Genomic DNA, 284,402 nt, shown 5'->3' with positions numbered 1-284,402 from the left:
CTTATGATGTCCTTTTCGGGGAGCTATATCTAAATGTTTTAAAATTACTAAGCATTTAGAATTTCTTCTTTTATATTGGCTACGCATTTACAGATACTGCCCAGAACCAAACCTAGTGAACAACAGACTTTTCAAAGAGGAAGGGGTTAACCATATCTTGACTAATTTCTCTTCCTCAGAATAAAAACAGCAACTGTCATGCCGGCCTATTTCTGTAAAGACCCAAGCTCTGAAAATCTTCACAGGCCCTTATAATGGTACAGAATGAGAGTGGATATACTGTATATACCACAGACTCACCACATATTCAACTCTGTTCCTCCTCCCTTCAGTTTTCTTAACCAAAGTAAGTTAAGAAACCTCTTTGGTGACAGGAGTTTCAAGGACTATTTTTCAGCACAGATAAGGCTCGGTATTTACCTATTTTCGTCTCAAAAAAAAACTCTGATTTTTAATAAATTTAAAGACATTTTTACAGGGATTTTGTTTCCACGCATCAAAAAAGTTGCTCCTGTTTGTGTGCAGTTATGTGATTAGTCTCTGCCAAAGTCCAGCTCTCCTTAGTTACTGTTGCTAAATAATTCCGTCAAGTTTTCGCTTTAGAAGGCAAGCTTCCATAGAAAACTCACTGAGAGGACCCGTCAGTTATATTCACTTTTATTATGTATGGAGTTTATCCAATTGAACACAGACTACCCCTGTGTTAATCAAGTGGCTCCCAGGTACATTACAGTGCACTGCAATTAATTCATTTCAAAGATAGTCTTGAAAAAACAGCTTTATTTTCCTGAGTAGCCCAACTGAGGCTACGGTTACCACATTCAGCCAATGCTTACTGTACTTACTGTGTTCGACCAGTTGACTCTGCATGTCCATAACTATCTACAGTAAATGCTTCCAGATAATGACATCAAATAAGTTGTCATGTCATCTTTATTTCTTTCTCTCTGTGCTCCCACCTCCGTAGACGTCAGAGTTGTGTAGGCTACTGTTCTCCCGATGTCACGTTAAGTAGGCTAGTAAGCTCATTTTAATGGTGTTTTGTAGTCAAGGTTGCCAGGTGCCGCTTTCATTCTCCTATCATTGAGTCAAAATCTTGTATCTGAAGCTGTTTCCACAGATATGTATCTGGCAACAATCTGTAGTTCATGTTAACCTTTATATATGTAACGGGGGAAACTTTCGCCAGCATTCTTCCCGCCGAGTCACTGCCAACTATTAATGACCACTTTTGGAGCCAAGGTTCTCTATCTCATACAGATTTTCACCAATTTTCAATTTCACATTCAAAGCATATATATATATATATATATATATATATATATATATTAATATTCACTAAAAATTATGAACCTGGAGCACACAATATCAATTATAACAGTACATCACATGGTCACTTGGTCACAGTATAATGATATCATGGTCACTTGGCCACATTAATTAATAATGACAACAAAAACAGAACTTTCAGTATTCTATATGGAGCTAAGTCTCTGGTGAGACTACATGATCTGTGGTTATATTGTTAGAGAGCTTCCTCAAACAGTACGACTTATACCTATTTGTACAGAAACAGTATTTGTGGAATTAAGGGGTACCACTGCTGCTTAGTGTGTACAAACCTGCAGTCACATGACTCTGACTCCCATTTTGTTTCAGGTAAAATAAGACCAGCTGTGGAAGACAAAAATGAAAAGGTACTTTGGTCTTTGAATGAGAGTGGTCTTTGGAATTCACAAGTGATGTTTCAACCCCTTTAAAATGTTCATGAATTGTTCATAGGAAATAAAATGTGTTATCTTTTCTACTTGCTTTACATTCATTAGCGAGAGTTGTGGTTATGTAGCTTTTATAAAGTCAATATACATTCATAGCCATGACATAAGGAGCCCATAGCTATGATGGTAAAGTTTATAAAGGCTTTATGAACCTACAGTAAAGTGTTGCATTATTTCCTCCCCATTGTAGCCCCCAGGAGTCGCTGAAGCGACCTATGCTGAAGTTCTGACCAATGACAGCACACAGGAGCCGAGTGACGTGGTTTACTCCTATGTGAATCCACACCAGTGCTCACAGAGCCCTCCCCCACAGGACCAAGTTGTGTACTCTACTATTAACTATTGAAAGGCCCATTTTTAGACATTTTAGACAAAAACTGCCAGACAGCCACTCCACACTCACCGGAATTGCCTCATGTTGAGACTTTATTTAAAATAAACAAATTTAAAAAAATGTAATGTAATTTTGTTTCTTATTCAAACCTGGGTCAAATTTTATATGGCGACCTGCTAACATTCGAAAACAGTTGTTCAGTTGTTCCCTGAGAATTTTTACCAAAATGTGTCCCTCATCAAAACGTGTAATTACATAAGCCTTATAATTATATGAAAATGTCATTATATGGAAATTCGAATTATATGAAAATAAGATTCATTTTCTTCTGAATGTTTTTGCAAAAAAAGATGTTGCTTTTTAAATTGTCAATGGTCTGTAGGAGTTTCACTACTGGCTGAACAATGAAAGTATTTGACCCTGGTGTGTTTGCTGTGAGAGTACTGCATTATAAATATCTACAGCCCTTTCTGTGTAAAAACAGTTTGAGTAATGTAATACCATTTCAGCTTAATATGCATGAAAATGACTGCAACAGAGCAATGAACTTCCAAATTAGTTTTACATGCAAACCAATTGCTGTAACATTGCGAGAATGTAAATCTGACACCTGAGTTCCATCCATCCATCATCTATACACACTTAATCCTGGTCAGGGTCCTGGGGGGCGCTGGAGCCTATGCCAGGATGCGTTGGGCGAGACACAGGAATACACCCTGGACAGTTTGCAGGTTCACCGCATGGCAAACTGTGTTGCAATTTAATGGAATTCAGAAATAAGGAATATCCTAGTAATTTGGTAGTTTGCACGATTTTCATTGTTACTTGGTTTTGAATACAGCCATTTAACAGGAGTTCTTCATATTTGGAGCGATGTGTAGCATGGAGTGTAGCACAGTGGGTAAGGAACTGGACTTGTAACAGAAAGCTCGCAGGTTTGATTCCCGGGTAGGACACTGCCGTTGTACCCTTAAGCAAAGTACTTAACCAAAATTGCTTCAGTATATATCCAGCTGTATAAATGGATACAATGTAAAATGCTATATAAAAGTTGTGTAAGTTGCTCTGGATAAGAGAGTCTGCTAAATGCCTGTAATGTAATAATGTAATTTGGTTTGGTACATTGACAAAATGGGTGTAAATGTGATGTTTCTGTCTCTGTTTTTCCTTGATGGGCCGCCAGATGGCGGCACTTCAGTTCGTTCTCCCTCCCTGTGTTAATTGTATTATTGGTTTTAATTATTCTGTCATTGTTCCCACCTATGTCTTGTTATGCCCTCCTTTTTCTGGTTTGATTGTTCTTTGAGTTCACCTGTGTCTTGTTACCCTTGTCTATTTAAGTTCTTTGTCTCCCTGACTCGGGTGCTGGTTCCTTGTGTTTCTGCCTGCGTTCCTGCCTGCATTCCTGCCTGCATTCCTGCTTGTGTTCCACCTGCCTGTATTCTGTCCTGCCCGTGTTCTGCCCTGCCGGTGTTCTGTTCTGTTTTTTTAAGTATCTTTTTGTGTTTATGGTTTTGCCCCTCGTGGCCTTTTGTTTGTTCCCTGTTTGTTATTAAGTAAAGTCTTTGTTTGAATTTTCCTTTTGGAGTCTCCCGTGTTTCTTTTACTCTGAGCCTGGGTCCAACCCCCCGAATCCCTGGCAGTAAATTAGAATATAAAACCCCCTCAGAGGTGGGCTGCTTTTAACTTACAAAACATTACAGTCGCATGAAGGATTGGAAATAACCATTTCCTCAATGTCCAAATTCCTTTTTTAAGAAAACACAGAAATCACAGGCTTTGTATTTATGAATGTGAGTTCAAAAATACAACAATAACATTTCTTCAAGTGTATACGATCGGCTTCCTGTCGACTTCTGGACATCGTATCTAGGGGATCAGATACTATATTTTACATACTTTAACCTTTTAGACAGATGAGTAACTTGTAAGACTTATCTTCTTTCACGCGGCTGTTTTTTGATAAAAATTCTCGGGTATGAAAGGTGTTTTCAATTTCATAGTCATGGTCCAGCCCTTTAAATTTTGAGCATTAAGACAACTTCTTGGTGAATAGCAAGAGGAAATATCATCACATGTTCAGTTAAAAATAGTAAATAATAATAAAGCTTTAGAAAATGGGAGAAATGTCACACAGGAAGCTAATTGAGGAAGTCCACTGTTGTGCCTGTACAGTGTTGTGACACAGAGTACTGAGGAGCAGCCTGTAGTTTTCTGACTATGGACCCCGCTATCTTTATTCTGCTTCTCTTGTTAGGTAATTTAACCGCTAATTTCACAAATACCTGGAGCGACGGAACAGAAAGTAAAACATTAATTTCCCATGTGCCTTTTTCCCACAGGTTGTCACTTAGCAAGGGGACAGGACAGAGTAGACGCATCAGGAACGGTTTTGCTGCGAATGCCTTTTAATCCGTATTTCAATAATTTTGAAAAGTTCTGCTGCAAATTTTACCAAGGTGTTTGTCTTCCGTTTGTGGACAACAGAGGATATGCCGGTGACATCTATAAGGGAAGAATATCTCTAATCGAATACAGTGGATGTGACAATCTGGAATTTACAAAAGTCAGACGGTGGACTGTACCGATGTGCCATAACTGATTCACCCTATCACGTTTACGAGGACTTCATAGTTGTAATACCAGGTAAGGCCCGTATCGCTGAACAGCCTATGCTCATTATCTCAATGCCCATTCAAAGTGCTGTTGTCTCAGAAAAGTTTTTTACAGGAGCCAATCACACCGTTTCTGCTGTGATTCGGTTTCCTGGGTCTTTCATTATTATGAGAGTTATCTACTGAAAAAATACTACTCGGGATTCATGTCCAAAATTGACAGGGTACATAAAATATGTCTTAAAAATGTGTTAAAATTTATATATTTTCTTTTCAAATGTTTAAGAAAACAATGTCAACCTTAACCTGCATTGCTTCAGTATATATCCAGCTGAATGTAAAAAAAAAAGTTGTGTAAGTCACTCTGGATAAGAGCATCTTGTCACGAATGCGTGGGGGGTTCGGACCCAAATGCAGAGGGGGAAAAAACACAACTCCAAAAAGGGTAGGAACAAAAGACTTTACTAAATAAAAAGGGAACAGGGGAACAAAGGGCCTCGCAGGGCAACTCTTCAAACACAAAGGAAACTTCAAAATACAAAACACAGAAAATCCAAAAACCAAAAGTGCGTGGAACAGAACATGGCAGGAACACATAGGGCAGGACCGTGATCAGCGCTTACACACAAACACAACCAGACATAACCAACAACACCAACAAGTATCCAGCACCTGAGTCCAGGAGACGGGAACTTAAATAGACAGACACTGACGAGACACGGGAGGGCACCATTAACAATCAGGCCACGGAAGGGGAAGGGAAAACGAGACAGCCAGAAAACAATGATTGGACAATGGGAAACAATCATACAATTAAACAGGGGGAGCAGGACACAGAACAGAAGTGCCGCCATCTGGCGGCCCAACAGGCACAGACAGGAACACAGAACTATGACACGTATGCTAAATGCCTGTAAAGTAATGCAATGTAATTAACAGTGGTAGAAGAAGGACAGTCCAGATAAAGAAAAGCTGTTTGTTGTTTTTGATTGAAATAAATCAATAGAGCTTGCTTTGATTTTATTGCTTGTTGCTTTGAATATAATTGACAAATTATGTTGGCAATAAGGTTTATGTATGAACTCTTCCTTTTTCCCAAATAGTTTAGTTTCAGATACCTGGTGTCCACACTTTCAGCAGTTAGAAACCCATCAATTTCACTTACTGTATCATTCTGCAATAGGCCTATATTCATGTAAAATGTAAGGTTTTTCTAAATTTTACTCCCAAACATTGAATTTGAAATGACGCAATGAATATTAAGTTAAAGTGCAGACTCAACTTTGACATGAGGGTATTTGCATCCATATTGGGTGCTCCCTGTTTGAATTACAGCCCTTTTTACCCATAGTTCCCCCCATTTAGATGGCCAAAAGAAATTGGACAGTTGACATCTCAGCTGTTTCTTAGCCAGTTGTGTTTTGTTGCATCATAAGTTAACACAAGCTACAAAATCTAAGAAAAGGTCTAGAGCTGATTCTAGGTGTGGCATCTGTATTTGGAGTCTGTTGGTGTTATCTCTCAACATGAGCACTAAGGAAGTGTCAATACCAGTGTAGTCACCTTTAGGCTGAAAAATCTAAATTAATCAACCAAAGATGTCTCCAAAACAGTGGATGTGTCAAAAACATCTTTTCAACTGTCAAACAGATTAAGAACACTCATACACTACCATAAAGAGAAGACTACACTTGCATAACCTCGCAGTGTTCACCCCAAGATGAAAAGCACCAGTAACCCTCACGAACAGAACAGAGCTTAGAGTTTGCATAAAAAGTACTTAATATTTATAGATGAGATGAGTACTAACCTGTAGCAAAGTGATTAAAAGATGAACATGTGGAAAAAGTACAGAGCCAAACAACAGAAAAATCGTATCACTATCCAAATACTTACGGACAGCACTGTAGCATATGATGATTAAAAGTCCTGAAATGTGAATATGGGCTATTAATTATTCATGACCAGCATTTTGCTTTTTCACCTTTGTCTCCACCATTTGAAATGGGTAATCATATTTTGACCAGCACTCATTGCTGAAACTGCTGCTGTCGAATCTCATACAGCTCACTGCATACTTGTCTGCACTCGATTATATGTTGAGTGCTGACAAGTATGCGCTCTCCTCCAAAGCATGCAGTGCCTTATCACAGCACAGTTCACAAGTCGGGCTCACACAGACAGTGGGACACCGAGGGGAAACGGGCAGGCTTGCAGGTGCCTGATCCCTCCCTTTCCAGGGTGACACTACACCCAGTTATTATGTCTCTCTGTGGAGCTGCCAGCCTCAGTCAACATGCCCATCCGTGTGCTAGAACAGTGCCTTTACAGGATGAGCCACCTCAGGGTGATTCACTTCCACTCACTCAATCTGCAGCAGAGATTTTAGAATTAGAACTTCTGGGCCAATGTTTCCTAGACTGGCCCAAAAGCTCTAATAGCAGAAACTGTTTTTAGCCTCTTGTTCAACACCTATAATGTCCCCTATGATCCAAATCTAAAATAGTCTGAAATCTGTTCTGGTCTGGAGTCCAGGGGTGAAGCACTGTGTGTGAACTAAGGTGTTAAATGGCTCTTGGAAAAACTCTTGATTGAGAGGTTGATTGATTGTATTATTAGAGAAGAAGATGGATGATGGGTGTTTCCCAGCGCTGGTGATGGTAATCTTCTCTAACATTGGGCTGTCGCCTCGTCCTGTGCAGCCAGTACTGGAAGGTGTCGCAGAAGAAAGGGATCAAGGGTCCTTACCGCACCTCCGAGACGTGGCCTGCCCTCCCCTCCACCATCGACTCCGCCTTCGAGGATCTGCTCACTAAGAAACTTTACTTCTTCTCAGGTACGAATGTCTCCACGGCAACAGCGCCGCATCCTGCCCTTTGACCTCTGCTGTGTTTCAGAACATTTAATTCTGACTGAAGTTGTCATCAGCTGAGGGGATTATTTTCTTCTTGTACATCACACAATCAAGATTTAATAGTCAAAAACATAATACCAACCAGACCTGGTTCAATTACTTTATTTGAAATACTTTAAAACCCTTAAGACACCAGTAAAACTCCAGCAGATTGTGGACAGTTTATGAAGGAATATCTATTTTCACCAACATTCAGAAACAAAATCTTTTCATATTGCTTAATGTTTTAATTAATTGAACGTTTCACTGAGAATTATCATGGATCTGCAGGAGTGTTTTCAAATTTTACCAGCATGTAAAGAGTTATAAAAAATCATCTAAAAAATCATATTGGACACAGGTCTGCTAAGGACACAGTGCAACAGCACACCCTTCACACAGACATGGGGTGATTGTGTTGGGTAACTGTTTACAATAAGGTCTCATGAATTGGCATTAACTAACGTAGCTGTTAACATGAATTCTTGATGTACAAATACATTAACAAAGCAGTGCAGAATACATTTTCAGTAGTTTGTACTTAACAACTGCATTAGTTAATGCCAGTGTGAGCTTACTGTAACGTGTTACTGAGCGCTATCCTGGGGAGAGTGCGGGCTTGTGTGCGGTTTAGGCTGACTCTGCTGCCCCCTGCAGGCCGTCGGGTGTGGGTGTACACCGGGAGCAGCGTGCTGGAGCCCCACAGCCTGGAGAAGCTGGGCCTGCCTGGCAGCCTGGAGCGTGTGGAGGGAGCCCTGGAGAGGGGCAAGGGCAAGGCCCTGCTCTTCGGCGGGGAGAAATACTGGAGGTGAGGAGCCACAGAGCGGCAGCACTGCTAAGGCTTACTACTGACCAGACCTGGGTCAAATAGGTTTTTGTTTTGGATTCAAATACTTTTCTATACTTTACTTATCTTGTCTGGTGCATTGGAACCAATGAAATACTCTCAAAAAGTGCAAACCCCACCTCCTGGTCATATTGGCAGACTCAATTACCCCAGGCATGATCAATAGAGCACAGAAAAGTATTTGAATCCAAAACAAATATGTATTTGACCCAAGTCTGCTTCTGACACAGTCTGAGTGCAGCATTCTCTGGGTACTGCTAAGGTTTACAACTGACACAGTCTGAGTGCAGCATTCTCTGGGCACTGCTAAGATTTACAACTGACACAGTCTGAGTGCTGCGTTCTCTGTGCACTGTGCTGCTAAGGTTTACTGACACAGTCTGAGTGCAGCTTTCTCTGGGCACTGTGGTGCTAAGGTTTACTACTGACACAGTCTGAGTGCTGCGTTCTCTAAATGCTTATGTGGAGTGGGATCCATTGAAGTGTATGGGTCCCTTTCTAGCCTCATTAAAATCAGTTAGCCTACATTCCTTTCCACAGCAGCACACATTGTTGAGTTTCACAGTGAGCAGTGGCAAGACTCAATCCGCGTGACTTTGGAACAGAAGAATGGCGTCTTTACACAGGGTCTCCACAGGGAAAGCTTGTGTAAAATCCTTTGATAGTGTATGATTACACACAGAGGAACCGTTATCAGCTCCCGGTGTGCTGGGTGGTCTGGGACTGCATACAGTTGGAAGGATTGAATGAAAGTCCCATTTTAGACAAACTAAATCAATCAACCAAAAAAAATAAAAAATCTTTAATTAACTAACCAAAATAATGACGAGAACTGGAACAGACAGAGCTTTTGTGTAATACTGCAGGACCTGTATGTGTCTTATCTCTGCAACCTGTTCTCAATCGTTGTCACGTACTGCCATCTACAGGCTGGACGTAAAAACGCAGACCATCGACGAGGGCTACGCACGCGATGTAGACCAGGACTTTGGAGATGTACCCATCGATGCTCATGATGTCTTCCTGTACAAAGGTGAGTATTCAAGTCCACAATTGAATTATAGGAGCAGAAAACTATTCACCATCACCTACGCTGTGGTAAAATTCCAGCAGATTACTGGTGATAATCATAAACATCTGTTTTCACCAATATTCAGAAACAAAAATCTTCTATTGCATATGGCTCAGTTAGTAACATTTTATGTTTAAAATTCTGTGGGATCTGCAGAAATATTAACCCATTTAATGCCATTTGCGTTAACTTTCAAGTGACTTCTTTGACACCTGGCAGATATGGTGCACATAATGTGTACACAGAAAAGGTCATAGATTATAGAGGGAGAGTATGGGTAATTAGTGTACGATTAACCATTTAATGGTCTGCTGTGTGTCTCTGCAGGACACACCTACTTCTGCCGCGAAGGTTTCTATTGGAGGATGAACTCCCAAAAGCAGGTGGACCAGGTTGGCTACATCAAGTATGACGTTCTGAAGTGTTCTGTCCCCTCCCGCCGCCATTGGTGAGGACGACTCCCCCCTTTGCAGATCTCTTCAGAATAATTAACTGGCGTTGAGCATTTTGTTACCCCTGTGGGACTTAACTGTGTCGTATCAGCTGAAAAGCCTGATGAGACAGTTTGAGAATGACACGTTGCATCTGCAATTCCTGAGATTTGAAACATCGTCTTCGATGATATGAAATGGGAATATTTGGCCTCATGCTCAAGGCAATTTCAGAACAGTGGTAACCAACCCTACGTCCTGTAGGTTTTCACTCCAACTCTAGCAAAGCACATCACTTTCAACAGCTAGAGGTCTTATTCAGCTGCTTATCAGTAGTCAAGTGTGCCAAATTAGGATTGGAATGAAAAACTGGTTGATCTCCAGAAACAGGGTTGGTTACCAATGTTTCAGAACATAGCACTTGAAATAAAATAGTTTTTTATATGTTCTTTTAAAGTCAAGATTTTGTTGTGTGTCACTTTGAAAGGTACAGTGACACATTACCACATACGTATGTTTTGCACAAATATATATCACTGTGATTCAACAGTGGATATTGCCTGAAAAATCAGGCTCTCTGGTTGGTCACAAAAACTATGCACCATAATGTGAATGAACTTTTTTCACAGATACTACCACATGTCTGATTCATGGCAATATTAAGTATTTCTAAATGTATACATGTGACCAAATATGTGTTTTTGGATGAGACACAAAGACCAAAGAGCAAAAATAATTGTTTCAAATCTGTGAATAACAATTTTGCAATAATGTTGCAAATTATTCATCTGACTATCATTGACATTTTTTCCAGTGGTGAGAAAGTTAAATCATCAATTTTTACAAATATGTACCTACATATTGTTTAATAATTCTTATTGTTTGTACTGGAATTAAAGTTTCTAATTCAGCAGACCGAATTCTCGGTCTGTTTCTACTGCTTTTAACCTGTTTGCCTGGAGCAAACTCTAAGTCATTTGTGTCTGCTTTGAAAGCCTTGATTATTTAAATTGTTTATTTTATATTATTTGAGTCTTATCATAAGCATTTTTTCTTGTTATGCTCATGAAATAACACAGACTCAGACATGCATCAATCTAAAACACAAACTAAAACAAACAAACACCCACAAAGTTCACAAAATAAAAGAGTCTTCACAAAAACCTACCACACACAAACGAAACCCCAAAGAAGATCTCCCCAGCCTCATACTGCAGGGCTTATATTGGGCCGCAGGCAGGTGGAGGCAATCAAGCAATTAAGCAATTAGGTATTACCTCCACCTGCACTACCCACGCAAGCAGAGGCTGGGGACGTAACACTACCTTTAATTATGAATAAAAATGAAAAACAGGAAATGCATAATTATTATTAATTATTAATGATTATTGATAATAAACAAACCATAGCACCACTACAACAGCAATATAAAGTCATTTAATAGTGTGCTGGTGCTGTGCCATTGCATGTGGTCAGTACAGTCTGTATGCACTATGGCATAGAGTCGATCAGAGTCTGGAATTCTGCAGAATGACATCACTTTTCCACAGGAAAGTCAAGAAACTCACAGTTAGTTGGTGGAACTGGAGAAAGCTATATCAGGTGCCATTGCAAAATATGTACTGTAAATATTAAACAGGGTTCAGATCATGTGACTGAAAAGGCCATATGGGTAATATCAGTGTTCTTCTCCTCAAACCACTGGGGTAACGTTTTGTGTCAACGCACACACAAAACACACACACGGATGCTCACACACACACGCACACACATGCATACACACACACACACACATATACACGCAGAAATCCTTACCTCACACTCTTTACATTGCTAAACATCTGCTGTCTTCAAAATGCCTCTTGTTTCCATTTAATGAACTCCAGGGGTTTAGCTGCTAGCTAGCCATGCCTAGTTTCTAAATGTCGGTGAAGTTTTGCTGGTCACATGCTGTAATTTGCCAGCACATCTTTGCAAATCACACTGAGGGGCACTCGGTCCTGTCCAAGTAAATCCCAAATAGGTTAACTGGCTATCATACTTGGTTTGGTGTCGGTGCTTTGAAGCTGTGGTGCCTCTGCTCTAAAAAACCTCTCCATGTTGCTTAGCTAACTAGCCTGCAGATGGTGCCTTGGAGACTGCAGACTGATGTAGTAACATTAGAACAAGCCAAATTATAACATTACAATGGGTTAGCCTACTAGCTAAATACCTAATCAATTTTTATTGTGCCATGGGCTTTAAAACATAGTTTCTCAGCTAAACAAAAAACTAAATAAAATGTTTACTCCTTCTGGCCTCTAGATTTTCCTAACAGTAGGCTAGTCCAAAAGGGACAGACAGTTTAAAATTGAGAGCCTCTCAAAACAACTTGTGATTTCATTTTCACAGTAATGTGTCAGCTTATTTCTTCTGTTTTAGCACCTTTTCTGTATTGCCTGTTCATTAGTTAAATCATGTGAGTGAGTCTGCTGTGTGTTTGTGTCTATTCACCCTCCCCTCTCTGTGCCTCCCTTGCAGCTCTCTGGCGCCCCCCCGAGGAGGCCTGCCCCACACTTTGAAATCCTCTACCCTCATTAAATTCACTTAAAACCAAAGACATGCAACATGATAACACTCTACTGAACTTCAGTTAAAAAAATTTTTGGATAATTTGCACTTTTTTCCCTATCTCTGTGACAACATTAAGTTTAACATACTGTGATAGAAATCTGTAAGCATACCCTTGAATATCTTTGGTTAAATGTGTGTTTTCATCTTTTATTCTCTGTCCAGGCTACAGAGAGCTATATTAATATATGTAGCGTCCACTACCTCCAGTGTAAGTCTCCTGTCCTCTTTGGTATTGGCACATAATACAGCACCACCCCCCCCCCCCCCCCCCCAACCCACCTGTACACCAACATTGTCTGGTTCCCCATTTCCACCTCCCACCGATGTTCTCTAACTCTCCTGTGAGCTCTGCCATAGAGATAGAGAGAGAGCGGCCTTACATATTATCACTTTTTCACAACTGTGAGTTGCACACACAAATGCACACACAAACTCACAGACACACGCACACACACACACACACACACATGCATACATCCACAAAAATAGCCAGATGATAAATTCCAGCTCAAATGAATCATGCAGAGAACTGACAGTGTGATAATATCTTTGGCTGTTTGAGAAAACAGAGAAAACTGAACAATTATAATTAGGGTCTGTCCATCAATATATGCAGCAAAACAAATGGTGTATGCTGTATTATACATACACAGTGGCTAAATGTTGCATATAAGCAGGTCAAGGCTGTAGTTAAAAGAGTTAACATGGTGAATAAAAGCACCAGACTCCCAGGACTCTTGTGCAAGCTTGAACTTAAACCTGCGCTCACGCCCTTGCCACAGTTGCATTTCCTTCCCTTCACTCGGGTCATGACAGCACAGACCCAGCTAAGAACAGGAAGGACACAGACCGTTTGTGTTCCTTTCAGATACACACTCCAAAACAGAAGCGTCACCTTCAGATCCAGCAGCAATGAGGCTGGTTTTGCTCCTCTCCTTCCTCTCAGGTAAACACAGACATCTTCTACTCAAATTTTACTCTCATTCTGATTGGCTGATGCGATCCATTATTATAGGACAGGAGCGTGGTGGACTGAATAGTGTTCGTTTCCACTGTACCAGGGTTTAAATCAACACTGAGTTTTATCCACGCAATGAATGCTGAGCAGAAATGTGGAAACTTGAAGAAAACGTGGTTAACCTCACATTGTCATGGTTCTGTGTTCCTGTCTGTGTTTCCCTTGTTGGGCCACCAGATGGCAGCACTTCTGTTTTGTGTCCTGCTTGTACCATGTTTAATTGTATTATTGTTTTCAATTGTTCAATTATTGGTTCTTGTTTGTCTCGTTTTCCCTTCCCTCTCTGTGGCCTGATTGTGCATTGTGCCCTGCTGTGTCTCGTCAGTGTCTTGTCTATTTAAGTTCCCTTCTCCCAGACTTGGTTACGTGTGCCTCTGACCATGTTTCTGCCCCGTGTGTACCTGCCCATGTTCTGTTTTCCATGTGCTTTTGGATTTTTGGATATTCTTTTTTTCCTGTGTTTTTGAAGTGTTTCTTGGTTTTTGAGAGTTGCCCTGCGAGGCTTTTTGGTTCCCTGCTTTAGTTCCTGTTTTGTTAGTAAAGTCTTTGTTCATCCCATTTTGGAGTTTTGAGTTTTGGGTTATGTATATGACTGTCTATGGTATATCTATGGTAAGCTCTTGTACATGTCTTTATATAAGCTGTAAATGTTCTGTAATAGCTGCATTAAGCAATGTGCTGGATATAAGCTGAATTATGCAATTACTGGGTTGGGCATAATTCATAGATAACACATTCATAGCATGTAAATTAATGTTGTTATGACATATGTGCATCGTGTCTATGGGGAAGCATTAATCTGAAATGTTTTTCTGTGCCATTGTATTTAGGAGCCTTACTACAGTGATAAAATGGCTGCACTATACTTAAGCATTATCATAAAACATTTCTTCTGTGCTTTTTTTAGGAGCCTATTCTGCTGTTGTCTGGGGTCCATGGGAGGTGAGGGTCTTGGTGGGTGACAGCGTGACTGTCCCCTGTAGATATACAGATTATGATAAGAATCAGAAATAATGGTGCAAAGGAAAAATACCACAAAGTTGTAGTGTTTTAGTGAACTGATGGCACCACCAATAACAAAAGAATGTCGATTAGAACACTCTCTCTGTTTGATTATATGTAACTATGAAGGATCTGAGAGAGGAGGACGATGGATGGTATCAGTGTGGAATATCAACACCGCAAGTTTTCAGTGATGAACTGAGTCCAGTGCACATCAGTGTCAAAAAAGGTATTTTTCATTAATCCCTGTCATAGTGCTAATTATGACAGGATATGACTTTTGAGTTGAGAATATTAAGGCACGTAACATGAAGCTTTTGGTAATTTCGGAAAACTTTAACATGATGCTACAGTATAATGTAAGTGCATGGTGCACAATGTATATGTTGCATATGAATAATATATTAATTTAATATAATTTTTTTAATACAATAAAAGCCCCCTGATGCATAATCGATTTGGAACAACAGTAGTTGTATTTTATTACATGTTATATGAATGTGGTGTAAAAATAAAAAAACATGCACCATTTTAGTGAAGTAATATTAAAATCTGGTGAGGTTCTATTTCAGAAGGAAAATAATTTTCGCTTTTTTTGGCTAAAGCACAATGCTGAATATACTATGATGGAATTCTGTAATCAGACCATTATATGTTTAATTTTGTATGTATTTTTTCATATTTCATTCTCAGTCCAGGCTCCAGGGTGGGAAAACCAAAGGAAACGTAACAGTCCAGTGTAAATATCACAAGTCATACGCTGACCATGTCAAATACTGGTGCAAAGAAAACTTTCCACTTCCGTGTTTCACCCTGGTGCAGACCGGGGACTCAGATACTCAGAGCCGGATCTCTATCAGAGATGATAAAGCAGAGGGAGCGTTTTACATCACAATGACGGACCTCACCAAGGATGATCAGGGGTCTTATTTGTGCGGGATATCAAAAACTTTACTTGATGAAAGTGTCCCAGTATATGTTCAAGTGAATGAAGGTATGGAGTAAACAAAAGTGTTCATTCCTGTATCATTGAAAATATGTATATGGATATGAATCAGATAACAACTCCAATACTGAGTAATATGTTTCAGGTCATGGGCACAGCACAGTAAACTGTGTTAAATCAACTCTGTCAGAGTGCATATGGTCCCTGTTGGACTCATTATGTGCTCTATTAGAGTATAATTAACACTGGACATTTTACTGTGTGGGACTGGTTCACAACATGAGGGAAAAGATAGCCGTTTTAAAGAAGCATTTCAGACTATAGGAAACGGAGCTAATTTATTCACGCTATGGTAATCAAGTGTTTTTCTTTTCACACATTTTTTAAATTCCTCTAGGTGTGACAATACCAGATCTCTGGGGCCCGGTGAATGTAATTGGGCAAGTATCCAGCAGTAAAACAATGATCTGTCAGTATTCTGCAGATTACACCGATAGTGTTAAATACTGGTGTAAAGCAGATGGCGTGGATGGATGCAGCCCTGTGGTGAACACTGAAAATAAAGAGAGAAGACAGAACCCAGATCAGGGATGACCCTTCCAACAGACAGTTCCTGATCACCATCAGTAACCTCACAGCACAGGACACTGGCGTGTACTATTGTGGAGTGAAGGGACATTCCTCCCTCAGTGACAGACGGGTTCCGTTGCACCTGGATGTTGAAGCAGGTAAGGGTGCTCACACTGCATCATGGGTACCTGGAAGGATGCTTTAAGTCAAATCTGTTGAAATATATCTAATTTCATGTATTAATGATTATGATACTTTAAGAACCACAAATCTTAAAGTTCACTTTTTTGCAAATCATTGAAACTTTTTCATGCATATCATTTTGTTTAAAAAATATATATAGACCATTCTGAAATGTCAACCACATCCAAGACTCCAGTAGAATCAATTCCTGCATCCACAGTAGGAAAACCAGAAAAGGGGAATTGGAGGTCAACAAAAAAACAAGAAGGAACAGCAATAGCAAAGAATCCTCCGTAAGTAAACCATAATCACAAAACAAAAATATTAAAAAATAAGTTGAGCATTAAACAATGCAGATTATTTTAAAAGGTTACTACAGGAAAATGATACTGTCATGACCAGGGTGACACAATAAAAATAACATCAGATGATACATCAACGTCAGCAACGAATTCTCAAAATAATTTAACAAATGTTTTCTTCAAATCTGTGATAAATTTAAACATCAACGTAACCAGCAGCACAGAAGGATGACCCCAAACAAAGCTCTCTCCATTTATGACTGCTGCACATGAACATGCTGACATGCCAGAGCGTGTCTCTGTCAGAGAGTCTGTCTCTCCTGAGGAAAAGTGCCTCACTGTCATTGGTTGCCTGGTATTTCCTCCCTGATAGGGATTCTTCATCCCTGCTGTCCACTCTCGCCATTTCCGCCGGTGCTCTTCTGCTGCTCTGCTGTGTGGCTGCTGGCATCGCATGGAAGATCAAACGTGAGTTAATCCTTATCGGAAAGCAGCTGTCTATTTTCAACATGGAAAGCACCTGTGACTTCTTCCTCTTTTTGGCGGCAGTGCTGTTTTTGACTTCTCTTAGAAGCATGTGTGTGGTGTGTGACGGCCACTCCAATACTTTCACTTTGTTGTCTTCAAGCCATTTTGTTACAAATTTGGAGGCATGCTTAGGATCATTCAGTTAGAAGACCCAGTTGCAACCGAGTTCTAACTTTCTAGCAGATGTCTTGAGGTGTTGCTTCAGTATTTCCAGATTATCCTCGTTCCTCATGAAGCCATCTATTTTCTGAAGTGCACCAGTCCTTTTTCCAGCCAAATACCCCCGCAACATGATGCTGCCACCCCCATGCTTCAGAGTTGGGATGGTGTTCTTGGATTAAAAGCCTCACCCTTTTTCCGCCATACATAGCGTTGACCATTATGGCCAAACAGTTCAATTTTTGTTTCATCTGACCAGAGAACACTTCTCCAAAATGCTCGGTCTTCATCCTGGTTATCAGCTGCAAATTTCATTCTGGCTTTTTTATTCTGGTCTTGGAGTAGGGGCTTCTTCCTTTCACAACATGGTGATGTGGGAGTCTCTTAATGGTGGATGTAGATACATTTGTACCTGATGCCTCCAACTCCTCTTACTTTGTTGTTGTCTTGGGGTTCAGTTGAACCAAAGTTTGTTCAGCCCTGGGAGTTCATTTCTGCCTCCTTCCTGAATCATGCAGTGTCTGTGTGGTCCCAAGATTTTTATATTTGTATACAATTGTTTGTACAGAAGCTCGTGGTACCTTCAGTTGTTTGGAAATTGCTCCTAAGGAGGAACTGGACTTGTGGAGGTCCACTTTTTTTTCTTTTTTTTTCTGAGGCCTTGGCTGAGTTGCTTGGATTTTTTCATGGTGTCAAGGGCAAAAAGGCAGTGGCTCTGAAGGTAGGGACTTAAATACAGCCACAGGTACCAATTAACTCCCAATTAACTCAATTATGACAATTGACCAATCAGAAGCTTCTAAAAAGTTATTACATCAATTTCTGGAATCTTCCAGACTGTTTAAAGAGACAGTCAACTTGGTGTATGTAAACTTTTGACCCACTGTAATTCTGATATAAGGAATTAAAGCTGAAATAAATCAGTATCTAATCAATTGTTTTAAAATGACCTCTGATGTGAACAAAGTAGATGCCCTAATTGATCTGCCATAAGAAATGTATGGTAACATGAAATGTGTCGAGTTGTGAAAAACTGAGTCTGAATATCTTTAGCCCAGGTGAATGCAAACTTTTGGCCTCAACTGTAGCTTGTGTGGTAACTTGATTGTCTGGAGGGACACAAAAACGTTTACTGGACATCTGATGATGTCCTTTTCGGGGAGGTATATCTAAATGTTTTAAAATTACTACGCATTTAGAATTTCTTCTTTTATATTGGCTACGCATTTACAGATACCGTCCAGAGCCAAACTTAGTGAACAACAGAATTTCAAAGAGGAAGTGGTTAACCATATCTTGATTAATTTCTCTTCCTCAGAATAAAAACTGCAACTGTCATGCCGGCCTGTTTCTGTAAAGAACCAAGCTCTGAAAATCTTCATAGGCCCTTATAATGGTACAGAATGAGAGTGGATATAGTGTATATACCACAGACTTACCACATATTCAACTCTGTTCCTCCTCCCTTCAGTTGTCTTAACCAAAGTAAGTTAAGAAACCTCTTTGGTGACAAGAGTTTCAAGGACTATTTTTCAGCACAGATAAGGCTCGGTATTTACCTATTTTTGTCAAAAAAAAAAAAAAAACTCAGATTTTTAATCAATTTAAAGACATTTTTACAGGGATTTTGTTTCCACGCATCAACAAAGTTGTTCCTGTTTACTGAGTTTATGTGATTAGTCTCTGCCAAAGTCCAGCTCTCCTTAGTTACGGTTGCTAAATAATTCCGTCAAGTTTTCACTTTAGAAGGCAAGCTTCCATAGAAAACTCACTGAGAGGACCCATCAGTCATATTCACTTGTATTATGTATGGAGTGTGTCCAATTGAACACAGAAAACCCCCATGTTAATCAAGTGGCTTCCGGATACATTACAGTGCACTGCACTTAATTCATTTCAAAGGTAGTCTTGAAAAAACAGCTTTATTTTCCTGAGTAGCCGAACGGAGGCTGCGTACTGTACTTATATATATATATATATTAATATTCACTAAAAATTATGAACCTGGAGCACACAATATCAATTATAACAGTACATCACATGGTCACAGTATAATGATATCATGGTCACTTGGCCACATTAATTAATAATGACAACAAAAATAGAAATTTCAGTGTTCTATATGGAGCTAAGTCTCTGGTGAGACTACAAAATCTGTGGTTATATTGTTAGAGAGCTTCTTCAAACAATACGACTTATAGCTATTTGTACAGAAACAGTATTTGTGGAATTAAGGGGTACCACTGCTGCTTAGTGTGTACAAACCTGCAGTCACATGACTCTGACTCCCATTTCGTTTCAGGTTAAAAAAAAAGACCAGCTGTGGAAGACAAAAATGAAAAGGTACTTTGGTCTTTGAATGAGATGGTCTTTGAAATTCACAAGTGATGTTTCATCCCCTTTAAAATGTTCATGAATTGTTCATAGGAAATGAAATGTGTGTTATCTTTTCTACTTTACATTCATTAGCGAGAGTTGTGGTTATGTAGCTTTTATGAAGTCTATATACATTCATAGCCATGACATAAGGAGCCCATAGCTATGATGGTAAAGTTTATAAAGGCTTTATGAACCTACAGTAAAGTGTTGCATTATTTCCTCCCCATTGTAGCCCCCAGGAGTCGCTGAAGTGACCTATGCTGAAGTTCTGACCAATGACAGGACACAGGAGCTGAGTGACGTGGTTTACTCCAATGTGAATCCACACCAGTGCTCACAGAGCCCTCCTCCACAGGACCAAGTTGTGTACTCTACTATTAACTATTGAAAGGCCCATGTTTAGACATTTTAGACAACACTGCCAGACAGCCACTCCGCACTCACCAGAATTGCCTCATGCTGAGATTTTATTTTGTTTCTTATTAAAACCTGGGTCAAATTTTATATGAAGACCTGCTAACATTCGAAAACAGTTGTTCAGTTGTTCCCTGAGAATTTTTTACCAAAATGTGTCCCTCATAAAAACGTGTAATTACATAAGCCTTATAATTATATGAAAATGTCATTATATGGAAATTCGAATTATATGAAAATAAGATTCATTTTCTTCTGAATGTTTTGCAAAAAAAGATGTTGCTTTTTAAATTGTTAATGGTCTGTAGGAGTTTCACTGCTGGCTGAACGATGAAAGTATTTGACCCTGGTGTGCTTGCTGTGAGAGTACTGCATTATAAAAATCTACACCCCTTTCTGTGCAAAAACAGTTTGAGTAATGTAATACCATTTCAGCTTAACATGCAAGAAAATTACTGCAACAGAGCAATGAACTTCCAAATTTGATTTACATGCAAACCAATTGCTGTAACATTGCGGGAATGTAAATCTGACACCTGATTTCCATCCATCCATCATCTATACACACTTATTCCTGGTCAGGGTCGTGGGGGGTGCTGGAGCCTATGCCAGGATGCGTTGGGCGAGACACAGGAATACACCCTGGACAGTTTGCAGGTTCACTGCCGGGCAACCTGTGTTGCAATTTAATGGAATTCAGAAATAAGGGATATCCTGGTAATTTGGTAGTTTGCACATTTTTCACTGTTACTTGGTTTTGAATACAGCCATTTAACAGGAGTTCTTCATATTTGGAGAAAATTGGTTTGGTACATTGACGAAACATGTATAAATTAGAATATAAAACCCCCTCATTGGTTGACTGCTTTTAAGTTACAGAACATTGCAGTCGCATGAAGGATTGTAAATAACCATTTCCTCAATGTCCAAATTCTTTTTTTAACTAAACACAGAAATCACAGGCTTTGTATTTATGAATGTGAGTTCAACAATACGACAATAACATTTCTTCAAGTGTATAACTGATGTATGCTACTAGCCTAACTAATGTATCTGTGCTACTAGTACAGACTGATTGTGATTTGAATCTGTGGTGGGTAAACGGAAAAGGGGTCGGACATTTTGTCTTTCAGCATGGGTCCTCAGTGAAGTCACACATGAAATGCACTCAATGGAATACACACATTTACTGTGCATTTCAGCATAAAGCAGCATGGTGCGCATGAAAGCATTTCCCTCCCTACAAACGCCTTGTGGGAAGAAGGCCATAATGTTGCATGCCACAAAAATAAATAAATAAATAAATTACCTTTTACATTATAATGAAATTCTGGATATATGAAAAAATATAATCAATGTAAAACACATTGACAACATCAAATACGTTATATACAAACAGTAGAATGCATATACTTTTTTCTGGCATCATTAAAAATATTCAGGGGCTTATTAGTACTCACTGTATGTCTGCAGCATGCATAAACTGTGCAAGAGGACGCAGTGACTGCTGAGCATCAGATCTCATAATATTTTTTTTTTGTTTGGGGGGGGGGGGGGGGCAGTGTGTATGCAGGTTCGATTTCTGCCAGTTAGGCCCTGAGTCAATTAGTTCCTCATCATGATAAACCAACTCTGGTACATACCAAGATAAAGTCCACATACCACAGTACATCATATGGAGACACAAAATCATGGACAAAATCATTCATGAGCTTGTCAAGATATGTAACTAAAATGTCAGACCACATGAATGGTGAACCTGTCCAGCATTATAATATAAAATGCTGCTTTCATGTTTCATGTTGTTTTCATGTAATCACCATGCTGTCCACTAGCTCTCTCTACTGGGAAATCTGCTGAATGGGAATGAAAGTTACAGAATGGAAAGTAAACTGTTAATGAACTGTTTAAAAAAATTATGTTTGTGTAAATTAATATCTGTACAGCTTAGCAGAATTTATGTTTACTAGTGTTTAATGACCCAACTAGTGTTTAATGCGCAAACATGAAATCTACAAAAAATTAAATACAAATAAATACATTTTGATTAATTGATGGTCAAGTTAGGTCATGCTTTGTAGTCTGGAGACGGGAAGAAAAAATAAATGAGGAACATTTTTATACTTTTTAAGAAAAGAAATAGCCATCTTTTACTTTGGCTCTGTGTTCTGAGGTGCTCTGGTTTTAGCAGAACGATCGGCTTCCTGTCGACTTTTGGACATCGTATCTAGGGGATCAGATACTATATTTTACATACTTTAACCTTTTAGACAGATGAGTAACTTGTACGACTTTTCTTCTTTCACACGGCTGTTTTTTGATAAAAATTCTCGGGTGTGAAAGGTGTTTTCAATTTCACAGTCATGGTCCAGCCGTTTAAATTTTGAGCAGTAAGACAACTTCTTGGTGAACAGCAAGAGGAAATATCATCTCATGATCAATTAAAAATAGTAAATAATAATAAAGCTTTAGAAAATGGGAGAAATGCGACACAGGAAGCTAATTGAGGAAGTCCACTGTTGTGCCAGTACAGTGTGACACAGAGTACTGAGGAGCAGCCTGTAGTTTTCTGACTATGGATTCCGCTATCTTTATTCTGCTTCTCTTTTTAGGTAATTTAACCGCTAATTTCACAAATGCCTGGAGCGACAGAACAGAAAGTAAAACATTAATCTCCCATGTGCCTTTTTCCCACAGGTTGTCACTTATCAAGGGGACAGGACAGAGTAGGCACATCAGGAACGGTTTTGCTGCGATTGTCTTTTGATCCGTATTTCAATTATTATGAAAAGCTCTGTTGCAAATTTTACCAAGGTGTTTGTCTTCCGTTTGTGGACAACAGAGGATATGCCGGTGACATCTATAAGGGAAGAATATCTCTAATCGAATACAGCGGATGTATGGATGTGACAATCTGGAATTTACAAAAGTCAGACGGTGGACTGTACCGATGTGCCATAACTGATTCACCCTATCACGTTTACAAGGACTTCATAGTTGTAATACCAGGTAAGGCCCGTATCGCTGAACAGCCTATGCTGATTATCTCAATGCCCATTCAAAGTGCTGTTGTCTCAGAAAAGTTTGTTACAGGAGCCAATCACAGCATTTCCGCTGATTCGGTTTCCTGGGTCTTTCATTATTATGAGAGTTATCTTCTTAAAAAATACTACTAGGGATTCATGTCCAAATTGACAGGGTACATAAAATATCTCTTTAAAATGTGTGAAAATTTATATATTTGCTTTTCAAATGTTTGAGAAAACATAATGTCAACATAAACCTGCATTGCTTCAGTATACATCCAGCTGAATGTAAAAAAGGTTGTGTAAGTCGCTCTGGATAAGAGCATCTGCTAAATGCCTGTAAAGTAATGCAATGTAATTAGCAGTGGTAGAAGAAGGACAGTCCAGATAAAGAAAAGCTGTGTGCTGTTTTTGATTGAAATAAATCAATAGGGCTTGCTTTGATTTTATTGTTTGTTGCTTTGAATATAATTGACAAATTATGTTGGCAATAAGGTGTATGTATGAACTCTTCCTTTTTCCCAAATAGTTTAGTTTCAGATACCAGGTGTCCACACTTTCAGCAGTCAGAAACCTATCAATTTCACCTACTGTATCATTCTACAATAGGTCTATATTCATTTAAAAATGTAAGGTCTTTCTAAATTTTACTCCCGAACATTGAATTTGAAATGACGCAATGAATATTAAGTTAAAGTGCAGAGACAACTTTAATATGAGGGTATTTACATCCATATTGGGTGCTCCCTGTTTGAATTACAACCCGTTTTATCCATAGTTCCCCCCATTTAGATGACCAAAAGAAATTGGACAGTTGACTGCTCAGCTGTTTCTTAGCCAGTTGTGTTTTGTTGCATCATAAGTTAACACAAGCTACACAATCTAAGAAAAGGTCTGGAGTTGATTCTAGGTGTGGCATCTGTATTTGGAGTCTGTTTAAGTTATCTCTCAACATGAGCACTAAGTAAGTGGCAATACCAGTGTAGTCACCTTTAGGCTGAAAAATCTAAATGAATCAACCAAAGATATCTCCAAAACAGTGGATGTGTCAAAAACATCTTTTCAACTGTCAAACAGATCAAGAACACTCATACACTACCATAAAGAGAAGACTACACTTGCATAACCTCACCCCAAGTGTTCACCCCAAGATGAAAAGCATCAGTAAGCCTCAAGAACAGAACAGAGCTTAGAGTTTGCATTAAAAGTACTTAATATTTATAGATGAGATGAGTACTAACCTGTATGAAAAGAAAAGGAAGAAAAGGAAGGAAGAGACCCAAAGCATCCCACCTCATCTGTGAAACATGGTGGAGGTAGTGTTATGGCTTGGGCGTGTGTGGCTGCTAGTGGAACTGACTCACTTGTATTTACTGATGATGTGACTTCTGAAGTGCACATACACATCTTATCTGCCCAGGTCCAGCCGAATGCCACAAAATTAATTGGATGCCACCTAACCTTGCAGTCAATGAGCCAAGGAGTTTTTCAGGGCCGAAGAGTAGAATGTTTTTGACAGGCCTGGCAGAGCATCACCAGCATCTGGGGATGTCTATGGCTTGCACAACCCCTAAAATGGGGGGGACTACTCATAAAAAGGCTGTAATTCCTACGCAGATCACCCAATATGGACGTAAATGCCTTCAAATTGGAGCTGATGGTCTGCACATTAACCTCATATTCACTGATTAATTTCCAATCCAATGTGGTTGAGTACAGAGCCAAAACAACAGAAAAATCGTATCACTATTCAAATACTTATGGACTGCACTGTAGCATATGATGATTAAAAGTCCTGAAATGTGAATATGGGATATTAATTATTCATGGCCAGCATTTTGCTTTTTCACCTTTGTCTCCACCATTTGAAATGGGCAATCATATTTTGACCAGCACTCATTGCTGAAACTGCGGCTGTCGATTCTCATACATCTCATTGCATACTTGTCTGCACTTGTCTGCCTGAACCCCCCAAATAGCAAGTACATGAAGTAGAAAACTCCCAATGGGGAGAAAACCCTCAAAAGGTGACGAGAATAAACTCCCCAATGGGAAGAAATCTCGAGAGTAACCCGGCTATAGAGGGGGAGCCTATACTCCACTGGCCAGCCTGGTGTAAAGTAGCAGTAGAATGGAATGTAGCAGAAATGCTACAAGAACTGTTAGATTTTGTCAGGACAGAGATATCTGAGATTAAAGTTGCAAACCCAGCGTTGCAGTTTTTTTTATTTATTTACCTTTGTGCATCTCCAGCACCTGTAGTCTACACAGTCAGGTGTGCAAACCATCATTTATAATATAACATTACAAAACGTGTAATAAACAACAATGGCTCAAAATTGAACAGGATGTCACTAAAAGCAAATACTCCCCAATTGAACAGACTCAGCCAATCGACAGAGCCCACCGCTGCCCTCTCTGACCACCACCAGCCACACCACTGTCGCCACGGTGACCACGTCCGCCACACCTGTGGAAAGCCTCAGTGATGTTCAGAGTAACGCAAGCTCAAGGTAAAGATTTACTCTCTTTAAAATAGGAGGAAGGTGTTCAGCTCAACTCATAAAAGGGCTGTAAAAATGCTCAGCCTGCGAACATACAACGTTCACTAGCCAGCCTCCATTTTGTTACTGTAAAATGCTGTTAATATCCAACACACTTTTTGTGTTACTACATTCTGTGTCAAAGATATTACGTTTGTGTTACAATTATACCATTTCCAATTCCACTTGTTCCAATGGGAGACTTTGTAACACAGGCTGTGTTTAAAGTAACACAAAAAGTGTTGTCCTTAACTAGACCGTGGAGGTGCGTTAGGAATGACACGTGTGTTGTTTTTAACTCTTTTCTGAGAGTGTCACTATAGCAGGTGAAGTTGAGACGAGGATTTCAGAACAGTTAGCAATGAATAGCTGCTGCTAGTGCAGTGCTGCTGCTGTAGAAGTGATGGCAAACTAACAGCAGGCCTGGGTACACCCTCAAAACAGACACACGCACACACACACGCACACATACTTAGATTACAGTAGTTTATATTAACAGGTGGATCGTGAGGTCATCACATACCTTTACATTAAATTAAAGACTATTAGATTTTATTTATCCAGTTAGTTTTTTTAATGATTTTATTTGGTTGACGAATTTAGCAAGATAGCACTCTGAAAGCCAATCTTACAATGAGCCTTTTCAATGAGCCTTCTCTTTTTAAAGTATTTTATTATTGAAATCTCATTACTACACAAGTCATGCAGCACACCTGAGACTCTAGTCATAGCGCGCCACAGGGTGTTTCTCCTTAAAATCAACAACCACTTCAGACTCCAGAAACCGGGTGGGGTAAGTTACCTGTGTAACCCACTGCTTTAATTGATCACTTACGTACTGATAAACAGAGAATAGCAGCACACCCCGTGGCTCCGTGGGACCAGAGTTAAGGGAAATGGTGCCTCGCCTGGGCAAACTGAGTGAATTCCTGCTCTGAGCTGCTGTGCTACTTTCCAGGTTTAAAACAGATTTGTGGATAACACTGGCTGCTGTCCTGGGTGCACTGATGATGCTCATTCTTATCATCTCTGTCACTACCATTGTGGTTCATCGCAGAAAGAAAGACGAAAGTAAGTTTAATCGGTACTGGTCATGGACCCAAATCCATAATCGCCAGGTCGATAACTGCCTTAGCCCAGGGTGGGGCCAATATTGATTAACTGCCATGTGATTTGATGTATCTGTTGTGTAGGTATTTGTATACATCCACTACATATAAATATGATGAAGAATGATAATTGCCAGTCTTGAAGCAATTAAGATAAAAAAATGTTACACACTCACACATTCGTAAGCTGTACCTATTATGTTCGGGAATTTGTCTTTGTAGACGTCATGATTTCATGAAAAACAGACCTAAAGTCATTGTTTGGAATTATTGTGACTTGAGCTTCAAATGAAGTCGTCAGATGTCAAGTGGTATAAAAGGCTGAAATATCTTCCAGACATGTTCTGGGACAAGTGTCAAAAACCTTTATGAATCATCATTCAAAAAATGCCATTTTCAGCCATAATATAAGAACAGAAATAACTCACTTCGCACTCAGGAAACTGTGACAAATATTTAAAAAATGTACACGTGCATAAAAAAGCTCTGGTTGCTGCCTTTGTTTCCACAGAGAAAAGTGGAACTGCTCCATGTGATAGGCCTTCCTCCTTCCGCACAGTAAGTGCTGTATAGGATCATTTCTGACTGACTCATTGTGCAGTCCTGTTCATTTGTTAGTCTTTAAGCTGGTGTCTAAGCTGAGTGCCATGTCTACCGCTAATATCTGAACGTAATGCCCACAGCACGTAGTTCTAAGCGCTATGTCCACAACTAATGTTTTCGAGTTTAATGCCCACAGAAAATGCTTCCCTGTGCGATGCCGACAGCGAAACGTCTCTCGGTGTAACGTCTACGGTGTGATGTCTTATGCAGGGCTCCACCTCCGAAGATGTGAACTCCATCGTCTACACCACAGTGAATTTCCAGCCCCGCGAGGACCACGCTGGACTCTACGCTAACTGCAAGGTTCACAAGAGCCCGGCTGCGAGCGCTCTTCAGACCTACGGCCGTCCGGATTCCACCGATAGCGTAGAGTACTCCACACTAGCAGTCAGGCAGTAGTAGAGTGTTCAAGAATGTCTCAAGGAAATGGTACCACAGATTCTTTAGGCTCACTGGTTACTCAGCTCAGTGTTCTTCCAGTCCTCTCTGCTTCTTAACTATGGAAGCCTACAGTTTTGTAGCAGGAGTTCCTAGCATGATATTGCACTACAGATTGCCAGTTACCAAAATGGTTATGGTTATGGCCTTGAATACATTTACAGAGGAAGCTAAACTGTTCTGGCTTGAATGATAGGAAGGCTGTGCGTTCAATATTTAGAATGTGGAGTAGAGTATCTGGTGAGTGTAAAGAATCTCTAGTGGTTTGTGTGCTTTCCCAAATGATGGTATGCAGTGCATGATTTTGACACTGAAAGATACAATGAAAGGTTACTGTAGGTGATCAATGAACTCCATGATTATGAAAACGCTTACCTCACATAAATTAGCAAGACATGATATAGCTTTGAATGATGTTGGTTAACAATTCTAGTTTTAAATACCTGCATTTCAAGAACATTGTGTCTGAGAAATAAGGTGAATTTTGGCAAAATGCCCCTTGGTTAAACTAATATCAGGAAAAATGATGTACTTAAGACTCAATTACCAGAAAATATTAACATCCTTTATTGGAAGTTAGAGAAGATATTAAGAAGTTGTCAAAAGCATCCTTGATTAAACTGCAACTTGACTAACCTGGCCTCTGCTGGTTTCTTCTGCAAGGTAATTTGCAAAAACTGAATTTGGCTATTTCATGCTTCCCGTCCCTGTCAGTGCCATCAAGGTGGTAGCTAATAGATCCATCTCTCAGCTCACATTTGAAGGGTATCTACAAATAATTTTAAAGAAAATGGTTACATTCCTATTTTTGGGGAATGGGGGGGGGGGGAGGCAGGGCTTATAGAAATTTTTTAATTTGAAAAAGGGATTAACCCCGGGTCCTGCCAGCTGTGCCTCGAAGGAGACGTGGCTACCTCTTTCCTACCGCCAACCGATGGGGTTGTGCAGCAGTATTCTCAGTCTTACAAGGGGGGAATTGTATAACACTAGGGTTAAATTGGCCACCAGATTGGGAGAAGAAGGGGGTAAAAATCAACAAAATTAAAAGAAAAAAACAAGGAGGCACAGATGGACATGAATGGTATATACCACACAGAAGGCAGTTTAGTTTTTCCCCCCTTTAAACAGAGTTGTCAAATTGTGAAACAACTGGCCAGCCCATTTGGCGTTGGTGTTCAGCCCTAGCTTGATGCGATGCTGGATACTCTGTAGTTACTGGGTAAATAAACAGCTTGGATGGGCTTAATGGCCTGTTTTCATCATTGTGTTCCTATGCTCTTAACTGAGCAGGCCCTCCTGGCCCTCCTTCCGCTGGCTTGCCCCTTGTACAGATGTATGTCCTAAAGTTACTGTATGCAAACTGCGCTAACAGGGTTTCCAGCCTCTATGATCTGAACATGCTCATGCATTAGTGCGGTATGTAAGGAATAGAAGGGCAACTCTTCCTCAGGTGACTGAGAATGTCAGTGCAGGGAGTGATCAGACTGTCAGGAAGAACAGACCATTGAAAACTACATAGAGAGGGATATTATAGTAGGGTTGCAGTGCAATAAACCCTCATTACAAATACGAATGCACATTTGAGAGTTCAGTGGTGCAAAAACACTGGTCTACATAGGTGTGGAAAAAAGTGATACGGTCAGATGAGTCATCCTTCACCATATTCTCGTCAAGTGAATAAGTGCATGTGTGGCATACACCAAGAAAACAGTACAGGCCTGAATGCTCGACCCCTACAGTGAGGGGGTCCAGTGGCTCTTTCATGCCGTGGGGGGCATTTTCCTGACATGGTTTTGGTCTGCTTGTCCCCTTAGAGCAGACCTGGGCATTTTACGGCCCGCGGGCCGGATGCGGCCCTTTGGTTGACTCTGACCGGCCCGCGTAAGGTTCATAAGAAATTACAAAATAAACTTTTTTTTTTTTTTTTTTCGTATTTTCTTATTACCTCATACGTGGATTAAATGTGCATGGCTTTTATTTTGAAGTTATACACCCTGTGTTTTTTACGTAGTGCATAGGGACGTAAGGTACGTACGTGATGCGTGTTACCACAGAGCTGAAAAAACTGCTAAAAAAACTTTTCGGCTCTGTGCGTGTTACTGAATGGAAGTTAGCTGTCTCGACGACTTTCACCCCCAAAATGTCAACTAAAAAAAGAAAGGTAGACGCTGATGCAGCAACCAGGGATGCAGCAACCAGGACCAGCTTTGTAATTTCCCACAAAATCGCTAAAAACAGTAAGCCATTCTCAGAGGGCGAGTTCGTAAAAGAGTGCTTGGTGGACTCTGCAGCCCTACTATGTCCTGAAAAAAAAGAAGCTTTTGAGCACGTCCCGCTGTCCAGGCGCACCGTGACAAGAAGGATCGAGGACATTGCGGTAAATTTGGAACTTCAGCTGCAACGTGATGTGGCAAATTTTGACTTTTTCTCTTTGGCTTTGGACGAGAGCTGTGATGTCCGTGACACAGCCCAGCTACTTGTATTTGTCCGTGGGATAACGGACTTCAAGATTACAGAGGAGCTGGCAGCAATGCGCTCAATGAAAGGGACAACGACGGGGAGCGATTTGTTCACGGAGGTAAATGCATGCATGGACACGCTGGGACTGAAATGGGACAGACTGACGGGTGTTACAACGGACGGTTGTCCAAATTTAACAGGGAAAAATGTCGGGCTGTTGAAACGTTTGCAAGATAAAGTGACTGAAAACAACGCAGATCAGAAAGTAGTATTTTTGCATTGTATTTTACATCAGCATGTGTTGTGCAAGTCAGTGCTTAAAATTGACAATGTGATTGATGTTGTAACTAAAATAGTTAACTTTATTAGGGCACGAGCATTGAATCACAGGCAGTTTGTTGCACTTTTAGAGGAGCACGAGACAGAACATGTTGATATCAGCTATCACACAGCTGTGAGATGGCTCAGTCTGGGTAAAGTGCTAAAAAGAGTCTGGGATCTGAAAGCAGAAATCCGAGAGTTTTGTGAAAAGAAAGGCAGAGACATCCCAGAGCTCTCAGATGAGAAGTGGATGGCAGATTTTGCATTTGCTGTTGATGTGACCGCACTGATGACTGCACTGAACACCAAACTGCAAGGCAAGGGCCTTTTCATCCATGAAATGCACAACCTAGTGAAGGCTTTCATGACGAAGTTACAGTTTCTTTCGAGGCAACTGGAGAGCAACAATCTTACTCACATGCAAACCCTGAAAGAAGTCACACCATCAGATGATAACCTCCGCAGGTACTCATCCATGTTAGGAGCACTGCATGATGAGTTTTCAAGGCGATTTAAAGATTTCAGAACAATGGAGAGTGAAATGCACTTGATTTCCTCTCCATTTACCTGCAATGTGGATGATGTGCCTAGTGATGTCCAGCTGGAACTCATTGACCTGCAGTCTGATGCAGTACTCACAGAGCACTTTAAGTCACAACCACTGCTGCAATTCTACTCTTCTCTTAAGCAAGAGAAGTTTCCAAACATGAGGAGACATGCTCAGAAGATGTTTGTTCTCTTTGGATCTACCTACATATGTGAACAAACATTCTCAGTGATGAAGTTTAATAAGTCCAGATACAGATCCTTTCTCACTGATGATCATCTATCAGCTGTGCTTCGCATCTCAACCTCAAACATTCACCCTGACTTTGATGCACTTGTTAAAGACCAACAGAGACTAGATTTCTCTCACTGAACAAGAAAAAACTGAAAAACGCAGAATGAGTGACAAGTGAAAATGTTTTAACTACAAATGTAGGCATCATTATTTTTCTAATATGATGTATCTTACTGAATTTGGCTGAAAATGGTCACTAATGTAATGAATCAAAAACTGTTCAAATGTTCACATTTTGTTAACCATTATTTTAGGAAATTTTATTGAGTAAATGTCATTTTTCCTAAGACAACCTCTCTTTTTCATTGCTCAATTTTAACTTATACTCTTACCAGTCTTACCAACTAATCAAAACAATTAATATTATGCAGACTTTTGTCCAGCCTTTTGGTCCGGCCCTCCATAATATTTTCTTGTTCTCATGTGGCCCCATGTAAAAAATAATTGCCCACCCCTGCCTTAGAGGGAAATCAAAATACAAATCAATACAAAGTTATTCTGAGTGATCAAGTTTGTCCTGTGATGAAACGTTTCTGCTCTGATGGGATTGATCTCTTCCGTGATGACAATGCTCCCATCCACAGGGCACGAGGGGTCACTGAATGGTTTGATGAGTATGAAAATGATGCGAATCATATGCTATGGCTTTCGCAGTCACCAGGTCTCAACCCAGTTGAACACCTATGGGAGATTTCGGACCGATGCATTAAACAGCGCCCTACACCACCATCAAAACACCAAATGAGGGAATATCTTTTGGAAGAATGTTCCAAGGACTTGTAGAGTCTCTGCCAAGGTGCATTTAAACTGTTCTGGTGACTCGTGGCCCAAGATATTTTACGTTTGTTCTTCTTTTAATAGACCCTGGTCTAAGCTATGAGCGAACCAACACCATGTGTAGACAGCTAATTGGTTAGCTGAGCCAGGGCATTTGGGGGAACAAAAACTTGCATAAAACGTTGCTCTCCAGGAACAGAGTTGCCCACCCCTCTACATTGCATAGTCCCTGTAAGAATCATAGCTTGGCTACTGTGTCTCTAGAACTTTATGGGACATGGCTGTTTTCAAGATTTAGTCTCTGGCTATCTCAGTTGTTAAGGTCCGGGGTCATTCTGTCCCAAAGAGTCTGTTTGCATTTCTTTTGAGCCTCACAGCTGGAACATGCAAACAGGCTAGGTTGCAGATGAACTCCAAATAATATCACATGGCAAAACACATAAGAAACGAAGTGGAGAACATATGTTATGCTTCAAAAATATATATTTATTTCGAAGTAGGGTGATCATTTCATGTGCCCATTCTTCAGATAAACAAGGTGTTCACTTTTGGAAGACTCAATGTTAAAATCTGCCTCTGATCTGGTGTAGATTACACAGCCTGGGCCAGGCCGACATAGTTGGAGGTTCTGTCAAAGATCGTGTAGTACTGCCTGATGAAGACATCTCCCAGGATCCACAGCTGGTCGTTGCCATTACCGAATCCGGTGCGGCAGCCATAGGAGGACTGGAGAGAGAAAATCATGATGCATCAGCCATATTTAACAAAATGTTGTTTTATGATGAAACCAATGTGTGTGATAGTCCTGGTACTGAACATTGATATTATGATACTGGAGGGCATTTTAGATCAAATATCATCCACAAAACCTGTATATGAAGGATACTGCTACCAGGCACCAGGATACTGCTGTTCAGATTTACAGTACACTGTACACACACACACAAATATATATATATATATATATATATATATATATATATATATATATATATATATAACTCCTTAATATTCTTCACATTCATCTAAATCCCTTTGTAAGGTTATTGAATTCGTGAAAAAAAGATTCAAGACTTCAGGGTTTTTGATGTAGGGATTCATGAAAAACAGTGGCAGGAGCATCTAATCAAACATGTTTGGAAAATAATCAGATTTCCCCACTGGAAATACATTAATTGGTCTTAATGGGCATATATTGCACTCTGAGTAAAATAGATTTTCGCAGTGTAGCTTCTGCATTTCACACGAGTAGAATAGGGAAACTCACCTGGGAGACGTAGGCGGATGCTGGGAGGGTAAAGGAGACTCCGTTGATGTTGAAAGTCACGTCAGGCATGCTGCCAACGTTGCCACACTGGACAGTGGCCTGTGAAAAAGCATGATTAAAAGGCTGCAGAACCTTCACACAGATATGCTACCGACTACAGGCCACTGACATTTCATTTGTGAAAATCTAGAGAGTGTGGATAAATCAGCAAGTAGGGCAAACGGCGCAGGGAAGGTCATTGTGGCTTTTTCAAGGATCTCTTTGGTTTACTTTGGACAGTTTAACATGGGTCACCTGACTGGACCTCGGGTAGTTTAACTTTGCTTACATCTCCATACTGGTTGGTGGAAGCTCCGACATAGTTGTTGATGTTGCCGATGTCACTGCTTGGTCCAACGATGAGAGAGGTGCCAGTGTCCACGATGGCCTGGCAGCCACTAGTGCAGGCAACCGTTTGTCCATTGATGGTAACACTGCATAAGCAATCAAACCAAAAAATAAATATATTACATTTCTGATAAATTAACTTGTATAGTTCCATGAAGGAAATGCTTTTACATTTTATCTAATTGCAGAAAATACATTGCATCATTCATGGTTAACTTAGTGAAAGCATAAGTACTGTGATAATAACTAAATAAGACGTTCAGCATGTTCATCGTCCAAGACAGATCTCTCTGTGGCGATAATAAAGCTGATATGTTATGTAGTACAGTATAATTACCATTGGCATTAGCATATATTTCACATATAAGTCTTTTGTGCTGCCAAGTAGCAACAATTTTTGTTTATTTTATATATTTTTCAAAATTTTAATATAAAGTATACGTAGGATTCGTACAGTCGTTATACATGCCCTCTCTACATGTTTTACCTGCGTAATACATTTCCCATTATATTCACATTTATTTTTGGTACGGATGCACAGGGTGTTACCGCATTGCAAGAGTGATTATGTTGCCACAGATGGAGGAGTGTAATAAGGGGGAGGAGCCAGAAAGAGGAGCGTTCCAAAGGGGAGGAGCCTCGTGCGTACCTTTGCATGGTGATCTGCCAGTAGGTCTCGGAGGACAGTGGGATCCAGCTAATGCTGCCGGTGTAGTGGCTTGGGTCAACTCCCCCGAAGACCACCTCGCTGCCAGCCTGACCGCCGCTGAAGGGCGAAGCTCAGAGGTTACTTAGCGTTCTACAGTAACTACGGAAACCTGCACATAGTCACCTTACTGCAAGGTACATGACACAATTCCCATTCATTTCAGTCACTGCAGGAAATTAATTGATGTTGAATTAATTTGTTGAAAAATACTCATTGAGCATTTGGGGTATTTTTAAATTACTGAAATGGATTTAATTCCAATATAAACAATGTCCAATTGACATAATTTAAATTTAATTGCGGGGGGGATTAATGTATGTTAAATATATTTAAAATATACCCCCACCCCCCCATGTATAGCATTACAGCTTTACCCATTGCCCAGTGTTGAATTGGGCTGGGTACCGGGCCAGGTACCGGTACTTATTTGCCAATATGCGTACCGGTACTTATTGCATACTGCAACCTTACTAATGGATCTAGGTATGTATGGCATAGTCATTTACCACAATATGGACTATTAGTTTAGGCTGCCTGTTTGTGTTTGCAGACTTTTACTACCAATATAAACGTAAGTTCGTATTGTGCTGTTTAATGGAAAGTTCCGGAAAGGCCCGGTACGCCACACTGCATGGGACTTCCAGAGTTTGCTCATTTGAGTACTGGCACTTTTTTTTTTGTTTACCTCCTTCAAGCACTGCTGCTACCTACAGCCTTACCTGCTCAGGTAGACAGAGAAGAGATCCTGGGACACCAGCCCCTGTTTCATCATGTTGTCAAAGACAGGCGTGGCAGAAGAGGAGGAGATTGAGGGGTAGGCCAGGCCCAAGATGCCATCAGCTGCCATATAGGCCATGAAGGCGGCCTCAGTCTGGCTCAGGCCGAAGATCTGATTTGGCACGGTGATACCACCGACCTGGAAATAGAGAGGAGGGAAAATCAGTTAGCTGTAGCCCAGAAATTCTCAGAACACTGCAAAAAAAGTCTGTATTAGCAAGTCTTTTAGTCTTGTAATGAGTAAATCTTTTTCTTTGTATCTCAAATACAAGATATTAGTTAAGACAAGCTTGATGTGATCGGCAAATTGTTGTTTAATTGTCTTGTTTCTGAAAGCATTTATTCTGCACTGCAGGATAAAGCCAACTAATGCCTCATTTACTAACCAAATAGGCCTTTATAGCCACAGTGAATGGAAGGAAGAGATTTTGTTTACATCGTTATCCAGTATGAGAGATGTGCCACTTGAGATAATGTGTGAAATCTGTCAGACTTAAATTTCACTGCCTTGGTACCTCTTCGTAGAACCCCTGGGTGACTTCCTGGTATATCTACTAATCTCACCTCCACAGTGTCGTAGCCCAGATAGCCGGTCATGCTGCCAGTGCCGTACTGGATGGACAGGGGCTGATTGGTGGATTGGAAGGTAGAGGAAGCCTGAGGGTTGAATTTGTCATGGTTCTCTGATAAAGACAACAGGGGAGGTACAGGATTAACTGCTGTGTCCTTAAAGCAAGAAACACAAATGCCAGCCCTGACAATGGGATGCCTGTTCTACAAAACTAGCATCTAACAAGGCTAGCAAACCAGTAAGAGCTAATAAAGCTGTTTGGTACAGTGTGGTGCTGCTTCCCAGCTGAACCCTCGCACACTCAAAGGGATGTGAATGCAGTCGTGCGGTACTCTGTGATGTGAATGCGGATGTGAATGTGGTGGTGTGGTGCTGTTTCCCTGCCAAACTCTTGCACACTCAAAGGGATGTGAATGCGGTCAGCCGGTACTGTATGACGTGAATGCGGATGTGAACGCGGTTGTGCAGTACTGTATGATGTGAATGCGGATGTGAACGCGGTCGTGCGATACTGTATGATGTGAATGCGGATGTGAACGCAGTCCTGTGGTACTGTATGATGTGAATGCGGATGTGAATGCGGATGTGAACGCGGTTGTGCGATACTGTATGATGTGAATGCGGATGTGAACGTGGTCCTGTGGTACTGTATGATGTGAATGCGGATGTGAATGCGGATGTGAAGGCGGTCACTCACGGCAGGCCTGGCTGGAGCAGTACACAGAGGGCACCCACAGGTTGGAGGAGCCGGAGTCGAAGATGACCTTGAAGGACTGGGGAGGGGTTCCGATGGAGATCACGCCATAGTAGGACAGCTGTGGCAGGGGGAAGGAGGGGGGAGGTCCCATGTTTATGGCAGCAGTATGTCAGCCTTATGTTGAGGGGCTCCAGTAAAGCGTTAGCGAATAAAGTTCGGGTTTCACTTACGTCGGCATCGTTGGTCATGGACTCTGTGCCGGTCTGCGCGAACTTGGCCAGGGGCTGGTAGGGGTACCTCCGCCTGTACGCCTCCCACAGGCCCTTCTCCTGCAGGGTCTCTCTCGCGGACTTGCCCTTGATCAGAGGCATCCTGAAACAAGAGGGGAACCAATGGAGACGCGCCAAATGCACTGCCGAAAAGGAGCGCCCGTCCCGGGTCAAAGTTGGGCCAGGCCTGGCTTCAGCACAGATTTGAAATGCTCCTAATCTACTCCTTAGGCGCTGGTGAAATTAGAAACACAACGACTAACCAACACAAATGATCATATGAAAGAAGGATATTATTGTGAATGTTGGTGAAATATATGGCCACAAATGGTTTGAATGCTCCTATATGTACTTGGTCTAAGACTAACACAAAACTTCAGTTTTTTTCTCTTTGTGAGCTGCTTATGATTCTTGATTTACCAATTAGTGACTATGATTTTAAAAATTTGATCCTACACAGACAAAGGCGAAAAGAAAGCGTGTAATCTGACCAGACTTTTAAAAAAATATGCTCCCAGATGGACAAACCGTGACACTTAGAGGTGCACGCTGCATTTTTAACATGAAGCACAAGTTCATTTGAGCGGTTGTTTGACTTTCTTATTTGCGAACGGATAACATGCACATGCGTGAATTTAAAGAAATTCCGTCCTGGCAAACCCACAGGTCCTTGCATTCTCACCTATGGCAGCAGAGGTCAGAAGAGGTACATCCGTTCATTTTCTGCAAGAAATATTTCAGGTTTGAAGAACTTACTTGTGAAGGCATTCGGAGAGAGCCACCAGGGCACACAGCACAACCGCCCACTTCATCCTGCTTTACTCAGATCTGTTTCCTCTCAGAAGCAATGAGTGACAGGTGGAAGCAGACCTGGAGCCTTATATACATCTTGGACCATGTTACCACGCCTCTTTCCCCAAAATGCTTTATCAGCTTGATAACAAAGTACATCTTGGGAGCCTAATGAGTTATGCAGTATAATGATAAAAACAGTCATGTCATTTATATGAATGCCCTTTAAACAAAGTCAGAGAAGACGACTGAATCCATAGTGTTTTTACACTCAACATTCAACCACTTAAGTCATTTCAAAGGGACTAGGCTACATTAAGTGAGCTTTGCTTGTAACAGATCTTTTAAATATGAAACCAGTGTTCAGTCAAAATTGAGATGCCTTAACTCAGACATTTATACACACAGTATTCTGGACAATGCTGCGTATTCTGTTTAAAGTCCTTTTCTGACTGACTTGATTAAATGCGTAACCAAAGACTGTGTAATGCCCATTGATATGCATGTATACACATTCATCATAGAATCTCAAATAAGACCTGTAAATGACAAGCATGAAATGAGATTCTCCCTTTTGCACAATATTGTTTGTTTTAATATTATTATTATTATTATTTTTAACTTTTGCAGCAAAGTTTGTACACAGTTTTTCTCATCTGTATCTTCTGTGCAACCTTTAAAAGGTGTCACGTGTCCTGAAATTGCATTATATTAATGTTTTTCATAACTGAGAGCTAGAGTTATCAGACTGTTTCCATGACTCTATATCATAGTTTGAATACTTGAATATGTGGGTTAACATCAAACTTCTCATGTGCATGTAAATGTAGCAACTTAAGTTAGTGTTCTGTCTATGAATAATAAAAAGAGGCCCTTTTATTTCTAAATAGTGTGTTGTATTTCGTATTCTGAACTTTGTGAGATCTGGTTTTTTTTTACTATGCTCTGAGTACATTTGGAAATATGTATTAATACATTTTAATACAATATTACTAATAATAACTTATGGCCAATACACGGTTGGGAGTCGAGAGTGCCTTGTTTGTTTTTGTTTTAAATTTGTGTTTAAATCTGTAATAAAATTCCATGAAAAAGCAGTTTTATAAAGTACAGTGAATTTCAGAAATAGAGTAGAAATACATAAACATGCAAAAAGTATTTATATCTTCTCAAATGTATTTTTCTATTATTTTCTTTTCTTTTATGTTATGTAAAAGGATAAGTTCCTCATTGTATTTACAGTATAATAAATTGACCAATTAAAAAGTAATTGAGATAAATGCATTTTAAGCATATCTTATCAAAACCTTAAATTTCTTATCAATATTACACACATAAGGCTTACGTGTACCTATTTGAAGGTAAAACAGTCTTATCACAGTATTCTGAGATTCAAAGAATTTAGTTCATAGCAAAATAGATTTAATATGATGACAAATTTATTGTGAAGAGAAAAAGACTTGAATATATATTTAATTATGAAAAGTGAGTTAGGGTTAACAGGAGTGGATTTTTGACCAAAGAACTGTACTGTAGACAATACATAAATAAACAAATAACTACACTGTATAAAACAGTTTTTTAAAAATATTATATTCTTCAGTTATTTCATCATCCTAAACAAAATAATTTGAGCAGATGGTAGAAAAATAATAGTCAGAGAATCGAAACCAGTAAGTCAGTACATTGGGGGCAATGAGGACAAAGGCACATTATCTTTAACCTCAATAGTTTGCTTTTCTCTATCATTTAAGAAAAGCCATTTGTTTATCATTTTTTGATAAGTTCTATGAAAAGGGAATGTAGTTCTATGAAAAGCACTCCTGTGTGCTTTTCAAGTTTGCAAACATAGCAGGGGGAAATACCATTATTAAAATGAATCATTGTTTGGTAAAACGTTTTGTTTGTTTGGTTCACAAACAGATGTATTCTGAGTTTCAATGAATGTGAGATGTGAGTGAGAAATAAAAACACTTCAAAATTAGATTGTGGAAACAATCAAAACTCATGTTTATGGTTTTATTTTATTTTTTATAATGACACAGAAAGAAACAATCCACAATACGATTCAAACATCTCCATTATATCAAGGTGAGTTAATAAGATTGAAATATATTATCATTATTCTCACTCTTAAAGTGAATATTAATACTTAAATTTAGTACACTTAATACTATGTTCTCTTTTAGCTCACCAAACTTGCAGTGCGTCCCCTGTTCAATCGGAATGTAATTTACCATTGACTGCATTACCTACACTCTACATCAGTGCTTCTCAAACTTGGTCCTGGGGGACTACTGTGTATGCTGGTTTTTGTTCCAACCACAATTGAAATCTCAGAATTTTAACAAGCTGTTAATTTTTCTTGATTAGGTCCTTTGCTAAGCACCTTCATTAGTAGAATCAGGTGTGCTACTGCTTGGTTGAAGCTGACACCCACACTGGCCCTTTCTGAATAAGATTGGGGACCCCAGCTCTAAAACATGAAAGCACCTAATCAAGAAAAATTAACTGAAAATGAAATTGAACATTACGCCAAGTTACATGAAACAACAAAGCAATGCAACCCAATGTTTCCTAAATTGTTTCAAGTAACTTGGCCCTGTGTGTATAGTATATTAATGGGTACAATATATTGTGAGATTTAATATTTATTTAAAAGGCCTCAGTATGTCTAATTTTTATCTGTATTTATGTATTAACTTCTATATATGTCAAATGCAAAATCCCCTAAGTTTGAGGCTTTATTGTGTGGACGTATGAAGTTGTTTGTGAATTCTGTCTGTTGAAATGGGGTCAGAAGGTAAATAAATGAATGTTTTAAGGGCTGAGAGTCTGTGGTCATTGCGGTTATTTCTGTAGGGAACCCTGAAAAGTGCCAAACTCTCAGTGCTGTATAGGTATGGGGCATGCCACCCCACCAAGGCGTAACCCAATATAACTATATCTGAAAATGTATAATTACTCATTTATTGAGAAGTGTTAAAAAATCTCTAAATGTGTTCAATATCTGGTATTGATGATATGTTTTATTTCAAAAGATTTTAAATTATACCATGTCTGTATCACAGGTATTTCATAAGTACCCTCTCCCAGACTAACAAAACTTTTTTTTTTCTGTCATGTTGATCGTGAAGCTATCCATAAGGTCAAGTTAAGGTAACATTTGAATCTCTTGGTAACTGAAAGGACAGTCAGACAAAATCTGGTCACATAGAGTTACAGTACCAGCTCAAATTAGGGAAACACTGCACTTAAGTAGTTCTGTACTGTTTTATCTTTGCCCTTTCTTCTGTTCCTGTTTCTCAGGGTCATTTTCATCTGTAAAATGTGTTCAAAACATTTGTCTTCTTGACCACAAGTGGTAACGACATTATATAACCATCAGTAATTTAAAATAAAGCATGCAAGTAAAAAAATGGTTTTTTGCATCAATATTATCATTTTTTGTAAAAACAATAAAATAAAAAATAAAAAAGCATTTTCAAGCTGATTATAACATTTACAACAATAAGTTACATTAGACTACTCAATTACGTAGGTATGAAATTACACATATAGGAAGGTGCAACAATTATTACTTGTTTAACAGAAGTACTAATTATGTCTTCATTCTTGTTTTATGTTGATATTAGATTTATTACACATTTATTTTGCCCAAAAGAGAATTTGTTATAAATTGCATTAATTAAAAAATTGCATTAATATTCAAATGGTGTTTATAAATGCAGTGTTTCCATAAATAGTGGCAGTACTGTACATTCATTCTCGCATTTAGGAGATGTACATGTATATTTTTATAACCACTGCATTCATACAGGTGGACAATTCACTGAAGCAATGCAAGTACCCTTGCTCAAGGGCATACTGGCAGTGCCACAGCTGGGAATCAAGCCTGCAACCCCTGAGGCCAGCTCCGAATTACGCTACACCGCCACCCCATGTACGTAACAAAGCCACTAAACACGTCTAAAGAAAGTTTCCACACCACAGATTATGATAAAGAAATCAAATAAACAAGACATTATTCGATTTTTTAATAGGCCCTCCTATTCCACAAGACAATCTAAAAGATTAATATAATCTCAAGATTTATCACCAAAGTGATAACACAGCATGCTGCAGCTGGCTAATGAAATAGAGGTTTTGAGTACAGTACTCACACAATTGTATGTCATTTTTTTTCCATGAACCCCAAAAGTAATGCTGTTTAAGACCACACTAAATATATGTCCATAGAAATATGATAAGATTCACAAAGTAAAAAACATATAATATAATAAAATATTTATTATCTGCAGATCATAATCCAAAAACAGGGCATGGTCTCTAAGCCAGAAAGTTAGACAAATTACTCCTAGTGATGTAATTGGGAAGAACTCTTGTTGAAAATAGTATATGCTCATTGGCCTTCATGATTATACTTATGCCAGTCGAGCAAATCAGCATGTCACTATGATGTTCCTGTCGTTTAAACTTTATTTTAATGACGGTACACACAGCTATTTTCATGTTTTCCAAGTTACCACAGTTGCAAAGTCCGTCAATAACAGTGTGACATCCCTGGGTGGGAGATGCGGCAATTCTGAGTGTGACTGCAGTTTTCCGCATCGAGAGAGTTAGCACACCGACACCAGCGGGAAAACAAATAACGAAAAGTCTTCGTCCGTCCCTGTCATGAGTTCCGGGAAAAAATAACTGACACAACAAAGACAAAAGAAGGCAAAACACTGCGACAGCTTTTCAGCGCGCCACTCTTGGCTGGCCAGCTTTTCAGTGACGCTTTCTCTCTCTGTGACTTCTGTGGTCCGACAAACAAAAACTCCCAAACAGACACTCTATCGGAATGTGCTCCTGATCTCGACCCTATACTGTGGTTAGGAGCACACCTTCAAGCACCCGGGCCGATTAGTTAACGCAAACCAGGTGCGTGCGCTCTCTCCACCGGTAGGCGTGACTGCGACAAATCTGCTTCTCCATCGGTCGAAATGCCACAAACATTTATAAGATGCTAACAAAGCACTTCATGGAAATTCGATTTCATATGTATACTACCAGAATGAACACAAATTACATTGTAAGCATTTAATGAAACTGGGCAATTTTTCCTTTAATGCAGCTTTCATTAATATTAATTTCTGGGATTCAGGTGCCAGGCAGCAACTGGACTGGACATAGTGTACATTTCAGTAATACCCTTCAGCAGTGAAAAATTCTTCTTTTTTCAATTATGGGAGTTCCCTAAAATCAACATTTAAAAATTGGGAATGGCTTTATATCGTGGCAACAATATGAGCACTTGACATAATTACTGAAATTTGAAAGTTTTCAAAAATCATTGCAGTTTTATTATTGTGTTTGTCTGAGATTAATATTTTTTAGGCAGGGTATCTGTGTGGCAGCTGCAGGTAGCAGGGGACCAGAATAGCTTTGTCCTTTCCCTGGTCTACACACAAGCATGACAATCTTACAAAGGCGCTCTACTGAATCTGGCCTATTTACAAGCGCACACATCAGAGGAAATGGTGGAAAACTGGGAAAGCATAGAAGTCTAATCAAGCCGAAAAGCAATTATGAGAATACATGCTGCAAAATGCTTTAAAGAAAATCTTTTTAATCTAGTTCCTAGAATCACTGAAGTTTGCAGATTAATACAAATGAATAAGAAAATAACACATCATTACAAAAATAAGAGGCCATAACTAGTGAAGAGCGTATTGATGCCTGTTAAAGTGGCACACTCTGCGGCCTTATGAAGGCCCAACCTTTCTGCCGGTCTACCGTTCTGCATGACTGGGGAACCTCAACACACTAAACACCCTACATTTACACTGCAACACTAAACACCCTACATTTACACTGCAACACTAAACACCCTACATTTACACTGCAACACTAAACACCCTACATTTACACTGCAACACTAAACACCCTACATTTACACTGCAACACTAAACACCCTACATTTACACTGCAACACTAAACACCCTACATTTACACTGCAACACTAAACACCCTACATTTACACTGCAAACACAGCTGAGATCCGGGGTTTGCACTGCGAAGGAGACTCATACCCAGGGTTTATTGGAATTAGTTTGCTTGACAAAACATAAAAACCACAATCAGGCTTAACCGTTATCAACTTGCTAAGTGAACACAGGCTTTGTTAAACAAGTTCTGAATAGGGCGGTGTTTGAAAGAATGAGCCTACAGTGGCACAACATGGACCGTACCCAAACAGAGTATTTCTCTCCTGTGGAGCAAAGACTTATGGTGAACAGATTCGAAGAGCATAAAGGAATCATAATGGCAAAAATAGAATTCTTATCAAGAAATGTAGCTGAAAAGTTATGGCAGTTGTCATGGGAACCAGAAACAGATACAGCCCTCATTGCCCACCTCTGGCATAGGCTATCCTCAAAGAAAGCCAGTAGATTTATTTGGTCTCAGAATACTCTCCATCCTGCAAAGAGACCCCTGATTTTGGTGGGATCTTCCAGTAATGGAGACTCTTTTTCCAGGGAGTTGATTGGTCCGAAGGCGGGGCTTTTATATATTTCAATCCGTTAGCCTTAACATAACCTACCCCAGACCAGGTTAGCCGTGTAGTTATCATTGCGTTATACCCCAATTAAAAGTGAGTCAGCTATGTGATAAAGAAAACCCAGGGTTAAAGCTTAAGTTAGCTCGTTAAGCCCATGATTTCCCTTCTTAGTCCACCCCCAGTTAACCGCGCATCATAAATTACCATGCCGATATTTCCTGATTAAAAATGAGTTTAGAAAGTTTTAACATGGAAAACCCAAGGTTAAACCTTAAATTAGCTCACCAACCCCTGTAATCTCACAGTATAGCATAAATAGTAGGATGACCATATATTGGATTTTTTTTTTAAAGAGGACAGGGGCAGACAGGCATGAACATTTTGAATTTAATACTAGGCTATATATAGCTACATATATGTTTGTTTATACGAACCGGTTTCTCAGCAACGTCACAGTTGAGGTGCGCAAGCAACCCTTGGGCAAAATATTCAATATCGCAAAATAAATCAATATCAACTTGTGATTGCCGAAGCTGAAATAGATGATAATGGACATTTGTTTTATCCACTGTCCTGTTCGGGCAGCCCACTCGCACCATCTCCTCATCCACTCTTCCTCCCCACTTCATTAATTATTGGAGATTCCATAACCAGGAACATTCGCTTCTTAAACACAATCACGCACTGCCTCCCTGGAGCCACGGCCCCTGATATCCTGGATACGCTCCAGGATCTACTGCCCTCACTCCCGTCCTCTATTAGAAAAATAATAGTTCATGTGGGGACAAATGACACAACCCATCAGGAGTCTGAGCACACCAAAAACAATTTTAACCTCCTTTTTAACGTTTTAAAGAGCTGTGGAAAGTCTGTTTTTATATCAGGCCCCATCCCCACTGTCGGTCACGGAGCTTTAGTAGAATCCTTAGCCTTCACACTTGACTCCACTCCGCGAGCAGGACTCACAACATGGGTTTTATTGCTGACTTTAATTTGTTCTGGGATCGTTCTTCTCTTTTCCAAAGAGACGGGATCCATCCCAACAAGCAGGGTAGCCAAATGCTATCGGCGAACTTGCGACCGTTTATGTCCCACACACACGCCCCAGATCTTCCCTCTTTCTCTACGGTACAACATCAGCATACTCCTTCCCACGAGAGCTCCCCCCACAGGTCTCTCCTGTCATTCAATCCCCAATCTGTTCGCACTCATCTCTCTGTTTTTACTAGGTCTAAACCTTCCACTCCCACACCTACGGACATCCCAGTCAGAATCACTGGCAGAAAAGAAACTAGGCACCCCACTAGGCTATCTGTGAAGCACGGTGGGGTAGTTGTCCAGAATCTCCGCCCTCTGACGTGGATGCCGTTGTCGGACTGCTGCCCCAGTCAAGCTGGCTCTGATAAACGCGAGATCCCTATTCAATAAAACTTTTATTCTTAATGATTTTTTCACCGCCCATGATTTGGATTTCTTGCTGGTGACGGAATCCTGGATTAACGTTGATGAGTTTGCTCCACTTGTCGAACTCTGTCCTAATGACTGTAACTTTTTTAGCACGCCTAGACCTTCCGAACGTGGCAGGGGTCTAGCCGTTGTGTTTAAGAAACATTTTAATTGCCGCCTTTTAAACTCTGATCATTTCTCCAGCTTTGAGGTGCAATTCAAAGACTTTCTTTCAAATACCACGCCTAACTTTGAGTCCTGGTTCTTGGTGATTTTAATATTCATGTTTGCTGTCCCTCTAAGCCTCTTGTGGTTGAATTTATGCATCTGGTTGAATCTTTTAATCTGGCTCAGCTTACCACTGGCCCTACGCACAAGCTAGGCCATACACTAGACCTAGTCTTATCGTTTGGTTTCCTGATTTGCAATATGGAAATAATTGATGCTAGTCTTTCGGATCACAAGGCTGTTGTATTTGATTCATTTTTGCCTCTCTCATCCACTAAGTCTCATCTCCCTGTACGTTACTCTCGCTACATTAACTCTTCGACTGCCAATAAATTCTCCGAGGCCGTTCATCACTGCCCCCAGTACCTACACTACTGAGGCTTCTCCTCCCCATCTCAGCACTGAGGAACACTGAGGAATGTGCCTCCAATTAAGTGTGAAGAATTTTTTTTAATTTTTCATTAGCAAAGTTGAGGACATCAAAATGAACATTTCCCCCTCCACTCTGTTGGTGGCACTGTCCTGAACTGGTTCATATCCTACCTCAGCAATAGAAGTTCCTCCGTCAACATAAGAAATTCTTCCTCTCCTCCAGCCTGCCCCTCCTGCGGGGTCCCACAGGGCTCCATCCTAGGTCCCATTCTATTCTCTATTTACATGCTTCCCCTTGGTCAAATTTACAGTAGTAAAAAAAAGTACAACATTTCCTTTCATCTTTATGCAGATGACAGCTTTATCTCCCCCTGAAACCAAACGACCAGTGCAAGCTCAACAGTCTCATGGACTGCCTTGAGGACATTAAGTGCTGGATGGCTCAAAACTTCCTGCAGCTAAATGAGAGCAAGACTGAAATGATCCTATTTGGCCCCCCTACCTCCATCAAACTGATTACTAGCAGCCTAGGCAACCTGTCCACCCTTGTCAAACCCTATGTCAAAAACCTTGGTTTGATATTTGACTCCGCCTTTAAATTTGACAAGCAGGTCAATGCAGTAGTTAAAGCCAGTTTCTTTGAGCTTCGTTCCATTGCCAAAATCAAGTCTTTTCTGTCATTCAAAGATCTTGAAAAAGTCATCCATGCCTTCATATCCTCCCGCTTAGACTACTGCAATTCCCTGTATACTGGGATTAGTCAGTCGTCCCTGTCCCGCTTGCAACTGGTCCAGAACGCCGCAGCCAGGCTCCTGACAGGTACCCGGAAGAGGGCCCATATTAGCCCTATTCTGGCCTCTCTCCACTGGCTACCAGTCCGGTTTAGAATTGATTTTAAGGTTCTCCTGTTTGTGTTTAAAGCCCTAAATGGGCAGGCTCCCTCATACATCTCAGATCTTTTAACCCCTTACTCCACCTCCAGGTCCCTCAGGTCATCTGACTTGGGGCTCCTGGCTGTCTCGCGAGCAAAACTTAAGCTCAGGGGTGACCACGCCTTTGCTGTTGCTGCCCCTAGACTTTGGAACACCATCCCCCACTCAATTAGATCTGCCCCCTCCATTGATTCCTTCAAGTCCAGGCTGAAAACATACTTTTATTCTGTAGCGTTTGGATCTTCCTGATGTGATTTCAGTGTGCCTATGCCTGTGATTTGTAGATTTGTGTCTATACGTGTTAGAGATTGTACTAAAGCTGTGCCATTTTTCAATGATAGTTGTTGTTAGACTGGAGAAGCCCGTAAGACCACACAGATCTGTAACCAAGAATTAAAGAGCTAAACTGTCTTTCACCATTGAATTCGATTAGGACTCTTTCTTTCCTGAACGCAATTGGAAGCAACAGCAGCGAACAGAATTGTAATTAAGAAGACAAACAAGCATTCTTCAATACATATCAATTACCTTACCCTTTCAACAGAACATGAGACCACATTATCTGAACCTACGACAGACATGTCCATTCATAGCGGATTAGTCAATCAAAATGGTAACACATTAAAAGCTGTTAAAATAGTTGGAGGATGGATGCTATTCTTATTGATGTAGTAAGTGCTTCACTGCAGTTTTGTCTTGAATGAAAACTTCCCAAAATCACAGGAAATGTAGGTTCGCAGACAAATTTTTACAGCAATTTGAATATTCACAGAAATATTGTTTTCCTATTACACTGTCAATAATAAATTGCTTGCCGCAGATATAATGTGCCTACACTATGTATGTCTGTGCATATAGGTGTGCATACATGTGCTAAAATGTGTTTGTATGTACCTGCATATATCAGGCTTAGCGTTCAGTTGGCTTAAATACTATTTCTCAGAACATTCTCAGTCTCATTAAGTCATTTCTCATCATCCATAGCAGACAGCACATGTGAGGTCCCACAGGGATCAATATTTGGCCCTATCCTCTTCTACCTCTATATGCTCCCTCTTGGTCATATTCTTTGGAAGCATAATGGGTTTTTTTGTTGTTGTTGACACTGAGTTATACTTGCCCTTAAAACATAATGACCAACATTGCTTTGCCATTCTCAATAACTGCCTCAGAGACATCAAGTGCTCAATGTCCCAAAATGTCCTCCAATTAATGAAGACAAATCTGAGATTTTTGGTCCTCCTACATATCTCACGGAATCTCATTTTAAATTACTTTGAAAACCTCTGATATTAAGCCATGAGCTTGAAACTTATTAGTTATCTTTGACAGAAAACTGATGTTTTGGGACCAGGTTAAGAAAATTAGTGCAGTCCTTCAATTAAGGAATATATCAAAAATCAAGTCATTTCTATCTGCTGCTGAGTAATAAACGGTCGTTCATGCTTTTCAACTCATCTCCTTTCGTAGTAGTAGTATTTTTTATTCAGTCATCACACACAATACAATAAATATAAACAGTCTAGACAGTATAAACAAGTCAACAATCTATGTATTAGGTAGTGACTGAAAAGGCACAGGCAGAAGCATAATGCTTATATATGCCTATCCTACATTCTTATCAATTTAAGCTACGCTCCAAAAATAAAACATAATAATAAAATAAAAATCATTCACAATTGTAACTCTCAAAAATAGCTTTATAAACCATTCTTTTGAAAACCAAAAGCGAATTACACATTCTTACATTTATATTAGCATTATTTCATAATTTAACCCCAACAACAGAAATACATCTCCTTTTAATCCCTTGTTTAGCTTTTTGTACAGTAAACTTACAAACATCTCTCAAATCATATTTGCACTCCTGTATTGAAAAAAACCTTTGTACACAGTCTGGGAGTGACTTTGTTTTAGCTCTAAACATGATTTGCATTACTTTAGACTACTGAAACTCTCTACTCCTAGTCTCTTGTCTCCAGCTTGTGCTGAATTGCGCAGCCAGGTTCACTCCCATCTTAGCCTCCCTACACTGGTTTCCAGTTAGATTGAGGATTGATTTTAAGATTCCAAAGATCCGTAATATTTCATTTAAAGCATGCCAAGACTTGGCCCCTAGCTACACTGTCGACCTTTTAGCCCCTTATAAACCAAAGCGCATTCTTAGATACTCAAACAAGGCCATCCGTTCTGTCTGTCCCACATTCAAGCCTTATAAGAAGGTGAATCAAGGTGACCGTGCTTTTATCATGAGAACCCCTAAACTTTGGAACAACCTACCTGAGGAGGTGAGACTTGCTAAAGTGGTTCAATCATTTTATCACTGTCATAGACTGGCTTATTCCTGAAACCGCTCTAATCCATATTCATTGTATTAGCTTTACAGGCAGGGCGTGGTCAGACTATATGAATTTTACATGCACTTTTTTACTCACACAAATTGAATCATTCTCTTTTACTGTTCTAGATGAATAAGCATTTGTTTTGCCACATTTGTTTTTACTACATGAACTCTGTTGTTGAATTTGTTCTTTGGAATTTTATTGATGTTAATTATGACAGGGTACTGTCTTTATTTTTACATGCAGTGTTTAAAGCACTTCGTAAATTCTGTTTTTAGAACGGTGCTATACAAATACATTTGATTACAATAATAATTCTTATTATTATTATCTGTGTATGTTTTTGTGTGTTCTTCAATGTGGGTTTGAGCAGGCATGTATAATGTGTGTGATAGAGAGATGAAACAGCACACACATTTCAGAAACAAAGACAGAATTTAAAGTTTTGCAGGTGTGATAACTACCAGGTTTTATAAAATGGTACCTTTAATATGTCTTGTAACATGAAACCATTCAGAATGTACTCAATTCATTAAACTTGAATAAATGGACTCAATGTACAAGTAGCGTTGCAAATTTACTTTATTTGTAGGATGCATATGGATTTTTGTGAGATGTTCTGGTCCCTTTGACAAAAGATCCAACATTAGCTAAAAGCTCTGGGGGGCATATTTTAAAGTTCACAGGAAGGTAAACCCAGTTTTTTTAAACAGACATAGGGCCTTTGATTATTTTCTTGGCCGTTGTGTTGGGTCTACCTTCCCATGCCTTTTCCAATTACAAAGGGGAAAAACAGATATTCTGTCGGTCGCGTTTGAAAAATAGGAAGCTCACACTTTGATATCTGTCATTGGCCACCTCAGCCTCTCACACAGGGATCAAACGGGGGTGGGTGGGTGGGTGGGGGGGGGGGGAGGCAAGCGAGACGCTCAGACGGCCGCGGCCAGCCCAACCCTGTTGTTCCCGCGGTCGAAGACGGCGTAGTACTGTCGGATGAAGACGTCTCCCAGGATCCAGAGGTCTCCCTGGGCAGTGGGCATGGACATGGACTGGAACCCGCTGGTGCACTGTCCGTTCATCTGGGAGGCACGGGATAAAACAGTCACATTCAAGATCACAAAAATGTATTCTTTTTTTAAATTTTGGAATGCCCAATTTTTGTGTTGGTGTGTGCTAAATCCTCATCACTGCAATCCTTTCTGCCAATCAGCAGTACTATATAATGGTGCTAATGATTTTCTCTTTCTCCACCTAAGCTATGTGGTGCTCTAAAATGGCTGCCATGCTTATACATTGGTGGTGGTTAAGGCGAATTCCCTCCTTCACAGGAAAGTGCTTTGAAACCATAAACACCATAGTACAAAGTAGTATAAGTGCAAGCTGATGTTTTCTTCTTCTTATTATTATTATTTTTATTATTATTATTATTATCATCATCATCACACTGTACTCCAAAAGTGCTATCATACTGTTTAAATTCTTTCACTCTGCAGCCCACCAGCTAAGCCAGGGCTGCCCAAACCTGTTCCTGGAGATCTACCTTCCTGTAGGTTTTCACTCCAGCTTTAACAAAGCACATCTCATTCAGTAGCTATAGTTTTCATTGAGCTGCTTATTAGTAAAATCAGGAGTGCCAAATTAGGTCTGAAATGAAAACCTGCAGGACGGTAGATCTCCAGGAAAAGAGTTGGGCAGTCCTGAGCTAAGCTCACACGGACAATCAGTCAGAGGAGGACAGTTCATATGTAGTAGAGGGGAACACTAGCAAGCAGTGACACGTGGATGTCCAATTGACCAAAACCCCTCAGTCCCTGGGTGATGCTGGCAATTATGCACTGCCCAGTGGAGCTTCCAACCACAGTCAGTGCTGGCGCAGTCCAATTTCAATACCAGACCATGGAGCCCATCCATACACTGGAACAGTGTCTACACATGAATAGCCAGCCAGTAGTTGAATATAGGCATCTTTGGGGAAAGGGCTGCAACCATATTGTACTCACAAAGTAAAGCATATTTTATATGTAAATACATGGCACTTTAGCGTTTCCCCATGATTCAACTTGCGTTACAAGCAAGCAGTCAAATTGAGGTCACTCCCCATAATTGAAGAACACTTGTTCAAATCCAGAGGACAACTACAGGCAAAATTGGGTGTGCAAGTGTCAGTGTCCATACCTGTCTGACGTAGGCACTGGGTAACAGTGTGTACATCATGCCGTTGATGGTGAAGGTCACGTCTGGCATGGAACCCATGCTCTGGCAGTTAATGGAATACTGAAAAGAACAGAGGAACAAAGAGGTGGAGATTAATCAGCAATTAAACAAAATGGCTTCACAATTTTAGGATTTCTGTTTTGGGATTTCATGCCAAACTTCTGCTCTTAACTACGTCATTAGCTCCATTATTAATTTGCCCTGGTGTTTTTCAGCTACAGCTGCAGACTGCACACACGTGTTTTGTGGAAGCTTTTTAGTGTTGTCTGTTATAGGAGCGAACCAGCAATGGTACAGCCATAGTAGCGTAGCAGGTTGGAGCCGAAATAAGCATCCACAATAGCCCTTCAGGAATAGACTGCAGGGTTATATACTGGACATTTGCAAGAACATTTATACATGAAACTACCTGGTGGTTGTAATATGAGTACATACCTGGTATTTATAATTTATAGTCATACCAGTATGAACAAATACCTTGTGCTAGGACCGTAATGTAAAGGGACCGTTATATTTATACAGTTAATGTTAGTAATTAATTAAATGACTTTGATCAAACTAACACATCTGTAAACTAACAGATCAGAAGACATTTGTAAACATAACCTTATACACGTCTTTATTAACATTTATAAATATGTTAACTAATTATAGTTACTGCCTTACAAACAGCTAATGGTTAAAATACTATTTAGTAACACTGTATTTATAGTTTATAATCAGACCTTAAACTAAAGTGTTACCAAACAAACTGAATGTAAATACCTGGTTGTTAGTGGCAGTTGCTCCGATGTACTGCTGAATGACGCTGATGTCAGAGGGAGGGCCAGCGATCAGCGAGGTTCCGGAATCCACGATGCCGGGACAGCCCTGAGTGCAGGCCACCACCTGGCCGTTAACCATCACGCTGGGGGAGGACAAACACCGGGACGCGCGGTCAAATCACGAGGCCCTGTCCTCCTGCGCTACTGAGGAGCCACTGCGGGATCCTCCCACTGCGGGATCCTCCCACTGCAGGATCCTCCCACTGCAGGATCCTCCCACTGCGGGATCCTCCCACTGCGGGATCCTCCCAGACGCACCGCCCGCCGGTCCTCTAAAACAGGGCCTTCCAGGAACCAGGGGTAAGGAGCCCTGGTCTAAAATCAACTGTTAAACTCTGGACTGTAAGACAACCGTACATTAATGAAATCTATTCTGAGAAATGGTGGAACAAACTCCCCATCCCTCTCCGAACCTCCCCCTCATTACCCATCTTCCGCCGTGGCCTGAAGACTCATCTCTCATCTCTAGTTGGCTTTGCAGAGGTTAGGTCAGAATAGTGTTCAGTGTGTGAACTAAACTGTGTTCTTGGCTAGAAATAGCTGTACAAAATAAGTATTGTATCTTATTGAACCTGTGTTTAGTAGTTGTCTATGACCATGAAATGCACTTTTTGCACGTCCCTTTGGATAAAAGCGTCTGTCAAAGAAATGTAATGTAAAAATGTAATGACTTACTTTTCAATTGCAATCTGCCAGTAGCCCTGGACGGTGACGGGCACCCAGTTGATCTGCCCAGTGTAATAGCTGGAGTCATATCCACCAAAGGTCACAACACTGCCTGTAGCCCCATCGCTGTGTACAAAACAACACACAGTGATTTCAGGGGGGTATAAACAAGGAAGCCTCAATTTATCCAAGATAACAGAGGATGCAGGGAAGGCATCTCAAACTGTGGATTCAGGTTGACTGGTGGATCGGGAGAAAGACTGCAACTGGTCACCAAATAAGCATGGCAACAAATTCAGACTTTCTCTGAACAGAGTAGTCTTCAGCAACTATTTATATTGTTTAGTCTTACACATCCCTTACACAGCTGGAACATTTATATAGTTTTAGTTGACACTATTGCTCAATTGAGTCAGACCTGATGACGTTTTTGTTTATATGACTATTATACAAACATCTCCCATTTCTATGGGAAGTTGTATGAAATTTAAAAAGCCAAAATCAGGAAGTCCCAAAACGATGGCTTGGATATAAAAGATAAATGTTTGAACTAAGGTTACCAGTGGGTGTGAGAGAGGTTAAAATTGTGGTAAAATTGGTAATCTACCATAATAATATTTTTGAGGGCACCTGGAATCATCTTAACCACCCCCCAACCACCACCCTCCCACCCCCCCCCCCCTTGTTACCGGGTTAGGTAGATGGAGAACACATCCTCAGCCACCAGACCCTGATTCATCATGTTGTCAAAGACGGGGGTGGAGCTGGAGGCAGAAATGGTAGGGTAAGCCAGGCCCATGATGCCATCAAAGGGGCTGTAGTACAAGAAAGTCCCAGGCTCCGTCTGACTCAGGCCGAACATCTGGTTTGTGTCGGCAATGCCACCAACCTGCAGGCACAGACAGCACAGTGGTCAGGCATACTGGTAAGACTTTACAATACGATTCTATTAACCAGCATGAGTTAACACATTAACTAACCTTGACAGACAATGAACTAATCTGTCAATATTTATTCATTTTAACTAAGCCATTAGCAAAGGTGGAATAGGAGCTAGTCGTTGAGCATTTAGGTTTCTTGGGGGTATATAATGTGGTATTCATGAAAGTGTTACATTAGTGAGCAATTAGTAAATACTAAAGTTTTTTTTCCGGTCAGTACATGAAAAATTACTTGTGATAACCAAAAGGGACCAAATCATACTTCAATGACATAGAGTTAACAATGGAAGAGAATGCAAATAAATTATCTTCTCATGTTAACAAATGCCTTGTTAATTGGCTAGTTCATTCTTTGTTCGGGTTAGCTAATGCATTAACTCATGTCAGTTAATGGGACCTTATTTTAAAGTGTTGCCGGCACGTTTATGGATTTCCCAAGAGTGGGGTGGTGCCCTGATGACATTTGGGTATGACTCATTTGGGTGTGACTCTTACATTGACTGTGTCGTATCCCAGGAAACCAGTCATGCTTCCGGTCCCGTACTGGACGGACACAGGCGTATTCAGGGCCCGGAAGGTAGAGGAGAGGCCAGGGTTGAATTTGTTATGGTTAGCTGAAGAGAGAGTTTAGAAAAAAATGGATTTGTGTTTTGCACCTTAATTTGTAAGAAACACACTAGAAGAGCGAGGAATGTAAGACACTGTCTAAAAAATTTTTTTTTTAAACGCATGACATTAATTAAACCTGAGAACAAAAATCATAACATAACTCTTATTTGTGACTCTATATATATATATATATATATATATATTCAGACCAGTTTTGAAATGGCTGACAATATTATACTCTGACCAGTTCTGAAATGGCTGACAGTATTATACTCTGACCAGTTTTGAAATGGCTGACAGTGTTATACTCACACCAGTTTTGAAATGGCTGACAGTATTATACTCAGACCAGATTTGAAATGGCTGGCAGTATTATACTCAGACCAGTTTTGAAATGGCTGACAGTGTCATACTCACAGCAGGCTTGGCTGTTGCAGTAAATTGAGGGCACCCACAGATTGGCAGATCCAGTGTCGGGGAGAACCCGGAATGACTGAGGGGGCGTTCCAATGCTGATGACGCTGACGTATTCAATCTGACAAATTCAAAGGCAGTTTCAGCATTCCCAGACAAAATAAATTACAATTAATTACATTTTTATATACTGTAATTTAAATTTCAGTTTTGCCTTTAAAATGCATTTATTTTAAATTTCACTTCTGAAAAGTCATTGAATAAAAATGTATTTAATATTTTATGGAAACCATTCATTGTGTGCATATGCATTTTAATGTAATTAACTTATATGAACTTCTACAATACAATATAATTTCCATAGATTTTGCATGCATTTTACCATGTTTTAAAGACACTTTTTTGTAGCCCTAGGATCAGAGTATCACATCGCTGAGAACAACCGTGTGGACGTAGAAGGGAAAGCTTACATCCATGTAGTTGTACATGGGCATGTTGGACATGAGGTTGGTGTATTTGGAGGCCAGGTCATAGGGGTATTTCTGCAGGAACTCCTCCAGTCTGCCCTGCTCCATCAGCGACTGCCGCATTGACTTCCCTCGGATCAGAGGGACCCTGTAACACCATGGCAACACGTCTCACATGCCGTTTGCCTACAGCCGCCTACACTGGTCTGAGCTCAGGGCTCTGTTTCACGAACCAGGATTACGGGGTCAGCTGGATAACTGCGCTGAGTAAAACTCAGAAACCTCCCAAATCTGGAACATGGACTGAAGTAAAAAGAGCTGTTCCAGGTTTTACTCAGCGCAGTTATCCAGGTAACTCAGTAGTCCTTCTTTATGAAATATCCACCAGGTTTACCAGTCAAGACAGTAGCAACTCACTCACATCAAATAGCATCAGAAATATAAGCAGAAATGTTTTCATGCATTTTTCAAGAATTCATTATTTACGTGCATGAGCATTCTCACAACATATAGAAAAAATATTCTCAGTAATCTTCAGGAATTTTACTTGAATTTTAGTGTGTAAAGAGTTAAAAGTATTTTAAATGCATTTTTTTTACTCAGGCCTGGTTATCTCCTGTAATACTCACTTAGTCAGGCAGTCAGACAGGGCCACCAGGCCCAGAAACACCAAAGCCCACTTCATTGTGATCTCTGGAAGTCTCACGATCAGCGTGCCCCCTTGTCCAACGGGACTCTGCTTTTATACAGCTGGCCTCCCATTCGCTATCACAGTCCGAATGTTCCGCTAACAAACGCAACAATGCCACTTACGCCCCATAGCGTTATGCTAACAAACACAACATTGACACTTACGCCCGATAGCGTTATGCTAACAAACGCAACATTGACACTTATTACTGACAGCTTTCCGTTAACAAATTCAATAATGATAATATTATGTCTGATAATATGCAAACATTGTAGAGGGAACATGTCTTATCAGGATCTTGGAAAATAGGAAAAGGGTTGGCATGGATCATTCTTAACACTGTGAGCACAAAAGTGTTTCAAGTGCAGTTCTGAATGAATTTCACTCTGCATTCATAGTCTAAAATGTCAAAGATATCATGATACTTTATCCCACCAAATGTCATTGAATTTAGTGTATTAGTTGTTCAAATAATACAAGTATCATTATTTCTGTAAATATTATAAGTATAAATGCACACACTGAACAAGTTATAGTAGCACTTTATTTTAGGATCGATCTCAATCCCATAATTTTAACAAGCTGCAAAAATGTTTTAATTAGGTGCTTTTTTCTTAGAGCCTATAATTTATTGATATCTGTTGGAATGTGAAGGAAAATTAACCAAATATGAACTAATGTATTCTTAAAAAAAAAACATACATACTGCAAATATATGCATTTTGCTAATGTTTCTGTGTAGAACTCATCCAGTCACTGCTCGAGGACATTTACAATTTCATTAAATGATGGAATCATGCTAGCCAGCCAGCTACATCATCACTGACCTTGAAACTTGAAAAAATTTGAATGCCGTCAGTTATCTAATTTAGCTGACATTTTAGCAAACCAGAAAGAAGTCAATGACAATTCCAAATGAGAATTTAAAAACCAAGGATAAAAAAACAAGGATTTCATTTAAAATGAATTAGCCTGCATCGGGTTGCTTAATGGCTCATCCAGTGAATGCACCATTCCAGTGCATGGACGAGCCTGTGAGGTGTCCTCCTGCTCCTCATGTCTGTGTGATCCTGACCTGTTGGCCACATTCAGTGTGTCAGCGGTGAGGTCACATGCTTCAGAGGAGATCACTGCCTGCCCTCCACCCTCCCAAATGACCACCTGAGGTTACAATGAGCACTACAGTGTGCACAAGATTGGGCATTAATTACATTAATTCTGCATTCATAACTATGTACATGTATATAAAAAGGAAGTCATTTTTTGAAATGTATACACAACTACCGTAAGGTCAGACTGAATTCCAGCCATTCTAGTCATTGCAGGACATCGCTTGACATGATTTTTGAAAGGGCACAAAAATGTTGTAAAGGACAACCCAGTTACCTCTACCTGTAGTCTGTTAATCATTGATGTTAATCTTCATGGATGAGATGTAGATGCTTTCATCTTGAGTATTAAAATCAAGGTTAAATTGTTCAGATAATGTTTCAAAAATATTCATAATTTCTTTTGACATTATGCATATTAATTGGATATATGATTACAACATGGAACCCCTGTTTCACATTTGCACAGTCCATAAGAAAGAACAGCCTATCTAATATGTCCCTATTTTTCTCTGGCAATTAAGAATAACTCTGGTTGCCAGTAGTTAAATAAGCAGTAGTGTTTGGTTTCCATTTAAGTCACCTGTGGTTATCAGCTGTGCTTTACAGAAGCAGATTATCATGTGTTTACCATGCTATCCATGGAAGTAATAATGTAAGAAAAGATAATGTGTTTAAGGTGGAGAAGGTGAAACACAGAATGGAGTCGCTGGTTATGGACAAAGAACATGTATCAAGAAATATGTTGCTAAATTGACCATTTGTATGATCAGCATATGCATCACCTTCAAGGACAGTAGGAAACATCTGCAAAAGAATAGCCAGGTGCTGCAACATTATGATATCAAATAATAATGAGAAAAAAAGCATTACAGCAAAATATATAGTTTAAGATTTATTTCCAAATATAGGTACACTTTTTAAATATCTTTTTTTTTAACTACAGAATATCATAAACAATACTCAATATTCAAGTGCTTTCTCCATACAGTCATATATACCAAACTCCAGACACTGCCAGAGCTTTTAGTTGGCTGATTATTCATCTTTGAAGAGTAAGTGTTCACTCTATTCTTTCGGTATTGTCCCAGACTCCTCACATGAATATAAACATCCAAAGCAGATAAGATGAATAAGCAAAGCCAGTCCTGGCCAAGACAGTGTTACACAAACAGCAACTGCACACCTGGGGTTGAATGACTGGATGTATTGGGTGTACGAGCTGAAGGCTGAAGCAAAATCACATAGTAGAGGCTAATGCATTAAAGGCCGCATTGATTAAATATGGGCATTCTTCAGACATTTCATAATGACGTCATGAAATGTGCCAACAGTGAGGAAACACAACTCGGTGAGTATTGGCCTAGGTTAAAATGGCGGAAACGGTGCGCTGTGTATGACGATGCAGACTGAGCGAAATTAGGATGGCCCTTGGTGCTGTTCCTTTCATCCTCGGTCAAACTGTTCCCTTCTCCGGCTCTTGCGCTGCTGTCTTCTCATACGCCTTCCTCCGCGTTATTAAAAGTCTATATTTTTGAAGTCACTGGTGCACCTGTACTTGCTCCCTGTGTACCTGGTGCATACTAAGTGAGGAAGACAGGGGCAGGTGTGGTGCTGCCGTTTGCCAAAAAAGGGCACCTGTTAGGGGAAAACATGAGGACATAAAAAACATTTAACCCCTGCTGTTCAAACAGGTGTAAACAGTACTTGACACTACAGAGGGAGGCCAAGTTGTAAATCGTATGTAGAATTTGGAAAACAACGATCGCACATCCAGCATTGAGAGGATTTCAGACGGTCAGTGGCCGCGTCTCAGACGGGAGGCGGCTGCCCCGCTGCCTGCATCCTCAGGAGCGAGCGCCCTCTGAAGGTCCTAACGGAAAAGGAACCTCAAAAGGCAACGAGTTCGGGACGTGCTCTGAAGGCAGGTTGACATCACTGAGAAGTAACGCGATTACTAGCACGTTAGCGGGCTAGTTCACGGAAAGCGCAAAATTTTAAACAAGCTCCTCTGTTGCCACCGCAAATGGCGCTTTGCTGTTTTCAGCTGCCATTATTTTAACAGAAGAAGCCCAACGTAATTGCAATGAACTGTGGGATATCTTACCCGGTGAAGGATACATCTGATGCTGCCTTCAAATTTAACCACAATAAACCACCGTATATGAACAGGTTTTTTGGGACATGCCTACAGTGACTATGCCGCCCTCTAAGGCAGCTGACTTCTGTTTGAGATGCAGCCAGTGTTTCCTTTGCATGCGTTTTAATAAACTACTGTCTTGTAAATGTACTTGTTTATCCATGAAATGCAACTTGGCAAATACACTTTTTTCATTGGGAACTATTTTGGGGTTTGCTTTTCGAGTGATCCAATGGAATACTGCTTGATACATTTCTGAATGAGTATTTGAGCAATGAACATTTCTAAATTTGCAAATGCATTTATAATCATTAAATATTATGTTGGAATAAAAGCAATTGTTGAGTCAGAATGACACATGAGAACATTAATGCTTTATTAGGACCTGTATTTATACACTATATCCCTGGCCCTTTCTATTCATAGGTATTTAATTTGTTCACTTCCCAGTGACAACCCATTGTTAATAAGGATATAAATACTTTGCTGAAATATATTTGATGGCTTTGGCTTGGTTACTGAAACGACAGGTAGTCTAAAAATGTCTTGATGAAGTGATTTTTAAAAACTGGCATAGTGCAATAATCTACTCTGGGTACAGTATATAATAGAATTAATTTTGGAGCCCTTGCAGTGTCATACATTAGCACTACCTAATTTCAAGTTTGTTTTTTTCCCCTCTCCTTTCAGATGAGGCCTTCCAGAATACAGATAGACCCAATTTTCACTTGGCATTTCATAAAAGCATAAATATTCAAAATGTAAATGAATTGTGCTCCTACTCCAGCCACTGAGTTTAAGAACAGAGGTGTATAAATCTGAAGAATTCAGTACGCACATTCATAAAAGATCCGCACTGAACACTTCAGCTAAGACGAGGCTAGGAAGTCGTGACAGGAAGTCATCACAGGTGTATACGCTGATTACAGAGGAATCACCAATCAGAGCCTCTATTCTCAGGCAGGAAGTCATCACAGGTGTATACGCTGATTACAGAGGAATCACCAATCAGAGCCTCTATTCTCAGGCAGGAAGTCATCACAGGTGTATACGCTGATTACAGGGGAACCACCAATCAGAGCCTCTATTCTCAGGCAGGAAGTCATCACAGGTGTATACGCTGATTACAGGGGAACCACCAATCAGAGCCTCTATTCTCAGGCAGGAAGTCATCACAGGTGTATACGCTGATTACAGACGAATCACCAATCAGAGCCTCTATTCTCAGGCAGGAAGTCATCACAGGTGTATACGCTGATTACAGAGGAATCACCAATCAGAGCCTCTATTCTCAGGCAGGAAGTCATCACAGGTGTATACACTGATTACAGACGAATCACCAATCAGAGCCTCTATTCTCAGGCAGGAAGTCATCACAGGTGTACACGCTGATTACAAAGGAACTACCAATCAGAGCCTCTATTCTCAGGCAGGAAGTCAGTGACTACTTCTCCGGTGGCAGCAAATCCAGAAAGTAAAATGCACTTTAAATAGAAATGCACTGAAACCTTATATTAATTTGTTAGATTTACTGTGCTGAGTTAAATACGTATTGTAGTGTGGTGCCCAGAACCCCTCAGTACTGTGTGGTTTTATAGAATCCCAAAAAAAAAACTGTTAAGCACTTAAGACTTACCTTTCTCCGGCATGAAAGTAAAATGTAGTAAGTTAACCATATAAATATTAGAAAGCCACAATGTGTATTTTCAGTGAGACTCAGACTCAGCTTTAGTAGTGCCCAAAAAACTAAAATATAATCTCTCTTTCCTTTATAGTGATGTGTATCAGTGCTTTAGACGGCACAACCCCCTGCATTTGATCTGATCCCACATGAGAAGAGAGACAGAAAAGAAAGCATAAGGAGATCATTCCGATGAATGCAGGCTAAAGAGCGGCATATCTGACTGCTCCAATCCTTCCAGGTCTTTCCCTGAAACCTCCACTGCAGGTGAGCAGTTCTATTCATAAGTGATTATCAGTGGGAGATTAATCCTGCCGCTTCCTCGCTCCGCAGTCTCATCTACATAAGGAAGGCAAAATTTAAGTTCCTGTCTTTTCTTGCATCACTTCCAGGGGTAATCCACCATTCTAGCTGCCAGCACATTCCTTCCTCTGGTACACCGATGTCTGGCTACAGAATTATAGGATGGTAATATATGGCTCGGCATTCTCCAAATGCTAAGGGAGAGATCGATAACTTCCCATCCGTGTCTGCTCCATAACCGCTCCCTTGCCAGTCCTTAATACTGTCAAATGTTCTCCCCTGAACATATTGTGAGTGTATTATTTTTTATTTTTTGACAGCGTATAACTCAGGCAAAATGCAAACGAATGGCTTTGGCGCTTGTTCTCTCTCTTAAGGGAGACTTAACTGTTTAACTACTGCAGTCTTCACTCTTATTTTTTCACCGCGATGCATGGACTGATCGCAGTTTATTTTTCATCTTGGTTTCGCTTACACTTTCCTGTTTTTAACTGCAGACTGCTGTCTGTTCAACTTGCTGGATTAAGGGTTTTTAAAAACTGCTGTCCACAGTAGATTCCTTCATCAAGAAAACAAAAGTAAGAACAGAACATACAGGTGATATGTTTGCAATACATCTAACTATATGCTGTTAAAATTGTGCGGGCAGTATTTACCCCTAACTGAATACATTTACCCTGAGGTGAATTATATTTTAAAAACTGTCCATAGTCCCTATCTGTCATCAGAAAAGCTGTTGACAAACCCAACTGAATGTTGTCTTTGACCAAAACTGACTTGAATCTTGATTTCTCATGCTATTATTCTCTGAACATTGGGTTGTAACATTATAAGGGAATTGTTTTACTTCACAACTTTCAGAACTTCATGTCAGGTTAGGTATACCCCTGCCGTTGCCCTTGACAAAGGCACTGGACTCAGAACTTGCAGGCATTGCACTGTGGCTGCCCCACTGTTCCTAAATAGTTAGGATGAGTCAAATACAAGGGACAAATTAACCTTTGTATTACCTTTCATAGTATTGACAGTTCTCCCATCATGAGGCTGTGTTTTCTACCCCCGCGCCTATTCATTATAGAAAGGCTCCTTTGAAATTTTAGAAATGAGCAAATTATTGATAGCGTTAGCCACAAGGCAGCTATGCAGTGCTGCATGCCACAGTGCTGTGAGACTGAAGCTTCTCGAGAGTAAAACGGGAACATTTGTGATTGAACATTTTTGTGAGTGCTGGCATTTCTTTCATTTCTAAAATTTCATTCTCGCTTCAACAACCAAAAAATCTTTTGAAAACTGATTTCAGTCTGTAGAGCACACCTCATATCCTCCAATGGGTTCCTTGCCGATTGTTCTTTCAGGGGGATTTTTTTTTAAAGGCCCTTTGCATTGGGGCCGAAGGAGGTAGGCGGGAAGGGGGTGGGGGTTAAACAGTTTCCTGTGGCTGAAGAGAAGGAAAGGGGGGGGGGGGGGGTAGGGGGCTTATGGTTCCTCACCTTGTGGCTGAAGGGGTGGCACTCGTCCCCCTCCACACCTTTGGGCGTGCACATGCGCAGCCCCCGCAGCCAGAGGCTAACTGCGCAGCAGGTCCCCATGCCACACTGCACGTCTCTCTCACACGCCTGGTGAGGGGAACAGACAGAGAGAAAGAAACATTCAAAATCACATTAAAACTCTTTCTCTGCTTATTTATTAACGACAGTGCGACTGATTAGGGTTCCTGCTCAGCAGATTCATCACGTCAAGAAGGTGTTCCCAAACGTAAATATGTATTTTACTTTGGTCAGTTATATATTTGAAATGCCTTAACTCTTTAGATGCTAGTAAAATGGGAAAACATTCCTGAAAATCCCTGAGATTAAAAAAAAAGCGATTAACCATAACATATGACCGAAAAATTTTCTTCTGAATACTGGTGAAAATAGATGCTTCTTTTAAAATGAGCAACAACCTGCAGGAATAGTGTCTGCAGGGTAAGAGTCTTTCAAATATTGATTTGTCCCAGGTTTGCCTATATCTATGAAGTTTCAATGCTTTTGTAACACCTCTGACCAAAAGAAAACTGCCAAGTTAGAGAGAGTTAGAGAGTGCGTTAAGTCCACCCCTATACCCAAATCAATTTGAATCTAAAGGAACATGCTTCTCTAGGCCATCAATCTCTAGTTTTATAAAAATGATGTTCTGCTTTTTGAATGTTTGAACTGGAACCTCGTGAGAAATGCAGTATTGTGCAGGAACAGATGTGGTGTGATCAAGGTATCATTTGGCTCTTCTCGGGTTAAGAGGCCAGCTTAGAGAAATGGCCGCTGTGTCACTTATGGATATGGAATATGCTGCAATATATTGTAAATATGTGGACTTCATATATATGATAAATATATTTGACACCAGTTTAGCTTCATACATAAACATAATGCAGCATCTAGAAGGGGTAATAATTTGTTTATCTGCCCATATATTGTTTAGGGTCTTGACCTTGTATGTTATTTCCATATATTTTCAGGATATATTACATTTATGCAAGTAGTTTCCCATCTGACTTGAAATATAAAATAGGACTTTTGAAAACTAAAAAGGGGAAGCAGCTGCACAAAAGACTGTGTCCCAGAATCTCTGCTTTTATAACCTACAATCCGTGAGTCACCGCTGTTCATTCGAAACTCTTTGAGGAGCAGCAATCAAGAGAGAACATATTCTGTTTTGACCTTCTCTTTGATTCGCCCATTGTACCGTGGATCAAGACATCAGCTGAAATCTCAAGATGATATGATCCAACCTTCTCAACTGACAAGAGGCTGAAAAAAAAATGTGTCAGGTATCAAAGGTGGCCATTTGAAAAGGCAGAACAAGTTCCTTTCAACACTTAGTTATTACACTGTGTCATGTCGCCCTGTTTCACCTTCTTTTGAGATTCTGTTCATTTTCAATTTGTTCGTTTCACATTTGTTATTATCTCCTATCCCTCTCCCAGAACAAAACCAAAAAGGAAAAAAAAACCAAGTAAATAGATCCTATTCAAATACCTGAATATTTTTACGACTTCTCGCTAACTGGCCATATCCTACTTGAATGTGAATTAAAATAGCCCATGCATCTAGATGAGTTGCATGAAATCATTTACTGCAGTGAAGAACTGACAGAGACTGAGCCGTATCAGATCCCACTCAGATCCTATTACTACGCAAAGGGACTTTATGAAACACATTATAATGATAAAATAACAAAGTGATTGTGATGGCTGCTGGTTGCAAAGCTGACCGCCACCATTTTAATTGAGTCAAAGCCAAAGATTCCATCTTTAATTCAGGATGATAATGACAGAAAGCAGGGGGATTGTTTTGACAAGAACAGCAACCCAGTCCAAAATCATTATTTTGAGACAAAACGCATTATTATTGACTCAGAAGAGTTATAGCTGAGGGAATAAGACATGTACTTACAATATAGACAGACAGCCTTGATATGTTTAATCACTGACTGCATTAACATTTACAATACCATGAACTATCATTCATTTTTCATGTAGCCTACTATTAAAGGGATAGAATTAGCAGTGCATTGACTACCAGATGGTGAAATTTCAGATTGAATTTTCATTGTATTTTATTTAATAATATCCCAAAGTTTCGTACTGCTGTTGCAGAATATCCGTTTTTATTTTTAAAGCCATGAATGTGGCAACCATGTAATTCACCAACTTCACCCCGAGAATCCACTGGCATTGCTTGCATCTCTTCCGGGCAGACGTTTCTCAGATGACACGAGGGAGCTAGGTAACGCAAATCACTAGGTAAATATTGCGTATTACGTAGAACTGGTGATATTACCGTGTCAAATACTCACTACGCACTTATGCAAAGGCTCTGACAATGCAATGTCAAAAAAAAAAATTGGCTTGAAAAAGAATGCCAATTTTAAAAAATGGGGAAATCAACTGAATCACTATCATACTAACAAATCCTTCCAAACATGAATGGCCAGTAACTCTGCACTCCTATAGAGTTTAAAACACCATACGTCAGGCTGACATGAAATAAAAAAATCCATCCCCCCTATTATGAACCCACCCATTTTTTCTTTCGACATCCATTTCTAATACCACACCAAGCCAAATTATGACTTTATTCACTTAAATCTTATTTTAACCATACAAGAAGAGACAGCCCATCAGCCCCCCTAGCAACTAACCTTATCTCTCCCCTCCTACTAAACAATAATAATAATGATGCTTATAATAATTATAATAATATTCATCGTCATCATAATAATTTATATAGTACCTTTCATGCACAGATGCAGCCTAAGGAGCTTCACACTTTAAAAGTGATTTCGAAAAGAAAAGGGAGACCAAACCAAGAAATTCTGGCAGATTAAACCTACATCGACATTCAACCTTGCGGCGAAACAGAGAGAGAGAAGAGAGAGAGCGAGAGAGTGGACGGAGGAGAGCGGGAACTCTCTCGCTTCAGCGCTCTTCCTCGTGCAGACTCACCCCTGTGATGACCGCACCCCTGGAGCAGCTGAGAGACACCAGCAAGGCGGAGAGGAGAAGGACCCTGGTCATGGCCGGAGCGAGGATGATGAAGATGGGGGTGAGGAGAAGAGGTTCTCTCTGCTGGGGAATCCTCTGGTGTCGAGCCGCAGAAGTGTGATTACTCTCCCTGTCTCTCTCTCGCTCTCCCTCTCTCTCTCTGACCATGTGGGGTTCCTATGAATTCTCAAAGGAAGACTCTACATCCACACTCTCTTTATCTATCCTTTACTCCCCCCCTCCCCTCTGGGTAACCCCCGCCCCCCAACCCCACCACAGTTCCCTGCATCTTTCATTCAATGTGACACTGAACTTTTTGGAGCTGTAAAGGGTTCATCTCCATGTCCAAACTTATGAATGACTCATCTCCGCTGACAAAAATAGCCAATTGTCCAATATACTCACCAGTTTTCCAAAACTGATCAATATATGTGAGTAATATCTGATCAGGCCAGCACAGTACCACTGCACACGCACTACATCACAGTGATTATAACTATGCAAAATCAGAAGTGAATGGTAGCTGAATAGATTGTGGTTGGGTGATTTGGAAAAACACTTAGTTTGAGAAAGCTTAATGACAAATTGAGACGATTAATTATGGAGGATTTCCAATATCAGCTTTTGATCTGATTGAATTATCTCATGCACATAACAGAGTCAACTATTGTCCAGCTGTACTAAGAACAAAGAACTACAATAACCAAGGCTAATGTGAAAAAATGCGTGATTCAATCTGCTTGATATGTGATAAGCAACCATGGAATTCAGCCATGGATGTGACTCTTAACTGAGTGGAATTGCCAAGTGTGGCATCATTAGAATGGACAAACATGCCCTGGTTACTGATTCACACAACACAGACGATGGTCAGCGTGTGGCCAAGACGATTGCTGCAATGTCTTCCCACCCAGTTCACTTGTGCACATTTTTATTACAACAGGAAAATAAAGAAAAATAATCCAGCGTCAAACTGAAAGAAATCCATGCTTATTTCAGCGTGCTAGTCTTTGGATCTGGGAACAAGTGACTCAGGCAATTTGAAACTTATCGACATGGTACATTTATCTGAAACGAATATGATCTTTTCGTGCGCTTTATCGCTAGCATGACAAGCAGTTTGAATGAGCACACCTTTCTTAATACAAAAAATGGAACAGTTCACTAAGGGTTCATAATTATCGCTGAACTCCAACCTTTTTTTTTGCCCAGTCTTCTACTGCACTGTCTTTAATAGCTGTTTAAAAAGTTATGGTTTTCTCACTCCGGTGTCTCTGAAAATGATGGATGTTAAAGGTCATTATTCCCCCCGTTGTTCCATTATTGGACAATAATGGATGGCTGAGTCACGGGCGGGGCCGAAAATGAATCACCTGTTCTGCGATGCCATTGGCTGGCCTTTAGCCGGCTCAAACAGGCTTTCTCTGTAACTAATTGGACAGCCCAACTCATCACTTGCGGCCACCCCGTTTTAGCCATCGAGTTCTATAGAAGAATACGGCGGCCCTCGAAAGAAATTAGCTATAACTTATATAACCAATTTTCTGTTGGCAACATGAATCGTTGGAAAGTATTGCTGGGACACAGTAAAGATTTTGGGCTTTGCAGTACATCTAGGTAAGGAGGAAAGGACAAATCGAAGAGGTATGTAACATTGCAGGTGAATGCTACCTGTCTTACTGCCTGGTGATGGGAGAGAGAGGGTTAATACCAGGGATGTGCTATGAGCATCTAAGACGTTAGCCCAAATCCTGACACGCGCTCCCCCGCTCCCCTCCTCTGTCGGTCGCCGCGCGTCTCTCTCTCTCTCCAGTCCGTGAGGCGGAGGGCAGGGAGCCGTGGTGATGGGCGGGCTGATTTAGAGGGTGATGTAAGAGTGCGCTTGGCCAGGGTTAGTCAGCAAGACGTAACGGTGGCTGCCCGGCGGATGATGGATTTTTCGGTCGACACCCTCGACCACATAATTGCATTATACATTTTCACCACATCAGCAGATCTTTCAAGCCCCCTCAGTCTCAAAGCACAGGCAGAGCATAATTCCTCAAGATCAGGTGGGATGTGTGTGAGTGTGTGCGTGCGTGTGTGCGTGCGCGTACGTGCGTGCATGTTTTCGTGCATGTGTGTGCGTGCATGTGAGTGTGTGTTTGTGTGTGTGTGCGTGCATGTATGTGTGTGTGAGCATGTGTGTATGTGTGTGTGTGTGTGTTTGTGGTGAGTTTATGATACACCTTGGAAAAAAACTCCAGGCCAGAGGGCCGAAGTTACTGGTGGCAGGCTTAAGTGAGCAATAATATCAAGACTAATGGTGTGCTTTTAGCACTAATAAAGAGCCCCTGCTGCACTCAGATAAGAACTGCTAAACCTTGTTTAACACTGAACAGTTTTCTGCATACACACCAGACCCGGGTAATACACCTGTCCGCTGATTACAATAAGTAGTTCTCCTGTCATGCTGAAGAGTTATGCTAATTAGAATCGGCTGGATTAGTGCATGGTGGTGGAGCGAATACATGGTCAGTCTTTTTTACTCTTTGCAGCCGGGTTACCCACCTCTGGTCATTTTTAGGTGCTGGTACAACTTAAAAACAATCCCGCGGATCCATGTGAATGTCTAGCAAACAAAAGTTTCTAAAGTTACTAAATATAACATCATATGAAACATTTATTTAATTCTGAATACTGGTGAAAATATTTTTTTTCTTTTCTTTTAAAATTGTCAATAATCTGCAGGTATTTCATTTGTGTCTAAAGGGTTAAAATAAAGTGCATGACGTGGGTCTGGCATATACTGTACTAGCATTCCTCAACAAACCACTCGGTCCCTGCCCGTTTTCTGCCATGGTCTGAAGACGCATCTCTTCAGACTGTACCTGAATTAACTCTAACACTAGTCAGCAGGGTCTTCCCACTCTTATCGCATGTATTCTTCCATCCTGATCCTCTAGCACTTTCATATTACACTTGTATCTTCATCCAGCACTTATATTGCACTTGTGTCGTCATCTTGATGTTGCAGGTCTATCATATCTTGTCACCATGACTCATTCTAGTTTGACTTGTCATAACTTTCGGACCTAGACTATGCTTACTGTGTGAACTGGACTTGAGGTTCATGGCTACTGTTACATAGTGAGTATTGTACCTTATTGGACCTGTGTTCTGTATTTGTCCAATGATCTTTGTTATGTACTTATTCTCACTTTCGATAAAAGAGTTTGCTAAATAAATGTAATATAATGTTATATTCCCAGATTGTTATCCTTTTAATTATTTATGACTATTTTGCAATCATTTATCCCACATATTTAGAACAGGACTTAAAAACCCATAAAAAAGCATGGAGGAGCAGGACACATATATGAAATTATATATATATATATATATATACATAAAAACAGACATGTTTTTTTGTTTTGTTTTATGAGCCAATTAGAAGGGAATTAAAAGAAGAGACCAGCATCACACACATTCACTTCAATTAATGGCTTCTTTATATAGGCAACATACAAGACCACCATGTCACCACGGATATGGCACAATACTTTCCATTTATGGTTCTTAAACAGTGACTTAAACGGTTAAACATATTACTCACATACCTCCCTATTGATTGAAGAACCATGCTAAACTAATCCAAGACTAATTTGCTTTGGACTCAAGGAAAAGAGAGCGCACTGATGGCCAACAAGTAAATCAGCCAGCTGCAGCTGATCGATTCGGGGAAAGAGAAACAGGCAAGCTGAAATGGCTGATGTCAGCAGGAAACAGAGTGAGCACAGCCATGGCCAAACCTAAAGACAAAACAAATGGATAAATGTACCACCAATACAATCAAACTTTCTTAAAATTATCATGACAGCATTCAATGGAGTGGAGTTATTGCAATTACAATTCGATTTGTGCTGAGGATTATCATGCACCGCCGTTGCCCTGCCTCAACTAAGTAAGTTCTACAAGTTGGTCAAAGTTCAGGAGATGTCTTTAAAACATTTTGACATCATGAGGTGGAAGGTGCTATATTAACTCGATCCAAACAAGCGCCTCGTTGATAGCCCTTGATGGGTTCAGCCATTTTGATGTTCACGAATCTGTCCTCTCTCATCCCTACCTGGCGCTATTATTCATGCGGCTTGCTGGTGTTCAGAGTGGGGAGACAGGAGAAGAAGGCATGTCCAGGCTCGTGCCGCCATACTGCAAGGTATGCCATGCAGCACAATTCTCTCCTCTCTGTCGTTCAGCTTGTCAGGAGGCCACCTGTCAATCCCAACACCTGACGTGACAAAAAAAAATATCAAAGTGTTTCCTGAGTTATGAGCTACAACCAAATGCATTTTGGCAGCAGGCTGTTTTTCCCCTCTTATTTCCTATGCAAGATGACGTCATCTGAGGGAAAACTGCGCAATAAATATCAGCTGTTGGTCCCATCCAGTAATATTCATTAGCATACAGCTACACACAGCCTGCTGTTATTAACAAAGCTGTTTCTCAAGTAAAAACATTTTTCAAACTTCATCTAACACGTACAAATGGCTGGAATTTAATGCCTGCTATATATGAAAAAATGGAAAGATTTGTATCATTCTTGCATGATTGTTATGATTTATTTGGAAAAGCAGCTCCTTTCAAAAAAAAAAAAAACACAAAGCACACTGATATCAGACTTAGTAGGAAGTATCTTTTGCAGTCATACTCCCAATAAATGAATGGAATTTAAATAAACCTGCTGTTGCCACAAAGTAGTCTGTTTAAATGCTATACATCCTGTCCTCTGCTTCAAGAGTAAATAAGTTCATGTGAAAACAAACAAAAAAAAACCTAGAAAATGAAATAAGAAAAACTGGAAAGTAAATAAGAAAGCAAAAATGAAAAAGCAATAGCTTGGAAAGACATGGGCCAGAGTCAAATCATTTGAATATGTTACTATATATTTGCCAAAGCAATCTATAAGATAAGGTGAACTGTTTGATGAAAAAATAAAAATGCTCCAACAAAATTTGAGATGAAAATATATGTGAATACAGTATTATCCTGACAGCAAAATCTCAAAAGATCATAAAACCATAGAGATGCAGACTTGAAAATATCCTCAATAACATCACACATAGCAATCCAGGTATCATGGCCACTGCACACTGGTTTGTCCTATGAAAGTTCATTTCTAATAATAACTGAATGTCTTTCAGGATCCTGCATTAATGCTTACTGTGCACTAATTTACCTGCACTCACAGGCAATTGGACATGCAAGGAATATTCCCCACTCTCTGCCCTATGTAATATTCTGCACTCCCTGCCATAAATAAACGTTTTTGTTCACAGATGCCACCTATCGACCCCATAAGATCTGAAGTACTTCAGAATGTAGAGTAGTCTGAATTATTTTTCCTCACACTTGACTGGCTGACCACCTCCCTCTTGCGCAGTGCACCTTATTGGTCCTGTTAGCACCTAAGGGGTTAATCCGACCCCAGAAAGCTTAGCTGGAGCAGAATCCCTGGGAGCCGCGCAGTAAAACGGATTAAGTCTTTGCAGATGAGGCCGAGAAGGAAAGGCTTCACTGAGGACAGTAAAACAAAAGGATGATGGAGCCGCTGGTGGTTTATTAAGGCTATAGATCAAGAAGAAGGGGGAGAGTAAGTGTAAATGTGCCAAGCCCCGTAACTAATGGGAATAGCTGTGGACAACTGAGAACTATAAACTAAAATACAAAATAATTACATTGATTTATCATGCCTGCAATTCTGAACTAATGGCTGGGTATTTTATAAGTGGAAGACATATGTAACAAATGAAAGAACGTGCATTATACATACAGTGGAGTCCATAAGTATTTGAACAGTGACACAATTTTAGTTGTTTTGGCTCTGCACTCCAATGCATTAGATTTGAAATGAAACATTGAATATGAGGTTAAAGTGCAGACTGTCAGCTTTGAGAGTATTTACATCCATTTCAGATGATCCATGTAGGAATAACAGCCTTTTTATACATAGTCACTCCATTTTAGTGGACCAAAAGTTATTTTTCTAGTATTTTTTTTTTTTTTTTTTGGCTGCTCAGCTGTTTCATGGCCAGCTATGTGTGATTGCATCATTAATTCATGCACAAGAAAGCTAACAAAAGGTCTAGAGATGATTTGAGGCATGGAATTTGCATTTTGAGTCTGCTGCTGCTGTCTCTCAACATGAGGACCAAAGAAGTGTCATTGCCAGTAAAGCAGGCCATCGTGAGGCTGAATAAATTGATCGGAGACATAGCCAAAACATTGGGTGAGCTCAGAAATAGCAAATAACCTGGTAAACCCACAGAAGAATACTTTCGGTTGCGAAGAAAAAACGATTTTCATCCATCAAACAGATCAAAAACACTCTCCCACATGTATGCATAGATGTTTCAAAGAGCACCACAAATAAAAGCCTACGCCAGCATAACCTCAGAGGGTTCACTGCAAGATGCAAACCACTGGTACACCACAATAACAGAACGGCCATGTTAGAGCTTGCTTTCAAAAAAAAAAAAAAGTGCAAAAAAAAAAACTGTAGCGTTCTGGAACAAAGTTTTATGGACAGTTGAGACAAGTAATAACCTGTACTGTAGGCGATGGAAAGAGGAAACTGTGAAGAAGGAAAGAAACTATTCATGATCTATTCAAGCATAGCACCTCATCTGTGAATCATGGTGGAGGTAGTGTTATGGCTTGGACATGTATGGCTGCCACTAGAACTGGCTTGCTTGTCTTCAGTGATGATGTGACAGCAGCGGGGTGAATTCTGAAGTGTACAGAAACATCGCTTCAGATCCAACCAAATGCCTTAAAACTCATTGGATGGCACTTTACCTTGCAGCAGGATAATGACCCCCAAAGATACTGCTAAAGCAAAGATATTTCAGGGCCAAAGAGATTTCAGGGCCAAAAAGTGGCCAAAAATGTTCTTGACTTGACAAGTTAATCAAACCCGAATCCAACTGAGCACGTGTTTCACTCGCTGAAGACAACACTGAATGCAGAAAGGGCCCTGAAACGAACAGGAACAGAAGATGGCTGCCGTCCAGTCCAGGCAGAGCACTGCCAGGGAAGACACTCAACAACATCTGTTTATGGGTCGCAGACTTCAGGCAGCTGTTGAATGCAGAGGATTTGCAACCAAACACTAAATTCGACAACTTAATTATTATTTATTTAAGATTATATTGTTATTTAAGGTTATGCTTATTTATCCTATTACTTTTGGTACCCTAAAATGAGGGGGCTAAAAGGGCTTCAATTCCTACACAGATCACCCTATATGTATGTAAATGCCCTCATATTAAAGCTGACAGTCTGAAATTTAACCTCACATTCATTGTTTCATTTCAAATCCAATGCGCTGGAGTACCATAGCCGGAAAAAAAAAGGGTGTGTCCAACGGTCCAGCTGCTTACAGACCGTGCTGTACAGAGGCAAACCCTTAAATCTGAAGCCACTCTGGTCTTCCATATCAGACTCAGGGGCTGTGCCTGTATCCTTCCGAGTAAAGAATCAGGTGAAGGAGGAATCCAGTTTCTTAAACCACTTCGGCCATTTGTGAAGAAATTAGTCACCTTCTCAACTGCAGGGGGCAGGTTTGCTGCCTGTTCATTAAAGTCCTAACACACTTAACAATTTACCTTATCACTGTTTATAAATCAAGAATGACCTTAAACTCAAGAACTATATATTCTACTATGCTGAAGCCTACACTACAAGGACATTTAATAAAAAAAATTAAAAAAAAACATTTTTCACTGCAACATGTCATTCAAGACTCTAATTATGTCAGAAAAGTACTTCAATTTTTTCTGCCTCAGGTCTGAGAAGGTTATAAGACTGTCAGACTTTTAAAGGAGCAACCCATACCACAAAGAATTACATTTCCTATTTGAACTGATGTGTTTCCTGAAAGAGAATTGTTTTTTTAGCTTCTAGGTTCCCAGGTGGGCTAATCCTGCACTCTTGAGCCAGGCACTTTACCTGAAGTGCTCCAGTAAATATGTAACTCTTTAAATTGATTCTATAAAAAAAGGATGTGATAATCGTGTCTGGTAAGTGCCTCAAATGTAAAATGGCCTTTTAGGCAGTGTGGTTATAATGGATTGTAGGCATATATCTTTGACATATCATTGCGGATATGTGACATAATATGCATAATAAATAATGTAATACATTTATAATGTCCAGATTTGTTCTGTTCAAACTCTCCAAGGCATTGAATCAGGGTTGGTAACCATCACATATATAAAGGACACATCATGAAAAGGTTATATTATCTAATGAATGTGTAGCTCTGTCCTGTCAGAACTAAGTCAGTGATTCCCCAATGGGCCTCTCAAATGGCTTGGTTGGCAAAGGTGTGCCACTAGAGCACATGCTGAGCCAAATGTCCACACATTGTCATTTTGAACTTCTCTATAATATAGTCACTCAGCACGGAGAAAGCTCTTTAGCCTAACCAGTTTGGCTCGGAGCTTTGCAATTGGCCAAATATGTCAGGGATTGAGCCGAGGTAAAGCAGGGCAGTCTTCATCCAGCTGGGATGGGCTAAGCCTATTGGTCAGGGTTCCTCAGCTCACTGCTATCCCAGCACCCCCTGGCTAATTTTGCCAGGCAGTAGAGTACAATTGTGATGGTCACCACCAGTGTAAATCTGTGTGCATGTGTTTAAATGAAATTAATTACAAAGAGTATCATCTGAAATTGTTTCACAGTACTTGAAAAATATTCTATGCATGGAATCTTTTTTTCCATGGGGAGCAGAGGCTAAGAATGAATCCGTAATTTTAGCTTTTAGACAGTCTATATATACTTGAGAATGGAAAAGCAAAAATTAATAAATAAAGAACAGAACATTTTGAAATTCATACCCCTGGGAGTGTGACATATCCTCTGACGATTGCCTTTTCACAAGCATGAAAGACTGTCTAGGGCTCGTACAATGGAGGGGCCGTGATTGTCCCGCACCCAGCCCTCCCCCCCCCCCCCCTCCGCCCAACAGTATCACTGCAGTGCCCACGCTGCACAGATCCCTGATAAGAGCTCACAGCCCACCTCAGTCCTGATGCTCTCCAATGCCGCTGTCATATGAATCTCAGCAGCCCTTTCAAAATCAATCCATGCACCACGACCAAAGATACCACAGACAACTGATATTGTTTAGCTCCAAAGGCGAACACTGACCTTTCGACAGTCTGAAGAAAGCCGAAGTCCTGTTTCAGGCCTTATGTCCACTTGGTGTTCAAGCTTTTAATTTTCCCAAATCCAAACTGAATTACATGCAGAGGTAGTCGGCATTGGATCTGAATGTAAACGCTCAAGCGTGTGCCTTCTCCTGCCTCTAACATTCTGTTGATGAATTACATCCCATAATATTCATGTAGAAGTCACAACACACCCTATTTGTAGAGCTGCTCATCGGGTCAGAAGGAACGCTGAGCTCAAGGACTCCGTTCGAAACTCACGGAGTCCAACATGCAGCCTTATGTAAATTATGTGTGAATGAATGGCCATATGTGTTGGGCAGACAGAGATCTCATTCGTGAGCTACATCTTATGTGGCCTAAAACAGGGCCTTGCAGATCAGGCTGCAATAAAGTAAACAGTGAAAATATTGCTCGTGCACAGCAAACACTTAGCAACCTGCACGTAGCAAAGAATTTTGCTATGCTGAGGGGTGCTTCTGGTGGACGGGAAGGAAACCTCCCTTTCGCCCATTCCTACAGCAGTCTGTCACGCTGTATATTGATTCTAAATGACATTAAGTGGGTGCAGATGAAAGCCATTTTTTCACCAAGACATTTGAAAGCAGCTGCACTTGGCCAATCTTGACAAAGAGCACAGGGGAGCGCGGACATGTCTGATCCATATTCCACTCTTGAGTTATAATGCTCGGCATCCCGCGGATCTGAAAAGGCAGCCATTCTTCAGCTCTGAAACCGCGCTCTCCTCAGCTTCAGCCGTTAATAACTCATAATGTGGAGAACTGTGTTCTTCTGCCACTCAGTCCTACTGTATATTCTAGTTCTACTGTATATTCTAGTTCTACTGTATATTCTAGTTCCACTGTATATTCTAGTTCCACTGTATATTCTAGTTCTACTGTATGTTCTAGTTCCACTGTATATTCTAGGTCTACTGTATATTCTAGTTCCACTGTATATTCTAGTTCTACTGTATATTCTAGTTCCACTGTATATTCTAGTTCTACTGTATATTCTAGTTCCACTGTATATTCTAGGTCTACTGTATATTCTAGTTCTACTGTATGTTCTTTCAAGACCATTCTACCCACTGAAGCTATCGGTTCTACTGGCAGCCATAATGTTACGACCGCTCGTAAATCATAAGGGACACAAACCGGTTTAAAAAATAACCAAAAAGAAATGTATTAAAGATACAACAATATTACAAAGTGTATGATAAGGTACATAAGGCTAAATAAATTAATATTAGCAGCCTAAATGCAAATGCGAGCATATGGATGCCAAAAAGGACGTTTGTGTGGAAGGCAGGGAAGAGAGAGAAAATGGCCACCATTTACAATGGCCATCGCCGTAGTTTTGAGAACACCATGTCCTGGCACAGGTGCTCATCAGTGACACTGATGACCCTCGAGTCTCTCAGCCGGTCTCTGAGATGAAAGCCAAAAAGAATACCAGAGGACCACTGGTCTAAAGAGGCCAGGTTATGGGAATTCTGAAGACTGAAGAATCCTGAGGAGCGCACATGACGCAAGGTTTTGGTTTCTGAAGTCAGGGTCAGTGGTGTTTTGCCAGACGGTGGGTGAGGAGGTGGGACCCCAGAGCATGGTATGGCCCCCCATTTGGCTCCTGGATGGCTAGAACCTGTAGCAGCTAGAGCTACACGATACTGCAAATCGCAATCTTTTTAAGCACAATAAGAATAACGGCCACCGTGGGGCGTACAGGCAATCTCGTCTTTTTTATCTTTAATCAGCCCTGATGCGGTAGTAAACATGCAAGTGTTAGAGGTCATGTGAAAACCAGAGACAGAACATGACGGCTGTCACAACAATAATAATTATTAGTATTATTATTACCATTATTATTATTATTATAAATGTACTTGTAGAATGTTGTATAGGTCAAGGATCAAAGCTTTTAAAAAACAAAAAATGCAAGAAAAATACATTTAAAAGATTGGCTTAACACTGCACATTTCCAGGATGACTGCTTGAACATGATTATGCATATTTTACTTGAGGGTGTCATATTAAGTAGTTGTATATCTTACATGTCTGTTTTCAGTTTGGAAGGATTTACTTTTGAAATACTTTTGAGGGCGACATCTCAGATTGACTCAGTCTGAATTTACATGGTCAGGCCCAAGATTTAACACAGATAAAGGTGACACTGTCTCTAGTCAGTACCACGCGGTGTATCAGCTTGCGTAATGGTGATGAATAGCAGAAGCTCTGGCCAGTTTTGCTTACTCTGGCTAAAAGGTCGGTGACAGACAGTAGCTCAGGCTGCATAAACAGGCCATTTCAGTTCAAATAGCTGTGTGAAAAATGAGCATGTGTCTTTCTAATTGCCCTGCTATACATATGAAGATCTATGATGTTTTTAAAAGAGCACTACATTTGCAGTTACTTGGGAGATAAGAAAAGGATGGATATAATGCGAACGATGCAATAATTTAAATAAAAACATATTTGCAACAGATCTGCTACTTACCTAGATTAATGAAATTATTTGGCAATACTTTCATGGAAAGAAACACATGGCAATGAAACATTAACATGACTACTAGGAAGAAAGCTTTTTATATTAATGTAATTATAGTACTGTTATATTTCTATAATCAAAAAAGAGTGGCGACCTGTTGCTAATTGAAATTACAGCTCAGTTGAATATTATGCTGCCCTCAGGTCCAAACCTTCTCTTTTGAGGACAATAAAGCTGAGGATTTTCATTCAGATGGTGATTGCTGAAAGTTATTGCTGATTTAGTTATTTTTGTTAATTGGAAAATCAGACGTGTATGTTGAATTCCAGTAGTGTGGGACCGTCTCCACGGTGAGGTGCTTATTGAAATTATGGTGAGGCTGGCTCGCGAGCAGCATTAGGGCCCAAGTGATCCCGATCCTGAAACTAATAGGAACCGAATGCGTTGAGTAAAGACTGTGCCACACCGTCTGAGCCACTCTCGGAAAAACAAAGCGGAAACCCGGCGATGATTGAAGACACGGCTCAAATTCATTTTGCTCCTCAATTCAGGAGTAAGTCTCCTCTATGAGCAGTTCTGTTGCGCTTCCTTTGAATTCTAGCATGGTATTTATGGCTGACACCAGCGAGAGATCACGATACCCTCTTATATAGCAAGGAAGTCCTGTCCTATTGCTTTAGCCGATGAATGACAGATCCACTGGGTTCTCAAATATGGATTTGTTTTTGTGGGGTAGAGGCTGTGGCATTCGTTCGGAGCCATATTCAGAAATAAAGACGTGCTACTTACCTCTAAACTATAGGGCTCAACTGGATCACGCTTTGCATTCAGGGTGATGCGTTTTCTGTAGAGTGGCATTGGAAGCCCAGACTGACCACACAAGTGAGCCTTCTCCCTCAGGGAGTGAATACAGTTTGTTTCTTTATGTGCTTGTCAAGAATACATTTCTGACTACTCCAGCGGAGCTAAGTGTTGTGGGTAATCATGGCCGAGTGGTTGAGGCGATGGACTAGAAATGGACTAGAAATCCATTGGGGTCTCCCCGCACAGGTTCATTTTTATACTTGATTGCCTTCCACAAACATCTGCAGAAATGGCGTCAACGAACGCCTGTTTATCCAGTCAGGATGGCCGAGCGGTCTAAGGCGCTGCGTTCAGGTCGCAGTCTCCTCTGGAGGCGTGGGTTCGAATCCCACTTCTGACAGGAAATTGCAACCTTTTCCATTGGGAACAGATGGAACTCCTTCTCACCGACGCTCATTAGTACAGAACTGTTGATATTAAGATTAAAGGATTAAAAGCTATCAAATCCAAGCCATCGCTGTGTGGCATGGCTCATAATCCCACTTCTGACACTACCCTTACGCTGCAGTGACATATTGCCAATGTAGATGCTTTGTCTGACGCAGCAGGGAGGTAGTTTGCCCATTGGGAAGATGTCGCAGAAACTTCGCTATGCGTGGAATCAGATGTGTGCAAAAATTCTCAAAGAAAACATCATACCCTGGACAAACATTCATGTCAAAATTATGAAGCAAACATTTCTTACAGAGCAGAAAGACAAATATTTCATGGAAAAATATTGATTTCAAGAGAAAATTAAGACTTTTGAGATTTGAGTAAACATTAAAACTATTGAAAGTAATTTTCATTCTTTTATGCCTGTGCAAACTCTCTGTAGTCTTTCGTGCTTGATGATGTTTTCATTGATACTTTTCCCACAAAGCTGCTTCTGTAGCAGAGCCGAGGTAAGCAACATTGCCGCGACATCTTAGCGAATGTGCAAACTACCTCAATAAAAAGTTGAATAAAAAACTTAACTCTTGACTCAAATACATAACTAAACATGGTCTTCAATCAAGACCTCAAGTAGAATCAGGTGTCATAGTGCTGGGTTAAACAAAGACCCAACGCCCTTGCTGGCCATTTTCGGGTTAGAGTGGACACCCCTCCTTCATATGGATGCGTTTTTCTTTTTACGTAAGCGATACTCCATCCTGGTCCTGGACATCCACAGAGTATGCTGCTTTTTATTTTTCCTCGAGATCAACAACCAATTGAGACCCAAGATAGCAGGTGACCTGAGTTAACCGGTTACTCTACTAATTTAACTGATCAGTTATAGTGCTGCGCAAGTTCTGAGTAACAATGAAATCCAGCAAACCCTGTGGCTCTCTAGAAACCTACTGTGTTTAAGGTGAGGGGCTCTGTATCCATTGTGTCAAAGTGGCAGTTTTGTCCAAGTGGTTATGAAGGCGATGAACTAGAAATCCATTGGGGTCTCTCGAAAATTCCCTGAGATATCCACGGGAAGGCTTGAATCCTGACCATTTGGGGTAATGAGCTGTCCATATGATTGATATGTGTGGCCTCCCTCAGTATTCTGTAGAAATTATTTCAAGGAAATGCCAGTCTTCCAGTGAGAATGGCCTGTGTTCACGTCACGGTCTCTTGGAGTCCTAAGGTTTTAATCCCACTTCTGATGCTAATAGAGAACCATTTCCTTTGGATGCAGACCATGGCTCTTCTTAGCTGCAATAAGAGAAATGGTGGCGTTGCCTAGGACTAACTGAGACGATGGCTCAACTGGATCTTGCTCGGCATTCAGAGAGAAGCATTTCCTGTAGGCTGGGGTTGCAGTCCCATTCTGAAAATACAAGGTGAGCCCTTTCCCTCAGGTAGCGATTACCGCTTTTTTTCGGGACGTGTTTGTGCAGGATAACTTTTCCACCTCCGCATGGGAGTTTTAAAGACAGGTAGTCCTGTCCAAGTGTTTTACCCGATTAACTGCAGATCCTTTTGGTTTTCAAATACGGATTCGTTTTCGTTGGGTAGAGACTACGGCATTCGACCACGGCGGAAATAAAGACGTGCTACTTACCTCTAAAGTCTAGGGCTCAACTGGATCATGCTTTCCATTCAGGTTGTAGCGTTTCCTGTGGAGTGGCATTGGAAGCCCAGTCTGACCACACAGGTGAGGCTTTTCCCTCAGGGAGTGAATACAGGTTGTTGCTTGATGTGCTCGTCAAGAATACGTTTCTGACTACTCCAGCGGTGCTGAGTTTTGTGGGTAATCGTGGCCGAGTGGTTAAGGCGATGGACTTGAAATCCATTGGGGTCCCCCCGCACAGGTTCAAATCCTGTCGATTACGTGAATTATTTCATTTTTATACTTGATTGCCTTCCACAAACATCTGCGGAAATGGCGTCAACGAACGCCTGTTTATCCAGTCAGGATGGCCGAGCGGTCTAAGGCGCTGCGTTCAGGTCGCAGTCTCCTCTGGAGGCGTGGGTTCGAATCCCACTTCTGACAGGATATTGCAACCTTTTCCATTGGGAACAGATGGAACTCCTTCTCACCGACGCTCATTAGTACAGAACTGTTGATATTAAGATTAAAGGATTAAAGGCTATCAAATCCAAGCCATCGCTGTGTGGCATGGCTCATAATCCCACTTCTGACACTACCCTTACGCTGCAGTGACATATTGCCAATGTAGATGCTTTGTCTGACGCAGCAGGGGGGTAGTTTGCCCATTGGGAAGATGTCGCAGAAACTTCGCTATGCGTGGAATCAGATGTGTGCAAAAATTCTCAAAGAAAACATCATACCCTGGACAAACATTCATGTCAAAATTATGAAGCAAACATTTCTTACAGAGCAGAAAGACAAATATTTCATGGAAAAATATTGATTTCAAGAGAAAATTAAGACTTTTGAGATTTGAGTAAACATTAAAACTATTGAAAGTAATTTTCATTCTTTTATGCCTGTGCAAACTCTCTGTAGTCTTTCGTGCTTGATGATGTTTTCATTGATACTTTTCCCACAAAGCTGCTTCTGTAGCAGAGCCGAGGTAAGCAACATTGCCGCGACATCTTAGCGAATGTGCAAACTACCTCAATAAAAAGTTCAATAAAAAACTTAACTCTTGACTCAAATACATAACTAAACATGGTCTTCAATCAAGACCTCAAGTAGAATCAGGTGTCATAGTGCTGGGTTAAACAAAGACCCAACGCCCTTGCTGGCCATTTTCGGGTTAGAGTGGACACCCCTCCTTCATATGGATGCGTTTTTCTTTTTACGTAAGCGATACTCCATCCTGGTCCTGGACATCCACAGAGTATGCTGCTTTTTATTTTTCCTCGAGATCAACAACCAATTGAGACCCAAGATAGCAGGTGACCTGAGTTAACCGGTTACTCTACTAATTTAACTGATCAGTTATAGTGCTGCGCAAGTTCTGAGTAACAATGAAATCCAGCAAACCCTGTGGCTCTCTAGAAACCTACTGTGTTTAAGGTGATGGGCTCTGTATCCATTGTGTCAAAGTGGCAGTTTTGTCCAAGTGGTTATGAAGGCGATGAACTAGAAATCCATTGGGGTCTCTCGAAAATTCCCTGAGATATCCACGGGAAGGCTTGAATCCTGACCATTTGGGGTAATGAGCTGTCCATATGATTGATATGTGTGGCCTCCCTCAGTATTCTGTAGAAATTATTTCAAGGAAATGCCAGTCTTCCAGTGAGAATGGCCTGTGTTCACGTCACGGTCTCTTGGAGTCCTAAGGTTTTAATCCCACTTCTGATGCTAATAGAGAACCATTTCCTTTGGATGCAGACCATGGCTCTTCTTTGCTGTAATAAGAGAAATGGTGGCGTTGCCTAGGACTAACTGAGACGATGGCTCAACTGGATCTTGCTCGGCATTCAGAGAGAAGCATTTCCTGTAGGCTGGGGTTGCAGTCCCATTCTGAAAATACAAGGTGAGCCCTTTCCCTCAGGTAGCGATTACCGCTTTTTTTCGGGACGTGTTTGTGCAGGATAACTTTTCCACCACCGCATGGGAGTTTTAAAGACAGGTAGTCCTGTCCAAGTGTTTTACCCGATTAACTGCAGATCCTTTTGGTTTTCAAATACGGATTCGTTTTCGTTGGGTAGAGACTACGGCATTCGACCACGGCAGAAATAAAGACGTGCTACTTACCTCTAAAGTCTAGGGCTCAACTGGATCATGCTTTCCATTCAGGTTGTAGCGTTTCCTGTGGAGTGGCATTGGAAGCCCAGTCTGACCACACAGGTGAGGCTTTTCCCTCAGGGAGTGAATACAGGTTGTTTCTTGATGTGCTTGTCAAGAATACGTTTCTGACTACTCCAGCGGTGCTGAGCATTGTGGGTAATCGTGGCCGAGTGGTTAAGGCGATGGACTAGAAATCCATTGGGGTCTCCCCGCACAGGTTCAAATCCTGTCGATTACGTGAATTATTTCATTTTTATACTTGATTGCCTTCCACAAACATCTGCGGAAATGGCGTCAACGAACGCCTGTTTATCCAGTCAGGATGGCCGAGCGGTCTAAGGCGCTGCGTTCAGGTCGCAGTCTCCTCTGGAGGCGTGGGTTCGAATCCCACTTCTGACAGGAAATTGCAACCTTTTCCATTGGGAACAGATGGAACTCCTTCTCACCGACGCTCATTAGTACAGAACTGTTGATATTAAGATTAAAGGATTAAAAGCTATCAAATCCAAGCCATCGCTGTGTGGCATGGCTCATAATCCCAGCTTCTGACACTACCCTTACGCTGCAGTGACATATTGCCAATGTAGATGCTTTGTCTGACGCAGCAGGGAGGTAGTTTGCCCATTGGGAAGATGTCGCAGAAACTTCGCTATGCGTGGAATCAGATGTGTGCAAAAATTCTCAAAGAAAACATCATACCCTGGACAAACATTCATGTCAAAATTATGAAGCAAACATTTCTTACAGAGCAGAAAGACAAATATTTCATGGAAAAATATTGATTTCAAGAGTAAATTAAGACTTTTGAGATTTGAGTAAACATTAAAACTATTGAAAGTAATTTTCATTCTTTTATGCCTGTGCAAACTCTCTGTAGTCTTTCGTGCTTGATGATGTTTTCATTGATACTTTTCCCACAAAGCTGCTTCTGTAGCAGAGCCGAGGTAAGCAACATTGCCGCGACATCTTAGCGAATGTGCAAACTACCTCAATAAAAAGTTGAATAAAAAACTTAACTCTTGACTCAAATACATAACTAAACATGGTCTTCAATCAAGACCTCAAGTAGAATCAGGTGTCATAGTGCTGGGTTAAACAAAGACCCAACGCCCTTGCTGGCCATTTTCGGGTTAGAGTGGACACCCCTCCTTCATATGGATGCGTTTTTCTTTTTACGTAAGCGATACTCCATCCTGGTCCTGGACATCCACAGAGTATGCTGCTTTTTATTTTTCCTCGAGATCAACAACCAATTGAGACCCAAGATAGCAGGTGACCTGAGTTAACCGGTTACTCTACTAATTTAACTGATCAGTTATAGTGCTGCGCAAGTTCTGAGTAACAATGAAATCCAGCAAACCCTGTGGCTCTCTAGAAACCTACTGTGTTTAAGGTGATGGGCTCTGTATCCATTGTGTCAAAGTGGAAGTTTTGTCCAAGTGGTTATGAAGGCGATGAACTAGAAATCCATTGGGGTCTCTCGAAAATTCCCTGAGATATCCACGGGAAGGCTTGAATCCTGACCATTTGGGGTAATGAGCTGTCCATATGATTGATATGTGTGGCCTCCCTCAGTATTCTGTAGAAATTATTTCAAGGAAATGCCACTCTTCCAGTGAGAATGGCCTGTGTTCACGTCACGGTCTCTTGGAGTCCTAAGGTTTTAATCCCACTTGTGATGCTAATAGAGAACCATTTCCTTTGGATGCAGACCATGGCTCTTCTTTGCTGTAATAAGAGAAATGGTGGCGTTGCCTAGGACTAACTGAGACGATGGCTCAACTGGATCTTGCTCGGCATTCAGAGACAAGCATTTCCTGTAGGCTGGGGTTGCAATCCCATTCTGAAAATACAGGTGAGCCCTTTCCCTCAGGTAGCGATTACCGCTTTTTTTCGGGACGTGTTTGTGCAGGATAACTTTTCCACCACCGCATGGGAGTTTTAAAGACAGGTAGTCCTGTCCAAGTGTTTTACCCGATTAACTGCAGATCCTTTTGGTTTTCAAATACGGATTCGTTTTCGTTGGGTAGAGACTACGGCATTCGACCACGGCAGAAATAAAGACGTGCTACTTACCTCTAAAGTCTAGGGCTCAACTGGATCATGCTTTCCATTCAGGTTGTAGCGTTTCCTGTAGAGTGGCATTGGAAGCCCAGTCTGACCACACAGATGAGGCTTTTCCCTCAGGGAGTGAATACAGGTTGTTGCTTGATGTGCTCGTCAAGAATACGTTTCTGACTACTCCAGCGGTGCTGAGTTTTGTGGGTAATCGTGGCCGAGTGGTTAAGGCGATGGACTAGAAATCCATTGGGGTCTCCCCGCACAGGTTCAAATCCTGTCGATTACGTGAATTATTTCATTTTTATACTTGATTGCCTTCCACAAACATCTGCGGAAATGGCGTCAACGAACGCCTGTTTATCCAGTCAGGATGGCCGAGCGGTCTAAGGCGCTGCGTTCAGGTCGCAGTCTCCTCTGGAGGCGTGGGTTCGAATCCCACTTCTGACAGGAAATTGCAACCTTTTCCATTGGGAACAGATGGAACTCCTTCTCACCGACGCTCATTAGTACAGAACTGTTGATATTAAGATTAAAGGATTAAAAGCTATCAAATCCAAGCCATCGCTGTGTGGCATGGCTCATAATCCCACTTCTGACACTACCCTTACGCTGCAGTGACATATTGCCAATGTAGATGCTTTGTCTGACGCAGCAGGGAGGTAGTTTGCCCATTGGGAAGATGTCGCAGAAACTTCGCTATGCGTGGAATCAGATGTGTGCAAAAATTCTCAAAGAAAACATCATACCCTTGACAAACATTTGTGTCAAAATTATGAAGCAAACATTTCTTACAGAGCAGAAAGACAAATATTTCATGGAAAAATATTGATTTCAAGAGTAAATTTAAGACTTTTGAGATTTGATTAAACATTAAAACTATTGAAAGTAATTTTCATTCTTTTATGCCTGTGCAAACTCTCTGTAGTCTTTCGTGCTTGATGATGTTTTCATTGATACTTTTCCCACAAAGCTGCTTCTGTAGCAGAGCCGAGGTAAGCAACATTGCCGCGACATCTTAGCGAATGTGCAAACTACCTCAATAAAAAGTTCAATAAAAAACTTAACTCTTGACTCAAATACATAACTAAACATGGTCTTCAATCAAGACCTCAAGTAGAATCAGGTGTCATAGTGCTGGGTTAAACAAAGACCCAACGCCCTTGCTGGCCATTGTCGGGTTAGATTGGGCACCCCTCCTTCATATGGATGCGTTCTTCTTTTTACGTAAGCGATACTCCATCCTGGTCCTGGACATCCACAGAGTATGCTGCTTTTTATTTTTCCTCGAGATCAACAACCAATTGAGACCCAAGATAGCAGGTGACCTGAGTTAACCGGTTACTCTACTAATTTAACTGATCAGTTATAGTGCTGCGCAAGTTCTGAGTAACAATGAAATCCAGCAAACCCTGTGGCTCTCTAGAAACCTACTGTGTTTAAGGTGAGGGGCTCTGTATCCATTGTGTCAAAGTGGAAGTTTTGTCCAAGTGGTTATGAAGGCGATGAACTAGAAATCCATTGGGGTCTCTCGAAAATTCCCTGAGATATCCACGGGAAGGCTTGAATCCTGACCATTTGGGGTAATGAGCTGTCCATATGATTGATATGTGTGGCCTCCCTCAGTATTCTGTAGAAATTATTTCAAGGAAATGCCAGTCTTCCAGTGAGAATGGCCTGTGTTCACGTCACGGTCTCTTGGAGTCCTAAGGTTTTAATCCCACTTCTGATGCTAAAAGAGAACCATTTCCTTTGGATGCAGACCATGGCTCTTCTTAGCTGCAATAAGAGAAATGGTGGCGTTGCCTAGGACTAACTGAGACGATGGCTCAACTGGATCTTGCTCGGCATTCAGAGAGAAGCATTTCCTGTAGGCTGGGGTTGCAGTCCCATTCTGAAAATACAAGGTGAGCCCTTTCCCTCAGGTAGCGATTACCGCTTTTTTTCGGGACGTGTTTGTGCAGGATAACTTTTCCACCACCGCATGGGAGTTTTAAAGACAGGTAGTCCTGTCCAAGTGTTTTACCCGATTAACTGCAGATCCTTTTGGTTTTCAAATACGGATTCGTTTTCGTTGGGTAGAGACTACGGCATTCGACCACGGCAGAAATAAAGACGTGCTACTTACCTCTAAAGTCTAGGGCTCAACTGGATCATGCTTTCCATTCAGGTTGTAGCGTTTCCTGTGGAGTGGCATTGGAAGCCCAGTCTGACCACACAGGTGAGGCTTTTCCCTCAGGGAGTGAATACAGGTTGTTTCTTGATGTGCTTGTCAAGAATACGTTTCTGACTACTCCAGCGGTGCTGAGCATTGTGGGTAATCGTGGCCGAGTGGTTAAGGCGATGGACTAGAAATCCATTGGGGTCTCCCCGCACAGGTTCAAATCCTGTCGATTACGTGAATTATTTCATTTTTATACTTGATTGCCTTCCACAAACATCTGCGGAAATGGCGTCAACGAACGCCTGTTTATCCAGTCAGGATGGCCGAGCGGTCTAAGGCGCTGCGTTCAGGTCGCAGTCTCCTCTGGAGGCGTGGGTTCGAATCCCACTTCTGACAGGATATTGCAACCTTTTCCATTGGGAACAGATGGAACTCCTTCTCACCGACGCTCATTAGTACAGAACTGTTGATATTAAGATTAAAGGATTAAAAGCTATCAAATCAAAGCCATCGCTGTGTGGCATGGCTCATAATCCCGCTTCTGACACTACCCTTACGCTGCAGTGACATATTGCCAATGTAGATGCTTTGTCTGACGCAGCAGGGAGGTAGTTTGCCCATTGGGAAGATGTCGCAGAAACTTCGCTATGCGTGGAATCAGATGTGTGCAAAAATTCTCAAAGAAAACATCATACCCTTGACAAACATTCATGTCAAAATTATGAAGCAAACATTTCTTACAGAGCAGAAAGACAAATATTTCATGGAAAAATATTGATTTCAAGAGAAAATTAAGACTTTTGAGATTTGAGTAAACATTAAAACTATTGAAAGTAATTTTCATTCTTTTATGCCTGTGCAAACTCTCTGTAGTCTTTCGTGCTTGATGATGTTTTCATTGATACTTTTCCCACAAAGCTGCTTCTGTAGCAGAGCCGAGGTAAGCAACATTGCCGCGACATCTTAGCGAATGTGCAAACTACCTCAATAAAAAGTTGAATAAAAAACTTAACTCTTGACTCAAATACATAACTAAACATGGTCTTCAATCAAGACCTCAAGTAGAATCAGGTGTCATAGTGCTGGGTTAAACAAAGACCCAACGCCCTTGCTGGCCATTTTCGGGTTAGAGTGGACACCCCTCCTTCATATGGATGCGTTTTTCTTTTTACGTAAGCGATACTCCATCCTGGTCCTGGACATCCACAGAGTATGCTGCTTTTTATTTTTCCTCGAGATCAACAACCAATTGAGACCCAAGATAGCAGGTGACCTGAGTTAACCGGTTACTCTACTAATTTAACTGATCAGTTATAGTGCTGCGCAAGTTCTGAGTAACAATGAAATCCAGCAAACCCTGTGGCTCTCTAGAAACCTACTGTGTTTAAGGTGAGGGGCTCTGTATCCATTGTGTCAAAGTGGCAGTTTTGTCCAAGTGGTTATGAAGGCGATGAACTAGAAATCCATTGGGGTCTCTCGAAAATTCCCTGAGATATCCACGGGAAGGCTTGAATCCTGACCATTTGGGGTAATGAGCTGTCCATATGATTGATATGTGTGGCCTCCCTCAGTATTCTGTAGAAATTATTTCAAGGAAATGCCAGTCTTCCAGTGAGAATGGCCTGTGTTCACGTCACGGTCTCTTGGAGTCCTAAGGTTTTAATCCCACTTCTGATGCTAAAAGAGAACCATTTCCTTTGGATGCAGACCATGGCTCTTCTTAGCTGCAATAAGAGAAATGGTGGCGTTGCCTAGGACTAACTGAGACGATGGCTCAACTGGATCTTGCTCGGCATTCAGAGAGAAGCATTTCCTGTAGGCTGGGGTTGCAGTCCCATTCTGAAAATACAAGGTGAGCCCTTTCCCTCAGGTAGCGATTACTGCTTTTTTTCGGGACGTGTTTGTGCAGGATAACTTTTCCACCACCGCATGGGAGTTTTAAAGACAGGTAGTCCTGTCCAAGTGTTTTACCCGATTAACTGCAGATCCTTTTGGTTTTCAAATACGGATTCGTTTTCGTTGGGTAGAGACTACGGCATTCGACCACGGCAGAAATAAAGACGTGCTACTTACCTCTAAAGTCTAGGGCTCAACTGGATCATGCTTTCCATTCAGGTTGTAGCGTTTCCTGTGGAGTGGCATTGGAAGCCCAGTCTGACCACACAGGTGAGGCTTTTCCCTCAGCGAGTGAATACAGGTTGTTTCTTGATGTGCTTGTCAAGAATACGTTTCTGACTACTCCAGCGGTGCTGAGCATTGTGGGTAATCGTGGCCGAGTGGTTAAGGCGATGGACTTGAAATCCATTGGGGTCCCCCCGCACAGGTTCAAATCCTGTCGATTACGTGAATTATTTCATTTTTATACTTGATTGCCTTCCACAAACATCTGCGGAAATGGCGTCAACGAACGCCTGTTTATCCAGTCAGGATGGCCGAGCGGTCTAAGGCGCTGCGTTCAGGTCGCAGTCTCCTCTGGAGGCGTGGGTTCGAATCCCACTTCTGACAGGAAATTGCAACCTTTTCCATTGGGAACAGATGGAACTCCTTCTCACCGACGCTCATTAGTACAGAACTGTTGATATTAAGATTAAAGGATTAAAAGCTATCAAATCCAAGCCATCGCTGTGTGGCATGGCTCATAATCCCACTTCTGACACTACCCTTACGCTGCAGTGACATATTGCCAATGTAGATGCTTTGTCTGACGCAGCAGGGGGGTAGTTTGCCCATTGGGAAGATGTCGCAGAAACTTCGCTATGCGTGGAATCAGATGTGTGCAAAAATTCTCAAAGAAAACATCATACCCTTGACAAACATTTGTGTCAAAATTATGAAGCAAACATTTCTTACAGAGCAGAAAGACAAATATTTCATGGAAAAATATTGATTTCAAGAGTAAATTTAAGACTTTTCAGATTTGATTAAACATTAAAACTATTGAAAGTAATTTTCACAAAGCTGCTTCTGTAGCAGAGCCGAGGTAAGCAACATTGCCGCGACATCTTAGCGAATGTGCAAACTACCTCAATAAAAAGTTCAATAAAAAACTTAACTCTTGACTCAAATACATAACTAAACATGGTCTTCAATCAAGACCTCAAGTAGAATCAGGTGTCATAGTGCTGGGTTAAACAAAGACCCAACGCCCTTGCTGGCCATTTTCGGGTTAGAGTGGACACCCCTCCTTCATATGGATGCGTTTTTCTTTTTACGTAAGCGATACTCCATCCTGGTCCTGGACATCCACAGAGTATGCTGCTTTTTATTTTTCCTCGAGATCAACAACCAATTGAGACCCAAGATAGCAGGTGACCTGAGTTAACCGGTTACTCTACTAATTTAACTGATCAGTTATAGTGCTGCACAAGTTCTGAGTAACAATGAAATCCAGCAAACCCTGTGGCTCTCTAGAAACCTACTGTGTTTAAGGTGATGGGCTCTGTATCCATTGTGTCAAAGTGGAAGTTTTGTCCAAGTGGTTATGAAGGCGATGAACTAGAAATCCATTGGGGTCTCTCGAAAATTCCCTGAGATATCCACGGGAAGGCTTGAATCCTGACCATTTGGGGTAATGAGCTGTCCATATGATTGATATGTGTGGCCTCCCTCAGTATTCTGTAGAAATTATTTCAAGGAAATGCCAGTCTTCCAGTGAGAATGGCCTGTGTTCACATCACGGTCTCTTGGAGTCCTAAGGTTTTAATCCCACTTCTGATGCTAAAAGAGAACCATTTCCTTTGGATGCAGACCATGGCTCTTCTTAGCTGCAATAAGAGAAATGGTGGCGTTGCCTAGGACTAACTGAGACGATGGCTCAACTGGATCTTGCTCGGCATTCAGAGAGAAGCATTTCCTGTAGGCTGGGGTTGCAGTCCCATTCTGAAAATACAAGGTGAGCCCTTTCCCTCAGGTAGCGATTACCGCTTTTTTTCGGGACGTGTTTGTGCAGGATAACTTTTCCACCTCCGCATGGGAGTTTTAAAGACAGGTAGTCCTGTCCAAGTGTTTTACCCGATTAACTGCAGATCCTTTTGGTTTTCAAATACGGATTCGTTTTCGTTGGGTAGAGACTACGGCATTCGACCACGGCAGAAATAAAGACGTGCTACTTACCTCTAAAGTCTAGGGCTCAACTGGATCATGCTTTCCATTCAGGTTGTAGCGTTTCCTGTGGAGTGGCATTGGAAGCCCAGTCTGACCACACAGGTGAGGCTTTTCCGTCAGCGAGTGAATACAGGTTGTTTCTTGATGTGCTTGTCAAGAATACGTTTCTGACTACTCCAGCGGTGCTGAGCATTGTGGGTAATCGTGGCCGAGTGGTTAAGGCGATGGACTTGAAATCCATTGGGGTCTCCCCGCACAGGTTCAAATCCTGTCGATTACGTGAATTATTTCATTTTTATACTTGATTGCCTTCCACAAACATCTGCGGAAATGGCGTCAACGAACGCCTGTTTATCCAGTCAGGATGGCCGAGCGGTCTAAGGCGCTGCGTTCAGGTCGCAGTCTCCTCTGGAGGCGTGGGTTCGAATCCCACTTCTGACAGGATATTGCAACCTTTTCCATTGGGAACAGATGGAACTCCTTCTCACCGACGCTCATTAGTACAGAACTGTTGATATTAAGATTAAAGGATTAAAAGCTATCAAATCAAAGCCATCGCTGTGTGGCATGGCTCATAATCCCGCTTCTGACACTACCCTTACGCTGCAGTGACATATTGCCAATGTAGATGCTTTGTCTGACGCAGCAGGGAGGTAGTTTGCCCATTGGGAAGATGTCGCAGAAACTTCGCTATGCGTGGAATCAGATGTGTGCAAAAATTCTCAAAGAAAACATCATACCCTTGACAAACATTCATGTCAAAATTATGAAGCAAACATTTCTTACAGATCAGAAAGACAAATATTTCATGGAAAAATATTGATTTCAAGAGTAAATTTAAGACTTTTGAGTTTTGATTAAACATTGAAACTATTGAAAGTAATTTTCATTCTTTTATGCCTGTGCAAACTCTCTGTAGTCTTTCGTGCTTGATGATGTTTTCATTGATACTTTTCCCACAAAGCTGCTTCTGTAGCAGAGCCGAGGTAAGCAACATTGCCGCGACATCTTAGCGAATGTGCAAACTACCTCAATAAAAAGTTCAATAAAAAACTTAACTCTTGACTCAAATACATAACTAAACATGGTCTTCAATCAAGACCTCAAGTAGAATCAGGTGTCATAGTGCTGGGTTAAACAAAGACCCAACGCCCTTGCTGGCCATTTTCGGGTTAGATTGGGCACCCCTCCTTCATATGGATGCGTTCTTCTTTTTACGTAAGCGATACTCCATCCTGGTCCTGGACATCCACAGAGTATGCTGCGTTTTATTTTTCCTCGAGATCAACAACCAATTGAGACCCAAGATAGCAGGTGACCTGAGTTAACCGGTTACTCTACTAATTTAACTGATCAGTTATAGTGCTGCACAAGTTCTGAGTAACAATGAAATCCAGCAAACCCTGTGGCTCTCTAGAAACCTACTGTGTTTAAGGTGATGGGCTCTGTATCCATTGTGTCAAAGTGGAAGTTTTGTCCAAGTGGTTATGAAGGCGATGAACTAGAAATCCATTGGGGTCTCTCGAAAATTCCCTGAGATATCCACGGGAAGGCTTGAATCCTGACCATTTGGGGTAATGAGCTGTCCATATGATTGATATGTGTGGCCTCCCTCAGTATTCTGTAGAAATTATTTCAAGGAAATGCCACTCTTCCAGTGAGAATGGCCTGTGTTCACGTCACGGTCTCTTGGAGTCCTAAGGTTTTAATCCCACTTGTGATGCTAATAGAGAACCATTTCCTTTGGATGCAGACCATGGCTCTTCTTTGCTGTAATAAGAGAAATGGTGGCGTTGCCTAGGACTAACTGAGACGATGGCTCAACTGGATCTTGCTCGGCATTCAGAGACAAGCATTTCCTGTAGGCTGGGGTTGCAATCCCATTCTGAAAATACAGGTGAGCCCTTTCCCTCAGGTAGCGATTACCGCTTTTTTTCGGGACGTGTTTGTGCAGGATAACTTTTCCACCACCGCATGGGAGTTTTAAAGACAGGTAGTCCTGTCCAAGTGTTTTACCCGATTAACTGCAGATCCTTTTGGTTTTCAAATACGGATTCGTTTTCGTTGGGTAGAGACTACGGCATTCGACCACGGCAGAAATAAAGACGTGCTACTTACCTCTAAAGTCTAGGGCTCAACTGGATCATGCTTTCCATTCAGGTTGTAGCGTTTCCTGTAGAGTGGCATTGGAAGCCCAGTCTGACCACACAGGTGAGGCTTTTCCCTCAGCGAGTGAATACAGGTTGTTTCTTGATGTGCTTGTCAAGAATACGTTTCTGACTACTCCAGCGGTGCTGAGCATTGTGGGTAATCGTGGCCGAGTGGTTAAGGCGATGGACTAGAAATCCATTGGGGTCTCCCCGCACAGGTTCAAATCCTGTCGATTACGTGAATTATTTCATTTTTATACTTGATTGCCTTCCACAAACATCTGCGGAAATGGCGTCAACGAACGCCTGTTTATCCAGTCAGGATGGCCGAGCGGTCTAAGGCGCTGCGTTCAGGTCGCAGTCTCCTCTGGAGGTGGGGTTCGAATCCCACTTCTGACAGGAAATTGCAACCTTTTCCATTGGGAACAGATGGAACTCCTTCTCACCGACGCTCATTAGTACAGAACTGTTGATATTAAGATTAAAGGCTATCAAATCCAAGCCATCGCTGTGTGGCATGGCTCATAATCCCACTTCTGACACTACCCTTACGCTGCAGTGACATATTGCCAATGTAGATGCTTTGTCTGACGCAGCAGGGAGGTAGTTTGCCCATTGGGAAGATGTCGCAGAAACTTCGCTATGCGTGGAATCAGATGTGTGCAAAAATTCTCAAAGAAAACATCATACCCTTGACAAACATTTGTGTCAAAATTATGAAGCAAACATTTCTTACAGAGCAGAAAGACAAATATTTCATGGAAAAATATTGATTTCAAGAGTAAATTTAAGACTTTTGAGATTTGATTAAACATTAAAACTATTGAAAGTAATTTTCATTCTTTTATGCCTGTGCAAACTCTCTGTAGTCTTTCGTGCTTGATGATGTTTTCATTGATACTTTTCCCACAAAGCTGCTTCTGTAGCAGAGCCGAGGTAAGCAACATTGCCGCGACATCTTAGCGAATGTGCAAACTACCTCAATAAAAAGTTCAATAAAAAACTTAACTCTTGACTCAAATACATAACTAAACATGGTCTTCAATCAAGACCTCAAGTAGAATCAGGTGTCATAGTGCTGGGTTAAACAAAGACCCAACGCCCTTGCTGGCCATTTTCGGGTTAGAGTGGACACCCCTCCTTCATATGGATGCGTTTTTCTTTTTACATAAGCGATACTCCATCCTGGTCCTGGACATCCACAGAGTATGCTGCTTTTTATTTTTCCTCGAGATCAACAACCAATTGAGACCCAAGATAGCAGGTGACCTGACTTAACCGGTTACTCTACTAATTTAACTGATCAGTTATAGTGCTGCGCAAGTTCTGAGTAACAATGAAATCCAGCAAACCCTGTGGCTCTCTAGAAACCTACTGTGTTTAAGGTGAGGGGCTCTGTATCCATTGTGTCAAAGTGGCAGTTTTGTCCAAGTGGTTATGAAGGCGATGAACTAGAAATCCATTGGGGTCTCTCGAAAATTCCCTGAGATATCCACGGGAAGGCTTGAATCCTGACCATTTGGGGTAATGAGCTGTCCATATGATTGATATGTGTGGCCTCCCTCAGTATTCTGTAGAAATTATTTCAAGGAAATGCCAGTCTTCCAGTGAGAATGGCCTGTGTTCACGTCACGGTCTCTTGGAGTCCTAAGGTTTTAATCCCACTTCTGATGCTAATAGAGAACCATTTCCTTTGGATGCAGACCATGGCTCTTCTTTGCTGTAATAAGAGAAATGGTGGCGTTGCCTAGGACTAACTGAGACGATGGCTCAACTGGATCTTGCTCGGCATTCAGAGAGAAGCATTTCCTGTAGGCTGGGGTTGCAATCCCATTCTGAAAATACAAGGTGAGCCCTTTCCCTCAGGTAGCGATTACCACTTTTTTTCGGGACGTGTTTGTGCAGGTAAATTTACACCACCGCATGGGAGTTTTAAAGACAGGTAGTCCTGTCCAAGTGTTTTACCCGATTAACTGCAGATCCTTTTGGTTTTCAAATACGGATACGTTTTCGTTGGGTAGAGACTACGGCAATCGACCACGGCAGAAATAAAGACGTGCTACTTACCTCTGAAGTCTAGGGCTCAACTGGATCATACTTTCCATTCAGGTTGTAGCGTTTCCTGTAGATTGGCATTGGAAGCCCAGTCTGACCACACAGGTGAGGCTTTTCCCTCAGGGAGTGAATACAGGTTGTTTCTTGATGTGCTTGTCAACAACCAATTGAGACCCAAGATAGCAGGTGACCTGAGTTAACCGTGTAATCACATGCTTTTACCCAGGACCAGGAGGCTTGACCACTGGCTTAAAGAGATGCTATTCAAAGCATTTAAAAGTCAATCCAAGTTCCCTTTTAGTCCTGACTTGCACTACATTAGATCAACTGTTTCCTTATAAATGTCTCCTTTTGAAACTTTATCGTATGAACAGTCACTAAACTGCCCCAAAGGAGTGTTTTATGAGGACCACTTGTTGATAATCACTGAAATTTAAGTTTAAATACATGCAGGTCACATGGTGGAGGCAAACTGCTTGCCCTGCTAATACAGAACCGATTCCATTGGGTACGGGCTACAGCTCTCCTTCTGAGCCATTGTCTGAGAAGCGAAGCGAAAACCTGGTGAAAATTGAAATTACAGCTCCAATTAATTCTCATGCAGCTTTCAGGTCCAAGTCTTCTCTGTTAGCAGGGGTTGTGATCCCAGTCTGACAATACAGGCGAAACTGTTCCTTCAGGTATTGATTACAGTTCCAATTCTGGACGTGTTTGTGAAGAATAACTTTTCCATCACAAGTGGAGGTTTACAGGCAGGTAGTCAAGTCAAAATGGTAATGATGATGAACCAGACAACCATTGGGGTCTCTCGAACTCTACTGGGTTTAAGGTGATGGACTCTGTGTCTGTTGTGTCCAAGTGAGCCTTTTCCCTCAGGTAATGATTACAGTTCCATTTCTGGACATCACATGTGGAGGGTTACAGGCAGGTAATTGACCAGGCAGCAGCAGCTTTGATATCTTTAGTGGTGGCCACTTGATTAAGGCAGGGCTGTCCAAGCCTGTTTCTGGAGGTCTACCGTCCCGTAGGTTTTCTCTCCAACACTTACAACAAGGCACACCTCATGCAACAGCTAGAGACCTCATTGAGTTCCCAAATAGTGGAGTGAGGTGTGCCAAATTAGGGTTGAAACGAAAACCTCCTTGACAGTAGATCTCCAGAATCAGGGTTAGGCAGTCCTGTATTAAGCTGATGGAATAAAAATCCAATGGGGTTTCCCTGTGTAGGTTCAAATCCTTTTCAATACGTGCCTTCCTTTCACAAGTTACCCCTTGCCAACTGAGATAATCTTCCAGACTATCCTGGTAGTTGTAGTTCTCCTGGACTGTAGTTAGACTTGCGATCTGCTCCTGATTTTCCTCCTGGTGTCAACATACTGACATGTAGCAATGTTTCATTTGCTCCCGAGCTATGCGGTGGTGACGCTCTCTCAATCTGGGTGTGGTTGTGTGACACTGAGGTCAGCCGAACGCCCTTTTCACATTAGCCGCAGCCGAAAGGCCTATCAGTGCGTGCAGCGACCCCTGCTGGGAGAGGTGGTGTACGTCTGTATTGCAACCTTCTGGGAGGATGAGGTTTTTTGGACAGCATGACCTCAGGAGTTCAGTGCTGCATTGTACTATTTCAAACACGAGTCCTTGTTATAGCATGGTTACCTCAGGATGGCTGAGCAGTCTATGGTGCTATACTAAAGTAAATTCTCGGAGCAGATGCATGCCTCTCATATTCAATCAATCACTATATTTAATTTTCTCATTGTTGCACCTGTCATGGACAATGATGTTGGAAGATGTAGCGACATTTTGGCTAGTAGTGTTTGACATAATAATATGTAAGGTATTTATATACTGAAATAAGTGTGTGGATATGGTTATTTATGCATTTCAGATGCACCTTTATGTACCCATATAGCCCTGGTTTTCTCCTCATTTTCTCGTCAAGCTCTTGCTCTGTACTGTCTCCAGCCAAGTTGTAATTGGCTGTAATGAGTGCATGAATATATAATGAGATCCAGCATAATTGTCAAAAATTATTCGCAAAAAATATACATCATGTTAATACCAATATTATACCATAATACCAATATCACTCACACAAACTATTGTTAGGTCTATTCTTGCCTTCGGAACGGAATTATCTCTGGTCAAAGTTTAAACCAAACCAAGATGTGCGCTTCAAAGCATTTTAATGAAAATTATACAAAGCGGCCACATGGGGGCAGTGTGTCCCCAGGATTCTTGGTCAGCGCCGGACAGTCAACCAGAGAGATTACAGCTGTAGCGTTAATACATTTATTAACAACATTTTTTTTTCACGAAACATTAAATACAAACTTGGCATCCAGTGCATAAATAAAATAATTTTACCCCCTATAGTTTTAATTCCATACTAAATTCCAGCCAGAGGAAATAAAGTGATGTAAATTCCTGTTACAGCAGTTGACTGAAACTTGTTTCCTCTTAGCACTCTGTTGCAACATTGACTTCTACTCCTCTTTAAGATGGATGGTCATTCTGAAGTAAATGTTGTCCTTTGGTCTGCCATTAGTCATTAGCTTTATATTTCATAAATCAGGAATTGTTAGTTCCCTTGAACTTCCTGTGTAGGAAGAACAAATCACTCTTAGACAGCCTTTCATGCAAGCATCCAGATGGGTATCAATGAGGAATATTATTGTCATTAGATCAAAATGTCAAACATTCATATGGTGTGAATCGTTAGGTACACATCATCAGTAAAAATAAATTTGCATCAGGCACATACCTGTAAATCCCCATTTGACCAATGGATTTGTTATGCAAAATATGTAGTTGCCTTTTTCTGCTCTCCTTGTCTTTACCGTCTCTTGTGTTTGCATGTTACTGTGGACGGGGAGCCCAGTGGTAAAATAAGCCATATAATATTGCTACACACAGGGGTGTAACCAACACCTAAAAAATACCATGGTCAAGAAACTCGGGTGGGGTGGGGTGGGGTGGGGTGGGGATGGAGGTGTTACATCGATTATGCTCTTTTTTCTCTTTAATTTAGTTGTTTAATTGTGGATGCTTTTAGGGTGTAAATGCTGTATGTATGACTCTAGATTAGGTTTAAATTAGAAAAAATATTAAAGACCATTAATTCCTCTCCTAAATTAATTGCAATTGATGTTCACACTAAAGAATGAAATTAAATACAGGCTTTGGAAATGGACATGTACAGAGGACTTGACCTGGGTGGTAGGTAGGGCCCTGCCTACAGATCAGAGTCAATGTGGTTATCTTACCTCACCTGGTTAACTCGTCACACCTGGTTAACTCACCTCATCTAGTTAACTTACCTCACCTGGTTAGCTCACCTCACCTGGTTAAATCACCTGGTTAACTCACCTCAACTGGTTAACTCACCTCACCTAGTTAACTTACCTCACCTCATTAGCTCACCTCACCTGGTTAACTCACCATGCCTGGTTAACTCACCTCACCTGGTTTACTCAACTCACGTAACTCACCACACCTGGCTTCCTGGGTGTGAAGTGCTTGTTGATGAAGGTGAAGAGGATACCCTGCAGACACTATGGGTCAACTGCAGTGTGCTTAGCTGGAGTTTACACCCCAGGCCTAGACCTCTAGACCACAGAACTGCATTACAACTAGGACAGCTAATTCTTATTTCACAGATTTGAGTAGTTGTTCTAGTTGTAATTAAGTTCTATGGTCTAGAGGTCCAAACCTGATGTTTAAATTCCAGCGAAGCATGCTGCAATTGACCCCTTGGCTCTCCGGGATCAGGGCAGAGTGCACCAGCACCTGGAATTATGCAGGGTGAATACACCACGGTTGCAAAGGACATTCAGGCATCTCATGCTTAGTTGATGGAATTCAAGAATATCCCATAAATCAATGGTGCCCGATCATGTGCAGTGGATGGACAAGAGTATGCAAGCTTTCATTTCCAACCAATCACTAGACCTGCCGATTTCATTAATTAACACACCTTTAACCAGAGGGGAGGGAACTAATTAGTGAAATCAGCAGGTGTATTGATTGGTTAAAAATGGAACTCATTAGTGAAATCAGCAGGGGTGGTGATTGGTTAAAATGAAAACCTGCATACTCTCGGCCCTGCACAGCACGTGATTGGGCACCACTGCCATGGACGCTCGATCAGGTGCAGATCTGGTGACTAAAAGGGCCGTAACAAACGCAATCTTTATTGCTCTCCTCAGACTATTGTACGAATAGTCCTGCACAGGGGGGAGGGGGGATTTGTAAGCTTGAAATACACTCCTGTCTGTTGGAAGAAAATGCTTTAGCGTGGGGTGACTATGATCATGCAGTACCAGCACGTAGCCAGTGCCATCGGCCTCTTCTACGGGTACGAATCCACCCAGACCAGGAAAAGCACGTCGCGCCGTTACAGAACCTCCAGGACCCTTCACTGTTGGCACGCGGTTGTATCCTTCTAAAAGTCTTTTCGTGTCATGGGGCATGGTCCGATGTAGTTACCTTCAGCTGTGCTTGCTCCTGCTTGCTAAACTCCTTTTAGAATCATCTCATAGAACAATATCTCCCAGCCCAACACTCCCTAATCCATTTTGGCGCTGACTCCCCAAGGTGACGCATCAGACAGTTGGCTGCTGCTCACCTTTTCCTGTGGAATCTTGTGGATATGTGTCACTGTCTGTGATGTGAGCAGGCATCGCTACTGAGTCAGAATGTTCCTCGATTTCATCTTACTCTTGCATGCTGGGACAAGCCTCAGATTGTTTCTATGATAAATTGATCAACAGTGCGTCAGGACCATAACAGATTATCACTCTTTACTAATTCAGCTGTTGATACATTTTACAAATTAATTTAATGCGTGCGTGACACCTGTATATGTGTGCGCGTGCGTGTTTTGGCAGTAAACTGCGGGTGAAGGACTTGGAATGTCCAACATTTCCGTGGTATTTGGTTAAAGTATCGAGCCACAGGTCATAAGGCAAACATAAACGGCAACTATTACAGACAAATACTGCCTGGGGGGGGGGGTGGGGGGGGGGGGGGGGGGGGGAAGTGTGTGTAACGTGACGTCTGTCAACAGTGGTAATCGATCAGTACAGTGTGCTTGGAGACGAGAACAGGATACACCAGTCAACAATATCCAAATCTGTCAGGCGTCGGAACTCCAGCTGGTTTAAAGGCAGCGTCCGGTTCAAAATAAACACATTTTTACCTTAAGGTTAAAATGTAAAAAAATAAATAAAAGTGTGTATAGTGCGTGTGTAGCCTCATACGCGCAGCGCGTGTGTGTAGCCTACATACACGCATTTATCACTTTAGCTGTGTGTTAGCACGCACCAAAAGACAAGACAACCCAAGCGTAAATAATAACGTAACACAACCATTTAAACATACTTCACATAATCCACAATTTCCTTACAACAGGCTGTTGTATGATCACTTTTTAGTTGTTTGTCGATAATGAACGCAGCTTTATTTTCGACAAACAACTAAAAAGTGATCATACAACATGATGCATTTTAACCGGAACAGTATGTCAAAGCAGTTTCTTTTTCGCCTTTGCTGATTGAGCAACTCTTGATAAGGCACCAATTTGCAGATGTTTAAGGAGTTTCGTTTCTTTCAACAGCAGATCAAGGTGTTTTCACAACCACACCACAGCCGTCATCGCTCAGAAAGTACAGAACTGCCAAAATGCATGTGCGCTTGTGTGGGCTCACGCCTGCGCTAAGAGGTGTCAGGTAGACACACGTGATCCGTTTTGCGAACAACCGATCAGATCCATAACGCTTGAATTTTGTCGCCCGAAGTTATATATTTTTAAATATAAAACTGCAGACCTGAGCAGATGTAGCCTACTCCTTATTGGAGACGCTGAAGAGACACCCGCGTGAGTCGTAGCAGGTATGCTATTGATCTGGTATATTGATACGAACTGTGCTACATTTTTTTTTTTTGCTTTACTGATTGAAAAACCAGGAAATGTTTATCTGCTTTATATTTTGCTGATTTAAAAGATAAATGTGATATCTGCTTTATTACACCTATAGACGAGACAAATCGGCTACAAGTGACATCTTAATTTTACAACTCTCCGATCATTTCAGTCTTAGATTCGCATTGAAAATTATTTTATGGTCAATAGCTCCATTAAACTTATTGGCTTGATCTCTTGTCCATCTGTGGAGGAGAGATGACGACACACAACCGTGTTTTAGTGGACTATATGACTACTGCCGAGCACGCATGTACCGTAGCTTGAACAGAGATGTTCACGAATCTTGTCAACTTGTAGTTGAACGGAGGTTATCGTCTCCTGGCATCTTCCTTCAGTCCTGCTTATGAACTTGTCTGGGCTTTAGCTGTATAGCCAAAGTAAATAGAACACATGTTCTAACAATGTTAAGGGGAAAAAAGGGTTATTTCTACAGTGTTACCCAACCACTGGAAAAGCTAACCGTCTAGTGAAACAAACTATACGCTTCAAAATATTTTATACACAACCCGCTACTCCTTTTGTCTTTGTGAGGGGTCTATCGTGTTTAATCTCGTTGATGTTGAAGCCAGATCTGACTTAGACTTAGAAATGGCAGGATGACGGTACGTGGACAGAACTACATGATAGGAACGTAGTGGCATAAAGTATATTATATCTTGCTTTGAACTGATATCCATAATCCTTGGACTGATCACACGGGGATGTTGATCTTTCTCTCTCGTACATATAAACACTGTGTATTCCCCTTGTCTGTCTGTATACTTTCGTTCCCCACGCTGCTTGCTAATAGCCCTTCCCCTTAACTCACTGTCAGATCACCCATAAACCTCTCTGTCTCTTCACAGAGTGGACTGGATGCTACACGCTTGAGTCCTCTGTTTCAGTGGGCATCGTGGAGACAGGATTTATGGTCCACGGTGGGAACGGTGTGAAAAGGTGAGTCAGTTAGCCCCGCGATCAGCGCTGCCCTCTTTCATCTCCTTTCCCTCCCTCCTCTCTGCGTAGGCTACTCCAGAATCTAAGGAGTGGCACTTAGCCCAGCACCCAGCGAACACTGCAGTACGCACTTTTACCGGGTTCGTTCTGTGTTTAGCCTGTCCTCTCCCAGCTCATCACAGGAGTTTTACAGAGTCTCTGTTTCTCTGTTTACTGTTTGTTTTCCACCGAACGGTAAACCTGGCAGTTTGAAGTAGGCAGGATCTGCGGGCGGCTGCGGCGTGAAGACGCGTTAACCAAGCTTGTCGCTTTGAATTACTGTCAGCGGGGTTGCGTGCGCGGAGCTGCTTTTGTGTTTTTCGCACTCCAAACTGTCAAAACTTCCCCGTTCAACTGGCATCCGTGAGCTTGTGTTGCAGCGAGCTGTGAAGCTCTCTCAGGCTGAAATTTACACCGTTCAGGATGTCTGTTGTGTAGGGTGACATAACAACACTCAAATGTGATCAAAAACCAAGAAAAGATGCTTCATTTTATTAGAATGAACAGAAACGTGTGCTAGAGTGGTAATTCACATTCATGTCCCCAAATTTTATTATATAAAGGATTACGTTCTGTTCTAAATCTGTATGGGATTGCATTTGAAAATTCAAAAAATCAAAATTCTGGTATGGTTTGAGTTACCAAAAGTACTTTAATACTTCCTTGAAGACATGTAATAAATTCATGTTGTAAACTTTCTCTCTTCAAGGAAATTATACCAATCTTGGTCTTGAATACAGTGGCATCATTCTGGGTTCTGTGGTGGTGACTGACTGCTGAGATGCAGTCTGTTAGGTGACCTTGTGAGCTGGAGGACCACAGAACTAACTCAGGAGGTCCAAAAGCACTGTGGAGCAGAGGTGTGGGAATAGCTGGAGGTGTGGCTTGGGGGAGTGGCTGTGGGTGTGGGAGTGGCTGTGGGTGTGGCTGTGGTTATGGGAGTGGGTGTGGCTATGGGAGTGGCTGGGGGAGTGGTTGTGGTTATGGGAGTGGCTGGGGGTGTCACTAGGGGGAGTGGCCATGGGTGTGATTATGGGTGTGGTTATGGGAGTGGCTGGGGGTGTGGCTGTGGTTATGGGAGTGGCTGGGGTGTGTGGCTGTGGTTATGGGAGTGGGTGTGGTTATGGGAGTGGCTGGGGGTGTCACTAGGGGGAGTGGCTGGGGGTGTCACTAGGGGGAGTGGCCATGGGTGTGATTATGGGTGTGGTTATGGGAGTGGCTGGGGTATGGCTGTGGTTATGGGAGTGGCTGGGGGGTGTGGCTGTGGTTATGGGAGTGGGTGTGGTTATGGGAGTGGCTGGGGGTGTCACTAGGGGGAGTGGCCATGGGTGTGATTATGGGTGTGGTTATGGGAGTGGCTGGGGGTGTGGCTGTGGTTATGGGAGTGGCTGGGGTGTGTGGCTGTGGTTATGGGAGTGGGTGTGGTTATGGGAGTGGCTGGGGGTGTCACTAGGGGGAGTGGCCATGGGTGTGGCTGGGGGTGTGACTATGGGTGTGGCTGTGGGAGTGGCTGGGGGGGTGGCTGTGGTTATGGGAGTGGCTGGGAGTGTCACTAGGGGGAGTGGCCATGGGTGTGGCTGTGGGAGTGGCTTGAAGACAGACAGTGGCCTGCTTATTTTTACCTACCAGATTATGGATCCGTGCCTTCTAGGGCTCATTGCTTGACCAAAAGACTAGACTAGGGCTGTGTCCAAAACAGCATCCCAACTACTGTGTACTCAATTTGTACTGTCTGCAAAACTTTACTGGCAACTATTTATTGTGTATTTCTTTATTATGCGAAGGGCAGTCTGTGGAAAATATCCTCCGTACTATTTTCCTGTGTTACTGCGGAAGTTCCGTAAGATGTGCCCTTGTAGTAAAAAGACTCCGCCTCTTCCTCTCTCAGGGACCTTCTAAAAAGTATGGTTTACTTCCTGAAATGTGTGCTCCTGAATATACTTAGCGAAACCCCAGGAATAAGTATATCATCCTCTGATTTTATGTGCACTACATTTAGAGAAAAGTCTACTTAACACCTTTTTCATCAAGTGTACTCAACTTATGTATTCAAGAATAGGCAAGTAAGCGGTATCACACATGGCCTAGCATTTTTAGTTTTTTTTCAGGGACTGCCAGTGCATCATAGATATGACTGAACATGGTTATTTTAATTAAGGTAAAGATCCTGTATAGCATGCCTTTAAATATAGGACTTAACATATTCATTAATTGGCTAGAGTCCACACACCTTGTTTCTGTGACCTAAATTGGTTGCTGTTTGAACGAAAAGCACAAAAACCAGCAGACACTGTGGCCCTCCAGGACTGGAGTTGCACCTGCATATGCTGGGGTCCTCCAGGGCTTGAGTTAACCCTGAACACACCGTGGCCTCCAGAACTAGACTAAAGCCGCGTTTCCACCAAAATTACCCGGAACTTTCAGTCCCAGGAACTACTTTACCAGGAACTAAAAGGTTCCTTCAGCCAATGGTTGTCTGCGTTTCCACCGGGGTCTAAAGTCCCGCGAAGATTAGGCAAATTAGCCCACTGACATATGAAAAAGCGGCGTTGTCGTCGGTCCATCTGTCATGATTTCTTCTGTAACCCCATACTACCACCGAAGTAGCCTACATTATTTTCTAATAACCGGGACAGCCCGGAGGGGTTTATTCCACTTATATACAACGGGTTACCAACAATGACTATATATGGTTACTTTTGTATTTATTGATTTTTATCGATTTAATCACATGGAATTGAAATATTCTTCTGCAGCCGTTTGGGCATATTTTACCGCTGTCAAGCAAACAAATAGGATATAACAGGCCAATAGTCAGATTGTAACTGTTTTATATATCCTCTCAAACACATTCATTATGTTTTTATGCGAACATTCGCTTTCATGTCTTGACATCCGAAGCAACAGAATGCATTCACATTTCCAATATAGGCTAACTGGCAACAACAGCAGAAAACATGCACACGTTGTAAACAATTTGCTGTTTGATTACTTTCTCATCGTCAATTCCATATAGCCTAGGCTAATCGCAAAATGACAAGAATAGAACGAAAACTCGGACTTGCGTGAAAATTTAAATTAGTAGTGGTACAGCCACCGTTTGTTTTCCTTCGAAGTTACTGCTAGCCGAGCAGCGAAGTGTGCCCTCCAGATGCGAACCATGCACCATAAATGAGTCCATAGTCTTCCTGTGGTCTTTTTGTGGAATTGAAGAATGGGAGAGTAAAATTACGGCAGTCTGAAAAAGCTAAAGGTACGATTACTAGAATTAACCTGTTATTTTACCCTGACAAAAAGTGCGGAAGGTGATTTCCAGTTTGCTTTTACTGTATCACCAATGTGAATTACGCAGAACTACCGCATACCTCACATAACTGTATCAAACGTTTTGAGTCAATTACAACGGGCTAAGAAAATCCGGAAGAAAATATTCAGCAACCGAATTAATCCGTTTGAATGTTTTAGCACGTAATATGCTGTCCCAGCACGAATGCTTAGCATTTTATAAAACGAATACTAAAGCAAGAAAAGAACAGAAGAGCACACGTTATAATTCCAAGACATTGGCAGGCTATAACCAAAAGTAGGCTACTGCGCGGCATAACATACAAGTTTGATTTGAAGTTATTATGAAAATAAATTGTTTTGCGCCTGCATATTTTCAAACATGGCGCCTGAAAATAGACACAAAAAAATCCCATGAGTACTCGACCAATCAGAAATGTTCAGCGCTGCAAGCTCCACCCAAAAGGTTCCTGTACTTTCGGAAAGTACTACCCCACGAGCAGGAACCTTTTGGGGGGCAAAACAAAGCCCCCAGAACTAAATTTAGACCCTAGTTCCTGCGGTGGAAACGCACTGAGTTCCTCAAAAGGTTCCTAGTTCCGGGGTATAGTTCCTGCGGTGGAAACGCGGCTTAAGATGCAATAGCTTTCACATTTTGACGTGATACTGTAGCCATTTCAGAAATTGATTTTTTAAAATCTATAATAACCCAGTAGGGTGCTTCATACTGAGTGAGTTGTCAGAAGCTTGGTGTTTTAAGCCAGAAGTTTCGGACGAGTATTAAAATGGCCTGAAACCCGAAGCAGAGGCCCTGGAGAGTGAGGTGATTTATCTCGGGGCTGAAGGCCGGATGGCTCCCGCCCTTTGTCCCATTCTGCCGACCTGCAGAATCTCCCAGCATTCAGTGCAGCAGCCCGCGGCTTTGAGTCGGACCCAGGGGCCAATGGGGCTTTTATTGCTAGTGCAGAATCACATTAGCACTTTATAACTGGAGGTTTATCTCTCTTGTTGTATCAGTTTGGTATCAGTTAGGTATCAATTAATACGTGCAGACGCCGCCCTGTTCAGCGCTGTGTGATTTCCTGTAAGTAACAGGCAGGGCTGACCCTGCGTAGAGAGAGACTTTACCCAGGTCACCTTGCGGCCATTTGTCATCTGTCACATGGGGGACGCCCTGGGTGAGAAGTCTGCACGTACTCAGGTCACATGTGGCTGATAATGGGATGTGATTGGCTGCGTGTTCCTGCCCATGACCCAGGGATAATAAAATGGGGATAAGATAACTGTGGCATCAGTTTCTTGTAGGAAACAGAGAAGAGCTCCATCATTCACAGAGCACATTGGTAACAACAAACAGAACAACGTTGATGGTTATTGGTGGATACTACTGTATGGCAACCCACAGGGTACATGAAAATGTATCCATCAATCAGTGTTGGCATTGTTCTATAGATTGTCACCCATGCACTTTTTGTAGGTGTTGGGTGACTAATACTCATTCCTCTTAATTTATCAGTTCTCTGTTTGTCGTGATCGGTAGTCTGTTATGAGAATGAATCGTGAACCATGGATTTAGTCTGTAGCTTGGGTATGACTGAATGCCAACCGTGCCAGCTGTGTAAATCTTGGCCATGCCAACTGCTGGATATCCAGGGAATATGCTCAACACATTTACATGAGAATGAGATCTTTTCCCCGGGTAAACAGTTTGATTGAGCATTGCCGTTTTTCAGAAGTGCAGGGGGTCAATTTCTAATCACATATGTGGGTCTAAAGCATGGGAAATGTTAAATGCTGTCCACAGCATTAAATCTACAGACCGGATCAGGCTGTCAGCAAGCCAGATGATTTCTAATGCAGCAGTCAGACCGCACGCTCAACAAAGCAGGGTCCATATTTGCATGCGTCTGAGACGCTGGAGTGGCTAGCGGTCGCGCTAACGGAAAAGCTCGAGCAGACTAGCATCAGTGCAGCTGCACCTCTGGGTCAGTGAGCACGTCAGTGCAGCTGCACCTCTGGGTCAATGAGCAAGTCAGTGCAGACGCTGAAGCAGTGCAGCGTGAGAGCGTGTCCTCACCTGCATGCATGTGTGCGTGCCTGTTAGCCGCAGCATAATTTTATTGCGACACTTACTAACAGAAGCAGGGTGAGACAGCGGGATGCAATGCTACCAGGATGGTACAAAAAAGTCTTTCTGTTCGGCCCAGATAAGACTTAGGGTACTGGCCCAATTGGACGAGGGACAAATCAATCAACTAGCCTGAGCCAATCTCATAGTAGCTCTGGGCCAGTGGGCACTCCTTATTGTCGAGCCCTGTTTTCTGACCAAAGTTATTGCTCTGACACTCTAATGTAATCATCAAAATCCATTCTCTACCGGTACAGACCATTCATATTTACAATTCATATTGTGGCACATATTTTTACCGGTATACTGTTTATAGTGCCCAGGCCTACATGCATATTAGCCCCATCAGATCGGACTGAGTGAACCCCCCCCCCCCTGTAAATATCCGCCCGCGTAAATAGCTAAACCACACCGTGAGAATCGCTTTTGCTGTAAGTTTGCAAACATTCATTTCCCTCTGTGTTCAGACTATTTAAACAAAGGTTTGTTTTACTTAATTATTTAGATAATTAGAGGATAAGTGATCAGTCTAGGCCTCAGTGGGAGTCACTGTCATGTTACTGTGTCTCATAACAATTACACTGCAAGCAGCCACGGGTGGTTGATGTGCTACTAATGCTAGTGTGCTGAAGCAGCTACTGAAGTTTGGGGCACTGGTTGGCATTTGGAACCCTGCATGCATGAAACCCCACATGTTGACATGTTAATGTGTCACGTGATGTCAATGCAGTCACTAACAATAGGAAGCAGGCCGCTTATGGCAAACTAAGATATGAGGGAGGTTTGTGTGTCCCTTTTGTGCTCATAAATGAAAACCCCCTAATACAATGGACAATCCCTGCTGAAAATTCCAGTTTAAACCAGCCTAAGCTGGTCCACCAGCTGACCAGCTTACCCTACAAGCTTAACCAGTTTTGACCAGCCACAAACCAGCTATAACCAGCTAGAAGTGTAAAACACAGCTTAAACCATTTTAAGCCGGCTTAGAATCCCTGCTGGTCTTAGCTGGCCTTTTCACCAGGGACGTCCCTACACTTAGATTGCCAATGCCTGGAGTTCTGCCATCTTGCGGGAATTCTCCATACCCGGATCTGGTCACTAATTTTGAATAAAAATTTGCCATCAGCAGTCTTTTTGGTTTTTGGGTTGCTAATGGCTAACTGTTTGAATTAATAGTTCCCCCATCAGTTTACAGTGTGGTTTACTTTGTTTAGTCCTTAGTTTGCTATGAAATTTGTCCTAGTAACATAGTGTGGGCATGTCCAGGAAGTCAGGTGGTACAGTAACAATCCCTCCAGGGTGATTCTGCACATCCAGGAAGTGATGTGTAAACCGTATCTTCAGGAAGTGATGTGCCAATAATGTAATGGGCTGGCAGCTGCTTGCATGAAGCAGGGGAGCCACAACAGTGTGGAAATTCAGAAACAATGTGACATGGCCATGCAAATCAATAGACTAGAGACTATGTTTGCAGCCAGTTCTGGATAAAATACATATGTAAAATATTTTAACACTTCAGATGCTGGCAAGATTTGAAAACACTTCTGCAGGTCCCCAAAAATTGTCAACAAAATGTGTTGCTAACCAAAACATAACCATATAAAAGAACTATGTTCTGTGTATTGGTGAAAATAGTTGTTTCTTTTGAAAATGTTCAGTAATCAGCGGGAATTTTAGTGGTGTCTAAAGGTGTTCAGGCATTTCAAATTAAGTATTTGACTTTGGTTTGCCTGCAAGTCTTGTGTAAGTGCCATCCACCTAGGCTGTATGAAATTACCTGGTGATAAAACCGCACCAAGTTGTACTTGTGTAAAGTTGTGCTTGTTTACCAGTGTTTGCACTGACAGCACTTCTTCTGTCTGTTTGTTTGGTTGTGTGGCTAGAAGCTCATTGTGTTGTCTCATTGTGGTGAAGTGCACTGAGAATGGGCGGTGAGGCTCATACCCAATAGCCTGCAGCAAACAGTTTTTTTTTTTGCGCACATCGTTTAGCGCTCAAGCAAAACGTTCTCTCTGCAGCTCCTGTGCAAATGAGAGGAACGCTGCACACCCAGTCTAAATGATGTGCTCTCTAGCTGGTTAACCTGTAATGAAAAAAAGAAACAAAATAGCTGTACAAAGCTAAATTGGTGGGCAGGAAAAGTGAGTGAAAGTACTGACCAACATCATGAAAGAAGACAGTAAGCCATTATAAAGATACTTAATAATGTCCCTCCCAGTTTAGAATCCATAACTTCTTTGTTGCTATGCGACCACGGTAAATATTAAATATTAAATTACTAAATATTAAATCTACACCGCTGAATTTGAATGCAGATGTAGTGGGCATAGATTGGTGTCTCCTCGCGTAGCCTGTAGAGCACTATCCACATGCTCATTGCGAGCCGCGACGTCGGCGGTTCGAATCCGACCGTTCGACTTTTTCGCATGTCTCTCCCTCTTCTTCCTGTCTCTCTACACCAGTGGTCTCCAACCCTGGTACTGGAGAGCTACAGGGTCTGCTGGTTTTTGTTTTCACCTTAAAATCAGCACCCAATTGAGACCCAAGACACTAGGTGAGTTGAGTTAACTGTGTAATCAACTGCTCTAATTGATTCATGAAGTGCAGAGTCACTTTGAAAACCAGCAGACCCTGTAGCTCTCCAGGACCAGGGTTGGAGACCACTGCTCTACACTGTCCTATCCAATAAAGCGGAAAAAGCCCATAAAAATGTATTTAAAAAAAAGATGCAGTGGGCATAGCTCAGCTAGTTCACTAGTGAAGCACAGTGAGGTTCAGTAAAGCGAAGGCCTTGTAGCAGGTTACCGTGACAACAGTCTCTGGTGACTCAGATGAAAAATAACAACATTGCCCATACCTTGGGGCAATTTTGTCTTTGGCTGGTGACACATTGGTCTTTGGAATGAGAGGTCTGGGTTAAAAAATAACACCTCAGATCAGAATCTCTACCTTTGGTTGCTGTTTCATTAATGAAGGAGCCGGTGTTATTGCAAAAACAGTGGATCTGCAAAACCTGCGCCAACCTTTTTCCGGTTGAGGTGCTGTCACAACAAATTCGATCCGGGCTGCCAAAATGATCCGGGTGACGTATTGAAATTCTAAAACAGCCGATATAGCCATTGTGACGTACTTAAAGTTTCTTTACAGCGTCCATTGTTATGCCAACTCTGCCAGCCTTGCTACTTTCTGTGGCGATAAAGATTCTAAAACAACTCAGCAATTTATATGGTTTAATGAGTTATTTTCCAGCCTGAAATGCGATCATAATCGTAAACGGCTACATGTCATCTAACTTGCAAGTAGTTGGCTATCTCCTTGGATATGAATTAAATGTTTTTAACAGAAAATAATAATAAATGTGATTTTATCCACGGAAATGGCTATACAAAAAGGCTAAATAAATGTTGTGGTCATGATTGCCGTCGTAGACGTCAGAAGGAAATGTCAGACAAAAAAAAAAAAAGAAGGTTGGCTCTCTCTGGTTAATTTTATTATGCAAGTTAACATCTCTGATATTTCCCCATGGCTAACTTAGCTTTTTAAATTGAATTTGTATAATAAAATTAACCAAACACAGGCTTACATTTTCTGAACCTCTGTGATATAGTGGTGTAAGTAGGCTATTTAACAATTAGTTAGCTGCTCCGCTAGCCAGCGCTATGCTACTGTCAACACAATGCACACAGCACTCATACGCTGGTATGCACTTATAGCTAGCCACCTCTACATTATTTTCAGTAATATGAGAACATGCAGCTGAAATCCTCTGCGGAAAGCAACTTCACAGCGATCTTATTTGCGATCAGTAGGAAGTGTTGTGCTTCACTTCGGGGTGCTTATTTCGCTTGTACAGCGAGTTTCCAGCCCAAACCACTGCAAAGAGAGCAAATTTATTTATTTTTTTGACAGTGACAAATCAGTTTTGAGCTTCCTGTTTCTCCTACCGATACAATACCATTTTGTTAATAACTGTTCCACCCGGCTTCGTTCATTGCAATGGAGGTGCCACTAAAAACGAAAAGAATAGGCAGCAGACTATATGGCAAGTATGTGGCTTACTTTACCAAAATCAGTCATATTCACACCAAAACATAAACACACTTAGTTTTATACGCCACTAGAGAGCTGGCTATTACTAGCAATCTATCTATCTCTCCCACTTGCTACCTAGGTAAATAACACTAGCTATTAAGAGAGATGGGGAGATTGCTAGCAAGCTAGCTAGTGAGAGAGATAGAAAGATCTCTAGATAGACAATTATATCCCTAGATAGCGGTACTGATAGCATTAACAAATAATTATTAACAGTGTTATGACATAGCCTCTCATTTAGTTTCTGTAATTATGTGGCTATATGAAAAAAATGCGTCTTTGAAAGTGCCGTTACTTCTCTTAAATCTCTAAAAATGCATAGGCTGCGTGAGACCACTAAGAGGATACAACGGGAAGCTCTTGCCCCTCCCTCTGCATAGTACACTTGAGCGACCCATCAACCGAGTTGCTTTGCTGTGTGAGCGCAGGGTTAGCTTGCAGTGCTTTAGCCCGCAGGCTAATACCGTTAGCCACTATTTTTGCAATTACACCGGAGACACAAAGGAAGCTGCCTGCCACACCCCCAGATGTCTGCTGTGCAAGTTCTGTACCCTCTGCTTTGCATCCTCACCAATTATTTCACCACAGTCCGACACTGCGCAGTTTCAGTTCTTGTTTTTTTCCTCTTAACTTTTTACCATATCAACCACGTTGATATTTTCCATCTTCACCTCTGGCATTGAGGAAGTGATTCAGTGCTGTCATGATTTTGTAAAACCACCTGTGTTCTGCCCCGGCCTTTCAGTTTCAGCTTTTGCAAATGGAGGGAACTGAGGACAGGGTGTGGGCTGTTTGGGCATGCTGCTGGGTGGGTGCAGAGAGCCGGGCCTGTGAAACTGTGTAGCTGAGAGATATTTTTTTGAGTACGAAAAGAAACCAAAATTTGTTGTAGGCTACGCAAAACCACCTTCATTTTCAACAGATTTAGGCTGCCATAAAAAGTAAATAGTTATTTTGGTTTTTAAAAAAAGTAAAATATAGACAGTGCATAGCGTGTCACATAATGAAGGCCACACTCACCATGGGGGAAAACAACCAGCTGCACTCCATAGAGTTAATATAAAAGTTGGTGTGTGATGGGCTGTGAGACAAACAAGGACAAGGACCAAAAAGTTTTCCATTCTCTCTGTTTTTAACTTACCTTATTATGATAGCTGCTTTTAACTAATGTTAACGTTAGCATTAATGTTAGTTAAAGCAGCTAGGTCTACTGTAGATAATAATATTAACGTTAGTTAAAAAGAGCTATCATAATAACGTTAGCTATGTAGCTAGCTGTGTCCTTAGGATGTGGTGCGATGAGTAACCTTGCTAGCTTTGCAGTTATAGGTCTCATCACATCTTAAAAAAAACGAATTAAACACACAAATGACCATTTCTGACACAGCTAATGAAAGTTATAAGCACTTACTGGGGACAAAATTGTGAATTTACTACAAATATGATTGTGGCTTGATTCAGGATTCCAATTACCTGACCTGGATCCACTTGATTTTCCTCATTGGCTTGGTCTTCTTACACGAGAGGACTTAAAAGCGAGGTTCTTGATTTTGTTATTTGTACAGTCCACTGTGCCATGATGTTTCGGCCTTTTAATAACTTTGATATTCCCCTGACTGCTAAAACTAACGGTATGGAGCACAACGGATTGTTTTCTCCCATTGTGGGAATTTCACTGTTCGCGAATACCATTGATAATACATTTTCAGTATTCGCCCCCATAGCTGTACAGCTAACAATGTTTTTCAAGGAGAACATTTAGGAGCTCACAGTGCATCCCAGTTAGCAGGTGTGCTCCTAAATGACTTTACCAGTTCACAGACATTAATTATCAGGAGCAAATGCTTCTAAAATGGGAGCGCTGTAGAGCCCTAACCCCAACGGCTGCCTTTCTCCTGTTGCTTCCCAGCAGAGCTCCGTGATTCTGGCAGTTTTCCCCAGCCTTGGTGCATCAGCATGGGGCCCCAGGGTGATCCCAGCCCCTCCCACGCCTCCTTCGACAGCTTCCTCCAATCGCAGAGCTGCAAGGACGTGCTGCAGAACTTCGCCGAACTCTGTCGCCACCTGGAGGTGGACCCTCGCGACTATCGGGTTTTCTACTCTAAGCTCAAGGAGAGGCTGAACTACTGGAAAGCCAAGGCCCTCTGGGCCAAGCTGGACAAGCGAGCCGCTCACCCGGACTACCAGCAGGGCAAGGCCTGCGCCAAGAACAAGGTGTGTGAGTGTGTGTGTGCGCATGTGTGTGTGTGCGTGCAAGTATGTGTGTGTGAGTGAGTGAGTGTGTGTGTGTGCGTGCAAGTATGTGTGGTATGTGTAAGTGAGTGAGTGAGTGTGTGAGTGTGTGTGTGTGTATGTGCATGCGAGTATGTGTGGTGTGTGTTTGTGTGAATGAGTGAGTGTGTGTGTGCATGTGTGAGTGTGTGTGTACGAGTATGTGTGGTGTGTGTGAGTGAGTGAGTGCGTGTGTGTGCATGTGAGTGTGTGCGTGCAAGTATGTGTGGTTTGTGTGAGTGTGTGTGTGTGCGTGTGTGTGTGTGTGAGCGTGTGAGTTTGTGCGTGCGTGTATGTGTGGTGTGAGCATGTGTGAGTGTCTGTGTCTGTGTGAAAGAGTTTGAGTATTTGTGTGAGTGTGTGTGTGCATGTGTGTGACAGTGTGTGTGTGAGAGAGTTTGAGTATTTGTGTGAGTGTGTGTGTGTGTGCATGTGTGTGCATGTGTGTGTGAGTGTGTGTGTGTGTGAGAGAGTTTGAGTATTTGTGTGTGTGTGAGAAAGAGAGAGAGAGAGTGAGAAAGAGAAAGAGAGTCTGATTGAAAGCGGACCAGGAAGTTTTCTGGCCAGCATTAATTGCACAATTAGTTCTCATATTCTCAGAAGTATTTAGTCACAAAGAAACTAAATTTCAATGGTTTATTGCTCAAAAATGGAAAGCAAATCTTGGCCAGCTGCTTATTTATGACACACAGTCGGTCCTTCCTGGGTTTATGGAGGAAAACCACAATGGTTGTTGTGAGGAATGTGGAAACTGCCAATAATAGTTCCACAGGCAGGAATTTCAACGTTCATGTTTTCCTAAAATCCCATGGGAAGAGCTGAAGATCAGTCTGTCATGTTTTCTTGTGTTTCCATGGTTTTGTCTGAGTGACAGCACGGAACCCAGAATATTAGCGGTTAGTAGTTAGCGGTTAGCTGCATCAGCAGTTCACTGACGTGCATGAACGACAGGCTAAAGGCCCGGCCATTCACTGACGTGCATGAACGACAGGCTGAAGGGCCAGCCGTTCACTGACGTGCATGAACGACAGGCTGAAGGGCCAGCCATTCACTGACGTGCATGAACGACAGGCTGAAGGGCCAGCCATTCACTGACGTGCATGAATGACAGGCTGAAGGCCCGGCCATTCACTGACCTGCATGAACGACAGGCTAAAGGCCCGGCCGTTCACTGACGTGCATGAACGACAGGCTGAAGGGCCAGCCATTCACTGACGTGCATGAACGACAGGCTGAAGGCCCGGCCGTTCACTGACGTGCATGAACGACAGGCTGAAGGGCCGGCCAGTCACTGACCTGCATGAATGACAGGCTGAAGGGCCAGCCGTTCACATGATTCCGCCACACAGAGCGACAGCTAGGATTACCAAAAAACTGCCAACAGCTTGCAGCCCAAGGCTCCGTCAGTGTGAAATTGGGTGTTAATGTTCGGCGTGTTTGCTCTTAAATGCTGACACCAGGGAGGCAACTGTGACTGTGAATATGATGAGTTCCCACCTCACGTTGCTATTTGGTCTATTTAGGGTTTAATGGTGGAGCATACACTGTATGACCAAAACCACTTGTTTTTCATGGTTTGGGCTAGGCCCCTTAGTTCCAGTAAAGGCAAATCTTAATGCTACAGCATACAATCGCATTCAAGATTATTCTGTGCTTCCACAACAGTTTGACCTCACTAATGTTCTTCTGGCTGAATGAAATCAAATCTAACATCTAGTATAAAACCTTCACAGAAGAGTGGAGTGGAGGTTGTTATAGCAATTCCATATTAATGCCCATAATTCTGGATGAGTTGTTGGATGTCAGGTGTCCACATACTTTTGGTTATGTAGTATACGTCAGTATCAGCCTCTGTGTATTTCAGTGTTAAATAAATATTATTGATTATAGTAGAGTAAACATTTAAACATGTGATCTCTAATAATAATACATATAATAATCATCATCATTGTGATCATCATCATGTTCTGTCTATATTCTCTCTCCCCCTCCCGCTCAGTGTTTGGTCCTGGGTGCGGGGCCCTGCGGATTGCGGACGGCCATAGAGTTGGCTTTCCTGGGGGCCCAGGTGGTGCTGTTGGAAAAGCGAGACTCTTTCTCCCGTAACAACGTGCTGCACCTGTGGTCCTACACCATCCAGGACCTGCGCGGCCTCGGGGCCAAGAAGTTCTACGGAAAGTTCTGCACTGGCTCGCTGGACCACATCAGTGAGTGGGCCGTACACACGCAGGAGTGCACACAAGCACGCACACACACACACACACACGCGGACACACACACAATCATACACAAGCACACACACATACACACACACACACACAAGCACACACACACAAGCCTACACAAGCACACACACACACACACACAAGCATACACAAGCTCACACAAGCATACACATGGCTCGGCTAAACACGCGCATGAACATACACAAGCACACACACACACAAGCACACACAAACACAAGTATACACAAGCACACATAAGCATACACAAGAACACAAACATGTACACAAGCACACATAAGCATACACAAGAACCCAAACACGTACACAAGCACACATAAGCATACACAAGCATACACAAGCACACACACGCACAAGCACACAGACACGCACAAGCACACAGACACGCACAAGCACACAGACACACACAAGCACACAGACACGCACACGACTAAACACACACACACACACACAGCTGCTTATCAGTGGACAGCCCCCGTTCTGCAAACACTCATTACATCATTGTTCACCTTTGTGTGACTGCACACACCCATTAGATTAGGGGTTTTTTTTTTTCAAAATGAAAACCATTGGCAGTTGGAGGGAGCAGGAGCTAAAAACGGAGATTGATGTTTTGTAGTTGGTCATTTTGCACCTCGCTGATTTCTGTGCTTCATGAACTGAAAGAACCGGTTTGGCTTGGTGGCTCAGCCAAAACATTAACTTTGAGAATGTATTATGGAATTTGAATAGTCACTTCGAATTAATATCAAACCAATGACAAAGTTCAGCCATGTTTTTTTGTTTGTGTGTGTGCCTGCGTGTATTGTATGTGTGCGTGTACACGTGGGCATGCGTGTGTGTGTGTGTTTGTTTTTGTGCGTGTGTGTTCATATATCTATTTGTCTGAAGGTATTCGGCAGCTGCAGCTGATCCTGTTGAAAGTAGCTCTGCTCCTGGGGGTGGAGGTACACACTGGTGTGGAGTACAGGGGCCTCCTGGAGCCAAAGGTCCAGGATAACGGAGTTACAGGTGACCACAGCAACCCTGCTACCAGCAGCTACCTGCACACTGCTCAGATCAGCACATCTATCTCACCTGCAGCTCACTGCTCAGACCAGCACATCTATCTCACCTGAGCTACCTGTTCACTGCTCAGATCAGCACATCTATCTCACTTCAGCTACCTGCTCACTGCCCAGATCAGCACGTCTATCTCACCTGAGCTACCTGTTCACTGCTCACATGAGCACATCTATCTCACCTGAGCTACATGGTCATTGCTCAGATCAGCTCATCTGTCTCTTTAAAAGAAATTGGTTCGCACTCAAAAAATGGCTACAAATCTTCAAAAAAAGTCATTATTTATTTTTTATTTGTTTTCTTCAATGCAGAATCATGCACAAACGTTTCAGCATGTTGCCTTCTTCAGTGTGCTGTACCTGCACACTGAAGAAGGCAACAATGCCGAAAAGTTTGTGCGTGATTCTGACGATATTTCACTGGTTTCAACGCATCAAACAAATTAAAAAGGGTGAGCGCGGTGATTTCTCTTGCTACCAGCTCATCTGTCTGACCTGCCTCTACCTGCTCACTGCTCACATGAGCATATCTATCTCACCTGAGTTACCTGCTCACTGCTCACATGAGCACATCTCTCACCTGCAGCTACCTGTACACATCTCAAATCAGCACATCGTTCACTTGAACCTTTTGACATTAGGTTGACATCACTGTCATACACATGACATAACAGCTGTCACAAGATGGTGTATCAGATGTTGTCAGTTTCCTGTCATAACATTTAAACATTTAGAAGTGATGACAGTTTTATGTCATTTGACATGTACTGATATCAGCTGCTATGCCATCCAGTGACAGCTGTTATGTCACGTGTATGACAGAGGTGCGTCAGCCTTATGTCGAAGGGTTCAAGTAGTATTGCCAAGATTTTCTCTGAACTCTTTAATAACAAGAAATGAGTCATGTACATGTGGTACTGATGTCATTCATGTTGAAGAGGTGGCTGAGTTGAGTCTCTCCCCCCTTTTTCCAGGATGGAGGGCGGAGCTTCGGCCCCCGTCCCACCCCATTGGCTCATTCGAGTTTGATGTTTTCATCTCTGCAGGAGGTGGCCGCTTTGTCCCAAAAGGTGAGAACATACAAACATACCCACCCACACATGCATATATACACTTAAAACATACACGCATACCCACACGCATGCGTATATACACATAGAAACATACAAACATACCCACACACATGTATATACACATAGAAACATACAAACATACCCACACACTAAGGCTGTCAAAAGTGCCATGAAATTGAGTTTGAATATTAGCTTTTGTAGTTAGTTAGAGTTTGAATATATTTGAATATCATTTGCCTATAATTCACAAAAATAAGCTGCTTATTGTCGGACACGTGACACTCCCTCTAAACTGGCCTAAGCGTTATTTTCCACAAGCGGGCAGTAGAATAGAGGACATTGGTGAACTTTAATACTAGGTTACTACATCTGGGGCCTCATTTATAAAAGTATTTTAGATCAACTGTGTGGCGCGTGCGTAGAAAATCACGTCAAAGTAGTGATTTATAAAATTTCAACAGGACTCGATTTGACCCTGGAAACGGTCGTGGCTCTACGTCAGGTCTTCACTTGACGTATGCATGCAAGTTCATTTTATGAATGAGCCCCCTTCAGTTTCTATAGCCTAATGCGCAAATGATTAAAGTATTTTCTCGTGGATGTAATTTGCCACAAATCGGCATTTATTAATCATAGGGAAATGATTGTTAATAGGAAATCCCTGTTTATTTCTTAACACAAAAACTATTCAAACGGCTAATACCTGTAGCCTAAAACAACATAAATTACTTACTCTATTTAGTTTTTTTAACTTCTTTCATCATCCAATTTTATCAAAATCTTCAGAAAAGAAAGGAAACATGGCCTGCCGTGGGAACATATTTAGCCTAAATTGTTAGCTGACCAGATCTGTTGAACGAAGTGAAAAAAGAGACTGGCTCGCGAGGCTAGCTGACCAGTAACGTTCGGTGTCCATGGAGCTGAAAGTATCACCAGAGGTTATTGGCAAGGAAAACCAGGCGATCCACTTGCCTGGGTCCTGGGCAGAATGTTTTTTGTTGACAGAGGAAGTAACGTTAGCACGGGAAATGAACTTTGCATGCATGAACATGATTGGCCGCTTGAAATTAAAGCCTGCATGTTAATTACAATACATGGAATCCAAAACTAATATTAGAATGCTCAAATTTAGGTTTGAACTTTTAAAAAAGAAAGATTTTCGAATAATTTTCGAACTTTTTTGACAGCCCTACCACACACACACACATACACACTTAAAACATACAAACATACTCACACACATGCATATATACACACAGAAACATACAAACATACCCACACAGACGTGTGTTTACACATAGAAGCATACAAACATACCCACACACGTGTATATACACATAGAAACATACAAACATACCCACACACACATGCGCATATACACATAAAACATACAAACATACCCACACACACATGCGTATATACACATAAAACATACAAACATACACATAGAAACATACAAACATACCTACACACACATTCTTATATACACATAAAACATACGCACACACGTGCATATATACCCACAAACTTTATACCATATATGCCATGTGTATGTGTGTATATGTATTTGGTATATGCCATGTGTGTGTGTGTATATGTATTTGGTGTATGCCTTGTGTATATGTGTGTATATGTATTTGGTATATGCCATGTGTATATGTGTGTATATGTATATGGTATATGTCATGTGTATGTGTGTGTATATATATATGGTATATGCCATGTGTATGTGTGTGTATATATATATGGTATATACCGTGTGTTTATGTGTATATGGTATATGCCATGTGTATATGTGTGTATATGTATATAGTATATGCCATGTGTATGTGTGTGTATATATATATGGTATATGCCGTGTGTATATGTGTGTATGTGTATATGGTATATGCCGTGTACATACGTGTGTATATGGTATATGCCGTGTGTGTATATGTATATGGTATATGCCGTGTGTATATGTGTGTATGTGTATATGGTATATGCCGTGTACATACGTGTGTATATGGTATGTGCCATGTGTATATGTGTGTGTCTCTCTTCTCTCCAGGCTTCAGGAGGAAGGAGCTTCGGGGGAAGCTGGCCATCGGCATCACTGCCAACTTCATCAACCACCGCACGGCCGCCGAGGGACAGGTGGCTGAGATCAGCGGCGTGGCGCGCATCTACAACCAGAAGTTCTTCCAGAACCTTCTCACAGAGACAGGTGTGAGCTGGGCAGGGTGTGACCTCACAGACAGGTGTGAGCTGGGCAGAGTGAGACCTCACAGAGACAGGTCTGAGCTGGGCAAGGTGGCAGGGTGAGACCTCACAGAGACAGGTGTGAGCTGGGCAGGGTGAGACCTCACAGAGACAGGTGTGAGCTGGGCAGGGTGAGACCTCACAGAGACAGGTCTGAGCTGGGCAGGGTGAGACCTCACAGAGACAGGTCTGAGCTGGGCAGGGTGAGACCTCACAGAGACAGGTCTGAGCTGGGCAGGGTGAGACCTCACAGAGACAGGTGTGAGCTGGGCAGGGGGGCAGAGTGAGACCTCACAGAGACAGGTCTGAGCTGGGCAGGGTGTGACCTCACAGAGACAGGTGTGAGCTGGGCAGGGTGAGACCTCATAGAGACAGGTCTGAGCTGGGCAGGATGTGACCTCACAGAGACAGGTGTGAGCTGGGCAGGGTGAGACCTCACAGAGACAGGTCTGAGCTGGGCAGGATGTGACCTCACAGAGACAGGTCTGAGCTGGGCAGGATGTGACCTCACAGAGACAGGTGTGAGCTGGGCAGGGGGACAGGTTGAGACCTCACTGAGACAGGTAATGGAACGGGACCATTGGAACAGTGACTGCAGCAAATACACAGTGATTAGGGGCTGCTCAGTGTGTGATACATGGCATCCTCATCACTCTCTCTCTTCCTCTCTCTCTATCTCTCATGCCCACACACACACACACACATACACACATGAACACACATGCACACACACACACACACACACACACACACACACTTCCCTTACTCCTGTTCTCCTCTAGGAATTGACCTGGAGAACATTGTCTACTACAAAGATGACACCCACTACTTCGTCATGACCGCCAAGAAGAAGAGCCTGTTAAACAAAGGAGTTTTAAAGCAGGTAGGGCGTGCGCCCCTCTGTCTGTCTGTGCAGGGTATGAGTTATAAAAGTGAACTTTACACTGACAGCAGTTCTGCAGCACTCCATTCCATTTAGCCTGATTCACCGGCCCCGGGACCTGCAGGTGGTCTCTTCCGCCAGCCCTGTCTCCCCCTGGGTTATCCAGATGGTTTCTCCCATTGCTGCTGTGACATCAGACCTCGGGGATTATCCCCTGACCAATCCCTGTTAATGGTGCTCATTCCTGTGTGTGCTGCTCACATCTCTACCAGGGTCTCGAACCCTACTCACTGCCCCCTCCACACAACTATCTACCGGAATGTTCATCCTGCAGTGACTTGTAGAGCAGAGGACATGCTCAGCAGGGAGGGGATCTGGGGGAGATAGCGTGAACCTCCGCACGCGTTACTCTCTCCCAGTGAAACTCCTCGCTGTCAGGTGAAAACAAGCGGCTGGCGGCTCCACGTGTATCGGAGGCTGGCATGTGGTAGTCTACACCCTCCCCAGACTGACAGAGGATAGCGCATCGACCAGGACTGTGATACACACGGGGAATTGGTATAACGACTAAAAAAAAAAAAAGAGAATTAATTCCAATCAATGCCCCCCCCCCCCCCCCCCCCACACACACACACACACCAGCATTAATTAATTACGTCATTAATGGCATTATGGCATTAATCAACCGGGTGGCCGTTCTATTGCACCGGGGGCTTATACACACTATAATTAATTACAAACTACTTCAATTTCTTCCATCAATTACTCAAACTGAACATGATATTGTTTATTTGGGACTGCAAACCAGACCCGTAAAAATAATTTGAAAACCGGATATTCTAGTCTAGTAACCCCCGCCCCCCTGCACCCATCCCCCCCGCTCGCACCCAGGACCACAGCGACGCCGAGCAGCTCCTCTCCCCGGCCAACGTGAACCAGGACGCCCTGCACCAGTACGCCCGCGACGCGGCCCACTTCTCCACGCAGCGGCGCCTGCCCAGCCTGGAGTTCGCCCGGGACCACGCGGGCCGGCCCGACGTGGCCGTCTTCGACTTCACCTGCATGTTCCGCGCCGAGAACGCCTCGCTGCTGATGGAGAGGAGCGGGAGGAAGCTGCTGGTCGGCCTGGTGGGAGACTGCCTGGTGGAGGTACGGTCGCCGCCGCCGCGCGCAGCACGCGTGCGCTGAGCACTGCGACCTCGCCCTCACGGCTGGCTCTGATTGGCTGCTGTGGTGCATACAAGACGAGACGAGTTTTAATTGAGTTGTGTCCTGTTGCAGTAGCTTCCTTCACCAGCTTCCTCTTTCTTTCTGCGCGTGCGTCCGCGTGTGTGCGTTTGTGTGCTTTCATTTGTGTATGTGTGTGCGCATGTATGTTCAACCAACAAAATTATCTGTATCTGTATTCGGGTAGAAGACAGGAAGTGGGCGTGGTTTGTACCAGAAGTCACGTTAAATCGGGCAAACGTTGTATTTTCTAACCTAATATTCATTACGCACGGCACAATTGTTGTGCCGTGCGTAACCCCCCCTTCCTGTAACGTTAGATAGAGGCTATGAGAACTCGACATGGAGCTGACTTTTTTTTCCCGAATCTGAATAATAACAAGCAACTTCGGGTAGAATAAATATCTGTTTCCATCGCATTATTCGTGCTTTCCCGAATACAGTATTCAGATTTGGATACATCCCTAGTACATACGCGCACGCGTGAGTGTGTGAGTGTGTGAGTGTTTGTGTGTACATATGTGTGTTCCTTGTGTATAAATTTGTGTGTACATTCTCGTGTGCGTGTGTGTATTTTTATGTACATACACACGTGTGTGTGTGTTTGCAGCCCTTCTGGCCCCTGGGCACGGGGATCGCTCGCGGGTTCCTGGCTGCCTTCGACGCGGCCTGGATGGTGCGGCGTTGGGGCCTGGGGGTCCCTCCCCTGGAGGTCATAGCCGAACGGTAACTGCCCTGCCCAATAACTATCCCACAACTTCCCCAGAGCTGCACCTTCCCGTCTAAATGTGAGGTCCTGTTCCCAGCAGGGTATTCTGTGTGCTTCGCTAATCAGAAGTAAAATCTGACTCCTATAAGTGTGTTTCTTGGGACTAATCTGAGACCAAAAATTAAATTGCATCACAAATTCAGTTAGAACTGCGATTAGTAATCTGGGATTTATTATGGGCATCACAAATTCATTTAGAACTGGGATTAGTAATCTGGGATTGATTACAGGCATCATAAGCATCATGTATTGCTAGAGTTAAGTTGTAGCATGTGGGTGCATGTATGGGGCCTGGGCCCAAATGTATAAGGGGGGCGTGAGGAGGATCTGGACTTTTAAGAGCTTATCTCTTTCAGTTTCTGCACAGTTTGTCTGCAGAATTATACAAAAGCAGCATGCTTCTGCCTAAGAAAACCTGAAAATTAAATTAAACCAATCAATTACTTAGGGAGGCAAAGCACCCCTGTTGCCCTGTTTAATGAACCCCCTGTTACGTAGTGGTGATCGGGTGGAAATCTCTGTACCGGCAGGGAGAGCATCTACCAGCTGCTGTCTCAGACCACACCGGAGAACACCAGCAAGAACTACAACGCGTACAGCATCAACCCAACCACGCGGTACCCCAACATCAACCTCAGCTCCATCAGAGCCAATCAGGTCAGTGCAGGACGCCTCACCAGCAAAGCCATCCCACCCGTTGGGGTCCTATCCCCTGGCAAAGCCGTCCCACCCGTTGGGGTCCTATCCCCCGACAAAGCCGTCCTACCCGTTAGGGTCCTATCCCCTGACAAAGCCGTCCCACCCGTTGGGGTCCTATCCCCTGACAAAGCCATCCCACCCGTTAGGGTCCTATCCCCTGGTAGATTTCTCAAAAAATGTACAGCTTGAATTTTCCACTCATCTTTCTGTTCTAAAGGTCTTTTTTTGTCTGCTGATTGTTCCATAATTGTCACACACGGCAAGAAAAACCTGTTCCCCTGTTTACCCTGTGCTGTCATTCTTAGCCCCTATTAAAACCCTTTCAAGACTGGGTTTTTTGGAATGTTTCAACAAAATTGTAAGTCAGTGTTCTAGAACTCCATTGCTTTCTGTTCCCAGTAGTGATTGTTGCATCAGCATTAGAATGTTCAGTTAAGAACATCCTAATTACATATTTGTGACCTCACACATTAAGGGGTTGGGCAGAGTTTAAACACGCCCCTTTTGCCTGTGTCCCTCCCAGGTGCAGCACCTCTGCGATGTTGAAGACCACACCGACAGCAACAGGCAGAGCAGGAAGCAGAAAGCCAGGGTGCCACACCTGCGCCAAGGTCTGATCACTGGGGCCTCGTCTCCCAGAATGCACCATTTCAATCATCCGTTTGTCCTTATACTGTCAACAATCCATTACATTGAATCCCGGATATCTGACATGTGTGTGTGTGCGTGTGTGCGTGCGTGTGTGTATGCGTGTGTGTGCGTGTGTGTGTGTGTGCGTGTGTGTGTGTGCGTGTGCGTGTGTGTGCGTGTGTGTGTGTGCGTGTGCGTGCGTGTGTGTGCATGTGTGTGCGTGTGTGTGTGCGTGTGCGTGTGCGTGTGCGTGTGCATGCGCGTGTGCGTGTGTGTGTGTGTGTGTGTGTGTGTGTGCATGTGTGTGTGTGTGTGTGTGCGCGTGTGCGTGTGTGTGTGTGCGTGTGTGTGTGTGTGTGTGTGTGTGTGTGTGTGCGCGTCTCTCTCAGACTCAGTGGGTGGTTGTGAGGACCTGCTGAGCTGGTGCCAGCAGTGCACGGTGGGGTACGAGCGGGTGAAGGTGGAGGATCTGACCCAGTCCTGGAGATCGGGCCTGGCACTGTGTGCCCTCATTCACCACCACAGACCCGCCCTCATGTGAGTGCCAGTCTAACCATGCCCTCATTCACCATGTCATACCCACCCTTATCTGAGTGCCCTCATTCACCACGTCATAACCACCCTTATCTGAGTGCCCTCATTCACCACGTCATACCCACCCTTATCTGAGTGTCCTCATTCACCACGTCATACCCGCCCTTATCTGAGTGCCAATCCAACCGTGCCACACCACCAGATCTGGGTCAAATGGCTCACGCAAGCATTATTTTGGAGCAGCTCTGGGTGAAATAACTTTTGTCTTTTAGCCACTAGTAAAATTTATGCTGATAACTGGCTATTTTAAAAGAAAGAAACATCTGTTTCCACCAATAAAAGGACGGAGTGTGGCACAGTGGGTAAGGAACTGCGCTTGTAACCGAAAGGTCGCAGGTTCGATTCCCGGGTAAGGACACTGCCGTTGTACCCTTGAGCAAGGTACTTATCCTGCATTGCTTCAGTATATATCCTGCTGTATAAATGGATACAATGTAAAGTGCTATGTAAAAAGTTGTGTAAGTCGCTCTGGATAAGAGCGTCTGATAAATGCCTGTAATGTAATGTAATATTCACAACAAAGTTTTTCCTTTGTATAATTGTTGTATTTTGGGTAGTTCCATACATATTCCATTTAAAATAATCAGGGATTCTACCAGCATCTAAAGAGTTAAACTATTTCAAATAAGCATTTGACTGGGCTGTGCTTTGGAGCGTCCACCATTACGTAATCTACCTTTCGCAAACTCCACTGTGTGCAACCCTGGCCTCTCCTCTCTATACGGGGTTATTTCCTGGTGCTCGGAGAAGTTCTCCTTAAATAGGACGGCCAGGCTGAACAGACGATGTGTGGCTTCACCACTGACCAACGTTCAGGAAGTATTCAGTCAGTACGTCCACAGAGCACGGCTTCACGCTTCCTGTGATGATGTCAGCTATGTGGTGTGAAAAAGGCGTTACAATTTAGACTCCCCTCTTTCACTGGAAAGGAGGTACCTAAAAATGGCATTTTAATTGGGTGGTTTCCGGTGGAAAATAGGAAGCAGTAGTCATTTCTGTCAGAAGAAACACACCTACGATTCTGCCGCCCCTCTCAGCAGATGAACGGGTGTTTAAATGTCAGAAGAGAGTTGGTTGGAGAAGCGTGCGCGTCATTATGCGCGTGACTGTGCAAGCTTTTGTTTGTCGAGTCTTCAGCTGCCCGCTCTTGTGCTCTGCTGTCACAGTGACTTCTCGTCTCTCGACGAGACGGACGCCGCCCGCAATAACCAGCTGGCGTTCGACGTGGCGGAGAGAGAGCTGGGCATCCCCCCCATCATGTCCGGGAGCGACATGGCTGCTCAGAACCAGCCCGATCGGCTGGCCATGGTGCTCTACCTCACCCAGTTCTACAACGCCTTTGCTCAAAGGCCTCCCCCTGCTGGTAACCTCCTGAACTGCACTTCCCTCAGTCCATCGTCATCCCATTCAATCACTTACAAAAGATGCCAAATAATGATAGATAGATGGATAGATAGAGATCTTTATTTAATCAGGGCGCGCCTAATTGTTAGCAAAGCTCTCTTTCACAATGTTGCCCTGATGATTCAACAATGTGTCTAATACAAAACAATGCATTACACTATCACAGAAGTAGAGCAAACAAGATAAAAATGTACTGATGAAATAGAAAATACATTATGAAAAGCAAATACAAGTTTCCTGAAAAACATTGTGTTAGAGAAACCTATTGCTCTAAATGTACTCATCATTTATAGAATACCGTATTGTATTGCAAGGTGTTCTGTGACTTATTAGATCTAGGAAGTAAAAGTAGCAAAGATTAACATGTAAAAATAAGCAAACCAATGTTCACACATTTGTAAGGCTGCTTTAAATTACCATCATTTATCCCCCAAATGTCACAGAGTACACTCTGAGAAATAAAGGTATAGCGGAGGTACATATTTGGTCTTCAAGGAACAAATTCCCCAAATTTACCCTGAAAGTACTGTAATTGTCTATTTGGGTTCCCTTTACAACCAAAAAAGGTATAAATCATTTATGTATTGCTGACTAGGGGTACAGTTTTATGTGCCTGTAGGGTACCACCCCAGTGACGAGCATTTGTACCTTTATAGGCACTTTTTTGTACCTTTTTTTCTGAGGGTGTAGCAAGAATTTCTGAAAATATTTAATAAGACCTTGGAACATGTTGTACGTGAAATAACGTGCGATACAGTCTTGTATGAGAAGGTCTCTCGTGTGAAGGTTTTGTGAATGCTCTGCTGAGTATCAGCCTCTGTGCTTGTGGTGATTGTATGTCCATTGTGTTTGTGCACGCAGGGTACGCTTCATTATCTCCTTTCACTAGTCCGGACAATAGCACGGGAGAAACGCCTGCCGCGACAAAGCCTAGCACAGGCTTGAATTGGCAGGGAATTTCTGAGGTCGCTGTTCCTTTAAGGAAATTACCCAGAATGCCTCTGGCTCGAGTACTATCAGGCTGTGCTGTGTTGCCGCGGCAGCTGGCAGGCTCGGAGCCTCTGTAGGGAAATGGCTTACTAATGCTGGGTGGGACTCTCTCCCAGGCCCGTCTCTGCGCAGCAGACCGACCTCGTCCCCGTGCTGCGGACTCTGTGGGACTGCTGGGAAAGCAGGCATTAGTGAGTACAGACGTGGGGAGGGCTGCGGGGCCAGGGTGGGCAGGATTTACTGCGTTTCTCAGCCCCGGGTGAACGGAATAAAAACGCTCTGTCGATCGGTGGGGTCGTCTTCTGCAACCCTCGTCGCTGTGGGGAGAAAGGGGTGGGGCCAAAGCTCGGTGCTTTTTTTCCTAAACTACGAACGCTCCAAACGGAGGGAGCTGCAGGATAGAGGGTGTTGTATTGCAGTGGGTCCCTTAGGATGGTTCACCTGAAGGTGGTGCAGGAGTGAAGGCAGGGTATCAGGCTAGCGCCCCGCTCAGCCGCGTGGGCTGCGTGTGGGCGAGGTGTGGGCGCTGCCAGGTTTGTGTGTTCTGCTCCAGAGGCTTACAGGCGTGCAGAGGCAGAGAGTGCAGCTCTGCAAAGCCCCGGAGTGCGAGCAGAAGGAGAGAGGGGATCTGTGGGAATTTTTCGGGATGCGTCCTGCTAACGCACTAGCCCTCCGTGCGGCGATGCGCACTGCTGTCCAGAATCTAACGCTGAGCGTGCTGGCGTGCCCATGAACCTAGGGAGGGGGCGGGGCATAATCTGCCTCAGCATCGCCTGACTGGTGAGGGGGCGGGGCATAATCTGCCTCGGCATCGCCTGACTGGTGAGGGGGCGGGGCATAATATGCCTCAGCATCGCCTGACTGGTGAGGGGGCGGGGCATAATATGCCTCGGCATCGCCTGACTGGTGAGGGGGCGGGGCATAATATGCCTCGGCATCGCCTGACTGGTGAGGGGGCGGGGCATAATCTGCCTCAGCGTCGCCTGACTGGTGAAGGGGCGAGGCATAATCTGCCTCAGCATCGCCTGACTGGTGAGGGGGCGGGGCATAATATGCCTAGGCATCACCTGACTGGTAAAGGGGGTGGAGCATAATCTGGCTCAGCATTGGCTGGCTGGTGAGGGGGCGGGGCATAATATGCCTCAGCATCACCTGACTGGTGAGGGGGCGGGGCATAATCTGCCTCAGCATCGTCTGATTGGTGAGGGGGCGGGGCATAATCTGCCTCAGCATCGCCTGACTGGTGAGGGGGCGGGGCATAATCTGCCTCACCATCGCCTGATTGGTGAGGGGGCGGGGCATAATCTGCCTCAGCATCGCCTGACTGGTGAGGGGGCGGGGGATAATATGCCTAGGCATCACCTGACTGGTAAAGGGGGTGAGGCATAATCTGCCTCAGCATTGGCTGACTGGTGAGGGGGCGGGGCATAATCTGCCTCAACATTGGCTGACTGGTGAGGGGGCGGGGTTTTCTCCTTTTCCCCCGTTTAATTTAGTCATTTAATTGAGGATTTTAGGCTGTAAATGCTGTACAAATGCCTCTAAATTAGACTTAAATTTGAGAAAATATTAAAGACCATTCATCCCTCTCCTAAATGAATTGCAACTGGTGTTTTCACTAAAGAATGAAATTAAATACAGGCTTAGGAAATGGACATGAAAAATGCAATACGGAGGACATGACCTCGGTGTCCTCAGTGGTGGATACGGCCCAGCCTGTCTGTGGCCCGGCTGCTCCGGCTGCTCTGGCTGCGTCAACCGCCTGGTCCGCACTGGCAGCTACACACACACAGAAACGGGCTATGGCAGCTACACACACACAGAAACAGGCTATGCCAGCTACACACACAGAAACGGGCTATGCCAGTTACACACACACAGAAACGGGCTATGCCAGCTACACACACACACAAACGGGCTATGCCAGCTACACACACACACAAACGGGCTATGCCAGCTACACACACACACAAACGGGCTATGGCTCTTACACACACACAGAAACTGGCTATGGCTCTTACACACACACAGAAACTGGCTATGCCAGCTACACACACACAGAAACAGGCTATGCCAGCTACACACACACAGCCCTCAGAAACACAGGCCATCACAGCAAAGGGCGGGGTCTGCGGTCCCAGTCGGGGCATTCTGAACAGTGAAAATGAGTGAAGGGCGGATTTAAGATGCTCACGGTTGTGGTCTGAAGAGCCTGGTGTAAGAGCAGAGGGGGTGTGTGGAACGCTCGCTGGCTAAACGGCCTACAGCGAGGAGTCCGCTATTCAAGTCTCCAAGAGGACACCAAGAGGCCTTCTGGTGGAATGGCTCTGTTCGTGGATCTCATGTCTATCTCTCTCTCTCGTTCTCTCTCTGTTTCTCTCTCCCTCCCTCTCCCTCTCTCTCTCTCTCTCTCTCTCTCTCTCCCTCCCTCTCCCTCTCTCCGCAGAAGCAGCTCTCCGCCTGGCTCCTTTCAAGCCCATCTCGTTTGCCAGCACGCAGTCGGTGGTCAGCTTCCTGAGCAAGCTGAAGCTCAACTCCCTGCAGAGGCGCAAGGTAGCGTGGAGCTCGGCGACGCGTGCCGCGGGGGGAGGGGTCAAACCAAACCCCGATACCCCCCCCTGAACGGCACATTTACACAGGGAGGGCTGCTATTGGTCGCCTCGCAGAAGAGCAGAGAGTCAGGATTTTAACCGAAAAAATAATTTACTGTTTATGTAATGTTTTAAATCAGATTTTTTTTTTTCAAGATGGACTTGGTTAAGATGGCTGCAGAGTAAACATAGATAAATGGCCAGTTAAGGAACCAAACAGTGCAACAGCACGGCAAAGCTTAAATAAAGCACTTTTTTCAGTGTTTTGGCAAGTACTAATGAATGGATCATTTCAGTTTACCTTCAGTAAACAAATACATTTATCCATAACTACTCTGCAGCGCATACTTGATCAATCAGTCAATCAATTTTAGTTTTATAGCGCTTTTAACAAAGGCGCTTTGTCACTTGATGAACAGTTGTACTACACAAAAGGGGAGTGTAGTAAAATGGTTAGGGAGCCGGGCTTGAACCTTGACATCCTATTGTGCTCTTGAGCGAAGGTACTTAACATGAAAAACATCAGTAAATAGCCAGCTGTATAAATGGGTTGTATGTAAATCACGCTAGATAAAGCTGAGGTAAAGGTTGTATTGATCGCCTGTAAGTGTCTGAATGGTTTCGCCTGCGTTGATGATCTGCCATATCTCTAAGTACCGCAGAGGAGAAAGGTTTTTTTTATTTCTTTACCCTCTATCCATCTAAAGGAAACTTTTACAAAGGGTTCTTATCATTTGAGCTCCAGTGTGAGACAGGGGAAATGAACCTTTGACCACCTGAGCGTGTCGTACTTGTGTTTTAATTATTCTCTAAGTTTTACGGGTCCAGATTGGGTCACCTGCCTGTGTTTGTCTGCTTTACAGGAAAAACTGGCATTTGAAAAAGAAGACAGAGAGAGACTGATGAGGTCGGAGAAGAATGACGATGTGAGTATTCTCATTTTCCTTTCAGATTTTGTACCCTACGTAAAGAGGCGTGTGAACCTGCGCGGTAGTGCTGCTCTTTCAGTGAGCTGCTCACAGTGGAGCATTTCAGCGATTGTGCTGCTCTTTCAGTGAGCTGCTCACAGGGGAGAATTTCAGCGATTGTGCTGCTCTTTCAGTGAGCTGCTCGCAGTGGAGAATTTCAGCGATTGTGCTGCTCTTTCAGTGAGCTGCTCACAGTGGAGAATTTCAGTGATTGTGCTGCTCTTTCAGTGAGCTGCTCACAGTGGAGCATTTCAGCGATTGTGCTGCTCTTTCAGTGAGCTGCTCACAGTGGAGCATTTCAGCGATTGTGCTGCTCTTTCAGTGAGCTGCTTACAGGAGAGGACTTAATTTCCGGAGGGTTCTCTGGGGTGATGTTACAGTTCCTACTTATTTGTGATGATATATTGTAACATTGTTAGCGTAAGTATTTGTATGAAAGGAGAATTTATTGGTAATTAAAGCTTTCTCTCTCTGTCACTTTGTTTCTCTCTCTCTGTCTCTCTTTCACCCTCACCCACCAACCTACTCACTGACTGATTCACTCACTCATTCTCTCTCTGTCTCACACACACTCACTCACTCACTCATTCTCTCTCACACACACTCACTCACTCATTCATTCTCTTTCTCACACACACTCACTCTCTCATTCTCTCTCTCTCTTACTCACTCACTCACTCACTCATTCTCCCATCTATGTCACTTACTCACTCATTCTCTCACTCACTCACTCACACACTCACTCACTCACTCACTCATTCTCTCGCTCGCTCACTCATTCTCTCACTCACTCACTCACACACTCACTCACTCACTCATTCTCTCTCTCACTCACTCACTCACTCACTCACTCACTCGCTCACTCGCTCACTCGCTCGCTCACCTCCAGCCTGTGGGCTCCCCGGTGTCCCCGGGCAGCAGTGAGGTGTGTTATTTCTGTGGGCAAAGGGTGTATGTGCTGGAGCGGGTCAGCACCGAGGGGAAGTTCTTCCACCGCGGCTGCTTCGCCTGCCACCAGTGCGGCTCCACCCTGCGGCTCGGCAGCTACGGCTTCAGCCAGCTGACAGGTGAGCAATGCCGCCCCCTGCTGGACGCACGGCCATCTACAGGCCCATTCCCAGAGTGCCCCAGTGTTTGCTGGGTTTTGTAGTTTCCTTATAATTAGCAGCCAGGTAAGACCTTGGGGAAAGTGTGTGGACTCTTAAGCTTTAGTCTTTTTCAGGTACTTAAATAATTTTTTGTGTGCTGAAATATAAAAAACTAGCCGATTGTGGCCCTCCAGGACTGGAGTTTCAAGATCTGTGGTGTACAGTGATATCATCGACTCTGCTATCAGCTATAATTGACAAATCCAGTGACAGTCTTGAGCACTGTATGTTTCCACTCCTGTTTGTACGGTTGGGAAGAAGGTGAAGAGACTGAATACACTGTAAGTGCGTACAAAACTCAATAGCAGCGTCCTGCCTGTATGCACTTGTGATCAAACTGGCAAAAAATTGACAGTTGTTTCCTTTTCATGTCCAAATGAAATTGTGGACAATTGTTTTTAAAGCTGTTTCTTACTGAGTCGATGAAATGAACCTCCACCTAGCACCCAGGTGTGGTGTAGACATGTAACGCCACCAAACACTGATCCAGGACCTGTAGAACAGCGCTTCCCAACCGCTGTGCCGCGGCACTCTGGTGTGCCGTCAGGCGAGGTCGGGTGTGCCGTGTGAAAAATCCTTTAAATTTTTTAAGGATGTTTTAAAGGGGCTGCAGGGTGTTTATTAGTTATGCTCTTGAGAGTGGTGTGCCATGAGATTCTGTAAAATTGGAAAGTGTGCTGCGGGAAGAAAAAGGTTGGAAAACGCTGCTGTGGAATATAGCTGTGCTCATAGGTAGAGCTTGAGCAGCTGATCCTGGATTAGAAAGGGGGGAGGGATCTAGCCATAACACTATCAGTTTGAAAAAAAACGATTTAAAGAATTTCAAGTACATATTGGCCCCTGGCCATGTCCGAATCAGCATACTTGCCTACTATTGAGTATACAAGTTGCATACATGTTGTATACAACCTGTATACTTAATAGTAGGCAAGTGTGCTGATTCGGGCCCGGCCCAGGTCTGGAGGATAGTGAGGCTCGCACAGGAAGTTTGACCTCTGACCTCTGACCTTTCCCTCCCATTAGGAAGGTTCTTCTGTGCACAGCACTCGGAGGAGTCGGAGCTGGACCCCCCCAGCAGCACACAGGTACTAGTGACACCCATCTGTAGGCGTAGCTAGCGCACGCTCAAAAAATCCCTAAAAGTTGCGAAATGCCATCATATGTTAATTTACGTATTTATGACGCCATTGCATACTCATTAGCATATGAAAATATTTGTTACCTGAAGGAGGGGGATTTTCTGAACAGAGTATTTTATTTTATATATTATGGGTGTACTATTTTGTTGCTAGATTTGTTGCAAGGTTCTTTTTTTAAAATAAAGTCACTAAAGGTGCCTGAAGAGTCACTAAATATTGTGACAAAGTCTCCAAGTTGGCAACAGAGTATGTATTACAATTATCGACCTCAGTGTGTTTAATCACTGAAGACAGGGTTGGAGATTTCCCCCAGTGCTGTAATATCCTGTGTATTGGGGAGTATTGCTGTTCTAATCTGCCTTCAGAATTGGAAGCACTGTAATGAGTATGTTGTCTGTCATAGATCAGTCAAAAGTTGAACGATGGGGGAGATTTTTGAGTTCCCGGCAAGATTGTGGTTCCAAGTTCAGTTCGATTCTGTGTGGTATTGTAGACACAATCTGTCTTGTAGGCTGTCTTGATTTGTATGTTTTTAATTCTTATGATAATTAATTGTGATCTGCAGTGGTCAGCCTCCAGTCTACCAGACTCCGTCAGTTATTTACGCTTATGGCCTGTGAACCATTTCCAACATGACAGTCAAACTTCTGCTCGTAAAATGTTATTCTGTCTCATACCTCTTTCTGAGAATTTTTACCTCATAGGTTAATCGTGTAATTAACAAATATATTGGTGTTGTGTTGCTGGTGTGTGAATTGTGTTGTACCATGAATACTTACTAGCGATTCTGTCCAAAAGGCTTGCTTTCACAAGGATGCATGTTGGCAGTGTGGTGTATTGTGTGGTGTGGTGTATGTACTCTTACGTTTATTTACTGGACTTGTTTTGCATAGGAAACTCCAGGGGGCGACAGTGAGTCTGCCCTCCCACAGTCGGAAGAGAGCCAGGAGCTCAGGCCAGCCCAGGCCAGCACAGAAACTCCAGGGGGCGACAGTGAGTCTGCCCTCCCACAGTCAGAAGAGAGCCGGGAGCTCAGGCCAGCCCAGGCCGGCACAGAGACTCCAGAAAAGATTCAGATCCCCGAGTCTCCAGGAGACCCCGGGCACCCGGAATGTTCCGCCAGCCCGGGGCATGGCTCTGGGGCGGAGCCACGGGAGCACGGCGACGCAGAGGTTGAAGGTACGGTGGCCCCAGAGGCTCATTCGGACGACTCTCCGACCCCGGCGTCCGTCCCTACGCAGCCCGGCCGGGAAGAGGTTCCGGATAAACTTGACGACATCGACATCGACAGCCACAGCGACAGCGAAGGAGAGTCCAGCGCTCTCTGCACCAGCCAGCAGGGGGCAGACAGCCCCGCTGCACCTCACCCCGTGCCGGCCGTCCGCACCTCCCACCTGGCCGTCAGGGTTCGGGTGGAGTCCTGCGACGACGCGCCCGAGGCTCCGGCCGAACCCCTGCCGGTGCCCAAACCGCGCTCCCTCCCTCCCAAGGCCCCGAGCGTCCCGCAGCTGGTCACCCCCTCGGGCGAGGAGGAGGCGCGCGGGGACGACGCGTCCCCCCAGAGGGACGAGGAGGAGGCGCACGAGGACGGCACGCCCCCCCAGAGGGACGAGGAGGGGGCCCCCCCCTGCCCCGGCACGCCCCAGGGCTCCCGGCCCAAACAGCCGCTGAGGAAGCTTCAGCTGACGCCCGAGGAGAAGAGCCAGCTGGTCAGCCTCAGCTTCGGCCAAGACTCGGACTCCGAGGCCGCCGCCTTCCTCCCCTCGCCTTCCTCCCCGTCCTCTTCCTCCTCCGCGCCCACCAAGCCCCCCCGGAACCCCCGGAGCCTGCTATTGGCCGAGCCTGTGGAGGAGGCGGAGCCCTGGGGCAGGGGCCCGTCGGGGAGCGTGCGGGAGCAGAGCAATCGGCGCTCCTTCAGGAGGAAGGAGGAGCCGGCGGGGCAGCAGCCGCCCTTCCCCCACAAGCCCCGCTCCAAGTTCTCCCCCTGGAACCTCTCGTCCCCGCGCCTGGGCAGGGAACACAGATTCGGGGGCATCGCCGGGCACCTGGAGAAGTCAGGTGAACCTCCTCCACCCCCCTCCCCCCGGCAGGTTCCAGTCTTCGTCTTCCTCACTGTCATTGTAGCTGAGGCCCGTTCAGCCCTTGTGAGAGGCCTTTTCTCGCGTAGCTGCAAATGGTTTAACGTTCGGTTAGATTTAAATCTAAGCATTTTGCGGGCGCTCCCGTGCAGAGCCTGAATCAGCATGCATACAGGTTTAGGCAAAGAGCAGGAATGATTCAAGTCACCAGGGTCGCAACCGATAGTAGCCGCCATTTCATACATCTACAACCTAATGTTGAGCGCCATGTTAGATGCAGGGCATCGAGAAAGATATTGCTTTGACTAGCAAATGGGTTTGAGTGAGGCTAGAAAAACCACAATAAATGCTCAGAGATCAGCATTAGCCGAGCCAAGATGCACAATTTTAACACCGAGTGTCTCCTTTACTGTGTAGTTTTATCTCATATTTGAGATACGTACCCAAACAGCGTATAATCAGACGTTTCTTCATCAAAAGGGGCTAGAGCGCAGGTTGATGGCAACCTATCGGATGAGGCAGCAGATCATGAAGATGACGATGACGACGATGATGATGACGACGAAGAGGACGTTTTCGGTGGGGATGACGTCATGGATCTGTTTGATGAAAAGGTGAGAAAAGCAGTCTTACTAAAGCTAACATTTCACATAATATTTCACAACATATCAGATTAATATTATGTTTGGTTTAATCCTTATTAATGGATTCAGGTCATTCACTCTGGTGAACTGCGGTGCCAGGAGATTTTTTTGTTTTGTTTTTTATTACCTCCGACGTTGCCATGCCAAAATAAAATTTACAGCAGGAAGATTTAAACATTTGTGTTCATCCCCGCTGCTAGCCTTTGAGGAAGTGTTTTTGTCTTCTTATTTTCCATGATTGTTTTTTAGTACCCTTTTCTTGTCAGAAGCGGCTGACTAGCAGAGCCCTCACAGACCGCTGTGGCGTTTCGCCGTTGTCTGGCACTGATTATTTCAGCTGAAACCTCTTGATTCTGCATACAGCTGCAGGCTGGAGTCCTTCAGATCGGCCTCCATTTTGGCTCCCAAGGGGGAATCGCATGGCTGTCAAAGCATGTTTTCTGCAAATGCAGGAGTTAAATGGGGGAGGGGGCTGGAGGTATGGTGGGGGAAATCAAATAAAATAAGTCATTTTTATGGTCCTAGTAATCGATGAGAACCAATTTAATTCATGCTTAGAAATGAAGACCCGACAAGTTTCACTTTACTGTGATAGAATACTCACAGACTAGATTGAGGGTAGAATAATCCTTTAAAATAAGTAAATTAGTTGGCCTGTTTTTTTTTCATTAAGAGAAGCTTGCACCAAATTACAGTGTTACCCAGATAACAGTACCAAGTTCGTTCTCTCTGTCCGTCTCTCTGTGCTTCTCCTCTATCCCTCCTTCCCCCTGTCCTTTGGTCTGCAGTTCAGTGCTCTGCCCTCTGACCCTGTGGAGGCCCAGAAGTTGGAGCTGATGAAGATGCGGACCCTGGAACGGCGAGCCAAACTGTGCGAGATGCAGCGCTTCCACAAAGCACAGGTCAGTGCACCAGCCTCGACACTGCCCCCCTGTGGACAGTGTGAAATACAGCGCTTCCACAAAGCACAGGTCAGTGCACCAGCCTCAACATTGCCCCCCTGTGGACAGGGCGTGAAATACAGCGCTTCCACAAAGCACAGGTCAGTGCGCCAGCCTCAACACTGCCCCCCTGTGGACAGGGCGTGAAATACAGTGCTTCCACAAAGCACAGGTCAGTGCGCCAGTCTCGACACTGCCCCCCTGTGGACAGGGCGTGAAATACAGCGCTTCCACAAAGCACAGGTCAGTGCGCCAGCCTCAACACTGCCCCCTGTGGACAGTGTGAAATACACCGCTTCCACAATGCACAGGTCAGTGCACCAGTCTCAACACTGCCCCCCTGTGGAGAGTGTGATACAGCGCTTCCACAAAGAACAGGTCAGTGCGCCAGTCTCAACACTGCCCCCTGTGGACAGGGTGTGAAATACAGCGCTTCCACAAAGCGCAGGTCAGTGCTTTACCCTTTGCAGTCAAAGTCTGGAAACATGGACTTTGGTGCTTTTTAATAGCTAGTTTTTAACAGCCATAATGATTCATACAGAATGACTAAAATTATGATTGAGCATGTGCCTGTGGATTGATATTTGAAGAAAAAGATTTCTCGGTACTGCCTGAGGCATCCCTGTGATTACAGGGAATCTGTAATGAGTCGGGGGAACCTGACTGTGTGGTCTCCTCTGCTTCTGTGAATTTCAGCAGTTGGGAGCAAACATTAGTCCAGGGCCTAAAAAATAGGGAGGTTAAGAGAATCGACTGTGGTGGAGTGGGGGTGTGAGGGTTAGGCTGGAGTGTGTTCTTTTTCCCTGGTAATTTAGTCGTTTAATTGAGGATGCATTTTAGGGTATAAATGCTGTACATGTATTAAAGACCATTTATTGCCTTCCTAAATGATTTGCAACTGTTGTTCTCACTGAAAAATGAAGTTTATTGGGGGTTTGGAAATGCAGATGAAAAAAAGCCTGTGCTGTGAGTATTAAAGACGAGACTCAGGAGGAGGTCTTGCCTACGGAGGACCTGGGGTTTGGAGTGTGAGGAGTGCTCTCCTGTGAGAGCCTATGGCTGTGAAAAACATCGCTTTATCGAGCATCGTTCGTTCAAACTGCCGACGGTTTCTGACCAGCCATTCCCGTCCGCAGTCTATTCAGCGGCGTCTGGAGGAGATCGAGGTGACCTTCAAAGAGCTGGAGGAGAAAGGGGTGCAGCTGGAGCGCGTGCTCAGGGGAGAGGCAGGTAAGACCGCCCAGGTGTACCTTCTACAGTCTCCCTTATAATCAACCTGCTCACCTGCAGGCCCAGGTGTACCTTCTACAGTCTCCCTTATAGTGAACCTGCTCACCTGCAGGTCCAGGTGAACCATCTACAGTCTCCCTTATAGTGAACCTGCTCACCTGCAGATCCAGGTGAACCTTCTACAGTCTCCCTTATAGTGAACCTGCTCACCTGCAGGTCCAGGTGAACCTTCTAGAGTCTCCCTTATAGTGGACCTGCTCACCTGCAGGTCCAAGTGAACCTTCTACAGTCTCCCTTATAGTGATCCTGCTCACCTGCAGGTCCAGGTGAACCTTCTACATTCAGTCCAGGGTGCCACCAGGGATTTTGGGCCCCATGAAAAGCTATGCCATTGGGCTCCACCACCCCAGAAAATTCTGTGCTCTAATACTATTCAGTCAGGGCCCTTGGAATCATCCTAAACCCCACCCCCACCCCCTTACAGTGTCACGCCCCCAGCTCGACTCTCACCGAATCATCAGTCACCTCGGCAGGAATCATTATCATTGGCTGAAAGGGATGTGCAGGTCACTTCCAGAAAACCAAAGCAGAATGTGTTTTGTTGAAAAAATGACGTTGGGTGGTATGAAATGTCTTCCTCTGGCTCATGTCTGTGGATTTCTCACCTCTCTCTCTCTCTCCATCTCTCTCCCTCCCCTTCCCTCTCTCCCTCCCTCCCTCCCTCTCTCTGCCTCTCTCCTTCCCTCTCCCTCTCTCTCTCTCTCTCTCCCTCTCTCCTTCCCTCTCTCTCTCTCCCTCTCCCTCCCTCTCTCTCCCCCCAGGATCGCCCGGGCCCTCTGGTATGATAGATCAGTGGATCCAGCTGGTGCACCAGAAGAACGCTTTGGTCTCAGAGGAGTCTGACCTCATGGTGGCGTAAGTGTTCCAGTTCAAACGCCTCAGAGGTCAGGTCTGCTAAAACTGTCTCTGGCCGCGATGTGTCCCTGTGCTGTGATCTGAGGCCAGTGCCCTGTGCTGTGATCTGAGGCCAGTGCTCTGTGCAGCGGTGTGTCCCTGTGCTGTGATCTGAGACCAGTGCCCTGTGCAGTGGTGTGTCCCTGTGCTGTGATCTGAGACCATTGCCCTGTGCAGCGGTGTGTCCCTGTGCTGTGATCTCTCTGAGGCCAGTGCTCTGTGCAGGAGTGTGTCCCTGTGCTGTGGTGCTCTGTGCAGCGGTGTGTCCCTGTGCTGTGATCTGAGGCCAGTGCCCTGTGCAGCGGTATGTCCCTGTGCTGGGATCTCTTTGACGCTGGTGCCCTGTGCAGCGGTGTGTCCCTGTGCTGGGATCTCTTTGACGCTGGTGCTCTGTGTCGCAGGTCTCGGCAACTGGAGCTGGAGGATAAGCAGAGCATTCTGGAGATGGAGCTGCGCAGATACATGGAGATGGACGGTATGGCTGCGCAGTTCCCTGCAGACTACTCTCTCACTGCACAGACTACATTCTCACTATACAGACTACACTCCCACTGCACAGACTACACTCTCACGATGCAGACTACACTCTAACTACACTCTCATGACACAGACTGTACTCACTGCATAGACTACACTCTCACTGCATGCTGCTTGTTCAACAGCACACTGTGCTGTAGGTGTAACTGTTTCATTATGGAAACCACTCACAGAACACTCACTGTGCATTGCACACACTCAAACATCATTGTACTCCTACTGTCCCACTGAAATTATACACTCTTATTGTGTGTGTGTGTGCGCATGTGTCTGTGTGCTTGCGCGTGTGTGTGTGTGTGTGTGTGTGTGTGTCTGCGTGCATGCGTGTGTGTGTGTGTGTGTGTCTGCGTGCATGCGTGTGTGTGTGTGCAGAGTCAGAGAAGAGCTCCCAGCAGCGGGCAGAGGAGGACCGGGTGCTGCAGGAGATGCTGGAGGTGGTGGACATGCGGAACTCCCTGGTGGCGTTCCTGGAGGAGAAGCGGCTGAAGGAGATCAACGAGCAGCTGCACTGCGTCTCTGTGCTGGAGCCAAAGAGATCCCACACAGGAGGGGCTCAGGTGCACTGGGCCTGAACACTGGAGACACACACACACACACATCCTCAGACACACACACACTCACACACACACACACACTCACACTCACACACTCACACTCTCACACACTCACACTCACACACGCACACGCACTCACACACACACACACACACTCACACACACAAACACACACTCACACACTCACACACACTCACACACACACTCACACACACACATGCTCACACACACACTTACACACACACTCACTCACACTCACACTCACACACACACACACACATGCTCACACACACACTTACCACACACACACACACACACACATGCTCACACACACACTCACACACAAACACACACACGTGCACACTCACACACAGATACACACACACACGCACCACACAGAGATGCACACACGCACACGCATATACATACACAGATACACACATACACACGCTCACATACAAACACACAATGCCAAAGATTATATTCTGTGACACAGCAGTACACATACACACACACAGACACACATACGCTCCTGCAGTGAAACCATGGCCCTGTTCCTGTGCCTGCACGAGTCCACTGATTCCTCAACATAGGCCCTGCACAAACAACAAGACAAGCCAGAGCTTTGAGCCAAAATGGCAGACATGACACCCCACATGGCTCTGCCTCAGCCAAGGGCTGCACAACACTGCCCCCTGGAGGATGGGAGGGAGAATGCAAGCCCCCACCACCGACACCAAACTATACTAAACATGCAACTGTAAAACAGCTTCCACTGCCTGGTACGCATAATTCTGTCTACTTGATTTCTCTTCGCGCCCAAGCAACGTGGCCCAGCGTCGGTTATTGCCCTCTTGCGTTCAAGTCGGTCATTGGTCGGGTGAGAACGAGCAGCTGAAAATGTTTATCGCCGTAGTGCGCATGACCAGCAGGACCACACACCACTGTAGTGACACTGACCTGCTGGACTGTAAATGACTGGTGACAATGGCCTGCTCGACTGTGAACATTATAATGGCCAACGGAATGACCCAGTGAACCGGACCGTATATCACAGAAGTGAAAATGACCTGCCTAATTATGACCAACGCGTAATGCAGGATTTTGTGTCCGTGCGGGATATGGGCTTAGTCCAAATAATGCAGAAGGGCGGGGACAGTGTTGTGAACTAAACCAAGTTTTCTGATCCTGAGCAACAAGCGTAGTAACAGGCACTTGATTGGCTGTCTGTCAATTCAGCGTTTCGTTTGCCTGTGACATCACAGTTCAGGAAATATAATAATTGCTTTTGGTTGTTGTGTCCATATTGGTCTTCACTATGTTGAACATATTGAGTGAAATATCAATATGACCCCTTTTTGTACAGTATTACTACTACAGGCATTTCACGTTGCGGATACGGTATGAATGTGTGTATATGTGGGTTTGTACTTTTTTCTCAGGGGTTAAAATATTTCGTTGTAGTTCTGTTAGCAGCTTGTCTTTACGCATGTAAGCATGTACGCTCGTACGCTCGTACGCTCACGTTCTCAAAAGCACACAGCCAGAATATTTATCAGCTTTGGTGATTAATGAACCATATATTGCAGCCATTGTTAATGCATTGAGTGGAATGCAAGTGACCCAAACTTGATTTTTTTTTATTTTATTTTTTTTTTTGTGGCAGTCTCTTTTTATGTTTTGTGTGCTTTTATCAACATTTCTTTGTATAGGTATTTTCCTCCCCCCATGCCCAGTTTACATACAATGCGCAGCTTGCTTCATGTTGTTGCGGGCGTGTTCGGCGAACAAGTACGTTAGCACGGGGAAAGAAGCATTTCTGCAGATCGTGTCATTTTGTTAATTGGTATTATCTTGTGCTGCTGGGACAGTACTTCATAATATGGAAAAATAAAAGTATGCATTCTTAAATCAGAACGTGTGTGATGCGGCTTATGTTACATCTTAATTGGCTAAAAAATGTCCTCTCCCTCCAGTGGAGCTGCTCAGTGGCCAACAATAGAGGATTGTGGTTGCACTGGGCAGCTCCCAGGTGTGAATGTGTATGAGTGTGAAGCAGGGCGTTCCTGCAAAAGAGCATCCGTGCTCAGTGAACCTATCCTGGATAAATAAAGGTTAAATAAAAATTTTATTTAAATAAAACATTTATGTTGATTCAGCTTTGCATTTTGCATCAGTTGCTCTCAGTGCTTCTGAAAGAAAGCCTATCCCACAGCGTTCTTCGGACACCAGGGCCCTGGTTCACGAAGCAGGATTACTGAGTTAGCTGGATAACTGCTCTGAGAAAAACCCAGAACCCTCCCTAATCTATAACATGGACTGAAGTAAAAAAAAAAAAAAAAAGAAACTGTTCCGGGTTTTACTCAGTGCTATTATCCAGCTAACTGGGTAATCCTGTCTTGTGAAGCACTCCCCTGCACTAAACAGTTTACCCTGACATGTCTGGCTGAATATTGGAGGTGGAATATCTCTCGCCACTGGGGGGCGCTGTGACTCTTTTCAGCCTTAAGCAACAGAGGCAGGTTCCAGATGAGGTTCTGAACCGTTTCAGTGTGTGAGCTGGGTGAAAGATGTGGTCGGAAAAACAGATTCATTTTCACAATCGTCATGGTAACATGAAAAATTTCAACCTTCAGTGTTTTTTTTTTTTTTTTTTACTTTAAATGATGCATTGTCTGTGCCCATTTTAAATGAGAGTATTCATTAACAGATAAAGACTTGAGATCTCTGCAAAAATCAAAAGCAAATGCAAGCATAAACATTAGTTTTACACAACTAATTTCTCCATTCCTCAAAAGCTGTTAATACAGCACACATGTACAGTAGCATACAAGGAGGAAATGATGATGCTAACACATCATGCAATCAGAGGGCACTGCAGTTAAAAAAAATGATTTGCAGTATTAAAGCCAAGTACATCAAAAATCCATTGCTGTATCTGAATCACAGTGCTAGACAAAATGATAGAAATCCATGAGAATTGTTCCAAATCAAACATAAATCACTTCATTGTTCATGTGCACATATACTTTACTTTATTATAGTTTACTGTACTTTATTATAGTAGATTACAGTTGCATGGAGTGCATTGTAAAGTTTTTTATTTATTTTCAGTTTATAATTTTTCTTTTTCTTTTTTGCCTTATGTAACTGCACAGTGTTGTCTTCGTTTTGATTCTCTCGCTTCTGATTGCTGGATTATCTTAAAAGGAAGAGGGGTGGGATTTAAGTGACCATGTGGTGCAGTGATCCATGAGAGAGATATAAATACCCACACTCTCCTGTACTGATCTCTCTGGTCCAATGAAAGTAATGTGGTCAGTGACCTAGATCCATTGTTGGAGGATTCAAACAATTCCAAAATCCCACCCCTGTCCCTCTAAAGGTAGTCCAGCAGTAATCCAGGTGCGCTATGGGATTGGTGCTTGTTTCGATGTAACCAGTTCAGTCAGTCCTTCACCGAGGGTTTTAATGTCTCGGGGTCCATGTCGTAAATTTGGCAGTATTTATAACATGGATCACCTCACAACTAACCAGGCTTGAGCAGGTGCACTGTGGGAGAAATCATTAACCTCTAATAACCACACACACCACACAGTGCCTCATTCTGGGTGTGTTTCCAATTACTGGGAAATGAAAGCTCCCTGTCTTCATCAGGCCGTTTGTGGTCGACACTTTGCAATAAAAACAGGGAGCTTTAATTTCCCAGCGTGCGGATATTCCCCTCTTTTTTCCATTCTTTTTATCCTGCACCTGGCTTACTAAGGTCTGGATGTGCGCACAATTTTATGCCTTCTCATATATTTCCAATTGCCGTCATTCAAGATAATATTAAAAAGTCCCTTTCGTTTGTTTTGTTTGACTCTCCAGAGGTTGCAGCAGGGCCTGTATTCAAACGGCATCTAAGAGAAAAAGCACAGATCTAGGAACGGGAATCCTGTATCCTTACACTAACCTTATCGACTGTGAGCTTAAAAGCCAATCACGTCCGAGGCCAGGTCTCATATTCATAAAGCATCCTAAAACAGGAGTTATGCAAGAGGATCAGGTTTCTCTCGTCCATATTCTGACCTGGTCCTTTATGAGCTGAAGGGTGAAACCGATTCTAGAGAGCCACTCCTACTTCAGACACTTTTTAAATACCGACTGAGCTGCTATATCCTATGGCACAGATGTGGTTTTTATTATTATTATTATTATTATTATTATTATTATCATCATCACTATTATTATAATTATTATTTTTATTATTATTATTATTATTATTATTATCATTTCACTGAACAGATACAGGAGAAGTATACAATCCCTAGGACATTAGTTACAATAAACACCATATACATATTCAATTACCATTATCAATATTACATTTGAATTAAAATGTATTTCCAAGATAATTACAGACAGTATGTTGCAAAAACAATTAGAATGATTAGATTGATTTTAGATTAGATTGAGTCTCAAAGCATTCAGGGAATTACGCATGTTAATAGATGAAATGGTTGATGGTGACCTGTCTCTCACTGTGGTTCCCGGTAGATGATTGGATGAGCAGCCATGGCAACAAGATGTCCGTTCGCCTGTGGCTGTGCTTTGCTCCCTGCCCCTCCTCCTGACACAGGAAGTTATATGAGGAAGGACTGAGGCACTGGCCTGCTTGCTGAGGCTGACCCGCTTGACCACTGGTTTGGTTGCCATAATGCATGGATGTAACCTGTGACGTCATCAGTGAGGTCATCATTATCTATAGGCTGTCTCTTTTATGAGTCCCAGCTGTGCAAAGGCCTTGGTTTCGCCTCTGAAAGGTGACTGAGAAAAATGTGGCCAAACCACTTCCCCCACATTGCAGCGTAACACCATGTCCAATACCACACTCAGAGTCCTTTAACACCCACTCTCTTCTCAATTTGCACAACAGATTTATCAGTGTTCATTCTTTGTTTTAACCATATTTATAGTACTCTCATTTCAAACTAGAGTATTTATTTCTTAACATTTGAAGAATAGGTTTTTTGTTTCTGTTTTTTCAAAGTTTGAAGTCGGTGTTCTGGAACTCCATTGCTTTCCATTACCAGCAGTGATTGTTACATCAACATTAGAATGTTCAGTTAAGAAAATTGTAATCACATATTGGTGATCTTACGCCCTAAAAGGTTAAATATGTCATTCAAGATTAAGTCCAAACAACCTGGATTTTATTCAAGTCTTAGAATCCATTGTGAAATCCCCAGTCATCATTATGTAAATTGATTTGTAGGAGATTAATATTGATCTGCCTTCAATGTGACTGCATGCGATACGTAACACGCGTTTTACATAATGCGGTCGTCCTTGCAGAATAAAACGTGCAAACTGCGAGAGAACAGTGGCATGTGACACCAGAGTGATGTCAGAGTGAGGATAGCTACTGTGCACTCTCAGAACTGGCATTGCTGATATGAAAGACAGCCTGTGGGTTTCCATAGCAGCGAGAGGAATATGAAAAAACAGCGAAAAAAATGAAGGTCGTCCCAAAGGTACAACTGCCAAAACATAGCATCACAGCTTCATTCCTGACCCCACTGTCATATAAAATATATTTAAGATGGTTAATCTTACAAAATTGGGTTCATCTTACAGAATTTATGCATATATTTATATATATTTATAGACGGGTGACAAAGGAAAGACCAACATAAAGAGGTCAAGCATTCAGGCCTGTCCCGTTCTTTTGGTGCACACCACACATGCACTCGCCCACTTGTCGAGAATGTGGAGAAGGATGACTCATCTGACCATATCACTTTTTCCACATCTCTGTAGACCAGTGCCTATGGTTTTTGTACCACTGAACTCTCAGATGTGCATTTGTCTTTGTAATGAGGGGTTTATGCACTGCAACCCTACTGTGATATCCCTCTCTATGTAGTTGTGTACAGACTGTTCTTACTCACAGTCTGATCACTTTCTGCATTGACATTCTCAGACACCTGAGGAAGAGTTGCTCTTCGGTTTTTATATATTGGGAAATGAATGTTCCTGCTATGTATGAATTCTTCATTTTCAACTCATGGTATAATTAACACAGCAGTGTGGGGTGGCAGATAAGGAATATACAAAAGAGGTTAGAAGAAAAATATACTGGGTGCTCTGTGGTAAACAAGAGTATGTGAAAAAAATATAAATATAGTAGGTGCTCTTAGAACATAGGGAACAAATGCATAAAGAACAATAAGTTTTCCTGCTCTCCTCATTCGATTACTATATCAGTGCCTAGAACGCTCTTTAGTTCTTGTTGGACTTATTGTTCTTTATACAAAAGAGACTATTTCGTATTCAAATCTCAGAATAAGTGGCATAATCTGAATGCTTCACTAAATAATCATTTCTATATAATTTAAAAAACAATACATGTAAACTGAATAAATCATTTTTGACATGCACATTTCCATGAACATGTTCCATGCTTCCTGTTGTTAGCATAGTGCATGTTGTTCAATCTGTTTTAATTCAAAGTTTTATGCTACTTCTTTAATCGTTGTGCTTTTGTTCAATGATGTGTAGGACATTGTGGGTTAAAAAGACTTAATCAGGAAATAAGAATGCAACACATTTTAAGCATTAACTGTGAGAACAGCATAATTGTAGAAAAACCTGTAGAACTAATTTAGCTGTAATTAGGGGCATTACCCTAAAGACTAATTAAAGTGGCTCGTCTTTAATGACTTTTTAAAAAGAAACTTAAGAAACCGTGTGCATTTGACCAGAGGACAGATTAAATGAGCTGACTAATCAAACAATTAGAATTAAGAGCTGCTGGCACTGTAGCTCGAGATCTGTGTGGTTTGTATGCCCCAACACCACGGACAGGGTAATTACCAACACACAGTGCTGGTGCACGTACAATTAATTTTTAAAGGAAAACTTGACATGGCACCTAACTGCATAAGATTTTATTTTATTACTATATATATTACCACTTTGTGAAGCACAAAACTATCAGCAGTTTCCTGTTACCAGTGAATCATTGCTCACCATTCACCATGTCTTCAGAGAGTTTGGATTGAGTAAACTAGAGCAAGCTTGCTATTCACTAGTTGCAAGCATGGCACTTTTAGGAGATGACATATCTAACAAGCTTTAAGATTCTATCCTATACAAAATTGTTATTTTCATATTTGTGCAGAACATCATAAAGTGTAAAGATCGTGAAGTATTTCAATAGCTGGAATTAAATTGTGTTGCATGCAGGCACGTTATTCTTTCAGTTTCAGTTTCAACTTAATCCTTAATTATGATGAAAGTGTATTTATTTTTAACCAAGATTAGCACTGAATATATTAAATAATTAAATTATAAATATAGAAATATGGTAAATATCATATAAAACCTTGCCAGTGACATGGTATACTGTATCATTGGTCACTTCAGAAAAACGGTAAGTAATTTCATCAAATTCCTGGCCAATTATAAATCAATTTCCACATTTTTATATTTAAAATACTAACTAATATAAGTGTTAGTTATTTTTGATTCTCTGTTGTCAGGAAATTTATTTTTCTTATGTAGTTTGACCAGAGATCATCTAAACCAGCATTGGCCACTGTATGACTGTGTTAAATTCTTATTCTCATTGTGTTCAACATTATTTTTACTTGGTTTGGAATGAGGCTGTATACTTTAAAGGAGTCACCAAGTAGTGGAGATAAATACCAAATCATGTTAAATAAGGGAAGAAACTGATGTCCTTAAGTGCTGTAAACTACTGCTGTAATCTACTCAACCAAAGCTAATCTCTTCTGCACTGCTATAGAGAGCCAATCAGGAAAATTAGTACCTCTCCACCGGGGAATCAGTATTAGACAAACGATACAGATCATGCACATTTGGGGATAGGGATGTTTGCCCCTTCAAGTCTATGCACATTTGAGGATAGGGATGTTTGCCTCTTCAAGATATGGAGGTAGACATTTCACCAAAACAATACCATACCATACATATATCATACCATACCATACAATTTCATTCACCAGTATGTGTAGCAGGTACTTGCAATATATTCTCTGGTAAATGAAAAACATTCTGTAACATGCATGAAATTGCTCATTTAAAATTCATTTTAGTTTAGTTTAATGGAATAAAACCTTGAGGCTGAAGCTCGAATAAGTCCTCTGCCGTTCAGACTCCCCGGTGAAATTGCGCAAGCACACGTGCGCATACACACGCACACCAAACACCAATGGCTTTATACTCTTCGGCCTCACCTTACAAAGGCGAAACAGGCTGTGCCTTTCTGTTTATCCCTGAACAAACAACAGCTGGGCTGATATTACCATTCAACCTCAGCTTTGTGCGCCGGGGACACCGTGGCGCTTTCCGAGGTCCTGAACGCCTCTACGATTTCGAGACGGGTTTTTTTGGTTTAAACAATAAAAACAATTTTCTGTTGTTGTGTACTGTTAACGGTAATTTGCCCGTATAAAATGCTGATTTTCAGATCGCGTGAATACAGGGCTGCAGTCCAAGGGGGATTAACGTGCACCGAGGACCGACTGGATGAGTTCTAGATTAGTGGCTTTTACATAATGCTTCACAATATGAATAGGCTGGGCGTGGAGAGGTGGGGAAAAGGGTACAATTTAGAATGTGCTCTTCTTATACATTAACAGAGCATTAATAACTACATTACAAATCACTGACAAATACTGATGTGATGACCTACGCTAATAATTGTTAGCAAGTGGGTTATTAAGGAATAAACTAGGGTCAATGTACAATATACACCTTGATATGGGTGTGTAGACTCAACAATCCAGCCTACGCAATGGCATGTTTTAACCTTGTGTAAAATATTTAAAATCGAGCTGACAATTTATTCAACACCTTATTAGCAGGTTGCGCGTTCACAATAATAGTGGAAATGATTATTCCAAACCAGTAGCAGATTTATACGCCTTCGACACGCCCTTCAGTAAGGATAGGATTTCACACGTTCCACCGGCCAGTGGCTTCAGGTAAAAATGACCCAGGCCCTGATAGGCGATTGGTGCTGTGTCTGCGATATTACGAAGTGACTGTGCGCTACCCGTTACATTCCACCGAGTTTCATGGTGCTACTACTTGTACAAGGTGCGCTAGTCCATGGAAAGCAGTAGGGCAGTATTGCAGAACGTACTGATATAGCAATTGCAGGATATTCATTTACATTACATTACATTTATTTGGCAGACGCTTTTATCCAAAGCGACGTACAAAAAGTGCAATATTCCTTTTGGCGATACTGTTCGCCATACAAGTGTATGTTAAACATTGAAAAAACAGACCACGTTGTTAGCTAAAAGGTAGTTGTTAGTAATAGTTAGTAAACTGTCTTTGGACTTGAAAATATGATTTAAAACTGAAAAGGTGTTGTGACCTTTATGTACCTCATCTTGACACCTCCTCCCCCCGCCTTGCCCGAGCACCTGTAATCTCTCGACCTGTTAGTTATTTCTGTGCTTCTCGACAGTGTAATCCGCCCAGACCTCGGCGAGCTTTTGACAGGAGAGTCGGCAGTTGTTTCCAGGTAAGTCAGAGGAGTAGGCTCCGCCCGGTTAGCATAAACTGTTTCCCTTAGGTGCTCATTCACAAAACCTCGGCTACTGCCGCTGCAAAGTCCTCAAGTAGTTGTTTGGACAGACCTCACTAAGTGCTCTTCTGTGGCCAAAAGGTAAACTGTTAGATTGGTATTTCGTTTACAAATTATGGTAAATGCATACTGAACTGATAATGCTTAAAAGTTGCACTTCGTCATGCAGGCGAAGTATTAACGCAAACAAAGTGTTAGCTTCATTAAGGCAAACAAAGCTAGGTACCTTTTTGGCTGTATTTTAATTGGAATTATTCCAAGGTGCAAACGTCTCATATTTACAGATGATTACTCGGTGTTGGCTCGGATGTTAGTGGATATTGGTGGACTCTCACACAAGCCGTGGACACTCGCCTTGGCATGCAGATTTAAACCGTTACCTGCAGTCGATGTCGGTTTCTATGCAACCAGCGTATCGCTTCACCCCACTTTCACAAGCGATTCTTTATCGATGTTGTCCTTGCATTTGCCGGAACAATTGCTTCAGTAGAAAAGAAACTTGCGGACGGAGTTGTTATTCACCTCAAGGTAAGGTGAACTGCGATTGTTAATACAAACAGAGTCGATTTTTGAAAGCTTTCTTAATGGTCTGAAATTAAAATGAAATGCTTTTTTAAATAACATTTAATTATTTGAACGTTTGAGATGATTTATTGAAATAATTCGGACGTGTAGGGTGATTATTTTGCATACATATATGCACAATAATCGTATGAATAGACTCGCAGTGGCATAGAGTAGTTATTGTCCCTACATCGCAAACTGTTGGAAGGGTAGATTTCATTGTCCACCTGTGTCTCCAGTGCAGCGCACGCAGTGAAATGTAGGCTTGATTGTACTTATGCGCAATTCGGTTACAGAATGCTCCCGGGCTGAGTTCATTATTTCTGTTGGATACCGTTTTTAGAATAGTACATTACTGACGCCTTTTAGCAGGCTTAGAATTTGCCAGCGAACGGCACACATAGTTATATAAGAGGTACTGTAGTTGTGATGGACATAGCGTACCCAAGCGCACGAGGGGAGCGGATATTGGTATGGTTATTGTTTGTCGGTCTATTATGTGATCAAATGTTTCAACTCTTTGTGTGACTCTTCCAACTGAACCTCTACATTTTTAAACCAATTGAGAATATTTATTTTGACTGCTTTTACTACCTGTAATAGTAGGCCTACGCAACTGACTGAATTGTACTTTAAATTTGCGTCATGCATAATGTTTCAGTGCCCTGGGAGTGAAACGTGAGCACAAAAATACAACTGACTGGAGAAGAGATGATGACTTACATTTATGTTTCTAAACAGGTTGAAATTCACCCACATAAACACAAAAGCTACGTTTTTTTAACCAACTTTGAGTAATTTATATACACATTTGTAAGGAGATTTCTCTTGTCTTTCCTGTAGTTCTGGTTTGAAGTCACACTTCCACATCCTTTTTAAAAGGTACAATGTTCTCTAAGATTGCAAGGATGTCATACACCGGCAATATTTTCTCAGCGCTGTTTGTCTGACCCCTGATCTGGGAATTAGACCGAATTGGTCCTTCATAATTGGATGTTCTTTTGTTTATAGGTTACCCAATTAGGCACTAATGGGACCGCAAAGAAATTATGGTGAACCTTTCGGCTGCGAGAATAACAACAAGGCATTTCTGTGCATCGATATGCATAATAACCGTGAAGTGTGGATTAAGGCATATTTTGTGAGGGATCATAGACTGATCAAAATGCTTTTCTGAGTGGATTATATTCCTGCCAATGGGATTTGACTGCTTGACCTGGGGCCAACTTTCTTGGTAAGGCTGGAGTTACAGATCAGGAGTCTTCTAATCCGTTATATAAATGGGACGAGGCCAGGCCCCATGGGGTGCGGATCTGAAGCCTTCGCAAGCCTTGTGTAAGCGATAGGCTCATCAAAGCTTAGCCTAACGGGCTAGCGGTGGCTTTAGCGTGATGTCATTTCAATACAGGACCCACAAGCAAAAGAAGATCCGGGGGGGGGGGGGGCATGACTTAAGTCTGACACTTTTCATTTACCCGTTAGGATAGATGAAGGGGATGGTTTATGGTGCCATTGCGCGGATGTTAGCAGTAGGGTTGGAGGATTTATCTGTTTCATTTCAGTAATTTCTGGTTTGAACTGAATGAGAATTCAGTGCGCTCATTTCAGAATATCCACAGAACCCCATGGGCATTGTTCAGTTCTGGGTGGCAGAATAATACGTGGGCCCTTCTGCTTCTGGGAGGTTTTTGCACCGTAAGGCTTCCCCACCTGTTTTTCAGGACCTTTGGATCTGGATTCCGTCAAACTTTGGTCTGCTTGGTATGTGTCTGATGTGATTTGTAAGTCTTTTCTCAACAAAATTTAGCCAGTTACTAAGCTTAACTCAAAGGCTGTGTGAAGAAGAAAGAAGAAAACTTAGCATTTAGATAAAGTTAAAGAGAGGCGTTGATTGAATCCAGTCAACCTGTGATTTGCTGGGGGAAATCAAATTTCACTGTGGTTGGCTAAAGAGGGATGACAAGTGCTTAGATGCTGTCACCAAGTTTGACACACCTGCCCACAGGTATCTTACACCTCCTTCTTTTGTCCGACTCAGTTCTGAGTCACCGTGGTACCAGCACTGGTCTGCCAGCTTGTTTGTCTCCTGAATGACTTACCAGTCATAAATATATAAAGTATGTTCATTCAGAAATGCATTTTTAACCTTGGCTGTGCACGGTGTGGCTGTGTAAGTTGGGGGCGAACAGTAGTGTGATGTGTGCGTCTCAAGAAATCGCAGTTATTTGATCATCTTCATGGTGGGGGGCGGGCTTCAGGTGCCCGAGCACCTACCCCTTTTGCCCCAAGACTTTGATGTGCCCCTTTGATTTGATAACAAAAAAATAAATAACATATTATTTTTGAACTATTATTGTTGCTGCCATTCATTTGCAATCTTTCAATTTGGTGAAGTGTATTCTGGGTATTTTACTGGGTGTTGTAAAAAAAAAAAAAAGAAACATTGATGCGCCTTTCTTTTTTTTTCACTTTGAGCACCTGTCCATCAGAGGTCTCTGCACAGCCTTTGCCTGTCACTCACTTTTGATTTCTGACATATGTGTTCTCCGTGGATGTAAATAACTGCCATTCATCCGTCAGGCGGCCAGTCATTGATCAGTACTGTGAGCTGCTGGCTTTGGCCCGCCTCTCAGCTGTTCCCTGTAGTCTAGCGGGAAGCTGTACATCACTGGCCATCTGTCAGACAGACAGTCACCTGTCTGGCGTCTGCTGTCTCGCCGTCCCCAAGGCACGCTGATGTATTACGAGTTTAAACGTGGCCTTGACATCTTTGCATGTTACCTTGCCGTAGGTTTTTATAGTAAACGGAGAAAATAATAACGATAAATTATTTATTCATCACTTTTCATACAGGTGCTCAAAACACTTTCTAGATCATAGAAGATGAAATAGGATAATGGACAGATAATAAAGATAGTACAATCAAGTATAGTGAGCAGTGGAACCACAAACTTTTTGATTGTTTATATCAAACTTTCACTCTCATTTGTTCTCAGATTGCGGTGGTTGTTTGGTTTACTTTTTCACTCGGAGATGAAGAGTATGGCATCATCGTGACGTGGCTCGTTTTGTTCTTTGTGCTCAGAAATCCCTGTAGAAGCTTCAGCCGAAATGGGTCGTAAGGAGGCCACCAGCGAATGGAAGAAGAGCACCAACAACATCCGGGAGGTGTTCGAGTTCATGGAGGTGCTAGGATCGTAAGTACACCCCCCTCTGGATGTGTCCATCCCATCCATATACCATAGCAGGGGCTAGCAACCCTGGGATGCCATGAACCAGCACTCCCTCTCTTTCCGTAAGTAGCTTTGTCCAAACAACAGGTTCAGACCAACAAGAAAGGTGATTGGTCACTGCCTGCCTATAGGGTCAACAATAGGGTTGAGTCGGTTAGGGGTCCGCGTTTCATTGCTCTTCAGTGACCCCTGGTGGTCGATCGGGTGCCCATGGACTGCTTGTGGTCTGCTTGAGGTCTTCCTCCGGCTCCGCTCTGTGTGAGCTTAGCTGGAGTCTGCAGTGTGAAAAGAAGCAGCTGGTGACACCGTGTGTCTTTGAGGGGAACTGTGGCTGTCTACACTCTCCCGAATCGACAGTGGGGTTTGCACGTTGAACGTTCCTGTGGTTGCAGGCAATTTGGACTTTCCAAATTAGGCTGGGAATTGAATATGTTCAGTTTAGGTGCCAAGTGTATATTTTAATTTTTTCAAAGCACTTACAGTACAAATGGGAATCCACAGGACTGTATCTCAGATCACAAAAAGAATGCTTTGGAACCAAGATCTTCTGTTCACTGAACAGTGCCTCTAATGTCAAACTGCTTTTTATATTAGGAGAGAAAAAATTCAGTAAATTAGCAGAAAATTGCTCAAGCAGAAAATTGTTGTTTATTTCAGAACTTCACTGTTGTCATGATATTTTCTTTTACTTTGAAGAGCAGATAATCCTATGTCTGAGGCAAGAAGTGAGTCTGATTTTTTATGGTTATTATGCAAATTACGAAGCATCTAAGCTCCTTGTCATGAGAAAATAAGTCTACTTTTGGAAAATGCTAAAAAATAAAAAATAAAAAAAAAATAACACTGAAGCTGAAAATATGAGACAAGTGTGAGAGCATTGTTGTGATTTTCTGTGTTTCAGACCTGTGCTGAGGCTGGCCTAGTTTGTATCTAAAATGAGGAGAGCCACTTTGCTCATTAGGTTGGTACGGATAGCTTTGCTGGACTGAGCGGATTTGCATGAGACCTACTTTAACTGTGCCTCCTTTTGGCACCGCGAGATCTAGTAATCCGGAGAGTTCCTGGCCTTGTCTGAGAGCACAGCAAGCTTACCTGGGCTGAGTCCTTATTCAAGAAGCCATTTTGGGACTGATGAAATAATCAAAGGGAGGTAAAGCACTTGCACTCAGTGTAGTGACATGCCCCATGGTCTTGAGTTAATCCAGCTTGCTAGGAGCACCAAGGGGCAGCACTAAATTGGCCTTAGCACACACCAAGGCAAAATTAGCCAAAATGTCCCAATATCTATCCAGAAAGTTTGAAGCCATTTCACCAGTACAGTTTTCACTCCCCACCTCCTTTCCTCCACTCCTCCACTTCCTCTCGTTTCCTACACGGAAGCATGTGGGGGAAAGGAGGGGAGGAGACGGGTTTTCAAGCCGCTTCGCCAGTACAGTTCTGTGTGCTTCTCTCTTCTCCTACAATACTGGGAAACTGAAGGAGGTAGGACGCAAAGATCTGTTTCCGCGGCACAGAGGAAGCGAGGTGGTAGCGGAGGAAAGGAGGATACATTTTTTGAGTATTGGGACACACTCGGAGTTTCGGTTAGTCCCTCGTGTTTTGGGAGTAGTGCCTCCACTGGTGGGTTAGAGGACTGCAGTCTGACTGCCCCAATAGCACATTTTGTGCAGTACTCCAGTGTAAAACCTTTAGCTGCTTAGCTGAAGGATAACTAATGCAAACAAGTGGCAGCTCCTTAGACTGTTTTCTGAATTACACGAATGCTAGCATTTGGATAGCGTCATGCTAGCATTTGGATAGCGTCAGAGGACTGGTTTAATATTGGACATAAGAAACAGGGAATAAAGAAACATACAGAGAAAAAGTTATTTTTAAAAATTCTGGTTCTGTGAAAATGGGAATAGCTCAAGAGAGAGGTCGAAAGAAATATTATTGTCCATGCGATGTGGAATTTGTATCTGAATTCATAACAACATAACAGCATTATTCCACCATCTGGATCTTAAACTAAAATTGGCTTTTATACAGTGCGTATGGTGATTGCGCTAGGATTTAAATAATTCAGAAAAACAGCCTTGGCCTTATAAGAAGAGAAGAGAGAACATTCCGCCCTGCAGTTCGCATTAACGGTGACGTAAAACGGAGGAAGGAGGGACACGTGTGTCCTCACGCAGCTCCGTGTTCTGATGGTGCCTGAGCTCCCCGCGGAGAGAGCCAGGAGCTGAGGGGCGGTGGGGCGAGGAGAGGCTGACTCAGGCGCTGCGAGGCGGGGCGGGGGGGGGGGGGGGGGGGGGCATAGGGGGAGGGGTGGATCACCTTAAGCCCTCTGTCACATTGTTAAAGGATCCCGATGAGGAGAGAACACTTAACTGGATAGAGAGCGTTTATAGTGGGGCTTTGGGGTTAAAACTGCGCGCGCGCGTGCCTTTAAGAGACGCTGTAAACCGTCGCGTTGCGTGTTCTGAAGGTTCTGAAGTGCCGCTGATGTCCTCTCAGGTCGTTGCGTGCTAGCTAGGTAGCCTCCTTTGGGGAACAAACTCAGGGAAATTTGCAAAGGGTGACAGATTAATTGGGTTGTTCTGTTTTTTTGACGGGGCTGTTGAGATCTGTACACTCGAAGAGTGACAGCAGCTGACCATACACAGAACCTCTGTCTCGTCCGTGAGCTGTTTATTCTACCCGCTGGATTGAGGGCCCCAGGGGGACCTGTTTTTAAGGCCACGGGTGTCCTGTCTCAGGGGAACAATTACAGCCACCACAGCCGCGCTCCTTATAGCAAAAGCCTGCAGCCCGCGAGGAGCGCTTGCTTTTCTGTTTTCAGCGTCATGGGCCTCTGAGATGCATGCGCGGGACTGAAAATAAAAAGCACACAAGAGCTTTGTGACCTCACGCCTCCTCGCCATCCAATCGCATTTCAGTTTTGTTCATTCAGGATGTAATTTGAAATCCAAATAATTCACTGAAACGTACTCATTTGGAAAAAAAGGAAATGTTTCAGTATCCAAACTGCTTAATACTTTCTAGATTCTCTGATCAGGATGGAAATGAGCGGAGTTCAAGCTGATGTGGTAGATCAAATAGAGTGGAAACTATATGGATGGGTAGAACCTGGCCTGAAAAGATGATGAATGATGCGTATGTATTTGACCTAGGTCTCCATGGTAACTCCACTAGTTGCCATGGATTTTCGCTGCTGGGGCATTGTGCTAGCTTTGTGCTAGCTGAGCTGCTGTGGCCTTCTTCTGGGATGAACTCTCTATTTCAGTGGGTGAACATATTGCCACCTCTGATTGGTAGGAATTTTTTTTGCCGCATACAGTCAGCAAGCAGGAAGTGGGGCATTCATCTCAATAATGTATTCATAATTACCAGGCTTTAATAAACAAAGAAGCCCCTGTTCTCTGGACTGCGAATCTCCGTCAAATCATGACTTCAATGGCAGCCTGCGCAGATTAGTGACGTCATCAGTGACGACCACCGTTCCCGTGCACCCTCACCCCTGATGACCCCTGATGACCCCTGCGACGGGATGGGCCTACCAGTGCGGCCTATGCTCCCGGCGCCCCAGAAACACAAGCGCTCTGAGCTTTGAGCCCGCTGCAGTTTCCATTGCATAAGCGATTAGCGCTTGGCTAATCCGCCCGCTGGGACAGCTATTCCCAGGCACAGCCAGAGACGGGGCAGGACGGGGCCACGGTGCGGGAAGCTAAGCCCTCTGTACGAGCTCATTAGCCACTCAATCCCTCCTCAGATTTAAAGCGCTGTTCTCTCAGGAAAGAACATCTTTTTTAGGGCATCTTAATGCTCATAACTGCTGTGAAATGGAAACGTGCTCGGCCGGTGAAAGGTGAATCCTCGGAAAGCCTCAACAGTATTCACGAAACCTGTCCTCCTCCTTAATTTGTGAATAAAGCAATTGTTAGCTCTTTTTGGTCACTTCCGCGATGTTAGGATATATTTGCACGCTGAATTAAATTAAAATACTGTCAGTGTGTAAAAAAACAATTTTCAACTCAATTTAAAAACACATTTTTCCATAAAAATTGTTTTTCAATGTGAATACATGTAATTCATTTTTGTGCACTATTATGAGACAAACCTTCAAACCAAATGGACATTTTTGCTCTGTATATTTAGTTTAAGAATTGAGTCATGTGTTGTGTTCCAAAGTTTTTTTATTAATAAAAATAATATAAATTCTCATTTAACATAATTCTGTAATGAGGTGAGAACATTTTTCTTTTATTCTTTTAAGGTTATGTTTTGGTCTGCATTTTTGGAGCAGTGTCTTAAAGCCATGCGAATATCGACCACTTCTGTTTACAAATTGAAACAATCCACTCACAGAGCAAATCATATTACAATAAAGGCACTCATCTGAAATGGACACTATTATGATTCATTGTGCTACAGAGGTTAACCAGGATTCTGAACATGCAGAGGAAGACCAGCTGTGTTTCCCTCACCACCAACATTTACCTGGGTGTGGGAACACTTAGGAGACAGGGCCATGCACAGCAACCTTTCGAGGGGCAGGTGCACAAAGTGGGAAAAGGGCACAGCAACCTAGGATAACTTTTATATGACACCTGGTTATGGTGTAGAATATATTTGAATGAATGAAGATGATTTTTTAAAAATCAAATCAATGGGGCACATGGGGCAAAAGGGGCAGGGGCTGGGGCACCCGGAGCTACCCCCTCTGCACATGCCCACATTGGAGATTAAAGGCCCAGGTGTGTAAAGACCTGACCTTTCCGTCTCTCTCTCTCTATTCAGGGGGGCGTTCTCGGAGGTGTACCTGGTGAAGGAGAGGAAAACAGGAAACGACTTCGCCATGAAGTGCGTGAAGAAGAAACAGAAGAAGAACAACATCCTGGAGAACGAGATCGCAGTGCTGAGGAGGTGAGACTCCTGCGCTTCATTCTGAAAACGTTTCCTGACACATTAAATGAACAGCAGACTTCCCTCAGAGGAAGAAACCAGGACAGGACTGAAGAACATTAAACAATAGCCTCTTCAGTTTCACTGGGAATACATGCATTTCCTCTAAAATGTCCTTTTATTAGTGCTTAATAATAGTAATTCTAATATTGAATTATAAATGGCTAGATTACAGGTTCTAATTAATGTAATGTACTAAAAATGTTTTACGAAAACAACATCATGTTAGTAGATACGTGTATTCATAGCAAAATGGCTCTTCTCACAGGACAGTTTCAGCCTGTGGAAGGTGTAATGTCTCATTTGGAGCTCATTCATATTCTGTTATAAAAATAGATCATGTGTTTCACAGAGTGCCATTGTTCTATGATTAACCACTGGTGTTGCTTATTAGATTAACTGAATGTCTTTGTGAACATTGCAACTGAACGTTTTTAAATAGCCATCTTTTATGAATAATGCAAAAAATTTGCATCCATTAAATATTAGGGACCAGATGTCAGTGATGCAAATTAACCTTGCCAAAGATCTGGTTTGTAAATGAGCCTAACTAGTCTTTCATCAAGGCTGAAAAGCAAAGACAAAAACAAAGATGTCATTTTGTGAGACCTCAGTATACCTCAGGAATAATCATTACACCCCATGTAAGAGTGTTCTTAATTTATATTAAACATGTGCAACATGTCCAGTCAATTAAGGTAATGAAATTAAGTTCAATTAATGAATTTGGGAAAAAATCCTAATACAAACATGTTACCATTTTTCCACTCATGAACTGAACTTTGATTACTTTACTAAAGTAACTGAATTTAAACAGAACTGACCCCACGTGTTGTGCAGGGTCACAGTATTTGACATCGCTGCCCCTTGACCTTCTGAATGAAAGGTGTATGTGTTGATACTGGAGGATGACATGGCTCACGTGAATCGTGCTGATTGGTTGATTGCTGCTGCAGGATTCAGCACGAGAACGTGGTGAGGCTGGAGCAGTTCTATGAGAGCCGGACACATTACTACCTGGTCATGGAGCTGTGAGTGCAATACTTCTCTCTCCTCTGTCTGTCCTTCTCTCCCCTTCTGTCCATCTCTCCCCTTCTTCCCTTCTGTCCTTCTCTCCTCCTTCTGTTCTTCTCTACTCTCTCCTTTGTGATTTATGATGTTCCGATGCATTTTACTGTGCAACTACACAGTAAAATGTCCAGTGTTAATTAAACTCAACAGAGTACATAATGAGTCCAGTTAGGACCATGTGTTCTGGCTGATTTATCCAGTATATCCACTGTTATAGTGTTGTCCCTGGTCATGCTCCTTACTGTGCAAAAGTCTTTGGCACCCTAGATTTTTAAATATAATATATAGTATATATTTGGTCTTAGATGTTTATTTTTTGTTTTCTGCATTAGTGTGTCAGTAGAAAATAGCAAATTTGAGATTTCCAAACATGAATTTTCCAAAAAATTAAATTTTACAGATACATTTTTGTATTTTGTTAAATAAAGTAATATTTTAAGTCATAGACTACTTTTCAGATAAAAACTTAATCAAGGTTCTCTGGGATTGCCTGGAGAGCCAGAAGCAAGCAAAACAGCCAAAATCTGCAGAAGAACTGTGGCAAGTTCTCCAAAATGCTTGGAACAACCTACCAGCCGATTTTCTTATAAAACTGCCAGACAGTGTACCTAAGAGAATTGATGTAGTTTTAAAGGTCGAAGGGTAGTCACACCAAACATTAATTTAATTTAGTTTTTAACTATTTACTTCTCTTTATATAATTTTTTCGATATTTATAACCTTTCATTTAATTATTTTTGAAAGCATCTTAGCTGTACAGCATTTTTTTTATAGGTGCCTAAGACTTTTGCACAGTACTGTAAGTCACATCAAATTGCAGTGGTTTGCTTCAGTGGTTAGGGAACAGAAATGAGAAAAAGAGAACAAAGAACAGAAAAGAATACGAAATTCAGTACCTGAAGAATGTTAACCATCTGTGTCACAACCCACTCGGATTGTGATTCTGGGGGTGAGCTCTAGGGGGTGCTGTTGGGGGTGTGTCCTAACTGCCCCCTCCTGTCCCGTCAGCGTTTCTGGGGGCGAGCTCTTCGACCGCATCCTGGACCGCGGGGTGTACACGGAGAAGGACGCCAGCCTGGTGATCCGGCAGGTGCTGAACGCCGTCAGTTACCTCCACAACAACGGCATTGTGCACCGCGACCTCAAGGTAATGCCCCGGGACACCTGAGACATCCTGAGATACCGTTTGAGATGCTCAAACAGCCGTGACCTCACAGCTAACACACAACATGGCTCACAATGCTGCTGCCATGCAGTGGCAATGCTATAACATTGACCAGGTATTCCAGTAACATCGTGAGGACATGCTGTGCTAGCTGGGCTAATCCTTCCTCGGTGTTACATGTTCAATAATTCCCTCCTTCTCAACCTCAGTTGACTTGCTGGGAGCGTTTGGGTAAAAACGGCCATTTTAATACCTTGACATTCTCTCCATCTGTCTGCAGCCTGAGAACCTCCTCTACTACACCCAGCACGAGAACTCCAAAATCATGATCAGCGACTTCGGGCTCTCCAAGATGGAGGACAATGGCATCATGAGAACTGCCTGCGGAACCCCTGGATATGTAGGTGGGTAGCCCCGCTGGACTAGCAGGACCTGATTTATCTTCAACATCATGGGACCCTAGTGGTTAAGCCCCACCCTTTTTTGTGATTCATTTTTTGATTTTCTTCTCTGGAACCAGCAAGTACACTGACTGACTACACTGAGTCTGTGTTCTCAAACTCAGTCTAGAACATTGCTTTCAATTACCAGTAGTTATTATTACCTCATTAGAATGTTCAGTTATTGACATGTTTGTGATCTTACACCTTAAAGGGTTAAGTAGTTATAGTAGCCATGACTTTCATGCTTCAATAAATATAAAGAAATACAAAAAAATAAGATAACTAAGCCATGAGCCTTTATAAAAAAATGTATGCTCATCAGGATACAGTCATTATCAGTGGCCTGTGTTATTGGCTGCTGCATGCAAAACACAACCACGTCTCTCACACAAACAAGTCTTTTAGATGAAGACTCTCAGTTGACAAACTCAGAGCACAGGTGTGAGACTTTAATTGTGTGCCCCCCTCCCTCCTCCTCCCCCTTCCTCCCCCTTCCCCCCATCCCGTACAGCTCCTGAGGTGCTTGCTCAGAAACCGTACAGCAAGGCAGTGGACTGCTGGTCTATCGGAGTCATCACCTACATCCTGTGAGTACCTGCCACAGATACAGCAGTCACTAATTAATTCGTAATGAATTGATTCCTATTTGAGACCTCAAATATTGCATGCAGTGCAGTGTGTAAGTATTTGGACAGTAGTGCAATTTTTGTTGTTTTGGTTCTGTACTCCAGCTTGTTGGATTTGATATGAAACGATGAATATGAGGTTAAAGTGCAGACTGTCTGCTTTAATTTGAGGGTATTTACATCCATATTGGATGATCCATGTAGGAATTACAGTCCATAGTTCCCCAATTTAGGGGACCAAAAGTCTTTGCTTTTAGTCTGTACCTTGACTACGATGGCTTGGGTTCAAATGTCCATGTGTAACTATTCTAAATAAACAAGGCAAATTCACACTTAACAATTTAGTCATTTAGCAAATCCTTCATAGCTAAAACAATTTACGAACGTGTATTTCATATTGTCAGCAAACTGCACAAGAACCTAGCGATAAGCAAATATACAATTATATAAGTGTCACCCTGAAGGGGTGTGCCTCAAAACCTGTGAGATAGAGGTAGAAAAATGTTCTTTTTGACTAAGTAGAAACACTGAGGTGCTGTCTGGAAAGGTGCATTTTTAGCATAGCATAGCATAACATAACATAACAATGAGAAGTTCTCATTCAGCCCAAAAAATGCTCACCGTTTTCTTACCACTAACGGGTGCTCACCATTCACCTGCAAACTAGATATTATCCAGCATCAAAAGATGTTTTTAGATGTTTGTGGGAAACAGCTGGTGAATCTGCCTGATTGGAGAAGGTGGTTTCACCGTCAGAGATTGAGAACAGAGAGGCTTCTGGATGCTGGAAGAAATAGGGCATCCAGCTGGCCAGAGGATGATGAGAGGCCTGGTTGGAGAGCACCTGGTGTAATCATTTTCTGAAGACAGGAAGGGGTAGCACCATTTGCAGTTTGGTCTGCCAAGTGAAGACTGTTCCAAAGCACCGTGACATATGTGAATTAGCGCAGGCTGAAGGCCAGACAGGCAGCAGCTTGTCAGGCCACCGGTAGCAGTCTGAGGGCAGAGGCGGTGTTACCGTAGTCCAGACGCCAGATTGAGAGGGCTTGGATGAGTAACTGTGTTCCCTCATGGGGTGAGGAAGGGGCAGACGCTCCTGATTTTGGGAGGGGAGAAGCTGCAGGACCAGGTGGTTACCCTGATGGGTCCTGAGAAGCTCAGCTGGTCATGCAGGGTCACGCCAAAGTTCTCAGCTGAGTGGGAGGTGTGGCGGTGTGGAGCCGTCAATGGCATTAAAACGTCAGTCTGTGGCGAACTCTCTTGCCAGGAGGAACACACATGAACTCTTAGGCTAGCCACTGTTCATCTTCCTCATGGACTACTGCAGCCCCCTCCTGGCTGACCTTCCTGCTTCTGCCATCAGACCTCTGCCTGCTCATCTGATCTGAGCCTCCTCAGACTCAGCCATGTCACTCCCCTTCTCATCTCCCTCTACGGGCTGTCTATATCGGCTGTCTATAACCTTGGTGCTAGCGACTAGCCTACCGGGCAGCTAAAAGGACAGCTCTTTTATCTCTTCGGAAGATTATCAGAGCCTATACTCTTACCAAACCCCTCTGTTCTGGCACCCCCCCCCAGTGTACCTGCACTTAGAGATCATGTTTCCTGGTTGTTTTGGCCCCCCAGTGGTGGAATGAGCTTCCAGCTGCAGTCAGGACAGCAGAAACCCTGCCCATCTTCCCACTGCTGTCAGAACAGCAGAAACCCTGCCCATCTTCCCACTGCAGTCAGAACAGCAGAAACCCTACCCAGCAGAAACAGACTGAAGACCCACTTCTTCAAATTGCATCATGGCAAATTGCATCTGTTAATTTATAGCCAGTATTAATTATATATACAGTATCAATCTGGTGAGGTGGTGCCTGTGTTCAGATTTAGAAACCCAGGGCCTATTATTAGAGTGATCACCTGATTGGTATTAATCACTGGTGGTTAGACCTTGATTCTGTGTATGTTTCCTGAAAGGCTGGTTGATTAAACAGGGCGCATTGCTGCTGCAGAGCTATAGCTCCCCCTAGTGGAACACCACCCACATTATATAGGACAGGAGCTGAGCATCTCTCTTGTTTGAACCCCACAATTCACCTGCTGCTCTGAAATAGACTGCAGTGCAGAACTTTTTGGCATCTTTAAAAGAGTGAAGTAATTAAATGTTTCTACAAGACTATTTAAATGAACGAAGACGTCTTGAAGTGTCTAGGTTTACATTATCCTCGGGTAACAGATGAATCACTTCATTTGAACACTAATATTGAGATTTTGTCTGCAAATGAGACAGTTGCTATACCATTTGAGGAAGAAGAACCTGTGGTACAAATATGCTATACCGAGGTCCTAGAGGGGAGTGTATATCGGTGTTTATTGTTCATATTATATGAGTAAATGCTTCGTTTTCTCTCTCAGACTCTGTGGATACCCTCCTTTCTATGAAGAGACAGAGACCCGCCTCTTCTCTAAGATCATGAGGGCGCAGTACGAGTTTGACTCTCCTTTCTGGGACGACATCTCTGAGTCTGGTGCGTGCCTCTGAGTCATTCCACCCCTGTCCCATGTCTCTGTAGCCCCAGCTCACTTTCCCCCCTCCCCTCCCCAGCTGGGTGTTGACATTTTTTGTTTTGCTTTTCCGTTTCTGCAGCAAAAGACTTCATCCGCAACATGCTGGAGAAGAACCCCAAAAAGCGCTACACCTGTGAGCAGGCCATCCGACACCCGTGGTGAGTATGACTGGAGGAATCGAGCTCGGAGCGCAGGTGCAATGAACTCTGGGAATGCACAAACAGTCTAATCCGATACCTCTGGGGAAAGCACAGATGGTCCAATCAGATACCTCTGAGGGGATGCAGAGACGGTCCAGTCAGATTATCCGCTTGCCTGCTCTTCCTTCTCATCCATTTCTGAATATCGCGTGCACCCTGAGGTGCTCCGTTCGGGTTTTTGGGGTTTAACAGTCCCGGGTTTTTGGGGCGTAATTGACACTCCCAAATCACAAAGCCTGACCCGTGGCTGTGATCTCCTTCCCCAGGATCATTGGAGAGACTGCACGCAGCCAGGACATCTACCACTCTGTCAGCATGCAGATCCAGAAGAACTTTGCGAAGTCCAAGTGGAAAGTAAGTCTTCTGCCTCAATCACTCATATTTACCTGAGGAAAAGTATCTAGAGCCCTGTTTCACTAAACAGGATTACCGAGTTAGCTGGATAACTGCACTGAGTAAAACCCGGAACCCTCCCAAATCTGGAGCACGGACTGAAGTTAAAAGAGCTGTTCCGGATTTTACTCAGCGCAGTTACCCAGCTAACTCAGTAGTCCTGCTTCGTGAAACACCCCCCAGCTAGTCAGGTGAACTACCAAAGCACATACAGTTTCCAACCACAGAATGAAAAATTGGGGAGGCAGGTCCAGTTAACAGCAAATTATTGCAATGTTTTATGTGCCAGCCTTCCCATAATGCCCTGATGCCTAAACTACAATCGCAGTTACACTGGGAGACACTGCACTGGGGTTAATGTCCCTGGTTTGGTATTAAGGGAAATCTCAGAGGTTAGGTTCAACAGTACAGCAGAAACAAAATTGCCTATTTCAAGATGACTATGGAAAACCGTCAGAGAAATTAGAATTTTTTTTTTGGTAAAATATATGCTTTTGTAAAGGTCTACTGTACAAGATGTAAATGAACATGGAGTGTATTTTCATAAAGATGCTGATAGCAGTAATTATGGCAGGTAAAATGTATTACATCATTTGAAATGGTGCGTATCATAAAGGCTTTTTGCAGGCATCATGTTGGCATTACAACCACAGGCATTAAACCCAAGGATATTTTTGACCCGGCTGTGCTTACACTCATGCCTGTGTCTTGGTTGGGTTACAGCAAGCCTTCAATGCGACTGTGGCCATAAACCACATGAAGAAGCTGCAGCTGGCACACTCGGAGATGCTCGCCAAACAGACCCAGGGACCCGTCCCCGACATCAAGGTCGTTGACCTTTCCTCCCCCGGCCCGTCCCGCCAGAACCTGGCCCCGGAGAACCTGGAACCCAACGGCAACCCGCCCGACGGTCACATGACGCTGCCGTCCAATCCGAACGAGCCCAGGAGCCACTACTACCCCACACGGCCCAATCACAGCGAGCTGGCGCACGCTGACGGCTGCCACGGCCTCACCTTGGTGGAGAAGGGCAAACACGCCTACCACTCTGAGCCTGCCAACCTGAACGGGACAGCCAAACAGTACGCCTACACCTGCATTTAATATACTCTATATACAGCCTCTTCCAGTGCCTTCGTAGGATTTACACCATCATGGTTGGTGTTGATGCAATTTCAGTTCATTCCGTTCAGCAAAATTGTTAAAGTTCAATTAACTAGTTGAAAAATGCCCATACAGTCAATTGAGGACTTTTTAAATTTTATTTGATTGACTGAATTGAAATGCAGTTGGCCCCGGCCTTGACTGTTAGCAGATAAGTGAGTTTACCATATGTACTGCAGGTTTGTTATGACTGATATATAGAGATCTGTGATGTAACCCTTTAAGGTGTAACTGAACATTCTTTCGCTGATGTAACAATCACTACTGGTAACTGAAAGCAATGGGGTTCTAGAACACTGACTTAGAACTTTTAAAAAACTTTCCAAAAAAACCTGCTCTTCAAAGGGTTAACTCCACTCTGTACTGCAGGTACGGCAGCATGTTCAGAGGCTCCAATGGAAATGTGCATCCTCTGCAGACTGGCGTGTGCTCTGTCATGTGACCGCCTGGAACAGCGATACAGGGACAATAAACGCAGGTACGGCTGTCTGCTGCATTCAACTCTACATACACCCACGTGCATACACTCACACACACGCACAGGCATACACTCACACACACGCACGTGCATACACTCACACACACGTGCGTGCATACACTCACACACACACACGTGCACACGCATGCACACACTCACCCACACGCATGCACACATGCACACATACGCATGCACACATGCACACATACACACACATGCATGCACACACAAGCTTGCATGCATACACATGGTGCATCCTGTAAGTATTTGGACAGTGACACTGGTTGTGTTGTTTTGGCTCTGTACTCCAGCACATTGGATTTTAAATGAGGCAATGAATGGGGGGTTAAAGTGTCGACTGTCCGCTTTAATTTTAGGGTATTTACATTCACATCAGGTGGACCATGTATGAATCACAGCCCCTTTTATACATAGTTCCTCCTTTTTAGGGGACTCAAACAAAATAGACAAACTAACATAATCTTAAATAAAGTCATCGGTACTTGTATACAGAGTCAAAACAAATACTTGTTTTGGCTCTGTAACCAAAGTCACTGTCCAAATACTTATGAACTGCACTGTATATACCTGATGCACATGTCTATTTTCTGTATTCCTCAGAACACACACATGCAGGCACATACGCACACACACACACACACACACACACACACACTCATGCCTATCTGCTGTGTTCACCTGTAAACACACACATGTGCGCATACATACATGCACATATAAATGTGTGCACACAGACACATGTAATGGGCAGTGCCTCTCTCGTGGAAACTAAATACTGGAAACACTCAGGTCAATACCTCTCTCTCTCTCTCTCTCTCCCCCTCTCCCTCTTCCTCTCAGGTCTGACAGGTCTGGTTTTTCTGCTGAGCTCCTGGCTGAGTGTGAATCAGCAGTTTGTGTGGACGGGCCCATGACACTGACTGAATGGGAGCTTTGGGGTAGCCATTACTGCAACATCCCTAAATCTGGAGTAATTCAGAAGAGCGCCTAGACACACACACACACACTCATACACTCTGCGCTCACACACTCACACACTGACACGCTCACACACTCACAAACTCTCACGCTGACACGCTCACACACTCACAAACTCTCACAGACACACACACACTCACACACTCACACACACACACACACACACACACACACACAAAAAGTCAGCACACATTTAAATACACTACATCCTAATTGTTCAGAATCCTTGTATGGAACGTCCACTTGCTCCGGAGGTCCAGGGCCACTCTATACGAATGTATATACCATATGTCTGCATAAAGAAGCACTGTAATCCCTAAGAAGGCTGTATTTAAGCCTCAGTATTAAACTTGCAGAAACTGAAGCGGTATTACAGTAGTGTAACGCTATGGAAGTCATGTACGTGTGATTTATTCAAGTATAAAGGTCCTGCATCCACGTGAAGCTACGCTGGTAAATGTAATGTGTTTTATGTACTGTATCATGCATGTACATACTGTAACAGTGCAGTAAACGACAGTGCAGGATTACTGTAGCAGGTCTATGATGATAAAGGCTCTGTGGTGTGGTCAAAACGCAGAATGCGTGACCATTTTATATTATATTTTTTTGATGTTTGTACAAATAAACAGGCATTACAAAGCTGCCGCAAGGTAGATGAGGAACGACCGACAGTGAAGAGATTGTACTTGTTTGTTACCAATATGAGAAGGCGAGCGGAGACGTGTAATACTGTATTTCTGAAATGCCATAGTCATGTGTTTCTGAAATGGCAGATTTTATTTTTGAATACGCGCTATCCGAGGGCGGAGGTGAGAAATCAGCTCTGCTGTTGATGCGAATGTCCTTTTACTGGTGTAAATATTTCCCTGAGTGTTGCCAACTCACCAACGCTCACACTTGTAGAGCGAAGGGTTTTCTGCTGTAAATATTTTAATAATCATGTTAAAGAGGTTATATTTAATATGGGATGGAATCTTTCACGCTGCACATATTTAACTGAACTGATTTGTGATTGGTCTGTGCGGAGTGTGAGTTCTTATACTTTTGTCTTGGCTAGCATCGTGACCAATAAAGACCCAAGTGAAAGCCATCCCATGTCATGGTTTTCATTTTTCACATTTATTTTGGACACAAAAGATACATTTTACAAAGAAAAGAAAATGCAAGGTAATACAGTTTGAAAAAGATATACAAAACCAAGAGCATTGTTCCAAAACATGAACTTTCACGTGTCCAGAACTAAAGAGAGCACAAAGGTTGAATAATATTGTGATGAACATTGTTTGGAGTAGTTTTGGAAAAGATGCCAACACAGAGGACAAATCTGTGGTCGTCTGGCTTTACACTCCCAATAAAAAGGGTTCTTTGGCTTCTCTCCAGAGGGGAAACCTTTTTGGTTCTTCATGGAACCCTATATAGTAGTTGTGAAAAGTATGAAAGCTCCCAGATTGAACCATTTTGCCCATTAAAGAACATTTGTGCGATATAGGGTTCCTCTATGAAGACCTTTTAGAACCCTTTCTTCTGAGAGGGTACTCCTATTCTGATTTCTCCGTAATAAAAATCCACTGGATGGCCTCAGGGTGGCGCTAAAGTACAGGAGTCCATGACTCAACATGGAAATCAGGATAATCTTTAAGTGCTGCAAACATCTCAAACACCATAGCCACATTTCTAATGCTGGCACGTCTTGCTTTGCCACAGCTCCTTCTGGACTTCGGCAGTACTTCTTGGTACCTCAAGCCTTCATTCAGATATTTAACCCTTGGTCATATGTTAACACAATGGACTTCTGGGCAGCTGATTTTGTTTAAGTGACAATTTTTCATGTCATCCATCCATCCATTATCTATACCCGCTTATTCCTGGTCAGGGTCGTGGGGGGTGCTGGAGCCTATCCCAGGGTGCATTGGGTGAGAGGCAGGAATACACCCTGAACAGGCGCCAATCTATCACAGGGCACACACACCATTCACTCACACACTCATACCTATGGGCAATTTACAGTCTCCAATTAGTCCAACCAGCATGTCTTTGCACTGTGGGAGGAAACTGGAGTACCCGGAGGAAACCCACACGGACACAAGGAGAACACACAAACTCCACACAGAAAGGCCCAGGCCGGATGCAAACCCAGGACCTTCTTGCACCACCATGCTGCCCTCTTCATGTCATGCAAAGCTATTTCTGACATTCAACTTAAGAGGGTAAATCATCCTTCAATAAAATTATTCAATGTTTAATATTTAATAAAGGACAAATAACTGCTTTATATAATACAGGGGGATGAAATTATAGCTGGAATGAAAACCAGAATCCGCAGGACGAAATTTGAAAACGCCTGATTTGCAGGTAGGAGAACTGTGTTCTCTCAGGCAAAACTGGAAGCAACCTGCACCCCGATCCGTGTGCAACAACACAGACATTGTCTGGCTCTTTAGTAAGTGTGAGACAGCATATTATGAGACTTTTATAATGCAGCTTTGCTACACAGAGTATTTAAGGATCAGGCTATTGAGCTCAAATCCAGTGTCTAAAAATAAAACAGGAAACCAGCCAAGCCTGTCTTTCCATACATGAATAGGGCTATTCAGCTGTATTACAAAATATAGTCATGGCAGTAACAATAATGGAAATATTACTTTAAAAAACAACAATCACTGTGGGCTTGTATTAAAAAAGAGATATCTTCAAAGATCCAGAAAACCAAACACAATAGCATGTACACAAGCATTTGCATGCTGCTATGACAATTGAGTATTTGCATAATAATTAATTCATCTTATAGAGAGGACCCCCATGTATGCGGCTGGAATGCATTGACAGTAAATTGGGTTTTTAAAATTTCTTATTGACTTGCCAATTCATTAAATACATTTTAACCTGTTTCTTCCTTCAGTGAGACTGCCTTGAAGTTCATTGAAGTCCAGTTTTACCATTTGATTAATGGCACCATTCTTTGAAGGGTTAGAGGAATAGTTATTGTTATTTTCAGAATGCAAGAACTTTTATCTAGGTTTGGGGAAAAAAATAAGTTTCAATAAAGTTAAATTACATTACAGGCATTTAGCAGACGCTCGTATCCAAAGCAACTTACACAACTTTTTACATAGTATTTACATTGCATCCATTTATACAGCTGGATATATACTGAAGCAATGCAGGTTAAGTACCTTGCTCACGGGCACGACTGCACTGCCACCGAGTGAGGAAAGTTGTGGAAAAAGCATTGTTTCTTTGCTATTTTCTGTACTTAAATTAAAAAATAAAACATAGATCTTTTAAAGAAATGTTTTATCTTTTATCTAGACCTTCCCAAACCCTGAAGATAGAGAAGCCTTCTAGAATTTTTTTCTTGCTCAAAAAAGCTCTTGACTAAACCAGGCTAATGGATAATGGAACCCTTTGACTGAATTGACACACAGTCGCGGTTTTCAGCCAGCTAGCTCCCAGAGGTAAACCGGATGTTCAAATTCATGGCTAATGTTACTGTGACCCACAATGTCCTGGCAGGATCACGGGGGAATTACAGCCAAAGGATTTCAGCAAATAAGCACTTATCCAATTTGAGCATGACAGAAAGAAAGGTTGCTATGCATTTCAACATTCCCTTGCATGAACGGGTGTGCCTATGAAGCATTTTCTTTTTCAGCTTGGCAGGATGTTTTATTGTTAATATCTGCTGTTGTGATTTTGGTTTGGATTTTGAATGTTGATTAAAAAAAAAGAGTTGATGATAAAGTTTCTAAAAGTCTTATAATGGGTGTGAGATGTGAGTTCTTTCTGATAAACCTCTGCTGTGCAATGCTTATTTCTGTGGACGTTTCTATCAAATTTGTCAACCAGTGGCAAGTGCTTGAGTAAAGATTAAATATGTATTAAATATTTTTTTTAATGTAAATGATAACTGGCAATATAGGAGGAATGGAAACATGCAAAGTATGCATTTAATTAGCATTTGTGCACTAATCCTCTGGTTGCTTACTGATCTTCCAGAGGTCCACAGTCCAGTCTGTTTTCACTGTAAGACAAATGCTCTCTGAACAGAAGTGAAATTATTTGTACTAAGTCATTGAGCTGAATAGAGACTGATAAATGTTTTATTTGATAAATTCTACTGCAGGACTGTCCAACCCTGTTCCTGAAGATCTACCATCCTGTATGTTCTTAAAAATTGAGGGGAAAAACTGATTATAAAAATGTACGGATCACTGATCCATTGACAATGCACTGACCCAGCAGTTTAAAACAACGCTGACAAAACTGGAAAACAAACCCACCATCTTAGTCCAGTGTCCACTGACACTGTCCAGAACCCTTCTGCCTGCATGCATAAACACACAGGGAGGTCAGCTTTCACTGTGCATTTCTGTTTCTGGGGGCGGGGCTAGTCCAACTGCGTGCAAGCCCAAGCCAATAGGTTTCAGAGCTGAAGATCTTTATGCAAGAGAATGATGGTTTTCACCAGGCTGCTGTTAAAGATCTTAGAATGAGATAAGATGCTGATTTTAATGTGGCTAAAACAGCAGAGTGCAGCAGTCCAGGACCAGGGGCGGGGCAGTGCATTATGGCCATTTAGCAGCCAATCTTATTCAACACAAGTTATTTTTACATAGCATCCGTTTACACAGTCGGATATATAGTGAGGCAATGCAGGTTAAGTACCTCACTCAAGGGTGCAACGGCAGTGTCCAGGAATGGAACTGTGACCTTTAGATACAGAGACCAGTTCCCTAACCATCAAACCACCATCAAAAACAAAATCATTCTTAATGTCTGCTTGCTTAAAGATGGAGCTAAAATCAGAATATAATGGTACACAGTTTTGTCCCGGATTTTTTTATTTCTTTTTTATTCTGAGGTCCATTTGGAAAGCGGGCCTGAAACAGAACCCAATGTTCAAAAACTAGAGGAAAGGTCAAGCCTCCAGCTTTTTCTATAGCCACCTCTCTCTCGCTGGATTGACTAATCCACCTCAAGTGTCTTATTACACAAGATTTGAAAGCGGTGTGAAACCCAGCCGTGTGGCTTCTGGTAAGGTGTGTACAAAACACAGCAGGAAGTGTCACATAAATTCACAATGACTGTTCGATATGTGAGTAAGTGTGTGTTTGCGCAATCATATCACAGACGTAATCCACAGTAAGTGTGCTCGAGCATCTGTTTACACAGAAATATGTGGCTTGTGGTCTGCTTTCACAGGAAGAGGAAGTCTGGGGATGTTTAAAAAAACGCATGACAGTACCAACACCGACAAGATGCTTGTTGCAGACCATTTCTCCAAAATACATCACTTATTCCAAGCCCCAATGCACTCAAGATAAGTTCAAAGATCTTCAGAGGGTGAGTATCAAGGCAGCCTTTGCACTTACCTAAGATCAGGTGATATTGGACTCTGATTATGAATGGATGGAATTTTCATGGTAAACAACTACAAAAACCTTGGAGGCATTTTGTTTTACTGTGGGGAAGAGATACAACATAATTTAAATTGCACCAGATTGACATGGTATCTCCACCTTGGCTTTTTTGTTCTGTGGAATAAATGTTACAAAGAAAGGTCAGCCTTGGGCGCATGATAAACAATGGGCCGGTCGTGTGATTGGCTGTATGCCTCTGAGGTTCCAATCTACATCCTCCAATAACGTGAAACAAACATTATGTCTCTTCTCTGTAACAGGTTTAGGCTGCCTGTCCAATGGAAATGTTTAAACAAGAGCAATGTAATGCTCTCTGGAAATATGACCTTCAAACCATTCAGTGTTGAAAAATGTAACAAGATACAACAACTATTCCCTAAAAATAGCAGCCTAAATAGTTTCTTGAAAACTGCAGCCAGATCTGCCAACTTTTTTGTCATTAAATTGTCTGACTTATCAGACTATTTTGCTGCAGTAGGTGGTGTGCCAATGAAAAGTTTTCATGCTGTGCATGTCTGGGGTTGAACAATTCATTTTACCCAACCCAGACAGACTGTAATCCTGGCAGGTTGTGATGTTTTGCGTATGTGCGTATATGGTCACAAAACATCTGGGGCAGGCAAAAGAGCACGCAAGATGGATAAATGTTTGATGGATTTTGAGAGAGAGCCTTTACACGTGAAATTACCAAAGACATGCATTTAAATGTACGTATGCAGGAACCTAAAAGATACAGGCTAAAAACAAGGAATTAAGGATTTTTTTCCAAACTGTTTCTACTTTAATTTATGCCAATTTAAGGCATTTCAATCCTTTCATTAGAATTGTTACTTGCATCATTGTAACCTTATTTTTAAAAATAAGGTACTCTTTTGACATCATTCTCAGTCGGCTGGCAAACTAACATTTGCATCTTTGAATTCCCTCCACCATCTTTAGCATCTGGTAAATACTGAAAATAAAGTATCGTTTGGGCCCTGGCCTTGGACTGCGAGTCGGGGGAGGGCGGAGGTGTAGGCTGGCAGTGCTGTCTGCCAGTGCTGCGTGCCAGGGGAGTGTGCCAGGGCTGTGTGCCAGGCCAAACACCGCTGGTCTGTTGTGCAAAAGTGGGAAGAACCGTAGATGTGGCAGGAGCAGGGCCCGGGTCTGGGTAGGGCCAGGTGACCAGAGCACAGGCCAGGGGGACAGACAGACAGACAGGCACACGCTGGACAGACGTGGCCCACAGAAAATAAATATGCTGCCGCCTGCCACCTTTCACCTGCATTATGCTGCTGGCTGAGGTGTGTTTATTTTGCGACATTGCCAGCATTGCACAAAATCCTCAGATCTCAAAAAATGAAATTTATAATAATAATCAAAAAGAGCAAAAAAAAACTATTTTCCATTTTCCAACATGGCACATCGTTATAGGTATAGCTGAGTAGTGGAGCACTGGCGGTAAATGCAGTGGTATATGGTATAAAAACATTCAATGTGTGGGAGAAATTTTGTTTTACATGACATGAAAAATACGGTCTAAACTTTATCTTAAACTGCTAAACATGAGGGATTACCCAATCAACAAGCCGTGCAATGCAATGCACAATTTATTTACTGTAGTCACTGTTAAGGGTGGGACAAAACATTCAGTGGTGACAATAATAATCACCATAAACTCATAAACTCAACATGTAGCACTTCTCATACAGGTGCTTACCGCACTTACTGGATAACCTTGTTGCATGGGGTGATGGGGCGGGCCTGGTCAGCTCAGCCTCTGATTGGTGCTACTAGGGAAAGCAACAGCAGCTGGTTGTGGCCTCTGATTGGTGCTGCTAGGGAAAACAACAGCAGCTGGTTGTGGCCTCTGATTGGTGCTGCTAGGCAAAACAACAGCAGCTGGTTGTGGCCTCTGATTGGTGCTGCTAGGGAAAACAACAGCAGTTGGTTGTGGCCTCTGATTGGTGCTGCTAGGGTAAACAACAGCAGCTGGTTGTGGCCTCTGATTGGTGCTGCTAGGGAAAATAACAGCAGCCGGTTGTGGCCTCTGATTGGTGCTGCTAGGGAAAACAACAGCAGCTGGTTGTGGCCTCTGATTGGTGCTGCTAGGGTAAACAACAGCAGCCGGTTGTGGCCTCTGATTGGTGCTGCTAGGGAAAACAACAGCAGCTGGTTGTGGCTTCTGATTGGTGCTGCTAGGGTAAACAACAGCAGCTGGTTGTGGCCTCTGATTGGTGCTGCTAGGGTGAACAACAGCATCCGGTTGTGGCCTCTGATTGGTTTTTCAGGCTAACTGGCCCTGCATTGGCACTTTGCCAATGGGTCAAAGCCATTTCCAGGGCTGCTGTGGGTCTTGGTTGAAGGAAGTCTGTTCTGTGAATACACATCTATGGCCACCTACTCCACCACCTGTCCAGGTAGTCCAAGGTCCATCCAGATAATCCTGTCTCCTTCCCACTTCCAGTCACTAAAGCCGAATGACACTTCAGAGGCTTTAGTGCTGTTTCAGTGAATGGTTGGGCCCCACAGACTTAAAGTGGATTGCAGTGCTGCATGTGACTTGGAGCCAATCAGGGGGTTATAACTAGCCTTGCCTGGGAAAACAAAGGTTTCAATCAGCAAAAATGCCACATTGTGCTGCTATGAGAGGTACAGTGGAGGTACATGTTTGTTCTTTATGGAACAAATTTGCCAAATGTACCGTGAAAGCACAATAATGTTCTATTTGGGTACTAATAAGTACATTTTACAAGCAAAACAATAAGGATAAAATTTTGAATAAACTGAAATTAATGCTTCACCAGAAACCCAATTTCTTTTGGAAATGGAATATATTGCATATGCTTTTTTTTAAAAAAAAAAGTGTCTTCACCATCATAAAAGTTACAAAAAATATATATGGAAAATGAACAAATTATTACTTTCAGATATTGCAATATATTTTAAAATATACATTGCTGCAAAAAAAAATTGTATTTTTCAAAAAAGTTTGCACTACATTGTATAAATTTGCATAAATATTTGCATAAATTTTGTCATATGTTATACTAGAGGTGTGTGTTCTATCTACAACATGACACAGTTATCATTAACAATAAATCGATCAACCTTTTAAGCTGCTACATTTTTGACAGCCCTGTCTCTGACCTGATCCTAGCTTACAGGCTGGTGAGGACATCGATATTGAAGAGTTAAAGACACACATAAACAATCGTGCATGGCTGTGGTTGCTAGGTTACACACTGTACTTTTCTGCAGCTAGTCATTACGGCAGAAAGCAGTACCGTTAATATTTCTATGGTGAGGCCATATATGTATGAGCTGGAATGCCACTAACATTCTATGGTGACTGGCATACCAACACACAGTGTTGGGGAGACTACTCTGAATGTGTTGTAAAAACTACAAATTACATCACACTCAATGTGGCTGAACTACAACAAAGCTACCTTAAACTACAAGAAAGCTACCTAGCTTGTGAAACTACAGTTACTCAAAAGATGTAGTTCAAACTAACTTGTAAAAAAAAAAAGATCATTACCATATTCCCCAGACATGACACACGTGTGATCAATGCCTTCTTTATGCACACAGGGAGAACCACAATACAGCTCAGTGGGGAAAACCAGCAATGTGTGCCAAATGGCAGTTTGACCATTGCCAACTATAGTGAAGCGGAGTAGTATTAGAGGGAAAAGAGAGAGAAGAGGCAGTATTTGGTCAAAAGGGTTTGGAAATATATATATGAAGGCCAAAAGTAGCTGGTAGATCCTGTAGTTAACTACACATAACAATGCCAAAAAATTAACAGCTACAAAGTTGATCTCCAACAGATATCAATAAATTATAAGCTCTAAAAAAAAAAAATCTAGTCTCTCTGACTGGCTTTGGAGGGAGGGGGTGGAATAGCTCTCTCTTGTTCCTCCAAACTTACATACTGCACCTTTAACTACATGCAGTCTAACTACTCCCCAACACTGCCATCGTACCAGCGTCCCATGCAGGCGACCAGCTTACCAGTGTCCAAAACACAGTATGTAAAACCAGCATGCATTATGCTGGTCTTGCTGGTAACCAGCTATGCTGGTCTATGCTGGTTTTTCAAGCAGGGGTATGAAAGTCAGAATGTCAGAAACTGCCTGCTGGTTAGCTGAACACAAGACAAAAAAGTTTGGAAAGGATTTTGACCTGGGACTAATGTGGAGTTAATGTTAATATTGCTTTGGGGTAATGCCACCATGGCTGTCAGTATCCCAAAGATGAGCATCATTGCAAATTAATGGTTTTGGTTAGCCTTTAAGGTTATTCCAAAAAACTTACTCTTCAAAGGGTCAGAGCTTAACCTTAAGCTTTGACCCTTTGAAGAGTAAGTTTTTTGGAATGCTTTTCCAAAATTCCAAGTCAATGTTCTAGAACTCCATTGCTTTCAGTAATTGCACAACCAGTAATGACTGTTACATCACTATTAGAATTTTCAGTTAAGAACATTCCAATCACATACTGAAAGGGTTAAGGCTCAGAATTTGCCATCCTTTGCCCTGCTCTTTGCCACTCAGCGCAATGCCAGTGACTCTCCAGGATGGATTTCTGGGCGGTGACCTTTGGGAACACTTCTACCATGACCTGCCCTGAGCCCTAATTCACTGAGTCAGCCTCGTTACAGTGCAGACATTTGAGTCTTATTTTGCAAGAGGTTGCACCAGTCTGTGGAAACCAGCTCCACTTCGTGTCAGAACTGCGTGACGGCTGGCACCGAGCCTAGTGGTCTAAAGTTTGTGCCACAGGGCATGAGCGCGTGGACGCTTTCTGGCGGACTTCATCCCCTCAGTGTCAAGCACCCTGCGACCGCGTGCTGTCACTCTGAGTGTATACAATTGCACTGGCAATAGGTACATGTCATACATTTCATTTGCTGAAATGTTGCTTTGTTTTAAATAATTTAAAAAAAGATTTATTTTGTGCATTGAAGATTGAGAGTGTGGGAGGTTCCTTTCTTTTAGTTTGTTCCACCAGCCCGCACCTACAATCCCAGTGTGTGTTGCTCTTGTTCAATAACAGATACTTGTCAATTGTGTATGGGTAATTTCATACCACTGAGACCATCTACTCATTCTCAGTTGTTCTCCTCATGGAATTTTTACCATTGCCTTACACAAGCACAAAATAAGTTCACTGCCACAAATGATATCTCATATCTCTCATATCTCAGAGGACATTTATTTTTTGATTAGTTTCTGTTTTTCATTTTATTTGTTGTGTTTCTTCATCTTGAGGGATAATTTATTAGTGCATTGTTTCAGTTGCATTTTTTTCCGTTTTGTTTTACCCTCGTTGCTCTCGGTCCTCTGCTGATGTATTTTCTGTTTGATGTATTTTAAATGTCTGTTTATAATGTCTTCTATGTGCATGGAATATTAGGATGAATAGTGCTCATTGTGGACACAGCTAACAGGGATCTGTGTGAATGAACGAAATGAAATCAATTTCAGCTATTTGGTGACAGGTCAATGCAAAGAGACCTTTCAGGATGGCTGCCATTGGTCCCAATATATTAGAGACAATTGGGACCAATGAGCAATGGGTACTGGCCAAAAAGGAGCTTCCTTACGCTGGAAAAAAAATCTCACTTGTTCAAATAGATCAGGACTTTGCTCTTCACAACAAAACCTTATGATTTGTTCAAATCAGAGATTGACAGCAAAATGGGAGGAGCTCCCATGTCTTGTCAATCACTGACTCGTTCAAGCAGATCAGGACTTTGCTCTTTACACCAAAACCCCTGTGATTTGGGCAAATCAGTGGGACACATAGTGACCAGTTTCACAATTTTGGGACATAGTGACCAGACCTTTTCTCCAGTCACTACAGATTATTGTAGGAGTTTAAAGTTTAAGTAGGATTGCCATGGTTCTTTCAGTTTTTATTTGTAGAGAAATATGAATTTTAAAATATTGATATGCCAATCTCAATATACAGTGCAGCTGGTTTCCCTGTTTTCAAAGAGCACCAATAGAGGAAAGATTATATCTGATGAACATAAACATTATACCCATGATGTACTCCAGAGGCCTGTGTCATCACTGAGCAGGGTCACTGAGTCAGCTGGATAACTGCGCTGAGTAAAACCCTGTATCACAGAGCAGGGTCACTGAGTTAGCTGGATAACTGCACTGAGTAAAACCCTGTATCACAGAGCAGGGTCACTGAGTTAGCTGGATAACAGCACTGAGTAAAACCCTGTATCACTGAGCAGGATCACTGAGTTAGCTGGATAACTGCACTGAGTAAAACCCTGTATCACAGAGCAGAATTACTGAGTTAGCTGGATAACTGCACTGAGTAAAACCCTGTATCACTGAGCAGGATCACTGAGTTAGCTGGATAACTGCACTGAGTAAAACCCTGTATCACTGAGCAGGATCACTGAGTCAGCTGGATAACTGCACTGAGTAAAACCCTGTATCACTGAGCAGGATCACTGAGTCAGCTGGATAACTGGCACTGAGTAAAACCCTGTATCACTGAGTAGGATTACTGAGTTAGCTGGATAATGATAGCTGGACTGCCTGTGTTGTCTTTGCACTGGCATAGTGGTAAGAGAAGTGGCCCTATCCTGTGTTTGGGGACCCACCAGTACTGTAGGTCGTGAGGGGTGATTAGGTGGGCCATGAGATACGAGACTTAGTGCACATCTCTGCATATCACACACCTTCAACAAATATTACATGCTGAACTAGACGTATGCACAATACTAACTGTAGTGCTCATGCAGTTGCTTTGACATACTTATGTTGAAAGCATTCCGATTCCACACTTCATACGGGACAACTTTGAGATGGGGATACAATTTTTTTTTAGTTGGATCAGTAAGTTTTTTTTTTTTCTTCCTCAATTTTCATAGTTAGTCTGACAGAATTCATAGGACATGTATCATACAAGGGGGCAATAGCATACCCCCTAAAATATTCCATATACCGCAGCCAGAATATTAGCAATAGCCCTCACTCTCTGCTTCCGTATGCATGGACAAACAAGTGCAATAAAGGCACGTGCTTTTTTATATTTTATTATTGCTGAAGAGTTTGCCCACAGATGCTGAGTTCACTGAGTGTGCGTCTGATTTGACGGGAAATTGCGCGGATGTGGGCGAGTTCATGGCCGTTGAGTTACTTGGCAAGTCTTCAAATTACACGCAGACTGATTCAGCAGGATGCTAATGGCAAGAATGGTTTCATGTCTCTCGTGCTCCATTTTTAATTAATTGCATTTTTAAAAACAGAGAAGCACGTGGGTCTGAAACGTAACATGCGATGTTTGCATTTTTATATTTGTTATATAAAGCTTTCTACGCAGTAAAATGTCCAGTGTTAATTCAACTCTAACAGTGTTAATTCAACATTTAACAGATAACAACCACATGTTCTTTTAGGAGTTGAATTAACACTGGACATTTTATTGTGTACTTTTTTTGTTTCAGTGGATAATGAACGTTATTATCCTACAGGCACAATTATGCATGTCTTCGGGCAACAATTATTGATCACTGTCAAAGTAGACAAGTAGGCAACACAAATGACTGCAGTATATCCGCTGCCCGTGATGTGTAATCTCTAGGCGACGTGACTTACTGAAATAGACGAAAGGGGAACTCAGTGCTACAATAAGGAGTGGAAAGTGGATCTTTGTGAACCAACTTGCGACGAGGTCAATTCCCCAATGACCTGAAGCCGCTGAACACTGACGTTAAAGCAACATGGACTGTGCTACACGCACGTACAGTATGATACTGCACATAACACGATTTAGCGGCGTTCGCAGCTACAGTTAATTGTGCATATCAATCATCAGGATAAAGTTCATGGATTAAGGATAGTTTTTAAAACGTTAACAATTTTTTTGGCCACTGTATTACAGCAAAACTCTTGTCTTTGGAACTATAATTTAGTGAATTTATTGCGAAGTGCCCCGTGGAATAACTGAAGATACAATCAGATATGTCAACAACTTAATAATAATAATAATAGTAATAATAATAATAATAATAATAATAATAATAATAATAATGGAACTAGTGGAAGTTCAGCGTGGACGATGAATAGTTTAGGCTACATTGTCACAGTGAATACTAAAGCATTTCAACATTGCAACAAGATCAGCATTACAATGGCTAATATAAAAACGCTGTTCGTGCCTTTACACAATGAATACGTGCGATCTGTTCATATGACCCACTGTAAGCCAAACGTTTATCTATGAAGTACTGGGACATTAAAGAAGCGCTCTAATTTCCGGTGGTACGGAGTGTCCAGCGATTACATGGGGTGGAGTTTGTTGTATTGAAAGTGTAGCCTAGATCCTTCCCGGTACGCACGTAGGACATGAAACGCACGTGCTTTCTCTGTTGTGTTTCTCGTTACGCCTCCCGAAACGGGCGTGGACAAAAATTCCAGTATCTTTAAATAAGAGAACCGTTCAAACTTAAGTCACATAGCCTACTAGGTTTATCTGAGACAAGAGGAAGAAGCAACGAGGCATATTTCGGAATTGCGTTGGACATTTCTGAACACTTTAAGTAAGTTTTATCATCATTCATATTTTATAAGTAATGACAGAACGATAGCTTGTTTATTCCTCGAACTGGACTATCGGTTTTAGACATTACACGAGTGTCTTGCATCATGTTAAGTGTTCGAACAGGGCTTCATTGCAATAGTTGTAAGACGTCTCTCAAGCTTTCTTTTAACGGTGCATTGTTGTTTCAGAAGCAGACACTCATACTGTGTACAACAACTTGTATGTATATAATAAATTAGGTACTCGAGATTGTGGACTGCCGAACTGCTGTTTATAAAAATCCAGGATGTAAAAGTATTCAATAACTCACAGTAAAATGTTTAGTATTAAATCAACACTTAGGCTACCGAGTAGGCTGCATGCATTATTGTCCATACTGGACTCATATCTAGCCTACTCTGTCATAGTTGAAGACAGGGAATTTACTGTGCTAATTTAACTCGTGCCTCTGGAGATGGCTGTCTGGTGGTTTCTACAGAAGCTGATTTCCTGATTTACTTTATGTTGTTTTGGGTAGATGATCAGTCCAGTGTTTGAACTGAGCACCTACTGCACACAGGCGGTCCATAAACGTTAGGAAAACGAGAGAGAAGTTCTCTCAGAGAACGTGGTTAACACGGCTTTTCTTTTGGCCTGCAGGTGCAACCATACGCAAAACCCCGTGAAGGAAATGGAGACCCTGCACGAGATCATCCCGTTCGCTAAGGAGATGATGAGCCAGAAGCCTAGCCGCGGCATGGTGAAGGTGTACGCGGTGGGAACCGTGCTAGCGTTCTTCGGCGTGGTGATTGGCCTGGTAGAGACCATTTGCCGGTCTTTCTCGCCACGGGAGCCGATAGACGAAGAGTTAGCGCGGTTGATCGCTCGCGAGCATCGCCTTCAGAAGCACAAGGAGATCGAGATCGAACTGACGGAGACTTCAGCGGCCTCAGAGGCTGGAGCCGTATCCAAGCAACAAGTAGCAGCAGTGCAGAGGAACACGGCCAACCGCCTACATGCTTCATAAAATCCACTGACAACTGTATTTATAGAACTTTGTGCTTACTTGCCATGAATATAAGCCTACTGTATATGACTTATATAAACGGACAGGACAAATAAGGGAAACAATAGCGATGGCTATTATCTTCGTTATCTGACCTGTTTCACCGAATAGCTAAACTTGAACTATGTTGTGCTGCTTTGGGGATGCGCCGCAGTCCCGTGTCTGAATATTGCCTGTCAGTTAGAGTACACAGATGCGAGGGCTGACCTCCAGCCCAGTGCAACGCAGAGACGCTTGCTGCCGTGCAGCTGATGCTTGAAGACGTTTACAGCAGACGGTCACACTCCTTACCTCTGCGAATGATTACTTTTATACTTAGAGGGAGAAAAATAGCTGAATGATGTATTTGTATATTCTTTTTGCAACGCAATAAATGCATATTTTTATTTACAGTATGTCCCAGTGTACTCTTTTAAAAAATTACAGACATAAGAATTATAGAAATATGAAAATATTTACACTTTGTCAGAAGGAATTATTGCTGTTAGGGTAATATTTGAAATTTTTATCGCACCATGCAATCAGAAATTACAGCCTGCTTGACCTCCATTTGAACATGTCTGTTGTCAAAGCCATCTTACACAATATATATCTTTCCAGAAAATGGTTATCCACTTGAGCTCTGATGTTCTACATTTCTTATGAAATAATTTCCCTCGTAATGACCTCTAATGCCCCTCATCACACAATACATTTTAATAACCAATATTCCAGAAACATTTCCATTAAATAAAACATTGATAAAGTTAGAACGCCTCGCTCTTTGTGCTTAAATAAGGAGCATGTAGCACTCAAATGTAAATCTACATGCTATGACACTGCAGCGGTATATTACAATGCATAGTATTAAAAACTGTAAGGATAAAAATTGCATGATAGATGTTCACAAAAATTGTATGTATTGTTCCTTCAAATTAGGACTTTAGGTAACCGATTCTTATACTGTAGCCTACAATAAACTTTGTTGTTCTTTGTTGGATACCAAGTAACACCAGGTAACCGTTTCTCCAACCTCCGTGGATTTTAGGTAAAGTGCGACCTCTAGTGGCTGCATCAGACAGTACTGATGTTCCACATGCTCAGCTGTTCGTTCCACCTTGCTATTGAGAATAATTGATGAAATAAATAAATTAAAATGTGTTTGAGGTCATGTATAATGAAACACTGATTTCCATTGAAAATCTTTTTTTTTTTAAACCATAAGACAATAGTCTTATGTCCAAAACGCAAAAAATGCACAAATTCTATTTTTTTTTTTTTCAAACAAATGGGGGGTTTTGTTTTTTCAATATCCACAATGACAGAATTTTTTTTTGAAGACTTTTACGATGAAAAATTCATTTCCATCGAAAATGCTCAAAATACATAATATGTATATATAATCTGATGCCCAAAATATGTATTTAAAAAATTAAAAAAACAATCAGCGTTTGTTCAACACTCACATGAATAGCGTGTTTGCAGACATGATGAAAAATAAACTTTTGTGGAAAATCAGCAAAACACATAAGACTAATCTTATGCTCAAAATGAAATTTGGGTTAACCGACTTCGTGTATGACATATCTTTCGAACTATATTTCCAGTCCATTTTCATCTAGAGGTCTAAATTCCGGGTTTTGCTCACTGGGAAGGGTTAGACTTTTAATTTATTTACATTTTGGAGATAAGGTAAGCCTAAGGCTAATTTGGTTTAATCAATTGCAGTATTTTGGAAAATATTAATTGAACACATTTTCCACATAAGCTAGGCTACTATCGTTGACAATTAGTTTTAACCATTCCACTTTTTGCACGCAGCGGACAAGAATTCGGCTAGTCACTGCTTTAATGGTGACGGTGTAAAGTGAAAAACTGCTATTCAGTAATGGTTGACAGCTTATGATGACTGCCTATCATCTCACAGCACTGTCTACACAACATGTAGTAAGCGTAATGCTTCTTAGTCAATTAAGCCCAATCAACAAACTCGTTGCTAATGTTTAATGTAAGTGTCCGGTGAACTGCGTCATATTAATAACAAGTTTGTAATGGAACACCCACTAGGACTATCACAGCTCACGTCTGTGACAAACATTCTATGTTCCAATTCCAAAGTGCATCACAAAGTCAGACAGCCTCTGTTTGGGCATTCGTTGGGCATTATGACGGCATACCATATAACAAATATTAGACGGTATAACATAACATAACATTAACAGACTAGTGCAAGTAAAGACTGGATGAATGCTTTGTTGCAAAAGTCTCAGCTTCGGATAAGTGGTATTTCAACATGCCCGCGAAACCAGGAGCCGTGCCGAACGTCAATGCGGGCATAATGATGAGACCGAACGCAGGTAAGTAATATGATAGTCTAGGATTTTTAGTATAAATTAGTGTTTTAAATGATCACTTACGAAAGCACACTTTCAATTCCTTATTTAAATAACGTAATAACGTAAACAATACTTGTTTGCTGTCATGAGGCAATTTATCATTGATTTATGAAAGGCGCACACACTTGAATTAAGTCCGCCTGGTTGTACCGCGATGTCTTGTTTCCAACACTGCACAGCTGCAGCTGTGGCACCAAAGACGGTTTTAAAACCACTGTCAATAGTTCACAATTACAAAATATTTCGGATTCATGGTGTCACAGTTATATTAATGTTACTGATCCTTTTCCCCTCTCTTGATTCTAAATCAAGTTTCGAGGAGAAAGGTGGCATTTGGCAGTTGCCAAGAGAGGCCTATATTTCCAACACATTTCGCCCATGACAGGATGGGTAACAAGATGTTACTGAAAGGACCTCCTCACCTAGGCCCTGGTTGCTATGACAGCCACAATGTGAGTTTACAACACGGCTGGGAATGTTGTAGCTTTCTGTAGAGTAGGTACTATGGTACCTTCATATTTTTATTTCATGCACTACTAAAAACCTTATGGAGACAGCACTCATATACCTGCTGTACAAATTATGTCTGAATTACAAATTAATTTGATTAATTGCACTCTGCATAGAGAAGTGTTCTTGTTGTGTAAGCAGTCGCCATTTTGTCTTGTCAGTGGGGCACTATAGCTTATGAACTGAAGAGGCCAGTAATCAAAGGATACACCCTGGCCTCCCGGACATCGATACGCTTTCCAACCATCAAAGAGGTACTATCCAGCTCTGTCCACCCTGTAGTGGAGTTCTCTGCATTCAAACATGGCCTCTGTTGTTTCAGGGAGCTTTAGCAATTTGGCCCACAAGACTCTCTTTCTCAAGGCAGCCAAGATCCAGTACCTGTACATGGAGAAAGTTTTATTGTACAGTGTGCAGTCTAGGGTTGTTTAGATAACAACAGATAACAAGGGGGTGTGCTTTTGTTTGGAATAATGTGGTAAATTTCCTGAACGATTGACTGAGTTATGAAGCGCCTGGCCGCCCTAGCCACAGCATGGTGAACATTATTTCAGGAAGCATACGTGTGGCGTTTTCCCCTCCCCAGTCCACCAGTCCTTCGCCCCAGACGTACCAGCAGGACTGGGTGAAGCCCAAACGCCCTGTACCGTCCAGGGTCCCGTTCCACTCCTCCGAACCCAGGTTCCGGGCCCCGGGCGTGACGCAAGACACCACCCCTGGGTGAGTGCAGTTCTGCTGGCTCCAAACACTACACTCGGAGAGCAAAGCTACAGTGGAGGCTTATGTTTGTTCTTTAGGGAACCAAGTTTCCAAACGTATCCTGAAAGTACACTAATGTTCTATTTGGGTACTAAGTACCTTTACCAACATAAAAAGGTACAAATTAATAATGTATTGCTGGCTTGGTGCATAATTTTATGTACCTATAGGGTACCACCCCAATGACAAGTGTTTGTACCTTAGTAGGCACTTTTTCATACCTTCACCTCTGAGAGTGTAGCGAGGGTACAGTGAGGTTTCATACAACCAAACGGGGCGGAGCTAAGTACAATATGCTATCAATATACTTTACACCAGGCTGGTTAGCAGAGGATGGGCTCACTGTCTATAGCCACGTTCCTCCTGAGATTCCTTCCCACTGGGGAGTGTTTCTTACCTCAGTGCTTGCTTTTTGGGGGTTCCAGCCTGGTTTTTCAGCTCAATTCTCCTTCTTCTACTCTGTATAGTGTCTTTGGTAAAGTTCTATGTAAAAAGTGCTATACAAATAAAATTGATGTGATTTTATAGTAATATGCTATCAGTATCTATGTGGCTGTGGAGAGCCACCCCTTTAAATGTATTCAAACAGGTGGTTTTCACCCCTGGTCCTGGCCTACCCCCTGTGTACGCTGGTTTTTGTTCCAGCTAATATTTGTGTTTGATTAAGTTTATTGAAAGCATGTTCCATAAACAGACTTCAACACAATGCTGGTTTGGCTCATTACCATTTGCTTTGTCCTTGAGCTCTTCATTTTCCGCATATGGTTTAGTATCAGTGACCAGGTGTACGCATTCAGCATTTACCACTTCATTCATTTCATTCAGCTCAATTAATGAATCAATACAAAAAGGAACCCCTTCCAGAATTAATAATTTACCACTGCATATAACAGAAAATTTAAAGCATTAATTGTCTAAAAATGGACCTGACTGGCCGAATGTCCTTCAATTAATAAGGATTATTAATTCTTTTTAATATGAATATTTTTCTGGCGTGTCATTGAGAGAGTAATCATTAAAAACAATGAATAACTCTTGATTACAATTGTACACAGGGGTGGCCTACTCCAGGACAAGGCCCGAAAACCACTGATTTAAACAGATCAGTGGCTGACAGTTCATTACAGCCCCACTCATTAAGGGGTTTATGAAACCCTCCTCTCCCATGACTCATTAATACTGACACCAGACCATGAAACATGCTTTCACTGTGTGGCCAAGTCTGTGCCTGCAAACAAGCAGTGCTGTGTCAACATTGCCCTGTCCACACTGGCTGTCCACATGTACATTTCATAAGACAGACAAATGCACGTTACTGATCAAAGGACGTGTGACAAGATGTGTGATGGAGTCTGTAGAGTGACCTACTCTCAAGTCCCCCAGCGTGGGATGAGTTTGAACCCCCTGCCAAGCCACTTTTTCAGCTCCAGTCCCTTCCCTTGCTCTGTGTCACCTTCTCTGCTTTCTACCCTTCTGAATAAAGCAAAAAATAAGAAACTGTCCTACTCTCTTTTTGTGGCACAGTGTTTAAAGAATATGATGACTTCAGCAGCTCACTGTAATGTGTTCCACAGCCCAGGGACATACAGCCATGACACTGTTCAGAACAGGCAGGTGGCCTGGCCCATGAAATTTGGTGCTACAGACTGGGACCTGGTCGTCCAGCCAAAGAAGATAACTCTCAGGACTGAGGTAAGTTTTTTCACTCGCTTACTTTACCTCCTTGCCTCTTTTCCTCGTGTCCTTTCTTAGCTCCTTAGCTCCACCCACCAAGGAAACACATGCTAGGCAAATGGAATGTCCTTGCTCTGTCAAATTCGAGTTTCAAACCATGTCAATTACAAACGTGGCAGGTGGGGATAGGTGGATCCACAGTACGTCACGTTCTGGAAAAAATACCTCCTCAAAAGATGCACTTGTGTTTTCTTGCTCAAGAATCCTCCAGGAGCCTCCAAGCTCCTTGTTCCCAACTGGTTCAAGTAGCACTTGATAGGTTTGAATGTCCTTAATGACAGCGGACCTCGATTTCCCAGTCAGACGAGAGCCGAGGAGCCAAGGACAGATAAAATAAACTATTGGAATGAGCCCACAGAATCTAGAGCAGAGGTGGCCAACCTAAGTCATGGAGAGCCACAGGTTCTGCTGGTTTTTGTTGTTGCTCAGCTTCTAATTGATTAATTAAAGCAGTCTATTAGTGAACTTACCTCACCTGGATTCTTGGGTCAAAAACCAGAAGACCCAGCAGCTCTCCAGGACCAGGGTTGGCCACCTCTCATCTAGAGAGCAGAAAATCCTAAAATGCCAACTTTTTTATGCTGGTCTAACTGAAGCAGACAATATCTGCTTTCAGCAGCTACCTTTGCCTTACCTTCAACTTTAGATACAGCATTACCTTCTTTTAAATGGGTGCATTATGCATAAAGAATGCAAGTGCCATGGTAGTCTCTATAGTATTTTATGATCCCCCTGTACTTCTCAGCCAATCACAGATGTTACAGTCACATGTATACACTGCATATAAAATAATGAATTTTATTTGTCTAGTGTGTTTCTTTAGTTACATGTCAATATGGGAGCTGTGAATATTTAAACAAACCTAGAACAATCTCAAGCAGGGTTTCAAATTCAAGTCCTGGAGGGCCGCAGTGTCGGCAGGTTTAACTCCAGTCCTGGAGTGTCACTGGGTCTGTAGGTTTAACACCAGTCCTGGAGGGCCACAGTGTCTGCAGGTTTAACTCCAGTCCTGGAGGGGGCGCAGTGTCAGCAGGTTTAACTCCAGGCCTGGAGGGCCGCAGTGCCTGCAGGTTTAACTCCAGTCCTGGAGGAGGCGCTGTGTCTGCAGGTTTAACTCCAGTCCTGGAGGGCTGCATTGTCGGCAGGTTTAACTCCAGTCCTGGAGGGCCACAATATCTGCAGGTTTAATTCCAGTCCTGGAGGGTCACAGTGTCTAGGTTTAACTCCAGGCCTGGAGGGCCGCAGTGCCTGCAGGTTTAACTCCAGCCCTAGAGGGGGCGCTGTGTCGACAGGTTTAACTCCAGTCCTAGAGGGCCACAGTGCCTGCAGGTTTACCTCCAGTACTGGAGGAGGTGCTATGTCTGCAGGTTTAACTCCAGTCCTGGAGAGCTGCATTGTCGGCAGGGTTAACTCCAGTCCTGGAGGGCCACCATATCTGCAGGTTTAATTCCAGTCCTGGAGGGTCACAGTGTCTGCAGGTTTAACTCCAGTCCTGGAGGGGGTGGTGTGTCTGCAGACATTTGTGTTGAGTCAGCAGGCAATCAAGGCCTTGACAACAAGGGGCTCTTTCCAATCACTTATTTTACCTCCTTCGATCCTTTCCTTGTGTCCTTCCCTCACTGCTTAGCTCCACCTTAAGGAGGATGCAAGGAAAGGATGCGAAGAAAGAATGCAAGGACGGAGGAAACGAGGAAACGTGTATTTGGCAAATGGAACGTCCTTGTTCAGTCAAGCGTCAGTTTGATGCCACGTCAATTATAGTCATAGCAGACTGGAAGAGGTGGATCAACCGGTCAACCATTTACACACCATGCCTTCTGAAAAAAAATTTCCACAAGAGACACACTCGTTTCCTTACTCAAGCATCCTTCAGGAGCCTCCTGGCTCCTTGCCTCAGCTCCTTAGAGGAGCATTTAATGCCATAAAGGTGGCGGATCTCGATTGATTTCCAGGTCAGTTGAGGACCGAGACAACAACTTATAAAATAAGCGATTGGAATCAGCCCAAGGTGTTCTACGGTAGATCCAATCCAGTAACAAATCCTGTTCCTGGATTCCTTTTAGTGGGGAAAACGGTTCATTGAGACTCTGAATGAAGCCGAGAAAAACTTGTCCCCTCCATTTTTTGTAGGCCCCGTCTGAAAGGGATTTCAAGAAACAGAGGGACAAAGTGGCACAGCTTGACCTGTACTACACCTGAACCTGCGCCTGAATCCATACCTGTGTCTACACCTGGAGAACAAAAACGGACCCAGCAAATTCATCTCTCACTGTTGATAACACACCCCCTCTCACTCACGAGAACACAGTGCGAGTGTTCGTCCTTGAAATCCGAACAGGGATTTGTCAACTCATATCACAAGCACATCTGTTCGGCTGTCTTTTATCCCCACTTTCACAAAGCCCTTTGTTTTATTTCAATATTCTATAAACCTATGTCTCATGTAGTTCTCTGTACTTCTACAAGTGTCACTGTAAAAAGTCCTGTCCAAATACATGTGCTGTAAGAACTGCAGGGTGTGAGAATTAAGTTTTTCACAGATCCCCTCCCTGTATAATGGTCCCCTGTAGAGTGAGAATGACCAGGTAGTCTGCAATTCAGGTCTGAGTCCTAAGATATGGGCAGTTACAGTCACTGCATTGGATGGGCTGTGTAAGGTTCTCTAGCCTAGCAACGGCCTAGCAAGCCAGCAAGTCATAATAGTTTCAAAACTGAGGCTGATTTAAAAATTCAAACTGCAAATATACCATGGACCACACAGGTTAAATATAATAACAACAAAATATTGAACAAAAGTAATCCAAACATCCAGGGACACTGTTAGAGAATGATTTCCAAAAACTATTTTTGACGAGTGCACCTTTAATGAAGGCCTCCAATTTTCTCGGCAATTCGTTCGTTGGCAGGAACAGCTCGCGTTTGTCACCAAACAAATGTTCCAAACGGCCCAAACAGGAACTGTTTGCAGTTCACTCAAAGAGAGAGAAGCTTACTTATACACAAAAAATAAAATCTCAATTAAGGACCATTTATATTCATAATGACAAAAAAAACAAAGTAAAAACAAAGTCTGTACATGCTTTCAGCACTAAAGAAATATGCGTTGATGGTTTAAGTCCTGTGTGTTCGACAGCACTGGAGTGAAAGACGGGTAGCTTCAGGTCAAACGCTGAAGGTCGAAGACCACACTGTCTCTCCACAGACGAGGCCAGGCGCCCAATCGGCCTGTTTCTCCTCTCCTGCGTCCGCGCGTCCACTCTCCTGTCCGTGCGTCCGCGGCTCCTTCACGACGACGCGCGTCTCACACACTGGCTCTTCCTGCTGGTGTGCTCCTGCGTTTTTTTGTGTGTCTGTGTGTGTGTTTGTTTGTGGGGGAGAGCGACGGAGAGAGAGAGAGTCCGTTAGCGTCCGCTAGGCGCTCACTTCTTCCGCCTGACTTTGGGCTTCTTGACTGGCCGCAGGTAAGGGTTGTCGATCATGTTCTCCTCGTTGGCCTTCGCTGTGGGCACCACTCCACCAGGGGGCAGCACAGAGTTCTCCTTGTCCGCTCCGGAATCATCCTGCCATGGAGGGGGGAGTGTCAGTAACACATCTAATAGAGCGGAGCTGAAACTCCTTCACAGAATTAATTCACACATCAAACACCCAGGCAGTATGCCCCCTCCAAAAGTACACAAAAATGTCCAACCCAGATCATCTAAAAACCAATAAAAATGCATGGCAATGACAGCAAAAAAATGATGATAGTACCTTTTAACAAGTGCTTCAAGAAATTAGAGAAGGACTCAGGATGATGATGTTGGGTGTAAGGAAATGAGGACTGAGAATGATGTTGTTGGGTGTAAGGAAATGAGAGGACTGAGAATGACGATGTTGGGTGTAAGAAATGAGAGAAGGACTCAGGATGATGATCCTGGGTGTAAGAAATGAGAGAAGGACTCAGGATGATGATGTTGGGTATAAGAAATGAGAGAAGAGACTCACACTGATGATGTAATGAGGGCACTGAGGACAGAAGGGACTCACGCTGATGATGTAATGAGGGCATTGAGGACAGATGGGACTCACGCTGATGATGTAATGAGGGCATTGAGGACAGATGGGACTCACGCTGATGATGTAATGAGGGCATTGAGGACAGAAGGGACTCACGTTGATGATGTAATGAGGGCATTGAGGACAGAAGGGACTCACACTGATGATGTAATGAGGGCACTGAGGACAGAAGGGACTCACACTGATGATGTAATGAGGGCACTGAGGACAGAAGGGACTCACGCTGATGATGTAATGAGGGCACTGAGGACAGAAGGGACTCACGCTGATGATGTAATGAGGGCACTGAGGACAGAAGGGACTCACGCTGATGATGTAATGAGGGCACTGAGGACAGAAGGGACTCACGCTGATGATGTAATGAGGGCATTGAGGACAGAAGGGACTCACGCTGATGATGTAATGAGGGCACTGAGGACAGAAGGGACTCACGCTGATGATGTAATGAGGGCACTGAGGACAGAAGGGACTCACGCTGATGATGTAATGAGGGCATTGAGGACAGAAGGGACTCATGCTGATGATGTAATGAGGGCACTGAGGACAGAAGGGACTCACGCTGATGATGTAATGAGGGCATTGAGGACAGAAGGGACTCACGCTGATGATGTAATGAGGGCATTGAGGACAGAAGGGACTCACGCTGATGATGTTGCCGGAGGCGTTCTCATTGTCCGTCTGGTCGTCCTGCTCTGAGGAGTCCGTCTCCTCCAGGGTCTGCAGCTCCAGCTCTGACGGCAGCAGAGCGTTCAGGTACGGGATAGAGCTTGGTCTCGCTGCGATCACTGACAACACAACCACAGACCAGCGATCACTGACAGCAGAACCACAGACAGACCCGCGATCACTGACAACACAACCACAGACAAACCCACGATCACTGACAACACAACCACAGACCAGCGATCACTGACAGCACAACCACAGACTAGCGATCACTGACAGCACAACCACAGACAGACCCGCGATCACTGACAACACAACCACAGACAGACCCGCGATCACTGACAACACAACCACAGACAGACCCGTGATCAGACAACACAACCACAGACTAACCCACGATCACTGACAACACAACCACAGACTAACCCACGATCATTGACAACACAACCACAGACAGACCTGCGATCACTGACAGCACAACCACAGACTAGCGATCACTGACAGCACAACCACAGACAGACCCGCGATCACTGACAACACAACCACAGACAGACCCGCGATCACTGACAACACAACCACAGACAGACCCGTGATCAGACAACACAACCACAGACTAACCCACGATCACTGACAACACAACCACAGACTAACCCACGATCATTGACAACACAACCACAGACAGACCTGCGATCACTGACAACACAACCACAGACAATCCCACGATCACTGACAACACAACCACAGACAGAATCGCGATCACTGCCAACACAACCTCAAACACACACACGATCACTGACATACGAGAACAGGGCTAAATATGAACAGTATTATTATATTGTCATATAACCTTATTGCCACATAAGCAAGAGAGACAGCTAGGGTGCAAAAGATAATGCACACTAAGAGAGATGAACACTCCCAGAGTAAAGTTGCACTGGTAAAGTGCCACCCGTACAGCACTGAGCAGGTCAAAGGCATTCCTAAGGAAAGAGTACATGCGGGACGCAGTTGGAGCTCACGGGGGAAGGCGGTGACGTCGTCCTTGAACAGGCTCTGCGTCTCTCCGGTTTTGGCCATGAAGCGGGTGAGAGCCCGCTCCACGTCCCGCCGCTGGGACGCCGCCTTCTCCCGCACCACCTGGTAATCCGACACGGGCTCCCGGAACGTCTGCCAGGGGCACGGCGCAAACAGTCAGCCAGCAGGCTTTGCACCCAGGCCCGCAGACACAGCCCGTCAGTGAGCAGGCTTTTAATACAGGCCCAGGAAGCTCTCACACACAGCATTATTCATAAAGGAGGAAGTCCTCCCATATAATGATTTTTCAGAGATATTATAGTAATAACAATATTTCAATTTATTTTTAATTTGCCTTGTCAAATATGTCAGGTCACCTCTCTATTCACCAATATCTTTATCTAAATTCACGATACCCTACATCTCATCAGTAATTTCAATCTAAAAGACTCATTTTCACGTAAATATTTCTGCAGCTGCATCACTGAGAACGCTGATAGGCTGTAGTTAACCCGGTAAGGCCTGAAGACATCTGAAGCCATTTTACACTACCCCTCCCTGGAAGGGCTTATATCCCCAGACACATACACACTGCAGACACGGATCATACACAGCTAGAAACTAAATAACTATCACTATGGTGCTTGATTGCTGACTCTGTGTATCTGCTGTGGTAAGTTTGAGTTCACTAGGTGTCCCTGACTATATACAAACGAGTACATTTTAGAATGACCTTTTCTTCCTGCTCAATCTATGCACCCTAAGCTATAGATTTGGGGCACATTTGTTATCATATCACACAATCTTAGCGTAAAATCAATGCATTTATCACCAGCAGTCAGATTGCGGGGGGTGGGGTTGTTTTGATTATTTGGACTACAAAAGGTCCTCGTCCAGGACTACACTCACATGCCGACACTATGCTGCAGCAGACAAGTAGTGCTTTCAAATGCATCATACATTGTGACAAGATATCCATCTTCTGTTATTCTGTTTCTCCCTGGGCATGCCTCCGCTAATCGTATTTTCTGCTATGACTAGGGTTGGGTTGGTTTCCGGTTTTACTGGTCCGGTCCGGTGTATGAGCTTAAACCGGTTTGATTTTATGCGAACCGACTGAACCGGCATTTGTCATTATGAGACGTAGCCTACTGGCAAATTAAAAAGTAACGTACATCAGCAACCTGTGCCGACGGCGCTAAATCAAACTTGTATTGCATTAGTAATAAACAATATGACAGCGTGATTAACATAATATTATGTTTGTTTATAAACGGAGCCACTAGTGTCTTAGTGCAATAAAAAAGATTGACAGGCCTTGCGCAATTTAGTGCCGAGGCCGGCAACAAGGAGATCAAATTTCATTATACAACGGCTTGGCTGAATACTCGATTCTGATTGGTCCAAGCGTGGGCATTATTTCTCAGTAAAGGGACACCTTGGCCTTTTAACAGTTCTAAAATCAATGTGGTACAAAATCCAGCATTCTAAAGCAGTTTAAACAGCAACTTTCCCTTTTTGAATTGTTGTTACATCCCCTCCCGTTTTCAATGTTTAAGTTCACAATTGATGGTTGAATCACATTTTTACAAGACACTAGTTACTGTCAGCTTTACAAATCGGAATCGCCCCTTATTTGGACAGTAGAATAGGCGTTACGCATTTAACTCATGGCTACGGACGCATTTTCATCTGTATGTTTGTGAACGATTGCGTTTATCATAACCGCTGTTTTGAATACAATTCAATAGTCAGCTAGCTAGCTAGCCAAGATAACAAGCATGCCGTGAGACCATTCTGACCTAAAACCAAGAATTTAAATATTGGCTAGGTGACAAGTGACGGCAAACATATCATAAAGCTAGCTGGCATTCAAAACCCGTTTCAGAGGGTCTTAGAAAGACGTTATGTCTGCACTGCGCGGCCACACCATTTAAAAAGCAAGACAGTGCTAGGGAGATTAATTTGATTGACATATGGTTGCATGCAGTTTTATTAAATAATGTAATGACAAAAAATACCAAAATTGGTGCTAATTGTATGGTACAAAATGAGAAGGAACTATTTTTTCTTGATAGCATAATTGTTTTCATAGAATTAACGACCAGAGGTTTGTGCTTAACAATGGTGCAAATATCGGACCAGAGTGTAGCACAGTGGGTAAGGAACTGGGCTTGTAACCGAAAGGTCGCAGGTTCGATTCCCGGGTAGGACACTGCCGTTGTACCCTTGAGCAAGGTACTTAACAGAAATTGCTTCAGTATATATCCAGCTGTATAAATGGATGCTATGTAAAAGTTGTGTAAGTCGCTCTGGATAAGAGCGTCTGCTAAATGCCTGTAATGTAATGTAAAATAGTACTACCAACTAGAGTTTTTGCATAACAACGGACCAAATAGAACTACCAACCGGAGTTTTGCTTGACAACGGTAAAGCCGCTACACTCTCATTCATCGGCTCTCATTATGTCCCACTCGGGAGCGGCTGAGTCACGTGCGGCGCCTAGTGGTAAGATTCGGTATTACCAGTCCGGTCCGGTAATTGGCTTAATATCAAACCAATTTGAAAATTTTTACATCGGCCCAACCCTAGCTATGATTCCAATTAGTTGCATCTTCTGATAATGGACACAAAATATATGAGCGTTTCAGCAGATGTGAAGCAAGAGAAAGTTCCGGATGGACGGACAGTGTGCTGAGGGTGCAAGTTCGTGGCCGACCGGCGTGGGAGGTCTTACCGGGGTTTTGATGTAGGTGTGGGGGTCAGGGAATTCTGGGAAGTGGCTGGGGATGTGCGAGGGGTGTGTCCGTTTCTGTCCCGCAGTCAGGGCTTTGGGGGCGACGGGCGCGTTGGTCACAGGGGCTGAGGAAAGGGGAGAGAAGAACACACCACTGAGACCCTTCACTCCAGCAGGCTCTATCAGCCTGCCTTCAACCCTTTAAGGTGTGAGGTCACAAATACGTGATTAGAATGTTCTTAACTGAACATTCTAATGCTGATGTCACAATCACTACTGGTAATAGAAAGCAACGGAGTTCTAGAACACTGACTTAGAATTTAGGGGGGGAAAAATAAATAATTTTTTTTAAAAACCTGCTCTTCAAAGAGTTAAGGGTCAACATGCTAATAGCTGCAGCCACATCACGCATAATGCTAAGCCAAACATGTTGATCTCGGTGCAAAAGTTACTCAGCTCAGGTATTTTTAACCAGGTGAATCAGTGTCCAACTAGGCAGCTCATCCAATAACCGTTTGGTTCAGGGTCCGGTACGTTTACTGCTGCATACGATGCCTTCAGTAAAGTAGATACCTGAATACTCTGAATGGGTTAAAGTTGCAGCCTCCTAATTATGGACGAGTGCCAATTCACAAACAGCAGATTACAAAATATCAAGCTCAACAGAACTGAGTGAGATGAAAGAACAGTGTTTGAAGGAGGAAGTTGTGCAAATTACTGGTAGTGACAAGAATCTATGAAGCATTTATGCTTTTCCGTTTTGTTCTGCTGATTTGTGCATATGTTCTGTAGAAATTATCTTGATGAATGCAATCATAATAGTGTGGAGGATTTTTATAGGTTATTTTATAGGTTTTCTTATGGGTTACTTACATTGTTGTATTCATGTGCATGAAATTAATATTTCCATTTTCGTTCTGCGGACTGATATGTACAGAAGAAATGTTCTTGATGAATGTTATGACAATTATGTTGAGGATTTTTAACATTCCACAAAGGACCACGTTGAAAAACCAAAAACAAAATCAATCAAAGACATCTGGTTGTGTGCACATCGCTTACAGGAGACTGAGCAGAACAGTAATGCCTACGTGCCTCGCAGTACAAGCAACATCGCTGGCAGCCTTCTTCTGCACCTGTGAGCATTATGTACAGATTCTGGCACAGCAGGAAATGAGATATTCTGACCCACATGGAGATTTCCCCAGAAATCAGACACACAAAGCGACAGAGAGCAGATGCTATGAAAACAGAACACACTCACGCGCTGTAATAACCATCCTCTGGGACCTCTTCGCATAAACGGGCAGGCTGTCCACATTGAAGCCTGCGGACGAACCAACAGCGAGACGGACCCAGGTCACATAAAATCAGTGTTTTATTTTTCCACATCAAACCTGTGTTTTATTTTTCACACCAAACCTGCGTTTTACTTTTTTAAAAGCGATTGGGGGTGAAAACGCAGTTATTTCAAACCCCTCGGAGACAGCGCTGGGCCTCACCCATCTCTATGAGCGCGAGCACCACGTCGGACAGCGTGGGGGTGATCCTGGCCGTGTGCTCACAGTAGCCCTTCGCACTGCGCCCCACCTCGGAGATGTCTGGAAGGAGCGGAGCAGGAGGAGAGAGCTGAGAATCCCGCACACGCACCTCATCAAAGCTCCCAGCAACTCATTCATTAACTTATCAACAGCATATTACTACTACCATCATCATCATCATCATCATTATCATTATCCCCACAACCCTGGATCGGGCGAGTGGGTATAGATAACGGATGGATATTATTATTGTTGTTACTACAAGATTGCACTGAAATTCTCCTCTTTGTGATCTCAAAGTACTTTACAGAGAAGGGTAATCTCTACCACCAATCTGCAGCACCCACAAGAGTACTGCAGAGCGGCCATATTGGGCAGGAGTGTAGTATAATGGCGAAGGAGTTGGTCTTGTAACTGAAAGCTCTCAGGTTCGAGTCCCCGCTAAGACGTGTAAATGGATGCAACGTAAATGCTATGTAAAAAGTTGTGTAAGTCGCTCTGGATAAGAGCGTCTGCTAAATGCCTGTAATGTAATGTTATGTAATATTGGGCCAGAACGTTAAGCAGACTTTATATAACATTTGGAGGGAAAGAGTCGGGGAATGCAATTGGGGCCGGGATACATACAGCTCTGGATCATCTCTGTCAGGGACTCCACGGCGGACTTTTCCGCGCTGTCGAACCCGCATTCCGTCAGCAAGGAGCTCACCACAACCTGCAGGGTGCGCCGGCGAGCCAGGTAATAATTCTCCGCAGGATTCGACGTCGTCTTACTCCCTCCCGATCGCTAACAGGGAGAAAAGGCGGTGACAATCCCGCACAAGGTACAGCACCCTATTTTCAAACGGAACTACGTAAGTGTATACTGTGCTTTTCGTGATCTCAAAGTACATTACAGTGACTTATAATTTCGTTTATCATATAATGCATTACCACTGAGGCGAAAGTGTTGTAACAAAAGTATAATTTAAGCAGGCTAGCTGCCGGTCAAACGCCAAAAATACCCTGCGTATTTTATCAGTTCACAGATACTGCTGTTTGGCCAATCGAAGTATCAGAAATATTAGCGCCCGGGTCTGTCAGAAGTACTCAGTGCATTTCCGGTGCCCCAGAAAGTTTTACTTCCTGCCGAGCCGTGTTACTTTCCTGTAAAACTGTGATCGGTCGATAAAGAAAAAAAACATTAAAATATATTAATGTTGTTGATTTTCAGCTCGCTAACAAAGCAGAAGTGACACAGGCCTAAGTAAGTTTAGGGTCACTTTAGAGGTCACAAACAAAACAGACTGCATTTCTTTGACTTTATTTTACAGGACACGTTCACTCGACATTTTAGCTAACCATATTCGTTATTAGAAGTGGTTTTCACATATGAAATAAAGCTAAGCACGGTATGACAGCCAATACCGTGGTTAAATAGATAGCTTCATATTTCTCCTGCTACTGTAGCTACCTGCACAGTGACTACAAGATGCTGAAGCTATGAACTAGGAGGGGTATCTAGCTAGCTACCTGGAGTGCAAGTAATTTCAAAGCGTAATAGGTAGCCAGTTAGGTAGAGTTAATTGCTGCAATTTAACCGCAAAACTAACGCAGCTTCTTTCGTGAGCAACACAGCATGTGAGGCACCGAATCAGATTACAATGCAGACCCCTACCACTAACCGTTAGCTTGCTAGCTAATTAGCTAAATATGAACACAGATTTTCTAATGAAAACACATTACGATAGTTAGCCAAAACCATGCTAGTCTATATGTGCACTCTGCTGCCACATGATCGTTAGACTAGCTAATTCTAATTAACGCTGGCTAGCTAGCTAAGTTATCTAACAATGTTACATTGGCAAAACCCGTTTACCTGTGGACTACTAAAGCTACCTAGCTAACGTAAGTTAAGTTGCCTAGCTCCACGTCGGTCTACAACGGTTCGTCTTACAACTACCGAGAGTATCTAGCTAACTAAGCAGTGCTAGCTCTAGTTAGTTCCTGGATTCTAGACACCTGGCCACGTTAAAGATAACAGACTTTACTAGCAACGCGCTAGTGCTAACTAGCTAGTGTTGAATAAGCTAACTCGTTAGCTACCGTAATCAAGACAACCGTTTCGTGCGCGTGGCTTCTATAAACAAGCTTGGCAACAGGCAAAAAGCTAGCTAAATGACATCAAACTCGTTGTTTGGAGAGAGGTGGACAAACAAATAAACGTCTACAAACAAGCTGGACAAACGGAGATATTCTAATATGCATAGTTACCATTCCCGTTCCTAAAGAATTACTCCCCACCACCGCTGGGTCCGCCATCTTCGTTTATGTTTAGTCAAGTTCCTGGCATGTTGTTTTTTCCTATGGACAAAATCTGTTCTCCCCTCATTGGTCTGCAATCCCCCACGTGATACTTATTCACAAATCCATGTTGCACAGAAGGTGTGAAAACCATCAATCTATTTTAAAAGACAAGTTTCACTTTTCAGAAGACTTGTGTTGAAGTACCTTGGTTGTACAACGGAAAGGCTTATATTTTAGGTTTTTGGTGGAGGGACTTTCATATTTTGCGATATGTTTCCCTGTATCAGTTGTTTAGCACCTTTGGGCAACCAACATCAGGGCATGGCCTTGGACCCGAACCCCTAAATCGTAATTATAGTGACAGGTGTTAAAATAATTTAACAATTCAATTGATTGAAAATATTACATTGATTTAATTATTATAGAATTGAAAACTATCTTAGATAACAAAAACATTTATGTTTCAGGCTTTTGGCTGAACACTGTCCCCTTGTTTTTACAGGCTTTTCTCCCGTGGCTACATGTGTACACAAGAAGTATGTGATCATTTGTGATGAAGACTGCTTTCGTGTGCACACGAAATGGAATGGAATCAACCAAAATAACACTTTCCTTAGAAATACAGAATGTTTCGAAATTATTCAAATCCTTCTATTTGCTCATGTGGCATGCCATCTTCAATTCAGACCACACATTTTTCATTGGGTTTGTATTGAGATGGTCATTAGACAACAGCAATCCCCGGTCGGGTAACCATTTCATGCTTAATTTAGAGGAATGCTTTCATTCATTGTGTTACTGAAAGACCAGTTTGTGGCAAGGTTCTTGGCGAATGTCTTGGTATTTGCTGATGTTCATGATACCACTGACCTCACCAGGTCACGTAGGTGCAAAACATTGTTTCTGTTACCAAGCGACTTAGCCTGACATTGTAACCATGTCACGTATCACATAACACACAGAATGGCAGGAAGTTGTTTTAATTGTATATATTGCTCTATGCAACAGATAAACTTCAGCATACTTGAGATTCACATTGTTACTGTGTCTATCATCACAAAAGTCTAATTCATGAAACATCTCACATCCATTTTATGTTTTTACATCCCTCTTTATTATTTGCATCAATTAAATGGGTGAGCACATTCAGTGACGTGCCAGGGGCTTGAGCAATTCCTTTATGTCAATAATTAGTTTAATTAAAATATAAATATATACATTTAATATAAATCCATAGTACACACATTTATCTAATGTTTCATGATATGTACTGTGTATTTTTCATATTTCATGGCTACCATCATTAACATTCTAGCCAATCAATCACGTGTGCCAGTAGATAACTCTGCCAGCTAAGATATGGTTCAATCATGGTCCACAATAAAACATAACATTTTTATCTTTTTGTCCAATAGGACAACCAGTTAAAATGTCAGGGTACTGAAAGGACTTTCTAATTTATTTTATTGAGGTTATTTAAAGGCGAGTTAGTACAGGTGTGAACATACACATTTTTCCACATCTGTTATAATGGTATGAGTTATACTGACTATTTACCAAATAAAAAGGTTCAAATTAAGCCCTTTATGAAAAGTAACAAACCAAATAGTGACTCTTTTTCCAATTAATAAAATATGAAACCTTATAACTGCAACAGTAATTATGAATTATGACGGTATGACAATACTCTGTCCTGCATTTGCTGAGATTGTATAGTGGAAGTAATGATGCAACGCTGCTAAAGCACTGCATTTGTTTCTGAAGTATAACTCATCTGCCAAGCCTCTGCCACGGTACACTGATTGGAGTCACGCTCAATGTCAGTCTTTGCTTTCAGTGCTTTAAAAAAAATCTGTGAAAAAAACATAACTCTGTTAAAGAGTAAATTCACAGAAGCATCACATATTCGTCAAAGGATAAACACTGCATAATACTGCCCAATAAATGCCAACATCATGCCCACTAAATGCCAGCATTAATTAATGTACGACTCATTTGTGAACGACACTAAAATCTGTGAAGGGTATTTGGGCAAAACACAATATTATTTTTCCTGAGTTACCTTTACGAAAACAGCTGAACAGCTGGAGCTTAAGTACTGATGACTATCATGAAGATCCATCTTAAAATAATCACTCATAAATGTATGTTTGACAAGTAACAAAAAATTAAGGAAACAAAATGAGTCTGTGTGTGCAACGGATTATTTCTTTCACAAAAATAAATGTGTCTATAGTATACCAGCATTGTATACTGCACTTAAGAGCCCTCAGAGGTAGAGGCTAAGTTCACAGACTAGTTTTCCCTGAGTAAGTAACAATGCATCTGCTATTTAAAAACAATAAGGTAAAAATAAATTAACAAAAAGTTGTTTTTTTTAATCTGGATTTTAAATCTGGAAAATTATTCATTTTCTCCCTCCTGGTCTTCCCGTGTTTCCCCCTCAGATGGGCCGGTAGCATCCGGAGAGTTCTGGAGAGGCCATCTGGTGGAGGTACTGCTCTAAGCGCTGCTGTAGGACTTGGTACAGGTCCTGGAGGCTGTCGCTCAATGGGGGGTGGTAGACGCACACCAGGGCCACTGACACCACCACCAGCAACAGCAGCAGAGCCACGCCCAGCCAGGAGCTACAGCGCCTCTGATTGGAGGAAGAGAAGAGTAAGAACAACACCCCCCCGCTGAACTGCATTTTACCTCAGATTCTTTAGACTTGCCAGATAGTCAGCTCCACGTTCGAAACATCGAAAGTCTCCTTACCTTTGAAAACCTAAATGCTCCAATGTGGCAACGGATGGTCTAGACTACAGTATAGGTCAGAAAATTCCTATAGTTAATCCTTTTAGGTGTAGAGATCACAAATATGTGATTAGAATGTTCTTAACTGAACATTCTAATACTGATGTAACACTCACTGCTGATAATTGAAAATAATGGAGTTCTAGAATTTTACTTAATATTTTGAAAAAACATAAAACCTATATAACTTACTCTACAAAGGGTTAATCAGCAGAGATGGCTAAAGGAACACAGGAGCTGAATATCCAGCGAGTAAAAGTATTGGAGTGATTGTGACCTTGGACAGAGGAACAGTAAAGGGTTGCGGTGTTGGAGAAGGTGGTGAGTTTGGATAGAGGAACAGTAAAGGGTTGCGGTGTTGGAGAAGGTGCTGACCTTGCTCCTGCGGACGTTCAACTGCCTCAGCTCCTCCCGGCACTGTGCCAGGCGGGACTGGCAGGAGTGGCACTCATGTTCCATGGCTTCAAGCTCCGCCCGCAGCTCCACACACTGTTGAGAGACACGCCCACAACACAACAACCTGTCAGTCAAAAACCCACCTTCACTTCGGGACTAGTGTTCTTCTCTTCAGTGAGGACACTTCAGGCCCTTTATTAAGAAACCAAATTTTATTTTGTATATATAATTCAGTATATTGAGTATATATAATTCAGTATATACGAGGCGTAATTTAATCGACATGACTTAAAAAAAAAGGGCTCTTGTACTTGTTAGTCATTGGCTCACTTCCATGTAATTGTAGCTCATAAGAGGAAGTGGTCAGACCTGCAATATTTATGACTATGCTTCCTTCCCATTGCATAGTATGGCTTACATCTATGACTGAGAGGCCCAATGTGAAAACTAAAAACAGCATGAAGTAAAGTAAAGGTCAACACTGGTATGTTCACAGAGGTGTTTTTCATGTGAAAGTATTTTTCATATTGTGAAATTGGTGAGTTTCGTATGGTAACAGCATGTACAGTTGGTAAAGTTTAGCAATGGATATATTATTTTCAACATAAAATTTTATGTTTCCAGACATGACATCTTAACAGTAAGATGGCTATTATTATAAATAGAATAATTATAGGATAAAATCACTTTTGATAAAAAGGTATGTACGATAGCCTTTCACACTCCCAGTAAACATGGCCCTTGCCCTCACCTCCTTCTCCTTCATCCCCAGCTTCTCCAGGGCCTCCTGGAGCTGGGCTCCATGTTGATGCAGCAGCTCCGCCGCTGGCCTCCCATCAGACACACGCAGCTGCGCGACTGAGCCCAGCGTCCCACGGTTCGAGTCTGCGTACAAGAACACACACCTATCCTGAACACGTGTGACCAGTTAGAGATGTGCCTCAGGTAGAACACACCTATCCTGAACACGTGTGGTGAGTTAGAGATGTGCCCCAGGTAGAACACACCTATCCTGAACACGTGTGACCAGTTAGAGATGTGCCCCAGGTAGAACACACCTATCCTGAACACGTGTGGTGAGTTAGAGATGTGCCCCAGGTAGAACACACCTATCCTGAACACATGTGACCAGTTAGAGATGTGCCCCAGGTAGAACACACCTATCCTGAACACATGTGACCAGTTAGAGATGTGCCCCAGGTAGAACACACCTATGCTGAACACGTGTGACCAGTTAGAGATGTGCCTCAGGTAGAACACACCTATCCTGAACACGTGTGACCAGTTAGAGATGTGCCCCAGGTAGAACACACCTATCCTGAACACGTGCGACCAGTTAGAAATGTGCCCCAGGTAGAACACACCTATCCTGAACACGTGTGACCAGTTAGAGATGTGCCTCAGGTAGAACACACCTATCCTGAACACGTGTGGTGAGTTAGAGATGTGCCCCAGGTAGAACACACCTATCCTGAACACGTGTGGTGAGTTAGAGATGTGCCCCAGGTAGAACACACCTATCCTGAACACGTGTGGTGAGTTAGAGATGTGCCTCAGGTAGAACACACCTATCCTGAACACGTGTGACCAGTTAGAGATGTGCCCCAGGTAGAACACACCTATCCTGAACACGTGTGACCAGTTAGAGATGTGCCCCAGATAGAACACACCTATCCTGAACACGTGTGGTGAGTTAGAGATGTGCCCCAGGTAGAACACACCTATCCTGAACACGTGTGGTGAGTTAGAGATGTGCCCCAGGTAGAACACACCTATCCTGAACACGTGTGACCAGGTCCGAGGTCAGATTTAAACCCGGGCCCCTCCCTACCCCAAAAATTCCAGAGACCGCACCTGACCGTGCTTCACTAGCGAAACAGCCCAGCTACACGTGCTACACATGGAACAGCTGTGAACCTTCATCAGCATGCGGTACATATGCTAATTATTATATATAGTACACCATTAAAAATATTCTATAAGTGAGTAGAGTGGTTTTCTATCAACATCATCAGTATATGTTTCCCTGCCTAGTCTCTGTATCTTATTTTCCATTTCCTTACTTTGAAAGAAGTTTCCGGTTAAACTGGGGTCCTCAAAATGCCAAAGTTTCTCTGAAATGCAGAAACCAGTTTAAATTTTAGATATCTAATGGCATGAGGGAAATACACAGCACAACATTATCATTTTTACATCTGTTATATTCATTTCAATGAACAGAAATCACATCTAATAGACATGAGTGAAACATACGATTATGAATGAAAATTTCTTTATGTACCATATATTCTCCATCAATGTTAACATTTTGTTGTTTCAACACTGTTTAGGAGGTAACAAAAACTTGTAAAAATATGTTATTTGAAGGCCAATGTGACATGTGGCATTACTGAATTGTTTGTAGTGAGCTGATAACTTAAACAAACATAGGGAAATGTAGGGACAGACATACTGTAAAGTTCTATTCTTAATCCAGCTAATTCTTTCATTTATTTTAACTGAAAACTTATAACTGACAAATAATCAAATCCTGAGTTTGGGCCAGAGTTACAGACTCCTCAGGGTCATCCACACCTACAGAACCTGGATCTGACAATTCCTTTGCACAAAATCCACTGTACAGTCCGTCAAAGAAAAGCATATTTCTGTTCACGTCCGTAGCATTTGGGCAAGGAGTAAGGAATAAGGCTAAGGTTATGAATAACTGTATGAAATGAGTACTGTACCTTATTGAACCTGTGTTTTGTTGTTGTTCAATGACATATGCACTTTTGTACGTCACTTTGGATAAAAGCGTCTGCTAAATAAGTGTAATGTAATGTAAATTAATAATGCCGTGAAGGACTGGATTGGTAATTTCTCTGTCCTAATGTAGTTTGTGTGTGAAGTGCCCTCTGGTGGGAAGGACAGGAACTGCACCTCTCATTTCCTGCAGCTGCTCAAGCTTGACCTGGTTGTCTTGTTCCAGGAAGGCGATGTGGGCGCGCAGCTCTGCACTGTCATGCTGCAGTGCCCCCAGCTGGTCCCTGAGGTCCGCCTCCTGCCCCACGGCCATCTGGAGCAGAAACACAGAAGACTCTGCCACCCCGCAATGTTCTCACAACGTCCTCGCGACATTCTCATAACATTCTGGTAACGTTCTCATAGAGGTTCCACACCCAGCAAGCGCATCATATCTATTCCAGCAAACTTGCGGCCTTGTTCCGTTAACCTTCTCACAACGTTCCGGCAACGTTGTTCTCACCTCCAGTTGGTTCTGCTGCTGCTGCAGCAGGTCAGTGCTTTGCTCCTGGTTGCTTCTCAGCAGGCCACAGCTCTCCTTCAGTTCCTCATACAGACCCTTCCACAGGACAGACTCCTTCCTCGCTTCCTGCAGCGCCACCTACAGAGGAGGACCAGCAAACATGCAGTTGTACATGCGCACTAGAGCAGAGGCCAGGAAATGCTACTAAAGCAGTTTCGTTTTCCCTGTTTTTGGCGAATTATGATTGAAGGTATCCACACTTGGGGTCAAGAGGTCAGCAACAATGAAAGGAGAGCATAATAATCTTCTGTTAAGTTATTCCTGCATTGATAGGGCAACTTCTCTCCAAATGCTTTAAAATATGCGAAACGACTGACTTTTGGTTATTTACACTTTCTCAAGGCTTCAAGTCAATAAGTCTTCAAGATGGTGAAGTTGCCGGTAGTATTGTCTATTTTGTGAATTAAACCTTTAGTAGAGAAGCTGCTGAATATTCAACTTCTTGTTTGAGATAGTTTCCCTCAGCTCCACATTCAAACTTCTAATGCACTATAAAAAATACTGGAGTACATTGCAAAAAAATTATTGTCTTAACAAGTATTTTAGTCTTGCAATTGAGACTCAAAATCTAATTTTTTTCTCTCAAGTACAAAATATCTTGTTTTAAGTTACTTTTTGCTAGACGAGTGAAATTGTCTTACCCTGTTGGCAAATCTTGAACTGAGTAAAACTGTCTCACATCACCAGCAATCTTTTTTTTTATCTTATTCAGCAAAAAAGTAATACAAGATGTTAAGTATGAATATAAAACTAAAACAGAGATTGACTTATTTTCTTATTTTTCGTTTTTTGCAGTGTCACAGTGATGTGTAGGGGTTAAGGACCCTGTAACTGAGAGGTTGCAGGTATAAATCTGAGGTGGGGCACAGTCATGTGTAGGGGTTAAGGACCCTGTAACTGAGAGGTTACAGGTATAAATCTGAGGTGGGTCACAGTCATGTGTAGGGGTTAAGGACCCTGTAACTGAGAGGTTGCAGGTATAAATCTGAGGTGGGGCACAGTCATGTGTAGGGGTTAAGGACCCTGTAACTGAGAGGTTGCAGGTATAAATCTGAGGTGGGTCACAGTCATTGCACTTAACCTGAACTTCTTCAGTAAATGCCCAGCTGTGTAAGAGGCAGGCTTGTAAAAACGTAGGCAGCGTTAGCAGCTAAATTAGTAACTGAATTTGAGTGTGAGCGGAACACGCGTGTGTACAGTGGCTCCTCCCTGACCTGCAGGCTCTCCGCCCGTTCCTCCGCCTGGTTCTTCTCCTCCGTGGCTCTCTGGAGCGCCAGCAGAGCCTTCTGCTCGTACCCCCGCCTCTGCTCCTCCATCTGCAGCACCAGCTTCTTCACTCCATCCCGGGAGAGCTTCTGCAAGAGAGGCGTCAGCTCTGCTTCAGCCGTTTTCCCTGACCCCCGACCCCCGACCCCCGACCCCAAGAGTCAGGACCTCCATTATGACATCATCAAAAGTGGACACACAATAAGCTTACAATTAGCCAGGTGCTAATCAGCATTTGTTTCTAAATTTAGTTTTCGAAATAGCCCTTGCTGTGTTATCATTTGCTGCATTTGCACGCTGAGGGCGGTGTTAGCTTCCTGGGGTTCGTGTTCTCCCCGGCGAGGGCAGACGCTCACCTGTGTGCAGATCTGCAGCTGTGACTCCAGCACCCCGATCCTGCTCTTCATCAGATCCTCATCGCAGCGAGACTGCGGAAGAAAGGGGAAATGGCTCACAGCGTTTGGCCCTTTGGACCCAGAGGAAGAGCAGGCAAATAATACTAATAATAATAATAATAATAATAACTTTATTTGTATAGCACCTTTCATACAGACTGCAGCTCAAAGTGCTAAACAGGAAAAATAAAAACAAAAGGCAAAAACAGAGAAAAGCACAGCAATCATAATCAGTTATAAGGGTTTAAAACGGTCGGTCACCACCACCACAGACACGGGTGAACACGACACCCGACGCCCTTTCTGTCTCAACTACACCTGCGACTGAACAATCCTACAGTCCCAAACACCCAGACCCGCTTGAGACGCGAACCTTTTCCATCACCCGCGACACGGCGCACAGCTACATACACTGCAATACACGAGTGCAGCCGGAGCACAGTGATCATTTCTGTAGGCACCCGTAGGCCGAGACCTCCCTGTACCTACAGCTGTTCTGCAGTGCAGGTCAGCGCCTCTGGCTCCTGGACAGGGCTGCTGTCTCTAGCCCTACGGCCGGCGATCGGTCCGCTCACACTTACCCACCGTAACCTCCGGGGGGAGAAGCGTCGGGAGACCAGAGATAACTGCTAAAAACCGCTCGCAGCGCCTTGCACACGCACGCTTCTCGCTTCCTGTGCGAGAGTCCCGCTCGCTCTCAGAGCGTCGATCTGTAGGCTCCAACAGGATGCCGAAAACCACAGGCCCCTCCCTGCTTCTGAGCATCTGTTTCTTTTTTTCACACTTCCAGACAGCTCTGCGATCTGATTGGGTGTTGCGTCCATTGAAACCTGAATTCTCGATAATCCCCCACCATCTCTCTCTCTTTCTATCTCTCTCTCTCTCTCTCTCGTTCTCTCACTACAGGAACAGAGGTAAACCACCACTTTCAAAATGACAGCTTGGTAACTGGTTACTTCTTTTGAACAATTTTAATTCCAACTAAAAATGGCCCTTTCTGTCAACAGAGACAATTTTCCACGGATTTTTATATGGCTCATTTAGACTGAACCATCTGTTTGATTAAAACAAAATGTCAAATTTTTAAATGAAAATCTTTGTTGAACTTTAACTGTAAGTTTGAATAAAAACAGTCGGCATAACTTTACTTAGCAGCAGAAAGCAGAAAAAAACATGTTTGTGATTAGCAGAGGCTAGAATGAGCCGTGGGTGTTAAAATGCTGGATGAAGGTAAGGATAAGGGCAGATTTCAGTGGTTAAACATTAGTGGTAAATGTACATCACATTATGTTGGTCTTCACTGTAACTGGCGAGTGAATCTTGTTATCTGCTTTATATGTCTGAGGTTTCCTGTAACCAAATATCCCCTGTGGTATACAGTTCTGTTTTAGTTACATAATATTAAGTTAGTTGAGCAAGTACAGGAAAATATTTCAGATTTGATTAAACAGGGGTTTGGTGTCCAGGCGGACTATGAAAGGTGTGAGACGATTGATTTCAATGGTAAAAGATGTAATTAATATCGTTCTTTCTCTCTCTGTCACACGCACACACACACACACATACGCATTCTCACCACACTGAGAGAATACAGCTCAGACTGCTGTTCACTGCTCTATAGCTCAGACTGCTGTTCACTGCTGTTCACTGCTCTACAGCTCAGACTGCTGCTCACTGCTCTACAGCTCAGACTGCTGTTCACAGCTCTACAGCTCAGACTGCTGCTCACTGCTCTATAGCTCAGACTGCTGTTCACTGCTCTACAGATCAGGGTGCTGTTCTCTGCTCTACAGCTCAGGGTGCTGTTCACTGCTGTTCACTGCTCTACAGCTCAGGGTGCTGTTCATTGCTCTACAGCTCAGACTGCTGTTCACTGCTCTACAGCTCAGGGTGCTGTTCACTGCTCCACAGCTCAGGGTGCTGGTCACTGCTCTACAGCTCAGGGTGCTGTTCACTGCTGTTCACTGCTCTACAGCTCAGGGTGCTGTTCACTGCTCTACAGCTCAGGTTGCTGTTCACTGCTGTTCACCGCTCTACAGCTCAGACTGCTGCTCACTGCTCTACAGCTCAGAGTGCTGTTCACTGCTCTACAGCTCAGGGTGCTGTTCACTGCTTTTTTCACTGCTCTACAGCTCAGGTTGCTGTTCACTGCTGTTCACTGCTCTACAGCTCAGACTGCTGCTCACTGCTCTACAGCTCAGATTGCTGTTCACTGTTATATAGCTCAGACTGTTGTGAGCTCATGAGCTGATGAGCTCAGGGAATAGCTGTCACTTTCATAACTCAGGGTCCTGTCTAACAGAGACAGAACACACCCAGTACTGCATATAAGCAGCGGTCCATGGCTGGCTGCTTCCTGCGTTAGCCTTGAGCGGCAGCCCACGCTAACGGCTGTCACTGCAGAACCGCATCTCCGTGACAGAGCGTGGGAGACCACGCTTTTACAGGTTCCATTGTTCCCGTGGCAACTGACACACTGATTATGATACTGTGTGGCTTGCACGTAAACAGCTTCACAATGAAATTAGATATTAACACCGCTGCCCAAACTTAATTTTAAATGAACAGGACTTGTCTGCACCAAATGCAATGCATTTAGGCCCTAGGTAATGCACTTAATAATTACAGCTATTGGTATAGGTGGTTTCTGGCTATTTAATGTTGAACTGCTCACTCTACACATTGGAGGCAATTGTAGTTAGGAGACACGTGACAGTTGCTAGGCAGTACGGTGCTCATGTTAACTTTCTCAGAATTGTAGCAAGGATGCATGATGTTGTGGTCATTAACAATGTTGTAGCAGTGCTATATGCTTTTTTTTTTTTTAAACAACCGACACCACAACTTTTCAGCAATGTTAAATGAAAGTCCAGATCACATGTACATTCTTTCCCCAAAGGAAAACATTTTAAAGATGTGCTTGCAACCAAAGTCTAAAAAAAAATACTTCTAAAAGTGGATTTTGGCTGGTGGTTAGTTATCAGCTATATACCGATGAGGGAAAATGAGTCAGCAGTATTCAGCTGAGATGAACTGTGCGTACGGCATATGCTGATGGCATAACTTCCTGGATCCAGGGTGGGAGGAGCTTACCGTCCACAGCTTGTCTGAAGACTGCAGCAGTGAGGAGGCGTGGTGTTGGAGGAGAGCCAGCTTCTGTTTCAGACACTCCTCCCTACGGAGGGCCTCCTACAGGGGAGGCGCAGCACATACAGGACTCGTAAATACACCTACAAACACACCCACCCTGACCAACCTGCACCTATAACCACACCCACCCTGACCAACCTGCACCTATAACCACACCCAGCCCATACAACATGAACCAGAACACACTTGTCTGGGGTCTACACTTAGCACAGAGATCAGTGGACAGACTCCACACACTGATGAGTAATTAATTTGTCTCAAAGGAACACATTGCAGCTCTTCTCTTTTGTTCATTCCAAAGTTCTAATCCAAATATTCTTGATTCCTTTATTAGTGATAGTTCGGACACAGTGAAATCACACTCCATGATAGCTTCACAGTACTTTAGTGATTCATCAGTCAACACAGTTATGTACACTTAGTACATAAGTGGAAATGATCACACAGTCAGATTTACAATACATTTGTGGGGAAACATGCACAAAAATCTATGATTTTCTTCTCAATTGCGAAGTAATATGTTGCAGTCTCAGTAAAATTCTCCTTAGCAAATGATAATACAATTAGTACAATGACAAGTTTTTGTCAACATAGACAGTGAATGTGGAGCAAATTAACATTTGTATCCAAACTGTAAAATTCTTACCTTTGACCTCTTGGCAATTACAAATCAAAGGTGCCATCCACTATTCCTGACCTCTGACTTATGACCCTATGACTCACTGAATGACTAACTGTGCCATTACTGTCCAATATTGACAAACAATATCCTCAGCATCCATAGACAGTTTAGTCTGAGATTCAGGCTGCAAAAATTCTAATTCGATGACGCACATACCTGTAGGTAGTCAGCCAGTTTTTGAAGATCCTGAATTGAGAGAGAGACACAGCAGTGAGACAGAGAGAAAGAGAGAGAGAGCAGAGAGACAGAGAGGGGGAGAGAGTGTCATCTATGCACCGGTCTGTCCATCAGTATGTTCTCAGACCCCATCGACACACAGCAGGAAGGGGTCTGGAAATTTCTCTGTCTCTTAGATCCCTGCAAGTGTGTTACAGCAAAGTGTTCTGCTTCACCACCAAGGGCACAACTCATTATTGGACATAAATCTAGCAGAAACTAATTTCAGTTTCTGCTGACGCTCCCTTAAAGTTGAATTTAAGGGCCAAGAACTGGCAACAGAGTGTGTAATACTATTCAGCTCCCTATGAGGAAGGATTCAAATACAACGGTAAAGTTTATCCATCTGTAGCAGAAAAAAAATTACCAAGGGAAACACTCATTTACATGCAGCTTTATGTTGCACAGTACATTCCATATTTTCTCTGCTTAAGACAGATTATTATGCAAACTCAATATAAAAGAATAAATTGGACATTTTTGATAAATGAATGACTCATAATTAGACGAAAGATGTAGATAAGGGGATGCTTACCGATTCCTTAAGCGTTATAAGACCCGACCTGTAAGACAAATGTAGCACGTTTCACAGTGGGAAGAAAAATCAAGAGAACTCTTGGTAGCAGTACTAAATTAAACAATCCTTATACCCCTGAGGGAACAGTGTCTCTTATATTAGTTGCATATTTATTTCCATAGACTACTCCTGATATACATGCTAATATGGTAAATCACAGTGTAACTTGAAATTTTTGGCACTAAACAAGAACCTGTTCATTCCAAACCAAGCTTTTTAAATATCTACTGCACAGCAAACGTTGGATTTGAGTGTGCATGTTGGACTACAGCCTTAAACATAGTATAATAAGGCCTATCTAACGCAAAATAAAAGCTCATGGTTTCTTCAGTCAAGATGTAGTTTGAACAGAACTCAGCTGGCCCTGACTGTGGTGAAAAGCTCATTACAGTTGTCGGCAGTTTAACCCTTTGAAGAGTAGGATTTTTGGAATGTTCTTCTAGAATTCAAAGTCAATGTTCTAGAACTCCACTGCTTTCAGTTACCAGCAGTGATTGTTACATCAGCATCGGAATGTTCAGTTAAGAACATTCTAATCTCACATATGTGACCTCACACCTTGATGGGTTAATGAAGCAGACTTACTGGGTTTGTGCACTTGTGTCTTGTGTGTGCCGACTGCTGGACGTCTGGACTCCTGACACAGAACAGAACAATCAAAGACCATCTTGTAAACACACGTGGACTTGCTCACAGTTTTTACTCTGAATAAGAGCAAACCCGCCTTCCATTGCATGATACCATACATTATATATCCACATTTCGCTCTCCAGCGGCCCTCCACCGGGACACCAAACCCACAGCCATGAACTTACAAGCCCACCTTCCTAACCATTATGCTAGACCGAAACTCATGCTCAGAAAACGTTTAATACATTTTGTAGTGCTAATTACACATGGCGTATCACGTGTTGGCACTAATTATGGGTTATTAAACATTGCAATGGCACTGAAATGGAATTTTACGCTAAAATATGAGCAGGAACATGTGAATGCCGATTGAGCAGATGATTTTTGGCTCTCTCTTATTACCTCACTCCCGTCCTTCATTTTGCTGATCTGATGGGACTGCGTATTGACTAGGTGAGGTTTCTGAAATATTGTTTTTACATATCCAATGTCCTGAGGATGAGGATGTGGTTTCACACTTCCAGAGACAGGCTCTGTGTTCCCTTATTTTAAAATTTAAGAGAATTCTTACTTTTAAATTAATTTGAGAAACTATTACAGGAGACAAATTTCATAAACATTAAAGGACGGAAAAATACACCCATCACTACTGTAACTCAGCAAGCAAAAACACCAATTCTGTACCACCCCAGAGAAATTTGACTCCTTAATGCTGTTCTTCATTTCAGTCAAGAACATAATTAATTAATTAAAGTATTTCCTCACCATTATTATTACCATTCACAGATAGCTACTCACAGTGGGTGTTTTCCTACCTCTATCTCTCTTCTGTAGGTCCACGGTCTCCAGCAGCAGAGGGAAGGTGAGTGGGGTGGGGTTACTGGACAGTGGGGCGGGGTTAGGAGCTTGCTGTCTTCCAGTCCACTTCTCACTCCTTTGGGATGCAACTGGAGTCACCCACTGAGGTAGGGTCCATAAAAAAGCAAAAGCAATGAAAATTGGCCTTTTGTGTGACATGAGCGCCATGCAGGGAGATCAAATATTGGATATACAATGTAATGGGGGAAAAAAACTTTAAAACCAATAGATGAGAAGTAAACTAGGGATTAATAAATACTGATTGACCATAATAAAACTTTAAAAGACAATTCTTTATAATACAGGTTGTAGCTTATGTTATCTCATCATTTTAGTTGGGTCATTTAAAAAATGCTGTTTGGTGTTTATTTCGTTGTGCAGATGACTGAATTTTGGGGTTATTCATATTTTTCATTGTAGACTAGCATATTGGCAGAAAATGTAGGCTACGGGTATAGTCGAAGGTTTTTGGGCCAAGTGTAGGCCTAGTATATTAATGATGAAGGTGTAGAAGTACCGTGCTGGTCTGTTCAACGGAACGGACGTCAGGCCAGAAGATTCCCAGGTCTTGTGCCGTTACAATGGAGCGTCTGTTTAACGGAGGTGGCCGGTGCAGGTGTGTCCGCAGCGATACTTTGGGCTCCGTGCTTTTCACCCCCTCGGATACTAGCGGAGTCTCCGTGTCATCAATTTTACGCCTCTTTAGAAACTCCAGGTGTCTTTTCTTCTGCAGTTCAGTCTTTTGCCTCTCTGCCTCGTTCTGTCGCCCAGGGCTACGGCAATAGGTCGAGTTGTTGCGATTTCTGAGGCACTCGTGCTTGGCCACGCGTTGATCTACCTTCTGGTCGTAATCAGCTGCTAGTAGCTGTCGCCTTCTGGTGGCACTGATGGTTGCCATTCGTGATCACAGGCGCGATCTGGAGATTTTGCTTTCATACAGAAGTGAGCTTCTTTAAAAATTGTTCCTGAAATTGAGAATATATACATTTAAAACAATAACATGCGCACAAAAATAGGTTTTGATTATTAAAATACAGCTACCTTTAATTTCATGATAACGACATTTAGCCAAGCCATTAACAAGACACTAGTCTATCGATAGAGCAACTTGGAAGTTCAAGTAACTGAGTTTGAACGTTTGCGATTCAAACATTTCACGATTTTCTCTACACGACGACAATTGGTCTGGCTTTGGTGAAAGCCCAGTAGGCCTACTAGCCATAGAATAGGGGAGAGCGGGGCAATCTAACACAGGGTGAAATGTATGGTAACACGAACTTTTTAGGTAGATGCATTAACTTTAAACGACGTATTTCAGGTTAAACTCGCAGAATTATCATCTCTTTGGCTCCAACGAACGGCGGGAGAGTTGAATAAACATTTCGGGAGGTATTGCCAAAGTCTGTTTTGGCTAGACTACGCAAGTGAATTTTTCGCTAAGTGTTTTTCGGCTACTCTACTGTGTGTGTAACGTCAAGGAATCCAAATGTAATCGTAAAGTAAACAGTTACCAACATCGCATAGTTTTTAGCATAGGCTACTAGCGTGCTGGTATTGTTATCCCGCCAAAAACTGCAGACACGCCCACTGCGCGGTTAAACCGAACGGGGTTGTGAGCCTGTTGCCAGTAGACTACGAGGTAACCAATTGATTGGATTTGTTCAACTCAGATTTTATCTTCGTATATTTATATAACTTATATAACTTTAACTTTAGGCAACGTGGTGACGTGATATGGACTAATACAGCTGTTTAGATCGAACAGACATTGGACTGGAACCGAAGAATAATGTACAGTCTTGTGATAGATTGTCACCGATACAGGTAGGCCACGAAAAACATAAATGTCTGTTTATTAAGTCAAAAAATAAATTAAAGACTGTTTGTGTCATACAGTATGAAATTGTATTGAATTACCTTGCTTTGTGTTAACTTTTTGAGAACTTTTGCCAAATGACTGGTCAATTAAAACTTGATTTGTGCAAGGTTTGGTGTAAAGAAAAAAAACTGTAGTCAATAAGATGAGGCCCAAATTTGACTGTAAAGGTGAAACCCAACAACAGGAAAACGTACCCTCAATTGTGAAGATTAAAACAGTACTAATCTACTTTGGTTTGAAATCTGAGAAGAAGGATTTGAACACACACATCCAGAAGAAACTGGGAGCTGAACACAGCACCGTAGACCAGCCTGACAGCATGGCAAAAGCTGCGTTGATAAAGAGATCATAGACTTCTTGTCAAATTATAGCCAATTGAAAACTTGACGTGCAACTTTTGCTGTTAAATTATGCTATTTGTGCCAAATGTAGGCAACAACACATACCTTCAGTTTTAAATGGGAAAACAGTTTTGGCTGTATGTGGAAAATTTAGCCAACAATATGAATCCCTTCTTTGATGTAACAGTGAAAGCCAACAGGAAACCCACCTTTGATTATAAAGACGAAAGGCTGTATTTGGCCAACATCATGAAAACCCACCACAGATTGTTAGCAAAATTACAGGTCATTGGAAACTTGCCACTGTGCAGAATTTGGCATTAAAAAACCACTTGTAGGCTATTTTCCAAATATACCCAACAACATGAAGCCCACATTTGATTGTAAAGGTGAAAGCTAACAAGCCAAGCCAAAACCTCCTGTACCTTTGACTGTAAAAGTGAAAACAGTTTTGGCTCAATGTGGTAAATGTAGCTAACAATAGAAAACCCACCATTGATTGCTATGTTGAGATAATAGCCAAGAATATGAAGCCCACTGTCGAATATGACCATGAAAGCAGAACATGAAGTGCACCTTCTTGGTTTGCCTGGGACCTGAATGCAGCACCTTAGACCGCTCGGCCATCCTGAAAATGCCTCTAAGCTAGCATACGTAGGTAGATCAGTCACCCTTATCTTAATTACAGGTCTCTGAAAACTCGACATGTGCAACATTTGGCATTACAAAACCACTTGTTGGCTATATGTTCTGAGTATTTCCAACAACATGAAGCCCGTCTTGGCTCATAAAGTTGAAAGTCAACAGGAATCCTACTGTGCCTTCAGTTGTAAAAGTGAGAACAGTTTTGGCTCTATCAAACCTGGCTTCATCAAACCTTACTTCAACATAAAGGCAAAAGCTGAATTCAGTTGCGACAGCAGGTGAAAACATGAAACCCACCATTGATTGCGAGATGTGGAGATTATAGCCAAGAACATTGTAGTGTGGTTTTACAGAAGTGTGTCCCTTATTAGAACCCCAAAGGAAAACAGATTGTACTGAGCTGACCGGGAGTTGGTAGGGTTTGTTAAAAAGTGGGATGGCAGTTACTAAACATTGGTATTGGTGTCTTTGATGGTGTACAGTGGGCACGGACTAAAGATCTTGGAAAACCATTCAAAAGTTAACAGGTCAACACCCAGCTGTACGGCTAATAGTACAGGCATTATACAACATGACCCCGCACAAATTGCAACAGAAACTCTTTCAACTGTTCTAGTCTCATAAATATGTAATTTATGACATATCAAAAGTCCTAAGAAATCCAAGTGGTGGAAAATATTGAAAAATACTGAAATCGGTGATGCCACAATTTCCCATTGCCGCCCATGTTAAAAAATTGATTTATGCATGTCTTCCTGTCTGATGTCCACACAAAGAGTTCAGTACTGTCCACAATCAACCAGAAACTGAAATTGTACAGAAATTGTAGTTTTTGTATTATTACCCCAAGCTTCCATAAGTGGGTCAAAAATGACCCGCATGCATTTCCTATGGAATCTCATAGGAACCTTTGATTCTTATCAACAGTAACTGTCAGGTATAAATTTACTGTGGACAACACATCCAATATCAGTAGTGTCACCACTCAGGAAGATCATTCCACACAGCAAGATTATCTTATTTTTTCTTAATTAATTTTTTACATCAGAACACTGGCGAGCAGAACAAGGACATGACAGATGCAAGACAAGCACGTGACGTGAAGGACACACTGGATGGCTGGAAAAGAAAGGAGTAAAAGCAAGGTGTGGAGTTATTTTGATTTCACACACTTAAAGATGGTGTTGATATATATATTTAATTTAATATCATCTTTTACATTTTTTTATCTAGAAAGTTCTTTGTGTGTTTATTTTTATTTTTATTTGTTTGCTTATAAGTTAAATGTTCTTAAATATAGAAACTTCAATAAATTATAAGTTTTTCAGATTGATTTGAAAATGTTGCAGTTTTTGACAAAATATCGGTCAAAACATCGGTAACCGGTGGGCTAGGACTCTCCAAAATCGGGATCGGCATCGGACCTAAAAATCTGGCATCGGTCGGGCTCTAATTTTAAGTGATATGTAAATAATTTTGTTTTAAATTTATGTTAATCAATGGCAACATGTATATGGATTAGTGCCAATTTATGTTGCAAGTATACTAATATAGTGATGTTCCTTTAAAATATTATTTTAGGAAGCAAAAAAGTGGTACCAGGGTATGGTTAAGAAACACCTTTGAAAAATACTTTCCACTACTTGGATCTCTTAGGACTTTTTTATGTTATAGAGGAGACTTTTATGAGTAATAAACATTTGTCAGATTTTCTGTTGCAATTTGTGCAAGGTTCACCCCTTTTTTCTCACAAAATGCCTGTACTATAAGGTTAACCTGGTTTGATGGGCTTACAGATATTGGACAAGCAGGATCAATAATGTTACTCGTTTGTTATGATTGTGTCTTTATTTGATGATTTGGGGTTTTCCTTTGATCCTTGGGTATAAAGGGGGAAAAGTGGAATGGTTCAGACAGACTTGTCAACACTGCCTCCTGCACGCCATTTGCATATAGCCTTTCCACTACACACAGTTTTTTTTTATTGTGCACCATTATTATATTGCCATTATTAATCACACTGTACAATAAACTGCATTCATTTTAACCTGGCATTCCTCTTTGACTCTTACCGCTGCACACCTAGCAGTTTTAAGGTCCTAACATACACATAGAACTCAGGGTATCTGCAACCCGTAGTCACTCGCCTATACACTAGTGTATCCAAGCAAGATAGATCGCAGTCTGTATAGAGCCACATTACTACTGGATAATTTGCAGTCTCCCTCTATGTATAACTGCAAGCACAGAGGAAAGGTTTGAACGTTATTTTGGAGTCAGATAACCGAGAGATCAGTAAGTGAATCCTGTTCCAGTGGCAGGGGGTAATTCTACCCGTGTTCCTTCACCAGTTAGATACTTCCACTGTTTAGTGTGTTACAACATGAAGCCCACTGTGAAAATTGTCAGAAGTGGGATTTTAACCCACGCCTCCAGAGGAGACTGCGACCTGAACGCAGCGCCTTAGACCGCTCGGCCATCCTGACAGCACAACAAATTTTCTGTATGTAGCTCGGAAAATTTTAGGCAGCCGGTCAAGTTTAGCAGAATTACAAGTCACTGGAAACTCTACAAGTGCAAAGCTGGCATTAAAACACCACTCGAAGGCTATATATTTTCAGAATATTGCCAACAACATGAAGCCCACATTGAATTGTAAAGGAGAAAGCCAACAGGAAAACTACTGTATCTTCGATTGTAAAAATGTACCACAGAGTTTTGGCTCTGTGGTAAATATAGCAAATAACAAGCAAGCCCATATGATTGTCATATGTTCCGATTATAACTAAGAAATCCCAAATCTGCGACTGTAGAACAACAGGAAGTATATATTCAGAGTTTGAAAACTGTCAGAAGTGGGATTCGAACCCACGCCTCCAGAGGAGACTGCGACCTGAACGCAGCGCCTTAGACCGCTCGGCCATCCTGACAACATGTCAAGTCTTGTGTACATAGGGAGATTAGAGAATTTTGACATGGCATGTACACAAAATGAAAAGCCAAAACATGGCAAAATGAGTAGTGGCAATAAGTGTCAATAATCATGTGAAAAATTTAGCATTTTAGTGAGTCAAGATGAAATTAAAAGCATATTGAACATGCAAATATAAAAGCTGAATCGACTACTTTTTATTGGCCCACTCTAGGAATCCTCTACAGCCCACCATCCATTGCCCACGGGGTAAGCCTGGTTTATATGGAATTGTGGATCAGTTTTTTCCATGTTAGTTACAGCTTTCCAATTACAAAATTTGGAAAGAAAGTAAAATATTTACAATTGTCTGTCCTACGTCAAGTAAAATCATATTATCTGTCTGATAGAGAAATAAATATCTTATTTTTGCTATATTTCTAAAATCACCTTAGAAATATATCACAAATAAGATATTTTTTTGTAAAATGAGCTTGGTTCAGTTTAACATGTGACTCCAGATTCATTTCAGAGTCAAGAACTGACCCTAGATTTGTACACCTCAGGTTTCAGGCTCGGGCATGGCATCATGGGTCGTCATAGACTTTAATAAGATCCCAATTCATTCACCCGTTCCCCCAACCCAGGATTCTAGGAATTGCATTTGACACCCCTGTTGTAAATTTACCACACATCTACGAGGTATATGTCTTCGTATCGGCGCTACTCATATCCTGTTAAACACAGCAGACAAGCAGGCTCTTACGCCGCTACAGGCAACTCCCCTTACCGTAGAAGGGAATGGAGACTCGTCCCCCAAAAATGGGGGATGCCTTGTCCTGCACTCAGTGAAAAAGGTGACCCTGCCATCAGGACATCTTATAGCCAGTTCAAGAATTAGTTACTATAAATTTTAGGATTCAAGAATTGGTTGTTTTTTGTTGTGTGTTTAATACTTATATTCTGCACAGAGCAGTCTTAAGATAATGTGTGTTTCATTGTAATGTTTAGAAGTGTAAAATGCTAAGTAGGCCCACAAGTGTTCAAACTCAAATGGCACAACACTAGCAGTTTAAATTGTTTAAATAAGCAACTCTTATCTGAAAAAACTAGAAAAATTCAAACGAATCATTCAAACATCCTACCGTCTGACTTAGTAGCAAAAAGCCAAACATCTTGTATCTTTTTTGCAAAATGAAAGTTACCTTCTCTCAGACTGGGTTCACTGCTGTCTTCGGCCTTTGTGGGTAAACAGACTGTGAAAATTAGACGGTGAAAAAATATCCATAGAGCATGCCCGGCTTTGTCGTTAATTGGCGGGTTCTGTTAAAACTGTAGCTTCAACGGCAGCCTCTACACTCCTTGCTGCGTCTACAGGAAATGGAAGAAACCACACTATTTATGTGTGTGTGTGTATGTTCCTCTATCTCAGCTACCACCCTGCTTGCAAACTGTGTCACACACAGATGGACACTCAGATTAGAAGCAGCCTCTTCCCTGGCACTACTACGCTAGTCTTTGGAGATGTGCAGTGAAGGAATATGGGCATTTGTTTTTGTGTCTTCAACAAGGTGGTGATTCAAACGAAAAAGAGGCAGCTGACGGCAGTCATACATGAGCCTGATTCCTCTGTAGGCTACTCTAACAGACACAAGGCGTTTACATATTGAGCTCCCTTAAAGCTGTGTGACAAGCAGACATGTATAAAGTATTTTAACCGATCTGTACATTTCTTACTCCGTTTTTATCAGTAGTGTAGTTATGACTTATAGGAGCATAATAGTGGTTTCCTAATTTCTTACATGGCAATTAACCCTTTCCCGGCAGCAAAGATAGAACAGATCTTCAAGTTGTGTCTGATATTCCTAAATTATGCCTAGGTGGTGTTTCCAGATTATGCCAATACGTAGTGTTAGGGGTTCAGCAGAACTTCAGGGTCACGATGACGCTTATTCAATTATAGATTTGTTTATAAACTTACTCCAGTTATTAAAATGATATACTTTTCTCCATATTTGCAAGTGTGACATCCAGAAATATCACACAAACATACATCCTTCCATCATCTATCTCAATGCTGGCACCCAGTCTATAAAATTAGAACTATTATAAAAACATAATTGAAATATTCGTATATGTACAGCATCTGAATCCATACGAGTGTAGTATCAGCAGGTTGGTTACTACACAAGGTACGCAAAGGCCTGCAGTCTCTACTATGATTCAATGATCTGTGAACTTTACACTACCTTCGTCCAAAAACGTTAAAAATCTACGGATGTGGGAACCATCCGAGTTGAACTGAGGGTCATGAATAAACATGAGCAACAATGACGCAGGTTTAACGAAATCTCGCGATATTTCTTCGCCATACTTGTCTCTCTTTGGAGAAGGGCACAGAGAGGCCGAAAACTGGTGCACGGACAGCGGCCATTCATTGCATTGGATGCACATTTTAAGACATGCTGTCTAGGTTGGTGCTCGTTTCAGGTAATCAGAATTGAAGGTTTTTGTAGTCGGTTGATTTTTGTTAATTATGAGTCAAGTAGCTTGCTGGCTTTCAAACAACAAAGGTGGCTAAGCACTAAGTTAGCTTGCACTAACCTTACCTACCTCTCTATTCTGGAGCTAAAGCTAGCGTTTCTGGAGCAATGTGAAGTTGAAGGGTAAAGGCCTCGTATAGGAGCTTAGTTGCTAGCTAGCATCAGCTTGCAGAACGACTTTGGAAATACACTGCCGTTCGATACCTGGATAATAATATATATTAATTTGATTTAACATCAGTTAACTTGGCCTGCTGACCAAGAGTCATTGATATGTCACTGCTGATGTTAACTGCCTAGCTTGCTAGCTGTCCCAGTCAGATTAGCGCAAGGTGAGACAGACTACGTTTTCAATGATTTAAAGTAGTTAGTCAATCGTGGCAGAATAGAATAAAAATCTAGACGTAAAATGCATGCTACGATCAAGATTAATTCGCAACTAATTTAGTAATTCGTTAATTATTCTCAATCCTTTGTAAACCGCTAACTAGCCATATAGCGAGCTAACAGTGCTAGTAGCTAGCTTATGTAATAACACGTTAACTAGACGGCTAACAACTTTGCAAGCAATGTAATGACATGGGCGAAGTATGAGTTTCCGACCTAAATGGCAATTTGTCTTTGGCTTTGGTTAGACAGCTGGCAAATGGTGTGTTTTGTGGACTGGTGCATGTATCAGCACAGTGTCTACATTCTGAGCCGTATTTATCACCCATAACAAATCATTGAACTCCCAGAATGAGCTATGCTTTAAGGTCCAGAACCATATCCCTCCACCACGTTCAGGGCTGTTCTGTTTTACACCTGGCCTTGTCTGCTCATTTTAGTAATATTGATATGAATCATCATAAGGACAAGGAGATAATTTCGTTAATTTTGTGTCTACCATTACTTCCAGGGTCTGCCCTGAAAAGCAGTGGGCCACTCGGGGCAGGGTATGTAAGCATTTCAATGTTTACCTGAATACGCTGCATTGGGCCAGGGTACTACATTACTTATGCCATATGGAGTAACAGGCCCTAAGATCTACATATTCTACATTATTTTGGCCTTGTGGTACTTCCTCTGCATTGTTGGTTATAATTTTTATATGTGTTTGTGTTAACCCCCCCCCCCCCCCCCCCCCCCCCCCCCGTGCATTCCCAGCCTGGTGCAGGCGTCTCGCACCCTCCACACGTCCCCACAGAGTCTGGCCCCTGTGCCCCCACTACCTGAAAAAGGCGGCAAAACTCGCCATGGCATCATCCCAGAGGAGCTTTTCCAGCTTCTGTACCCCAAGACTGGAGTCACAGGTAAGTGGCAGAAGTATTACCTCTCACGTGCTCGGCATTTCTGTCTTGGCTCCGCCCCTGCATCACACTCCACCTTTCTTAGCTCCGCCCCCCCACCCTACTTCTGTCAAACTATCTTTACCATTTTTTTTTACCCATCTCTCTCCTCCTATTTTTTCTCCTCTCTTTTCTTTCTATCCCTCCTCTACATTCCCTTGCTCACTCCTCTCTTCCTGTGTCTCACCCAGCTTCCCCTCCTTCCTATTAGCAGTAAGTTGATCAAACCACAGGTTTTACTAATTAAGTCTGCTGAGTTAGCCACTGTTTTAGGTTAGCGTTTGTGTTAGATTTTTATTTTTGCTTTTTTGAGATTCGTCAATGATTGATGGTCTGTAATGGTGGTGAAAACCACGACTACAGATTTTGTGAAGACTAAAATCTCATTTTGAGTCTGGAACATATATATCAAAATCCTCGTAATAAAATCAATTTTGTTTGAAGTTACTGTCCTTGGCAGTTTAAAAGAAAGCTCAAAGGTTTTGGATCAGAAGGCGCTTTAACCGTTGACCGTGTGTCTCGGCGTCGCCAGCACGTTCTGATGGCGTTTGGCGTGTTCTGATGGCGTTTGGTGTGTTCTGATGTCGTTTGGTGTGTTCTGATGGCGTTTGGTGTGTTCTGATGTCGTTTGGTGTGTTCTGATGGCGTTTGGTGTGTTCTGATGGTGTTTGGTGTGTTCTGATGTTGTTTGGTGTGTTCTCATGGCGTTTGGTGTGTTCTGATGTTGTTTGGTGTGTTCTGATGGCGTTTGGTGTGTTCTGATGGTGTTTGGCGTGCACTGATGGTGTTTGGTGTGTTCTGATGGTGTTTGGTGTGTTCTGATGGTGTTTGGTCTGTTCTGATGGTTTTTGGTGTGTTCTGATGGTGTTTGGCGTGCTCTGATGGTGTTTGGTGTGCTCTGATGGTGTTTGGTGTGTTCTGATTGTGTTTGGTGTGTTCTGATTGTGTTTGGTGTTTGGTGTGTTCTGATGGCGTTTGGTGTGTTCTGATGGCGTTTGGCGTGCTGTGATGGTGTTTGGTGTGCTCTGATGGTGTTTGGTCTGTTCTGATGGTGTTTGGTGTGCTCTGATGGTGTTTGGTGTTTGGCGTGTTTCTTCCAGGCCCCTACATGCTGGGCACGGGCCTTCTCCTCTACATGCTCTCCAAGGAGATCTACGTCATCAACCACGAGACTTTCGCTGCCGCGTCCATCGGAATCGTGCTCGTCTACGGCGTCAAGAAGTTCGGACCCTCCGTGGCGGCCTTCGCCGACAAACTGAACGAGGTGAGCCGGTCTGCTTCCCAAAGTGCTAACGGGAAGCGTGAGAGCAAAGCGGGGCCCCCTGCTGGTTTGGAGGTACACAGCATTGATCAGTGAAATTATGACTAAAGCAACATGCTGTAGCCTCCTCATGTCTAATTACCTGCAGGTGGTGTGTGTACGTGGTACATGCATATACATGCGTGTGTGTGACCTGCAGGAGGTGTATGTGCGCATGGTTCATGCATATACATGCGTATGTGTGTGACCTGCGGGAGGTGTATGTGCGCATGGTTCATGCATATACATGCGTATGTGTATGACCTGCAAGAGGTGTGTCTGTGTGCGCCTGTGATATTGTGTATTGAATGAGTGTTTGTGTGTGTGGTATGTGTATTAAGGAGTGTGTGTGTGGTGTGTGTATTGAGGAGTGTGTGTGTGGTGTGTGTTGTGGAGTGTGTGTATTAAGGAGTGTGTGTGTGGTGTGTGTATTGAGGAGCGTGTGTGTTCTGACTGGCATGTTTGTCGCCTCCTGCAGGAGAAAGTGGCCAAGGCGCAGGAGGTGAAGGATCTGGCGATGTCCAGCCTGACTGAGGCCATCGAGGACGAGAAGAAGGAGCAGTGGAGAGTGGAAGGGCGTGGCATGCTGTTCGATGCCAAGAGGGTGAGAGTCGGCCGTACGGCTTCTTGGGGCGTGGTCTACGGTGATCCTTCCGTAGGCTGCACCGTGCTCCGCCCTAATCCCGTATGGTAGAACTGGGGCCAGAGTTCCTCTCCACCAGAACACTCAACTGCCTCGTTCTTTCATAACGCTTTTTCCCTTTAGTTGTCCCAGTTTGGAATTCCCATTTATGTGCAGCGCTTGCGTTAATGTATGAATCTGTGTCTTTTTTTATGCAGATAAAACGCCACATTCTGCTGCGTTCTTTTAGGGATTGTAACAGGCAGTGACCTGGACTTGAACCACAACGACCTAATTAGTCATTTCTTTGAGCCAATCGGCTTTCGGAGTCTGACATTTGTGAGCTTCAGTCACGAAGACTGCTCAATTGGCTAGTGTTTCGGTAGGAACAGTGACTAAAGTGACATCTGCATTTAGATCTATGGGAAAGACATCAGTAAATAGGGTTGGAAATTCGATGACCATGATGCTTTTGCATTACTGCGATATGTAAGGAAACGGAAGAGCAACTCTTCCTCAGGTGACTGAGAATGTCAATGCAGGACATGATCAGACTGTCGGGAAGAACCGTCCATTGACAACTACATAGAGAGGCATATTATAGTAGGGTTGCAGTGTATTAACCCCTCATTACAAAGACAGATGCACATTTGAGAGTTAAGTGGTGCAAAAACTATAGGCACTGGACTACAGAGATGTGGAAAAAAGTGATATATTCAGATAAGTCATCCTGCACCATATTTTTGACAAGTGGGTAAGTGCATGTGTGGCTCATACCAAGAGAACGGTACTGGTCTGAATGCTTGACCCCTTGTCCGATAGCTGTGTTATGCTGTGGGGGGTATTTTCCTGGCATGGTTTGGGTCCACTTATCCTAAGAGGGAAGGTTCACTGCAATTCAATACAAAGTTATCCTGAGTGGTCGCCTTTATGCTATGATGAAACATTTCAATCCTGATGGGGGTGGTCTCTTCCAGGATGACAATGCCCCCATCCACAGGGCACGAGGGGTCACTGAATGGTTTGATGAGTATGAAAATGATGTGAATCATATGCTATGGCCTTTTGCAATCACCAGATTGCAACCCAGTGGAACACCAGTGGGAGATTTTAGACAGCGCTCGTGCTATTGTGAGTTGGCATATTATAGCAAAAATAGTTATCAGAACGTGAGAGATTTGGTTTAAAACGCAGATTTTGAAATGTCCTGCGTTCCACAGACGCGGCATTTCATGGGCCAGCACGACCCCTGGCGTTCTGTCGATTTGGGAGAGCGCATGCAAGCACATGCTCATCTGCAGTTAGCGATTGTCAGCCCTGCTTAATTACACACCGGCAGTCCACTCCTCAGGCTGTCACAGCCCTGAGTCAGAGGAAGACGCTTCGCGTGCAGCTGAACTGGCAGACTGCAAGTGCCTGACCTGACCAGCAGAGGTCGCTGTTGCACAATGAGTCGCTGGCATCCCAGCTGAGTGAAACCCTCCCTTCCCTGGATGACCTGCCAGTTGTGCGTTGCCTGCAGGGCCGCTGGCCACAGTTGGCTCTAGCAGGGTCCAGATTGGGAACCCAACCCTGGGCCCTGTCCAGATGCTTTAACAGTACCTTAAAAGGAAGAGTCACCCATCAACCTCCATTTTGTGTCTTTACTAAACCAGCTTCAACACTTCCCTAATTTCTCTGAATGTTATTGCACATCTGCTGTAAGGTTAACCTGGTCAGGCTCATTGTTCCCCAGCGTTACTCTGGCTGACCCTGACCCTGACCCCTCCCGCAGAACAATGTGCAGATGCTGCTGGAGACCAATCACAGGGAGCGGCAGCACATGGTGACCAATGAAGTGAAGAAGAGGCTGGACTACCAGATTGCCCTGCAGAATCTGCACCGCCGCCTGCAGCAGGAGCACCTGGTCAACTGGGTGGAGAAGAGTGTCATCGGCAGCATCACTCCTCAGCAGGTGAGCACAGTGCGGGGGCGGAGCTAGGTCCAGTAGACCCCGCCCAGCCGGGCTAGACTCCGCCCAGCCCAGCTGGACCCCGCCTCGCAGGACTGTACCAAGCTCATATCACAGGCCTGTGAATGGTATTGCGGGACACCAATTAAGGTTAATTAAAGGCACGTTTATCTGCGGACAGTCACAGAGAATTGTTACAGTTGTTGAAACTGGACAATCTTTTATTGAAATCAAATTAGCTACTTATCCACTGTAAGAGAGCGCCTATTTTACAAAAGTTATGAGCAGAGTAAATTCTATAGCAATCTCTTGGTTTTAGTCATATTACTATTCACTGAATTAAAATATATATTTAAAATGATCTGTAACTGCTGTAGTGGGTTTACAACCTGGGCATGATCCAGAGTTTCCAGCAGGAATTCATGCAAAAATGACCACAGTTGCAAAATGGCTGTTGTTTGGCAGCTAAGCAGTCAGTACCAGCAAGCTTTCCTCCTTCTTTCCAGCTTTCATTTCAACAATGATGGAACCGTTGTACTAAAGCTGTTTGTTCAATCAATTGTCAATCTTTTTTTAGAAAAACAGTGTAACTGTTTGTAGCTGAGCCGCAGTTGCAAGGTCTTCTGTAAATTCTCACGTTGAAATCTCTGTTGACTGACTGACAGCATGTACCGTTAGCAGGCAAGCTAAGGTTTACCTCTATTAAAAGGGAAATGGTATAAATTCTAATTAAAACAGTGAAATTTCTTTGCCTTAAAATAAGAAGGACGTTTTTAATGTCGTTTTTTTGCTCTTTATTTTAAAGAAGGCATCGGTCCAGGCACCATTTAGGCCCAGGTACTGTTTTGGAAGTGTCGTTTTAGCATCGGTATTGGCCAAATCTAAAGGACACACATCTCTGGACTCGCACTGTTAATACAGGACTGAGGCTGCACTGCTCCCAGATGAGTGTGAGAACACTCCTGACCCTCCTGCTACTCCCTCTCTCTTCTCCCCTTTCCCTCTCGAAACGGCCACGTTTTTCGCATTCTGAACCTGTACAGTGGGGCTGTGGCCACTAGAGGGGGCTAGCGTAATTTAATGGGCAAGCTGGTGAGTATTCATATCAAGATGGAACCATTTAAGATTAATCGCCTTTGCCAAAAAATGTTTGGGTTTTTTCCAAATTAAATTTTCTTCTCTGAAGCCTCAGACTCCCATTAGTTATACTGCATAGTAAAGCCATGTGCAGTTGTTTATGTTGTAGGGCTACGGGATATATACCTTGAAATAGATGACTTGGGTGAATGTGTTTCTAATGTTTGATGAGAATATGAATCATTCGGAAGTATTGTTATTATTGCTGTGATTCAATGTCCACAGTACACCGTGAGTTCTGAATGAAACTCCCTCCTTTGAATATGTGGTTGAGATTGCTTTTGATAACCGTTTGCCCCATGAGGCTACAGGGATTACTGTGTGTTGAAGGGCGATTTTAAATTCGGCTCTTGTGATCCCCTTAATTTTCACCGCTATGTGTTTGTCCCGTTACTTTGCCAGTCTAAAGTCCAGTTCATATTTCATAACATTACACACCCTTATCCACAGCATCCAACATTAGTGAAATATCCGGGGTGATTCTCTCAAGCCTGGCGCTGCATATAGTGCAATTTAAGAAGATGGAGACAATAACGATCTTTCCCATTATACCAGATATGATCTAAATGTATTGTAAATGTTTAATTGTTTTAGTATGCAAAATGTATTGTGCGGTTCACCTTTATTGATTTATTGACTTCTGCAAAATTAAAAAAAATCCTACAATTAATAATTTGAATCCTGAATCTAAATTCAGATGCCTAGCTAACAAATATTTGAATAGTTTGGGCCAGCCCTAGACCAGACTGCTGAGTTTTTAAAGAAAATCAGAGAACTCTACAGGGTATTGGCTACACGGTCCACTGGAAAACAACACGTCTGATTGGCTGATGCTTGTTAGGTCTGGACTGGCCTTAAAGAGCCCAGTGACTGAGGCCTGTCTGCCTGCTTGTGTCTTCCAGGAGAAGGAGAGCATCGCCAAGTGCATCACGGACCTGAAGCTGCTGGCCAAATCCACCCAGGCCAAGGCCACTGTCTGACAGACCACAGTCTTCTGCGAAGACCCTCCCAAACCACACCCCTTTTCATTAGAAATAAACCCTTTTCTCTTAAACATGGGCTGACTTTGTCTCGTGATGTGAATGTTTTCACCTGAAATCAAATAAAGTTTTGGTTTTGACTCCGTTTTAGGACTTTTCACGGGTATCAGTGAAATTTCTTTGGTTTCTGTGAGCCCGATGGTGTTTGAAGTGATTAATCTGGTGAAATTATTTCACTTAATTAGTCGGATTTTCAGGGTTTTAAAAAGTTTTAAAAAAATGAAAATTGAACTGTAAACTAGCAAATAAACGAGAGAATAACGGAATGCAACTGTTATTCCAGAGCAGCAGATCACAAAAATAAATGTTAAAGGTTGCTCACGAAACTAAAAAGCATGTTTAGGAGTGTTTGTTTTTGGGGGGTCATTCCAGTACAAAAAATCTAGAACCGTGTGTTCCCATGGTTGCACCCATTTACTGGCATGACTGTAACATGACGATAAATACTGATGTGCAATCTGGTTTATTACTGTCGTAAATGGCTTGACTTGGCACTGGGAGTGGTAGGTGGCGTACAGTCATGATAAAAATATTAACTCCTTTGCACTTAAAATAACTGAGTTAACTAAGTTACTCTAAAATGACTAGTTTGTATTTGGTCTCCTCTATTCTTTATTTCACTATTAATATGACAGAACATTAATATATTTTCCATTCAGAACTTATAACCTTTACTATCCCCCCAAAAATGGCATGACAAAATTATTGACTCCCTAGACTTCATATATGGTGGCACAGCCTTTGGAAAAAATAACTGCCAACTTCCTATAGCCACGAATGAGCTTCCTACACCTCTACTGGCAGTTTGGACTGCTTTTATTCTGCAAGCTGCTCCAGTTCTCCTAGATTTAAAGGGTGCCTTCCTTCTCCTAACTGCTGCTTTCAAATCACTTCACACATGTTCAATGGGATTTCGCCTTGAACTTGTTGCTGGCCACTTCAGAACAGTCCACCATCTTCTGTGGCCCATTCCCAGGTGCTGTTGTGGTAAGTGTGTTTCAGGCCATTGTGTCTCTCTGACACTGCGCTCCCACAGGCCTTGGCAGTCTCCTGATTTCATGATGCCATGCGCAGATTCAAGGCTCCCATTGCCGGAGGCAGCAAATCAACCCCAAAACATCACCGAACCTCCTCCATGTTTGAATTTAGAGATGGTGTTCTTTTCTTTGAAGGCTTCATTTTGTTTTCTGTAAACACAGAGGGTGCGCCAGTTTGGGCTTATCTGTCCACAGGACGTTCTCTCGGAAGAATTTTGGCTTGTTATGGTGTGTTTTGGAAAATTCCAGTCTGGCTTTCACATGTCTCTCTCTCAGCAGTGGGGTCCTCCTGGGTCCCCTGTCAGTTGATCGAGGTTCTTTCTGCACCATTCAAACAACTTTTTTCTTGTAGCTACGTACAGGGAGGTTGGCCACAGTGTCGTGGGCCTCAAACTTTTCGATAACATGGGGTGCGGTGGACACAGGGACATTAATGTCTCTGGAGATGGACTTGTAGCCTTGAGATTGTAGCAAAGCAAGGACAATCCTGTGTCTGACAAATCTCTGCTTTTCCTTCTATTCTCCATGTTCAGTATGGTACACACAAGGACAGAAAACAGCAGAATGAGAATCAACTTTTCTCTATTTAAACTGGTTGAATGAGTTGCTTTTATATTGCAGGCACCTGCAACTCACCGCTGGTTAATTACAAACTAAAGGAGAATATACTTTGATTCAACACTCTCAACTTCTGAAAGGTTCCAATAATACTGCTCAAGTCCATTTTAGGATTTCTGTGTGGAATAAGATAACTTTTTCGATTTGTTCCACTGCAAATCAAAGAAATACATTTGTGAATACCAAAGAATTATTATAATTTCAACAATTTTCTGTATGAAATGGTGCATTATTTGGAAAAAAAAAAGTGCAACAATGCCACAATGACTGTGGCTGTGCTGATCATAAACACTGGCCGTGAAATGTAATTGGGGAGGGAGCTTGACGTGACACCTGCAATTCACAGACCTTTGGCCAACAGCCACGCCCACAGCCCAAAGACAGGCCTGCCCATTCCATTCGTCCAGGGAAAATCCTTCCATTTGATTGGTCTCCCTGCGATAAGGAAAGGCCTGCAGTGTGCAGCATCTCTCCAGGGGCTGGCACTTTCACCTATTTTATGCCACTTCAGGAAGTGGACTTTGACTCTGGGATATACTGGCAGAAAGTCTTGGATATCGGCCCTTTTTTCACCAAGAGTCGCCCTGGAATATGAAAGCCATCGAGGCGAAGACGATCTAAAGACAGGAGTGAGAAACGACTGACAGGTAAGGATGAGGCTGGAGTTACACATCTATCATTTACAATAGCTTATTTATCTTTGTGTTTGCGTTACATCTACATTTTCATTAAGGGGCTTGGTAATCTCAGCTATGTGATTGGAGTAAATCAGTCTTAAACTGTCTTCATCCTGCTGTATAGCTTTCGTTTTTACACTTCAACCTTTTAAGGTTATTTCTAAAAGTGTAATGATCCTGAAGGTAATTCTGAACTTCTAATTTGTTACTTATTTAATTCATCAACACTTCAGATCTTGTGTCCATACTCTGCGAAGTCACAAGTTTGATGTTTTATCAGTCTCAGTAATGACAATTAAAAATTAAACCACACTGATTGGCCATACGTAACCACAATAAGCACAAATGACTGCTTTTCATTATACAAGGTGTGCCCAACAGGGATGGAAATGTGTTTTGCTGCTGGATAAATACTGTACCTCCTGAGCAAATTTGTCTATAAACTGCATTCAAATTGCTGGAGGTATTGGTATAAACCACACAGAAAAGAGGCTAGCAGCTTGTATTGTATGAAATTTCTACATGCAAATACAGACATGTACTATAGTTTGCATACCGCTCGTGCCTGGCGGTAATCACAGTGGTATTTTCCTAAATCTGTTGAATGTTGTTCTTGATCTTTCTGGACGGGGGCCCAACCCGTTTGTTCGTCCAGGTGGTGTGAACAGATTTCCGGGCCCACCCTCCGTGTACACACGGTCAGCTTTCTGAGGCGTTATCCCTTTTGAGTTTGTATTTGTATGAAAGCAGACAAGAGCTGGAAGTCTGTTAACCAGACAGCTGCATCCGTGTTTAGACACAGGCGACTGTATCTAAACAAAGGCGCTGATTAAAATGACGTACATCTAGCAGACCGGAGAACCAACTCAAAATGTCTTCCCCGTTCACAATTTATAAACGTGACCACTTACAAATAGCCATTTATACTGCTTTCAATGCTAATTTATCTGCAGTTAAGACAGCCAGCCTGGAGAAGAATGCTGGTGAGATATATTTTAGTTTATGTAGCTCTGTTTTCGTATTACACTTTGAAACTGATAATCATCAGAAGCTACTGAGTTATCAGTGAAAGGTCAGTGTTTTGAGTGGCAGGTCAGGAGGGGTCTCAGAGCCTGTTACTGAGGGCAAGGACAAAGCGAGGTCATCACTGATGGGATGGATACGGAATAACTATTTAAATGATCACCCTGAGGTCGCATTTATGAGTCATTTATGAGGACTCATAAGCGATCGGTGATCAGAATTATGGTTTTGTTCTTACTGTTCCCTTTTAAACGAATAGAGCATAACTATTTTAGACAATTTACTGTCATCTTTTACGCTTTAGTTAGGTTAACATTAAGTCACCGTTAACATGAGGCTTCCTGATGACAGTAGCACATTACAGTTGACCTTTGTAAATATTTGAACAGAACGTGATCTTTAACCAGGGACTCTCCACTTCAAAGAAATGAATGTTAAGGAAAGCTGCACATTGTAGCCCTGAACAAAACACAGCTCTACATCTAATAAAAATACATCTTTCAGGTAATATCAAAAACAACATTAAGTCACAAACTAAATTGCACGTCTAATTACAGCACTTTTCCTGCTGTACATGTTGACCATAACTGGTGCGAGTTTGAAAAAACTGACTGTTCATTTCAGGCATTCCAGGTGATGACAGATACATTAGTGAGGTAATTGGTGAATGGGCATGCTTTTAATAGAATGGAAGGAACATTATAATTCCTGAAAAGTGAGGAAATTGCCTTTTGCCACAATTAATTGAACTGGATGAGCTTTTTTTAATATGCATGAATGTAAATTTCCCTGACACGGTTTGAATTGCAGGACACAGTTTTCATACACAATTATTATTTTGTCTTTGCGGTTAGTTGCTTTACCCTATTTTGTCACAACAGTCGCATGAATATTTATTCAGTTTCTCATTTTGAATCATTAGTGCATGTTTAATTTCAAGGGAAGCCTTGATTTTTCTATCAAATATGTCTGGGGAGATATGGAAAGACACCGTTAAGGCAGTTGTGTTTGCCTGCACAATATCAAATTCATACGCCACAGTATCTAATTTAAATATTAATATTTGCTCAGGCCATTTTTAATTTAAAGAACGTGTCAGAGACTTTTGTGGTCTACATATTGTAAATATTAATCAGACTTTCTTAGCGAAATAGTAATTGTGTTAATTTCCACACACGTACATGCACAAACACCCACTCTCTCACTCTCTCACTCTCTCTCTCTCGCTCTCGCCCTCACAAAAGCACTCAGATAAATCCATTTCTGTGTAGCATTTCGTAATATTCCATGGTTTACATTGGCCTTTTATGAGAACATTAATAATCCAAGATAAGAGGGTCAAGTCAGTGCACGACTGATAGCCTAAGCAAAGGAGGGCATGGCCGATTCCCAGAGGACCGCCCTTCTGTGATATGACACGGTGCCTGAGGGTGTTGTGTAAGATATTGGCTCCTGATTGGCTGTGCGTACTGTTACAGATCTGTGACTCCGCCCCCGCAGGATGTACGGGATCAGCAGGCCATTCAGCTATGACACCCCCGACTATGGAGGCTCTCTGCAGTCATAGTAAGCCCGGCCGTAGCCACCACTGAGGTCACCGAGGTCAGGTCCTCGGCCTTTTATCTCACACGTCCATTTCCTAAGCCCGTGTTTAATTTCATTCTTTGTGTGCGTGCGTGTGGTGTGTGTTTGTGTGTGTGCGTGCGTGTGGTGTGTGTTTGTGTGTGTGCGTTTTAGCGGCCTCTCACGTGAGCTGCCCTCCTCACAGAGATCCAGCATGTCCAGACCCAGCGGCAAGTCCATATACAGTAAGAAAAGCGCTGCTCTCAAACACAACACACACAGTCAGAGAGCCTGTTTCTCAAATGGCGCTGTATAACAACAAATAACACAAATAATGATTGATTGGTGGGCTGGTAGGCTGTCTGAGTGCTTCATTCATTCATGGTTACTGAAGTATCATTTCTCCATTAAGTTCAGATGAAGGAGATCAGACAACCAATTTAATCCATTGATTGTTTGGTGGTTGGTTAGTTGAGTTGACCGTTAGATTTTTTGGTTGATTGAAATACTGATTGCTCAACCGTTTGATTGATTGTGATGCCATTACTCCATTAAGTGCAGAGGAAGGAGTACTCCGAGTCCATAAACCGGCAACCAGATAACTTTCAGTACAGAGTTGAGGTGAGTCATTATGCTTGTATGTGTCCCTGCACCCACCATAACCCCTTCCTGTGATGTTGCCATTTCCTGGTTAATAGAAACCGACAGCACACCAGTGTTCCTCTATTCATTCCATCTTTGACTTTGAGCATTCTGTAACAATAGCTACACAGTTTGACTAACTGAAGTCTATACTGTTTTACTGAATTTATGTACAGTACCCCCTACTTCAGAAATATGATTTACATGCCACTTTCAGCATAATAGTGCCTGTTTAAAATAATTTATTTTATCAATTGTTCTTTTTGCACATCAGTAATATTGCAAGTGCCTTGTTGTCAGTGCCTGTATGTCAGTAATGCAGATATTGTGCTGCTGTCAGTGCTGTATGTCAGTGATGCAGAGGTTGTGCTGCTGTCAGTGCTGTATGTCAGTGATGCAGAGGCTGTGCTGCTGTCAGTGCTGTATATCAGTGATGCAGAGGCTGTGCTGCTGTACGTGCTGCCGTCAGTAATGCAAATGTTGTACTGCTGTCACTGCTGTATGTCAGCAAATCAGAGGCTGTGCTGCCGTCAGTGCTGTATGTCAGTGATGCAGAGGTTGTGCTGCTGTCAGTGCTGTATGTCAGTGATGCAGAGGCTGTGATGCTGTCAGTGCTATATATCAGTGATGCAGAGGCTGTGCTGCTGGCAGTGCTGCTGTCAGTGCTGTATGTCAGTAATGCAGGTGTTGTGCTGCTGTCAGTGTTGTATGTCAGCAAATCAGTGGCTGTGCTGCTGTCAGTGCTGTATGGCAGTGATGCAGAGGTTGTGCTGCTGTTAGTGCTGTATGTCAGTGATGCAGAGGCTGTGCTGCTGTCAGTGCCTGTATGTCAGTGCTGTATGTCAATAATGCAAAGGCTGTGCTGCTGTCAGTGCTGCTGTCAGTGATGCAGAGGTTGTGCTGTTGTCAGTGCTGTATGTCAGCAAATCAGACACTGTAATGCTGTCAGTGCTGCTGTCAGTGATGCAGAGGTTGTGCTGTTGTCAGTGCTGTGTGTCAGCAAATCAGACGCTGTAATGCTGTCAGTGCTGTATGTCAGTGATGCAGAGGTTGTGCTAATGTCAGTGCTGCTGTCAGTGATACAGAGGTTGTGCTGCTGTCAGTGCTGTATGTCAGTGGTACAGAGGCTGTGCTGCTGTCAGTACTGTATGTCAGTAATGCAAAGGCTGTGCTGCTGTCAGTGCTGTATGTTAGTGATGCAGAGGCTGTGCTGCTGTCAGTGCTGTATGTCAGTGATGCAGAGGCTGTGCTGTTGTCAGTGCTGTATGTCAGTGATGCAGAGGCTGTGCTGCTGTCAGTGCTGTATGTCAGTGATTCAAAGGTTGTGCTGTTGTCAGTTCCTGTATGTCAGTGATACAAAGGTTGTGCTGTTGTCAGTGCTGTATGTCAGTAATGCAAAGGCTGTGCTGCTGTCAGTGCTGCTGTCAGTGATTCAGAGGCTGTGCTGCTGTCAGTGCTGTATGTCAATAATGCAGATGTTGTGCTGCTGTCAGTGCTGTATGTCAGCAAATCAGAGGCTGTGCTGCTGTCAGTGCTGTATGTCAGTAATTCAGATGTTGTGCTGCTGTCAGTGCTGTATGTCAGTGATGCAGGGGCTGTGCTGTTGTCAGTGCCTGTATGTCAGTGATACAGAGACTGTGCTGCTGTCAGTGCTGTATGTCAGTGATGCAGAGATTGTGCTGCTGTCAGTGCTGTATGTCAGTGATGCAGAGGTTGTTCTGCTGTCAGTGCTGTATATCAGTGATGCAGAGGCTGTGCTGTTGTCCGTGATGCAGAGTCTAGGCTGCTGTCAGTACTGTATGTCAGTGATGCAGAGGTTGTGCTAATGTCAGTGCTGCTGTCAGTGATACAGAGGTTGTGCTGCTGTCAGTGCTGTATGTCAGTGGTACAGAGGCTGTGCTGCTGTCAGTACTGTATGTCAGTAATGCAAAGGCTGTGCTGCTGTCAGTGCTGTATGTTAGTGATGCAGAGGCTGTGCTGCTGTCAGTGCTGTATGTCAGTGATGCAGAGGCTGTGCTGTTGTCAGTGCTGTATGTCAGTGATGCAGAGGCTGTGCTGCTGTCAGTGCTGTATGTCAGTGATTCAAAGGTTGTGCTGTTGTCAGTTCCTGTATGTCAGTGATACAAAGGTTGTGCTGTTGTCAGTGCTGTATGTCAGTAATGCAAAGGCTGTGCTGCTGTCAGTGCTGCTGTCAGTGATTCAGAGGCTGTGCTGCTGTCAGTGCTGTATGTCAATAATGCAGATGTTGTGCTGCTGTCAGTGCTGTATGTCAGCAAATCAGAGGCTGTGCTGCTGTCAGTGCTGTATGTCAGTAATTCAGATGTTGTGCTGCTGTCAGTGCTGTATGTCAGTGATGCAGGGGCTGTGCTGTTGTCAGTGCCTGTATGTCAGTGATACAGAGACTGTGCTGCTGTCAGTGCTGTATGTCAGTGATGCAGAGATTGTGCTGCTGTCAGTGCTGTATGTCAGTGATGCAGAGGTTGTTCTGCTGTCAGTGCTGTATATCAGTGATGCAGAGGCTGTGCTGTTGTCCGTGATGCAGAGTCTAGGCTGCTGTCAGTACTGTATGTCAGTGATGCAGAGCTGGGATGCTGTCAGTGCTGCTGTCAGTGATACAGAGTCTGTGATGCAGTTAGTGTTGTATGTCAGTGATGCAGAGGTTGTTCAGTTGTCAGTGCTGTATGTCAGTAATAGAGGCTGTGCTGCTGTCAGTTCTGTATGTCAGTGATGGAGACTGTGCTGCTACAAGTGCTGTATGTCAGTGACCATGATGTTTTGCTGTTATGTCTGTATGTCTGATTTCCTGGCTCCCCCCAGCACCTGTTCACCTGTGAGATGGACGGGCAGGAGGTGCGGTCTCTGGATGACTGCATCGCCAGGCTCAAGGTGCTAGACTCAAAGGGACGAGTGTGGGGGCAGGAGATGATCCTGGAGGTGCGGGGGGGCAACCTGCAGCTGACCGACATCGAGACGAAGGTGGGCACGTGCTCAGGGGGTCAGGGGGTCATGGGTCATGGCCTCAGGGGTCATGGCCTCATTCTGGGAGAGAGGCAGATCTGCTACAGTTTCACTCTGGGGAATCCTGCGGTCTGATTGGTTATGTTCATAGGGTTGTTTTGAGACAGTTATGGGATAGTGGCAGTTATGTGTACAGGACAAGTGAACATGATGTCTTTGGATATAAGTAGGCTTCCTGACTGGGCTGAAAATGTAGACAAGAGCCTCTTTTTGAACTATAAACACATTTTTAGAACAAGCAATGGCTACGCAATGTTGTGGTTTTGACTTGTGAGTGTCAATCTTTTTCTTTTCCCCTAAGAATTTCCCATATATTTCAGCACAGACTCAAGTATCATTAATTTGTATCAAACTAAAAGTAAACTAGCCATCTGAGCAAGTAGAGCTGGTTAGTTACGGTTTGACACTAATGCATGGATTTGCCACAATCTGTAATGTTTAATTGAATTTACTTACCTGCACCTCTCTCTTGCTATCTCTCATTCGTTTTCTTTCTTTCTTTTATCACTTTCTGTATCTTCATTCCTTCCTCCTATCTCTCTGCTCCGCTCCACCCTTTCTCCCTTCGCCTCATTTGCTCCCTTCATTCCTCCATCCTCCCTCGTTTTTCCCTCCTACGCCCCCCCCACCTGCTCCCCCATATTTCTGGGGTACAGGGAGAACTGGAGTCCCTGGCTCTGGGCAACATCACACAGATCAAGGCCATCCTGGACAGCTGTGCGTACAACTCCCTCCTGACGATCACCGTGAAGCAGTGGAGAGGGCCGGAGAGCAAAGTCTACATGTTCCAGTGTGAGGAAGTCGGGGTGAGGAAGCTTTTAACTGACTCAAAGTCCATCTGAGCGCCGCCGTCAGCCTCGTCAGCACTAAAGAGCGACCTTTCACCCTGATTCCCTCTCAAGGAAGACTCGGGAATCAGTGGCAGAAATGATTCATGGGTGAACCCATAGGCAGAGCTCTTAGAAATTTATGGGCGTGATCAGACCTGGATTAAATATGCATATGAAATGCTTTTCTCTCTTTAGATAATAAAGAGATGAAATAGGGTAGTTATCAATTTTTTTTTTTAATTGTGGCTATTTATTTACTATTAAAAACCCACAATCAAATGAAAAATGTCCCATTTATTTACAGGACTTTTTCCTGTAAATTGTTTTTATCCGGAACGCACTGTGAATACTTGGAAGTTCTAATAATAACGAATACAATTTCAAGAGGAGCATACACAATATTAAAATACATTTTTGCAGCCATCATCTTGAAGAATGGCCGGGCTTGTTGAACTTGTGATGGACTTCAGCGTTCTGTGTAATTCACAGGCAGAGAACATCAAAAACGACCTGGAGAAAGCAGCGCAGTATCCAAGAGAAGATGTGGGTGATCCTTACTGGAAAGACCATAACATCAGGTAGGGTCCCCATAGGGGAAACCAGCACAACATCAGGTAGAGTCCCCATAGGGGAAACCAGCACAACATCAGGTAGGGTCCTCATAGGGGAAACCAGCACAACATCAGGTAGAGTCCTCATAGGGGAAACCAGCACAACATCAGGTAGGGTCCTCATAGGGGAAACCAGCACAACATCAGGTAGGGTCCTCATAGGGGAAACCAGCACAACATCAGGTAGGGTCCTCATAGGGGAAACCAGCACAACATCAGGTAGGGTCCCCATAGGGAAAACCAGCACAACATCAGGTAGGGGCCCCATAGAAGAAACCAGAACATCATCAGGTAGAGTTCAATACAGGAGACCAGTATATAATGCAGAGTTTTACATAGACCAGTAGAACACCAGGTACAGGCTCATAAAGAACATACCTGTAATACTTCCTAGACTGTAGTGAAATGAAAAAACAATAAGACTCCCTCACACGGGAGACAGGTACATCTTACACCTGTACCATCATATACCATATTTTTTCCTAAAAAAATAATTTCCACAAAAAGCACTGAAAAAGTACTCTCGGAGGACATACAAAAAGAAAGTTTTTTTATTATTGTTACTATTATTAAATATGCAGTTATTCTGAAGTATTCCCTTAAAATATGCTGGTTTTGTCCGAAAAAATAATTAAACATCAATGCAAATTAAGTGTGCCTTTTGAATAAAATACAGATTGTGATAGACTGTGATCCTACATACTCATAAATAGAAGGATCCTTATATTGCACGGAGGAGATTGCAATAATCAAACAGAGCTGGAGACTGAGCATGTCACATACGGACTTTCTATTGGGTAATCAAACTGCAGCTGATCTTGTGACTCAGATGGGTGTGGGTTGAAACCACAGCCAAAAATGCTCACTCCCAAGTGATCATAGCAACCTTTGATTACCACTAAGGTCAACATATGAAAATGCAAGTGGCTGATTAGGCAATAAATTTTGTCTGTGTTACGCCAAAGTCACATGACATTTTTCCATCTAAGTCTACTTTGGCAATCTAGTTGAACTATTAATGCCGCAATATGATGAATTGTGGCCGGCAGTGTAGAATAATGGGTAAGGAGCTGGTCTTGAAACCTAAAGCTCATCCTGGGTAGGACACTGCCATTGTACCCTCGAGCAAGGTACTTAACCTGCATTGCTTCAGTATATATCCAGCTGTATAAATGGATGTATTTATTTTTAGTTCTGCATTAGTTCCGTTTAGCTCCAATTGCCCACATGCTCTAAAAATCATTCCCAGTATTTCTACCCCACAGAGACAATCTGGAAAACATCATCGGTCAGCATGTTCCCGGAGGTTTCCAGAAACCCAGGCCTCCTGACATGCAGCCTGACCAATTTGGACCCCCTCCCAATTACCCCCCGCCACAGTGGAACAACCCAGAATATGGTGGGTCAGTGGACGTGACTCCAGGACAATCAAGAAAGAGTGGAGAAGAGTCCAGCCTAGTCGAGTCCCTGTTCATATTAAACATGTTACAAATGGCTCTTAAAGTACTGGTTCTATCTAATGGAATTGTCCATAAGGCCTTATCTAGTAGAAGTGTCTAGTGGAATTTGTGCATTTGTTCCTGGAATAGAAAATGGGACACCTGCAATGACCACAAGTGGTAGTATGTTCAGGCTTTTGGACTTGTTTGTTGTGTTGGTTTGAACCCCAGGTGAGATGATAATGGGTGAAAATATCACAGAAAGTACACTTAGTGGAACTAAACATGTTAACAGAGAGTTGCTGTTGTATCTTAAAAACCATAACTGCTTCAGTAAAATATGTTTATAGAAAATGCCTAAAAATGTAGACCAGTGGTGGCCAACCCTGTTCCTGGAGATCTATCATCCTGTAGGTTTTTTTTTGCCATACCTGACTCTACTAATTAACAGCTCAACAAGGTGTTGAATGAGGTGTGCTTTGTTAGGGTTGTAGTGAAAACCTACAGGACGGTAGATCTCCAGGAACAGGGTTGGTTGCAGCTGATGCAGGCTAATGGATAGGCCATCTCGTGGATGTGGATTTATGATAATCATTGAAGGACATCTAATTTGTCTCTCTGTGTGTACCCTAGATCAGCGGGGTAGCCCCCCTCCCCTGTACATCCCCAGAGAGGAGCCAAGCTACCTCGCAGTGATGCCCTCGTCCTGGCAAGATGACCCCCCCAGGCAGGAAGGCCCCCCTAAACCCCAGTACACCAACACCCAGAGGAACGTGGTCAGTGTCTTGGCCAGAGCAGGCCAAAGTTCCTTACACCCCGCCCACTAAAATGCACTAAACCCTCAAGCCCCACCCAAAGAACACCTCATCCCAACACACTGTCAGCAACACACCCTCAAACCCCACCCCAAGAACACCTCACCCCCACACACTGTCAGCAACACACCCTCAAACCCCACCCCAAGAACACCTCACCCCCACACACTGCCAGCAACACACCCTCAAACCTCACCCCAAGAACACCTCACTACAACTCTGGAGGATGAGGCTCCTGGTTTCTTTGTATGTTTATGGTACAGAGAATCAGAGTGTAATGTAATCAGGGCACCAGCCCAACACAAGGAGAAAACTGACATTGCATAAGGAGGACAGAACTTCCCCAACCTTGCACATCCTTCTGCAATAGGTCATATGGTCACATTGATCATCATCTTAATCATCCGTCATCATAACATGCAACACGGAAGGTCTGGGATGGGTGCCTTAACTATAATCAACAATGTTTAACTCACTGAGATGAAAGAGTTAAAGAGAGAAAGTGCAAGGACTACAGATTTCATTTCTCACAAAGCAATTACAACTGCAGAAATTTGGTTAAATGCTTTAATAAAATGGCTATTTCTATACTCATGTGCTCAATACACATGACTGTACCAGCTATTTACACTCTCTCTGGCGTGCAACCCCGCAGGAGATCCTGAACCACATTCTGAGCGACACAGAGCTCTTTGTGGAGAAAGTCACAGCAGCAATGCCCAAAGAAAATTCAAAGAAGAAGAGCAAAAAGAAAAACAAGGACCAAGGTCGTATTTTAGAGGTTCTAATAGTTTTTTTAAAACACGGAACACCAGAGCAGTCTGGTGTGTTAATTGGCAAGAAAAAGGCTGTGTTCTTGCCTCTCACTAATTAATTATTTGATTATCTGCTGGCTAATTGCCTGTAAGTATACCATGTGGCCAACCTTGGTTGCAATGCATAAGCCTAAATATTGTCTTTCACTTTTTGTTCTGGTTTTTACAGTATTTTTTTAATTATTTTTTTTATACATGTATACTTCTACCAATTACAGTTAAAGCTTGGATGTATAATCTAAATGTGAATTATCTATATACCTATCTAATTTCATATATATGAAAATAATATATATAAATAATTCACATAGCTCGAATATATATATATATATATATATATATATGTGTGTGTGTATATATGAAATTAGATAGGTATATAGATAATTTACATTTAGATTAATATGATGAGCAGCCACTCATTTCACATGCTTCGGCACAAGCTTGTCTGTGAAGAACTTTACCATGCAAGCATGATTGGGCATTCCAAATTTTGGAGGAAAAGTGGTTAAAATGTGAAAAAGAGTAAAGTGTGAAAACTAATTTAGTGCATCGCCTTCCTCTTTACAGGTAATGCAAGTATGCCGCCTCCAGAAGAATTTGTCGATTGCCTGAAGAAGATTAAGTATGGATTCAATCTTCTGGTATGTTCCACTGCCATCATGGAGCTCTGGCATAGGTTCATGGGGACAGCAGTCGTTACACTGTCATGCATCCAACCCCCCTAATGCTGTCAAAACCACTCCTTCCATCTAACAAAGATGATCTCTGCCAGCTTGTTGGGTGTTCTCATAATCCCAATCCCAATCCCAAACCCAATTCCAATCCCAAATGAGAAGTTGAGGGTGGTGACTCTTTAGAACCTGTCCTTTTTTTAGCATATTACATTAGCCATTTTCAAACATGCGTGCAAAGTGGTCCTAAAAAAGGTTAAACAACGCAGAACAGCGTTTCCCAACATGCACCCCCCTCCCTGTGCGTAGCATCACTCACTGCCCTGTCTCGCTTGAAAATATAGGCCTAAAATTTATCCATTTAGGTGCATGTATATCAGTCCAATGTCAGACATAAAGCAGACAGACGGCAGTTATGTTACTGTTAGTGGTTTTCCAGAACATTCCCTGTGTAGAGAATATGCACAGTGGCCTCTGTGACTCAGGATTCTCACTAATCTTCCTCCCTTGCTCCTGCCAGGCCAAACTGAACGGTATCCTCAACAACCCCAGTGCCCCAGACTTTGTACATATCCTCTTCTCCGTCCTGGAATTTGTAAGTTTGCGGCCATTTTGCAAGGCCTGTACGACCAATCACATCCGCTCTACTGCACTGTATTTTGTGTCATCCTTAAATTTTCCACAATTTCCTCATAAAATGAAATGAGTTACACTCGGAGTCCTGATAGCATCGTAAACACGATTCAGATATCGGAGCGAGCCTACTGTACATCAAAAAAACGTAGCGAATCTTTGCAAGAAGGTGTGTTCTGAAAGAAACAAAGACAGAGAATAGGTTTCCAGACATCAAGCACAGCACACGTCGTTCTAAATGCACAGATCGGTAGCTGAATGGTTAAACAACGCCAAGGGTAGCTCTCCTTAAGCTCTGTACACAAGGCCTGCATTCAAAGATGAAGTGGACGTGGTGTTCCACAACACAATAGGCCCTTTCAAAAATGAAGTAAAAGCAAGAACACACCGCGATCCACCGTAACAAAACAGACAAAGCACAAGCAACAGACACAGGCACACACGGGCAGGCAGACACACACGATGACCAAGAGGTTAATGTGAAATACTGTCTTGGGAAGGAAATAACGACCCATTATGGACGTTTCACTCACCAAGCTTTCCGTTCAGTTCGCATAGCTCAGTCCATGCTATAGACTGATGTTGTCCATGTGTTCATGCTTGCATGCATTGTTTTTGTGTCTGTCCCAAGCTTGTACCCGTGTTGTCTTTCTGTGAAAAGGGCGTGTCTCTTTCCCCCGGTACGTTTCGGTGTCCTTTGATGTGAAATGTGAAGCTGCACGTTCTCGCCCCTCCAGCTGGTGTCGCAGTGCCCCCGGGACGTCCCCCCCTCGGTCGTCGTGCCCCTGCTGGTGGAGCAGTCCCTGCAGTTCCTCAGCAAGGAGGTCACCCCGGAGGAGGACAAGCTCTGGATCTCCCTGGGAGACACGTGGAACATCCCCAGGTAGGACGTCCCGCCCCAAACCTCCCTCCTGGGATTGCTTTGTGAAAAGAAAGGATTAAGGTCTTTCTTTAACTCTGCTGTCACTGTCTGGCTTTCACTCATGGGAGTTTTTGGAAAGGTGCAGTAGGCTCAGGTAGTCGCGATAGTCCATGTACATCATACATGTGTGTTCCAGACTGCACTTGCATCCCAAGTTTCAGTTTTCCGGGGAATGTGGCCAATATTTGTTTTCCAAAAACAAAATGCAGTGATGCATGCTATAATGGTGGCCTTATTCAATATTGAGGTGGGCTGTGGAGCAGGGTGGTTGTATGTTTATGAACTTGATACAATTTAACACTGGTTCTTTGCCAAATAAATTACATTTGTGACACATGGTAGAAATACTGATTTTGTGTAATTATTCACAAGAGTACTGTGGGCAGGATGGAGTAACCCATTTCACCCATTTTTGGCTGACATACAGGACTGTTTGTGGCCTTACCCATTGCATGTAATGGAAAGGCTCACTATGCCTGCGTTTTTTCCAGATCAAAATGGCCGAATGGAGACCAGCTCCCGGCCTACATCCCAACCTTCTCCGACGGCTGGCAGCCTCCGCCCCCGAGGATGGCCCCGCCCGAAACCCGGCAGGCTCCTGGGAGGAGCAGCCAGCGCCCCGCCTCGGAGAGACCGGCCCAGAACGCACCTGAGCAGGTAAACATTTGGAGACCCGTGGCCTCAGCTTCACCACACGGGCACGCCCAAACCTGAAATACAGGGACATTCATACAGGATGTGTTGTGTTAAAGGGAACTCCGCCTGTTAAGACTTGTAGGGCTTAATGCGTTCTAAATCCCCTCAATTATGGAAATATGTTGTAAAAACCACACAAAATTTCAGTTATTTACAAAAACCGAAGCCTTTAATAGAAAATTTGACCAATGGAGATGGAAGGTAACTCAGTTGTTTTGTCCAGCAGTTGCGGTTATTAATAGTGAAAAATATTAATACAATGGCACAGAATTTGTGTGTGATGTGATACACGGGATAGCTGTGATTAGGATGGAATTAGAATGGCTAAACACCTTAGTGTTTCAGCACGTATTGTCATTAGGGATTATGCACATGAAGGAGGTGCTATCATCGGCTTAAGCTCATACGTCGTGGATAAGTGATAACGTTACGTTTAAATTAACGGGGATGACGTACCCGTTTCAGTTACGCTAAAAACGAGTTTGATCCATATGGTCGAGTGACTTTGAATGGCTGCTGCTAGAAAGCGGAACTCTTTACAGCAGGGAACTTCTCCACCTCTGTTGGCATAGACGAGCAGTTGCCACACAGACACCATCTCTTATGCCCTGCTCTCGTCTCCTCTGGCCTCCGATATTCATTGTTTTGATTTATTTGATGAGGGCTGTCCTCGGTGCTTTCCTGCTGAGTAATGTCCCGCTCTGGCTTGAATTGAAAAGGCTGAACAGAAGGCATTTTCAATGCGGCTCAATGGACAAGAGCAATGGCCCGGGAGTCGTCACTACCCAGAGTGCATTGCGGCGGTAACAACTATGGCGACCTACGAGTCGAAAGATAAAAATAAAAAGAAATTTAAATAACAAAAATCTTTCATGTGTTTTTTATGACATATTTATATAATTGAAGGCATTTACTCCATATTAAGGCCTACAAGTCTTAACGTGCGTTCCCATTAGAGCTTGTGTTTCAGGTATAAAAGGTGAAACACAAATAGGATTCTACAAACTTAAATCTGACAGTGGAATCACATTAGTTAGGAGCTGGGCCTTCCACTTTAATATATGGTCCTTACATCAGTCATTTCTGCTGTTAACCATTTGTATTGAAATGTACGCAGTTTTTGCTTACAAAATGCTTCTTAAATAAAATATACCACCAACCGTATGGGAAAATATTACATTTTTATTATTTTTTAAAATGTATCTGTCTTCTTCATTGATTATAATACACTCTAATTCTGTCGAGAAGAAAAACTTGAGGTCAAATTTGCAAAAGGGTTAAACAGATGCCAAAGTTTTTTGCATATACAAACCAATATCTTGATCAGTGAAATCATCGGAAATACTGGTTTGTCTGAAGTAAAAATATTTAGTAGCTCAAATTTTAGTTGCTACACACTAAAACGTTCAGTTAAATTGGCCTTTTGTAGGTGGAAGGATGGAATCTTTAGGTGTTATCATTTTGAGCTGAATCTATTCATTTGACCTTTTCTTTATAGAATTTCAGTCCGTGGAGTTCTCCCCCAGCACGGTAAGAGAATATGACACTGAGAACATTGCTTCCCAACTGAGCGGCATGAATGGGCTCAGAGTCAGACTGGATCCTAAAGCAGCTAATTCAGCGTAGCATAACTCCGGTCCTGGAGGGCCGGTCTGCATGCTGGGTTTTGTTCCATCCAGTTAAATTAGTTTTAGTTTCCTGACAACTATGAACTACACCGGTTCGCTCCTGTACTTGACCGCTGTACAATCGTTAGGATACACGCAGTCTGCGGCTGTAGCTGGTGCTTATACAAACGTCAGATCAGGATATGATTGAGCCAGTTAAATAATTTAGAGCAGAAGTTGGCACAGAATCCCAACACTGGCCCTTGTTGCGCACCCCTAAGTTAATTATACACAAGGTTTACAGCAAGGGTGGGCCTGTATGACTATATTCGTTTCTGGATTGCATGCCAGCTTCTGGCCTTTAATGATTTAATTACCCCCGTCATTTGTTCCTTCACATTTTGGCCAAGTTTTTTTGATACGCTTTGTCAATAACAGCTGAAGACTTTTGTCCCTGTATGACACACTTCACTCTGGTCTAATCTACAGTTCAATTAGACCAGAGTGAATCTAGATTTTGAAAATGTTCCTAAGAAAAACCAATATGGGATTCATGACACGTGCAGACCTTTCTTTTTGTTGCATATCCCAGGTGCATGAGATGATGAATGCTGACTGTTTGTAAATTTTATGCACAATCCTGTTCATGTGATTAGCAAAAGGAAACAGCCAAGTACAAATAACAAATACAAATAAATTTAAAAAAGGATGAATGCTGAAACGTCCTGGAAAGTTCTTACACACAGCTTACGAACAAATGTGATCGTACACACATTTCGTGAATGAGGCCCAATGTGTGGACAATATATTTCATAATACTATTAGTACACTCATGGCTTAGTAGTTTTTATATACCTGTACATTTAGTATTTCATCATCAAGCTCCATGGAGCCATGGACCCTGTATAGACTTGAGTAGTGTCATCTTTGTTTCTTTATGAATGAACTGAGGGTGTGTGCGTGTGTGCCTGTGTGCGCACGTGCGTTTGTGTGCGCGTGTGTGTGTGTCTGCGCTTGGGTTGGGTTTTTGTGTTGCAGCTCCAGTCAGATGCTGCAGATGCGTGTAATTTATGACTTCATGGCGAGGAACCACCAGGAGCTGAGTGTCATGAAGGGGGATGTAGTGCAGGTGAGCAGCGATGCAGCCAGACAAGATCCTCACTGAATCCAACAGAGCCATGATTACAGTTCATACGATCAGGAGAGATTCACTGAATCCAACAGACCCATGATTACAGTGCACATGAGCAGGAGAGTCTCACTGAATCCAACAGACCCAGGATTACAGTTTACATGAGCAGAAGAGTCTCCCTGAATCCAACAGAGCCATGATTACAGTGCACATGAGCAGGAGAGATTCACTGAATCCAACACAGCCATGATTACAGTGGTGATATGTGGGATGAAAATGTGTGTGTTGCAGGTCCTGGATCAGTCGAGGCAGTGGTGGAAGGTCCAAAACCGCCGGGGCGAGAAGGGGCACGTGCCCCAGAACGTGCTGGAGCCCCTGGATGGGGGAGGGGCCCCAGGGGGACCCCAGGTGAGGCTCGGCACAGATGGGACTACAGGGGGCCCGAAGACCCCAACCATGCTAACATCAGATCCAACACTTTGCGTGTACATGAGGGTTACAGCACAGTGTGTGATCGAACCCTGGAGTGCACCAACCTGGTGCCATGTTATGCATGCAACCTCTAGCAGTCCGGGATGCATAAGCTCAGCCCTTGTTTATAAGATGCTGAATTCATACAGAGATCTGAGATGTTGTTTAGAAATAGTGACTGATCCTGTGAGGATCTTGGCTGGCTGAGGTCCATCTTGGAATAATAACAATGATAATAATAATAATAGTAATGCTAACAATAATAATAATCGCAACAGCATTAACAATAGATTATGTAGTGATTTTTTTTTACTTAGCCTATGCTTACTGTGTGAAATAGACTTGATGCTCGTGGTTATGCATAACTGATACTTCATGAAAAGTGTATCTTATTCTGTTTTGTAGTTGTTCCGATGATCTTCGGTATGTACTTATTGTATGTCGCTTTGGATAAAAGCACCTGCAAAATAAATGCAATGTGACTTTCTTATGATTTCAAAAGTCCTTTGCAATTCAGGGAGAAAATTCACCTTAACCGCCACCAGTGAGTAGCTTGTGCTCACCGCCCCCTTAAAGAGGCGTAAAGAAGAGTGCAGTGTGCAGGGGTGTTGCCTTGTCCTGTGGTGGCCCACCACTCACCCCTCCGTCTCTCCCGCAGGGCCGGAACTCCCCCCCGCTGCTCAACAAAATGTCCCGACCCGAGGAGGTCACGGCCTGGCTGGAGTACAAGGGCTTCTCCAAAATGTAAGGCGCGGGGCCAGAGATCTGTGTCCGTTTCCCCTCAGTAGCACTTCTGTGTCTTCCTGATTTTCTGTCTATCCTCCTTTTCTCTTTCATGATTTTAACTCCATTTCATACGTCTCTCTTTATTGTTAACAACGTGTAGTTCGTTTTTTTTTTTTTTTTTACAAAGCTGTGTTACTTTCCCAGGTATTGAGTTTCCACTTTTTAGAAAACGGTGCAGTTTCAAGACCCCATAACCTTTCTACAGATTTCCCCCAGGGTTCAGTTTTTGGCCCTCTCCTTTTCTCTACATACAGAATCTCCTCCCATGGCTCGTACTGTAGTAGTCTCGAGCTGGATGGCAAACCATCACCTAAAGCTACGCCAAGCATCAACTTGGCTAAAAGAGATTCTATACTTCCCAGCCAAATCTAGGCATGGGCAATATAAGCGGTTTGGGTGGGGCGGGGGGGGGGGGGGGGGGGGGGCGAAGGAAGGGAAAAGAAATTGGGGAAATGGAACACCTTGAATTCATGACTGGTAAATGGGCTGCATTTATATAGCGCTTTTATCCAATTGATGCCTCTCATTCACCCATTCACACACACACACTCACACACCAACGATGAAAGGCTGCCATGCAAGGTACCAATCAGCTCGTTGGGAGCAATTAGGGGTTAGGTGTCTTGCTCAGGGACACACTTCGACACGCCCAGGGCGGGGGATCAAACCGGCAACCCTCCAACTGCCTAAACCTGTACACTTACGCAAGTCCCTCTGGATGAGAAGGGCTCCCTGATGCCTGACTGTGTCTGTAAACTGCCCCTCTCTCTGCAGGACGGTCCGGACCATCGGTGCGCTGAACGGAGCGCTGCTCCTGGGCATGTCGCGGGACGAGCTACGGGCCGTGTGTCCCGAGGAGGGGGGCAGGGTGTTCTTCCAGCTGCAGGCCGTCAAATCCGCCCTGGCGGTGAGTCCTCAACATGCCCCAGCACAGACCCCACACATACCCCAGCACCTACCCCAGCACCTACCCCAGCACCTACTCCAGCACATACCCCAGCACAGACCCCAGCACAGACCCCAGAACATACCCCAGAACATACCCCAGCACAGACCCCAGCACATACCCCAGCACCTACCCCAGCACACACCCCAGCACATACCCCAGCACCTACCCCAGCACCTACCCCAGAACATACCCCAGCACACACCCCAGCACACACCCCAGAACATACCCCAGCACAGACCCCAGAACATACCCCAGCACAGACCCCAGCACACACCCCAGCACCTACCCCAGCACATACCCCAGCACAAACCCCAGCACATACCCCAGCACAGACCCCAGAACATACCCCAGAACATACCCAAGCACCTACCCCAGCACCTACCCCAGAACATACCCCAGCACATACCCCAGCACACACCCCAGCACATACCCCAGAACATACCCCAGCACATACCCCAGAACATAACCCAGCACATACCCCATCACATACCCCAGAACATAACCCAGCACATACCCCAGCACATACCCCAGCACCTACCCCAGCACACATCACTAACGCACAAATAACTACTGAACTAATTATAAACACGTCAACGACTGCTCAACCAATCCCTAACACACTAACCACTGACTCTCCAATAACTGACACGGCAATATCCACCCATCTTTATTCCTGGCAGCGATTGGTGTGCACAACACCTCCACAGCACGCCAATCAACATCACTGCTTAGCCAATCACTGAGAGCACATCAATCGCCGTTCCGCCAATACGTATCAATACCTTTCCTCTGCAGCTGGCCAGCGAGAGTGGACACAACCAGTACAATGGGCGTTAGGTACGATCTGCGTGAGAGAGAGAGCGAGCAGCGGGGACAGGAGGCCGCGTCTCCACAAGAGCAGACGACCGGGTGCAAAAGTGACCAAATGAAGGAAGAGAATGCTCCACATAACCCAACTGCACACTCCTCACCAATCACAGACCATCCCTGCTGCATGTACACAAGCAAACTGCACACTCCTCACCAATCACAGACCATCCCTGCTGCATGTCATAGCTTACCCATGCACAACCGTGTAATTACCTGTATCTTATTTATGTAGACAGATCATTATTAACCATAAACTAAGTTAAAGAAGCTGAATAATGCTGTGGAAAATATGTTGAGTTTGAAGAGCTAAGAAGATAAATCTGTCAAGATAAATCATCCTCTTCACTGCCATCTTCACTATAGCCCAAATGTGATCAGTACGCTTGTAGATTAACAAATTCATTTTCAGGTCTTGAAAGTGGAATAAATTTGCTTTTACTATTAAATATAACTGATTATTTCCAGAAGAGCACTTTCTTTCTCTGATTCCAACTTTTCAATGGTATTTGCTATACACCATTGGTAATGGGACAATAATGTCACCAATTAAATTTATGCAATTTGGTACTGGCACGCAGTCAGCAACACTTTTAAACTTAGAAGACTTAAAAACGGCACAGGTTGAATGTTGCGTGTTACCAGGGGAGAGTTTTCATGAAGGAGGATTAAGGAGTTCAGCTATTTTTCATGAATATTTTAAATTATTTGAGCTATTGACCAGACTTCATCCAATTGAAAATATTTAGAAATGTATCCAACTAGGTTATTCATCCCACTTCCAGAAATTACCTCCAGGTCTGCCTAAAGTCTAATTTATGTGCAGATCTGAACTGTTAAAGTCCTTTCCAGCCAAGGACGTCAAATGTTCTCATTCAAAGAGGACTAAAATGCACATTCTTCAGTTGTAAATAATCACACATAGATATTTTAATTCAACAATCATTTTGTTATTGCCTGATATTATGGAAAAAAAGTACTGGGTATTGACAGAACCATTTACTTACCATTAATAATGCTGTCATCTAAGCAAAATACAGCCTGTAAACTTTTTTGATGGACAGATTTACTGTATTCTAAAATTATCAATGAAGATTTATTCAGCTAATGGTGGTAACATAAAAATGACCAATCAGAGAACATGCATCCTAGTTCAGGGGAAATGACCAATCAGAGAACATGCATCCTAGTTCAGGGGAAATGACCAATCAGAGAACATGCATCCTAGTTCAGGGGAAATGACCAATCATAGAACAAGCACTTCAGTCCAGTGTGCTTGTTTTAGAACCACAAAACCCTATTTAACAGGCTTCTGCAGTCCTAGAAATGAGCTCTATGGCTGCTTTACCATATTCACAAATTAGTAATATTAGGACAGACATTTGCATACCAAACATACAAAGAAACATCTTTTTTAACATCTTGCAAAACCACAATTTGAAGTGCAATCTCAAAATGCAAGCAAAAATGAATTAAGCATTTTGAGATTGCACTTGTGGTTTTGCAAAATGTTAAAAAAGTCAGTAATGGTTTGGCTGAAAAGCATTGAAAGGCCAGCCAGCATGGTCCCACAAACACCGTTGAGACAGGTGTGATAACCCGCTTCCTGTTTTGCTTTGACAAGTTGTACTTTTTTTATGTTGCAATTTCCTGTTTAACCCAATATTACTGCCTGGCAGTTATATAAGATGCAAACATTACATGCCAAGCATAAGACAGCTTTGTGAGCCTTTTATCAATCAATCAATCAATCAATCAATCAATCAATCAATCAAACTTTATTTATATAGCATAAGTCATACATCAAATGCAACTCCAAGTGCTGAACATAAAAAGTGGAAAAAAGAGTAAGTTAAAAGGACATGAGTTTAAATAAAAAACATGAAAATGAATAAATAAAATATAGTATAATAAAACTAATTTAAAAAAATATATCAAATAAATAAATAAATAAAAATAAGAAATAACAGCAAAAGTGCAAGTCAAAATCAACACACACTAAATAAAAGCCAGGCTAAAAAGGTGTATTTTAAGTTTTCTTTTAAAGATATCCACACTCTCTGCCACCCTGAGGTCCTCCGGCAAGCCGTTCCACAGGCTGGGGGCATAGTGGCTAAAAGCGGCCTCGCCATGGGTCTTAGACCGGACCCTTGGAACAACCAAGAGACAACTACCAGAGGACCTGAGGGATCTAGTGGGTACATATCTTAAAACCATGTCAGACATGTAGTCGGGAGCGAGACCATTTAGTGATTTGTAGACCAATAAAAGAATCTTAAAATCAATTCTAAAACTAACAGGTAGCCAGTTCAGCGATTTTAAAACAGGTGTAATGTGTGCTCTCCTTCTGGTCCTGGTCAACACACGAGCAGCTGAATTTGGTATAAGTTGGAGTTGATCTATGGCTTTTTTCAGTAGACCAGAAAGGAGAGCATTACGATAGTCCAGCCTACTAGTGATAAAATGATGACACCTAGGTTTTTAGCCTGGTGTCTGGGACTGAGTGCCAGTGACTTCAATTTAGAGGTCGGTTTCTCTCTGTGCCTCTGCTCCAATGACGAGTACCTCTGTTTTGTCCTGGTTGAGCTGAAGGAAGTTCTGAGCCATCCAAGCATTAATGTCTAAAATACACTTATGGAGGGCATCAATCGGGCTTGTGTCATTAGGAGACACCGCAATATAGAGTTGAGTGTCATCAGTGGAACTGTGAAAATTGATGCCATGTCTCCTGATGATACTGCCAAGGGGCAGCATATACAGACAGAAAAGGACTGGACCTAGGAACAAGCCTTGTGGTATGCCGCAGTTGATGTCATGATTCTTAGAGGAGTGTTCGTCAAGGGCAACAAAAAATTCTACCTGTGAGGTAAGATGTAAACCAGTTAAGAACAGTGCCAGAGAGGCCAACACATTTATGAAGTCTGTCTAAGAGAATATTGTGGTCGACCATATCAAAAGCTGCACTCAGGTCAAGGAGAACAAGGACTGAGAGTTTTTTTGTGTCCAAGTTGATTCTAAGGTCGTTCACAACCTTTACCAAGGCTGTTTCTTTTTGCTTAAAAAAGGAAGACTAGAAATTTGTCTAAAATTGCTGAGGACTGATGAGTCAAGGTTGTTTTTCTTCAGGAGGGGTTTCACCACAGCAGTCTTAAGTGTGGTTGGAAAAACACCTTTCTGTAAAGAATAGTTCATGATAGCAGGATCAAGAGGGCAAGTGGAGGGCTTAAGATGTGATACTACCTTCATAAGCATTTCAGCGTCAACCAAGGCAAAAGACTCCAGGGTTACCTCACATAGTGAGGTAGGGGATTCTAAGGCATCACTCCTTAGCTGAGCAATACCAGACGTGATGGTGGATATCTTACCCCTGAAGTATGCTGAAAACCCTTCACATCTGGATGTGGAAAAAAGATCACTGGAGTCTGAGGGGACAGGGTTAATCAGACGGTCAATTGTTGAGAAGAGGATTTTTGGATTGTTCTGATTATCACTGATCATTTTGGAGAAATGAGCTTGTCTAGCATTTCTGATTGCCTTATTGTACACGCCAAGATGCTCATGGAAAATGTCATGGTGGACATGTAATTTAGACTTTCTCCATTTTCGTTCTGCTACAATTTAGTACTTTCGTAATTTTTTCAGTGGGCTCTCTGTTTGGGGTTGTCCTTTTTTTGTTTGACAGGGGCAACAGTGTCAATAGTTGTCCTAAGTTTGGTAATTAGGTGATTTACCAGAACATCACATGAGGAGGGTAGAATCACTGCTGGTATACTTTCTAAACGGGTCATGAAATTTGCAGCAACCTCAGGGGTGAGAACACCGTTTAACAAGGCGTTCTGTATTTTTCTGTGCTGACTCAGCTGCCAAAAACAGCACTCACCACAACTTCTGGCCTTTGTTTTGTGAAAAGAACACAGATGCAAAAATGTCAAACACATGTTTTTATTAACCAAAAATGAACTTTTTACTAAAAACCCATTTTGCCTCACTTTAGTCATAAAACAAAATTAATTTAAAAAAGTAACAAATTAAGTGCTTAATTGTTTGGGGATTGTTAATTCAGCCCAAAGGATCCTGTGCGACTAAACCAGGAAACAGTGAATCTCTACTTCACAGTATAGACAACTTCTGAACTGGGGCTCTTGAATGTAATACAGATTTGAAAATAAAGTGCCAGTAATGTCAATGCTCATGATATTCGGTACTTTGGGCTGATTTACCTACAACTTTCTTATTAACTACTTGTGGCTTGAATCTATTAATTTATAAGGAACTACATTACTGCCCACTAAGTCTTAGACTGATTGCCAAACTGGTTTGTAGGATTGCATAACGCATTCTACCTCACATCTGTGGCTTTCACTCTTTTTTGTTACCCCACTTTGCCATTTTGCTGTTCACGGGAGTCTTGATGAATTTATTGGACTTCATATAAGCTGCAATCTTCTCCAGGCCCTGATATTCCAACACAGTACAAAGAAAGGGTCAGTCCAAGTAAAACAGCTTGAAGCTACAATAAAATGTTTTCAGTTTTGAAGAAAGTAAATTTCATGGAATCAAACAATAACTCCAGGCATGAAAGCAGCATTTCTTAAACGTAGTCCTCAGTACCAAGTTTAAGGGGAAGGAAGAGGAGGGACTTGCCTCAAAGCGGTCCAGGAACTCTTTCAGGTTCTTGAAGTCGTCCAGGCACTTGGGCTCGAACATGCGGTGCTGGTCCAGCAGTTCGTACATGATGAAGTCCACAAAGGTGATCTGCACAAGCGCAGGTTGTGACACGTTAAAAACGAGACTCGCAAAAACTGTCACTGTCGATAGCAGGGGTCTCCAACCCTGGTCCTACAGGGCCACATGGTGTGCAGGTTTCATCATTAATTTCCCCCCATATCAAACACTAGCTTTCCTTTCGCACATATCAAACACCAGCTTTCCCCCCATATCAAACACTAGCTTTCCCCCCATATCAAACACTAGCTTTCCCCAATATCAAACACTAGCTTTCCCCCCATAACAAACACTGTCTTTCCCCCCATATCAAACACTGGCTTTCCCCCATATCAAACACTGGCTTTCCCCCACATCAAACACTAGCATTCCCCCCATAACAAACACTGGCTTTCCCCCCATATCAAACACTGGCTTTCCCCCCATATCAAACACTGGCTTTCCCCCATATCAAACACTAGCATTCCTTTCCCCCATATCAAATGCTAGCTTTCCCCCATATCAAATTCTAGCTTTCCCCCATATCAAACGCTAGCTTTCCCCCATATCAAACACCAGCTTTCCACCATATCAAACACCAGCTTTCCCCCATATCAAACACTAGCTTCCTCTCCACATCAAACACTTGCTTTCCCCCATATCAAATGCTAACATCCCCCGTATCGAACGCCAGCTTTCCCCCATATCAAGCAGTAGCTGTCCCCATATCAAACACTTGCTTTCCTCTCCCCCATATCAAACACTAGCTTTCCTCCCCCATATCGAACGCTAGCTTTCCCCATGTCAAACCCATAGTTCTGGAACCACTGTAGGAGCTCATACACACTTTAACGCTGAAATCATTCTTATGGTACCTTATTGCCTGCAAACCACTTCCTGTCTCCTAAGAAGTCGGAGAACTGTTTCAGCGTGCCAGGAAGCGTTTCCAGGTAGCCAGGCTTCATTTTGTCCTGAAACACAAAAACAGGAGAGTAGCAGATTACACATTAACTGCATGAGCAATTCTGAATGGAATGCCAATGGTACAATACCATTACATCACATTTACTGCTATATATACAATATGTTACATAAATCAACTTCCAAAGTCCCCAGACACAGTGAAATAGGCGTATCCTATGGTTTCCATTTTGTGAGAACAGAACCATTTTCAATGTGAACTTTCAGTCTCCCCTACATTTGAACATGCAGGCAAAGAGTTTAAAAATAGAGTGATATTGAGAACTGTTCATCGTTTAAATAAGAAATCATATTCAGTTGGGATTTGGAGCATGTGTTGAGCTGGTCAGGCATCTCTTTCAGCCTAAACACAAAAAATGTATAAAAGTAGCAAAGCCTCCCCCAACTCTATTGAAAGGCCACAAAACTACTGGCCAGCTGTATTGCATGTAGGCTAACAACCTGGCAGTCACAGGGCCTGAGGCCTACTGGTCACCTGTAATGCATGTGGGCTAATAACCTGGCAGCCACAGGGCCTGAGGCCTACTGGTCACCTGTAACGCATGTGGGCTAATAACCTGGCAGCCACAGGGCCTGAGGCCTACTGGTCACCTGTAATGCATGTAGGCTAATAACCTGGCAGCCACAGGGCCTGAGGCCTACTGGTCACCTGTAATGCATGTGGGCTAATAACCTGGCAGCCACAGGGCCTGAGGCCTACTGGTCACCTGTAATGCATGTAGGCTGCGCAGTGGCGCAGTGCTCTGCTGTTATCTATGTAACAGCACTCAGTCAACTGAGCTTATCCATGCCCATGTACGATATATAACAGACCTGGGTCAAATACATATTTGTTTTGGATGCAGATACTTTTCTGTGCTCTAATGATCTTGCTTTGTGCAACTGAGCTTGCCAATAGGACCAGAAGACGGGGTTTGCACTGTTATTTCATGGGTTCCAATACACCAGATAAGCTCAGTAGAGCACAGAAAATACTTTCATCCAAAACAAATATGTATTTGATCCAGGTCTGGTATATAACAAAACCTGACTCATCCCAAAAGTATAGGAAACACTTGACTTACGCAGCAATTCATTCAAATTTGATACAATTGATAAAACAGAATTTATGTGAAGTAAAAACTGTGCACATCACGTGCAACAAACTAGTTTGTGATTATTTTCTAAGCCATTTGTAAATGATAAACCTGTAGATCTACTGCCTGCTCTGGACTTACAAAGTCCCAGTAGCAGAGCGTGACGAAGCCGTTGCGGAAGTCCATGGCCTGATTCTCCATGATGTCAACCCGGACCTTCTCGTCCTCGGTCTCGCCACCTGTAGGATGAACACGGTCACTGCAGTCAGGCTGCAATGCCCTCCTCTACGCCCAACAGGAACCCACAGTGCCACAGGCCCGGCTAAACTTTTTACGCAGAAACGATCAAGAACATGTGTGTGAAAACAGGTTAAGAAAGAGGGCGGGCCAAACCCAGTTATAATGGGAGAAAATCCAGATCTGCAAACTTCTCAGGACAGTGAAAGCACAATTATTGGAACAACTCTTTTCTTACCCTATATTCTTAATGTTCATGTGCAGCTGTAATTACTATGCTGAATGCACTTCTGTTCTCTTGCAATGTAAGTCACTCTGAATAATCTCTGAACAATCAGACCTGATTGAGAGGCACACATTACTCGTGCAGAAGTGAAGGCCATAGTCTCATCACACTCTAAGCTGCGGGGCCGTGGCGAAATACTAACACAAGTTGTGCTTGCGGGCGATGTAGCGCATGATGGCGTTGCTCTGGACGATCTTCCTGTCTCCGTCTTCCAGGTAGGGAAGCTGGGGATCAGATGTGTACACAGTTACGCACTGCAGCGCATCACAATACCTCTGCTCTTAGAATGATGTCCGACTTACATTGGGAAAGTCCATTCCAAGTTTGAACTTTTCATCAAGCCAGCAGCTCTTGTCATAATTGGGAGCTGTAAGACACAAAGCATGAAGGAGTGTGGACTCCTTTTTTCAAAATGCAATTAGGGTTGGTAGTATGCTGCCGTTACCATTGGAATTAATCGCCCATTATAATATGCAATTACATTATAATCGTGTTGACCGATTGTACTGATTTATAGTACGCCTACTGATTAATTCAGTTCACGAGTAGGACAGCCCTGGCCACCTTCTCCCAGACATCATGAAAATGTTAAGTGAAATTTAAGTAGAGGGAAACTCCTACAATACAAAAGGCATTTTTAGATTTCACTCGATAAGACCACCAAAGGGCTGCCGAAGGATTCTGCCCGCAGATACAAAAGTAAATCTTGATCGCAAATGAATCCATACATTTTTTTAACCACAATGACATGAGAACTATAATCGTTCTTTTCAAAGTCGCTAAGCGAGTGAGCGGCACATCACCACCTCGTTCTATTCTGGGTGATTGTCTACCACTGGCAATTTCACTTGGAACGGAAAGTGTTTTGTACTTTTTGGTTTCGAACACTTACCTTCACCGCAAGAGTATAATTTATCTTCATACTTCGTGCCAGTGTACTCTAACAGCAGACGAATGGGCTGGGCTAGCTGTTAAAATTAATACACAATTTATGCAATCTCTGAGGGCAACAAAACTGTTTATTACAACCAAACCATTTAGAAAAACAAGTTCAGTGAAAAAAATTTCCGATTACGTGCAGAATTCAGATTTACTCATCGCTAATGCCGTTTGCTAAGTCAGTGTTTAGACACGCGATGTTATGCATTAATTTACGAAACTCTTGATATCCGAGTTTAGGCGACGCTGAATTTAATCTACGAAGTTCTTTGTTCTCGCTTACATAAGCAGCACATTACAGCTAGAACTGGTGGTGAAAAGGAGCAATTCCACGTCTGATCCATTTATGAATGGAAAAGAACGCATCATTCAAAGATGCTACCAGAATTTTCCCTAATTCTGTTTCTCGTAGTCTGCTTCTCTTTGCATTTCATTTTGCCACAGTACCAATGCAGCAGTATCCAATCTAGTAGACTACTTTACATTAAATTTAAAATATACCATGCATTAGCAAACACTACAAATTTCAATGTTTCGCAAGTCTAGGTGTGGTTTCACAGTATTGGAATTACAACAAACTACCTATCAAAATACATTTCTGCATATTCCCTATTTCACGATTTAAAAAAAAAAAAAGGAGAACATGTTTCACTGAGATAACGTGCACAGTTGGTGGAAGGTGGAGTCATTTGTGCTAAGCTCCGGCATTAACTTTGCAACCGTTTACGACCTCACCTCACCTCTTATTTACAACTCTGCAAAACTCTGATCCAAGGTCTCCACAGCTAACTAGTAGTTGCACAGAACCTTACTATAACAAGTAGCGTCAACGAGTATAAGCTAAACACCATTCATTATCTGACTAGCTACAAAACCATTCCATCAAAGCTTGCGCATAAAACAAAGACATATAAATGCATACGTTCAGTTACCCCTCTAATATCCCAGTATGCCAGTTTCATAGTCATATTGGAATTTATTCGACCTTTTCAACCTGGATAATACAAGACAACATAGCACACGCCCAGTTCAAATTGATCCGCAGCACAACTGACTGAAATGTTACAGGCTGAAGCAAGCGGTCAAAACAAGCGGCCAAAACCAGACTTCGTTTTTGAAGCTCATTTCCTGGTGTTGTAGTTCCTGGTTGCTCACTAGCGCCACTACGGATGGCTCCAGTATAGGTGTTTTCATATCCGGTTTCCATGTAAGTCTACAGTACAAATGCGATCAAAATACAAAGTCAATAATTTTTTCTCACAAGAACAAATCGTCATAATAGGTGTATTTTATTCGTCTTATGACTGTCCATGGGTCGATTTCATGATTTATTGTGTCATTTGGGCACAGTGCCAATATTTGTTCTGGACCAATGAGGTACAGCTTGCGTCACTTCCTGATTACTGCGGATCACTAAGCTACAGTAGGGGCTACAGTCCATGGTCACTGGGGTGGGCGGTGGCGCCTCTTGGCCTTGACATTGCGGCTCCGGCGACAGTCTACCTGTGTGAAGTCAGGAAATGCAGGCATCCCATTTCGTAGTGATTTCATTATGGCGTGTGCTATTTACAGATGCACTAGACGACCATAAAATAATCCTCCTCTTAAGTTTTTCGGTAGCCAAATCATTTTTACTATTTCCTTTAGCCTACTTAACCAAATAATTAGTTGGCAGAAGGCGTAATCGGCTTGCTATATTTGGTAGTCCAATAGCCTATGCTAAAACGGTTCGCAACTTCGGCTGCGAAGCCGACAAGCTAGGCATTTAAGACAGTGGTTCTCAGAATCGGTCCTGGGGGCTCCTTGCGTATATTGGCATTGGTTTTGATGATTTACAAGAAAAAAATAATAGCCTAATAATAATTAGAAATTCAATGTAGGCTACATTATTTTTGTCTTCATGCACCAGGTGGAAAACTTGCTGTACAAAGTTCGTTGTCATATTTACACACCTGCAGATCATTTATTAAAATACTTGGTAGATTTGTTAATCACTGCTGACAGTGTTCATTTTTATTCGGTAGAAAGTGATTTGCGAACGATCAGTCAGCTAGCGTCACCCAGCAAGTGAACACCACAAACGGCGATGGAGTAGCTAGTAGCAGTTACAGGCTCATTAACTGACTGTAGCGAAAACCTACGACGATACCCTGCTCGGTTAACAGCAGGTCTACCAGACAGTTATACGAAAATTAGCCTGGTCAAATCACCAGTAGCCTACACATCTCTGATTGATTGACCAGTGTAGTCAATGTTCTTCCCCTGTGGTTCATATTGCTAATGTGTGAGCTAACCACGGATAGCCTACCTAGCTCACTGGCAAGCTGATATGCTAGTTAAGCATATTCGTTTTGCTGAGAAACATAAATTGAAGATAACGGAACACAATTGTATTTTTAATGTCATACATATAACGTGATTACATGACACAGTACAGTCACGGATGGAAATTAAACTCCGTAAACATCTGATAATATATTTTAAAACAGGCAGACAGTCAGCTAGCCTCAAGTTCGTTCTGCAATCGTTCGTTCAGGTTGATGGGCTTTTCCGCACCGGGCTGTCAATCACATTGTAAAAATCACAGAGCCGCTTAACTCTATGGTTTTTGCTCCAAATCGACAACATGGCCGCGCTCGCTTCAAAACGTGTTTTAGAGACCCACGGAGAGTCAATGGGTGACGTCACAGTAGCTTTGTCCATATTTTTTTACAGTCTCTGGGCTGAAGTCGCCATAAGCGTTTCAAGCGGTATCGGCCAATCATAAATAAGATACGAGGGAGTGTGCGTCCATTGATTGCTCTCATTGGTGAACTGAAAAAATACTGCTCTTCTGTTGGTCCCGTTCTCTTACTGTGGAAGTACTGGGTTGGCCGTGTTGTATGATTTACAACTGGTGGGATCTTTTAGAAATGTAACCCTAATATGTAGGCCTATTTTTTTAAATGAAAAGATGTCAAACTGGACAGGCATATGGGCCTATATCATAACGGTTTAACTTGTAATTTAGCACACTTAAAATAACTGGGTACGCTGATTGCTGATTTTAATGTGGATTCCAGCTACTGAACTCCATGACTCCAGCAAACCCCCTTATTAAGCCTGTGTTAGGTAGCGCAATGTTACCCATTGTAAATATAAAATAACTTTGCTCAAAAATGACATCCTGTATTCCAAATGGTTTAGTCTTTATCACTGCCTTGCATCCATTTCCAACGACGTTATTTCTCCTTCCACTGATCGAAATGGTTAATTTCCTGTACAGACACGTAAAGACACGCAGCCAGTCATTCATTGCTTTAGTCTGAGCGAGTTTGTTTCTTCGCTTTCTGCAGTAAACGTAGCATTTTCAATAAGAGTTGGCCTTTTCATGTACGGTGCCGTGAAAACGCGTTTGCCCCCTTATATTTCATTTGGTCTAAAGATCTGAAACCATTCAGTGTGTCAGATGTAGGCTACAATAATAGACATAATCAGGAAGGGGGGAAATACTTTTTCACGGCACTGTAATTAGTCCACACTTACTAATATTGTGTGACAACTATTTTTCCCACCGTGGGCTATGCATGGCAAATTGTGGTCACTCACTCACTCACTCACTCACGGAGGAGCTAGTGGGACGCATGAGCAGGTGGTGCTTCATTTAGTTGGACGTATGCGCAGATGCATCTCCCAAAATCACTACTTCGAACGGCGCAACATTTTTAAGCACAGCTTTATCGCCTAATGTTACTTTAGCTAACCCTAACATGTTCGCGTTTTGCCTACTTTTACGCGTACCACCGATACAGATGTATGGACACATGGAGGGCAACAAATAACGTTACAGAGATGAGGACATGCCATAGCTAGCTAGCTATATAGTTAGCCAAGTTTTACTCATGACACTTTGTACAGGTGCGCCATGGGTCTGGACGGTTTCGTGCTTGTTAAATTAGAGAACGCCATCCAAGAATCTAGTGGGGTCGCTTAGAATACTAAGTGAGGAATGTGAAGATGGCCTTTTCTTTATTTTGAATGATCTGTACTGTACTGTTGCGTGTCGTGCTAATCAATTAATAGGCTACCATCAAAATAAGGCAAACCAGAGCTGAAAGCAGCTGATACCAGAGCTTCCTGAATGCAGGACATTCAACTTTTGAGTTACAGTAAATGGATGATCATGCTTTATTTATCATGTTTTCCATTTTTGGCTGACATACAGGACTGTTTGTGGCCTTACCCGTTGCATGTAATGGAAAGGCTCACTATGCCTACGCTTTTTCCAGATCAAAATGGCCGCATGGAGACCAGCTCCCGGCCTACATCCCAACCTTCTCCGACGTCTGGCAGCCTCCGCCCCCGAGGATGGCCCCGCCCGAAACCCGTGGCCTCAGCTTCACCACACGGGCACGCCCAAACCTGAAATACAGGGACATTCATACAGGATGTGTTGTGTTAAAGGGAACTCTGCCTGTTAAGACTTGTAGGGCTTAATGCGTTCTAAATCCCCTCAATTATGGAAATATGTTGTAAAAACCACACAAAATTTCAGTTATTTACAAAAACCGAAGCCTTTAATAGAAAATTTGACCAATGGAGATTAATACAATGGCACAGAATTTGTGTGTGATGTGATACACGGGATAGCTGTGATTAGGATGGAATTAGAATGGCTAAACACCTTAGTGTTTCAGCACGTATTATCATTAGGGATTACGAAGTACTATCATCGGCTTAAGCTCATACGTCGTGGATAAGTGATAACGTTACGTTTAAATTAACGGGGATGACGTAACCGTTTCAGTTACGCTAAAAACGAGTTTGATCCATATGGTCGAGTGACTTTGAATGGCTGCTGCTAGAAAGCGGAACTCTTTACAACAGGGAACTTCTCCACTTCTGTTGGCATAGACGAGCAGTTGCCACACAGTCACCATCTCTTATGCCCTGCTCTCGTCTCCTCTGGCCTCCGATATTCATCGTTTTGATTTATTTGATGAGGGCTGTCCTCGGTGCTTTCCTGCTGAGTAATGTCCCACTCTGGCTCGAATCTAAAAGGCTGAACAGAAGGCATTTTCAATGCGGCTCAATGGACAAGAGCAATGGCCCGGGAGTCGTCACTACCCAGAGTGCATTGCGGCGGTAACAACTATGGCGACCTACGAGTCGAAAGATTTAAAAAATAATAATTTAAATAACAAAAATCTTTCATGTGTTTTTTATGGCGTATTTATATAATTGAAGGCATTTACACCATATTAAGGCCTACAAGTCTTAACGTATGGGGTACCCATTAGAGCTTGTGTTTAAGGTATAAAAGGTGAAACACAAATAGGATTCTACAAACTTAAATCTGACAGTGGAATCACATTAGTAAGGAGCTGGGCCTTCCCCTTTAATATATTACATCAGTCATTTCTGCTGTTAACTATTTGTATTGAAATGCACGCAGTTTTTGCTTATAAAATGCTTCTTAAATAAAATATACCACCAGCCGTATGGGAAAATATTAAATTTTTATTATTTTAAAAAATGTATCTGTCTTCTTCACTGAATATAATACATTCTAATTCTGTCGAGAAGAAAAACTTAAGGTCAAATTTGCAAAAGGGTTAAACAAATGCGAATGTTTTTGTATATACAAACCAATATCTTGATCAGTGAAATCATCGGAAATACTGGTTTGTCTGAAGCAAAAATATTTAGTAGCTCAAATTTTAGTCGCTACACACTAAAACGTTCAGTTAAATTGGCCTTTTGTTGGTGGAAGGATGGAATCTTTAGGTGTTATCATTTTGAGCTGAATCTATTCATTTGACCTTTTCTTTATAGAATTCCAGTCCATGGAGTTCTCCCCCAGCACGGTAAGAGAATATGACAGAGAACTTTGCTTCCCAACTGAGTGTCATGAAGGGGGATGTAGTGCAGGTGAGCAGCGATGCAGCCAGACGAGATCCTCACTGAATCCAACAGAGCCATGATTACAGTGCACATGAGCAGGAGAGACTCACTGAATCCAACAGTGCCATGATTACATTACATTTTTTACATTACATTATAGGCATTTAGCAGACGCTCTTATCCAGAGCGACGTACAACAAGTGCATAGGTTCATGATGTAGAGGTGCAAAAGAAACACTACAGTGCACATGAGCAGGGCGAGAGATTCACTGAATCCAATAGAGCCATGATTACAGTGCACATGAGCAGAAGAGACTCACTGAATCCAACAGAGCCATGATTACAGTGCACATGAGCAGGAGAGACTCACTGAATCCAACAGAGCCATGATTACAGTGCACATGAGCAGGAGAGATTCACTGAATCCAACAGAGCCATGATTACAGTGGCGATATATGATGGGATGAAAATGTGTGTGTTGCGGGTCCTGGATCAGTCGAGGCAGTGGTGCAGTGGCGATATGTGGGATGAAAATGTGTGTGTTGCAGGTCCTTTTTTGATGGACAGATTTACTGTATTCTAAAATTATCAATGAAGATTTATTCAGCTAATGGTGGTAACATAACTTCCATAAAATGACCAATCAGAGAACATGCATCCTAGTTCAGGGGAAATGACCAATCAGAGAACATGCATCCTAGTTCAGGAGAAATGACCAATCAGAGAACAAGCACTTCAGTCCTGTGTGCTTGTTTTAGAACCACAAAACCCTATTTAACAGGCTTCTGCAGTCCTAGAAATGAGCTCTATGGCTGTTTTACCATATTCACAAATTAGTAATATTAGGACAGACATTTGCATACCAAACATACAAAGAAACATCTTTTTTAACATCTTGCAAAACCACAATTTGAAGTGCAATCTCAAAATGCAAGCAAAAATGAATTAAGCATTTTGAGATTGCACTTGTGGTTTTGCAAAATGTTAAAAAAGTCAGTAATGGTTTGGCTGAAAAGCACTGAAAGGCCAGCCAGCATGGTCCCACAAACACCGTTGAGACAGGTGTGATAACCCGCTTCCTGTTTTGCTTTGACAAGTTGTACTTTTTTTAATGTTGCAATTTCCTGTTTAACCCAATATTACTGCCTGGCAGTTATATAAGATCCAAACATTACATGCCAAGCATAAGACAGCTTTGTGAGCATTTTATCAATCAATCAATCAATCAATCAAACTTTATTTATATAGCATAAGTCATACATCAAATGCAACTCCGAGTGCTGAACATAAAAAGTGGAAAAAAGAGTAAGTTAAAAGGACATGAGTTTAAATAAAAAACATGAAAATGAATAAATGAAATATAGTATAATAAAACTAATTAAAAAAAAAAAATCAAATAAATAAATAAATAAAAATAAGAAATAACAGCAAAAGTGCAAGTCAAAATCAACACACACTAGATAAAAGCCAGGCTAAAAAGGTGTGTTTTAAGTTTTCTTTTAAAGATATCCACACTCTCTGCCACCCTGAGGTCCTCCGGCAAGCCGTTCCACAGGCTGGGGGCATAGTGGCTAAAAGCGGCCTCGCCATGGGTCTCAGACCGGACCCTTGGAACAACCAAGAGACAACTACCAGAGGACCTGAGGGATCTAGTGGGTACATATCTTAAAACCATGTCAGACATGTAGTCGGGAGTGAGACCATTTAGTGATTTGTAGACCAATAAAAGAATCTTAAAATCAATTCTAAAACTAACAGGTAGCCAGTTCAGCAATTTTAAAACAGGTGTAATGTGTGCTCTCCTTCTGGTCCTGGTCAACACACGAGCAGCTGAATTTGGTATAAGTTGGAGTTGATCTATGGCTTTTTTCGGTAGACCAGAAAGGAGAGCATTACGATAGTCCAGCCTACTAGTGATAAAATGATGACACCTAGGTTTTTAGCCTGGTGTCTGGGACTGAGTGCCAGTGACTTCAATTTAGAGGTCGGTTTCTCTCTCTGTGCCTCTGCTCCAATGACGAGTACCTCTGTTTTGTACTGGTTGAACTGAAGGAATTTCTGAGCCATCCAAGCATTAATGTCTAAAATACACTTATGGAGGGCATCAATCGGGCTTGTGTCATTAGGAGACACCGCAATATAGAGTTGAGTGTCATCAGTGGAACTGTGAAAATTGATGCCATGTCTCCTGATGATACTGCCAAGGGGCAGCATATACAGACTGAAAAGGACTGGACCGAGGAACAAGCCTTGTGGTATGCCACAGTTGATGTCATGATTCTTAGAGTGTTCGTCAAGGGCAACAAAAAATTCTACCTGTGAGGTAAGATGTAAACCAGTTAAGAACAGTGCCAGAGAGGCCAACATATTTATGAAGTCTGTCTAAGAGAATATTGTGGTCGACCGTATCAAACGCTGCACTCAGGTCAAGGAGAACAAGGACTGAGAGTTTTTGGTGTCCAAGTTGATTCTAAGGTCGTTCACAACCTTTACCAAGGCCGTTTCTTTTTGCTTAAAAAAGGAAGATTAGAAATTTGTCTAAAATTGCTGAGGACTGATGAGTCAAGGTTGTTTTTCTTCAGGAGGGGTTTCACCACAGCAGTCTTAAGTGTGGTTGGAAAAACACCTGTCTGTAAAGAATAGTTCATGATAGCTTGGATCTCATCTGATAAACAGTTAAAAATTGTTTTAAAAAAGGTGTTGGGGATAGGATCAAGAGGGCAAGTGGAGGGCTTAAGATGTGATACTACCTTCATAAGCATTTCAGCGTCAACCAGGGCAAAAGACTCCAGGGTTACCTCACATAATGAGGTAGGGGATTCTAAGGCATCACTCCTTAGCTGAGCAATACCAGACGTGATGGTGGATATCTTACCCCTGAAGTATGCTTCAGACCCTTCACATCTGGATGTGGAAAAAGATCACCGGAGTCTAAGGGGACAGGGTTAATCAGACAGTCAATTGTTGAGAAGAGGATTTTTGGATTGTTCTGATTATCACTGATCAGTTTGGAGAAATGAGCTTGTCTAGCATTTCTGATTGCCTTATTGTACACGCCAAGATGCTCATGGAAAATGTCATGGTGGACATGTAATTTAGACTTTCTCCATTTTCGTTCTGCTACAATTTAGTACTTTCGTAATTTTTTCAGTGGGCTCTCTGTTTGGGGTTGTCCTTTTTTTGTTTGACAGGGGCAACAGTGTCAATAGTTGTCCTAAGTTTGGTAATTAGGTGATTTACCAGATCATCACATGAGGAGGGTAGAATAACTGCTGGTATACTTTCTAAACGGGTCATGAAATTTGCAGCAACCTCAGGGGTGAGAACACCGTTTAACAAGGCGTTCTGTATTTCTCTGTGCTGTGCAGGCTATAACCGAGAAGAATACACAATAATGATCAGACATAGCCATATAAATAGAGGATACATCAACAGTCCATGTGTTATCACCAGATCTAAGGTGTGGCCATTTTATCTGTGATAAACCAAAAGCAGAAATTAACTTTAAACTTAAAATTCTGACTCAGTCCTGACTCAGCTGCCCAAAACAGCACTCACCACAACTTCTGGCCTTTGTTTTGTGAAAAGAACACAGACGCAAAAATGGCAAACACATATTTTTATTAACCAAAAATGAACTTTTTACTAAAAACCCAGTTTGCCTCACTTTAGTCATAAAACAAAATTAATTTAAAAAAGTAACAAATTAAGTGCTTGATTGTTTGGGGATCGTTAACTCAAAGGATCCTTTGCGCCTAAACCAGGAAACAGTGAATCTCTATTTCACAGTATAGACAACTTCTGAACTGGGGCTCTTGAATGTACTACAGATTTGGAAATAAAGTGCCAGTAATGTCAATGCTACATGATATTCGGTACTTTGGGCTAATTTACCTACAACTTTCTTATTAACTACTTGTGGCTTGAATCTATTCATTTAAAAGGAACTAAATTACTGCCCACTAAGTCTTAGACTGATTGCCAAAACTGGTTTGTAGGGTTGTATAACGCATTCTACCTCACATCTGTGGCTTTCACTCTTTTTTGTTACCCCACTTTGCCATTTTGTTGTTCACGGGAGTCTTGATGAATTTCTTGGACTTCATATAAGCTGCAATCTTCTCCAGGCCCTGATATTCCAACACAGTACAAAGAAAGGGTCAGTCCAAGTAAGACAGCTTGAAGCTACAATAAAATGTTTTCAGTTCTGAAGAAAGTAAATTTCATGGAATCAAACAATAACTCCAGGCATGAAAGCAGCATTTCTTAAACGTAGTCCTCAGTACCAAGTTTAAGGGGAAGGAAGAGGAGGGACTTGCCTCAAAGCGGTCCAGGAACTCTTTCAGGTTCTTGAAGTCGTCCAGGCACTTGGGCTCGAACATGCGGTGCTGGTCCAGCAGTTCGTACATGATGAAGTCCACAAAGGTGATCTGCACAAGCGCAGGTTGTGACACGTTAAAAACGAGACTCGCAAAAACTGTCACTGTCAATAGCAGGGCCTGAGGCCTACTGGTCTCCAACTGGTCTCCAACCCTGGTCCTACAGGGCCACAGGGTGTGCAGGTTTCATCATTAATTTCCCCCCATATCAAACACTAGCTTTCCTTTCCCACATGTCAAACACTAGCTTTCCTTTCGCACATATCAAACACTAGCTTTCCCCCATATCATACACCAGCTTTCCCCCATATCATACACCAGCTTCCCCCCATATCAAACACTAGCTTTCCCCCCATATCAAACACTGGCTTTCCCCCATATCAAACACCGGCTTTCCACCATATCAAACACCGGCTTTCCACCACATCAAACACTTGCTTTCCCCCTTATCAAACACTGGCTTTCCACCATATCAAACACTAGCATTCCCCCCATATCAAACACTGGCTTTCCCCCATATCAAACACTAGCTTTCCCCCATATCAAACACTAGCTATCCCCCATATCAAACACTAGCTTTCCCCCATATCAAACACTAGCTATCCCCCATATCAAACACTAGCTTTCCTCCCCCATATCAAACACTAGCTGTCCCCCATATCAAACACTAGCTTTCCTCCCCCATATCGAACGCTAGCTTTCCCCATGTAAAACCCATAGTTCTGGAACCACTGTAGGAGCTCATACACACACGCCCTTTAACGCTGAAATCAGTCTTATGGTACCTTATTGCCTGCAAACCACTTCCTGTCTCCCAGGAAGCCGGAGAACTGTTTCAGCGTGCCAGGAAGCGTCTCCAGGTAGCCAGGCTTCATTTTGTCCTGAAACACAAAAACAGGAGAGTAGCAGATTACACATTAACTGCATGAGCAATTCTTAATGGAATGCCAATGGTACAATACCATTACATCACATTTACTGCTATATATACAATAGTCCCCAGACACAGTGAAAGTAGGCGTATCCTACGGTTTCCATTTTGTGAGAACAGAACCATTTTCAATGTGAACTTTCAGTCTCCCCTACATTTGAACATGCAGGCAAAGAGTTTAAAAATAGAGTGATATTGACAACTGTTCATCGTTTAAATAAGAAATCATATTCAGTTGGGATTTGGAGCATGTGTTGAGCTGGTCAGGCATCTCTTTCAGCCTAAACACAAAAAATGTATAAAAGTAGCAAAGCCTCCCCCAACTCTATTGAAAGGCCACAAAACTACTGGCCAGCTGTATTGCATGTAAGCTAACAACCTGGCAGTCACAGGGCCTGAGGCCTACTGGTCACCTGTAATGCATGTGGGCTAATAACCTGGCAGCCACAGGGCCTGAGGCCTACTGGTCACCTGTAACGCATGTGGGCTAATAACCTGGCAGCCACAGGGCCTGAGGCCTACTGGTCACCTGTAACGCATGTGGGCTAATAACCTGGCAGCCACAGGGCCTGAGGCCTACTGGTCACCTGTAATGCATGTAGGCTAATAACCTGGCAGCCACAGGGCCTGAGGCCTACTGGTCACCTGTAATGCATGTGGGCTAATAACCTGGCAGCCACAGGGCCTGAGGCCTACTGGTCACCTGTAACGCATGTGGGCTAATAACCTGGCAGCCACAGGGCCTGAGGCCTACTGGTCACCTGTAATGCATGTGGGCTAATAACCTGGCAGCCACAGGGCCTGAGGCCTACTGGTCACCTGTAACGCATGTGGGCTAATAACCTGGCAGCCACAGGGCCTGAGGCCTACTGGTCACCTGTAATGCATGTGGGCTAATAACCTGGCAGCCACAGGGCCTGAGGCCTACTGGTCACCTGTAATGCATGTGGGCTAATAACCTGGCAGCCACAGGGCCTGAGGCCTACTGGTAACCTGTAATGCATGTAGGCTAATACTCAGAAGCCATTCATGATACTGCAGCTCTGCAGTCGCGCAGTGCTCTGCCGTTATCTATGTAACAGCACTCAGTCAACTGAGCTTATCGCCCAACCATGCACATGTACGATATATAACAGACCTGAGTCAAACATGCTTTTGTTTTGGATGCAGATACTTTTCTGTGCTCTATTTATCTTGCTTGGTGCAACTGAGCCTGCCAATAGGACCAGAAGACAGGGTTTGCACTTTTATTTCATGGGTTCCAATACACCAGATAAGCTCAGTAGAGCATAGAAAAGTACTTTCATCCAAAACAAATATGTATTTTATCCACGTCTGGTATATAACAAAACCTGACTCATCCCAAAAGTATAGGAAACACTTGACTTACGCAGCAATTCATTCAAATTTGATACAATTGATAAAACAGAATTTATGTGAAGTAAAAACTGTGCACATCCAATGCAACAAACTAGTTTGTGAAACCATGCTGATTTGTTGGAATGTGATTATTTTCTAAGCCATTTGTAAATGATAAACCTGTAGATCTACTGCCTGGTCTGGACTTACAAAGTCCCTGTAGCAGAGCATGACGAAGCCGTTGCGGAAGTCCATGGCCTGGTTCTCCATGATGTCAACTCGGACCTTCTCGTCCTCGGTCTCGCCACCTGCAGGATGAACACGGTCACTGCAGTCAGGCTGCAATGCCCTCCTCTCACCCCAACAGGAACCCACAGTGCCACAGGCCCGGCTAAACTTTTTACGCAGAAACGATCAAGAACATGTGTGTGAAAACAGGTTAAGAAAGAGGGCGGGCCAAACCCAGTTATAATGGGAGAAACTCCAGATCTGCAAACTTCTCCGGACAGTGAAAGCACAATTATTGGAACAACTCTTTTTTTACCCTATATTCTTAATGTTCATGTGCAGCTGTTCGTAATTACTATGCTGAATGCACTTCTGTTCTCTTGCAATGTAAGTCACTCTTTGAACAATCTCTGAACAATCAGACCTGATTGAGAGGCACACATTACTTGTACAGAAGTGAAGGCCATAGTCTCATCACACTCTAAGCTGCGGGGCCGTGGCGAAATACTAACACAAGTTGTGCTTGCGGGCGATGTAGCGCATGATGGCGTTGCTCTGGACGATCTTCCTGTCTCCGTCTTCCAGGTAGGGAAGCTGGGGATCAGATGTGTACACAGTTACGCACTGCAGCGCATCACAATACCTCTGCTCTTAGAATGATGTCCGACTTACATTGGGAAAGTCCATTCCAAGTTTGAACTTTTCATCAAACCAGCAGCTCTTGTCATAATTGGGAGCTGTAAGACACAAAGCATGAAGAAGTGTGGACCCCTCTTTTCAAAGTGCAATTAGGGTTGGTAGTATGCTGCGGTTACCATTGGAATTAATCGCCCATTATAATATGCAATTACATTATAATCGTGTTGACCGATTGTACTGATTTATAGTACGCCTACTGATTCATTCAGTTCACGAGTAGGGGCGACATAGCTCAGGAGGTAAGACCGATTGTCTGGCAGTCGGAAGGTTGCCCGGTTCAAACCCCGCCCTGGGCGTGTCGAAGTGTCCTTGAGCAAGACACCTAACCCCTAACTGCTCTGGCGAATGAGAGGCATCAATTGTAAAGCGCTTTGGATAAAAGTGCTATATAAATGCAGTCCATTTACCATTTACGAGTAGGACAGACCTGGGCACCTTCTCCCAGACATCATAAAAATGTTAAGTGAAATTTAAGTAGGGGGAAACTCCTACAATACAAAAGGCATTTTTAGATTTCACTCGATAAGACCACCAAAGGGCTGCCGAAGGATTCTGCCCGCGGATACAAAAGTAAATCTTGATAGCAAATGAATCCATACATTTTTTTAACCACAATGACATGAGAAATATAATCGTTCTTTTCAAAGTCGCTAGGTTCCGTTTTTTTAAGCGCGTGAGCGGCACATCACCACCTCGTTCTATTCTGGGTGATTGTCTACCACTGGCAATTTCACTTGGAACGGAAAGTGTTTTGTACTTTTTGGTTTCGAACACTTACCTTCACCGCAAGCGTAGAATTTATCTTCATACTTCGTACCAGTGTACTCTAACAGCAGACGAATGGGCTGGGCTAGCTGTTAAAATTAATACACAATTTATGCAATCTCTGAGGGCAACAAAACTGTTTATTACAACCAAACCATTTAGCAAAACAAGTTCAGTGAAAAAAATTTCCGATTACGTGCAAAATTCAGATTTACTCATCGCTAATGCCGTTTGCCAAGTCAGTGTTTAGACACGCGATGTTATGCATTAATTTACGAAACTCTTGATATCCGAGTTTAGGCGACGCTGAATTTAATCTACGAAGTTCTTTGTTCTCGCTTACATAAGCAGCACATTACAGCTAGAACTGGTGGTGAAAAGGAGCAATTCCACGTCTGATGCATTTATGAATGGAAAAGAACGCATCATTCAAAGATGCTACCAGAATTTTCCCTAATTCTGTTTCTCGTAGTCTGCTTCTCGTTGCATTTCATTTTGCCACAGTAGCAATGCAGCAGTATCCAATCTAATAGACTACTTTACATGAAATTTAAAATATACCATGCATTAGCAAACACTACATATTTCAATGTTTCGCAAGCCTAGGTGTGGTTTCACAGTATTGGAATTACAACAAACTACCTATCAAAATACATTTCTGCATATTCCCTATTTCACGATTAAAAAAAAAAAAAAAGAGAACATGTTTCACTGAGATAACGTGCACAGTTGGTGGAAGGTGGAGTAATTTGTGCTAAGCTCCGGCATTAACTTTGCAACCGTTAACGACCGAACCTCACCTCCTATTTACAACTCTGCAAAACTCTGATCCAAGGTCTCCACAGCTAGCTAGTAGTAGTTGCACAGAACCTTACTACAACAAGTATCGTAACGAGTATAAGCTAAACGCCATTGATTATCTGACTGACAAAACCATAATCAAAGCTTGCGCATAAAACAAAGACATATAAATGCAGTTACCCCTCTAATATCCCAGTATGCCAGTTTCATAGTCATATTGGAATTTATTCGACCTTTTCAACCTGGATAATACAAGACAACCTAGCACACGTCCAGCTCAAATTGATCCGCAGCACAACTGACTGAAACCTTACAGAATGAAGTCGCCATAAGCGTTTCAAGCGGTATCGGCCAATCATAAATAAGATACGAGGGAGCGTGCGTCCATTGATTGCTCTCATTGGTGAACTGAAAAAATACTGCTCTTCTGTTGGTCCCGTTCTCTTACTGTGGAAGTACTGGGTTGGCCGTGTTGTATGATTTACAGCTGGTAGGATCTTTTAGAAATGTAACCCTAATATGTAGGCCTATTTTTTTTTAATGCAAAGATGTCAAACTGGACAGGCATATGGGCCTATATCATAATGGTTTAACTTGTAATTTAGCACACTTAAAATAACTGGGTACGCTGATTGCTGATTTTAATGTGGACTCCAGCTACTGAACTCCATGACTCCAGCAAACCCCCTTATTAAGCCTGTGTTAGGTAGCGCAATGTTACCCATTGTACATATAAAATAACTTTGCTCAAAAATGACATCCTGTATTCCAAATGGTTTAGTCTTTATCACTGCCTTGCATGCATTTCCAACGACGTTATTTCTCCTTCCACTGATCTAAATGGTTAATTTCCTGTACAGACACGTAAAGACACGCAGCCAGTCATTCATTGCTTTAGTCTGAGCGAGTTTGTTTCTACGCTTTCTGCAGTAAACGTAGCATTTTCAATAAGAGTTGGCCTTTTCATGTACGGTGCCGTGAAAACGCGTTTGCCCCCTTATATTTCATTTGGTCTAAAGATCTGAAACCATTCAGTGTGTCAGATGTAGGCTACAATAATAGACATAATCAGGAAGGGGGAAAATACTTTTTCACGGCACTGTAATTAGTCCACACTTACTAATTTTGTGTGACAACTATTTTTCCCACCGTGGGCTATGCATGGCAAATTGTGGTCACTCACTCACTCACGGAGGAGCTAGTGGGACACATGCGCAGGTGGTGCTTTGTTTAGTTGGACATATGCGCAGGTGCATCTCCCAAAATCACTACTTCGAACGGCACAACATTTTTAAGCACAGCTTTATCGCCTAACGTTACTTTAGCTAACCCTAACATGTTCGCATTTTGCCTACTTTTACGCGTACCACCGATACAGATGTATGGACACATGGAGGGCAACAAATAACGTTACAGAGATGAGGACATGCCATAGTTAGCTGGCTATATAGTTAGCCAAGTTTTACTCATGACACTTTGTACAGGTGCGCCATGGGTCTGGACGGTTTCGTGCTTGTTAAATTAGAGAACGCCATCCAAGAATCTAGTGGGGTCGCTTAGAATACTAAGTGAGGAACGTGAAGATGGCCTTTTCTTTATTTTGAATGATCTGTACTGTACTGTTGCGTGTCGTGCTAATCAGTGAATAGGCTACCATCAAAATAAGGCAAACCAGAGCTGAAAGCAGCTGATACCAGAGCTTCCTGAATGCAGGACATTCAACTTTTGAGTTACAGTAAATGGATGATTATGCTTTATTTATCATGTTTTCCAAACATCCCATTTACCAGAACAAGCATAAAACCAGGAGTGTCCGGTCTTATCCGAAATGGGCCAATGTGGGTTCCGTTTTTTTTATTTTATTTATATTTTTAGCCCAGCACTTTGACACCTGATTCAACTAATTAACTAATCGTGGTCGTTAGTCAAGACCTCGACTGATAGGATCAGGTGGCTTAGTAGTGCTGGGCTAAAACAAAACCCTGCGCCCACATTGGCTCTTTTTGGATAAGACTGGACATTCGACAGTCTGTTCGTAGCTGCATCATTTAAAAGAGCGACGGTGACACATGCAATAAAATACAGATTCATGTACACAAGAGAGAAAGAAGGCTGATGATACATTTAAAAGATCTCACCTACCAAATAAAAAGCAGTAATTATATCAGATAAATGCATTTCCGTGGAAAGGTGTTCAGAAAATGAACAACCTACATTAAAACTGCAACAGCAAAGAAAATTCCAGATACAGTATGTAGTACAATGCATACAAGGCATTGGCAAACCTGGTTCTGGAGAGCCACAGGGTCTGCTGATTTTTATTTTCGCTACGTCAGTTCAAACCCAAGAAACTTGACAGTGTAATCAACTGTTTTAATTGGGTGGCAGTGGCAGTATAACATTTAAGTGACTAAATCACAAGCTGTAGGTTTAATTCCTAGGTGGCACTGATATTTCATACTTGAGAAAAGTTATTTAAGAACTAAATATCAACTCACTATATAAGTGGGATTGTGTGAAAAAATGTAAACTATGGCAGTCTCTCAGGATTAAAGGCTTTGTTCAGGCTGCATCGAAAAGTGGCCCAATTCCTGATTTGTGCCACGTCTGAATGTGGAAATCACACACGTAGACGTGCAACTTGCATGCGACTCGTGTGCGGACACTTATACACGACTGGTTCAGGAGGGCACACCCCATCCAACTGGAGGTAAACCAGGAAAGTGGCTTACATCACTCTTCGTGTGACAGGTTACTGATGTCATAACTGTGCATTAGCTGTGGGGCCTAATGTTGGGTCACTTTCAAAAATGAATATAAACAAACAAAAAAATGGGATCTGATCAACAAATCAGAATCGACCATGAAGGCCTGTATTCTGGAAGCCAGGGCCGCTGCCTGAGGGGGACAGCCAGGTATGCTGTCCTGAGCCCTGGAGGAGAGGCAGGGGGGGAGTGGGGAGGGCCTGATATTCTGTGAACATCTGGTAAATATCATTGTCTGGGAATTTCACCAGGCAGCCCTGTTGAATGCATTCAAAGTGTCTGCTAAATCTCTGAATTCAACTCATGGATTTAAATACTCAGCAGCATCAGGAACCGCAGATTCTCCTGGACCAGGGATGGGCACCCTGCTGTATTTTTTTCTTTTATCAAACCTAATCTCCCTTGCAGCAGAAGCAGAAGTTCTGGCTCATGTGCTTTGCAGTCCCGTGGTCACAGTGGTATCAGTTGGTCGAACGAATGTTTGTCTTGTGATCAGCGAGACAGAAGCATAAAATCGTAGCCCACTGGCTGTTATGCAACTGCTATGAAATTATGTATCATTCAGCCTAGTTTTCAAGGTCTCAGCTGTGATTGCCACCGTGCGTACACACCACACATTTACAGCGCGAACACAGTATAATTTAAAATAAATTATACCAAGGTAAATGTGCAAAATTACAACTTCCTTTACCCAAATTTATTGCCCCGATTTTCCTTTAATATTATTTCATATGCATGTTAATTGTACAGCAATGCTACTTGATATTTCAATATACTCCTAAAACTAAGATTCTGTCTAAAAATACATTGTAAAATATACTATGAGATGATTGACATTTTTATGCATATCATGATATATGGTAAATATATATTTTCTTCTTTCAAGGTATCATTTTCATCTGAGTCTATATATATTACTCTCTCTTTCAGCAGTGTGGCTGGTGTTTTATGGTGATACATTCGGAATGGGGGGGGGGGGGTTGGCACATGGCTCCGGGCCAATCAGAGACCAGTGTTTGTGTTTGGTCACGTACTTGTGTTCATTTGGCAAGTGGTAGTTGGGACTCAGGGGGAGAGAGAAGCGCTCATAGAACTAACTACCAAAAAATGGCCGGTGACCATTTTACTTCAAGGGAGACAGCTGCAGTTCATTAGATTAGGAGACAAGCATGCGTCCATGTTTGTCATTTCCCAGTGAATGTCAGGACGTTTCTCCCCACATTCCGGTGATTTCTGAGGTTCAAACAGCGCAGAGATGTCCCCAGCCTTGTGTGGTTGCCCGGTCTCATTAACAAATCCTGTTCTCCACTGTTCTGTGCCAGGTTGGTATCATTAGCCCAAATACTGTGCGTCTCAGCCAACTCAGATTACGGCGACCTCTCTGAACTCCTGTTCTCTCTTTGTTAAAAAAACCAAAAAAAACGATCGGTTAATGTTCACCTCAGCTAAGATTACACGAGGACCCACAAGTGCACAGTGATACAAAGGCAAAAATTCACTTGGAAAAAATAAACTTAAATGAAAATCTTTAATGATCAGAGCAAAGAACACATTGTTATCATCATATCATCTTGACAGCAAGGACTGGACTGGAGTGGAGATGAAGTTAAAATGTTTGGAAAGAACCCTGTGTACTTTGTGACAACAAAACCTTTCTGTCAACAATACGTGAATGGACAAGATTTGCAAAAAAACAAAAGCAGGAAGCAATTGGTCAGCACTGTGAAACTGGTCAGGGAAAAAAGGTAGCCTTAGCTTGCATTCTGATAATGCAATTTCTAATAATGCATTTCCTGCAGGGACAAAATTATATAATTCAGGGTTCAAAGCTCTACAAATGCAAAGATATGGGATTAAGTATTTTCAACAGAATCCTTCTAAATGAAAAATAATATCCAAATCCAGAAGCTACAAAGTACCGATTATAGTAAAAGTAATGACATATTGCATAGTGCAATGCAGGTATTCTCCCAGAGAGAAAAGGTGCTTTATTTTACTGGACAAGCGTTTCACCGGGATTCCGTCTGAGCCAATGAGGCTTCAAAACCAGGGGCCTAGCCAATAAGAAGAACTGATGGGGCGTGTGTTAACCTAAAATCCCACTGATAGAGTCAGGCTGAAGACATGTGGAGTTGAAGAGCAAACAGACATGTTTTTGGCAGTGTTCAACACTGTGAGACCAGGGACCTGTATCCCAAAGCAGGATGACTGAATTAGCTGGATAACTGCACTGAGTAAAACCCGGAGCCCTCCTAAATCTGGAACATGGACTGAAGTAGAAAGAAATGTTCCGGGTTTTACTCAGTGCAGTTATCCAGCTAACTCAGCTAATCCTGCTTCATGAAATACCTCCCCTTGGCTTGTATTTATAAAGCCTCTGATAAAAGAAGGAGTGCTGATCAAGGATCAGTCTGGCCCTCAAGCTCACAATGGATGAGGTCAGGAGACAGACAGGGGAAAACTGACCCTGGATCAGTCTGGCCCTCAAGCTCATAATGGATAAGGTCAGGAGACAGACAGGGGAAAACTGACCCTGGATCAGTCTGGTCCTCAAGCTCATAATGGATAAGGTCAGGAGACAGACAGGGGAAAACTGACCCTGGATCAGTCTGGCCCTCAAGCTCATAATGGATAAGGTCAGGAGACAGACAGGGGAAAACTGACCCTGGATCAGTCTGGCCCTCAAGATCATAATGGATCTGCAGTACTGCTCTGAGATGCTTTTTGAATACAGGCCCAGGGCTGCAGGTCTTCTAAATGACTAATGTGGGTCTTGAGCTCAGAGAGAGGGCAAGTCATGTGATGAGTGGAGCCCTTATCTGAGAGCAAAGACTGATGGGAAGGTTTTGAATGCAGGAAGCCTGGCAAGTAGAAACCTTTCAGCTGTATAAATCAACGCTAAGAGAAGACCTCACAATACAGGTCAGAAACTTTTATACAGGGAAGTCACCCCACACAAAATACTATTAAAATAACACAATAAAAAAACCCTTCAAAAATGTGATACAAAGTGAAACTTACGTTAAAAAATAAAAATTTAAAAACTTAAAAACAAAGCAAGCTTCTATATCAGACAAAAATACAGAAAAATTCAAGTATAAGCCAATAATTATAATTATTGCAGAATAATAATGTTAATAATAATAATAATAATTATAAACGATAACAACAATTCTTCTTCTTCTTCTTCTCCTTCTTCTTCTTCTTCTTCTTCTTCTTCTTATTATTATTATTATTATTATTATTATTATTATTATTATTAAAAAACAACTTTGACCACCAGAAATAGTAAAAACTGATTCAATTTACAACTGAGTATATACCATAGAATTTTCAAAATAAATTATAGATGCTATATAGATATAGATTTTGATAGTATATATTTCTGTACTGTTAGAAAATAAACTTTGTATTTTATTCAAGCTAAGGTGTCTGTCTCAACTATGAAAGACCCTCTGATACAGTACAGACAGTTTCCTTCTGTAATCATTTGTAACTGTTAATCTGTTTTAATATGACCTAAATTAAAAGGTTTGAAACAACAAAATGGGTTGGCAGATCGGTAATTATATGGAAAATCCTTGTTATGCTGGAAACAGGAAATTAAATGTGAAATCATAACGTGACACATACTGTCTTTCAACAATTAGAAATGGTTAGAATGATTCTACTACAGAATGGCACAATGCCTTTTAGAAAGCTAAGCATGGAATGGAAACTAGCATCCACAGCTATCCTGAGGGTAATATTTTAAATGTGGTGGGGAGTGCCCAGTGAGTTAGGGGTTTTAACTCACTGTTGTCCTACTACATTGTCTCTCCTTTTTAATGATTTGCAATCTTTAGCTTCTTTTACAAACTGATATTCTGGAGGCTTTTTTATTCATAAAAAAAAAAAAAGTGTGACTCACTTCCATTTAACGCTTGCCTCTTTGCATCAGTAAAGATAACAAGCTTGATTTTGAGGTCTATGTCTTGAAGGATCTACTGTACCCATGACTTTGGAGCCTCATGCCAGTGTTTATTTTGAGAAACTATTCCACATTATCGGGATGAAGCCGCTCAAGACAGCGATAATCAACATGACTCTGAGGAGCTGGTACAGTATTTTAAAGCTGTCGTTTCAAAATGAAACCGCTTGTTACTCATCTCTCGAAAGACTACTTTAACATATTATGCATGTGTTCATATCATATTTATGTGTTTGTGTATTAAACTGTATGTGTAGCCTATTGGTGGAAGTTAATAAAGCTAAAAAAACAAACCTTTAACAAACTGTAGAAACATTAGCATTTTAAAGGTAAGCTTTTAACATAGCCATTAGCCTCTGCTAATACACACTGTGTGTGAGAAACAGACCCTCCCTCAGAACCTCGCCCTTCTATTTCTGCAATCCTTTGATCCCACATTCCGTGTGCATACAATCCAATGGCCGCACTTCACAATACATAGATGCGGCACTAGTGCGCCCCCTATTGGGTGAACTGTGGCTCTACAGCAGCAGTCGAATGGCATTCTCACAGCATGCAAGTCATTTTTGGTACCGAGCAGCATTCTCTCATATCTCTGCTTCCTGTGGCCACAGCCAGTCCGGTGGGAAAAAAGTGCCCTCATGCTGGGGAGGGGGAAGGCAAACGGAGAGTACTGGCAGGAACCAATCACATGCAGGGCTCACTTCACTTTATAGGAGCCTAGGTGAAGAGGAGGAGTTTTATGTAAGGGGGAGGGGTTTGTGCAAGTGTAGGGTTTTTTGAGTTAGACAGAGAGGGATAGGTTACTAGCCCAATGAAAAAAAAAAAAAGGTTCGGGTTACAGGTAAACAGAGTAGGAGGCTTCCGCAAGAAGAATTTGAAGAGAAGGACAGCAATAGAAATAAGGAATAGAGAAGGACAAAGAAGGAAGATACCTGTGCAAAAATGCTCTCACAATGTTGCTGCTATAACATTGACGAAACATTGTGGTAACATTGTGAGAACATTTTGTGTCAGCTGGGATGCAGCAGCACGGCTCTGTCTTTAGTGTAAAAAAATAACACCGAGCATGCCACGTACTGTGCGGCATCTGAGCATGCTCATAGCATGCCACGTACTGTGCGGCATCTGAGCATGCTCATAACAAACAAGGAAATCACAGTGAGAGAGGACGAGACAAAGAAAGAAGGATTTTTTTAAAAATCACAGGAAGATAATAGTTTTAAAAAAAGTACTGTCACACAAAATCTTAGTAACAAAAACTAAATCACAGTGTGTGTGTGAGGAAGAAAGAATTTAAACAAATGTAAAGAGGTCTCAAAAAGAAGAAAGAGTGAAACACGACAAAGGAGGCGCAGAGCACACAGTGATGCTATCGCTGACCTCCCGATGACCTTGGGGGAATGGTTAATTTAAAATACGCCCCGAGCCACTCCTGACAGGGAAACAGCTGGTCTGTGATGTCACAGGGGGGAAGGGGGGTGCCCGGGCTCTCTGACTGGGCGAAAGGTGTGCAGTAACGCCCCCCTCTTGCGACAGGAAGCGTACGGCGCCCGGCGGCTGCAGCAGGGCATGCTGGGGCAGAAGGCGGCGGGGTGGCGGTTGGTGGCAGGGGGGGCGGGGGGTGGCGGCTCCTCATCGCCCTCCCGGGACGGGGGCCATGGAGAGGGAGTCCTCCTCCTCGGGGTTCTCCAGCTCCTCGGACCGCACGGCCTGGGTGATGAGGTTGAGCTCCTCGGACCGCACGGCCTGGGTG

The 284,402-nt window shown here is 42.8% G+C and overlaps 15 protein-coding genes, 2 long non-coding RNA genes, 17 other non-coding genes and 1 pseudogene across 49 annotated transcripts in view; 24 read left to right on the top strand and 11 right to left on the bottom strand.

Moving 5' to 3' along the window:
• LOC118208713 overlaps positions 1–2,446 on the top strand; it is a 195,067-nt pseudogene extending 192,621 nt beyond the window's left edge.
• A 1,511-nt stretch (positions 2,447–3,957) lies between these two features.
• Positions 3,958–28,438, top strand: LOC118208721. 2 transcript variants are annotated; one of them, XM_035383651.1, is made up of 6 exons: positions 3,958–4,369; positions 22,782–23,093; positions 25,494–25,623; positions 26,612–26,724; positions 27,274–27,320; positions 27,576–28,438. In XM_035383651.1, the coding sequence occupies exons 1-6, from the start codon at positions 4,333–4,335 to the stop codon at positions 27,762–27,764; spliced, it is 828 nt and encodes a 275-aa protein (XP_035239542.1). In that variant the 5' UTR covers positions 3,958–4,332; the 3' UTR covers positions 27,765–28,438. The 2 variants fall into 2 exon arrangements, with proteins under 2 accessions (XP_035239542.1, XP_035239543.1); XM_035383652.1 differs by lacking the exon at positions 3,958–4,369 and adding an exon at positions 20,096–22,696.
• LOC118208724 lies at positions 14,721–15,389 on the top strand. The gene is made up of 2 exons (XR_004761629.1): positions 14,721–14,832; positions 15,297–15,389. It is a non-coding gene; the product is annotated as an uncharacterized LOC118208724 (long non-coding RNA).
• Positions 28,439–32,670: 4,232 nt separating the features above from the next.
• Positions 32,671–37,691, bottom strand: LOC118207486 (pepsin A-like). Its single transcript, XM_035381118.1, has 9 exons — positions 37,636–37,691; positions 36,841–36,982; positions 36,611–36,728; positions 35,907–36,025; positions 35,285–35,481; positions 34,506–34,622; positions 33,798–33,942; positions 33,470–33,568; positions 32,671–32,928 (listed from the first exon to the last, which is right to left on the bottom strand). The coding sequence occupies exons 1-9, from the start codon at positions 37,689–37,691 to the stop codon at positions 32,794–32,796; spliced, it is 1,128 nt and encodes a 375-aa protein (XP_035237009.1). The 3' UTR covers positions 32,671–32,793.
• A 12,776-nt stretch (positions 37,692–50,467) lies between these two features.
• On the bottom strand, positions 50,468–56,559 carry LOC118208267 (pepsin A-like). Its single transcript, XM_035382767.1, has 9 exons — positions 56,303–56,559; positions 55,677–55,821; positions 55,210–55,327; positions 54,679–54,797; positions 53,932–54,131; positions 53,252–53,368; positions 52,518–52,659; positions 51,714–51,812; positions 50,468–50,617 (listed from the first exon to the last, which is right to left on the bottom strand). Exons 1-9 carry the CDS (start codon positions 56,356–56,358, stop codon positions 50,468–50,470), a joined length of 1,146 nt encoding a protein of 381 aa, XP_035238658.1. The 5' UTR covers positions 56,359–56,559.
• Positions 56,560–58,355: 1,796 nt separating this feature from the next.
• On the bottom strand, positions 58,356–66,295 carry prok1 (prokineticin 1). The gene is made up of 3 exons (XM_035383139.1): positions 66,084–66,295; positions 63,088–63,213; positions 58,356–59,111 (listed from the first exon to the last, which is right to left on the bottom strand). Exons 1-3 carry the CDS (start codon positions 66,288–66,290, stop codon positions 58,992–58,994), a joined length of 453 nt encoding a protein of 150 aa, XP_035239030.1. The 5' UTR covers positions 66,291–66,295; the 3' UTR covers positions 58,356–58,991.
• Positions 66,296–78,942: 12,647 nt separating this feature from the next.
• trnal-cag lies at positions 78,943–79,025 on the top strand. The gene has a single exon. It is a non-coding gene; the product is annotated as a tRNA-Leu (tRNA).
• Positions 79,026–80,891: 1,866 nt separating this feature from the next.
• On the top strand, positions 80,892–80,973 carry trnas-uga. Its single transcript has one exon. It is a non-coding gene; the product is annotated as a tRNA-Ser (tRNA).
• Positions 80,974–81,051: 78 nt separating this feature from the next.
• Positions 81,052–81,134, top strand: trnal-cag. The gene has a single exon. It is a non-coding gene; the product is annotated as a tRNA-Leu (tRNA).
• A 1,866-nt stretch (positions 81,135–83,000) lies between these two features.
• trnas-aga lies at positions 83,001–83,082 on the top strand. Its single transcript has one exon. It is a non-coding gene; the product is annotated as a tRNA-Ser (tRNA).
• A 78-nt stretch (positions 83,083–83,160) lies between these two features.
• On the top strand, positions 83,161–83,243 carry trnal-cag. Its single transcript has one exon. It is a non-coding gene; the product is annotated as a tRNA-Leu (tRNA).
• Positions 83,244–85,109: 1,866 nt separating this feature from the next.
• Positions 85,110–85,191, top strand: trnas-aga. Its single transcript has one exon. It is a non-coding gene; the product is annotated as a tRNA-Ser (tRNA).
• Positions 85,192–85,269: 78 nt separating this feature from the next.
• On the top strand, positions 85,270–85,352 carry trnal-cag. The gene has a single exon. It is a non-coding gene; the product is annotated as a tRNA-Leu (tRNA).
• Positions 85,353–87,219: 1,867 nt separating this feature from the next.
• Positions 87,220–87,301, top strand: trnas-aga. The gene has a single exon. It is a non-coding gene; the product is annotated as a tRNA-Ser (tRNA).
• Positions 87,302–87,379: 78 nt separating this feature from the next.
• On the top strand, positions 87,380–87,462 carry trnal-cag. The gene has a single exon. It is a non-coding gene; the product is annotated as a tRNA-Leu (tRNA).
• A 1,866-nt stretch (positions 87,463–89,328) lies between these two features.
• trnas-uga lies at positions 89,329–89,410 on the top strand. The gene has a single exon. It is a non-coding gene; the product is annotated as a tRNA-Ser (tRNA).
• Positions 89,411–89,488: 78 nt separating this feature from the next.
• trnal-cag lies at positions 89,489–89,571 on the top strand. Its single transcript has one exon. It is a non-coding gene; the product is annotated as a tRNA-Leu (tRNA).
• A 1,797-nt stretch (positions 89,572–91,368) lies between these two features.
• Positions 91,369–91,450, top strand: trnas-uga. Its single transcript has one exon. It is a non-coding gene; the product is annotated as a tRNA-Ser (tRNA).
• Positions 91,451–91,528: 78 nt separating this feature from the next.
• trnal-cag lies at positions 91,529–91,611 on the top strand. The gene has a single exon. It is a non-coding gene; the product is annotated as a tRNA-Leu (tRNA).
• A 1,866-nt stretch (positions 91,612–93,477) lies between these two features.
• trnas-aga lies at positions 93,478–93,559 on the top strand. The gene has a single exon. It is a non-coding gene; the product is annotated as a tRNA-Ser (tRNA).
• A 78-nt stretch (positions 93,560–93,637) lies between these two features.
• trnal-cag lies at positions 93,638–93,719 on the top strand. The gene has a single exon. It is a non-coding gene; the product is annotated as a tRNA-Leu (tRNA).
• A 7,331-nt stretch (positions 93,720–101,050) lies between these two features.
• On the top strand, positions 101,051–140,806 carry mical1 (microtubule associated monooxygenase, calponin and LIM domain containing 1). Of its 5 annotated transcripts, none has more exons than XM_035383405.1 (26): positions 101,051–101,266; positions 102,206–102,296; positions 113,750–114,054; positions 116,111–116,318; positions 117,246–117,365; positions 118,390–118,485; positions 120,539–120,694; positions 121,512–121,612; positions 122,504–122,761; positions 123,450–123,565; positions 124,139–124,265; positions 124,831–124,918; positions 125,327–125,474; positions 126,698–126,894; positions 130,372–130,478; positions 131,380–131,442; positions 132,374–132,551; positions 133,656–133,717; positions 134,665–134,726; positions 134,808–135,829; positions 136,330–136,463; positions 137,282–137,395; positions 138,571–138,664; positions 139,486–139,579; positions 140,020–140,093; positions 140,528–140,806. In XM_035383405.1, the coding sequence occupies exons 3-26, from the start codon at positions 113,797–113,799 to the stop codon at positions 140,725–140,727; spliced, it is 4,077 nt and encodes a 1,358-aa protein (XP_035239296.1). In that variant the 5' UTR covers positions 101,051–101,266; positions 102,206–102,296; positions 113,750–113,796; the 3' UTR covers positions 140,728–140,806. The 5 variants fall into 5 exon arrangements, with proteins under 5 accessions (XP_035239296.1, XP_035239295.1, XP_035239294.1 ...); XM_035383404.1 differs by having other exon boundaries at positions 134,665–135,322; positions 135,365–135,829; XM_035383403.1 differs by having other exon boundaries at positions 113,753–114,054; positions 134,665–135,829.
• Positions 140,807–150,036: 9,230 nt separating this feature from the next.
• camk1gb (calcium/calmodulin-dependent protein kinase IGb) lies at positions 150,037–168,264 on the top strand. Of its 3 annotated transcripts, none has more exons than XM_035381000.1 (13): positions 150,037–150,253; positions 153,966–154,077; positions 158,893–159,018; positions 160,014–160,088; positions 161,137–161,275; positions 161,574–161,697; positions 162,248–162,323; positions 164,766–164,878; positions 164,998–165,076; positions 165,385–165,472; positions 166,235–166,593; positions 167,045–167,153; positions 168,015–168,264. In XM_035381000.1, exons 2-12 carry the CDS (start codon positions 153,992–153,994, stop codon positions 167,115–167,117), a joined length of 1,338 nt encoding a protein of 445 aa, XP_035236891.1. In that variant the 5' UTR covers positions 150,037–150,253; positions 153,966–153,991; the 3' UTR covers positions 167,118–167,153; positions 168,015–168,264. The 3 variants fall into 3 exon arrangements, with proteins under 3 accessions (XP_035236891.1, XP_035236890.1, XP_035236889.1); XM_035380999.1 differs by lacking the exon at positions 150,037–150,253 and adding an exon at positions 150,266–150,397 and having other exon boundaries at positions 168,015–168,263; XM_035380998.1 differs by lacking the exon at positions 150,037–150,253 and adding an exon at positions 150,456–150,844.
• Positions 168,265–181,975: 13,711 nt separating this feature from the next.
• LOC118207415 (G0/G1 switch protein 2-like) lies at positions 181,976–183,568 on the top strand. The gene is made up of 2 exons (XM_035380942.1): positions 181,976–182,129; positions 182,771–183,568. Exon 2 carries the CDS (start codon positions 182,802–182,804, stop codon positions 183,135–183,137), a length of 336 nt encoding a protein of 111 aa, XP_035236833.1. The 5' UTR covers positions 181,976–182,129; positions 182,771–182,801; the 3' UTR covers positions 183,138–183,568.
• A 1,724-nt stretch (positions 183,569–185,292) lies between these two features.
• LOC118207621 (protein pitchfork-like) lies at positions 185,293–191,020 on the top strand. Its single transcript, XM_035381390.1, has 6 exons — positions 185,293–185,512; positions 185,864–186,003; positions 186,223–186,315; positions 186,648–186,781; positions 188,395–188,512; positions 190,685–191,020. The coding sequence occupies exons 1-6, from the start codon at positions 185,449–185,451 to the stop codon at positions 190,751–190,753; spliced, it is 618 nt and encodes a 205-aa protein (XP_035237281.1). The 5' UTR covers positions 185,293–185,448; the 3' UTR covers positions 190,754–191,020.
• A 376-nt stretch (positions 191,021–191,396) lies between these two features.
• taf8 (TAF8 RNA polymerase II, TATA box binding protein (TBP)-associated factor) lies at positions 191,397–200,933 on the bottom strand. The gene is made up of 8 exons (XM_035381389.1): positions 200,822–200,933; positions 199,196–199,355; positions 198,530–198,628; positions 198,292–198,354; positions 197,028–197,152; positions 194,296–194,443; positions 193,253–193,395; positions 191,397–192,114 (listed from the first exon to the last, which is right to left on the bottom strand). Exons 1-8 carry the CDS (start codon positions 200,867–200,869, stop codon positions 191,974–191,976), a joined length of 927 nt encoding a protein of 308 aa, XP_035237280.1. The 5' UTR covers positions 200,870–200,933; the 3' UTR covers positions 191,397–191,973.
• An 895-nt stretch (positions 200,934–201,828) lies between these two features.
• Positions 201,829–222,292, bottom strand: LOC118207619 (TRAF3-interacting JNK-activating modulator). Of its 3 annotated transcripts, XM_035381386.1 has the most exons (16): positions 222,106–222,292; positions 219,033–219,108; positions 215,642–216,089; positions 215,082–215,226; positions 214,222–214,273; positions 213,595–213,622; positions 213,000–213,029; positions 212,105–212,200; positions 208,973–209,044; positions 208,565–208,705; positions 207,291–207,428; positions 206,966–207,101; positions 206,110–206,160; positions 204,798–204,931; positions 204,026–204,139; positions 201,829–203,492 (listed from the first exon to the last, which is right to left on the bottom strand). In XM_035381386.1, exons 3-16 carry the CDS (start codon positions 216,020–216,022, stop codon positions 203,298–203,300), a joined length of 1,713 nt encoding a protein of 570 aa, XP_035237277.1. In that variant the 5' UTR covers positions 216,023–216,089; positions 219,033–219,108; positions 222,106–222,292; the 3' UTR covers positions 201,829–203,297. The 3 variants fall into 3 exon arrangements, with proteins under 3 accessions (XP_035237277.1, XP_035237279.1, XP_035237278.1); XM_035381388.1 differs by lacking the exon at positions 206,110–206,160; XM_035381387.1 differs by lacking the exon at positions 219,033–219,108.
• On the bottom strand, positions 220,393–220,475 carry trnal-cag. The gene has a single exon. It is a non-coding gene; the product is annotated as a tRNA-Leu (tRNA).
• On the bottom strand, positions 220,837–220,919 carry trnal-cag. Its single transcript has one exon. It is a non-coding gene; the product is annotated as a tRNA-Leu (tRNA).
• Positions 222,293–223,238: 946 nt separating the features above from the next.
• Positions 223,239–230,901, top strand: atp5pb (ATP synthase peripheral stalk-membrane subunit b). Its single transcript, XM_035380585.1, has 7 exons — positions 223,239–223,390; positions 224,342–224,378; positions 224,590–224,735; positions 225,872–226,035; positions 226,550–226,675; positions 228,468–228,647; positions 230,684–230,901. Exons 1-7 carry the CDS (start codon positions 223,363–223,365, stop codon positions 230,759–230,761), a joined length of 759 nt encoding a protein of 252 aa, XP_035236476.1. The 5' UTR covers positions 223,239–223,362; the 3' UTR covers positions 230,762–230,901.
• Positions 230,902–232,971: 2,070 nt separating this feature from the next.
• eps8l3b (EPS8-like 3b) lies at positions 232,972–253,113 on the top strand. Its single transcript, XM_035381840.1, has 20 exons — positions 232,972–233,123; positions 235,655–235,742; positions 235,914–235,984; positions 236,296–236,360; positions 239,199–239,357; positions 240,056–240,205; positions 240,719–240,807; positions 242,106–242,239; positions 242,913–243,055; positions 243,750–243,861; positions 244,477–244,550; positions 245,101–245,175; positions 245,951–246,096; positions 246,627–246,792; positions 248,330–248,361; positions 249,477–249,567; positions 249,862–249,978; positions 250,700–250,785; positions 251,602–251,734; positions 252,572–253,113. The coding sequence occupies exons 2-20, from the start codon at positions 235,678–235,680 to the stop codon at positions 252,611–252,613; spliced, it is 1,950 nt and encodes a 649-aa protein (XP_035237731.1). The 5' UTR covers positions 232,972–233,123; positions 235,655–235,677; the 3' UTR covers positions 252,614–253,113.
• Positions 253,114–254,393: 1,280 nt separating this feature from the next.
• Positions 254,394–270,272, bottom strand: LOC118207798. The gene is made up of 2 exons (XR_004761459.1): positions 269,376–270,272; positions 254,394–255,813 (listed from the first exon to the last, which is right to left on the bottom strand). It is a non-coding gene; the product is annotated as an uncharacterized LOC118207798 (long non-coding RNA).
• Positions 256,568–261,949, bottom strand: LOC118207797 (glutathione S-transferase Mu 3-like). Of its 3 annotated transcripts, none has more exons than XM_035381842.1 (8): positions 261,799–261,949; positions 260,820–260,895; positions 260,230–260,294; positions 260,070–260,151; positions 259,546–259,643; positions 258,223–258,318; positions 257,288–257,398; positions 256,568–257,098 (listed from the first exon to the last, which is right to left on the bottom strand). In XM_035381842.1, exons 1-8 carry the CDS (start codon positions 261,832–261,834, stop codon positions 257,003–257,005), a joined length of 660 nt encoding a protein of 219 aa, XP_035237733.1. In that variant the 5' UTR covers positions 261,835–261,949; the 3' UTR covers positions 256,568–257,002. The 3 variants fall into 3 exon arrangements, with proteins under 3 accessions (XP_035237733.1, XP_035237734.1, XP_035237736.1); XM_035381843.1 differs by having other exon boundaries at positions 260,230–260,328; positions 261,799–261,937; XM_035381845.1 differs by lacking the exon at positions 261,799–261,949 and adding an exon at positions 261,607–261,773 and having other exon boundaries at positions 260,230–260,328.
• A 134-nt stretch (positions 270,273–270,406) lies between the features above and the next one.
• Positions 270,407–276,248, bottom strand: LOC118207796 (glutathione S-transferase Mu 3-like). Its single transcript, XM_035381841.1, has 8 exons — positions 276,092–276,248; positions 275,124–275,199; positions 274,319–274,383; positions 274,159–274,240; positions 273,629–273,726; positions 271,914–272,009; positions 271,069–271,179; positions 270,407–270,879 (listed from the first exon to the last, which is right to left on the bottom strand). Exons 1-8 carry the CDS (start codon positions 276,125–276,127, stop codon positions 270,784–270,786), a joined length of 660 nt encoding a protein of 219 aa, XP_035237732.1. The 5' UTR covers positions 276,128–276,248; the 3' UTR covers positions 270,407–270,783.
• A 6,321-nt stretch (positions 276,249–282,569) lies between these two features.
• The window catches only part of ampd2b (adenosine monophosphate deaminase 2b), a 52,465-nt gene continuing 50,632 nt past the window's right edge, over positions 282,570–284,402 (bottom strand). For 4 of the 5 annotated variants that reach the window (XM_035380692.1, XM_035380693.1, XM_035380696.1 and 1 more), the window contains exon 18: positions 282,570–284,402. This exon is cut by the window's right edge and continues 131 nt beyond it. In XM_035380692.1, coding sequence (XP_035236583.1) covers positions 284,282–284,402 — 121 coding nt within the window. In that variant the 3' untranslated portion in view covers positions 282,570–284,281. The other variant, XM_035380694.1, reaches the window with a different exon arrangement.

The sequence above is a fragment of the Anguilla anguilla genome, chromosome 11, assembly GCF_013347855.1.
Source record: "Anguilla anguilla isolate fAngAng1 chromosome 11, fAngAng1.pri, whole genome shotgun sequence".
NCBI lineage: Eukaryota > Metazoa > Chordata > Actinopteri > Anguilliformes > Anguillidae > Anguilla > Anguilla anguilla.
The sequence above is the reverse complement of the archived record's forward strand: the minus strand, read 5'-3'. Positions and strand labels throughout refer to the sequence as shown.

What these genes read in the sequence shown, in the direction of transcription:
- LOC118208721 (XM_035383651.1), top strand. Translation starts at nt 4,333, where the DNA reads ATGGACCCCGCTATCTTTATTCTGCTTCTCTTGTTAG. An exon ending in TCGCAGAAAGAAAGACGAAA is followed by an intron (nt 26,725 to 27,273) that starts GTAAGTTTAATC and finishes TTGTTTCCACAG; the next exon opens with AGAAAAGTGGAACTGCTCCA. An exon ending in GGCCTTCCTCCTTCCGCACA is followed by an intron (nt 27,321 to 27,575) that starts GTAAGTGCTGTA and finishes TGTCTTATGCAG; the next exon opens with GGCTCCACCTCCGAAGATGT.
- LOC118207486 (XM_035381118.1), bottom strand. Translation starts at nt 37,691, where the DNA reads ATGAAGTGGGCGGTTGTGCTGTGTGCCCTGGTGGCTCTCTCCGAATGC. An exon ending in CTCTCCGAATGCCTTCACAA is followed by an intron (nt 36,983 to 37,635) that starts GTAAGTTCTTCA and finishes CTCTTGTTTCAG; the next exon opens with GATGCCTCTGATCAAGGGCA. An exon ending in CATCCGCCTACGTCTCCCAG is followed by an intron (nt 32,929 to 33,469) that starts GTGAGTTTCCCT and finishes TTCTCTCTCCAG; the next exon opens with TCCTCCTATGGCTGCCGCAC.
- LOC118208267 (XM_035382767.1), bottom strand. Translation starts at nt 56,358, where the DNA reads ATGAAGTGGGCTTTGGTGTTTCTGGGCCTGGTGGCCCTGTCTGACTGC. An exon ending in TGGCAGATTGCAATTGAAAA is followed by an intron (nt 52,660 to 53,251) that starts GTAAGTCATTAC and finishes GTCCTCCCCCAG; the next exon opens with CGTGATGGTTAACGGCCAGG. An exon ending in CAACTGCCACTAACAACCAG is followed by an intron (nt 51,813 to 52,517) that starts GTATTTACATTC and finishes TGTTCTTTTCAG; the next exon opens with TATTCCATTAACTGCCAGAG.
- prok1 (XM_035383139.1), bottom strand. Translation starts at nt 66,290, where the DNA reads ATGGTCAGAGAGAGAGAGGGAGAGCGAGAGAGAGACAGGGAGAGTAAT. An exon ending in GGGGTGCGGTCATCACAGGG is followed by an intron (nt 63,214 to 66,083) that starts GTGAGTCTGCAC and finishes TCCCCTCACCAG; the next exon opens with GCGTGTGAGAGAGACGTGCA. An exon ending in GCCACCCCTTCAGCCACAAG is followed by an intron (nt 59,112 to 63,087) that starts GTGAGGAACCAT and finishes TTCCCCTAACAG; the next exon opens with GTGCCCTTTTTTGGCAAACG.
- mical1 (XM_035383403.1), top strand. Translation starts at nt 113,797, where the DNA reads ATGGGGCCCCAGGGTGATCCCAGCCCCTCCCACGCCTCCTTCGACAGC. An exon ending in GGTGCCACACCTGCGCCAAG is followed by an intron (nt 124,919 to 125,326) that starts GTCTGATCACTG and finishes CGTCTCTCTCAG; the next exon opens with ACTCAGTGGGTGGTTGTGAG. An exon ending in CACCACAGACCCGCCCTCAT is followed by an intron (nt 125,475 to 126,697) that starts GTGAGTGCCAGT and finishes CTGCTGTCACAG; the next exon opens with TGACTTCTCGTCTCTCGACG.
- camk1gb (XM_035380998.1), top strand. Translation starts at nt 150,706, where the DNA reads ATGTCGGTTTCTATGCAACCAGCGTATCGCTTCACCCCACTTTCACAA. An exon ending in GGAGTCATCACCTACATCCT is followed by an intron (nt 162,324 to 164,765) that starts GTGAGTACCTGC and finishes TTTCTCTCTCAG; the next exon opens with ACTCTGTGGATACCCTCCTT. An exon ending in GGACGACATCTCTGAGTCTG is followed by an intron (nt 164,879 to 164,997) that starts GTGCGTGCCTCT and finishes CCGTTTCTGCAG; the next exon opens with CAAAAGACTTCATCCGCAAC.
- LOC118207415 (XM_035380942.1), top strand. Translation starts at nt 182,802, where the DNA reads ATGGAGACCCTGCACGAGATCATCCCGTTCGCTAAGGAGATGATGAGC.
- LOC118207621 (XM_035381390.1), top strand. Translation starts at nt 185,449, where the DNA reads ATGCCCGCGAAACCAGGAGCCGTGCCGAACGTCAATGCGGGCATAATG. An exon ending in GTTGCTATGACAGCCACAAT is followed by an intron (nt 186,004 to 186,222) that starts GTGAGTTTACAA and finishes TTGTCTTGTCAG; the next exon opens with TGGGGCACTATAGCTTATGA. An exon ending in GCTTTCCAACCATCAAAGAG is followed by an intron (nt 186,316 to 186,647) that starts GTACTATCCAGC and finishes TCCCCTCCCCAG; the next exon opens with TCCACCAGTCCTTCGCCCCA.
- taf8 (XM_035381389.1), bottom strand. Translation starts at nt 200,869, where the DNA reads ATGGCGGACCCAGCGGTGGTGGGGAGTAATTCTTTAGGAACGGGAATG. An exon ending in ATTCTTTAGGAACGGGAATG is followed by an intron (nt 199,356 to 200,821) that starts GTAACTATGCAT and finishes TCTCCCTGTTAG; the next exon opens with CGATCGGGAGGGAGTAAGAC. An exon ending in GCTCGCGCTCATAGAGATGG is followed by an intron (nt 198,355 to 198,529) that starts GTGAGGCCCAGC and finishes GTTCGTCCGCAG; the next exon opens with GCTTCAATGTGGACAGCCTG.
- LOC118207619 (XM_035381386.1), bottom strand. Translation starts at nt 216,022, where the DNA reads ATGGCAACCATCAGTGCCACCAGAAGGCGACAGCTACTAGCAGCTGAT. An exon ending in AACTGGCTGACTACCTACAG is followed by an intron (nt 212,201 to 212,999) that starts GTATGTGCGTCA and finishes CCTCCCCTGTAG; the next exon opens with GAGGCCCTCCGTAGGGAGGA. An exon ending in GCAGCTGCAGGAAATGAGAG is followed by an intron (nt 206,161 to 206,965) that starts GTGCAGTTCCTG and finishes TCTGCATTTCAG; the next exon opens with AGAAACTTTGGCATTTTGAG.
- atp5pb (XM_035380585.1), top strand. Translation starts at nt 223,363, where the DNA reads ATGCTGTCTAGGTTGGTGCTCGTTTCAG. An exon ending in TAGGTTGGTGCTCGTTTCAG is followed by an intron (nt 223,391 to 224,341) that starts GTAATCAGAATT and finishes CATTACTTCCAG; the next exon opens with GGTCTGCCCTGAAAAGCAGT. An exon ending in TGCTGTTCGATGCCAAGAGG is followed by an intron (nt 226,676 to 228,467) that starts GTGAGAGTCGGC and finishes CCCCTCCCGCAG; the next exon opens with AACAATGTGCAGATGCTGCT.
- eps8l3b (XM_035381840.1), top strand. Translation starts at nt 235,678, where the DNA reads ATGTACGGGATCAGCAGGCCATTCAGCTATGACACCCCCGACTATGGA. An exon ending in GTGGAACAACCCAGAATATG is followed by an intron (nt 242,240 to 242,912) that starts GTGGGTCAGTGG and finishes TGTGTACCCTAG; the next exon opens with ATCAGCGGGGTAGCCCCCCT. An exon ending in CCAACACCCAGAGGAACGTG is followed by an intron (nt 243,056 to 243,749) that starts GTCAGTGTCTTG and finishes GCAACCCCGCAG; the next exon opens with GAGATCCTGAACCACATTCT.
- LOC118207797 (XM_035381842.1), bottom strand. Translation starts at nt 261,834, where the DNA reads ATGACTATGAAACTGGCATACTGGGATATTAGAGGG. An exon ending in AGTGGTTTGCAGGCAATAAG is followed by an intron (nt 257,399 to 258,222) that starts GTACCATAAGAA and finishes GCGCTTGTGCAG; the next exon opens with ATCACCTTTGTGGACTTCAT. An exon ending in AGTTCCTGGACCGCTTTGAG is followed by an intron (nt 257,099 to 257,287) that starts GCAAGTCCCTCC and finishes TTGGAATATCAG; the next exon opens with GGCCTGGAGAAGATTGCAGC.
- LOC118207796 (XM_035381841.1), bottom strand. Translation starts at nt 276,127, where the DNA reads ATGACTATGAAACTGGCATACTGGGATATTAGAGGG. An exon ending in CGCCCGCAAGCACAACTTGT is followed by an intron (nt 273,727 to 274,158) that starts GTTAGTATTTCG and finishes TTCATCCTGCAG; the next exon opens with GTGGCGAGACCGAGGACGAG. An exon ending in AGTGGTTTGCAGGCAATAAG is followed by an intron (nt 271,180 to 271,913) that starts GTACCATAAGAC and finishes GCGCTTGTGCAG; the next exon opens with ATCACCTTTGTGGACTTCAT.